Source organism: Podarcis melisellensis (assembly GCF_964234715.1).
Source record: "Podarcis melisellensis genome assembly, chromosome: 12".
Taxonomy (NCBI): Eukaryota; Metazoa; Chordata; class Lepidosauria; order Squamata; family Lacertidae; genus Podarcis; species Podarcis melisellensis.
The window spans coordinates 37540300-37828657 of record NC_138544.1 but is presented as its reverse complement, the minus strand read 5'-3'; the positions used below and the strand labels follow the sequence as shown (position 1 = coordinate 37828657).

The window sequence follows — 288358 nt, the reverse complement described above, 5'->3', positions numbered from 1 at the left end:
CATGGCTGATGATCAGGGATTATGGGAGTTGTAGTACAACATCTTGAGGGCCACAAGTTCCTCATCCCTGGGTTTTCTACACAACATCCACATGTGTGAGCAGGGCTGCCAATAGATTGGAAGGAACAGTTGGGTTTGCGGTAGGGGGAGGCATAGCCAGCTTCCATTAAAAGTAAGTTCCTATATGCTTTAGATCAAAATATATAAGCTGAAATAGGAAAGACACCCCACTCCAATTTCCGTGAAATGAGCTAGCCTGGTTGGTAGTCCCCATTTTAGAGGGTTTTACCCAATGGGTGAAGTTTAGAACTGTGATTGTCAAGCAACCTGTTTGGACACCACAAGGCAGAGCTAGGAATTTGAGAACTGCTTTCCCCTTATTCTCTCTCATTGCTGCTCATACATTGCATATAATGGTGCGCGCATGCATATTACATGTGTGAGTTTAGGGCTTTGACATGTGGCTGCTCCCATCCACTGTTCTCTGCTTTGTGTCTTTGTGTCATTATATTACATTGGTCTGTTGTGCTTTCCTCTCTTTTAAAACTGCATCTGTTCCCAGATAGCTGAAAATATTTTATTCTTTCAAAACAAAAATTGTGTAACACCTTCTATTTCCCTTGGTAGTAGCTAATGTCTACTGGCTTTCTTAGGAGGGTACCATCTGCTTGAGCAGCACAGTCTTTAATTAGCCTGAAGATGCCTAATGAAGTCTCATTTTGTTGTTGTTGTTGTTATGCAGTGATGAGACCAAACATTCCCTAACTATATCTTTCCATTTCTAAGTCATGCAGTTTCTTTGTAGCAAATATAAATGATATACAGGAAGATATTTAGGGGAGTGGGGGGAGAGGGAGAGAGGCCTTAATGCTATGTGCATTTTCTGTCCTTCTGCTCACTCATTTTACCATGAAGGTCATGATAGGTTTAATCAGCTTTTTTTCTGCTTGGTTGCAAGTTCCCTCAGAGCGGCTTCTAAACAAGAGATGGGCTTCACATATCACTTGAAGATTTACCTTCAGATAAATCTTTGAATATTTACTTAGGGCTGGTCCGGGGTGAAGGAGCTGCCTCATGTGGCAGATGCCAGGATTGAAATTACATTAGTCCCCTGAGCTAGCTTGATGCCATCAGGTACTGAAGATGCATCATGCTCCATACTGTCCTGTCACCAGAGTTGAAGAGGTAATATTCAGCGGGTGGTGCTGTGGTCTAAACCACTGAGCCTTTTGGGTTTGCCAACCAGGTCGGAGGTTCAAATCCCTGTGACGGGGTGAGCTCCCGTTGCTCTGTCCCAGCTCCTGCCAACCTAGCAGTTTGAAAGCATGCCAGTGTAAGCCCGCTCACCCTTTTGCGTGCGGTGGCATTGCGGGACAGAGGAGGCTTCACAGGGGCCCCGATGGAGGAATTCAACCTTGACTGGGCCCTTCCTATGCAGATCCTATGCCTGCACCCTGCTTTGGCATTGGGCCAATCCTTTGTTTTAGATAGAGGGGAGGTTTTAGTCTCTGCCTGCCCCTCCAAATGCTGCATATCCTATTAAAGGGATCCGAGGGGGAGTGGCCATGTCCATGTGCCCTGGTGGGGCCAGAGCCAAAGGCACTACCCCAGACAGTGCTCCCTGTGGGGGTCGCCCTGTTAGATGTAAGTCTTAGGAACCCCCACCTGGATTGACCATGCATCACGGGCGGGCTGGAAGTATTTTGATTGCCCCATGCTGAAGCCAAACCTCTTTAATCTGTATTCAATAAAGTTGTAACCTGTTTTGACCCAAAACCAGTCTCTTTGGTCTCTCATTATACGGGTTGGGGATGGGAAGTCTGATGCCTGGTCCTGCAAGTAGATAAATAGGTACTGCTGTGGCGGGAAGGTAAATGGCATTTCTGTGTGCTCTGGCTTCCATCACCGTTGCACCAGAAGCGGTTTAGTCATACTGGCCACACGACCCAGAAAGCTGTCTGTGGACAAACGCTGGCTCCCTCGGCCTGAAAGCGAGATGAGCCCCGCAACCCCATAGTTGCCTTTGACTGGACTTAACCATCCAGGGGTCCTTTATCTTTACCTTTTTACCTATTCAGCTCCTAGAGGCCAAGGTCCCTTTGGTTCCCCCAATAAAATATTTGAGGGCCGTCCCCCAAGGTTGATGGACTTTGCCAGTCAGAGGGTGTCCGTGCACTATGTCATGTGAACCTGACTGAAGACCCCTGGCAGGAGTCTTCAGCCAGATACAACACTGTGGCCACACCCCCTTGCATGCCCAGGATTGGTTCATTCAAATGGGCAGCCTCCCAGCATCCCACATGGCTGTCCTGCAATAGCTGTGCAGGGCAGAGCAATGGCCCCCAGCTCAGCCAAGGACACACGAGGCTCCAAACCGCCACTCTCTGGCAGCGGATGGTAAGCAACAATTCTTCTGCAAGATCCCTGCAAATCTTTACAAAAACTAGCTGCAAGTTTATGCCACCTTGGGGAAAATGTTCATTTTACTTGTAAATCTGCTTATTGGAGAGACAAGTCTGTTTTGAAGCTCCAGTTTGATCATTCGGAACTAGTGAATACATCTGTTCACTTGCAGATAAAGGGCAAGATGGTCTGATGAATCCAGTAAAACCATCAATATATTTTTTGCCACAATATTGCAGATATCTATGCATTCATCCTTAAAGCATGTAGCTTATCTTCTAATTGGAACTGGGTATTTATTTATTTATTTATTTATTTATTTATTTATTTATTTATTCTGGTGATCCATTAGCTAGCATATTTTTAGTGATAGAAGTGCCTTTTAATCCTTACCACAGTTTCTTGCTTCTCTTCTCCTTCTCTGTTTCAACATGATCTCTGGACATTTCTTTCTATTCCAAATTATTTCACCCAGCTTATTGTTTTATTGATATTCCAACTGGATCTACGTGGGCCCAATGGGGGCAAGCCAAAGGAACACAGTAAGATGCCTTCAACTGAGTCAGACCATTAGTCTATTCAGCTCAGTGTTGCCTACACTGACTGGCAGCTGCTCTCCTGGGTTTCAGATGGAAGACATTGTGAGTCCTACCTGGAGTTCAGCATCCTTCTGCATGCAAAGCTGATGTTCTGCCACTGAGCTACAGCCATGTTTTCTCTCCCAAGAATGACCCCGAGGACAATATATTGTCATGACACAGCACAACAAAACATGGGTCTCCAAACAAAGCGAGTTCAGCAAGTGTTAAAACAAATACAGTTTATCCTGACCTCTCCAAATGCCATTTATCACAAGGTTTTAGGCACAGTTTTGCCAAAAATGTTACTGCAGAGTAAGGGCTGACAAAATGTAACATTTGCCTTCACGAAATAATAATAATGTGTGCATATCTTAGATTGATCAGAGTTACAACAACGGGGCAGAATTTGCTTTCCCTTTCTGAGGCACTTTGCATATTTATTTATTTCACCAACAATGGTACAATAATATTCACGATATAACATGAAAATAGCTATGTGCCTGTTTTGCTCTGCATAACAAGCATCAATAAGCCAACAGAATGGTGAAATGCAAACCCATTTCTCATAAGTGCTCATCATCCCGTTATATTTCCCTTTCTCATCTTCACCATGGCATTGTACATCAGGAGTCTACATCACTGGTGCTGTTGCAATGGGGGGGGGGGATTCAAATGATACCCTCCCATTTGTGGAAAGAACCCATGAGGGTTTTTGCAGGGCCTCACAGGCCAGCCCTGCCTTCTGCTGCAGGCATGTGCTCTGGTTATGTCTGCTCCCACCCACAAGTTCAATCGGTCCTTGATGCGCTGATGTCCTCAATGTAAGAGGAGACACCTCCCATATGGAAGAGCAAGCTACTAGAGACAGATACATTTGCATTAGACACAGATACATTAGCATGCTACTAGAGTTTCTTTCACATGCCAACAGAACCTGTGGGCAGCAGGGAGGTGTACCCTCTGCATGTGGCAGGGTGCAGCGCAAGCCCATGCAGCCCCACAGGTCTCTTTGCAGGTTTTCTCAATGCATGTGTGGGGCGTAATCTGAACTTTGGGTGTGGGTTTGGACATCATCAGTATGAGAAAGCAAAGAGGGTAAGCGAAAAATACGGTACTTCTGACCATGGATTAAAATCAGTAATAATAATAATAATAATAATAATAATAATACAATTAGAAGCTAAGATTTGATACGGAATGCATGTAATAAATAAATGCACAATTCATTTAGCGTTGCTACGACTCCATTTCAGCCATTTTTGACCAGCAGGCTTCCATATCATCTTTCCCAAAGCCTCTCCTGCTCTTTTCTATTATGAGATGTGACAGCAAGCCAACAAAGTGTTCTTTTGTTGTTTCCTTTGCAATGTCTCTGTATGAAGTTAGCAATTAACGGGTCTATAAACACCCAACCAGAGATGCAGTTATTGAACAAACTTAATGGAATGTCAGTAAATATAACAAATAGGTGGAAGGAAGTCAATGGACAGTCACCACCACGACTGTAACAAAATGATGAACCTTTATTTAATGGGAATCCAAACAAATGACCTTGCCTTTTTATTGTTCGCCTGGATAAATAATAAAACCAAACACGTGAAATGAGCTCTTAAATTTAGGCTAAACAAAATGAAGCCATAGCATTATGGGTTACAACTTTGATCTTACCACGCCTTCTCTAAGATGTGTATCAGGAACAGCAATCACACTGCAAGTTAATCTGAATCTCAATAAAGGCACAGCATATGTTGTTACATAGTTTAAAGTCATATTGAGTATGCCAAATCTACATCAGGTTGAAACTGTATTGGCACCAATGACAGCTTTCTTCCCCATGCAAGTAGCAGTTTGAGAGGAGCAATTTTTGTCAGGACCTAGAAGGAGAAGGAAGGGTTACACTCCCCCTCCGCTCCTGCTGTTATTTGCATTTTTAAAACAGTGTGTTAAATGCAAAACTTTATTTAATGTCATGTCCAGTTTGGCCCTCATTTATTTTGGTTTCTCTGTTTCTCATTATTCCAATCTTAAATTCAATTCTCTACATTTCTTAAGAATCCTCATGAAAATTTGTCATTATTTTACTGCAAATTTATCCTGAGATGTACATTTTTCTGTAACTCTGATGAATATACACATTTTTGCCAACTATTTCCCGTAATTAACACACTTTATTATGCTATTTTCACTCATTTCACTCATACATGCACTTTTGTACGCTTTTTTTAGTTGGAGAATTGCATCGCAAAATCTGGAGAAGTGTGAATCCAGAAGGATAATTGTGTTACTGTTCACATATTGGTTCAAAAAGTGCAAGCTAGACCGTTTCGCATTATAACACAAACAAAATCAGATTTCTCCCCACCCCCTACCCTGCACATCCCTAGCTGGAATTGAGAAATGCTATACATTATACAGCGCAGAATTTTTGTGATCTACAAAAAGTAGCATGAGCTCTCAGGAAAATCCCTGGAGGAAACTGTCTTGGATGTTTCAACAACAGCATCAAAGGAGATGCTGTTGGCAAACTTATGGTTAGCCTGGGAGCATTGTGTTGAAATTAGGGACTTTGCAGTATTGCAGGAGAAACTGGCAAACTCACCTTTAGCCTCTTGCAGTAGGCAGAGAACAAAGCAGTGCTGGAAGCAGTGCTGGAACCATTCTTGAAGACAGACAGAAACACACACACACACACACACACACACACAGAGAGAGAGAGACAGACAGACAGACAGACAGACAGACAGACAGACGGTTAAAATTTTCACAGCAATGTATGGAATCTTCAGTTAAAGCGAATAGAAAGGAATGTAACTATAGCCCTGGCTCTGTTTCAGACCTCAAAACCATGCATTTCTCTTTGTAATCCTTACAAGTCCAGACCAACAGTTTTGGGGGCATGTTTTCAGTTCATGACCAGCATCTCTAAAGGAGCAGAGTTCTTCATTGTTATTCTCTTTCTCCTCCATGCGATACAATAGTTAGAAAGCACCTGTAAATGCTTCACAATCCAGGCTGAGCCGCTTTCTAATACCTGTTTTATGAACATAGGCAGGTGTGGATAAATCAAATGATCCTCAACCTATTGGCTCCATTTGTGACATTAAGTGGCAATTTGCATAATGGTGCTGTCAATCAAAAGTGAGAAGCAGCTGGGAATTTCCCCTCACCCTAATCCCATAGAATAGGAGTATTTCCCCTCACTTGGTAACTTTTATCCCTGCCATGTGAGTTGTCTGAAATATTTTTCTCAAATGCATGAAGTTTGTTTTGAATTGCATGCATTGCCAGTGTGAGTCTTTCTCAGCCACCCACTCTTAATCACTGAACTAAAGAAGCTTTAAGGTTTAAGAATAGCATACCTTCCAAGTGCCCATTTTTGGTGCCATGATCTCGTGTACTTTTACACTGCGCTCTTGCCTGGAAAAAGTGCTTTGGGGGGGATTATCTTGCAAGTTTTGGGGCACCATGCAAGACCTTATCCCCCACCCCAAAATCACTTTTTCGGGGCAAGTAAGAGGCACAGGTCACGTTACTCACCCAAAAGTGCATCCTGGAAGACATGCAGCCCAGTTTTGCACCAGAAAAAATGGGAAGGTATGGAATAGGCATGTCACTACCATGTTTTCCAAGACCCATTGCACATTTCTCGTCACACAACATCAATTTTTGATAAACCTAAGTAAAGAAAGCAATGTCATTACATTGGAAAGTATTTGCACCAATACACTGGATCAATACTTTAGACGCAACCCCACTTACAAAGGACCTTTCCTAGACCAATGGCCTGTGCCAGCACTGTGGGCCTCAATGGGCAAAGTGATGGAGCTGCAGGGTGAAAGAGAAATTATTAGCACAATCCTGAGTCTCTCAACTATTTCTCTGCAAAGTGATGTAAGTGGAAGTATAAACTGACCACAGCAACAGAGCCAGTGTGGTGTAGTGGTTAAGAGAGGTAGTCTCGTTATGGGGGAGGAAGGGAAAGGAGATTGTTAGCCACTTTGAGACTCCTGAAGGGGAGTGAAAGGCGGGATATCAAATCCAAACTCTTCTTCTTCTTTTCGTCCTTTTCATGTAAGCCTCCCTTTGATGTCTTGATGATCCTGTCGAGATCCCACTTCCAGTATCCTCAAGATACGATCAGGAAAAGAAGTCCAGTCATTTCACTGGGTTCATAAAATGGAGAATGTTTTTCTGCTTCAGGGTCTCATGACAGTGCTGGACAGGCAAATGTGGGCAGAGCAATGAATGTGGATTGTGCCTCAGTACAGTAGGGCAGTTTCTATGCACTCACACACTGCTTTCTATCTAGAAAAGCAAGGGCTATAATCAGGTTTGAAAGACACATGACAGCCAGGTAAGAACATTTGGCAAAGCAGGGCCAATGAGAAATGTGGCCTGAGGAGAGGGGGTGTGGGCTGAGGAGAGCCCTGAGGTCCTGACAGAGAGGTCTGGCTGATTGAATGCAGCCCCAGGCCATTGCAGTAATGGGAAAGACAAGGAGTGGAGCATACAGAAAACTTCCTGTCCTCTTTTGAACATTCTTGCTTCCCTTTGCTTTACTAGAGGAATGGGACATGGCAAGAAATTGTCCAAGCAAGTCCCTCAGTGGCTCAGTTCCTCATTTGACTCATCAGGGCCAAGTGTGTGTGTGCTTTAACAGTCATCTTCATTGGGGTATAACAAAATACATGTTGGCTTTTCATGACATCAGCAAAACATTCATCCATTGGGTAACAGAAAGAATGAGCAGATTTGCAACCACCAACAGGTGCATATGGTGGAGCAGCCAACCCCCCCACCCCCGCAAAATGCCGAGGCACACATATTCCAGCTCAGATATTTCACAACATGGCCAGGAAAATGATACAACCAGGCCAACCGTTTGTTAGCTAAAATCCTATCCAGTGACTTCTCAGCTGTGTGCCCCAGATAAGTAAGAGAAACACTATTTGAAATTAATCCAAAAGAATGTCTTTGTACTACTGATTTTGCTTTTCCATACCTCTAGCCAAGTTTCTATGCACTAAGAACTGGGACTCTTGGAGCCAAAACCTTTCCCCCCAGATACAAGCTTGAGCTGCTCTCAGATGAATTTTTAATACAGCTGCCTCTGAAATATTCCAAAACAGCAATCCTAACAAAAAAATATTGGTTCCCAGATCTCAGCATGACTGACCACTTACCATTTCATTCTCTTCATGTTTAAGAGATGAATGCTTATTATGACAGCTGGCCCCTTGGACAAAAAAATAAAATAAAAAATGGAACAATGTAGAAGACCAAGAATCACGCAAAGCAGTTCTAAAGGCCCTACGATAGAGGTGGGCATCCTGTGGCCCTCCAAATTGTGCTGGACTACAACGTTCATAATCCCTGGCCCTTAGTCATTTTGGTTGGAGCTGATGGGAATTGGAGTCCAGTAACATTTGGAGGTACACCAGTATCCCCCCAACATACCCTAAATTATCTTAGGCCTCTATTGTATACATCAGGCATTGCTACGGTCTTCTTCCTAATAGGGTTCCTGCCTGGCAATTGTAACTCCTTTGAGGGAACTTTGTTTTACTCAGGGACAATGAATTACTAACTGAATACCGTGTTCTAGGTACAGCTCTGATGAGACCTTATCCTATTTCCCTGTTTCCTTATCTGATATTAGGATAGAGTTCTCTGGTTTGGATGTAATGGGAAACTCTAGCTTAATGCAGTTTGGGATTGTCATGCCTAAGTCAATGTATGATGGAAGAAAAAGGGGGAAGAAGCAAGGGATGAGTGTACTCACCGATAGCTTCATGAATCATAGGACTCAGCTATACAGCTGCAACCAAAGCAGTATAAATGTTATGAAACCTTAGATGGTTGTCTGAGTATGACCATTGTGCTTTTGGGATATGGTGGATGCATGAGGATGAAGGAGAAACAAAAGGGTACCTGCTTGATGAGGTGCAATCTCTGTGTCTTCTACCTATGAGTGCTGAAACATTTTGCAGATGTGAAGAATGGAAATGTTTGTATGCACATCACGTTGGTGTCCTGTTCTCTATTACTTTCTTCTTTCTTAAGTTCAGCAATTGTGTACATAGAAGCAAAATTATTTTCTATTTAACTACCGTCTGCTCTACCATGATTATTTGTGAGATAATATATTTGCCTTCTGCCACGTAATAAAAATTGAGGTTTATTTTTAGGCAGGATGCAATTATGTTCCATGACCTCTCATGCCCTGTTTCCTATCTAATCAAAGATTATCCCTAACCTGACTGAAAAAGGGGGTTCTGCTTTCTACTGCTTCTGCATTTTTATTGTGGGATGCTGAACCAATAACTATTTGACACTGCAGAGGATTCTGGGGCATCCCAGCTCTTCTGCCACCAGAGCCATTCTCCCTAGTAGTAGCAACCCATAGAAGTCGAAGGAGCTGACTCAGCAATACTGGATTCCCTCTGGAGCAACCCCATCCAGATTCTAGGGGTGCCCACAATGCTCATATATAAAGATTGCTTTTATAATTGAGTTAAATCAGCAAGTTCTAGCAAGCCAATCTTGGGGACCTACAGGGCAATATTTCAACACCTGTAAGGAGGGGTTTGACACTGTATTTGAAAGAGAATTTCAATTAAATATTTGGAGGTTAAGACAACAATAAAAAGCAGGAACTCTTTATGGTTTGAATAATTCCAAATTTGTTCTGAACTTTCTAAAATTTCAATCAAATCAGAGAAATGGGAGATTTTAAATAATACTAAAACAGATTAACACAGATTAGTGAAAATATATCTTTTGTTGTTGAACTGCAACATGGAACCAGAGCAGGTTAGATGCTAAATGAGCTCAGAACACTGGGAAAAAATATGCTAGTGGAGGTTTGGGAGAAGTTATGAACAACTGCACATAAGTTTTTCCTGAATTCAAGGATAAAAGGAAATTGTTATAAAATAAATGCAGGTGGTATAGTATTTATTAACAACTGACAGATCTTACACACAGGCAAACAGAGAGCTACAACTGTTCCAACGATGAAAAAAGGGTATAATAAAATATGGGATTGTGCAGTAATGGTAAAATTAACATATTATATAAGGTTTAAGGAATATAATTGCATAAAAAATACATTTATGAACTGGAACATTTTTTGGGGGGGGGGGGTTATTGCAAGTTACATGGAGAATTTCCAAGAGTTAGTTACAGATTTTCAATGTTCTGACGAGGAGGAAAATTAAAGAGTATCTGTATTTTGTTTCTCTTCTTTTTTGTTGGTACAGTAGGGGAAATTATTTCATTATTCAGTATACAAAATACAAGTTGGAGAAAACTTTCTTCTTGCTGTTCTATCTCATTTAAGAAAGGTAACACCCACACCATAAAGTCCTCTTATACCACACAACAGTCATGGCTTTCCCCAACCCATGATCTCTCTTTCTCTCTTTAATGTTTAGACTGATAAGCCAGTACAGCTTAGTACAATGTCTAATGTTTAGACAGTGGTACCTCGAATTACAAATTCCTCGGGTTACAAATGCTTCAGGTTACAAACTCCGCTAACCTGGAAGAGTTACCTTGAGTTGAGAACTTTGCCCTAGGATGAGAATGGAAATTGTGTGCCGGTAGCGCAGCAGCAGCAAGAGGCCCCATTAGCAAAAGCACGCCTCTAGTTAAGAACAGTTTCAGGTTAAGAACGGACCTCTGGAATGAATTAAGTTTGTAACTAGAGGTACCACTGTACAGGGATAGTCTGGCAAGCCAGAGATCCCTTACTTTGTCTAAACCCATGCAAATCCATTGCAGCAAGCTAAATTGCAACAAAATTTATAACAAAAACTCCTTGCATTGGAAATCACAGTGATTTACTATAGCTCATAAGCCTTTTCAAGTTTGGATGGGACTGTAATTTTCTTCTTCTTCAAATTTAACTACTAAACTAACATGATATAACTTTGTCGCCTTTATAACAACATTAACCTGCCAAATTGGAGTAAAAGCTTTGTAGCTAGAAGAGAGCCTCTGTTGTGAAGGTCAGTGACAGCAATCAAGAATGCAACCTTATATATTAAAAACAACACGTAACTTAGAAAATGAACATATCAATCACCCTGCGGCACTACATAAAAGTGCCCAATCAAATTAAAATGTAAAGTGATGGCAGAGTAAGGAGACTTGAATATGCTGCAGAGCTAAAGTGGAAAGTGGAAAGACACACAGCCAAGTAAATGCAGGATTTGGGCATCCTCTGCCTGCATCATAGCCCTAATGCTGGAAAAAGTGAGGGCAGCTGCAGGAATGACTCAAAGGGTGAGTGGAAAGTGCTTAACTCTTCAATTGCTTGCCGATTATTTTCTACAACCCCTACTCCAAGCTGCCTTTTAACTCTCTTTACCAGCTGGGACCCCAAGAACAGAAATAAGCTCACGTGACAAGAAAAGGGTCACCGGATAATTGCTTCAGAGAACGAGTGGATGGGGAAAGGAAGGTTTAACACAGGCATAGGCAAACTCGGCCCTCCAGATGTTTTGGGACTACAACTCCCATCATCCCTGACCACTGGTCCTGTTAGCTAGGGATGATGGGAGTTGTAGTCCCAAAAAACATCTGGAGGGCCGAGTTTGCCTATGCCTGGTTTAACATCTCCCTCTAGCTTTTCACATTATTTCTCTCTTGTGAATGACTTCCAGCACCTATGGTCCTGTTATGCCAACAAGTATGGATATGGGAAACCATGTTTTCTGGGATAAGGTGTAGTTCCACCCTTAATTGAAACAAGCAATGGGAATGCATTTGGAGAAGAATTCCATTGGGTGGTGAAGTATTTTCTGGCATTTATTAGCAACAGACTCCTTCCAAGTCTGTGCAGCTCAATCAATCAATCATTATCGACTTTCATATGGCATATTCTTAACGGGCATGTGGGATGTGCAATAAAAAGATGGAGCAAGGAGTGCAGCTGTTCAAGATTCCAGACAGTGCCTTCTGCTTCCTCTTAGGGATGGGTGAGTCTGTCAGTTTTCGTGTGTCCTAGTTTCTCATTTTTCCAGTCTTAAATTCAGATCTCCACATCAGTCACAGTCGATATTGTTTTCTGAGGTCCTCATTCTTGTATGTTAATTTCATGAGGATCTGCATTTATACCTTTCAAAGGCAGATGCATTTTTTTTGTAGACATTATTTGACTTGGCTTGAGAACAGCACTGTACAAATTTTTAAGGATGGTTGTATCTTAGTTCACTTATTGTTTCAGAAGGCAGGGCAGGTTCATCCTTAAATGTGAACTGAATCTAATTTCTCCCTTATCCCTCCTCCCCCTCAGGGTAGGCAGAAAACAGATAAGGATCTACAGGTGAATCTCTGGATTGGACAAGGCTGACTTCCAGTTGTTTTGCAGTAACAACAACAATTGCCCCTCCCTTCTAAATAAAAGCCCTGGATCAAAGGAAACTTGGGGGAAATCAAGAAGTGGATTTTCATCTAAAAGGCTACGAATGCTGAGGAGGTCACCACCAGAGGGTGGACCCTCTCATTGACAGCACCCCAACTATGGAACTCCCTCTCTGTAGAGATCAAGTTGTCTCCTAAATTATGTTCATTCAAGCAGCATCTTAAGACCGATTTGTTCTGGTAGGCCACCTGAACAGAACAGGAGTCGACACCATTTGCAATAGTTGTCTGTACCCATTGGACTTGAAATTGCTTTTGTATGTTTTTTATTGTTGGTGTTTTGTTGTTAGGAACTTTGGGATGTTTCATGGGAAGTAATTAATAAATTAAATGGGAGACCAGAGTTCAAATCTCTACTCAGCCATGAAGCCCAGTTGGTGACCTGGAAACAAGCTCTCAGCCTCACCTACCTCATAGAGGTAGCTATGGCTGGATGGTTACGTGGGAGCCGGTTGAAGTTAAATCCTTCGAAGACAGAGGTCCTCTGGCTGGGGCGGGACGATATGGGATTGAGGGGGCAACTCCCATCTCTTGCGGGGGTGCAATTAGTGCCACCACCGTCCGTTAAGAGTTTGGGTGTAATCTTCGATACCTGCCTCTCTATGGAGGCGCAGATTACAGCTATAACAAAGGCGGCATTTTTTTCATCTCCGCCAAGCTAAGCAGTTGGCCCCTTATCTCTCTCGCCCTGACCTAGCCACTGTGATCCATGCGACGGTCACCTCCAGACTGGATTATTGTAACTCGCTCTACGTGGGGCTGCCCTTGAGACTGACCCAGAAACTCCAGCGGGTGCAGAATGCCGCGGCGAGACTCCTTATGGGGTCTTCGCTGCGAGATCACATTCATCCGGTACTATACCAGCTGCACTGGCTCCCAGTGGAGTACAGGATCAGGTTTAAGGTGCTGGTTTTAACCTTTAAAGCCCTATACAGCCTAGGACCCTCGTACCTACGGGACCGCCTCTCCTGGTATGCCCCACAGAGAAACCTATGGTCTGCAAATAATAACATCCTGAAGGTCCCAGGCCACAGAGAGGTTAGGCTGGCCTCAACTAGAGCCAGGGCCTTCTCGGCTGCGGCTCCAATTTGGTGGAACGCTCTGTCACAAGAGACTAGGGCCCTGCGGGACCTGACATCTTTCCGCAGGGCCTGCAAGACAGAGTTGTTCCACCAGGCCTTTGGTCAGGGCGCAGCCTGACTCCCTCCTCTGGCAACCTGCACAGAATTTTGCATAATCGGTTGCCATCAATTTTGATTTTAATTAATTTTGATAATGAAATATTTTTAGAATGTGTGATTATTTGACTATTTGATTTTTTTAAAATATTTTTATTAGTTTTTACACATATTAATGACAATACAAGACAAACACAAACATAAAAAAACAAACAACAAAAATTGACTTCCCCATGCCTTCCCTTCGCCACATCCTTGTTTTACCATTTTTTCGAGCAACTCATCAATCAGTCTTTAGTTAAGTCCCTTTTGAATTTCCTTAAAGTTTAAGATTTACAGCTGTAGTTCTTTGTTTCCTACCCCTTAACATCTTATCAGTCCACAATTTTACAGTAATTTTTTAGATATGTTTTAAATTTCCCCCAGTCCTCTTCCACTGTCTCTTTCCTCTGGTCACGGATTCTGCCGGTCATCTCTGCCAGTCCCATATATTCCATCACCTTCGATTGCCATTCTTCCAGAGTAGGTAATTCTTGCATCTTCCAATACTTTGCCAACAGGATTCTTGCTGCTGTGGTTGCATACATAAAGAATGTCTTATCCTTCTTTGATACCAATTGGCCGACCATGCCCAAGAGAAAAGCCTCCGGTTTCTTTACAAATGTCCACTTAAGGACTTTCTTAATTTCATTATAGATCATTTCCCAGTAGGCCTTAATCTTTGGGCAGGTCCACCAAAGATGGTAAAAGGTACCTTCAGCCTCATTACATTTCCAACATTTGTTATTGGGCAAATGGTAAATCTTTGCAAGTTTGACTGGGGTCATGTACCACCTATAGATCATTTTCATTATATTCTCTTTCAGGGCATTACATGCCGTAAATTTAACACCGGTGGTCCATAACTGTTCCCAGTTGTCAAACATAATGTCATGACCAATATCCTGTGCCCATTTAATCATAGCTGATTTCACTGTTTCATCCTGTGTATTCCATTTCAGCAGCAAATTATACATTTTAGATAAGTTTTTAGTATTGGATTCTAACAATTCTGTTTCTAACTTTGACCTCTCCTTCTGAAAACCAAGTTTCCTGTCCTGCTTAAACATCTCATTTATCTGACGGTAGTGTAACCAGTCTCGAACTTTATGCTTTAGCTTCTCAAAACTTTGTAGCTTCAGTCTTTCGCCATCATATTCTAAAATTTCACAATACTTAGGCCAATTAGAGTCCATGTTAATTTTTTTCACTGCTTTCGCTTCCATTGGTGACAACCACCTAGGGGTTTTACTTTCCAATAAATCCTTATATCTATTCCAAACATTGTACAATGCTTTCCTGACAATATGGTTCTTAAAACTTTTATACACCTTTACCTTGTCATACCACAGATATGCATGCCAACCAAAACTATTGTCATATCCTTCCAGATCAAGAATGTCTGTGTCTTCAAGAAGTAGCCATTGCTTCAACCAGCAAAAGGCTGCTGATTCATAATAAAGTCTTAAGTCTGGCAGGGCAAAGCCCCCTCTATCTTTTGCATCAGTTAAGATCTTAAATTTTATTCTGGGCTTTTTGCCCTGCCAGACAAATTTAGATATGTCTTTCTGCCACCTCTTGAAACAGTCCATTTTGTCTAGAATCTGCAACGTCTGAAATAAAAACAACATTCTTGGCAATACATTCATCTTGATAACAGCAATTCGGCCTAACAAGGAAAGTTTCAGCCTAGACCATATGTCTAGATCTTTCTTAACTTCTGTCCAACATTTTTCATAGTTGTCTTTAAATAAATTCACATTTTTTGATGTCAGATTTACCCCCAGGTACTTAACCTTTTTTTCTATTTTTCTTTTTTTCTACTTAACCCAGTTTCACTTTGAAACCTATCTTTCTCCTCTTTTGTTAGATTTTTTTCCAGCACCTTTGTTTTCTGTTTGTTCAATTTAAATCCTGCGACCTGGCTGAATATCTCCATTAATTCTAAAACTCTTTTGGTACTAGCTTCTGGCTGTTGCAAAGTTAGCACTAAATCATCTGCAAATGCCCTTAACTTATATTGTTTGGATCCGACCTGTATTCCTTTTACCAGCTGGTCCTTCCTAATCATGTTTAATAAAACCTCCAGGACCGATATAAACAGTAAAGGGGATATAGGGCATCCCTGTCGTGTACCTTTCTCTATTGGTATCTCATCCATTACCACATTGTTCACAATTAATTTCGCTCTTTGTTCAGAATATATTGCACCTATACCGTTTTCAAACCCTTGGCCTACCCCCATCCCATGGAGATTCTTCTTCATAAATTTCCAAGAAATGTTGTCAAAGGCCTTCTCCGCGTCCACAAAGATCAGAACTGCCTTCCTATTAATGTCCACCTCTAGCATCTCCAAAATGTCTATAATGTTCCTCACATTTTCTGACATATGTCTCCCTGGGAGAAAGCCTGTTTGGTTCTTATGAATCTCCTCCATCAAAACTCTCTTAAATCTTTTTGCTAAAACGTCTGCAAAAATTTTATAATCCACATTCAAGAGTGATATAGGGCGGTAGTTTTTAACTTGATGTTTCTCAGTTTCTGTCTTCGGTATAAGTGAGATAAATGCGTCTTTCCACGATTCGGGAGCCTTTTTCCCCTCTAATATCTGGTTGCATACTTCCTTCAATGGCTGTATTAGCCATTCTTTAAGATCTTTGTAGTATTTTGCAGTCAAACCATCTGGTCCTGGTGATTTCCCCAATTTCGTATTCTGGATGGCACCCTCTATTTCTTGTTCTGTAATTTTTTCATTCAAAATCCTTTTATTTTGCTCTGAAATCTTTGATAGTCCATATTTTTTGACGAATTCTTCTATTTCTTGTTCATTTGTAGGCCCTTGTGCGTAAAGTTTTTTGAAGAAACTTTGAAAACAGTTGCTTATTTCATTTGGTTTGTTGATAATTTTCCCATCTATTTCCAGGGATGTCACCGTATTTAACTTTTGCCTCTTTTTCAGTTGCCATGACAGCAGTTTCCCGCATTTATCTGCCGATTCAAATGTCCTTTGTCTCATTTGCTTTATCTTCCATTCTATTTCCTGATTCATCAATTCCATGTATTGCGTCTGATGGTACTTTATTTCTCTTAAAATCTCATGAGACTTCGGCTTAGATCTCAGTTTCTTTTCTCCTTCCTTTATCTGGTTCAAAATCTTTTCCTTCTTCTCATTTTGTTTCTTCCTTTTTATAGAATTTTGCTGAATTAGGAATCCACGCATCACGGCCTTACTTGCGTCCCATACTATTCTTTTTTCCACCTCCGTTCTCAAATTTATCTCAAAGTAATCCTTCAATATTTTTTGGGCCTTATGATAAATTTCTTCATCTCTAAATAGGGTGTCATTCATTCTCCATCTGAAGGTTCCAGCCGTTGTTAATTTCATTTCCATCTTGACTGCATTATGGTCGGAGCAGGTTTTTGTGCAGATTTCTGTTTTTTTCACTCTTGGTGCCAGACTGCTAGAAATCCAAATTTGATCAATTCTAGTCCAGGTCATTTTTGCTTCCGAGAAAAAGGTTCCCTCTCTTTCCAGAGGGTTCCTAGTTCTCCAGATGTCGATCAAGTCCATGGTGTCAGTGAGTTCGAAAAAGGTCTTTGGTAGTCTCCCATCCTTGGATATTACTTGTCTTTGTGCCTTGTCCATGTTTGTGGAGACAACTCCGTTGAAATCTCCCATCATTATAATTTTAAAGTCCATAAAGTCCATTAAGGTCTCATGCAACTTCTTGAAGAACTCTGCCTTCCCCTCATTGGGTGCATAAACTCCAACAATTAAGATCTTTTCTCCTTGAATTTGAATTTCTACTGCCAGGTATCTTCCTTCATCATCTTTGAAGATCATTTTTGGTTCCCATTTTTCCTTGGCATAAATCACCACCCCTCTTTTCTTGACTTTGTCTGAGGAAACAAATTCCAGTCCTAATCTCTTATTTATCAAAAGTTTCCTGTGTATCCTGGCAATATGGGTTTCTTGCAAGCAAATTATATCTAGCTGTTCTTTCTTTAGTATGTGAAAAACTTGATCTCTTTTTCGGGGATGGTTTAGACCATTACAGTTCCAGCTCAGAAGTTGCAGAGACATTTTTGTTATTGGGTATTTTTCCCACCCACTGCTCCAAGTTCTTGTTCCTCGTCGGTCGGTGCTGGGTTCAATCCAAACGATAGGTTTGTAATATCCAGTGTTTCCCTCTCTACAGTTCCTTTCTGAAAGTCCTCAAAGTTTCTCTCCAAAAAGTGTTCTTTGTCTTGAATTGTTTTTATTTTGATTTTTTTCCCTTTGAAGTTGAAGGACAACCCTTGTGGGAATTCCCACCTGAATTGAATGTTGTTTTGTTTTAATAGGTCGACTAGGTCTTTAAATTGTGTTCTCACCTCCAAAAAGTATCTAGGAATATCTTTGAAGATCTGTATTTGGGAATTTTTGATAACCAATGCCCTCTGGAAATGTAGGTTCAATATTTTATCTCTTTCTTCCTTGGATCTGAGAGTTATTAAGTAATCCCTTGGCTTCTTACCTTGCTTTCTGCCAATCCGGAAGGCTGTAGTTATTGTAAAATCCTCTTCCTCTTCCCCCAACTCTTCACTCCAAAATTCTTGGAACTTGTCTGTAAGAAATTCCCCGAGCTTGTCCTCCTCCTCCTCAGGTACCAGTCTCAATTTCAAATTCTTGCCTTTCCTCTCCAATTCCATGAGGGCCAGGGCTTCATCATGCTCATGTACCTTCTTTGCAATAGGAACAAATTTCCCTTTGGTTTCCTCGGCCGTGGTCCTCGCGCTTTCGGCTATTTTCCTCGTCTCTGTACTTTCCTGAATTAGACGGTTTATAGAATCTGTATTAGTCGATATTATTGTCGTGTTCAAATCCAATCTTGTTGTCAATTCAGTCAGTTTCTTGGAGTTCTCTGTAGTTTGCCTAGTAAGTGATTCTAAAGATTCATTTATCCTGAGTAGAGCCTGTGTCATAGAATCCATTGATACCGTTGTTGTTCTTTCCTGTGTTGCTGTTGCTCCTGTCAAGGAGCCTCTTTTCTTTTGAGCCTGAGCCTGTTTTGCTTTGGATCTTGTTGATATTTCATCCAGTGGGCCGCTCATATCTCAAGGTCGTTCCCACAGGAACAGTTGCAGTTGGAAAATCCCACTGTTTCTATCTCAATGCAGCAGTCTCTCTTTTAAGCCTCTAGAGGGAGTACATTGTATCCAGTACGAAGACAAAGAAACAGGGAAAGAAATAACCATGCAAAGTTCCAAAAGCGAAAGTCCAAGTAAAAACCCTACTTTGTTGCAATTTAAAATGTTGCAGTTTTTGTCCACTAAAGTCCCGTTATTTTATATCAGATAAATCTTACTTTGTATCCTCAGTCAAGTTTGACAGCTCACTTCAGGCGCTCACTGCTCCGGCAGCCTGGCCAGAGGTATCGGCAGTGGAAGGTTTCCCGTTCAAAACTCCTTTCTTGAGCAGATAAAATTAAGTCAAATTTCTTCCCCCCCTCTCCTGCTCGTTGGGGGGGGAGGTCCTCTTCCGATGTCAGGTTTAACAGAGTTAAAAAGCATAAAAACGTCCCCTTTAAGCACAGCTTACTCTTTTCGTTGCTCAGTCAATCATGCAGTTCCGGGGGGCAGACTTCCTTAATTTTTGCCTCTCCCGTTTTCAGCCAAATCTTCTTAAATTTTAAAGTCCCGTTCCCTTTATTTGCTGTTCTTACTCACGGGTGTTGTTTCCAATCGGTAGTTTCAGGAAGGAATCGGCGCTCTCCGTCAATGGCGACACGGCTTCGCTCCGTGAGCTGGGTTGCGATCCTCAGCACCGCGCTCACACCCGATGCCGCTCCGGAGCCTTTAAAAAGGCTCTTTCGCGATACCGGGGGGCGCAAAGGTGCCCACCGAATCTCCTTGTTCACAGGCTTCAGCGCCTGTGATTTTAGGGGTCCCCCGCTCGCCGTAGCGGGTCAGACCCGAACTCACGGAGCAGTCCTGCTTCGGAGCTCGAAGCAAGGACCGCCATTAACGCTGGCGCTGACCGGAAGTCTGATTATTTGACTATTTGATTATTTGATTGTTGTTAGCCGCCCTGAGCCCGGCTTCGGCTGGGGAGGGCGGGATATAAATAAAATGTATTATTATTATTATTATTATTATAGGAAAGATATAGTGGTGAGCATGAGAAAGCATATATGCCATTCTGGGCTCCTTAGAGAAAATGCAGAATATCAATGCGATAATAAATGAAATTCCTGAGATGAGAATTACTATGTTCCTAAATTCTAAGTGTATGTTTTCCTCCTGTGCCACTATTTTGTACTTGGCTCCTGTTATTGTATGCTAGGCTTCCAGTAAATGACAGAGTAAATCCCGTCAGCCTGATTCCTGCCATTTCCTGATGTAAAAGCTTAGACCCATACCAGGATTCTGGGTGTGCCAGATCTGAGACACAGAGTAGCATCTGCTGGTAACGTGGGCATAACTGTACAGTGGTACCTCGGGTTAAGAACTTAATTCATTCTGGAGGTCTGTTCTTAACCTGAAACTGTTCTTAACCTGAGGTACCACTTTTGCTAATGGGGCCTCCCGCTGCCACTGCACAATTTCTGTTCTCATCCCAGGGCAAATTTCTTAACCCGAGATACTACTTCTGGGTTACCGGTGTCTGTAACCCGAAGTGTTTGTAACCCGAGGTACCACTGTATATAACACCAACCTATGTTTTATTATCCTAAAGTTGATCAAGCATAAAGTAACTAATTGGCTGCTTCAGAACTAAAATTAAGCTACACATTTCAAACAGCAAAAATCACAAATTCAGAGATCATTAAAGAACATTTAAAAGACTTAGGAAAATGTTTGCAATGCTGAGTATATTGTGGCATTTATTCTTTGACTGACTGGAAGTTTTTTTTTAAAAAAAATCCTTTTATTGGCTTTAGATTCATTTTTAATGCCATGTATTCCCTTTCTGCAAAAATGAAAAACATACATCAATGCTTAGTTGATCATAAATAATAGAAAATGAAGTTTGGAACAAGCATTTAAAACTCCAGGTATCGGTGTAATACTATTACTGCTTTAGCATTTGAAGCAGAATCTAACAATAGAAACATATAATGTGAAACCATTGATGAAACAGATTATATTATCGGCCTTAAGTTCATTGTTTGGTTTTTCTTCAGAAATGCATGAGTTTCATCAGCACACAAGAGCATCTCCAGAGTGAAAAAAAGATCCCATGGGCATGTGCAAGCTATTAGGTGTATAAAAACAGTTATGTGCACTTGTGCATTTTGTTTTGGCAAGAGAACTTCATCTTCAGAACTGGAGGCTAACTCAACAGCCTCTACATTTTAAGCATTTTTGTTGACATTAGTTGAAGAAACACTTTATCAAAATACAAGTGTCAAGTACAGTGGTACCTTGGGTTAAGTACTTAATTCATTGCGGTGGTCCATTCTTAACCTGAAACTGTTCTTAACCTGAAGCACCACTTTAGCTAATGGGGCCTCCCGCTGCTGCTGCACCGCCGGAGCACGATTTCTGTTCTTACCCTGAAGCAAAGTTCTTAACCTGAAGCACTATTTCTGGGTTAACAGAGTCTGTAACCTGAAGCGTATGTAACCCGAGGTACCACTGTACCAGCTCCCAAAGGCTATGGGCTTAACAAGACAATGAGAGACATCAGGCAATGTGGTGTGGTTGTCCTTGTTCCAGTCTTATGGGCAAGGGGAAATTGCCGAGAGTCCATGGATCAAGGATAGGAATACGACAGCTGGCTTTTCAGAGTCCTACAAGTGATTACCCCTTCTCAGTCAATTATATGGTTCTCCATATCATCTGAGAAAAAAAGCATCAGGGATTCTTCTTGTGGATTCTTCTTCTCTTATACCTAATCAGAAATTTAGAAGAGTCCATATCTCACAACTAAAGCACTGCTACCTATGTGGATAAGGCATCAACCAAAACACTGTTGATGGTTTCTCTAAAGCCTTATATGCCAGCATCTCCTTCCTCTATCTTTCTTCAGTTTGCAGATGTGGGGTACAAAAGATAGTGGGAGATGTAGTGTTGTATAAATTTCAAATTATAAAGGTAGTGGCTTAGGCTCCTGAAATTTTAGGACTGAAGTTTTTCATTCTGTTTACACCCTGCCTTTCTGGTCAGATGGGCATTCTAGTGATTCACGGCATTCTAAAATTCTAAACGGGTACAGCGATTTAAAGCAAGATAATTAACCATGCTAAAATGGTTCATTGCTGAATAATTTGTGTCAATCTCTTGCACAATGCAGAACATGCCCAGATATCATTTGCTCTTAGGAGGGGTGACATAACTCTGAACTGCTTGTGGCATTTTGTGATCTTAAAATATAAATATTTACTTCTTCGGGGGCTAAGTTCTCCACTGCTGTGCTACTAAAATGTAGAAATACTTCTGTGTGTGCCATAAACCAGGAAAACACTCTCTCATCTTGATAAAGTGCCTTTCCAATTTGTGCATTTCCTCCCTTCATTTCTTCTTTTAAAAAAAAAATTAGGAGGCTTCACACCTCTGCTTTCCAGGCCAGGAGCATACGTCCTCCACCCCAATTTTAAAAGTATCCTCCCACAGCAAAGCTTCTTTCCCACACATACACATGGCCGGCACACTGTCTCCCAGTAACTGATTGTAGCAACTTCTTACACCTGCAGATATCATGTGAGCAGCATCATGTGTGAATGCACCTCAAGCGAGCACCTCAGCTGAACTAGTTCAACTGAAACTTGAGGACAAGAAAAATTTGCACCCACTTCCCGGATCACACTTCTTGCCCATGGAAATACAAGGCAGAGGCCAGCTGCACATTGTTATGTGGGATCTTAATTGGCTAGAATTGCACAAGGAGGCCCAGCTGCACACAGAGAGAATTATGTTGCCATAGATGAATAAATCATGTGCATTGTAAGCAATGGCCATTTTGCACAGAGAACAATTTGCGACCAGTCAATTCAAGGAGCTGCAATCATCTCAGATCTAGCCAAGAAGTACATTGTATGTTTTGTCTTCTGTAATAGTTCGGGCTTTATTTCCCATTATTTCCCAGAGTTAAAGTCTGTCATATTTAATGTATAGTCTCTGGAGATTAGTTCTGAAGGCAAGATAAAATAAGGAAGGCCCTGAAGCGTTCAGAAAATATTGCAGACTGCTATGCTATTAATGTGACATTCATTCACAAATCAAGGGACGGTGCAGCTAAAACATATTCTGTTAATCTTTCACATTAAAAGAGAGGAAGAAAATTATACTGTAAGAGAGAGAGAAACCAGTGGCAATGCTTAAAACTACTTCCCAGGGTGTACATCCCATAGACCAAAACTTATTTTTAAAATCAGACCCTGCTTTTCACATGTGTCTCAAATCAGCTGACAAAGAAAAAAAGAAAGAAACATACAAGGTACAACATTTAAAACAGAGATGAAAACATCAGAAAATAAGAACATTGGAGTTGCGTTCTTGGAGCAAAAGCTTCCTGAAATAAAACTGCTCTGACCCAATATCTGAAACTTTGCAAGAATGGTGTCTGCCCACTGGGAAGAAGTTCCACAGAGTTGGGCCCACTATGCTGAAGGTATGACTCTTTGACGTGAGTTTTGCTTCTGGACCACTGATCATGCTTCCCCAAATTATCTTGGTAATCACGTGGGACATATGGGACAAGACAGTCCAATAAGCATGTCTAGAACTGCCTGTGTAACTCATTCATATTATGTAGTTGGTTGCCATACTTACAAAAGAGTTAATGGAAGTGTATGTAGCAGTGTTTTTGAGGAAAAGATATTGGTAGAAATCCACCTGTAGCAATTTGCCAATAAGTCAAACAAATATGGACAGCATACAGAAGCCATCAAAAAACCCTTTGTCCAGAAGGAAACATGAAGACTTCAACTGGGGGGGGTAGGGGAGTTACAAGAAGGTTGTTCGTAGAGAAGAGTAAGATCCGAACGTAGCATGTGTGCTCAACTGAATATGCTACAAGCCTCCTTGTGATCAGGTATGCTGCTAAGATTGTATCCTGAAGAAAGATGTTGCTGTGTAACTGCTGGAACCCTGAAGAGAAACTCCTGTTAGGGCTGGTGAGACACTGCAACCTTTGGGTATGGGTGCCATTCATGTGACACAGTTCTATGAACAAAAGCAATTGGCTGTCTCATCTCTCTAACTGTACCAAATGAATGCTGAATATCCTTGTGCCTCATTAACCTAGTCAAATGTTAATTTATCCTGGATATTAAAAGTAAGTAAAACCACCAAACTCAACATTTCTTAAACTAGTATATTCTTCTGGTACATTCCTTTTCAGCACTAGGGTGCTGAAAGGGTGCTGAAAGTTGCACTAGGGTGCAAAATAGTTTCTATTTTGGGGAGGGAGGAATTAATAGGAAAGCCCACATGAACACAGAATGAAGATCAGTCCTAAAGGGCCTAGATACGATTTCAAGGCCACGGGCAAGCTTCTAGATGGCATCATCACCTTTTTGTCATTTATTTCAGTGCAATAAATCTCAATAATAATGCTCTACTTCACAAGGTTGTTAAGTCCTGCAATGCCCGATGCATATTTAAAATAATACTTAAATGTTTAATAAAAGCTATTTGAGAGAAAGCCTTACACATCCTATATCAATTTTAATTCCTATGAAATAATGATTGCGTTTTTTGAGAGTATATTGCGTATTAAAACCCAGCATAAACATTTCCCCTTTCTGCTTCCCTTGTCAGGAACAATAAGAAACTACATCTCCTAAACATCCCAGTGGGAAATGATGTGTCTGAGTGGCCAGGTCAGGCAAGGAAGGCCTACAAGGTCTTTCCAGTGAAATGTCCCCATTGTAGGAGACACCTATTCCCCTCACAGAGCTACAATTCCCAGAGTTCCTTAGAAAGAGGGATTGATTTTAAACCACTCCAAGGACTGGAGCTCTGTGAGAGAAATAGAGATCCCTTAACAACTCTCAACACCCTTAGAAAATGACACTTCCCATGATTCTTTGGGGGGAGCCATGTCTGCTTAAAGTGGCGTGGCACTGCTTTAAATGTAGAGTGCAGATGGGGTCAAGGTCTGTTCAGGTGCTCATCTGGAGCCTCATCTCTATTGACTTCCAGCTCCTTTTGTCCATGGTCGCCATTTTGTCCACACAGTAATTGGCACTGGCTCTGACACACAAGTGCAAATGGTGATAAGCAACATTTTCAGAGTGGAAGACTGAAGCTCCACATGTGCCAGGGCTGGTTCAGATGCAGGACAGCACTCAAGATGCAGAGACAAGCAGAAAAGTTAGCTCATTAATTTTTTTAACAAAAAACCCAGCATACCAGGCAGCAATGCCTACAAAACAGGACTAGCCCTCATAAAATAATTACCAGGACTGAAGATCTTTGTCTCTGCTCCTCCCCAGCTGGATGTCTCCCTCGCAGCCTTCAACTATGTCGGGGAGGCGCCACCTCTACTATATTCAAAACCCTCCATGTCCTTGGAGACAAGTAGGGAGGAGCGCTTACCATGGTAGGAAAAGGAAGCTCTGTGGATTCTTCTTCTTCTTCAGCCTCTGCCCCTCCTTCTATGCTTCAGGTCCTGAGTCTGCATTGCTTTCTGGCACCTGGCTCTTCTCTCTCATTCAAGCCTGTTGCTTCTTCAGCCTCCAACCATTCTATCCCAATGTCATCCTCCACCATTACTTCCCAGGTTCTGAGCCTTCCTCCTCTGAGGCTTGGCTTCCCTTGGCAGTTCCCTAACTGGTGCCTCTCACCACTCCTCTTCAGCCAGCCAGGACCTGACAACCTGCTACTAAACATACAAGTTCCACATATATGTCAGTGGTAGATTTGGATATTGTAAATACATTCTAAAAATAGACTTCAAAATAGCATAACTCTAGCTGCACATATTTGTGAGTTCCACTGAAATTAATGGGAGCTACTATTCCATGGCAGCATTCTTAGGCAAAGGGTGTAAAAAGAAATAATGTTAATTAACAGATACATTGAAAAGTATTTGAATATTGCAATGTTTTGGTCAGCACTCCAGTAATGATCACAATTAGCAATCATATTTTGGTTGAAATATATCAGTCCCATCAGGTTTTACCGCACTGTAATGTGAACAATCTGATTCTACTCCACGTTGCATGTATAAGCTGTGTGAAAATGAGTTTACCTGTTACAAACTTTGCTTTTCAACCAGACAAAAACATTTTCCTTTAGATTTCCATTTGCCCGAAGAGTCTTCTGTTATAATGGGTTTTATTACACAGAAGAAGAAAATGCAGCAAATAAATAAATAAAAGATTTCCATACTCCATCAAAGTAAATTAGCCATTTTAAAACTCAACTCTGTTTTTAAAAAAACCCAAACAACTTGTTTTTAAAAATTACCCTGTAAAAATGAGTAAACTGCTAGTTAAATCTGCTTATGCTCCAAAGGAAATGCTTAGCTCATGAAAAGCCTGAGATGGTAAAAAAGAACGAGGAAGCGAATAAAAAGGAGGGGGTAAACTTCCTGCTTTGCATACAAACAACAGAGACTGTATTAGGCAGAAAGAACTTAGCTATGCTTTGTTCACATTGAGTTTATAATAATGTTAACTAAGCCACACCCCTGTTTATTCTAATAAACTCTTATCTCTCATTTATTCGTACTATCATTCAAAGGAACTGAGGCTGCCCCAACCTAACACTGTATAAACATATAATCAGCTGTAAGGGCAATTATACATGTAACAAAGCAAACACAACTGTTGTACAGTGGTACCTCGGGTTACATACGCTTCAGGTTACATACGCTTCAGGTTACAGACTCTGCTAACCCAGAAATATTACCTTGGGTTAAGAATTTTGCCTCAGGATGAGAACAGAAATCGTGCAGCGGCGGTGCAGCAGCAGCAGGAGGCCCCATAAGCTAAAGTCGTGCTTCAGGTTAAGAACAGTTTCAGGTTAAGAACGGACCTCCAGAACAAATTAAGTTCCTAACCCGAGGTACCACTTTATATGCATACATATTGCGAATTCTGGTTTAAGCAGTGCTGCTTGATGCATGTAAATAACTGTTTAAAGGGGGACTGGGATCTGGGAGACCAGGGTCTAAATCCCCTCTTGGCCACGAAGCTCACCTTGGGCCAGTCACCATCTCTCAGCCTAACCTACTTCACAGGGTTAGTGTGAGGATTAAATGAGTATGCCACCTTGAGCGCCCATCTATTTTGAAAATTGGTTTGTCTGTCTGTCTGTCCTCTGTAGATTTGAACACCTTTTGAGATATCGTCACCAAAATTGGCATAAGGGTTCCAAGTGGAAGTCATGGTTTTCATTGATGTTAAGATGCTGGCTGCCATTTTGAATCAGGATGGCTGACTGAAATGTGACTTTTGCATGACTACACCCATTTTGGGACATAGGTTCAGCCACCACTTGTAATTTCATCACCAAACTCAACACAAAAATGGTACAGTACCATTCCAGCCTATGAAGTCACTGCTCCAGATTCAATCTGCTGCACAGCTAGCCGTGCTGGCACTGGGTTTTGGGGGGTCCCTAATCTTGTCTTCATTGCCAATGCCAGTGAACATTCACTGGCCTTGGGTTCCCAATATACACAGCTACCTAAGGGAGAGGGCAAGGTGAGAAGAGGCTTCTTCTTACTCCTGCCACTGCTCATTTGCTTAGGAAAAAATCCCCAGGTAAACAGGCAGTGACAACAAAGAGGTGATGCAGAGTGGCTCCAGGGGTTAACTTTGCCCCACCACCTGCTGTGATGTGGGCCTTTGCAGGTGCCCCAAAATGCCATCCCAACTTGATAGAAACTCAGGAAGTTGCCTTATGTGAGTTGGGCTTAGAAATAGTTACTTATTTTCAAAGAGTGTCTTCTCCATATATACCTTTAGGGGGAAATTTCCCTAGCCTCTATCCCCAACCAATCACTCACAACCAAGAACAGATGCTTATACAGACGACTCTCAGAGCCTCAAGCTTTTCCTGCTTCTTCCAATTTCAAAGTTGGGTCAGATGTTTCAAGAACAGCTTGTTTATATTCACCCTCTGATCAGAACACTGCCTAAAGCCCTCTAGTGTGAGAGTCTGCTGCTTACTTGAAGCTTCACTGCAGCCTCATAGAAGAGTTCCTTTCTCCCCTTAGCCATCAGTTCCACCCTTAAGGTATTTTCTCAGCAGGATTCTCTCTGACAGCCCATCTTACTTTTTCCTGATTAAATAGGAATAAGAATAAGAATTTATATACCGCCCTATACCCGGGGGTCTCAGGGCAGTTCAGGACTGATAACCAATGGTCTCCAATTGATTATGCTCTTCCCCTGCTGGAACCTTCATCCAATCATGTTCTTAGCTCCATCGGGATCCTAACCTATTGGTCTTCTTTAATGATGAATCAGTGGTTAACATGGACCTTCCAACAACCAATACAATTTATTGACCCCTTGATCGTTCCAAATAGTATTTCACCATATAAAAATAATTATAGCTTATCCCACTATAATAGTGGAATGATGATGAAGTCAGGCAATCTGGTGGGACTGCTGCATTGGCTCTGCTGGTGCACCTGCGCAGCCCTGACCTCATCACTACCTCCACCTCAGACTATCTGTATCCAGATGTACTTGGACTCCAACTCATCAGCCCCAGCAAGCGTATCCAATAACCAGGGATGGTTGGGGTTGTTGTGGGCACCTGTCTGTCTCGAGAGACAATGGAAGGCTGTGTCATTGGAAAAACTCTGGGGCGCAAGCCTGGGAAGTGTATATGAAAGTTCTGGGCTGCCCAGATAACAGGATCAGCCTCACTGATGTAATCCAAAGGAAAGCAAAACAGTACATCTGGCACCAGTTTGGCTGCAGGAATTGTCACTGACATACAAGACAACATCCAACCGTATTAGGGACACCACTCTAGATTTGTGTAGGGTTTACTCCTTGGCCTTTTCTTCTCCCACAAGCCAGTAGACATAGATTATTCCTCAGGGTTTACTCTTGAAGCCTTTCTCACAAACGAGTATAGCCACAAGGCAGCAGAAGTTTAAGGTCAGAGTTTTCCTTCTCCTAGATGGGCTACCTTCTCAGATTGATGAGCCCCATCCATGGTCCAGCAACATCTGAGGGCTACAGGTCTACCACCCTAGCTGTAGTGAGGAGGAGTTTTCTTCTTAATTTCTTCATATATTGAGCCCCCTACCACCCTAAACAGGATACCATAAGGAACCTGATTTTGGGAAGCAAGTGCTTGGGATTTGTCTGGATGTGACGATAGACTGCTCTGCCTCCTTTCTTTTAGCAAATGTTTTGTGCCACTGGGGAAGTAGTAATTCTGTATTGATTTGTTGTTGTTTTTTTATGTGATGCCAATAAAAGGTTTGATGATGATGATGATGATTTGTCTGGAGTTCTATGTCTGGTCTGTAGTTTCATCTTTAAGTAGTCTAAGCCATTGAATGCTAATTACATTTAATCATGAGGTAGCCTCTGTGGCATGGACCTCTGCCATCCAAGAACTCAACTGCTGTTTTTGTTCTCTTATCATTACCCTTATCAACTCCTAAGCCAACCAATAGCAAATTATAGTGATTACACATTTTCTGCATAAACAGTTCCTGGCAACTAAGCAATACTACACTGTTAAGCAATAGCAATGAATTATTGTTCTTGGCTAGTGATACAGTCTTATGATTGCATATTGATAATGTCTTATCAACACATGCATTTTTCTTTCTTTTTTAAATAAAATAAGAGCATTTCAGTAGTCTCTGCTATTTCTAACACATTTGTGCTAGGTGATATTTTATGCTTCAGTATGACTAACAATTTACAAGATAATATATAGAAGTTTCCTCATTGTGTGCAAAGTTAGTTATTGATACACTCTGCTTCATGCAGAAGGTCACATGAAACTTCCTGCTTGAAGAACAAGAGCTGCCTCACTGGACTAGATTAAAGGCTTGGTCTACACAGGATGAAGGAGTCTGCACTCCTTAGGTAGTAATGTTCCACATCAGAACAATAGGATAGGATCATGTTGTAATATATAGTTGCTGATTCACATTTGTGTGCATGAAAGAGTTAGCCTGAGTGCAGGTTGCCAGTGGGGGGTGGAACTTAGCAGGAACGCTGCAGCCTTTTGTTTTCTCCCTCCCATTCTTCTCTCCCTTTGTGCTTCCTGGAACAAGCAAGGAGCCATGAGATAAATGGCTCCCAGCTGCAAGAAAAACCAAGTGAATGAAATCTCTCCAAAAGGGAGATTTTACCGTCTGCATCTTTGCTAAACCAAAGATTCCATGATATTTTTTTAAAGAAAACCAAGTAATTTTATTTTTATATCAGTTGAACCCTTTTCATCTTCGTTTTACTGCCAGTAGATGGAGACTTGTTTGATGTAACTTCTGGAAATGATGAGTAAAATACTAATTCGCAAAGCTAAGTGTGATTTGTTCTAGCCTAAGTATTTTCATGGGGAATATTTGTTTAAAGGTGCATTAGGACAGATGCAAATCTAACCAGGTTTTAATGTGCTTGAAGCAATTGCCATTGTGCCAACTCTGCTACAAGAGAATAAATTATATCTCTTCCAAACCTCTCTCTGCAACAGATCAGACTAAAGACCTATCTAGGTGAATATCCCTTTCCTACTTTCACAGGGGATAAATAGTCTAGCAACAGTGTGTGAATATTGGAAAAGGCAGCACACCTTTAAAATCAATATAGTGTATCTAGCAAAGCTGAAATCCCATGCTAGCTTCAGGAAAGAAACAGTTAAAGGGTCACTCTGAAAAATCCAATGTTCTTGCAACACTATAAAACTTAACAAGATAGAAGTAATCCCTTTACTACGGTAGTGGCTAGTTTTAATCTCCCCACAGTGATTGCTTTTAAAGTAGAGGAATAATCGGCGTATGACCTCTTTTGTTTATCCTTCTTGGCTAAGTACTTTCCCTTCATAGCCTTAATATACCAGTGTGGCCACAGATAAAGCAAGTCAGTATATGCACTCAGCTAAGGTATATATATATATAAGGGACGCAGGTGGCGCTGTGGGTTAAAGCCTCAGCACCTAGGACTTGCTGATCGAAAGGTCGGCGGTTCGAATCCCTGCGGCGGGGTGCGCTCCCGCTGCTCAGTCCCAGCGCCTGCCAACCTAGCAGTTCGAAAGCACCTCCGGGTGCAAGTAGATAAATAGGGACTGCTTACCAGCGGGAAGGTAAACGGCGTTTCCGTGTGTGGCTCTGGCTCGCCAGATGCAGCTTTGTCACGCTGGCCACGTGACCCGGAAGTGTCTTCGGACAGCGCTGGCCCCTGGCCTCTTGAGTGAGATGGGCGCACAACCCCAGAGTCTGTCAAGACTGGCCCGTACGGGCAGGGGTACCTTTACCTTTAAGGTATATATATATATATATATATATATATATATATATATATATATTACACAAATGGCTGTTTTGTTGTTGATTCCGAGAGCACAAAAGCCATGGCATGAGGAGTAGAGGAACCTAAAACATTTGCCTGTACCTAAAGGAATTCCTCTGTTGCAAGATCTCACAAATATGCTCACCTGGAAATTTCACTTGGCTTAGTGGCCCTATATTGAAGGGCATTGATCGTTCTATCCCCCAGCTTCCCACTGAAGCCTGCCGCAATCTGTCCTTACTTGCTTTCTGCTACCAGGTTAGTATGCATTTTCTTTCTTTCTTATTTGTTTACAGTGTTTCTAGGTTGCCCTATAAAAAGGTTCTCATGTGGATTCACACCAAAAAGGCAAATAAAACTTTAAAAAAATCAGTAACTCAATAATAAAATTCAATTCAACCATTAAAGTACAAAGGCAGCATAAAAAGAGGCACACACAGAGAAAAGGACAGCTGGAAATACTTGGGAAAATGAAAAAAAGATAATTGGCAGGTGCAAAAATGACACCAACAGTGCAATCCCAACCATGCCTTCTCAGACATAAGTCATATTGGATTCAATGGGGCTACTCCCAGGTAATCAGATCCACTCTAGATCCACTCCATTTGATTATCTGGGTGGTGTTTATTGGCTTGCAAAAGCTACTCAGAAATATTAAAATAAAAGAAGTGATGGATGACTTGCATTTGTGAAGCTTTCTCATTAACTCATAGGAAACCTAACTGTTGTTCAACGGAGGACTTCATGAGAGATACATGACTTGTCCATTATACACATAGCTGAAAGGAAGAAGAGTTTCTGCACATCCTGTACATCAGCAATGGGGAACATTTGGCCCACCAGATGTTGCTGGACTACAACTCCCATCAGTCTTGACTATTGACCATGCTGACTGGGGTTGGTGGGAAATAGAGTTTAGCAACATCTGGAGGGCCAAAGGTTCACTGCCCCATCACTGCATAAACAGTTGGTGTGCTTCCACTTTGCTTTTGTATTTGCAGTTGCATTCATGGCCATTCAGAAGCAAGCCCCAGGAAGCTCAGTGAGATATACTTCCAAGTGACCTTGAATAGGATTGCCACCTTAAACTAGCAAGTTCCTATTTATCATAATGACACGGAAACGGTAATCAAACTACCACACTTTAACGAGGTTGCCTTTTAGAATTCAAATGTACATCTGTACAAAACGAAAGGAGGCAACTATGCATTTGAAGTCACCTAACTGAATGTGACTGAGCACAAGAAAGATGTTTTAACTCATATGCAATAATTCACTAGGCCAGAATGAAGTTGGATATACATCACAAATTGATTAAGGGCTGCATCAAACATAATGTTGCAAGAAAGTCCTTGGAATGCATGCTGGCAGAGAACGTAATGTATAATAAGGGACACCCAAGGGGGCAGCCACACGTTCCTGACAGTAATTCTGTTATCAGGATAGCACTCCTTTTAACAGCCTGGAGACAAACAGCACTTAGGGGTAGATCAGGCTGCCTTTATGAATGGTCCAGGCCGTGTGCTGTTTTCATAACATGAATGTGTCTGAGAGACAGTCAGAGTGCATCATATGGAGAAGGTTGTGAAAATCTAAAAGTAATTCTTTGTGGTAGAAAAATACACTTCAGTTAATCCACACAGAGATGCACACAGTTCCTCATTTTCTCAGCTCACTCTCCCCTAACTGCACACTTTTACTTAACTACACTAACTGAATACCACTGAAGCAAGGTCAAAGTAAGAAAAATAGAGTCTGGGTTCTTTCTTCCTAGATGTTGATCTACTGCTCCCTTGATTAAGGGCTGGTTATGATTTCCTTCTAAAGCGGAGATGGGGAACCTGTGGCGTCTGCATGTGTTGGGCTCCAACTCCCATCAGCCCCAGCATGATACAAATGTGTATTGTGGTCAGGGCTGATGAGAACTGTAGTCCAACAAGAGCTGGCAGGCCATAGTTTCACCAACCCTGCTTTAGAAAACAGTACTGGTGGGGAGCCATGGTGCCACCCTCCCAACATTCACATCACAGCTGTTTATCTGGGTTGAGATGGGACAGTGATAAAGTCGGGTCCACATGGTTGCACCAGTGTGAAAACTGAATTAGTAACAGTGACGGTCCTGCTTGTGAACTCGTGTAGGCCTGACTCACTGTCATTCTACCTCAGCCCCAACCAAGTGGCTGTGATGCCTGTGTGTTGGGTCGGTGGCTCTGTGGCTCCACCCCAGTCTACCCCCCACTACTGTTAGAAAATGCCAGAACTTGAAGAACCCAAGAAGCGAATAAACAGCTGGCCAGTACTACAAATACACAGCAAAGAAATTTGGCAAGAGCAGGAGGCCAAATACCAGAGCACCGTGTTCATTCGATAACTGCATTCCATTTTTTGTCTTTTAAAGATGCAAAGGATATTTATAGTTTATTGCATGGTGGGTAGTTGGGAAAATCAGTGGTGCTATCAGGGCAGGACTTAGGTGCAAAGTTGACAGCCCAATTCAGCAGAGCTAGCAGGAAGGACCCAAAACAGAGGAGATGGCTTACTTCTGGAGGGTCAGGCAGCCTCTGTGGCGAGGGATGCTATTTGCAGCTCCAGTTTCAGCTGGTTCCCCAGCTACTGCCCTTTTTTGGACAGAGATGACTTAGCCATGGTACTCCATGCTCTGGTAACTTCCAGGTTGGATTACTGCAGTGTGTTCTACATGGAGCTGCCCTTGGAGACAACTGGGAAGCTTAACTGGATCAAAAATGCTACAGCCAGATTAATGGCTTGGGTTCCATTTAGTACTCATATGACCCCAATTTTAAAACAGCTGCAGTTATCAGTTTGTTTCCAGGCTCAATTCAAGGTAATCACCTTAGTGTTTAGAATGCTAAATGACTTGGGCCTCAAATATCAGGTAAAATGCCTCTTTCCCTACAGTTCTTCTCAGGTGTTAAGATCAACAAAGGAGACACACTTGGCCAGGTTTCCTCAAACTCAGCCCTCCAGATGTTTTGAGACTACAATTCCCATCATCATCCCTGACCACCGGTCCTGCTAGCTAGGGATGATGGCAGCTGTAGTCCAAAAACAGCTGGAGGGCCAAGTTTGAGGAAGCCTGCTCTTGGCAGTTCCACCAACCTGGTGGTGGCCCAGGAGAGGGTACTCTCTGCAGCAGCTGCTTGGTTGTGGAATTCCCTTTCCACAGTGGGGCATCTGGTACCTTCTTTATATAGCTTTCATTGTATGCTGAAGAAACACCTTTTCCCATTGGCTTTGACACCTGAGATAAGTATTTTTGAGGTGCACCCTATTCCTGTGTGATTTATTTTAACTGTTTTATAATGTTGAATTTTGGAATGTTGTAACTCTCCCTGGGATGTGCTGGTGGAGGTGGAGTTGTTGTTTGTAATACACATTACCATCTAAAGAGAGATGCCGCCCCTTAAAAGCATTAAAATCAGTGTCTATAACATGCCCTAACTGCACTACTGGAAGAAATGTAAGGTTTTTAAAGCATAAAATCTCATAAGAGATAAATATATGAGGCACTGTGTACATGCATAAGGCAGAATCTGATCACAGATAAATATATATACATAAACTCAATGTGTGTGGTTTTTCCCATTGGAAGCAGAAGCTCATCTAAAGAAAATACGTAGTTAAATATGTCTGTATTACAGGAAACAGGCTTTTTTAAATAAAAATAACCCAACAACAAACCCTCACAGTACACTTCTGATAAATATGCATTTGATAAAAGGCAGCTCTCGTATTATATCTCATAATAACTTGCATAATTTTAGGAGTTGCCGTGAAAATGATCAACTTCAAAACAAATACAAACAAGTAATTATAGTGCCTAAATATACTTCAAAAAGGGTTGGAAATGCACCCTTGATTGACTGATTTCCATATTCATAGGAGGCATGAAAATTCATTTTTCACATCTGTATGGATTGCAAGCAATAACTCTTGAGCAGAAATGTGAAATTGCAGGCTGTAACTCTTACGAATGAACTATACATTTTTATAGCTAGAAAAGAACTTAGCTCAACTCACATCAAAACAAGCAGTAATATTTTATTTGTGATTGGGAATAAAAGTTGTTCCTTTTTCAAAGTAGGGAATTTATAATAAATGTATCAGTGAAATAGTCACTAAAAGTTTAATAAAGACTTTAGCAAGGAGTATAATGCTTTATTAGCAAAAATGAATTAGTATCCTAACATACTTGGCTCCCAAACCAAAATTGTTACCCTAAACTTATGGCAGTGCCATAGATGAAATAGTACTTTTCCTGAAACCAATAAGCAAAGGTGGCAAAAATATATCCAAAATCCCAGCTAGTCCCATGTTGCAGAAAGAGCTGGATAGGAGATGAGTGCGTTGTTGCTTCTTTCTCAAAGTGATGGCTTTGGGGAAGCTGTGGGGCCTTTAAAGCTACATCATACACTGCCCTTTCATTGGCTGGGTGGTATGAAGCCATTGTAGCTGACTCCACCCTGAACAGCTTGTACTCCTTTCCCAGCAAGAAAGAGGCAACACTGCCCCCCCAGGACACAGTGAGTAGTGCCATTGTAATTACGTGTGTGTGTGTGTGTGTGTGTGTGTGTGTGTGTGTGAATTTTGGTAGTCATACATGGAAATAAGGATAGTAATTATACTCATAAATTTTCTAAAGAGGTGATCTAGAAATGTTGTCCCCATCTTCAAAAAGTGGAAAAAAGAAGGTCCAGGTAACTACTGATTGGTGAGTTTGACATCAATACCAGGAAAGGTCCTAGAACAAATAATTAAACAATCAGTCTGTGATCACTTAGAAAAGGATGCTAAGAACAAGCATGGGTTTCTTAAAAACAGTTCATGCTAGACAAATCTCACTTTTTATAGTTATAAACTTGGTAGATCAGGGGAATGCTATGGATGTAGTATATCTTGATTTCAGTAAGCCTTTTGACAAATTCCCCAATGATATTCTTGCAGAGAAGCTGGTAAAATGTGGATTGGATGAGATAATTGGTAGGAGGATTTGCAGCTAGTTGACTGACTGAACCCAAAGAGTGCTTACTAATGGTTCCTCATCATCCTGGAATAAAATGACAAATGGGGTGCCCCATGATTCTGTCCTGGGCCTGTTGTTGTTCAACATCTTTATAAATAATTTGGACGAAGGTACTGTGTAGATGCTCATCAAATTTGCAGATGACACTAAACTGGAAGGGGTAGCTAATGCTGAAGACAGAATTTGAATTCAAAATAATCTTAACTAGGGCTGCCATACATTACTGGGATTTCAAAGGTGGAATTGATGTCCGGGGGGGGGGGGTGTTCCGAAAAGTGGCTATTTGTCCTTGATCTTAGAGAAGTCAATTGAAAAATCACAGGCGTGTGGTTGTTTTTTTTTTTACTGTTTTGAAATATGGCAACCCTATCTTAACAGATAGGGGACGTGGGTGGTGCTGTGGGTAAAACCTCAGCGCCTAGGACTTGCCGATCGCATGGTCAGCAGTTCGAATCGCCGTGGCGGGGTGCGCTCCCGTTGTTCGGTCCCAGCGCCTGCCAACCTAGCAGTTCGAAAGCACCTCCGGGTGCAAGTAGATAAATAGGGACCGCTTACCAGCGGGAAGGTAAATGGCGTTCTGTGTGCTGCGCTGGCTCACCAGATGCAGCTTGTCACGCTGGCCACATGACCCGGAAGTGTCTGCGGACAGCGCTGGCTCCCGGCCTATAGAGTGAGATGAGCGCACAACCCTAGAGTCTGGCAAAACTGGCCTGAATGGGCAGGGGTACCTTTACTTATCTTAACAGATTGGAGAACAGGGCCAAACCTAACAAAATGAATTCCAATAGGGACAAATGTAAGGTTCTGCACGTAGGCAGAAAGAAGCCACTGGACAAATATAAGATGGAGGACACCTGACTTGCCCGTAGTACATGTGATATTAATCTAGGAGTCTTAGTAGACCACAAGCTTAACACGAGTTAACACTGTGGTGCAGCAGCAAAAGAAAAAGCTATTGCTAGGCTGTATCAACAGAAGTATAGTTTCCCAATCAAGGGAAGTAATAGTCCTACTCTATTATGCGTTGGTCAGACCACATCTGGAGTACTGTGTCCCGTTCTGGGCACCACAATTTAAGAATGATCTGGACAAGCTGGAATGTTTGCAGAGGAGGGCAATCAAGATGATCAGAGGTTTAGAAACCAGGCCTTAGGAGGAATGGTTGAGGGAACCGGGTATCTTTAACCTGGTAAAGACTGAGAGGCTGGTAAAGACTGAGAGGAGATATGATAGCCACCTTCAAATATCTTCAAGTATCTAAAGGACTGTCCCAGGAGGATGGAGCAAGCTTGTTTTCTCTTACTCCAGGAACTAGGACCGGAACCAATGGATTTAAGTTACAAGAAAGGAGATTCTTGTACATTTGACAGTGAAACAGATTCCCACATGATGTGGTGGACCATTCTTTCTTGGAGGTTTTTAAACAGAGCTTGGATGGCTGTCTGTCACATATGATTTAGTTGAGATTCCTGCATTGCAAGGGGGTGGACTAGATGACCCTCCCAACTCTTCAATTCTATGATTGACACGGTATAAGAAAGGGAAATGAGCATTCCAAAACACTGGAAATATTCCATCCAAATAAATAACTTAAAGGTTGCAACCCTATGCGTATTTGCCTTGGAGTAAGACTTCTATAACTCAATGGAACTTACTTCTATGTAAATGTGTCTAATGTTAATATCTCACTCATTTCAACAATAATCTGATTTTAAAGTTCTTACCTTTGCCTAGAATGTGCTCTTTTCATTTTTAACCTGAATGCAGGTTTTTAAAAAGTCTTAAGGTTTATGATTGTGCCCATTACTTTCATAAGAGTAGCTTTTAACTACCCTAAACTACTTCTATTGTTAAATGTCAAGTTTCCCATATGGGAGCCAAGAACAATGGCATTTCTTTGCATTCTGGACTTACTCTTCTCAATAAAGATGTTTGCTGTCAGATGTTATTTCCTAATTATTTATACAGCTACAGTTCATATATTTCCAGATATGAATGTTGAGTAAAATGCAATGACTAACCGAGCTCCTTTAATGCTAAAAATGCAGTTTTAAAAATAGCTTGCTTATTGGGAATGCCTTAAGCAAAAACTGTCATCGTGGGAGTGAGCTGAAATTTGATTCAATTTTCATTTAAAGGCAAGCCCATCTAATTTGTCCTTTATGCAACAGAATGTGAACTAAAACACAGCCATTTTTCTAAATTTGCAGTTTCTGAATTTTGCAACACAATTCTTTAGTCATGGAATGCATGTACAAGGTTAAAGTATGTGTAAAAATGCATATATTAGTGAAAAGAACAAAAATGCATCATATGGGGGAATTGCTTTGCATAATAATAATAATAACAACAAATAATAACAACAAATAATAATAATAATACACTAAGCAAAGTTGCAACCACACATGTCTATATCAGGAGACAATGGACCTAAAATGCTGGTGAATTTTCATCTGGACTTTATTTTCCTCTAATCACAAATATGATGTGGAAGTGTAGAAAACTTAACACTAGAAAAATGAGAACCTGAAGCTGATATATTTGCCCATCCCTAACCGTGCTTACTCCTTTGTCTTCAGTGCTTCTCCTCCAGGTGCCCCACTCCTGGGAGCATAGATCATTTTTCAACCTCCAAGCTCTTCAAACTTCCTATCCCTACTGCATTCTTGCTCTTGTAGCCATTATAGCCTCACCTTTAAGCAGGGTGAGGCCACTGCCTCAGGTGGAAGAAGCCCCCCAGGAGACACGTCCACATATGCCCCACTTGTCCCACCACCTCTGCCATCAATGAAGAAGCTGTGCCACGATTGGCGCCAATTTTGGGCACAGTTGCGTCTGTTTGGGAGATATCATCCCTAATTGGCTGAAATCAGAACTGATGGTGGCATCACTTCTCCACCAGTGGTGGATCTGGCAGGGTGTGCAGTGGCAGCAGAAGCAGGTAGGAGGTGGTGGGAGCATTGGCAGGGCAGAGCAACACTTCCTCTTTTGCCTCAAGCAGTGAAATGGGACACACCACCCCTGCTTGCTAGGTTCTGACTTCTCCTGTAGCTGTCTCTTGACATCTTTCCCCACTTTCCCCAGGTCCTGGGCCTCACCTGGGAATCCACCCAGTCCTACTAACATACCTAGATACTTTGAAACTTTTATTTTCTATGTTTTGTAAAAAAAATTGCATTTGGTAAAAGTTTAAATAAAGTATGTTAAATATTTATGTCCCAGTTGCTTTGGTTCTTCTATACTTTCTCCAACACAGCAAAGATGCAGAAGTATAGGAATGTGCTAACTCATTGTTCTGATCCAATATGGAAGTGTCATGTTCACAATAGGAGACAGACAGATAACCAATCTTGAAAGGCAATCCACTGTCAAATATCAACTTCACACAGAGGACTAGATTTGATGAGTGTTGTCAGTGCAGGTGTACTTAATGCTCCCAGCAAGGAGTTTCATAAAAATCGAAGGCTGATGCTTAGAGCAGCGAAACTGACAAGTATATTCTAACTAGCTGCTTTAAAGGTGGACCAAAAAATGCTGGAGGATTTTCAACAAATGTGGATGAGTTTTTAATACATCCTGAACGCAAGTATCGTTTGATGTGGTCAACAGTTTTAGCCATTTTCTGATATGATAAAAAGAATGAAAGTAACTTCAGGTTTCAGTAGCTTTTCCAGCATCTTCTCGTTCACTGTGTCACATCTTCTTTACAAGCACCTTATTTTCTTTAGAAGTCTTTCAGATCTTTCTAACAAGGCCTCATTTCCCAATAGGGAAACATGGAAAAGGAAAGGTTAGAAATGTATGCGTTTGTATTGGGGGGAAAGTATTGCTAAAAGCCAAGGAGGTGAGCTGGGGATGCAGTGCAAAATGAAACACAAGTCAGAAACAAGTTCAGCGATACATCAAGAGCATGAAAGCAATTTCTCAAAGGTGATGAAAGAAAATGTGCTCCTTTTTTAGGTCTCCGGAAAACAGGTGCAAAACTAATTTTAGGACCGTTATTTTCCTGCAAAATATGCATTAAGAAGAACTCTTGATTACTCATTTCTTCATGGCTGCCTTTCCCCCTCCTCCCCATAGGCAGGGATACATCAAAAGGCCCAGTGTCCATACCCCTGGTCCCTCTCTTGCTGCACACAAATAACCACAACCATTGGATTCTTCAGTTTGCTGTTGTTTATTAGGGGCAAGATGTTACATCCCACACTCATACCCCTTGAATATCCTCCATAAGTTCCTTGTTAAGATACCTGTTGGGCATAGGCTGAAGCTGACACTTTACTGTAGCTAGGCTACTTGCCCTTCAAATTTCTTTCCAGCACCTTCTCTTTGTTGAACTTTGGCTCAATTGGAAGTCCAGTAAAGCCTGCTCTTCCCAGTTATAAGATACTCTGTGGCTTCACAGCCAACAGTTGAGCCTCTCCCCAGTTATTCCACATGTGGCTTATCTCCCAGGCGTTCTCCACCTAGGAGACCTGCTGACCAGAGACCTAATCCTGCATCCACACAACCAACAATTCAGTAAGATTAATAACAAAGTAGCCACCTAAGTCGGTGGAATCACACTAGCTCCAGGTTTTCAACCAGTGTGCAATGGCACCCTGGGGTGTCTTGAATGGTGGTCAGGGGTCACACTGGCCTCTGTGGCTTTTTCCTTTCCTCCCTCCCTCTGATACCCTCTCATGTCTCTGCCTCCCAAAGACATGCACAGCTGTTTATTGCAGCAGCCCTGGCTATAAGCTCCACAGGCAAATGGTGCCTCTGGGAGGCACCTCTCTTTGGGACAGTGGGGGGCAGCTCAGAGACCAGGGCGGCAGCAGCAGCTCCCTGGAGGACTCGCAAGGAGAGGGGAGAGAAGGCTGAGGAAACACTCCACAAGAGAGGGTGTTTGAAAAAAGGGTGAGAGGCTGCCAGCTCTGTAGGCAATGCATGACATACCGTACTTTTCCGTGTATAAGACGCCCCCTTGTATAAGCCCCCCCCCTATTTTGGGGGACTCAATTTTAAGAAAATGAGGGGAGATGCCCAAAGTTGTTGAGCCTCTCCCCCCACGGAGCTGCAGGCAGAAAACACTCCCTAGATCATTTCCCATGTGCAGCGGCATCAGGTGAATTTCTGCTCCTGCCAGCCATCTGGTTTTTGGGAGCACAAACTCTTCCGATGCCGCCACATGGGGAAAATGACCCAAGGAGTGCCAGCTGTGCACAGCGGCATCGGGGGGAAGTTGTGCTCCCACCAACAAGCTGGCTGGCAGCGCGTAGCTTCTCCCCCCCATGCAGCTGCGGGCAGGAAACCCCCCAGATCGCTCCCCGCTTGCTGTGGCATCAGGGGAAGCCACGCTCCCACCAACCAATGCCACTATCTGTGTATTGGACAACCCCAGGTTTTTGACGTGATTTTTTAGTCAATAAACCTTGTCCAATACACGGAAAAATATGGTAACTGGGCACAGGGATGCAGCAGAAGGAATGTAATTGGTTAAGGGAGCCGTGGACTAAAAAAGGTTGAAAACCTTTAGGGTAAGGTTATCAGATTTTTTTCAATGAATCCGGGGACACTTTTCAACTTCCTACTAAATAGATTGATTTTATCAGGGGACTGATTTGTAAATCCGGGGACGGAAACGGGGACGTCTTGTAACCTTACTCTAGTGCTTTCATATTGAGTTGACTCCCCCAACATGCAGATGAGACTCAGTGCAGCAGCCCAACAAAGTCCACAGCACTTTCTTTACACCCCTAGATAATGGAATAATACATAAGTACTTGGTGGTCTCAAAGTGATGGTGCAGATAGCCCTGTTGTATAAATTTAGAGGACGGAGTAGATTTTTGGTGTTCATCAGGACTAGCTGAAATATTGTTCCTCTTATTCCACGTAGACTGGCTACCAAAGCTTACTTTAACCCTGGTGATGAGACAGTGCTGTTCTCCACACCTGAGGGCAGCAAATTAATGAAGAAGGCCCAGATCCATCCTCTAAGACCTTGCTGCAGGTAACTCATTGGACCTAGTTACAGATAGGTAGCCGTGTTGGTCTGCCATAGTCAAAACAAAAAAAATTCCTTCCAGTAGCACCTTAAAGACCAACTAAGTTAGTTCTTGGTATGAGCTTTCGTGTGCATGCACACTTCTTCAGTATCTGAAGTGTGCATGCACACGAAAGCTCATACCAAGAACTAACTTAGTTGGTCTTTAAGGTGCTACTGGAAGGAATTTTCATTGGACCTAGGATGACATGGTTTTAGGAGCTGCAGCTGAAAACATTACCAAGTTGCCTTGTCCTTTTCTTGGAACCATTGTGGAGTTGCACTCGCTAATGGGGCATTTTGTGGCTAACATAATAATCCCATAATTAGCATCAAAGATCCCACAGGTGCCTGCAGATCAATATATCTACAGTACACGATTCCAGACACAACTCAGCAGGTGCAGAGATTCACATTCTGGTCTCTCTTCCAAAGGCACAGGGAGTTGCTGCTAAAGCAGATATATTTTGAGATTTAGTGGCAGTGTAACTTAATTGCTACTCGGGGGTATTGAAGAGGGAAAAAAGAGGCAAAGTGACAAAAAAGCATGACTTCAGTGTCCAGAGAGGGATTTTCAACAGGATAAACACTGGCTGCCTTCTGTGCCAAGATGCTCCTCAGATAGTTTTGTTTTAAGATGGGAGAAGCGGAAAGTGTATTTATGTCTCAATACATATTAATAACCATTTCCGATGATGCGAAATCCTTCAAGCGTTTTTCTTTTCCACAGGAAGAAAAGAGAGCTAACTTACCCTAATGCTTGAATACATTTATTGCCTTTGTTGGTGGGAGAAATGCAGGATCAGATCTAAGGTATAAGGGGAAGTCAGGCATGGAGCCTTCTGCAGGGACCTTCCAGCCCGCTCCAGTGTTTGGGCAGCTCCAAGTGCACAACAGAGATGCAAGCACAAAGCCGGTCCCAAAATTAATTGAAGAGCTGATGCTCACATGGGAACTCCAGATGTACATCAGAGCCTCTGGCTCATGGCGTGTGTATCTTTCTGTAATATGCAAGGAGAATGTAGCTTTTCTGTTAGCATGGGTTGATGTTTCCAGAAGGAAAATAACAACCAAGTTCGCACAGCACACTGAGCCACACTTTGGCTTCAGAAGACTGCACAGATATGTTGGCTCCCAGCTGCTGTGCCAAGCTAAGCTTGAATGGGTTGTGTAAACCAGGACTCGTGGTTAAGCTTTCTCCTCACCAACCTTGAGTGCTAGGAAAGTGCAGCACAGCAGCCAAAAGGACCAGCTATGAGGTCCTCTCTAGGAAAGGATCACCTGCTTCATGTGGTCTTCCAAAGCCAAGGTGGTGCTGTGTGAATCAGGCCAATGTGGAATTTCCTGGCCACTTGGGCTGAACCAGTTGTTTATTTATATACCACCTGGTGGCTGGCCCAAGGTTACCCAGTGAGCTTCATGGCTGAATGGCAATTTGAACCCTGGACTCCAACACTGAAACCATTACAGCACCCTGGAATCAAGGGAGTTTGACAGTCCTCTCTCCTTAGAGCACAATGACCGTGCATAATTAATTTGTCCTTTGAAGAGGAAATATTTGTTTTATTTTGGACGTTGTAGCAGTCTTGTTTAAGCAAATGTGCATGCTCTGGGTTTAGGCAAAATTAGGGGCCTGCAATTATTTGCTTATCTAGCTATTATAATCATTATTAAAAGCTCATCAGTTTAGATATTCAGTAATTAAAATCACAAATATTTTTGTTATTCTACTTTGTTTTGATTTCCCATTGCTTTGAAGAGGAAACCCATCTGCTTTTCTGATGCCCTGCCTGTAACTGTGTTTTCTACCTAAATGCCATAACATTTGACTACCCGCTCCAAAGAATCTGGCATGCAAAATTTCAGCTGTACAGAGAAATGTTTCCATTTCATCAGCAAAGGCATAGGGATGGACAGCCTAACTACTGCCTAAATGCTTTATAAAGAGAACTACTAACAACTCGCTAAGCATAAGTGAATGGGAAATAGAGTGTAATATAGTGTCAAATGGATTCTAAATACTTTAAGGAACTGCAAGAGGTAATGGAAAGGGGTCTGTTTTTGCAGAAATACAAAAGGCATAACAACCTGCAGACACACACTCTCCAAGGAGAAACAGCTCATAGTAAAAAACAGGCAACCCCCAACCAAGTATTTGTCTCCCTTTTAGAAAATAACAAGGGCGTCCCACCATCACTGTAAGTGGACAGTTATATGTGGAAAGATATACATTGGACATCTTACAATGGCAATCTCTCCTTGCCCCTTTTCTCTGCACCTCTAACTTGACCTATGCTGGTTCCAAGGGGAAATGAATGTTAAAATGGCACCGAGTTCCAAATGAGAGACAAATTAATAAATGAGGCCGAGAACCATTTATTTCTTTAATAATACTGAATGAAATGAATGGGCCACATTCATTTCAACTTTCCATTCATTATGAAATGGATGTGCACTCCTAGATAAAACGAGTGCATTTTAAAAAAGATGCATGGACACTGTAGTTCCTCCATCAAGGCACAGAATATTATGCTCCTTCCATGCGCAAGACTGATAGTGCGCATGCACATGCACACACACTTAAAACTCTGTAGATAGGGAACAAGAAGAATACCTGGAATTAGATCTTTACATTCTTATTTCCTAAGTGAGGTTTCTCCCCGTGTGTAACAAATTGGTCTCTGATAACATCTAGACAATCTGAACAGTTTTTTAAAAAAACAATCGGAGACCAATTTGTTAAAATTCAGACAATCTGAAGGCAGTTCTATTGAAGCAAATAGAGCCTTTAGCCTTGGTAGTATTGGGAGTATACCATAGTTATATTTACTTCACCAGTGCCACAAATCTCTGGAGTCAACAGGGAGATTCCCTGCTCCCTTCAGCCAAGTACCTGATTGCAGTCTCTTTACTTCCTCCCATGGAAGTGAATGGGTACCAGGAATTTTGCTTGTGATCTGTAATCGAATGGCTGTTGCCATTACCAGCCTTTCTGCTTCCATGTGGTTCAAGGAGCCCTCAATGGTACTAGTCCATCTACCGGGGGGGGGGGGAGTGCCAGAGCATCTGAAGGTCCAAGATTCAACCCCTGACATGTCCAGGTAGGGCTCTCTCTGAAACCCTGAAGAGCCTATCCAAGTCATTGTAGACAATACTGAGCTTGTTATAAGGAAGCTTCTTCCTATATTCCTATGCCACACTTCAGTGGTTCTTCAGCTGCTTGGGATGGTGCAGTAAAACTGCTTCTCACCCATAAACCGAAGCATCTCTGTACAAATATCACCTTTACTGATTGAAATAAACTGCTCTTGTGTTCCACCCCACAAAAGAAACCGTGCACTGGCCACCGACATATTGAAAGAGATTGAATGAATTCCTTCTCTTCATTTAGTCTTTGGGCTCTCTCTCGAGAGGATGTTCGGTGTTCTGAAAGCCCTTGTTTTGTATTTGAATTTAGTTTTAGACAACGTGTCTCTTTCACCATCTGTCTCAATAATGAGCTCTGACTGCCAGTGTAGTTACTTTTCTCTGCCCATTTGGGATGGCCCATCAAAAATCAGTGCTGCTGATGACTCATCTGTCTGCTAGCTCTGCTATCGCAAATGGAACTGACACCCCTTGTTACAAACACAAACACAGCTTAAAGTAGGCGAGTCAACTTCGCTTCCAAAGACATTTGCTCCCCCAACAACGATTTACAGTTGCCTTTGAAGTCACACACCAATAATGTGATAGTCTCCCCAATAACACAAGAGATAAGGCCATGGCAGCCCTGTTCTCCCAGCTCAGATCAGAGCAAGGATCTGTCCAGTCAGGGCTACAGGAATCCTGGGTTCCTGTCATTATCGCCCCTAACAGGAGTGTTTCTTTCAAGATTCATAGTCCTCCCTGTTTTTCTTTCCCAACCAACACTCAACAGTCTATGCTTACTGAGCATGCTCAGTCCTTATAAGATGTTTGCTGTTGCTGTGTGTGGCCCCATTAAATGCTAAATTGGCGTGTACTTTGCAAACTTGAGTTTTCCCCAAAACATGCTGCCACATCACCTTCTTGTTTCCCAGTGGCCTCATTTTGAGCTCCAATCCTATCTGCGTTCACCACGTGAATTTGCTCTTAACAGAGAATGATGAAAATGAATGATCTTAGATAGCGCAGCTCATTTTATTATTCAGCATTATTGATGCACGTGCCCGCTAGAGATAATTCAGATAATTCAGATGAAAACAGGAATAGGAGCAGAAATTGCCAATATTTGTTTATTCATTCCACGTTCAGAACGGGAATCAAACCAGCAAATACAATTGGCATTCACTGCTGTTGTGGTGGTGGTTGTTGTTGCTGCTGTCTGCCCACAAACAACACATAATTAATTCTGTCCCTCTTCTCCCCACATCCACATTGCATTTTTTTGCATTGAAATGAATAGGGTTGAATAACATGACAATGTACCCAAAGAAAATAATTATTTACATTATGTAAGTTAATGTTTTGTCCATCTGGAATGCATTTGAAGGGTGGAGTCAGTGGTGGATCTTGGGGCCTCAAATTTCAGCGGCGCCCAGTGCGATGCCAGAATTTGGCTCCTGTCACACTTTATTCTAAATCATAGCTGTGGCACCCCAGATGCTATCCGCCCAGTGCAACCCAACCGGTTGAGCACCCCTAAATCTGACTCTAGTGGGGTGCATACCTTCCAAGTGCCCCAGAAAAAATGGGACACCACATTTTTTCCTCAAGACATCTTGGTGGCCATTTTGGGTGCTGTGATCTTGTGCACTCTCGCCCTGAAAAAGTGCTAGACCAGGTTTCCTCAACCTTGGTCCTCCAGCTGTTTTTGGTCTACAACTCCCATGATCCCTAGCTAGCAGAACCAGTGGTCAAGGATGATGGGAATGTAGTCTCAAAACATCTGGAGGGCCGAGGTTGAGGAAGCCTGTGCTAGACTTTAGTCTAGAAGGATGAATGGGGCTGGCCCACAAGTAACCTTATATGTTCAGTAAGGAAATGGAGTGTGTGAATACTCAGTAGAATTTCTTCCATTTATTAGGGCAGGGGTGGCTAACCCTTTCCAGCCCAAGAGTTGCATTAATGATAAGCCACCCATCTGATGGCCACACATTCTTCAGGCCTCGACTGGCAGGTGAGGTCATGTTGTTGGTGCCACCACTGGAGGCTGTCTAGTTGGGCATGTGGGGGGTGGGGTGACCTACAACAGGGCCTGCTCAGTGGTGACTCCCTGGTTGTGGAATTCTTTCCCTAGTGAGGTGCATGTCTCCATCCTTAAGTTTCAGGAGGAATTTGAAAACATTCTTGTTTACCTAGGTATTTTGTGGCTGAAGAACACTATTCCTGTTCAACCCCAAGATTACTGGATATAGTGCTATTTTTCTAGAAAAAGAGGTGCCAGAACTCACCAGCAACGCTTCCCTTGTTCTGTTATAATGACAATGGCCCCCACAGGAGAGGTGCCAGAACTCACCTGAGAGATGCCAGAACTGAGTTCTGGTGAGTTCCCTCCGGGGGAAAAAACCCTGTCTGGATGGAGTATTGTTTTAAACTGTACCTGCTTTTAGTTTTTAACTGTTTCTAAATGGTTTTTGTTCTAAATTGTAGATTTGTTTGCAGCCCTGGGCTCCATGGGAAGGAAGGGCAGGATGTAAATTCCTTAAATGGCTTTGGCACATATACCTATGTGCCCCCCCCCAACAGCGCACACATATACTAAGGACTCAGCGCTGGATCCAAATAACAGGGTGAATGAGAGTGATTCTATACCTCCCCAAGTCAAACTGTGATGCCAACAAAGTCAGATCAGGGCCCCACAACTCTAGGGCTGCCATAAATCTGGAATACGGCAGTCGGAAACAGTATCCGGATGGAAATTGCTGAAATGTCCGTGTTGGAAGTGTAGATTTTGGTGAATTTCCTTAAAAATAGCTTTAAAACTTCACTTTTTGTGAGTTTGCCCCCCCCAAAAAAAGCTCAACAACTTTGTTAAAGAAAGCTTTTGTGTCCAGATTTTCACCTTTTGAAATATGGCAATCCTACACAAAGCCTCATGTTGCTCTGCCATTTTGTTTTCTGTGCTCTCTACGTTGCAGTGCCTCTTTCTTTCTCAATGTTAGGTTAATGGGCTCTGCATGATGTGAGGCTGGCCAACAGCTCCTGTGGAGCACTGAAGAACTCTGGATTATTTCCTTTTAAGCATTTTGTTAAAGCAGAGCAGTGAAGAGACTTTTTAAGAGTTAAAAAACCTTCACTTAACTTTTAAAGAAGTCATCCACTGCTCTGCTTGGAGGGGTAAAAAAAAAACCATCTGAAACTCCTTCAACACACTAGAGACATTATTAAAGATAGACCCACCTTTTAATGCTTACTGGAGGACATCTCCTCAAAACGCAAACAAGCCTCATGAAAGCTGAACTGGATGGGGTAAAGCTGCTGATTTTTTAATATATATTTTAAATCATCAGGCAAGAATATACAGCACTCAGCCACCTCTGAATAGATTCTAGAATTCTAGTTGGCCTAATAAAAAAGGTATTGCCTGTATATGGATTATGCAGGAAAATGAATCCCCTTTACTTCCCTCATTAAAAACAAACAAACCTGGACCTACAATTTGGCAGGCCTCTGCGGCGGATTTTGTGCCTATGAATTTCATTTGCTTCTGCCAAAATTGAAAAAAGGTTATACCCACTTTTAGTTACCCAGTAAGAGTGAATGGGAAACACAGAGCCCCATTTTATATAGAGTAGCTTATGCAGAATAATAATGATAATAATAATAATAATAATGATGATGATGATGTCACGGCTAAAAATTGGCCGCTGTTTCTTTAACGCTAAAAGAACTAAGTCAGCATGAATCAGTGGCCTACAATGACTCATGCAACCTTTCACCAAATGTACCTGTATATATAGAGTGGTCAATGTTAGTGTTGGGTGTGGGTTGGTTGGATGGTAGAAAGCTTGTTGTGTTTGGTGTGTGTAAAAGCTGTCGGTCGTGGTTGAAGAAGACTTTTTAAGAATAAAAGCAGCAATACTCTGCAAGAATACTCTTTCTCAAAGACTCTTTTGTGCCAACTAAGGTCTGAGGACTAGGCAAAGGAGTAAAAAGGAGGTCAGAACCTTCCCCCCCCAAACACTGACAAATAATATTAATATTTTTTATTTATACCCGGCCCATCAGGCTGGGTTTCCCCAGCCACTCTGGGTGGCTTCTTACAAAAGATTAAAAATACATTAAAACAGGCACCCCCAAACTCAGCCCTCCAGATGTTCTGGGACTACAACTCCCATCATCCCTGACCACTGGTCCTGTTAGCTAGAGATGATGGGAGTTGTAGTTCCAAAACATCTGGAGGGCTGAGTTTGGGGGCACCTGCATTAAAACATATACCACATACAGACTACATGCAGTTGCCACATGTCATGCGACACACATGCTCCTCCCCATCCCCGCACTGTGATTGGAGATGGGGGATCCCATCTTTTGTTCTTCGCAGATCATTCTGTGGCTACAGTGAGAAAGAGATGTACCACTGGCCTGATCCAGCAAGCTCATCTTACGTTCTTCAGCCCGATCAAACCTGTGGGCTGCAAGTTATTAACCTTTGTATTAAGGCTAATGATCACTTGTAAAACTGCCCAGCATTACACAGCTGATTTCACTGGCTGGTTTGTTTTATTCTAGCCATGTTTTCATGTTAAGAATGTCCCTCCATCCCTCCCTGTCAAGGGTTTAATTCGTAATCACGCCACGAACAATTATCCCATGGAAAAATGGCATGTCATCTGGTTACATAAGATGATTCCTATCTACGCCACTGACAAAGCTGCATTCGCATTTTATCTGCTGACGTACTGAGGTTTTTTTTTGGATTTTTTTGCTTCATCTGGATTTTAATGCGCCTTATTACATCCACCAATCTGCCGAGCATTTTAAAAGACCACTTGGCTAATGTCAGAAACACTATAGTCATCATCCTAAAAGCACCAGTCTGCTAAGCATCTAAGGATACTGGAATCCCAAATAAATATTTGGGTACAAATTAATCTTTTCATGTAAACCTTTCACTAAAGAGCAGCTGGTCCCTACACAGTTGCCAAAGGAATGTAGCTTGCTCTTTCTGCACAGCAGACCTCACCGCTGTTACGATTGTGCAAGCAGAAATTTTATTTACTGAAATATTTCTTAACCGCCCAGCATCAGATGATCCCAGGACAGAATGCAAAAAAATGACTAAAACTGTTCCTACAACATGCAAATGCAATAATTAAAAAAACAAAAAACCCCAGCAATATACAAGAGACTGCAAGAGAAAAGACAGGCTAAAAACAAAGCTGAAATGTAGAGAAAATGGCATCTAAAACAGGTGTGGGTAACTCTGAGCAGTCTTTTCCACTGTCAAACAGCTCACACCACCAGAAAGTTATTCCTAACATTCAGTCTACCTCCTTTTTATTCTCATTTGAATCCATTGGTTTGGATTTGACCCTCCCCAGCAACAGCAAGCCAATTTGTTACACCATCTCTCTGACAGCCTTTTAAATATTTGAAGATGGCTCTCTCACATTTCCTCATAATGACCTCTTCTCCAGGCTAAGCATACCCAATTAAACAGACACAAACACACACCAAACAACCAAGCCGCTGGGCCTTAACAGTATGTGCAACATCACTGCTGGATCAGAATGATCACCATTAAAAACTAAGGAGAACACTTACGAAACATTTAATTCTGGATTTGTCTCACAGTCCAAATTTGTGCTTCCAATTATAGTAGCAGGATTCTTTGGGCAATACTGACACTTAACCACAGACGTTGGAGTAAAGAATCATATTTGTATCATTTTCAATCCAATCAAATTAAAAACATGGGAAGTATAGATGACCACAGTTAGCTTCATGCCATTCTTGCTTCACAGGAAAAGGCAGAATTTGCCATTGTGAATCAAAGGAGGCATGAATGGCATTTCCCTATAGATATCAGTATTACATGGTCACATGAATATGCCTATTGGCCAAAGTAAATGAATCCAATGTCCTGAACCCTTGGCCTACCTGGTGGCAAGCCAGTATGTCAAGTCCCCAGTCCAGGGTCAATCCGAGTGTCAAAAGGAAGCAGTAGTCCCACAGAGACCCTGGAGCACCCAAGCTGAGGTCCATCTATATGGGCAGTTGGGCAGAAACAGCACCTCAGCTCTGCTGCCCTTTAGTAGTTTGCATGCTGGTAGCAGCACCTGGGCTTGATGAGGCAGGTGACCCTCACCTGTATCAAGCCAACTCCAGCTGAGGAATCACACGCCTCCTCCCAGAGCTAGTGACCCCACCTGGCCAGCTAGGGAGCTGGGCTGTGGGTGCTTGCCTGCCTCAGCCTCCTGGAGTTCCCCTTCGGCTGCTCCCTCAGAGCCCACTGTGTTTGTTGAGACAGGGCTCCCTCTGGGTCCTGCTGTTCTGGTCCCTGTGCATTAACCCCCATCCCCTTGTCATCCTCCGTCACCCTGTGAGTACTTCTAACACCAACCTCTCCTTCCCCATCCCCAGCTTGCCCCAGTGTGTCCCAGTCCTGGCTACACTCTTTGCTGGGATCCTCTTCCTCTTCCCTGTTGTCCTGCCAGTTCATGACACCCAGAAACTGCTCTCCATGTATTTTCTACAATGCAACGTAATTAATGAATTGCCCCAATTCTCACATACTAGTTATTACCATAAAGCCTAGACACTGGTGCTTTTTTTTTAAAGTAATAACTAAAGATTGAACCTGATAACATCATTTTTATTTCATTTAAATTGCTGTATATATCTTTTGTATTATTTCAGATTTTTGGTTTTCTAACAAGCAGATAAGCCTACCTAGGCTGCCTGCCCCGTCCCACTGTCTGCTGCCAAATGACACAGGCATTTCCCCATTCACGTCAGTGGCATACAACATTGTAAAATTATCTACATGTGGTTTATTCAGTTATGGCCCAAAGGCACAAACCACAGAGTTCTCCTGTGAACGTCCCACAGAGAGGAATAGAAGCGTTTGAAAGCAACACAAGAAAGTCCGTGCCCAAGATGTTCACTCTCATGTGACTCTTTCTTACTACCAGAGGTCCTTAAACTAGACGAATTAAGAGCAGCGTCGTGGAACGCATCTGTTGAGAAGGATTAACACTGTGCCGCAATGGCCATAACGGGGCTCTGGAGTGACATGAATTTAGTAAGTGGTACAAGTATCAAGCTTGGCACCATGAGCAAAATATGCTGTGCATCCATTCATGCGTCAAACTAACAGCAAGCGAACATTCAGTAATTGTTACATTAGGCCCATTTTTATTGGTGATTCATAATTTGCTGTCTGGTATTTGTGATCCGTAAGAATGAGCATTTTCCAGGATCCTACATGTGGTGCCTGCCACCTGAATTAACAGCCTGTGGCAATCAAAGATGCCCAGAAGCAAAATCAGAATCCCTTGGGCAGCTGCAATGACTCCATGGCCTTTGCAGGCTCCACAAGATAAGATAGGGGGGCTGAAGAATGTCAGTCTCATTTGCTACACTATTAATTAGCAGTACAACCACTGAGTTTCTGGGACTAAAGACAAAATGCATCTCCCCATATCTTATTAGTACATTTGTTATTACAGAACATTACCAGCTATTGAAAAGAGCAAATGATTGCATAATTTGAAATATTGTTTACTCCTTGCATTGCATTCGACAAGAGTGTGTTTCCCTGACTTCCTTTATCACTATTCTCTTATACCAGTGATGGAAGGTATTCAGTGGGTGTAAGAGAGAGAACCTTTGCCCCTCCTGATGTGATTGGATTCCAGCTCCTATTCTCATTTATCTTCATCCAAGCTGATAGGAGTTCAACAGCATCTGGACCATGTGTCTCCATGCCATGGCAAAAGCATGGCGGGTTCTTGTCCATGAGATGTTGCTTGCAGGTGATGCAGCCTTGACAGCACTCTCTGAGGAAGCTCTACAGATTCATCAACCATTTTGCACAAGCCTGCAGGGACTTCACACTCACCACCAGCCTGACAAAGACCAACATCTTCGGTCAGAATGTCACCAGCACTCCACGCATCAGCATTAGTGATCACACGCTTGAGGTGGTAGATGACTTTGTCTACCTGGGTTCCATCATAACCAGCAACCTCTCCATAAACAATGAGCAGGACAAGCAAATTGGCAAGGCAGCTACACCAATGGTTTGCCTCTCCAAAAGGATATGGGAGAATGTGATGCTAATGGCCGATACCAAGATGGAAGTCTACCAGATGCCCTTGAACTCTGATAACTTGACTGGATGAGAGCCAACAAACTGAAGCTCAGTCCAGACAAGACTGAGGCACTGTTACTGGGTGGTTCCCTAGACCAGATGAATGGGAGGTTGCCTGCTTTTGATGGGGTTACATTTCTTCTGAAGGACTGGGTACGTAGCTTGGGGACGCTTCTGGATCCACTGCTGCTGCTTGAGGCTCACATGGCCTCAGTGGTGCAAAGTGCCTTCCATTAGCTGTGGCAGGTTTATCTGGACAAGGGCAGCCTAACTTCTGTTGTCTATGCTCTGGTAACCTCTAGGTTAAATTACTGCAATATGCATTATACATGGGGCTTCCTCTGAAGACAGTTCAGAAACTTCAGCTGGTGCAGAATTCAGTGGCCAGGTTGCTCACCAGGGCAAGACAGTTTGAGCATATAACGCCAATCCTGGCCCGACTGCACTGGCTGCCAATCAGTTTCTGGGCTCAATTCAAAGTGCTGGTTTTGACCTATAAAGCCTTAAATGCCTCGGGACTGCAATACCTCAAGGACTGCCTCACAACATATGAACCTACCTGGACCCTGTGTTCATCATCTGAGGCCCATCTTCATGTGCCACTTCCACAAGAGGTCCAGAGGGTGGCAACATAAGAACGGGCCTTTTCTGCAGTGGCTCCATTTGTGGAATGCTCTCCCCAGAGAGGCTCGCCTGGCACTTTCATTATTCATCTTTAGGCGCCAGGTGAAAACATCCTTCAACCAGACCTTGGGCTGCTTCACATCCAATACCCTTTTAAATGTGTTGTGGGAGGGGTGTGCTATTGGTTTCTTCTTGTTATGTATTTTGTGTTTTTTTTATCTTGTATTTTTATGTTGTGAAGAGCCCTGAGATCTACAGGTGAAGGGTGGCATACAAATTTAATAAAATAATCATGCTACTAATGCCTCTAGTTTGTTTAACTGGAGGATACTGAGAGGTGTGTTTACATGTCTTGCTCTGTGCTCCTTTGCCCCATGCCCTGTCTATCACTGGCCCCTGGAAGGTTGCTCAGAAGGGAATGCGGCCCTTGGACTGGAAAAGGTTCCTCACCAGTAATCTTCTTGGCCCTCAGGTGAATAAACTTCTTGTTTCCTTCTCTACAATACAGCCGTCCACCCAGACCTGTCACTGGAAGAATGGGAGGCCCCTGTACAGAATGAGTTCTGGTTTGTTACCAGGAAATGGAAAACTCCAGGAAAGGAAAATGACTGGCTTTTTAACAGTTTTGTAGTTCAACCACTGCTTTCAGAAATGTCCCATCTTCTTCTGGACGACTAGTGGACACGCAGCAAAATGAATCCAACAGAGGAAATAATGAATACAGAAAATACAGTATTGTATTATTTACTGAAGGAAATAACAAGTAAAAATCATGGAGGTTTTGTTTCCCCCCCTTTAAAAAAACCAGAACCATACAAGTATTGATGTGAAAATGTAAAGAACCGTGTTATAAAGGTGCGACCTGAAAAGGTATCTGAACAACCTGAAACTACTATGATTCAAGTGCTGCTGTTCATATGGAAGGTGAAATTAATGAATGGGTTTCACAATGCAATAATGTCCATACAAAACTTGAATAGACATTTTAGTAGCTCAGTATATATTGCCCCCTTTCCATCCAAAGGAATATTTCACTGGGAGTTTTCTTTAAAAAAATATTATCTTTCCCAGTCAGGGAAGGAAAGGGTTTTGTTCTTTAAGAAACTGTGGCTTCCAGAGGCAGGCAAAGTTATAGCACTGCAGATAAATGAACCACTTTCCCTATACAACATAAAATCTTATTTTAATATTAAGGATTATTTTACAACTCAGTGGAAATATGCAGCAATGCAATATATTTCCATCGTCCGGATGGCAAAAAAGCACTCTTAACAGTCACAAGAGCCTGCCTTGTGTTAGCTATAAAAAAAATAGATTTATATATATATATATGTATTTATATATATATACGCATGTATGTATGTATGTATGCTGCTACTATGTGCATTAAACAATACTTCTACATGAATCTGCAGGGATTGCAACACATTTAATGTTTGTCTTGGGGAGGGGTGCGGTGGAACCAACAGCACTGTTCTCAAGTGACCTGTGACAGAATGGTAAGAGTTAAAAATGGTAATAATTTCTTTTTGTGTTTCAAGGCTGTTTCCCCTCTGGCATCAGCCAAACACATCTACCACTTCTGTTTCAATCCACATTTCAGGAGCATAAGCATTATCCCTGAAACTATCAGCTAAAAATACTAGGCGTGGCCACACCTAAGCGACTTACTCCCAAGCGAGCATACCTGGCAGTGCTGACTCCGTCTCACTTTTGTGAAGATCAAAACTGAATATTAGTCCAATTTCTCTGTATATTCCAGCAGGACAGCTCAATTTCACCATAGTGAAAAACCTTACAGCTTTTTTTCTTTTTAGAAAACCCCCCTGACAACTCTCTAATGCTTTGTCAACTATAGAAATATAGTTGTGAGCAAAACAATAATAATCACAGTTCATGGGATATAAGCCTACAGAATACAAGAAGGACTCTTGTTGTTTTCAGATGTATATCATGTTTCTGGACTTGGGTGGAGTTTTCTAATTTTATTTTTAGAAATGAAAATTACATTACTCATGAACTGCAGAAAACTGCTTAGCTATGTTATCTGCATCAGATTGATCTCACCAGCAGCCTTGTCAAATGAGAAGCATTGCCTCTGGGGCTGAAAGGATAACCCACCGGTAACAGCTGGGAAAAAAACACCATCACTGCACTGGATCCAGAAGGGAAGCACTGTTCTGAACTAAAGCTTTATATCCCGAATCACTCTACATCTCCGATACCTGGAGAGCATGGCAACTGTGTTCATCATTCTCCTACTGTAGGTGTTTCTGAAGGGTGCTACTGAAACATGGCATGGTGATTTGCTGTGAGGGGGGCAAAAAAATATCTCTGAAAGGGTAATCGGGTATCCTAGACACTTTTCCTTGGAGAAAGTTCATCCAGAACTCCATTCTGTCTCTCTCTTGGGTTTACAGCAGCTTAGATTTCCATTTCTTTCATCAGAGGCAGAGTAAATGTCTCACACCTGTAGGCCAGTACTGGTGATCTGCCTTAGAAATCCTAGCACTGCTCTGACACAATGAAGCCTTCCTTTTCGCCCACAGGTTCCACTTCGGCGTAAGCAGGGTGTCCAGAGCCTCTTCGAAATTTCATTGCAGGCCATCTGCTGGGGCGACGCTAGAAGAGTGGACAAGAAAAACAAAGGCAGTCAGACTCTAGCAGAAGCTGTCCCAAGCTCTACATCAGTGGTGGCCAAACTTGGGTCTCCAGCTGCTTTGGGACTACAATTCCCATCATCCCTGACCACTGGGTCCTGTTAGGTAGGGATGATGGGAGTTGTAGTTCAAAAACAGCTGGAGACCTAATTTGGCCAACATGGCTCTACATAAATCTATGTAAAAATGTAGGGTCAGTTCCACAACTAGGCCACATTCGCACCACACATTTAAAGCACCACCATACAGTTGTAAGGGAAGGGTGCTGAGAGTTATTTGGAGATCCCCTATTCCCCCTCACGGAGCTACAATTTTCAGAGTGGTTTAACCCTCTTCCCCCAGGGAACTGCGGAAATTGTAGTTCTGCGAGGGGAATAAGTGTCTCCAAACAACTCTCTGCATCCTTACATTACTGTTTGTTGGGATATTAATCAATGGGACTTCAGTTAGTCATTATGACAATAGTTCTGTGTAACTTGCCTGATGACACACAATCAAATGGATTCTAGAATTTCAGCAAAGCTGCCTGGGATTGTTCACATTCCGTGTGTAAACAACCATTTCTGATGTTGTAAATCAGAAATAAAAATAATCAGTTTATGTAAGATGGGATGCAGCTGTCATACAAGAAGTGAAAAACCCTGCAAGTTACTTTAAAAACTTGAAAATTGTCCAAAGTACATCTTTCCACATCTTTTTTTTTTAAAGTTTTGCTTCTGAAGTTTCTCATTAATAATAACATAGTCAGGGTTGTCTAATTGTACCTGTCAAGCTATGAAACTTTGACAAGAGCTATTATTAGTTCACTTGACTGAGCTACCGATCCAAACTCAAATATTTCAGCTATTAATTGATAATACAAATAAAAGTTAATTGTCCTGGCGGGATTTGCAGCTCTTCACACTCCTGAAGTCCAGGAGAAGCCAAATTAATCTCTCATCATTTTTAGTCTTAGCAGTAGCTACTAAGCTGAGAGAAAGTAAAGGATGAGGAAGAAGTATGTAGTACAGACCTAATTCACAAACACTGATTAAATTTTATATACTGCATACGAGTGGAACTTTTTTAAAAATTAAAAAATGTATCTACAGAAGATGGCTCTAGGACTGGAGCTCCAACTATGGGCAGTGGAAAGGATTTTAGCTCCATTCCCTCCCCCCCCCCCCTGAGCAAGGTAATTATGTAATCTGCTGGAGTACCAGGGTAACTGACAAACCCCCTTTGCCCTGGAAACTAAGTGACTAGGTTATGAAGTCTGACACAGTTTAGTATAGAAGCAGTTAAGAAAATGAGGGAAATAATGAAGCACAGGCTGGGTACTTTCTTCTTTTTCTTCATTGAGGTCCTTACTTCACACTAACTGTTCAAATGGTAGCATTTCAGTTAGCTAAAGATTAATTTGTTAAAGCTCAATGTGTTTTACACTTTTTCTTTTAATTCTCCCTGGGCCTATGGTTAAAGGGGCAGCCATGATGAACTGCTGAAATGGCCATGGGACAATTATGGCAAAACATTATCTACTTTATTCACACATATCTTTGTCAAACTAAATGTGCTTTTTGTGGTTCTCCTTATGATCTCTGCCTTGCATTGCAATGGTGGAATCTAGGGTTTAGAAATTGGTACCAAAGATGACAGGTGTAATGAGGAACCAAACAAACCAAAAGTTTAAAACTGAGTGGGAGTGTTACCGAGTTTACTTAGAAAAACATTGTTCCCAAACAAAATCCTTAATATGCTTTGATTAATTTTCACAAATTAGATAACAGACAGATAATGTACGCCATGTAAGATCAGTGAACTAAAAGCTGAGAGACAGTTAAAAAGAAAAAGAAGAAGTAAGGACCCGCAGTGAGGTGGAGGGAAGTCAGCTCTAAAGACTTAAGATAAAGTATGATTTGATGTTGATTTATTCTGTTTTTTCTTTATGTACCTTATTATATTTTGAAGAATGAATGGAATAACTGTAGTAATAATCAAACTCAATAAAGAATATTGGGAGGGGGACTCTTTAAAAAACAAAACAAAGCTTGCTAAACTGAACTAAACTGAAACTAGATCAGCTTATTGCTTAAGTGTCCAGATGTCCTTAAACAGAAATGAGCTATTTGTTATTAGCCTTTGGAAAAACAAACCAGCCGGCTTCTCTCTTTGCCATGTACTCAAATGAATACTATAAGCACAGCAGCAAACACACCACCAGCTGGGCAGAGAACACCAATCTAATTAAGAAGCTCTCCTGGATAGCCTTCTAACATCTAACAAAGATATCCCATAGTCTATTCAGATGTTAGCCTCACTGAGTACTTGGGGGACTTGTGCAATGAGACTCTCAGGTAAGTGAACATAGGACTGCAGATACAGAATGCACATGGCAAGCATGGCTGCAGAACACCCTTGTCTTTCAAACAATGCCAGTCAGTTAAGGTATTTATTTACGGTGAAAGTGTTACTAAAAACAATGGGAGGGGGAGTGTTATGTGATTTTGTATGCGTGCACAGCAACCCACTGGGACTGTAAAAAAAAAGAAAGTTCTAGATGCTGTGAGCAAGTAAGTAGTGGGAGAGATCTGTTATGCACATGCCACAGGGAGATAAAGATTAGGGGATAAGTGATGAAGGAGAAGATTGGTGATAGAATAGCTGAACAGATGTGCTCACTGGGGTTTAATGATTTCCACATATTGCGCAAGCAAAGGAATATGGGTATATTGGCATTTAATGACTATTCCCCCCATGGCTCCTGATGAAACTGAGAAGCATATTGTTATGCCTTATAAGGAGCTATATAATTTTTTATGTACACCAATAATGCTGTACATTTTACCTACTACGAGAATTCAGTTACAGCAATTACGAGCGCTGTGTATGCGCTCTGATTCAGTGTTAGTTTGCTGAGATTCTAAATAATCTCTTTATATGCATTTCCTTCCATGAGTTTATTCCACAGTAAGTTCATAATGTCTGCGGTGGAGATCATTTCAGAAACATGTTGTTTTGTCCACCAATGCACACAGAAAGGGTGCCTGAAACTATTCTGCATGCTGAGAGGCTTGCCAAATTGGAAACATAACAGTTTATCATGGGGGTGGGGTGTCTCCATTACATTAAACATCTTTTTTTGTTATTTGCTGCATGCAGAGAAATGTAAATTATGAGGTGCCTTCGCTGGATTACTTGCAATTTTACTACCAATTTACTAAACAAGTCCTTGTGGTAACTTGCTACATTACAATATTTATTAAAGGGGAAATGATAGCATTAGGGCTAATCAAGCAAGCAAGCAAACAAGTTTCATTTTCATTTTTGGGAACTACTGAGTCTTCTCTCCCCCCCTCCATCAACAACCCCACAGTTCTGTCACTGTTGCTGGTCATGAAGCCACTCCCCCCCCTTTAAAGGAAGAGGGCTCTACAGACTGGTGAAAGAGCTGTGCAGATTCCAACGAGACACGTCTACTCAAAAGTAGTCTCATTTGAGTCTAGGGTTGTAGATTAATGCTCATATTGAAATCATTTGGCATTTGATTTGTTGATTCATCCATCCATCCATCCATCCATCCGCCTAGCAAGGATGTTGGCATTCCCATGATGAAATTGCATTGATGACGATCAGCATGCAGAATGGTCCAGTTGCTGTGGAGGTGGATTGTGTTGCTTATGTGAATGATTTCTACCTTCAGTTGAACCCAGTGAGGCACAACCACTTTACCCACACGAGTAGAGTACAGCAACACTGAGAGCAATGCTGTGTGATACGAGAATCTTCACTCCAATTCAGCAGCTTGTCCAGATGAAAAGGCTTCTCTCCATATCTGTTCCTTTGCATGCAGCTGTGCGGTGGATGCATAACTTTTCCTTGCATAGGCAAGCATTAAATGAGTGACCAACATACGGATTGGCAAATCCACTGAATTGCATAGCATATCCGCACAGGTGGCCATCTGCTTAGCCTTAGACACTCGCATGCGCATTCAAACAGCAAAGGAATGAAGTAGATAAATCTTCCCTTCTATTCCTAGATGTGCTTCCACATACACTGGATGGTGCCTCTGCAAAAGGCAACAGTCTGAAGCCCCAGGACACAGCCCTATTGCTGAAGCTAAGCAGGCTGGACTCTGAGTTGCCTGCAAGAAACTCTGCCAGGGCTCTTGAAAAGAAGAGCAGGGTATGAAAAATAAAGAAATGCAATTCCTACAGAAACCAGCAGTCATATGCATCACATTGTTGCCCACAGCCGTGTCTGGAACAAGGCTACTGTCTACTTTCCTATAAAAACAGTGATACTTCGGTGTTTTCTTTTCGTAAGACACAGAAAATTTGCAACAAAGGAACACTGAGTTAAGATGAATTATTTCCACCATTATTGATAATGGCATGTGTTATACTGATATTAACTAGTGTATCATGATGGCACAGGCACATTAATATGGTCAACTATTGCAAAGATGATTCAGAGACAGGGTTGGAGACAGACTACTTGACCTCAGAAATTTATTCAGCAAACAAGTCAGATCTGTCACTTAACACGTCGTTTTGGGGAAAAGGTCATGCTCAAGTTCGCTGCAGTTAAACTGGCTTGAGATACACTCCCTGCCTGTTATCATACTGCCCAGCTAAAGGCCAAGCATTGTAAATCAAAGAAGAACAATAGCAACACGACAGGAAAAGACAAAAGCCAGTGCTTATCAGGACTCTGAGAATACTTCAGAGTTTCAGCATACAGGAAGCAGACCAGCCTCTGACCAGGTTATAGGTGGAAGAGTTGGTGATCTAGTATGACAAACACATCTCACCTCAATAAAGAAGAGACTGGCTGCTGACGTTGGATGGTGGTACATATAAACTGTCACAAGTATTGCCGCTGCAACAATCAGGACCAGTATGAAAATCCCAACAATTAAACCTGCGTGAAGAGTCCCGCTTTTTCTCTCTGCTGCACTGTCATCTGTTGAGGCTGTAAAAAAGAAGAAAGAACACCATAAAACTCCAACCCAACATTTCATTTTGTTCCCCTCTTTCCCATAAATACAAGGTTTTACTCTAGGAAACTGAGGCGCCTCTTTTCCTGTGAGCTACATACTCATATATTGCCAATGAAAATGGACAATTTCCAAATGCTCTCTTTATTTCTAGCTCAGTAAACAACATTAATATAGTTTAGGGAAAGAAGATGAGTAAGGCGGGAGGCAGGAATGGGACATGATCAAGATGTAGAACTTGGGGCCATCCAAGGAAGCTAGATATGGAAAGAGCAAGGAGGGCAAACACACAAAAGCACTTATTTACACAGCGGTCCTGAAAGAGATAGTGATGGTCACCAACTTGGATAGCTTTAAAAGAGGATTAGACAAATGCATGGAGAATAAGTCAAATTCAATGGCTACTAGCCAGATGGCTATGTTGTATTTTCACTGGAGGCAGTGTGCCTCTGAATGCCAGTTGCTGGGAATCTGGTCCTGCCTTTGGTCCTGCTAGTGGGCATCCCATAGGCTTCTGGTTGGCCCCTGTATGAAGAGGATGCTGAACCAAAGGGGCCTTTGGCCTGGTCCAGCAGGGCTTTCCTTCTTTGCACACGAAATGTAGGCATCCCAGCGTTTCCAAATTAAGCCACCTAATGAATCTACGTTTTGTTTTCCCACTAATGTAGCACCGCTGCCTACAGACATACATTAATTGAACGCTGCAGGTCATCATCACATCTTGCAAGCTTCCAAGTTACGAGCTATCGCAAATCTTTCTGAGGAAGAGTCAATAAAATTGGGCAAGTGCAGAGCATCATCTTCCAAACTTCTGTGCTACAGCGGAGCAGATGGGCATTAAATGGTCCTCAAATATTTTGATCGGAACAGAGCCTAAGTACCATATAAAAATGCTGCTGAAAGCCATCCCGTTGCTAAACTTTTATGGCAACACGTTCCATGTTGTAATACGCTGACAGCCGAGAAAGGGACAAATCGGAGCAAGTACCACCGACAGCAAAACAATCTTCCAAAAGCTAGCCAACCAGAACTCTGTTTAAAACTGATGCCATGAAGTTTAGTATATTTAGCTAGTTTCTTGGCGTCTGGCTGCCGGTGGCAAAGAACAATTGTAGTTTTGGATGCTCTGGACATCTAATGGGATACTGAAAGCTTACTATTGGGTAGAATAGCCTGTTTTCCATAAATAAAACACTGCATGGGCATTGGACCAACACTGCCAGATAAATAAGAGTCATCAAAAGAGGTCATTCAAACCCAGGAGTGTAATCCTATGGTCCCTGGGAAGGGCTACATTGGCCACTACTCAGCTGGGAGCTGTATGCAATTGTGGCTCCCTTGTGAGCATACATGAACGGTGCATGGGTTTTCAAGCTTATGTCTATCGCATTCAGAGCATGCCCTGAAAACATTTTTAAACATTGCACTGGCACCAGGAGCTGCTGGCAGGGAAGGGTGGTGGCATGCCCGTGGCTTCATGGCATTGATGATGTTGCAGATTATTGAGAAGAAAGCGGGAAGTGAGGTTGGTGCTGCACTAATGGAACAAATCTGGTTCACCCACCAGGGTGTTCTTCTCCCACCTGGTAAACTACAGTGACGTTGCTGCCCAGAGGCTACATGCACAACAATGCCACTCCATGCTGGCTGCTCTTGATTGACACCTGCTATTCTTTTAACTGATTCTATAACTGATGGATAAATTGATTTATTTAATTGGGTTGTTGCTGTTGTTATTACAGTATGCTGTTTTATAGTATGTTGGGAAATGCTCTGGGATTCTTTTGCAAGAGAATGGTCTCTAAAAGTTTTGTTAGTAACCACCAGAAATCAGGGGTCTGAGGCAGCAACACTAACCTGTCACCATAAAGATCTTAATAATGTGGTATGGAAGCAGTCCATTTGTGGTGTATTTCTAATTCCCACCAATAAGGAGCTACTAAATAGGCCCTAACAAGGAGACCGACACATTTTCGAAGAGTTCACAATTTGCAGTCCAAATCTTCCTGTGGCACCAGTATGTGTGAGTTAAACTTCTTCACAGTAGATACAAGCAAAGCTCTATTAAAAAGAGATTCAGGCCACAGACATCTTAGATAATGCTGGATTTCAACAAAACCACAAGCTAAGAGAGTAAGAACCATAAAAACTAATCCTATCCATTTGATATTCATACAGTGTTTAGCATCCAGGTTTGAAAACGAGAATTCTGTCACTTCCAGACAATACATATGCCAACATCTTGTCAGTATTTCTGCCAGCCTCTGCTTATGAAGCGCTCCATGTATATTGGACATGGGGATCAGCATGCCAAATGCAAAAGGAACGTGAGGTACGTGTGTGTGTGTGTGTGTGTGATTTTTAAGTGTCAAACGGTATACAAACAAATGATCTGCATAACTGAAGTCCCATAAATTGATAACCTCAAGGTTAAAATGTAAAAGGGAAATCATTTTTACTCTGTTGGCACAGACAATGAAAAGGGTTGTCAACTTCGAAAACTTTTCGCTGGCAGAGAAGGCACCAGTTTCCTTACAAAGTGGTGGAAAAGAAGGGAAGGAAGAAGCAACCTCAGAACTTTTTGCGGGTGAGAATAATGTATTATGTTAACCACAGCTTATCTGATGTTGCCAGGACAATGGAACCCTGCTTGGCTTCTTGAGGCTCCTCTCCTCACCATCTCTTCAAAGTTCATTTGCAATTAAGGTGACCACAAGAGAGTGCACTTAAGTCTCTGACTGCTTTTGATGAAAGCGCTGGTGCTGTGCTGTTTTTGCTGTAATTATTTGTATTGTTTTAATAGATTTTTCTCTCTCTCTCTCATTTCATGTTCACTTAAAAAAAAAATCTATGTTTTTAGCTGTTCTTATTTTTATTTGTAATCTACCTTGAGTCCATGTCAGGGAAATAGATGGGGTATTCTACCTGAAGACCAAAGTAAACAGGATGCTATAGCTAAAGGAGTCAGTGTAGCTATGAGACTCCCGAGAAGAATTATAAAATCTTTTTCTTTGTACTATTTCACAATCTAAATTGTCCCCCCCCGGAAGCTTCTATTTCTATGTACCGTATTTTCCGGCGTATAAGATGACTGGGCATATAAGATGACCCCCAACTTTTCCAGTAAAAATATAGAGTTTGGGATATACTCGCCGTATAAGACTACCCCTCTTCCAACGCACACCAAATAAAAATTAAAAAAAACCAGTCGCCAGTCTGGCTCGGAAATCCTTTCTGTTGCTGGTGATTGGGGGGCTTCTGGGGCCAATTTCCAAGCATATTTCTGCTTAATCTAGAGAGCTTGGTGTCCTCTGATTTAATTTGCTGTCATTTTGTCCTTTGTTGGGAAGTTGCTGCAGGAGCTGCTGCTGAAGCCAGCGTATAAGATGACCCCCGACTTTTGAGAAGATTTTCCTGGGTTAAAAAGTAGTCTTACACGCCAGAAAATACAGTACCTGTATTTCCCCCCACTAAGGATGAAATTACAGTTTGGAGGAGAGGGTTAGATCAGGAAAACAGCATTGGGAGAAAAGGTCCACACCCACCCACCAGATCCCTCAGTGATGCAATCAGGATCTATTTCCACCCCCTTCTGCTTTTAACTTTAAAAAGACAAACAAGCAGAGTATCCAGTAATGGATTTCCCTTCTGCCTGTAATGTGGGGCTGAAAATTTCCTAGTGATTTATTTTTCCATGGAAGATTTTCCATTTCAAAAGTTTATTAGTGACAATGAATGGATGCCCATTGCAACACATTATTATGCAAGGTCGGCAGTTTCAAAGTTTTGACATTTGTTTACTCCATACAAGTAAAATAAACATGCTAAATTAGATCACTCTCCAGGGCATGGGGTGTTTTCTTATGAAAATAACCCAAATTTGCATGGGAAGATTGTAATTCAAAATTCTCTGGAAAAACCACTTCACTGCTTTTGTCAATCCCCTGCTGTCTTACTTTAGATGGCAGAAAACACCAAAAGGCTCCACAGTTATAGCCCAGATTGCATCCTGCGGACATTCTGAAATCAGTTGTAGAATGAATGAAATGAATCCGCTATCATTCTGAGTCTCTGTCTCTTCTCCATTATAAGATCCCAGCCCCCCAAAAGGAAGCAGTAATGTTGGATATCACTGAGCATTAGCCTACAAGGCATGATGAGAAAGCAACAAAGTACTATCCAAAGAATTCTCCTTCTATGAACCAAATGAAATTTAATTGCAATCCTCAGATCTTTTACCCTAGAATAATTCTCTCTGAAATCCAAATAATTGCTGCAGAGCTATGTTATTTGCAGACCACATCTCAATTCCTTTTGGGATTACAAATTCTAAGAGTAAATTGATCAAGGACACATCTTTTATTTGACCTGCATATGCAGGCTTTTGAATGCAACAGAGATCTTCTGCTGGTGTTCTGCATATTCTCAATCCTGGAGGCTGTTCTGATGCAAAAACAAGTTTAAATTCAATGGCAGTCATTTATATAACCTTGCCATTTATATAACTGCTTTTCAAAGCAAAATAAGATTTTGGCATCCAGCATGGAGGAAAAAAAGTTACATTCCCATCACTTAAGGAAACAAACCGTAGTGATTTGAACAATCTCTTTGCTTAATTTCTGCACTACTCTGAACACTTTCAGCAGCAAAGGCTGCAGTAAAAAACGGTGCTTAGTGAAGCGCGGGGGGTGGGGGGGTGGGCTGGGAAAAATCTGGAGCAAATCCAGGCATTTTATACCAACACACTTTTGAGCAAACTCCAAAACCCCATGAAACAAGCTGAAGTGAAAGCAATTTATCAGAGTGACTAGATTAAATTTCCTCAAAGTAAAGATTATTAATCTGGGAGGCTGCTTTCCCAGGATGAATGACTTCAGCACTTTTCTCTTCCGGCAGAGAATTTAAACAAGCCCTTTGTTAAGAGAGAAAGAAGGAGTAAACACCCAGCTCATCATTCCTTGAAACAAATAGCACCACTTCCCCGAGAACCTCACCATGAAAAAGCACGGAAACCTAGCCATATCAAAACAGAAAATGCTCGAGAATAAACATAGCAATTTTACAGCGCGCGCACACACACACACATATGTATATATATAGATATTGACTTACAAGTTTATGTTATTTTTAGCAGTTACCAAGACTGCTGATAGCACTAGCAGTGAAAAATGGTTGAGATGAGCCAAAAAGTGATGGATGTTCATGCAATATACTGGACAGCCAGTATTGTATAGTGGTTAGGTTCCTGGACCAGGATGTGGGAGGGCCTAGTTCAAATCCCAACTCAGCCATGAGGCTCCCTGAGCCAATCTCCATCACTTGGTCTAGCCTACCTTGCAGAATTGTGAGGGTAGCGTGAGGAGGCGGAGAAGGAAGGAAAGGTGGCATCCAAATGAGCTCATTGAAGGAAAGGTGGCATCCAAATGTAATAATACGTAAAAACATTCACCACTCCACCTTTCAGGAGGGTTGGGGCTGGATTTTGAACCATTCAATTATCTATCAAGGGCTCTCCTCTTCCTTTTCCTCTTGTGCTTGGCTTTGATTGTCTCTTGGTTCAGAAGTGCATGAAATGGGTTGCTTGTGCACAGACCTGATTACAACGGAAGGTTTTGGTAATTCTCCTACAGATGCAGCTGATTACGGAGTCTGATTTCAAAAGGGTATATAGCATTTTCAGAAGAAACAATCTTGTTGCTCATATGAATATAGGTCCAGTAATTAATACTTCTTTGAGATAAAGGAATCTGGTGCCAGAAAAGAGTTTTGGAATACAGAAGCGGGTGCAGTTAAGAATCAGCAATCAGGAGGCTGATGAAATGAACAAAAGGAGGAAAAGCAGGGATCTGGGATGATGCCAGAAGGAAGGGTGAACAACATGAGAAGATGGCAATGAGACCAGGAAGCAGTAGCGGGCAATGTGGTGCAGCAGAGTTACTAAACCAACCTTCTGGAATGACTGACACTACTTTTCTGACAATAATTTTCAAGGCTTTACATTTTCAGGGGGAGCAACAGACGCTTTAGAAGTATTGCAGATAAGAGAAGCTATTACTAAACTTTAGCACAACTTGTTCTAGCTTGAAATTTCACTTTTTAAAAGTCGGGACAGAAGGTCTAAATGGCTCAAGTGGTTGAAAAATCTTCCAAGATAGGACTTAATTTTCAGCAGGGGTGGACCAATCTGTCAGTTTTGGTTTCTCCTTCTTCCAAGCTTAAATTCAGTTCACCAGATTTCCACATTTTTTTGCAATTAAAAAGAAGTCCTCACAAAATAGCATTTTAAAAGTGCACCTCTTCTAAAATATACATTTTTGTATTCAGTTTTGCCTAACATACACATTTCTGAAAGTGATGTATCCTAATGTTGTTTTCACATATACATGCATTTTAATACACATTGTCCCCATATATGTGCAATTTTGTTTCACATATTTTTTGGGCTGGAGAACTGCATTGCAAAATTCAGAGAAGTGTGAATTTCAGAGGATAGCTTGTTTCTCAGTTCACATATTGCTTCTGGAAGTGCAAATTAAATAGATTTGCATTAAAAGACAAATTGAATTTCTCCCTCACCCCTTCTTAGGGCAGACCCAGACAGAACTGCTTTGCTGCCTCTACCAATCAACATTTACAATATTCCAAAAAAGCTGAGCTGGAGGACATATAGCGAGACAGACTGTACCTTAAAAAGACAACACACATCTGGATAAACTGTATTTCTAAAGGAGAAGCCAATAAAAGCAATGGGGAATTTACAACGAGAAACCATTCAGCGTTCCCACGGGGGTTCAACGCTTTTAATTACAGGTGATTTCCCCATAAATATAAAATAAAATAAAAAGGTCAGAATAGTTTGACCTAAGCCGGCAGTAAGATTTAAAATGTAATTAAGTCACCGTGTGATAAATTATGGCCTTAAGTGTTACAGTGTGAAAAGAATGGCAGGATTATTAAGAATCCTTTGGTTGTTTCTAATCAAGTATTGACTGTGGCGCCCCAACGGAGCCCAAGTAACGACACAGCCTCATTGATCAGATATAACTCCCTTCTCCAATTCGATAAGAGTTTAATAGAGGATCTTATTTTGGGAAAGCTGATGGCTTTTTATTTGTCTGGCTTGGGATTGTCTGCCTGAAAGGCTAACAAAGCACAGCTAGAGAAGTTTTATCAGCCTAATCTGAAGGCTAGGATAAAAAGCAGTGCATAATTGAGGATGTTCCATGAGCAGAGCCCCCAATTTAAAAGGTAGCAGTTAGCATTTAGTTCTTCCTCCCCATTTTATTTGTTTGTTTCAAGCAGTACTGGGAAGAAAGCAACAGCATAAGCGCAGCTCTCTACATAACTACCACTTTTACAAGACTTTCCATGCTGAAGTGCCCCACAGACATTCAGAGAAAACTCAGGTCGTAAACAAGCTGAGTAAAGACTGACCGGGGCGGGAGGGAATCAAGCGCTTCTAAGCTGAGTTGCATGATTACAATAATCACGAGAAATCAGCCATCCACAGACTTGAAATTCCATGCTGCATAATGTAGAGTTTTACAGGTCGTCACTGGAGGCAAGCAAACCAGCCCTTTTGCCCACACGCTTCTAGCAAAAGCTAAGGCCATGGAAATACTCAGAAATCTGATCTCATATATCATCACTATATGTACTTGGTTTGCTTTTGCTTTGATTTCTTCCTTTGGGGAAAGGGAAGTCCATAACAGGAAAAGATCTATTGCTGTTTTCTGTTAACACAACAACAACAACACATGACTGATTTCCAGTATTATAAATTGCATGCAGCAACTCTTCTTTAGACCTGGAAAGCCACAATCAGAACATACTGAGTGCTGAACACTCTGACCTTTGCTGTGAAATGTGCTGGAATGAAGCGCAGATGAGAAGCAATTAAGGGCTGATTTGCTCTGTCTTCAGAAAAGGGAAAGGGGGGGGGGAAAGCTTCCGAAGCATGGTTACTAGCAGAACATAAACAACGGGACTTAAAAAATAAACAATGAAATGAAAAGGAAATGAAAGAATGAGCTTGGGGGGGGGAATTACTGACTCCTAAAGCATCCTTGACATTCTGAAACACAGAATTAATTGTGGTTGACTGATGAAGAGCTACAGTCCATCAATAGCGATGGGAGGGTTGTTGCTGGCTGATCAATGTTATTATTCTGTCCCAAATTTCCTCTATAGTGTCAGGAGTTGAGCAATGTAGTCTTCTTTGCCTGCCTAAACTGACAGGTCCTGGGCACAGAAGTAGTTTGCAAGTGAAATGTGTTTTGCACTAGGAACATCAGAGGCACATGCTTGAACAGTAAGAAGAGAATAGAAGCTACAGCAACCTCTGTGACCATATGAACACATGGAATGAGCACTTAACTTTTGGGAGTGTGCAAGGATGTGAAATGCATTAACAAGATACCTTGGGTGGGAAGGAGATTCTTAAAAGACAGTGCTCTTTTAAGGAACCACACAGATGAAAGGGTAACTATGGTAGACAGAATTCTGGAACCTTTATGAGTTCCTCAGATCTGAGCTTAGGCCAGGGATGAGACCATCCAGGTGTTGATGGACTCTTAAATCCCACCACCCCTGATCACTGGCTATGCGGCCTGGGATTAATGGTAGTCCCCTTCCCTGGCCTCAACCAAAACTAAGTCAGGGAGGCATGACTGACAAAATTAGTCCATTCTTTTCTCTATTAGAATGTATTTTCCTACATCTACCTTTGTTTTCCTAGTTAGGCAAAGCAGGGCATATACTCCATAAATCAATAAACCAGTGTCAAGTATGTTTGACTAATTTGGGGAAATGAATTATGCATTTAATAATGTCAATAACATAATAACGTACTGTGTACTCTCCTGGAATGTCTTCCATAGTATTGTGGTACCAAAAAATAAAATATAATAATAATAATAATAATAATAATAAGAAGAAGAAGAAGAAGAAGAAGAAGAAGAAGGCAAGTGACTTCTCCTGTGGGTTCAGGACAAGGTTTCTCTGAGACAGATTAATGTGGTTCCATGGAATGTAGCTGACATTATTTGAACACAAAGATTAGCTGCTCTTACCTCCATTATCTTTTAGGTGTAACGCTATCTTGGTATCATCTAGAAAAAGAAAATCAAAGCTATTAGAACACAGAACTTTGCATAAAAATCTGATATAATGCTTTACTTGTGAGTCTTATTATTTCCAGTTTAACTTTGGTATTCTATTTGGTCCCACATTCACAGTAGGCTGTGCACATCAGTAATTTAAGAGCATTTCTGTACTACAAATATACAGTAATTTAGCATTCTCCAGTTTTTTGAAGCAACTAAAGATTCTTGACATCAAGAGGAGCTGGTGTTGTGCTGTCCAGTTTCAAATTCCCCAAATGAGGGGTGCTAAGAACTTGTAACACGACTTAGGAATTCAAAAGTTATTTTGATTAAATTAATGTAATTTAGTTTTGCCTGGTAAGTGACCTGTGTGCAGAATTGCATGGAAATCATTAAAAAAAATTGCCAAGTGCTTGCAGTTGTTGTTATTTTAACATTACCTGTCATTTTCAGAAGGTAAAAGTAAAATTCTTTTGTTTTTCCAAAAGTAGTTTATGTGCTTCTTCATCAAAATATATTTACAAAGCTAAATGTTGTCCAATCACAAAAAATAATAGCAGCTTTGAATTCCTCACAGCAAAAAACGGTATTTTTAAGATCTCTCGCTGAAGAAATGTGCAAAGGTTAACTTTCACACTGACCCCCTAAAATAACATGCCCTGCGTGATGCCAGAATGTTAATGTTACCTTTGTACAGTAGGGTGCTTTTCTTCCACACTCACACAACTCTGTCTAGCCTCCGTTCAGGCAAGCATGAGGGTTGATCAGAGTTTGAGGACAGAACCCCTCATGGCGGGTGCAGGGTGTGGCTCATGAAGCATTCCATGGATCAGAGAGAGAGGCCAGGAGGTCTGCATTCAGCCACTGGCCCTCCCTTGGTTTGTAGTATCTTTGGATCAGAATCACTACTTGAGGATTGCTTTCCCCTAATGTGCTGATGTCATGTGAGGTTTTCGCCCTAGGAAGCTTAGCACAACAGATAACCCCTTCCAGTTTAAGTTACCTTCTGTGGGTAGGCTAGTTGGCAGATGGGATGTCGTGGCTCCTTTGGTAGTGGTTAAAACTCTGAATCTCATTGTTGTCTGTTGGATAGCAGTAGTGGTATGCGGAGGCATTTGCGTCGGGTCTACATTCTTCTCACAAATCTTATCTTTAGACTACAGAGCGGGGGGGGGGGCACAAACAAGAAAGGAGAAAATTGGTTCTCAATGAAGGCCATTTGTCTCTGATCTACAGACATCTAAAGCAAGCACAAAATGTCAGACCGGAGTGAGTGAAAATGGAAACCTTAAATCAAGACTTAAAAATAAAATAAAAATCAAGACAGAATACTCTCTGCCTTGATTAAAAAAAAAAAAAAAAGGGAGAGAGGCAGTGCGGAAATCTGTAAGATGGTTGAGGATGAATTGCAGTGACCAAGTTGGAGGAGGGAAGGATCTCTGGGCATGCTCAGATTCTCTGCTATGCTGGGAATGCTGATTTGTCATGGAAGGGCCACATACATTAGTGGCTGTTGCACTACACAATTCCCTTCATCCCTGAACACTGTTGGCTGGGGCTGATAGTAGGGTCCCATGCTGGCTACCCCTATTTGTCATCATTACTTCACATGCTCTTGTTACGTTAATTACCGGGGGGGGCACATCTTTAAAGTTGTTAAATGTTACAAATATTCAGCATCAATGTATCCTTTTGACTTGACAGCTCAGGGAAGTTACCTAGCTTTAAAAATCATATAAAATCAACTCCTTTGCTAGTTTCCTTCATTCCTCTGCCAATTTGCTTCATTGGCCAAGGACTTGGAAACCACTCGGTCCCTGCCATGATCCCTCAAGCGGGAGGTCACGTACTCACAGGAAGGTACTCATAGGTGTCAATCGCTGGGCAAAGGCACTCCTCCAGACTTGCCCAGGTGGCAGACTATGCAAACCAAAGCTCTATTGTCCCTTTGTGGTAGGTGCTTAGAATGTACTTCCCAATACATATCCTGTATCCACCTGTTGCCCCAACACATTCCTCCTATGTTAATCATGTATAACCCTCCCCCTTTCTAATGTAGCAATGATGTAGTGATGATGCTTAATGAACTGTATGCTGGGATAAGATAGAAACTTTTAAGAGTCCTTGTCACCCCATCCTTGGGGTTCAAAATTCCTCTTTGAACCTGTTGCGCAATAAACTTTGGTCTACAGCTATTTGCTCCGGTTGGTGGCTGGACTCCTTCCTTTATTCCGCAGGGACCCGCGGGCTCTGCTCGACGAGCTGGGTGACTGACCAGCCTCGCACCTAGATTTTTCCATAACACTCTAAAGTTGAGACCTAGGCCTTCCAAACATAATCCAGGGCTAGTCTCCAGCGTGACCTGACATACAAGACCATCAGTATCTACAAAACAGTTGGCAGGCTAGGACTTTGGTACTAAGCCACTCATTTTGTTACCGTCCAGCATTTATAGCACATCTCATATTTTCCCATACCATGAATAACTAGTAAAAGGAAACATTGCTAAATCTTAAAAAACAACAACACCTACTTATCATATTTAAATGTCATTAACAGCTATTCTAGCATGCGTTCCAAAATGACAAGGTCGTTATGCATGGACAATACTCTGGGATTCAGCATCCATGCCCAAAAGATGCTGTTAGGGAATGTGAGGGAGAGGCACACTTGTAACCAGCATCAGGTGCTCATGGCAATAGTGATGGAGCAGATGTTCAGCTTTCAACCTTGATTATCTCCAGGGGAAGCTGATCCCCCAAATTCTCCTTTCAACATTGGTTAGCAGGGGAAAGTTGTATCTCTGGATCAGGACCATAATCTCAGGTTTGTTTGTTTGTTTGTTTGTTTATTGCCCCAGCTGTTCACCAAAAATATTTATTAAATATGGGACGTCAAAACATTACCTCTTCAGGGCATCCGCCATCTACCCAGTCTTGCCGATGACGATCAAATCCACTGGAACATCTTTAAATGATGGTAAGGGATTAAAGCGATCCAGATGCAAATGAAAAATAGATTGGTTGGATAAAGAGGGAAGGGGGGAGAGGAAGAGGGAGGGGGAGGGGGAAAGTAAGTCCTGTACTGTTAAACCTTTATGATCAACAGAGTATTCACTTCATTTAGGATGATATTCCAAGTCAAAATGATTAATTCTCCCTATAAGGAACTAATTTTCACGATTAGACAATTTGACATGTCAGTGTCTTTCTGCTATGGATAGTTAATTGTTTCATTTTACTATGCAGCAGGAGATTAAGGTTTGATCTCAAGCCCGTGGATTTAAGCCAATTTAATTTATTCTGTCCAGCATTTTCCCTTCATTTTGTATAAAGCCATACTACAAAGAACACACTGTACCAAGCAATGCGGCTCTGTTTCATCATACTAGGCGATCAGGGATATCAAGGAATCCATAAATGTCTGATCAGTGCATGCCAGGTTTTAGGCAAGAACCCATCCAAAACAGTCTCAAAAGCAACTTTTGAAGAAATTCTTTCCTTGAACTTTTCATTTTTTTATTGCAAAGACGTGGGATGCCCATAAACTTTTACCCTAATTAACTGAAAATTAATGAGGTTGACACCAAATTATAGTGTATGATATACAAGGAGTGCATTTTCAAAGCAGCTGGTAGAATTATGCTTTAATTATTCCCAGGGAGCATCCAACAGCGGAAGAATTGTCATTAATTGTTTTAAGGTGGCTTGAGGTCTTGAATAGGAAAAAAGTGCTGCAACTATGTAAATTATTAAGCAAGAAGGTGTGGAGTAATCAAGCTCAACTTACATATGAGATGTTGCTCAACTATAGAAATCAACCCAGTGCTATATTGACAGAAATTATTCAACGCTTGCAATTTTTAAAAAAATAACAAAAGCAAAACACATTCATTTATTTTGTTTCATCAACCATGGCTTGTAATAAGCCACAAAAACTGGCTCACACCTTAACACTCAGCTGAGTCTTTGATGAATATGAAACTAAACTAGGCAGAAGTCCTGCACTAGGGGCAGGAGAGAGGAAGGGAGAGGCGGTGCGCAGAGATGTGTACACACGATGTTAGACCACGGTTTAGCATGCAATCTTATCCACACTTACCAGGAAGTTAAGTCCCATTGCACAAATCAAGGCAGCTTTCTGCACTACTGAAGCAGGAAATCTCTGTCTATTAACTGCCTGCCTACACTGCATGAGAGGAACTGAAATAATTCCTGACCAAAAGATGTGGAACAAGCAAGTTATCTGGATTACTCTGCCCTAAGGAACTTGAAAGACCTAAGGGCACTGCTTATTTGACACTTTCTGCTGAGGCACTGGTGAACCTAAAAAGCCTTACTGAAAAGCTGCATTATCAGAAGTGATAGTTTTGGCTCCAAGTGAAGCTATCTGCAAAATGTTTCCAAGGCATATGTCAGAGACTCATCCGTCACAGAGCATATAATCATTGTTGCATCCCCAAATTACGACTCTGTAAGCTATCATTACAATGTATTTCCTGCTTAGAACACAACATTTAATAAGCCTTTCATTTACTGGCACAGCGATAATTCCCCATTGCCATGAAAACACCATGGTAGATTTGATTAGTTATGCCATTTGTACCATCTGTCAACACAGCCGTTTTATAACAACTTCATTCTCAAAGGATGACCCAAGTCTGCTCCTGGAGAAGCAATTAACAGACCACATTTGAGGACAGGGGAACAAGGGCCTTATTTGAAGGGGGGGGGGAAACCTGAGGATTCTCTGCTTCTCTTGTTTACATGGAACACAGAAATGTGATGTTAGGAGTTGCAGTGGGACGTTAAGAGATGTTTACAGACATAATGGTGATGGTTTGATTTGGCTAGTGGCTCTTGATAGGAAACCACAGGGAACAGAGCAGATTTATTCCAGGGTAGTGAATGTAAGAGACAGAAAGAAGCAGTAAACATCTTGAGGTCTCCTAGGGGGTCATTTGTCCCTATTTTTGGCACAGAAAAATAAGGCCGAGTGTTTATTTACTATGCTACCTGAAAGTTGTTTTTCTAAATAAAAATCTTCTCCTTTTATAATGGTGAAAAGAGAGAGGTCAAAAACTACCAGCATCTTTAGAAATTTCTGCATAATGGGATGGATTCAGCATGTTTCATTTGAGAATGTTTCCTGCCCACCAAAGAGCTGTCAAGGGCAAAGGGGCGCTGCCAGGAAACATGTGGCAACCCTCATTTAGACAACACAGCCAGAAACAACTTACAAAGGGGTCAGTAGTGGGGCAGGAGACCCACGGCTTGGACCCCCAGGGGCATCTCTTTATAATAGCCATGGTCTGTCAGCAACAGAGAAATGAAGAGATTCTAAGCAGAACTGTTGACTTTAGACCAGGAGAGAGACTAAAGGCTGGTAGGTGGCATGTACTGTCTCAGAATTTGTTAGTTTGCAACAATATGTGAACAGACTTCTGGGTATGCTGAGGCCTGTACATATTTTTGTGGTTGGAAAAGTGGGTGAAGAATTAAGTGTATTGAGGAGGGACGTATTTTTTGAACATTGTTCTAATCAAATGCTCAGCTGAGTCCACAATGAATCTTGTTCCACAGGAAGAGAAGAGGTATTTTTAAAGTCTGGGAACTGTTCTCAATGGTATGCATGTCTGCTCAGAAGCTGGTCCCATTGATTTCAAGGTAATCCCAGGTAAATGAGCTGAAACGATGATACTAGCAAAATCAAACGAATAATTTATCAGAAGGAGAGTAACGGGTATCAAATAAAATATAATTTCTAAAAATGCTAGTGTTCAGCATTGTAAACGTGAAGACACTAAAAAGTAGACAGCATCACTCTGTCCTGTAGGCCAGCTTAAAAAGGTGTGTCTTCACACCCCACCTAAAATTCAGTAATGAGTGAGTCAACCTTACCTCTAGGGGGACAGAGTTGTGCTGAAAGGGCTCTACAACTGAGAAGGCCCTTCTCCACACCACCTCCCTATATGGTATCCTTGGCAGTGGGATTGCAAGGAAGGTCTCCTCAGAAGATCTTAAGGCACAGGTCAGCAGATAATGGGAGAGGTTCTCCTTCAAGTACATGGAACCCAAATAATTCAGGGCTTTTTAACTGGACAAGAAAATTTTGAATTGTGCCTGGTAGCATATAGGCAGTGAACAGTGTGCAATATTGGTCTTATATGGTCCCAAATAAAACAACCACTCACACCCCTGGTGGCTGTGCTCCACGCTAGGTGTAGCTTCCAGACAGTCTTTACAGATTTCCTCATGTACAGCACATTATAATAATCTGAACATGAGGTTACCAGGGCATGGTACTTGTTGCTAAACTATTCCATTCCAGTAATGGCTGTAGCTGGCACATTCCTTGCTACTGAGGTCACCTGAGTATATAGTGCAGAATCAGGAGTATCACCAAGCGACAAATCTGTTCCTTCAGGTGAGGGCAAACCCATCTAGCACAGACCATAGCTCCAAATCCTCGACAGGGATCTGTCTACCATCTGAGCCTCTATCTTGCTGGAATTCAGTTTCTGTTTATTTACCCTGATCCAGCCCATTACTGCCTCCAGACACCAATCCAGCACTTGCACACCTTTACCTGGAGAAACAAGAGCTTGGTGTCATCTGCATATTGCTTCCAGGTCATTTACCAACAGCAGTGTCTAATTCAATGTGAATATGAGTTACTGCCCTCAACAAGCCTTGCAAATCTGAAATCAATGGAACCAATTCATCAGGATTTAACTCAACATCTATTAATTTTCATGGGAACTAAGTGGATCCAGAAAAAATTGTCTGTTGCTAATTTTGTTTAAAGGATATTATTAGTGAGTGTTCACATTCTATGACGACCTCAAGCCTGACTCTGACCATCAATCATTTATATCCCAACTTTCAGGATATAAATCCATCTAATCCTCATTCATAAGAATACACACTATATTGATGGGCTGGCTACGTTTGTAGTTGCCACCAGATTTAGGGTTGGAACAGACGAATTCTTCTAGATAAGGCCAAAGGTCTGTCTAGGCTAGCATCTTGTTTCCCAGATATCTATGGGAAGGACATGAGTACAAGAGCCTTCTCTTGCTGCTGTTCTCTAGTGGCTGGTATTCAGAAGCATGGTGCCCCTGGTCTTGGAGGACACATATAGCCATCGCAACAAGCTCTGAGCTTTGGAAGTTCTCAGAGATCACGAGACCAGGGAAGATCCTCCCACTCACCACTTACTTGGGGCTGGGACAGGCACCATAAATATGCTCACCAGAATAAAAAAAAGCCCATACTTGCCGCTGGCAAGAGCATTAGCATATCCATATTGAATGGCTGCCCTCCTATTCCAGATGTGGAAAGCCTAGACAAATCGGAAAGGCCGATTGACATAGGCAGATGAACGCAGTAAAACTCTTAGACTGATTTAATCAACACAGACAAGAAACAAGCTAAGGAAAGCCTTGAAGGTTCTATGACAGATGGTGTTTGTTCATTGAGCTTGGATGGTGTGGGCTCTAAGTTTAAGGCATAGTGGAGTTTCTTCCTTCCCCTCTGGGTTACATTTGTCTTTAGATGAATGCAAAGTCAAATTAAAGTGAACACACAGCAAAAACAGTCAAATGCTGATTACTGATGAATTATAGAAGAGTAGGGGCTCATCAGTTTTCTCATTAGGAATACCCATTAGCACTCATTACACCTAGAGGTGGGAAGCAAATGGTTTAATTACTGCTATTATATAATGCGTGCATTGGAGGAGTCAGCAACAAAAAAGATCTAGGGTGGCTTTTCATGTAACCTTTCGTAGTTTGTGTTGTTACTGGAATCTAAAATGCACCCATTTTAGCACTGGAGGAGAATTTCGTTTGCTCTGTGTTATTAAGTGAAGCAACCTAATTCTCACCTTGTTCCAAATGGTTTGGAAGAAGATTATCCTTCGGATGATGCACTTCTCTGAATTTTGTGATACTGTTCTCTGCTTAAAGGTGAATGTGTAAACGGATGTGTATTTTATGATAAAACGTGTTTAGAAATGCACGTATTATGATAAAATACAGACTGATCTGTCCACCATTAGCCTGCATGTAAATGTTTCCCCATTTCGTTTAAAAATATGTAGGAGGGAGCATGTTTGCATATTTCATTGGCAAGTTGCCTGCTTAGTGCACCTATCCACCTTGCATGACAGATCCGTAGCAGTTGTTGTTAAATTTATTACCCGCCCTTCAGCAGCATGTCCCCGGACGGGTTGCAACAATTTAAAATTCAATATTAAAAACAGTTAAGACAAATCGCAGTCACAGGAATATAGAGCACATGTGCCTTTAGCTATCTCTGTCCAAGTACAAATCAGCGTGGGAGAAACTCTGCAAAACAAAAGCGCAGAAGCACCATGGGAATGACCAGATGCAACCGGACCAGTCTCCCTCAGAGGAAGTCGTGTGCTATTACAATCAGTGAGGCCGTGCATGGCTAGTTTCCCACACAGTGTTTATACTGGTCTCCAGGCTGCATCCAACTTGGGAAGCACTTCCACATGGAGACACATAAATATATTCAGTCATAGACAGAAAGGTTTATGAATGTATGTAAACATGTACCTCCAAATATTTAAATATATAGAAGATAGCTGGAAAATTTCCTGCTTTCAAAGTGTTTGCTACAACTTTGCATTGGGCCATAAGGACCTTATGAGACCTAAACCAGGGTTGGCTAACCCTGTTCAAGCCAAGGACTGCATAGGTCCATGATCAGCAGTTGAGGGGCTGCATGTCAAAGTTGGTGTGTCTGATGTATAAAATTGTGTGTGGCCATTTAAAAAGGGGGAAATTTTGCTGTGGTGGGGGCCACAATAATCTTTCGGAACCACAGCAGAAAACCTATAAGTGTGGTCACTCTCCCCCCTTTTTAATGACTTTTTTTTGTGGGGGAAGAGGAACTTTTTGATATCACAGTTTCAAATTGTGGTACCTATGGGAACAGTCAGTGAAAATAAATGAATTTAAAATTAAGGAAGAAGACCTGAGCTAAAGGTATTTGGTATCATCTAAATGCAAGCAATCCATAAATACAGCTGATGCCAATCATGTGAGCCTACTATATTGTTCAGGGTAAACTGAAAGCTTGCACTCTCTCGTATCAACAGTTCCATACACAGCATATCTGTATGTGTAGCCATACACACCCACTCTAAAGAAGGCAGGGAAAGCTCTCTCAAACAATCAGAAAAGCTTCCATATCACAGGAAGGTTTATTGTGCTCCTACGAAATATGCCTGATGGATCTCTGTCATCCAGATCCAGATTAGCTCCACTGTCCTATACAATTGTCATAATATCAATCCTGCATTTTCAAATAATAGGTGATTTTGTATTAGGTAAGTATCTACCTAAGTATCTACCTATGACCCTACAGTTTTATGCCCCAGTAAACCTCAATATAATAACTTTAGAAAGCATCACCTGTGCTACTGCCATTTACATTCAAGTCCACGTTAGCTTAGTGTCTGTTTATAAACTTAAACTTAATTTCTTTCTTGGGCAATTACCTTTATTTTCAAGAGAACTAATTATTTCATTAGTATGAGCAAGCAGGGGACACGTTGCTTGCCCTTTAATCAAGCCTGCCCATAAACGCTTTTGCTGTTATGGATGCTCAGCAATGGTATATCAGTTAGTACTTCTGGATACATGCTTGGCTAAACCTAAGAAAATTAGGGCAGCAAATTAGGGCAACGAATCACATCAACGACAAGTGTTTGATGAGACATCTAGAGTCAAAGCAAAACCCTTCCAAATTGTATGTAGACAGCAACAATGAAGACCAAAATGGGAAAATAGAAGTGGCAGAGAACCATTAGCAACTTCAGATCCTCACATATAGTAATATAAGGCAATTGTTTTTTCATGATAAGAGCCTGTGTGCAGTTTTATACAGTGGTATCTCGGGTTACATATGCTTCAGGTTACAGACTCCGCTAACTCAGAAATAGTACCTTGGGTTAAGAACTTTGCTTCAGGATGAGAACAGAAATCGTGCTCCGGCGATGCGGCGGCAGCGGGAGGCCCCATTAGCTAAAGTGGTGCTTCAGGTTAAGAGCAGTTTCAGGTTAAGAACTGACCTCCAGAACGAATTAAGTACTTAACCCAAGGTACCACTGTAACAGGGATAAGGAACCTCTGGCCATCCAGATGTTGCTGGACTCCACCTCCCTGCCCATTGGCTGTTCCTGACCATTAATGATGCTGGCTGGGGTGATGGAGTCCAATAATGTCTGGAGGGCCACAGCTTTCACATTTTTGTGTTAGAAAATCAGGCAATCAGTTTACTAAAGGTCATTACAATTATCATGACAAAACACGCAGACATCCAGTCAATAAAAGCTTTTATACAACTAAGGATAAGAGGCTCATTTTCCTCTGCAAAAGCACATTTCAGGTTTTGTGCCACTACAGCAAAACTGGATACTTCACATGTTAAGTGTTTGTCCTTATTGCACAGTGGGAATTTTATTTTCGTCATATGTTATGGGCTTCTGTTCCTGATTTTTTTTTTTTAAAAAAAGGTCAAATGGGAGTTTTAATTTTTATTCTTTTGCCCTTTCCTTAGCTGTAAGGAACTTGAAGAAAATATTCATAGGAAAAGAGCAGGTCATATATATGGGACAATGGAAAAGATAATGCCTAAATCTTCCACAGTTTGCAGTCCAAAGAGAGGTGCAATTTAGGGGTGGGTGAGGAAGAAGGTATAGAGGAAACCACACAACATAAATTGATTGCAAACAGAAACAATGGCAGACCTGGAAACATCTTTGTTCTATTGGTAAGTAAATGGCACAGGATGACATTTTCAAGCAGCAGCAATCTTTATTACGGTCCAGAGACCCAACAAAACATTACAAATCAATACAGAGTTCATACAGCCTACCTCCAGGTTAATCAAGCATTTTGTTTAGAATATAGGGCTCATTTGTTCTTGCAACCATTGATAAAAACTTCACCACTGCCAACGTTCTAGCTTTTGTCCGGTCTTCCAGTAGGAACCTGACATAGTGAGCCTCTAATTTTCTCGGGAAAGGCACCAGCAAGGGTAGTATCAGTTCAGCCCTGGCCTGCTCATACTTCGCACAATGCAAAATATGGTTTATGGAATCGATGTCTTGAGCACATGAGCAAAGTCTGTCCTGGTAGGGAACTCCTCTCAACCTACCATCCAGCACTGCAGAGGGGAAGACATTTAGTCTGGCTTTGGTGAAAAGCCTTCGATAGTTAGGTACTGTCAGGTTTTTGATGTAAGATGTTAACTCAAAGACATACCCATATTGAACTCCTGCTGCCAGCGGACTACAGACTGCGTGTGATCGAGATCGCAAGTCACTGTGTGCATTGTCCCATAATCTTTGCTTTAAAACCTTTTGGGCGCCTTCATAACCCAGGTAATACAGTTGGGGGGGGGGGAGACAGACCAATAGAGGTGGCTTTTTTAGCCATGGTTTTCTGCCATTTGCTGACAAATTCCTCATTGGTCAAATCTTGGTACAGACCCTTCCCTAGATTAAACACTGAAATCCTGAGCCAATGTTTTAGGGCAGCCCACCACGCTCTAGCTGAAACTGGGCATTCACCAGCTTCCAACAGAAGTACGGAGTTGGGGACGCAGTTAGGTACCTGCAGCAGAGATTGTATAAATTTTGCCTGAAAGCCATCTAGCTTTGGCAGGTCCCCATTATGCCAGACATTTGCTGCATACAGGAGTTGGGAAATGGGCTTTGCGTTGAAAACCCTTAAGGCTGCTGGAACATATTTGCCGCCCTTTGTGAAGAAGAATCTATACATGGCTAGCTTTGTAATCCCCGCCTTTTGAAGGGAGGTTTGCCAATGGTGCTTCCAAGATCCTGTATGATGGAATGTGAGCCCTAGGTAACTGAAGTATTTTACCTGTTCAAGGTTATGGCCACCCAGCACCCATTTAGACTGGGAGAATCTTCTTTCGTAGACTAAAATTTTAGATTTTTCATAATTTATGGATTTTCAAGCCATAAAGGCTCTTTGCAGTAAGTCATGGAAGGTAAAGTCAAGGAAACGACTTTTCAAAATGTGTCTCTCTTTAAGATGTTGAAAACAAGTCCAATGTCTGGATGGGTTCTACGTCCTGTTCAATATAATAATCACTTAATTTATTTTTTAATGGTTTGCTGCACACGTATTAGATACACCTTTTTTTTAAAAAGGTGCAGATCCAGTTCCAAAAGCTGTAGTTTATGGTTCCATGAAGATCATTGGCTATTTCTGTCACTGCATTTTGGCTGTTCCAAGTAGCATTTCTTTGGTAATCTGCTAATGTCCATCTGTTCTCATTTAACCTGTTATATGATAGCAGGTAAGTATATGCATTGCTGTTGACGTTAACCTGAACCCTACTCTAACCTGAGTTGCTAGAATACCTGCTCTGATAACTGCCTCCTCTGGCATCTTGGGAGAAAGAAAAATACTACTTCCTTGTAATCTTTTTTTAAAAAATTAAAATCCAATTATCAGAGATGGCAGGGTAAGGTGGTTGCTCCACTCTACTTTGTGAACCATGTAGCTAAACTCTTAGAGCTAGTCTAGATGCGCAAAGAAATGCATGTGTGGAGGTGTCATGCCAGTGCAGATTACGGGACTGGAGCATTACCACACACTGCTTGTGGTCACATTTCTAGCTGTGTTTGTTGAAGAAGAAGAAGAAGAGTTTGGATCTGATATCCCGCCTTTCACTCCCTTTAAGGAGTCACAAAGCGGCTAACATTCTCCTTTCCCTTCCTCCCCCACAACAAACACTCTGTGAGGTGAGTGGGGCTGAGAGACTTCAAAGAAGTGTGACTAGCCCAAGGTCACCCAGCAGCTGCATGTGGAGGAGCGGAGACGCGAACCCGGTTCCCCAGGTTACGAGACTACCGCTCTTAACCACTACACCACACTGGCAACCACATTGTTGCCTTATTACAATCTCATCTCATGCTGCTTAACTGCAATACCCAACTGTTACACCTCTCTTAGACTCCTGATCTTCCCAGAATGAACTCAGGCCCTGGTCTAAACTCGGATGAGCAGGTATGCTGGTTTTTATTTTATTCTAATACAATGTACCATCACAAATTGCTGCCAAACTCCCCCCACCCCATGCTGGTTTGATGCTAAACACTAATTTGTGATATTGGAAAGGGCTCTTTGATTTTCAAATAAATGTTCTATTTTGATGCAAAAGGTACCATTTTTCCACAACAGGAGCTAAAACTCCAAGACCATGTTATTTGATGGAAATTACAGTTCATAAAAGCAGTAATACTGTGAATGAGGAAATGGACAAATGCAATGAAACAGCAGTAATCAATTTAGAGGCATTTCCGTTCTTACCCATAGGGATTTGTGAGTAGGCCACCCCCACCCTGGCACACTTTTCTTTATTGGAAGCAACGGGACAATGACATACTTTGCCAAAGGCAATCATTTACAACACGCAGCATGCTCTAAAAACACAGGAGATAATTTTCTGGGGTTTTAGCTGTTTTTAAACAGCAAAACATCTCCCCCACCCACCACCACCACCATGAAACACAGAGACACATACACCCTAACATCTCTGCCAGTTCTTCCCTTTATCAGTCAACTTGGCAGTAGGAAAAGCATGGGGGCTAGAGGTTGGGATCTAGAATTTTAGGCGCCTACTTGTGAGGGCCTCCAGCCATTCGCTCTACAAGTGATCAACAGCTCCAGAGATAACCAGGTGGGGAGATAAGGATCTGGCCTGCTGGGCCAAAAAGGTTCCTCACCTCTCCTCTAGAGGAAGCATCCTGAGAGCTCATGGGAACTCAGGATCCAAGCTGTTGACCTTCCCTAGGGAAACCTTCCCCAAATGCTCACAGATTATTTCAGACATCTGCAGTCTTGGGCACTGGAGGGAGAAGCTATATTGGGAACTGTGCTGGAAAGGACAGAACTGTGTGCCTGAGTGCATATGGACTGGAAGTTACAACATTAACAAAGATGGCTACATCTTACAAAATCTTAGCACGTTTTGAACTTCCTTTGCTGACCAACCCAAATCATGCGCACTCAGATTCTGGTAACAAGGATTAGGCTTGTAAGGAAGCTATTGTTACACACAATGCAAATGGTTTGGTTTATGGGGAAATATGCACCGAGTGCTTCCAGGCAAGGGCTAAATTTGGTAACAGGCCATTGGGATATCCAAAAACAGCTCATTGGCAACTGTGCTTTTGTTTGATTTAGTGGATTTTCTTCATGAAGCATGAATAGGGATTACATTGGAATATTCCCTGGCATTTTAATGTCAATGAAGTTGTGAGAATGCTGCAAAAATGGGGGGGGGGACCAGGAGCACCCACTATAACACATGGGGTAAGTTAGATTTCAAAAGTGATGGGGGAAGCCTAATACAATACTGCTGCTTTTGTTACATGCAGGTCTGTTTAGCTCTGGGTCATAATCTTCTTCTATGAAGATGTTTTATTTAGGTATAATATGTATAATATATGTCAAATATTGTTGCCAAAACTAATTGACAAATTAATTAACTGATCTCAAAGGGGAAAACTGAATGAAACAACTCATCCCAAGAAGAAACACACAGAATTCCAAAGAACATGTGCAACCTATTAATGTCAGTGACCCTTTATCTGTTCTCTCCCAGACCCTCATTAGGTCTCTGCAAGCCCCAGAAAATCTAAAGGTCTTATTTTCTTTATACATTTTCCTTTCACTAATGACAAGAATTTCTGAATCTAATTTCTTGGGCTAAAAGCACAACAAAACCTAAAGCAAAAACGCAGCACTAATACAGCCAGGCTTGCATAACAGGAGTTTCTGTTGAATTCATTCAAGCTAACCAAGGTCAGCAGCTGGGGAACGTTTTAAAAGCTAAGACTGTGTAGAATGATTGTGCTCTTTATATTCCAGCTATTTTGTGACTTACAAATTGTCCCTACTGCTGCCATACTGGATGAAACAGTGAAACATTCAATGTCAGTCTTTCCCGATGACCCAAATGAATGTACAATCTGTATACCTGTCTACAGAAATAGTTGTAGAGTGCACATGTGCAGTTACTCACATGTAACACTCAAAAATTTACAGTCTGTGTACCCAACACCTGAGCTGTAGAAACTACCAAGTGTAGACTCTTTTACAAAAATATTTGTACCCACTTCTGTAAAACATATGAACAAGTCTATTGTTAACAGTATACTAGTGTTTGGTTCCGTAACAGTGGGACAAGATATTGTTCCCACATGATGCATTTGTTTGAGGAGGGGAATCAGTGACAGCCTTTCTTCAAAGGTTTCACCCAGTGGTAAATTTTGAAGTGCAGGAGCTCATCATGACAATCACCACAGCCTTCCCCCCCAAGGATAGGCATAGGAACACTCTCAAAGAGAGTCTAAATATGTAGGGAACAGTGTTGAGCCATTATTTAACACAGAGATGCATATACACATGAACCCACCCACCCAAGTGCAGCAGTTCATAGCGTACTGCTCAGTTTATTAGGGTAAGCATACACCTGTCAGTTAGCCACAGATCTCAAGGAACTGCATTTCACACAACAGTTACTATCAGAAAAAGCACACTAATCAGGAATGCATCCCCCCCTGCAACAAAATATGTAGGCAGATCAGCAAAGAGAGAGGACCTAGCTAAAGGACAGATTTTCAATTTCTTGCAACAACTATGCAACAATTTAACTCAAGCAAAAATGTGGCCCATCTGGAAATATCCTGAATATTAAGAAAAGTCCAAGGACCTTTAAGGCTGTTCCAGTCTATTTTGTCTTTTGACTTAGCAACACGTTCCTGGTCTTCTTAACCAGAGTTTAGAAGCCTATGGTAAAGGGTACATTGCCCTGGAGGTCAATGTTTAGTGAATGAACCTTTCTCCCCAAGTGTGGCGTATGCTGGCTGGTCCTACAGGGATTCTGAGGAAGGAACCTTATTACTTTATATATCGCAAATTGAAAGGTCAAAACCATCACTTCAGTTGTCAGTAGGAAATAAATCAGCCCAATTAAAAGAAGAATCCCTATGCATTATATAGGGCAAGAGAAAAAATGGATTCATTATCAGTGCCATTGTATATCAAAGGCCAGAATTAACTAGCTTATCTTACCTTTGGAGTTTATTGCACCAGCTGCAGTTGAAGCCAATCTGAGCCGTGACACATGGCCCACAGCTGTTAAACTGGAGGCAGGCTGCAACAAGAAAAGACCCAGGCAGATAAAAACTTCACCCTGCAAATATTTCCTACCACCAATAGTTTTCTAAGGACTAAAATAATGTATTCTCTTTAAAATAATTGGTGAATAAGTGAGTTCTAACCATCTGTCATTAGAAACAGGCTACTATGACACACTATGGAAATAGGCACCACCTATGAAATATTGATCTTTGAGATTCAATTTTAATCCTGTCTGTAACTATACTACCATTTCTGCAAATCTTCATTTCTTGCCCAGCTCCTAAATTCGCCTTTTGCCATGAAAGCATTCAATTATTTCTTTATGTCTCTTTCCTTTTGAGGTCTTACATTTTGCGGCGTATAGCTAATGTTTTTGTCATATAGGCGTAATAAGCTGGGGTAGAAAACTGTGTAAGAGCTGTAATTGGATTAAGAGGGGGATGGGAGCTGACTCCAGTTTCTACTGATGGTTTGTCTAGCAATTTACATTCCAAGCTTTCTTTAAAGTGTGTGTGTGAATACAAAATGAGATACAAAATAAGCGTTTGTCACTACTTCCTTTGCAGGGCTTATTATGCACCCATGATCACTTGGTGATCAATATACAATTGCCAGATATTGGATGTTGGGATATACTGGTATTATCTAGAGAGTAACCAGTTAGGTATGTCTGGCCTTTGAAATGTAGTTCTTCACATTTTCTTTTGTTCTGGTGTGTGCCCTGATGTCCCTCTCATGTATTTATAGTTTCCTTATTTAAAATAAATATACAATAAACAAAGGAATTAATATTGAAAAGTACAAATGCAACAAAACAACAACGCTGCAGTGTGTGGATGAAAAGGAAGAAAATCATAGCTGCTTAATCTTTCACCACTCCAGCTGTGTTGTGCTACTAGGAGCCAAGGCACAGTTTGGCTTACTGTTAGGCTCATGGTTTGTTGCTCTTCAAACAGCCACGAGCTGTAACCAAGGTTTCTTTTTGGCTTACCACTCACTCATGGTTTGTTTGAGGAGACAAACCATGAGCTCGGATGCAGGTGTAACAGTAAGCCAAGCCAAGGCTTAGCTCCCAGCACATCAGGAGTGATGGAGAATCAAAGAGGTTTAGCTCCTAGTAGCATGGCAGCAACAGGAGCAGAGAAGCAGCAATTTCCCCTGTGTGCATCAACGTGCCGTACATTCAGCTTTAAGCCATAGTTAACTGTCATTTAAAGTGACATGTGAACCAGGCCATTTTAGGCTAAGAGGGAAGATGTCTCTAAAGAATTTTAAAACTAATAGATGGTCTTTAAGAATGACATATATCATGTGCTTCTTGGTTTGTACTTACTGGGTAGAGGAATCATCTCAACAGCTGACAGATTGGTAACCTTTGACATTTGAAGCTCCACTCTGTGATACTCATATATCGTTCTTCTACGGACATCTACCAGGAAGGAAACAACAACTTTAAATTCAGAAGTTGAACATGTCTGTTGCTGACTCTGCTGCAGGAAGCAAGCTCAGCCGGTTTAAATGGTTTGGAGGTGGACCTGAGTGAAGACAGGCTTGACCCAGGTCCGTCCCCAAAATTCTGCCCAGCAACCTGGCCATGATTGGCTGATTCAAAGTCAAAGTGATAAGGTGTCCTGCAACTCCCCGCAGCTGGCTGAGCCTGATGACGTTGCCAGCCAGCTGTGCAGGAAGTTTTTGCCCTGCTCCAGCTTGCTTGAGGGCATGCTGGGTCACAACTGCTCCTTGCCGCCAAAAATGGTAAGCAGTCTTTTCTGTCATGGTGCCCAGAATACAGCAGGTCTTATCCAGCTGGCTCTGGATGATTTTTGATGATTGTTGGATGATTTTTTTGCAGGGCAGTCAAGACTCAATTGTTTTCACAGGCATTTTGTTGCTGAGTATAATATAATTTATTTCAATGCTCCTGGTGCATTTCTTTTGTTTGTGTGCTGCTATTTCATCCAGTTATTTCAGACATGTCGTTTGTAAGCCAACTTGTAAGCCTATTTGATTACTGCTGACAGACAAGTGGGATAAAAAAAATCCTCAAAATAATTAGGTATCACTGGTAAAATATAATAGCAGTTTATCACTCAGTTTTGTTTACAACGTCCTCCTTTGTAATGCAAAACTTTCTCTGAAACTTGGGAGAGTTCACCGAAAAGTTTAAATGGAGGCCAGAAAAAGAATCACGCATCAACATGTTTTCATTGTATCATCCCACATTATCTCAGAAGTAATTTTGGACAGGATTATAGTTTCAGCTGGTATAGAACTGAAGCCAGAACTTCTCCTCAAGGCAGAATGTTAATTGCCAAGCCATGAATTGATTGCTTTGAAAGGCTTCTGCAAATATTATTTATAAGCAAAAAGATGATAAAAAATCAGCATCTAATTCTAGCTTTCCTATTCATTATTTTATTATTATAATCATGTTCAGGCCTGTATTACCTTCATGACTACAAGACAAGCTTGCATTTTCATACTATAACACTGAGAAACTATGTTGACCTTTTACTCTGGACTTCCGAGTTCTTACAAACTTCTACTGAATGCAATTAAATTCATATTAATGGGGGTGGGGTGGGGGAGAGAAGGCACAATTTATAGGCAGGCCAGGAAACAAAGTGCCTATGACTAGACAAACGGGTGATTATAATGCAGGAGGTAGGAGAAGGGTAATTAATGGTGGGGCATCCACACCACACTGAGCATCAACCAGAACTGGAGAGGAGAGCAGAATCAGAGCAGATATGGATTATTAGATCTCACAGAGAAGCCCAGCATGAAGAAGCAACACTTAGTTGGATAATGAACCGGAAAGACAGAATCAACCAATCTGCAGGATCAAGAAATCCAGATCAACATCAATGACCCCTTTCTCACTGAGGGAGACAAAGGGATCAAAACAAAGACCCACCCCTCCCGGAAAAGGATTTTGATCAAAGGACAGTGCTTCACTCATATCCCCAAAGGAGCTGGTAAGCAGAATCCTTATAATCCTGAAAAGGATTAATCCCTCTCCCAAAGAGGAAGGCTTCTCCACATTTTCTTTTCACTTTCCCAATATCTTGGCATGAGCAGCTGAAAAATAGGGAATGTAAGGAGTACAGGTAGCTGCCTCACACCCTACATGTAAAACATACCCAACACACATTTAAAGCACATGACTTTCCTCCAAAGAATTATGGGAACTGTAGTTTGTTTAATGGCAGTGGAGGGTATGATGAGGGGGAAACTATAGTTCCCAGTATTCTGTGTGTGGGGTGGAAATGTGATTTAAATGTATGGTATGTATCTGCCCTAAGTCCATTAAGGTCAGAATTGCCTGCACTGACCAGCAGTAGCTGTTCAGGGTTTCAGGCAGGGGTCTCTTCTGGAGAGTCAACCTGGGACCTTCTGCATATAAAGCAGGTGCTGTACCACTTGGGCCAAGTGATTGGGGGGTCCTTGACATGTTACCATTTGGGACCTTCTTTTTTTTTAGAGCTATGAAAGAGGAGCCTTCCTATCCCATTTTCCCCACCTTGAGGTCTCATACTTCCATCTTACTTCCACTGGGGTACTGAAACCCAGACAGACAGAAACCATTTGCAGAAAAAACATTCCCCACACAGTATTTAAAGGCCCTGTAACCTTGGCTGTGGGACGCAGGTGGGGCTATGGGTTAAACCACAGAGCCTAGGACTTGCCAATCAAAAGGTCAGTGGTTCGAATCCCTGCGATGGGGTGAGCTCCCGTTGCCCGGTCCCTGTTCCTGCCAACCTAGCAGTTCGAAAGCACGTCAAAGTGCAAGTAGATAAATAGGTACCGCTCTGGCAGGAAGGTAAACGGCGTTTCCGTGCGTTGCTCTGGTTCACCAGAAGCAGCTTAGTCATGCTGGCCACATGACCCGGAAGCTGTACGCCGACTCCCTTGGCCAATAAAGCGAGATGAGCGCCGCAACCCCAGAGTTGGATACGACTGGACCTAATGGTCAGGGGTCCCTTTACCTTTACCTAACATTGGCTGCATTCCCCTCTCAGCTTAGTCTACCTCACAGGGTTGTTGCAATGATAAAAATGAGGTTAGTGGCAAAGCCATGTCCATTGCTCCGAGTTTCTCAGAGGATAACAATGAAAATCAATCAGCAGATATGATTCCTCACTCACCTGCAAGCAAGATGGAGCAGTGAGTGGTATTCTACTAATCTGTCATGTCAATGAAGGGATTGCCGTTAGCGTAGCGGGATTCCCCCCCCCTTTGTCTTGTGCCCTTCCCAAATCTGCTCTGGAGGGCTGGGGGAACCTCTAGAACAGACTTAAGGGTCAATAGGGGGGAGGAGAAATGAAGTATTCCGGTCACACAAGTGGCAATCCTTACGTTGATGGGACCCTGCCTTAGCGTGGCTACAACCCAGTGAGTTCAACAAAGCAGCCAGTACTGCCTGTTTAGCAGCAGTAATTTCTGTTATATACTGGCAAGGCTCCCTATACCCAGAGCACAGTGGAGGGTGCTTTTGTTCTTATCTTGTTTCATAGGCACATACTGGCAGGATGTGGCACAGAAACAAATCCACAAATTATTCTACTTAACTTCTTATCATGGCTGAGCACCATCATTGCCAATTAAATCAGCGTGTTATTTAGTTTAGGGCCAATTCTTTCAAACCCTCTTGATGAAAGGCCTCTCCCCCCCCCCTTCTCTCTCTCCCTCAGATGTGAATGTAACATCCTATTAAGTGAATAAATTACTGCCACCCAGCCAGTCTGAATGAATTACTAGGAAGATTCTGGGCTAGATACCTATCCTGGAAGGTCTGATACCTGTCTGGCGCTCCAAATGCACTGGGCTAAAACATGTGTGCCGAGGCTAAGCTAATTTGGGCTGGATCTGAGAACCTTTGTTGCCAAGCGGGGAAGATTTATTCCCCCACAGTGACTTGCCCGTATGATGCACCTGCCAACACAGAGCATTGCAGGGATGTGTTTGAAATGAACTCCTGCCAGCGCCAGCGGCTTTAATTTGTTTCCCCCAAAGAAGTCGGGTCCTTCAGTCCAAAAAAGCAAGCCAATGAATACCTAAATAAAAATGATGGTATTGGCACTTCAGCTGAACCTTTCAGTGTTCTGTCATTAGCAAAGGTTAACTCAGGGCACACTGGCTTGGCATAAGCTGGCAAATTCTGAATGTGCTCCTCAGGAACAGTATGAGAAAGGGATTGTAGGAAGCTATTAGGCCTTTGTGACAACACCTCTCATCAGAAGGGAAAAGAAAGAAAAATGCCCACAGCTGAACTGCTAAGGTGACTGGCTCTAATAGTGTAAGGCTGAAATCCTATGCCAATTTATCTGAGAAGAAGCCCCACTGAAATTAATGGGACTTACTTCCGAGTAGCCCCTTCATGGATCACTGCCTTGCCGTGGCGAAGGGGCTTGAAGAACTCAGAGAAGCTATGAACTATGCCGAGCAGGGCACCCAAGATGAACAGGTCATAGTGGAGAGTTTTGACCAAACGTGATCCACCTGGAGGAGGAACCGGCAAGCCACTCCAGTATCCCTGCCAAGAAAACTCCATGGACAAAGACAACAGGCATATAAAAGATATGACGCTGGAAGATGAGCCCCTCAGGTCGGAAGGCGTCCAACATGCTACTGGGGAAGAGCGGAGGGCAAGTACAAGTAGATCCAGAGCTGATGAAGCGGCTGGGCCAAAGCCGAAAGGACGCTCAGTTGCGGAGATGCCTGGAAGCGAAAGGAAAGTCCAATGCTGTAAAGAAAAATATTGCATAGGAACCTGGAATGTAAGAACCATGAACCTGGGTAAGTTGGAGGTGGTCAAAAATGAGATGGCAAGAATAAATATTGACATCCTGGGCATCAGTGAACTAAAATGGACGGGAATGGGTGAATTCAGTTCGGCTGACCATCATATCTACTACTGTGGGCAAGAAACCCGTAAAAGAAATGGAGTGGCCCTCATAGTCAACAAAAGAGTGGCAAAAGCTGTACTGGGATGCAATCTCAAAAATGATAGAATGATCTCGATACGAATCCAAGGCAGACCTTTTAACATCACAGTAATCCAAGTTTATGCACCAACTACTTGTGCTGAAGAAACTGAAATTGACCAATTCTATGAAGACTTACAAGACCTTATAGAAGTGACACCAAAGAAGGATGTTCTTCTCATTATAGGGGATTGGAATGCTAAAGTAGGGAGTCAAGAGATAAAAGGAACAACTGGCAAGTTTGGCCTTGGAGATCAAAACGAAGCAGGGCAAAGGCTAATAGAGTTCTGTCAAGAGAACAGGCTGGTCATCACAAACACGCTTTTCCAACAACATAAGAGACGACTCTACACATGGACATCACCAGATGGGCAGCATCGAAATCAGATTGATTATATTCTCTGCAGCCAAAGATGGAGAAGCTCTATACAGGCAGCAAAAACAAGACCTGGAGCTGACTGTGGCTCAGATCATCAGCTTCTTATAGCGAAATTCAAGCTTAAACTGAAGAAAGTAGGAAAAACCACTGGGCCGGTAAGATACAATCTAAGTCAAATCCCTTATGAATACACAGTGGAAGTGAGGAACAGGTTTAAGGATTTAGATTTGGTGGACAGAATGCCTGAAGAACTATGGATGGAGGCTCGTAACATTATACAGGAGGCAGCAACGAAAACCATCCCAATGGAAAGGAAATGCAAGAAAGCAAAGTGGCTGTCCAATGAGGCCTTACAAATAGCGGGGGAGAGAAGGCAAGCAAAATGTGAGGGAGATGGTGAAAGATACAGGAAATTGAATGCAGATTTCCAAAGAATAGCAAGGAGAGACAAGAAGACCTTCTTAAACGAGCAATGCAAAGAAATAGAGGAAAGCAATAGAATGGGAAGAACCAGAGATCTGTTCAAGAAAATTGGAGATATGAAAGGAACATTTCGTACAAAGATTTCCATAATAAAGGACAAAAGTGGAAAGGACCTAACAGAAGCAGAAGACATCAAGAAGAGGTGGCAAGAATACACAGAGGAATTATACCAGAAAGAAATAGATGTCTCGTATACCCCAGGTAGTGTGGTTGCTGACCTTGAGCCAGACATCCTGGAAAGTGAAGTCAAATGGGCCTTAGAAAGCACTGCAAATAACAAGGCCAGTGGAAGTGATGGTATTCCAGCTGAACTATTTAAAATTTTAAAAGATGATGCTGTTAAGGTGCTACACTCAATATGCCAGCAAGTTTGGAAAACTCAGCAGTGGCCAGAAGATTGGAGAAGATCAGTCTACATCCCAATCCCAAAGAAGGGCAGTGCCAAAGAATGCTCCAACTACCGCACAATTGCACTCATTTCACACGCTAGCAAGGTTATGCTTAAAATTCTACAAGGAAGGCTCAAGCAGTATGTGGACCGAGAACTCCCAGAAGTGCAAGCTGGATTTAGAAGAGGCAGAGGAACCAGAGACCAAATTGCAAACATGCGCTGGATTATGGAGAAAGCTAGAGAGTTCCAGAAAGACATCTACTTCTGCTTCATTGACTATGCAAAAGCCTTTGACTGTGTCGACCACGGCAAACTATGGCAAGTTCTTAAAGAAATGGGAGTGCCAGATCACCTCATCTGTCTCCTGAGAAATCTCTATGTGGGACAAGAAGCTACAGTTAGAACTGGATATGGAACAACTGATTGGTTCAAAATTGGGAAAGGAGTACGACAAGGCTGTATTTTGTCTCCCTGCTTATTTAACTTATATGCAGAATTCATCATGCGAAAGGCTGGGCTGGATGAATCCCTAGCCGGAATTAAGATTGCCGGAAGAAATATCAACAACCTCAGATATGCAGATGACACAACCTTGATGGCAGAAAGTGAGGAGGAATTAAAGAACCTTTTAATGAGGGTGAAAGAGGAGAGCGCAAAATATGGTCTGAAGCTCAACATCAAAAAAACAAAGATCATGGCCACTGGTCCCATCACCTCCTGGCAAATAGAAGGGGAAGAAATGGAGGTAGTGAGAGATTTTACTTTCTTGGGCTCAATGATCACTGCAGATGGTGACAGCAGCCACGAAATTAAAAGACGCCTGCTTCTTGGGAGAAGGGCAATGACAGGCCTAGACAGCATCTTGAGAAGTAGAGACATCACCTTGCCAACAAAGGTTCGTATAGTTAAAGCTATGGTTTTCCCAGTAGTGATGTATGGAAGTGAGAGCTGGACCATAAAGAAGGCTGATCGCCGAAGAATTGATGCTTTTGAATTATGGTGCTGGAGGAGACTCTTGAGAGTCCCATGGACTGCAAGAAGATCAAACCTCTCCATACTGAAGGAAATCAACCCTGAGTGCTCACTGGAAGGACAGATTGTGAAGCTGAGGCTCCAGTACTTTGGCCACCTCATGAGAAGAGAAGACTCCCTGGAGAAGACCCTGATGTTGGGAAAGATGGAGGGCACAAGGAGAAGGGGACGGCAGAGGACGAGATGGTTGGATAGTGTTTTCAAGGTTACCAGCATGAGTTTGACCAAACTGCGGGAGGCAGTGGAGGACAGAGGTGCCTGGCGTTCTCTGGTCCATGGGGTCACGAAGAGTCGGACACGACTAAACGACTAAACAACAACTTCCGAGTAGACATATACAGGAATTTGGGAAGAGTGAATGTGTCCATTTCAGCTTCTCCTTTTTCTAATCTTAAATTCACTTTCTATATTTCTGTATCAGTTTGCATTTTAAAAAGGCCTCATGGATATTGACCAGCATTTTACTGTGACTTTCTCCTAATACAGTGGTAAAGGTAAAGGTAAAGGTACCCCTGCCCGTACGGGCCAGTCTTGACAGACTCTGGGGTTGTGCGCCCATCTCACTTAAGAGGCCAGGGGCCAGCGCTGTCCGGAGACACTTCCGGGTCACGTGGCCAGCGTGACATAGCTGCATCTGGCGAGCCAGAGCCGCACACGGAAACGCCATTTACCTTCCCGCTGGTAAGCGGTCCCTATTTATCTACTTGCACCCGGAGGTGCTTTCGAACTGCTAGGTTGGCAGGCGCTGGGACCGAGCAGCGGGAGCGCACCCCGCCGCAGGGATTCGAACCGCTGACCTTTCGATCGGCAAGTCCTAGGCGCTGAGGCTTTAACCCACAGCGCCACCTGCGTACCTCGGGTTAAAAACCTAATTTGTTCTGGAGGTCTGTTCTTAACCTGAAACTGTTCATAACCTGAAGCACCACTTTAGCTAATGGGGCTTCCTGCTGCTGCTGCACTGCTGCTGTGCTATTTATGTTCTCATCCTGAAGCAAAGTTCTTAACCTGAAGCACTATTTCTGGGTTAGTGGAGTGTGTAACCTGGAGCGTATGTAACCTGAAGTGCATGTAACCTGAGGTACCACTGTATACAGTTTTGCATTCAGTTTTGCCAAATACACACATTTCCCCCCAAAGCATTTTTTTCTGATATAATGCATTTTTGCTTGTTAGTTTCACTGATAACCATCAACAACCTCTTCACAGAGAACTCAGAATCATAGGCACAGAGAACTCAGACACATAGGTCGATGCCCTTAACAAACTACAACCTCCAGAATTCTTTGGAGGAAGAATTTTGTTTGAAGTGGTATCATAGCATTTTAAATGTGTGGCATGACTGTGGCTCAAGAGCAGGCGTCAGCACTGCTGGGCCCTGCTGAGGCTCTGAGACCCAAACAGAGTATTCAAGGAAGCCAGGTACTAAAAATGAGCCTGACTAGAACCATCTTTTGTATTCTAAACCAAATCCCCATGACACCTCATCAAACACAATATTAAAAGCTGCTTTTTAATGGATGAACACTTGAGGAGGAGGAGGTGTGACTTGAGGCTGAGCATTACAAATATGGCACAATAAATCTTACAGTGTAGTGATTACTGTGAGCATCCTACTGGAACATCATCTCAGAGGCCAGGATCCAGGAGACACAGATGTAATGCAAAAAGGGGACTCCTGGAGCAAGCACATCACTACAAACTCATATTTCCTACTGACCTGTCAAAGCAGACCCACGTCCTTTAACCTTCCTTCTCCCCCACTATGCCTCTCTGTCACTTGCCCAATACTTTTACCTTCCCCTTCTCTGCCTGGAGAAGCCAAACAAAGGGAATGCATAGCTAGGTGCTGGGCTAGAAGATGCTCGCGTCTGATGATCTTGACTGAGTTGGCACCCTGCAACTTTCTCCAGTCAGTGAATGAAGAAGAAGAAACCATAGAGGGAGGATCAGGAAGCTAGAGAGTCAGGAAGAACAAGACTGAAGGACTTGAACCTGCACTACAGCCACTGCTTTCAATGCCTGACACCTAAATTGAGAAGGCAAGGTCACAGCACAGATGAGGAATGTGCTACCAAGCCCTCTTTCTCCTATCTATGTATAGGTTAACTGAAGGAAGTTCATGGAAGGAAAGTGTGCTCTCTCTTCCTATTCCCCACATCCCCTGGCTGGAAGGCTGGGGACCCACCTGAACAATGTGGAATGGGCTACAGGGAGAGGGAAGAGCTGCCCCCAATCTGACCTGCATTAAGAAAGTTCAGAGTTTTATGCAGCTTCTTCCCTTTTCACATAAGAAAACTTCTTGAGCAATGTTGGATGGGTTGTAGGAGGAGTAGAGAACTTCTCCCAGTTGGTCTTGGTTTTTAAGGTAAGTTGAACTTCACAGAAGAAATCTTTCCTGTACCCTCCTTCCCTCTGCCCCCAGAAAGCCTCTCTGGAGATTCAGCAGTCCTTCTGAACAATATGGGACAGGAAACAGGGAAGTTGCTTAACTTAAGGAAGTTGATGGGAAGAAAGCTTCCTGCTGCCTCCTTATCCCCAGCAGCTTCTGTGTCACCTCATTCAACATTTTTCATTAAATGCCACACCCTTCAGAGGTTTTTGGAGGGGGTGGGTTACAGGTAGTCGAAGAGGGTTGAACAAGATGGGAGACTTTAGTTACTTAATCTATTTTAGGCTCCAATCCTTAAGATCTTTTCCTCCAGAACCACCCACTGGACCTCCTTCCCTGTACTCCTCTTTGGGTTTTCCAAAGTTCTGCTCAGGTATATTAGTGTGTGTTCACAGTGTATCTGTTTTCTTCACTCAGAGCCCAGGGGAGTGCATTGGGTCTGTTTTTTATTATATGGCTATATCATACATTTAAAGATTTCTGAGTGACACTCATCACTGAATGTCTTATGTTGAGTTTTGTAGGAGAAACCAATGACTGCACCGAATCCAAAGTCATTGATTTCTGTGAGTTATTATCAAAGAGATTAAAAGTTTGTTATATTCCTATCTATCTCAATTTTAAGAGGATAACTATACGAGTGAATGATTTATTTCTAAGACAATCATTTGAATTGATTCTTTCTTACAACCGAAGCGATAAACTGTCTCAATGTTTAGCCATCTATGGAAAAATCCTGTAGGCTAGATCAATATTTATACTGTCTATGCTCAAGATCACTTAACACAGATTAATTACCCCTTAGCACACCTTCACTGCCCCTTTGTTCACACAACCTGGACTATTAAAGGCAGGAGAAGTGCTAAATCCCTCCTCCCTCAAATGCATTCAGTGAAATCTAACAGGTGGGGATCCATGGTCCTAACTTAACTTTAGTCAGTGGCAGTGCTCCTGCAGAAAACGACTGTCTTGACAGTGAAGATTTTCTTTAGAGATTACTATCAGGCAACTTCCTGATAATTTATATGCCAGTGTGAATATGCCCTGTGCCCCAAGGCTCTCTGTTATAAAAATTCCCCATCTATCATAGCCCATATGAGTTTTTGACAGAGTGCAACAAATAAAAATTTAAGGACACTTAAAGTCCTTTTAAAATGGTTCAATCCCCAATGCCGAAAACAGTGGTGGTGCCTGTGGCCACATTGCCCAGAGTGAGTCCCACCCTGCCCCACCCCTGTCCAGTGTTAGTGGTTGCTGAGTTATGGTAAAATTTCCTTGCCATGTGGCTTGATATTAGAGAAGTTCTATCCATGTCTATTTAGAAATATCCAAAAAAGCCCAATGGGACTTAGTCCCAGGTAAGTGTGTATGGAATTGCAGCTTTACTTTCCTTGTGATGGTTGTCATCGCTCAATGAGTTACCACAGGGCAAATTGTCTTTTATCTACTCTATATCTGGGCTTCAGGCCAATTATTATTAATCGGGACTGTGAAGAATTATGTACTGGTCCAAAAAATTCTTTTGCTAATTTATGAGTTTGTGTTGTGCAACTGTTTCCATCTATCCATCCAATTCTATACTAGACCTGTAGTAGAAACATAGCAATCTCTGTGCCAGTACACGTTTTGCCATGCCACATCCCAATAATTATTTTCATTAAAGATAGAGAGTTGTGTGAAGGGTCTTGGGATTTCTCCCCACAGCATTTGGCTCACAAAAAGTTGCCCCAGAGGGCCAGAGGGAAGGGTTGGACTTCTAGAAGAAAGTGGGTAGGAAGCAAAGGATGGGGAAACTGGCAGAAAATGGGGCTGGTAGAAATGGCCCTTTCCTGCATCGCTGCATAATGTATGCCTCTCAGTGGTAGAATGCTCAGTTTGTTAATTTAATTATTTCATAAAATCCACACACCACTTGAATGTAAAAAACCTCAAAGTGGTATACGAAAGATAAAACCATAAAACCAAGAAAAAAGTACAACTCTACTTTAAAAGTAGGGTAGGGCCTCTCCTGCCAATTTTAGGGCACAGGCATGCTAATAAAGAGAGAGACCCATTCTCTGTGGTGATGCCCTATCTGTAGAATGCCCTCCCTTGGAATCATATATGGTGCGTATGCTTTTTTATCATTCTGGCACCATTTGTTTGTTTGGGCATCTGTAGGCTCCTAGTGTTTACATGAAGATGTAAGGTTCTATGGCTTTTATATACATTGAAATGTTAAGGTTTCTCCTGTGTTTTTATCTATTCCTTTTTATCTGATTGTAAAGAGCTTGTGATTTTATTTCTTGCCCAGCCTGGGATTCAGTCCTTTATGTATTTAGGTATAAGGAGATATAGAACAATGCTTATATATCTCTAAGCCTCCTGCAAGAAACAAATAGTCCAACAGAACCCTCAAACAGGCTAAGGAAAACTTTCTCACATCTCCCTTTTGCAATAATTGACTGGGTTGATTTATGGCCCGCTTAGCATCTTTGAAAAGACAAGAATGCAAGAACATGCACACTTAAGGAAAAGCTGACATAGGCTCTCTGTGGCCCAACTTGATTTATTTTGTCAGGAGAGTGGTATATTGCCTGCAGTTTCAAAAATATGTATCTGCTTTGCAAAGACAGCTATGAATGAGCCTTTTCTTGAATATTACATACCAAAGGAGCCAAAAGAAAAAAAAATTTTTTAATAGAAAGTGGGATCCCCACCCTTTACAAAGAAGAATTCTCAAATAGCTGCCAGTACTTTTGTTTCCAAATCCTGAAGTTGCGGGGCTGCCGGCTGCCCAGCCTCCTATGCCTCTGTTCAAGGTGCCTCCACAACATGTAAGACCTTCTAGAAACAGCTTTCTAGAAAGGGATATCATTCCTTAGGCAAGGCATACTCTCCTACACCAGGTTGACACACCAGGGCCACGATAGTGATAAGCATGGAAGTGCCATCACAGTGTTGATTCTAATGGTCTGTGTTGTGATACGCAGCAAGGACTTTGGAAAGGGATGGTCTGTAATCATTAGTCTGCCAACAAAAGGAAGAGTGAATACTAATTTTAACCTTGAAAGCTAAACCGGAGAGCCAAAGCAAAGAAGATGGTGCCCAAAGTATTATTAACACACGGTGAGACGTTTTCCTTGGTTTTTAATGAAGGTATCCTATATTTGCTCTAAACTGTGCTGTCTTAATGAAAAGGAAATCTGTACTGCTGAACAGTTACAATTACGTGAGTAGCTGGGATTAGTTAATTTCAACAAATTGACGTGACCAGCCGGGTATAGGCTCCTTAATCTCCCTTCAAAGAATGAAGAAACTGCCCATAGGAAAGTCCAAGACAGTGAAAACAATGTATGGAATTTTCTTAAAGCAAATCTATTCCAGTGGTAGCCAGCAAGGTGCCATCTAGGTGTTGCAGCCCCATCAGCCTCAGCTAGTATGGATGATGGTAACTGTAGTCTGACAACATCAGGAGGGAACCACACTTGCTACTGCACGCTGTTCTGATAAATATTGTTTAATTTATTTCAGCCAGCTTAGAAAGGCATCTTATGTTCAATTTCTTTGCATCTTCCAAAGCAAAATAAGAAACAACAACAAAACCACAACCATACAATTACTATTCTGGAAAACATGAAGGAGTATCCCATGGAATACAGAATTATACCATCTCCCCCTTTGGGCTAACAGCCACATCTGGCCTTATCGGCTCAAGACAAACAATGAAGCAATGAACAACTGTGGGAGTTGTAAACCAAAATGAAATTATATTTAAATTAACAAACTGAGACTTCATAAGCATTTTGTTTTCTGTTTAGTTAAAACATATTTTTGATCTCTTTAAATTTGCTTTCCACTCAATCATCCCCTCCCTTTCAAACACACACACACACAGGCTTACGTCACATTCATTAGCATGCATTAAAAAAACATACTGGGAATTTGCTGGATCCTGTGGACAACCACAAAGGCATCTGACAGGCCCACCTTCACAGGGTGGTTGGTTGAACTGATCTGCGTCACTGAGACAGGAATCTGCAAGACAAAAATAGACAAATGCCATATGCATACCTATATATAAAATGCTTTCTTCTACTTGTACCCTACAATTTAATTGATAGAATCAAATGCTAAACAGAGTCAGAGCAATGCAGTCTGTTGCATCTGAACCCCCACCAATAGGCAGTTGCCCAGTGATGCCAACCTGTAATGGCATTTCTGCTCACCAGCACAGCCTTGAATTGTCTTCACATTATCTAGATTCTCTGTACAGCACCTTTAGGCCTTTTATTTTTCCTTTTAATGAAAGGGACAGCTGGATGGGAGCTAACGAAAATAATACTGAAGTGTACTATGAGATTTGGCTCTGGTTTAGTACTTCAGTTTTGATGGACTTGTTAATCAATCCCTCATAAGTACTTTAGCAATTACAATTTCTAGCCTACCTTTCAGTAATCAACGAGGAGAAAGTAAATTTACTTTGCGCCAGCCAATTATAGGCTTCATTGTCAATTCACTGCAGGGAAGAAACTCGCAAAACCTTGAAGTACAATGAATATTTTTTCCTCAAACAGTTTAGCTTGCTTATTGTGTAAACAGGCTCCTCTTAATGCTGTTTCGCTAACACCTAATACAATTCTGCACACAGAGCCACACAGAAACTATATTACATTGGGAAATGAAATCCGTTTCTATTACTGAATATTTCATAGAAACTCTGTTCACTTTTGTAAGCACTAAAAGTGATAACCCATTTTGGCTAAGAGAGGGAAGTGGACTAATATAGTGAATCTAAGAATAGTTTTGTTTTAAAGAGCTATGATGCCTATTGCAGAAAGCAATCATTTAATCTTTGCATAAGCGGGGACAAAATAATGCTTGTAAGTAGTGCTAATGTTCAGCGCTGCAAGTCTTTCACACATAATAAACCACCACTGAAATATCTCTACATTATTTGGTGTATTTTTTTCCTGAATTTTCCTAAGGCAACAACTCTTGCCTGCTCATTTAGGCAGTAATGAGCCTCCAGTCATATAATCACCAAGGAGCCATTACAGAAGTTGTAACATTTGCTGCCTTTGCAGAATGCATTGTGGGTGAGGAAGGAAACAGAAAATAGTTCTGGGATAGAATGTGAAGAGTTTCTTCGGCTACATGAACAAAGGTATGTGATGCTGGAAAGTAGCCAGAAATGGCTAGATCCCATGATGATTTATCTGCTAAGAGACAATAGTGACATTCAAGCATCAGAACATGCTTTCATGAACCTTGGGCTCATGTGCTTCCCCTTCTTCCTCTCTTCTTTGCACAAAATGGGACCAGATTTAAACCTTCTGGTCACAGTTTGTAACAAAACAATTTCTTGTTTCATCTGGATATGCAAAACTTTGCTAGTTAACAAACTAGGATATGGTTTGAACCTGGTTTGTTTGTTTATTTATTTATCATTACATTTATATCCCACCTTTCTTCCAAGAAGGTCAAGGTGGTTTTCCCACTCCCCATTTATTCTCACAACAACCCTGTGAGGTGGGTTAGGCTGAGAGGCAGTGATCGGCCCAAGATCATACTTGATTAATGAAAACATTCTATGCAAATGCTCTTGACTGTGGTTTGCCTTGTGCATTGTCCAGGAATTTCACCTCCAGTGGCGCAATAGTTAATCATGGTTAACAATATTTCCACAGGCCGCTGTTTCCATTTAATCCAGAAACAAGAAACTGTTGTTTGTCAAAACCATAGTGAAATCAGGATCAAACCAACTATGGTTTGTTACAAACTCTGGTTGGCCTGCAACGGCCTGGCCCCATTTCACTGCTCATTTTTGTTCCCCCAGAATATACACAGTGCTCATGTCTGCCTCCTGAGAAACTTTACTGTGAACCATAGGTGTTGCAGAGGAAGAAAGATCAAAGAGCCCTGTCCAAACCATTAGGTCATGCTGCTGTTTTGGCAAGGGCTGCCGACTGAGAAGTCCAATTGATAGTAGGAAAGTCCCATGAGTAAAGTAGGAGTGAGGAAAATACAAAGGGTATCAAGAATGACCCAGAGACTACTGCTAGAGGGCAGCTAAGTGCTGGGACCCAGAAGGCAGGAGCTGAGTTGAGGAATCAGAACTGGAAGGATTAAACCAGGTGTCACAGCTAAGGCCCACACAAAGCCAAACCAGAGCCAAAAACACCTTGCTGCCCAGACATCCCAAGAAGTCCTTCTGGTCTAGGACAGCTTAATGACAAGCCTTGGTAGGCAGGGCCAATCCACAGCCTGAGATTATTTCACCAATTATTGTTCTTCACTAGCTAGAGAGTATCAGCAAGATATTTCCAAGCTGCAGTTTTGATAACCCACCACATGGGGCAGAAGCACCCAGAACTAAAGTTTGAGAAGAACAGCTCTAGCAGGTCCTGACACTGTGCCTTGTATTTTTAAGGGTAAACCAGCGCTTAATTTTCCTTTTAAAAAACTGGATCTACTATTTATGTTGATGCTGTGAATAGTTGACAAGAAAATCATTACGCTGTGATGAAAAGAATAGGGCAGCATCTGATGATAGGCAATGGACAAGCTGACAGGAGAAATGATTTGTTTTCATGTTAATATTTATTGGTTGAAACAAAAAACTTCTTACTGCACATGAGTGTCATAGAAACCATCCCCAGGAGAATGTTTTTTCAGTGCCAGCTGAGACATTACTAGAGTTGGCTGGCAGGTACAAATCAGTAGCAGCTGACGGGGCAAGCCAGAACTGGTCTCCCATCACTGCAGCTTACCTGGGCAGGCCTGGGGTGGGGTGGTGGCAGGGTCAGGGCTGCCGAGACACACAAGCGGAGCCAACCTGGCTTTTCCAACTGGTGCATCCATACAATCCTGACCTGGCCACCGCCCTGGCCCATCCTGGTAAGCTGTCACAGCGTGGTGTCTGGAGGGCAGCTCTATCCAACCACATCAGATTTTTAAAAAAATATTTATTAAATTTGTATACTGCCCTTCATCCAAAGATCACAGGGCGGTTCACAACATGAAAATACAAAATGAAGACACAAAATACACAATAAACAAAAGCAAAAGCAAAGCAAACCAGTAACTCCCCCTTCCACAAGAGGACCTGTATGGGCAATCTATCCAGAAGATAGATTGTATTTTAAGGAGTTTAGTGATCTAACTTGGTCATCTCTTTCTGCCTCTGTTTACTTCCCTTCTCTATCTCTTGTTAAAGTTCTTTGATGGCTGAGAGCAGCCTTTAATGTATAATCTGGTGGAAGGAAGAAGCAATAGTGATGGGTAATGTTATGTACTGAAGTTCTCACCCTGGGCCAGCAGGGGGATACTGTAGATAGTTATGCAAATAAGGGATCGAATGTGACGTTCAGTGATTAGATAGTTTTAGAAAATTGTTACAGTTATGTTGTACTGGAGCTCTATATAAGCAGGCTGCCTGAACCCTTCAGTTCTGTTCTGTTCTGGCCTGTGAATAAACAAGAGCTGTTTGAAGAATCGCTGTGTTGTCTGATATGTTCACCCACAACTTAACAGGTAACCTTCTGACCTTCTTTGATGGTAGACATTGTTTGGAGGAATGTGCAATATTGGAAGAGGGGTCTAGCTAATTAATAATCTGCACTAGCTAGTCGGGCAAGGCACGTGGTCTAACAAGTTAGCTATCTATAAATTGGATGGTTTTTTGGCATAGTTCTGAGAAGCTTGTGCATGGACTGATCGAAGGGCTGTGCAAACAAAGGCTACCAAGATGTCACTTTGCCACTTCTTGAGAAATTCCTAGTGGCAGATCCAAGTGCTTGCTTGGTAACGTATATAATGCTTGTTGTTTAGAATAAAATCTTTAACCTTTCACTCACTTGTGTTTGTATTGCTTCTGAATCTCATTAAAAGTACCACCTTGCATTGGGCAAGACAGGACCTCACCTCTTATTTCCATGGGTGCTAGGTTTGTAAGAGGCTTGAACCCTCCAAACCAAATCCAAATCGTATGGGAGAGCACACAGAGCTATTACTGTATTGGCCCGAATATAAGCCGCACCCGAATATAAGCCGCACCTTTAAAATTGGAGGGAGGAAAAGAAAAAAATACCTGAATATAAGCCGCTCCCTTCCTCGCTGCTCCTGGCTACATACTTGGGGGTGGGGTGGAGCCACGCTGCGTCACAGGCGGCCTTTCCCTTTCCTTGCTCTCTTCCTTCCCAGCCTTGGGGGAGAGGATGGGGGACTATGCGCGGGGCGGGCGCTGCTCCTGGCACTGTTCGCCCTGCACTCCTGGCTGCATACCGTAAGGTCGCGAATATAAGCTGCACTTTAACTTTTCACAGTTGGAATTTGAGAAAAAAGTGAGGCTTATATTCAGGCCAATCCGGTATATTTAACTAAAAAGATAGCTAAACTTGTCACATTAAAGGGCCTAGGGATGCAAGCAGTGAAATATCAGGGCAAGTTGGTACGCGATATTTATTCCATAAAATGGGACTGCCGGTTTCCCTCATGCCGTATCTTAGAAGAAGCTGCAGTAATCTTCTCTGATGCCATATTGCACACAAAGGAACTCCCTTGTGAGCAGAGTACTATTTACACCCATTCGATTGCTCTAACACCATCCAAACTCTCCTCTAAGCTTTCATCATGAAATCAGCCTGGTGCCTTAATGCGATGTCAACTCGCCCGGTGCCTGGGCAGATACCCAGAAGCCCCTTTGCAGCTCCAGGAAAGGGCTGGTGTGGGAGGAGGGGGTGCAACTGCATTCAAAAAGGAGGATTTGTGACCCCCAAATCCTGAATTCAACTCGCTCAGTAATGTTTATTTGCTCTAAATAAAAAAATCATTGCAAGTAATCTTAAACAAATGGCATTATATCTGCACTCTATATTCAGTTAACAGTCAAACTAATTTTCTGCACACTCTTTGTTCCTTTTTCTTTATTGTGGGGAGAATAATTCCTCACTAAACCTCTAACACTGCACCATACCTCCCAATGTTTTCTGCTATAGCTTCTTCATTTCCTGGATTAGTCCTGGAGGCAGATTTGGTCTGTGTAAAAATGTTACTGGGGGGCAAGGGAGGCACCGTGTGGTTTTGCCTAGTCCTCCCTCTCTCCTGGGATGACCCTGACTGTTCCTGACAGCAATCTCTTAGATGGGCAAAGAGCATCCTTTGAACGGTAGCATCTAGTCTTGGCACAGAAAAAAGTCTTCTGTGTTAAGATGGCAGAGCATTGGGGCTGTCGCTTTTTAAATATTTCAGCTGCTTGAACGGAGCAGGATTTTAAATTTAGTAAATCATTTCGGTGCTTGAACTCACCTCTTTATAGCCAAATATGATACGCCCATCGTTGAGAAGTGTTGCTTGAAATGTGAAACTGCCCAGATTGTAATTATCCTGTAGATGTACGTGATCCCACTGGACAACCAATGCAGTACCTGTCAAGTCCAAAGTCGCGAAGAGGAGAGGAAAATGTCACCGTAAATTATAGGGTAGCCATTCAGCAGCATCCGATACCATACAAAATGTAACTTTATAGCAATATTATCACAACTATTACTATTGCTAAATAGGCCTTACAGTGGATAGAGCTTTATCTATTGTTCAGACATTCTTAGCCTACAGAAGTGAAGATAATTTGACTGAGGGGTGTTCAAATACACCTCCAAACATCAGCCACCGCCTCAGCAGAAAACAGAAGGTAAGGTGGGTGCAGAATCCTGGCATCCAATGAAATGTGAACGTGTTAAAAGGGGGTGTTTTCAATGTCAGAGAGCCCAAGACAGTGCAAACAGGAACTGAGCAGCAAGAAAAAACAGTCTTTTTCACGCGGCATGTGCAATGCAATTGAAGCCAGTGGCTACCCCTTATCTTGCAACAGCAAATTACAGAGTTTAATTAATACTGCAACTTTGTGAAGAGGCATTATATTTCCTTTAGATCTGTGACTAATGTTGTAGGGTTTGTAGGGCTGAGCTATTATACTATTGGGATAATAAATGCCAGATTCAGAGCTGCCTCCATCCACAGCTGTGCCACCTGCCTGAATCTGAGGAGAGGTGATGGGCCAGCCAAAGCCTTCCTCCATTGGGATCAACTGCCATTTGGCTTCACCTCTCCTTATTTTTCTCATCCCTCCCTGTTCCGTCTTCCTCTTCTATCATAGTTTGAAAGACATTGTTTTCCACTGGAAACCTCCCTGAGAGCTTTGGCAGCAAGGTGATACGAGAATGAATGAAGATGCACACAAGTGGTCAGGATTGATACTCTGGTACCTAAGAACATGATATATTTATTATGGGCTGCCTGGGCTAGTACCTATACATTGATGCTGGCCTACCAAAAAATTCAAGCTAGTCCTTAGGGGGGAAAAAATCAGACTTCGAAGCCACAACAGGTCAGGTCTGAGTGAAACAATGATGCTACATATTTTATTATTTTTTAAAACTCTCTGTGTGCAATTGTTTAAAATATTGTTTCTTCTAAATCAAAACTGCTAGCTTTCTTTCATCATAAGTTTTTCATTGTGTTATTTAGCTCATAACTCACTGCCTATAAAACTTAAGGATGTTTACCAAAATGCTGACACAGAAATGTTAATATTTAAAGCATTCCATTTTCACTCCGTCCATTTATTATGCATAATACTATCTTTTCTTATCTACTGCAAGCTTTCAGAGTGGAAGGGTGTTAAATAATATACATCATTGGTGGTAAACATTAACTACACTGGCTAAATAGAATCACATGAATTTATGGATGATGCCCATATTAATAATGGTGTTGAGCATCTTAGGTGCACATGTCCCACTATTCTTTACACACATTGTTTTGTTGAATCCCCATAGACCAAACTATAATCCTTCTGACCTACCAAGCTGGATGCAGCCTGTTGTTAAGATTTATACACTGCCCTTCATATCTCAGGGCTGCCCTTCATCTCAGGGTTGTTCACAAGATAAAAATACAAAATAAAACACAGACAAATAGTTAAAACAAAAACAAAGGCCTGGTTGAAGAGGAACCTTTTCACCTGGAGCCTAAAAATAATGTGAAGGCACCAGCTGAACCTCCCTAGGGAGAGCATTCCACAAGCAGGGAGCTACTGCCGAAAAGGCCTGTTCTTGTGTTGCTACCCTCTGGACCTCTCATGAAGGAGGCACAAAGAAGGGCCTCAGGTGATGACTGCAGAATTCAGGTTGGTTTATATGGGGAGAGGCGTTCCTTGAGGTACTGTGGTCCTGAGCCGCTTCAGGCTTTATAGGTCAAAACCAGCACTTTGAATTGGGCTTGTAGCTAATTGTCAGTCAGTGTAGTCGGGCTAGGATCGAAGTAATATGCTCAAACCATCTTGCCGTGCTGAGCAAAGCCCTGGCATTGTGGCTTACCATGTGCTGGAAAGCCCCAGTTTTTGCATTCTTGAATATAAAATTCCTGTTGTGTCTTTTTGTTGGATCAGCAGCTTGAAAATGTAGTCCCAGGTAACTAGTATGCCCTACAAAAGTGGGGCAAATCCTTTTAAAAAAAATATAAACAAGGGTGACAATGGGCAGCCTTGTCTTGTTCCCTTAGTTATTTTACAATTCTCAGTCAACACATCATTTACTATCAGTTTTGCTGACTGTTCGGTATATATTGCCTTGACTCCTCTTATAAAAGTGTCTCCACAGCTCATGTACTCTAAAACTTTAAACATAAGATCCCAGGAGACATTATCAAATGCTTTCTCTGCATCTAAAAACATTAAGGCTGCTTATTTTTCATTCCTCACTTTTAAATATTCTATTATATAAATTATATTCCTAATAATGTCCTTCATTTGTTGCCTTGGCAAGAATCTGGCCTGATCATGATGGATTACCTCTTTTAATACAGTAAAAGCGGGGCAAATCCTGATATCGTCCTGAATACAAAAGGCATTGGGTTGTATTCAATCAACTATCACTCAGAGTAGACCACTTGAAATTTCTGGACCTAAGTTAGTCATGGCCATTAAATGTAAGAAAAGTCTGCCGGGTCAGGCCAGTAGCCCATGTAGTCCTGTTCTCACAGTAGCCACCCTGATACCTGTGAGAAACCTGCAAGCAGAACTGAAGCACAAGAGCACTCTGCCCTACTGTGGTTTCCAGGAACTGGTATTCAGGATCATTACTGCCTCTGACTGGAGGCAGAAGATAGCCACCCAACCCTCTTTTAAAGTCAACCAAGTTGGTGCCTCCTGTGGGAGTGAGTTCCATAGTTTAATGATGCGCTGCATGGATAAGTATTTTCTTTTATCTGTACCCAAACTTCCAACATTCAGCATTGGTGGATGTCAACATGTTCTAGTGTTACGAAAGAGGGAGAAAAACTCCTTTCTATTCACTTTCTCTGTGCAATGCATAATTTTATAACCTTCTATCATGTCACCTCTTACTCACCTTTTCTCGAAACTAAAATATCCCCAAGGTCTTTAATTTCAACAGGTCTACTCTGAGTAAAGAATAGCTGAATGCAACTCCTCTTTAGTAAATATCTCAAAGTTTATTTCAGGCATTTGCATACAAAAAAATGCCTTTTGGACTCTGAACTGACTCATTCCCTCACAGCATATGCTTTGATTCACATCTCAACAAGTTTTCCTTGTCAGAGTGACCTAACGACAACTCAAAATGGGTCAGTGTGATTCAAGCTCAATGCACCATGGAGAGTATCTTAAAGCATCACGATAATAGTTCAACAACAACACGCTGTAATTTATTCTTGTTTCTTACCAGCACTTTGGCGGAAATAAAAAAAGCAAGTCATTTAAGGGGGGAAATTGAAGCATGTTCATTATGTTATCTTCAAATGGAACTTTCACAATCTCGCTGCATAAATTATTTCACTGCATAGCGCATCACTGGATGGTGTGAAACAGACAGACATGTTTGCAATTTACTTTCTGAATATTGATCGGGTTGCTTCTATTTTATTTAAAAGCAATTCTTCCATACAAATATTCATTTTGTCTCACAAATATTTGGTTATTATGCATATGCAATATGTGCATATATCGGTCCACAAAATTATATAGCCTATTTGGTGATTTGACAAGAGAAGAGATATATATTCATTTCCTGGTAACGAAACCTGAGACTACATTCCTTGACATGATGTTGCCACTAGAGACTCAGGAGGCCTCACTGTCGAAGATTGCCTATTTCCAGCTCCAGTTGGTTCACTGACTATGGCTGTTGTTGGACCAAGATAAGCAGGTATCAGCAATTCATGCTCTGATGACTTTGCACTCAGATTACATGGGGCTGCCCATGAAAACTATCTGGAAGCTACATCAAGTTTAGAATGCTATTGGCATGTCATTAGCTGGGGGAGCAAGATGGGAGAATATAACAGCAATCCTAAAAGCACTGCATTGGCTTGCTAAGAATTACAGAGACCTATTCAAAGTGGTAATAACTTATAAAACCTGAAATGACTCAGGTCCCAAGTGCCTCCTCCAATAGCCATCTTGATCCTTATCTTGACCAGTGTTCCCCATGAGGATTCATTGTGGGGGGATTTGGTAGATTTGGGCATTTTGGGTAGTGGGACTTCAACTTTGGAGTGATTCAGGCAAGATTTTCACCAGCCTTGTATGTATGTGTTCCACCACTGTGTTGCCTCTTGGCTCCTCTTTTCCTGGTTTGCTATGATTCAACCTTCCTGAGCTAATTAACCTAGTTTCGCCATTATGCCCAAACTGGGAAACTCCAGTTATCAGGATCGGAACTAGCCAGGATCTTAATCCATGGGTAGAAGGTGGTTTAAAGGGCTTGAGAAGGTACTTAGGAAAGGGGAGTGCAAGGCTGGCCCCCACAGTTAGAAAGATCTTCAACACCCCAGATTAATAAGCCAATATACAGGTATCCATGCCAAGTACAGCATTCTATCACATAAAATTCTGTCCTAGGTATTTGACCTTCGGGAGCTGTAGGTAAAGTAAGGCTTATTAGATTATTATATAGGCTCACTTTGCACACCATCTTGATGAGGGTTATTAACCTCAGGCATGCTCTACCTCTGGGTGAAAAATGACTCTAAGAATACAAAATGGTTCCCATTTAATGTACTGATGGTACCAGAGGGAACATATCCTTTTGGAAGACTAGAGGGTTGTCTTTTTCAGCTGATGAAGTTAATAGAGATTCATGACTAAAGTAAGATTTAGGACTTTAGCAGCTTGGATGGATTATAATATTGGATAATGTTTGCCAACACAATCTACCAATAACATTTTAAACCATGGTATTTGACTCAGATGGATGGCTAGCCAGATGAATAAAACTTCTGAGAGCTAAATATTATAAACCGTCTTCAGTGCTTATTTTCCTACAAAGGACAAAAAAGAAGAGCTAAAGGATAATCTGGCAGAAGGATTAATACTTACCATTATCAAAGTATCTGACAGTCGAGTTTCTTGACACACTAGGGTCAAAGTTGGCCATCAAAGGTGCGATGTATTGCGTAGCTGTTAGCATTCGATGCACAACTTCCCCTGTATATATAAAACCTATAATAAAGAAACAAAAGAGCAGAATCATGTCAGCCACAGCTGAAAAGTTAATACATGCCAGAGTTAATTAGGTGCTGCCAGAGCTTCAAAGAGTTACTGAAGGAAAATTAATCTCATCACCAGGTTTTAATAATGAATCAAAGAACGGCAAAAGAATACAGAAAAAAACACCATAAAGGCCAAGAGAAGAATAGATTCCCATGAGGAACAAAAGTCAGGGGCCATATTGATAGGGAAATAATTCAGGCCAGTGTTCATCAGCTGGGATCTTCAGGCCACTTTTGAGAGGTGGGGTGAACATAAAGCCTGTTGCTAACATTATGTGGAAGACGAAGAGTCTTTCTGGTTTATAGTTCTGCCTCTTACACTGCAATTCCATGCATGCTTGCTCACTCTGTTCCATAGGGCTACCTTAACTCTGTAAAGTGCACAGTATTTATTTGTGAGTGTGTGTTTGCTAATTATTCCATTGTCAAGCTCATAAAGCATATGCCCTCTTCTGCTTTAAATTCTAGCTCACAGTCATATCTTGTGCAGAGATACAGAATTTCTCTTAAGAGTTTTTGTGTACTTGGTGTTGAGCAGTTCCTAAGCACCAAATAACCAGCTGGCTAAAATGCTGTGCAAGAGCTTTTCACAAGTGGTGTGGAACAACCCACCTATCAGCTGTTTGATATCATAATGATGTCACTTGATTGACAGGTGGCTTGTCCCATCCACCTGTCCATGTTGGTGGGCACAAAGTATACATACTGCAATCAACACCTGTTGTCAGATTGCATTCTCTGTTTCATTGAAAGCAGGTTTGGGGATGTGTAGCCCTCCCTCCCCGATGCTGTTGAACTACAGCTCCCATCGTCACTGACCACTGGCCATGCTGGCTGGAAGTGATGGGAGTTGAAGCTCATCAACAACTAGGGACGATCAGTCCCCCTGCCCCGGTCCAAAACAGATCAGCCACATCTGACCAATGCTGCAGCTAGATTCACAAGTTAATACATTTTCTGCTCTCTCAGTAAATGTTGCACTGTGGATTGCTGCCACCCCTGCTCCAAAGTTACAGGAAGAAATAAAAAGAAAGGGAAAGTAACAAGATGGATAACTGCAAGCCAGGAAGCATTTCTGGGATCAAACGTCAACTCTAGTCATGCTTCAGTACAACTTGGAAAGAAACACAGGATAAGTTCAAAGCATCCCACAGATTCAAAGCTTGAATGGTTTCCCGCTGAACAGGATATTTTATCATTTTCACTAATACCCTGAGTAAATCGCAAATGTAAACCGAGCATATTTTTGAATAGGCTTGCACAGACATTTGGCAAGAGCTGGCTTATACTGTCTATGACCCAGTTTTCTGATGGTTACATTTGCTCTCTGTTGATTCATTGTGGCCCAGCAAGAATGTTCCAAACCTACAGTTTCCTGAACTACTTAATCTTTCCTTTGTGGGAGGGGTTTGGCATTTCCGGAAAGACTCTACAGCTTGAAACATAAGACACTGTCTTCTCAACTGCCTGAGTAAATTAATCAAGTTACAGCATGGAAAGTTATTAAAGAGGGGATTTAAAATTGCATCGTATAGCTTTACAGAAAGCCTTTAGACCAGGAAAGAAAAATTTATGAAAAGCACGGACTGATTAGGGATGACTTGCTGATACAAGTGCATTTGTTTTTCGGGTTTTTTTTACTGTTTTATCATGTGTTTGCTGCCCTGGGGTCATTTGAGAGGAAGAGTAGGTTATAAATGTAATACATTATATTCAATAAATAATAATGATGATGATTCTGACAGTAATAAATAACAACCACTACCACTGCTTTTATTTTTATTAAAGGACTGTCCCTCATTCTGCAACATAAAAACAGAACAAAATGCACGCACCCAATGATACAGGATTCTACAGTAATTTTTACATTTGATGATTCGGATCCAAATAACACATGAGTTGTTCTGCTTGCCCAAGACAGATCCAAGCATCTCAGCAGCCCACCACAATACATGTCAAATAAAACATGAAGTCATAGGGAAGGGCCATAGTTCAGTGGTAGAGTACAGTGGTACCTTGGGTTAAGTACTTAATTTGTTCTGGAGGTCCGTTCTTAACCTGAAACTGTTCTTAACCTGAAGCACCACTTTAGCTAATGGGGCCTCCCGCTGCTGCCTCGCCGCCGGAGCACGATTTCTGTTCTCATCCTGAAGCAAAGTTCTTAACCCGAGGTACTATTTCTGGGTTAGCGGAGTCTGTAACCTGAAGCGTATGTAACCCGAGGTACCACTGTACATGCTTTGCATGTAAAAAGTTCCATCTCCAGTAAACCCAGAGAGTGCTGGTAAGGACTACTGGCTGAAACCCTGGAAAGCTGCTCCCAATTATGTTGACAATACTGAGCCAGATGGACTTAGATAGAGGAGGGAGAAAGGTTGTTTTCTGCAGCTCCAGAGTAGCGGACACAGAGCAATGGATCCAAACTACAAGAAAGAAGATTCCACCTAAACATTAGGAAGAACTTCCTGACAGTAAGAGCTGTTCGACAGTGGAATTTGCTGCCAAGGAGTGTGGTGGAGTCTCCTTCTTTGGAGGTCTTTAAGCAGAGGCTTGACAACCATATGTCAGGAGTGCTCTGATGGTGTTTCCTGCTTGGCAGGGGGTTGGACTCGATGGCCCTTGTGGTCTCTTCCAACTCTATGATTCTATTCTGTGATTCTATGACTTATGGTGTAGCCTGGTGTAAGGATCTTCTCATGGTCCTAACTTCTTTTGAAACTGAGGGGAGGCAGTTTGTGATAATGGCATGGAAGTCAATCGTGGTGGTGGGTGGGTGGTGATTTAGAAATCTTACTTGGTGTACCCAAGCTGCTTGGTGTACCTGGTCTCTGTATCCCAGCCAAATCATTAGCAACCTCAATTTTGGAGCCTGCTCATTACTTCACGGGACGTGGGTGGTGCTGTGGGTTAAACCAGAGAGCCTAGGACTTGCCGATCAGAAGGTCGGTTGGCGGTTCGAATCCCTGCGACGGGGTGAGCTCCTGTTGTTCGGTCCCTGCTCCTGCCAACCTAGCAGTTCAAAAGCACGTCAAAGTGCAAGTAGATAAATAGGTACCGCTCCGGTGGAAAGGTAAACAGCGTTTCTGTGCACTGCTCTGGTTTGCCAGAAGCGGCTTAGTCATGCTGGCCACATGACTCAGCCAGTAAAGCGAGATGAGCCCCGCAACCCCAGAGTCGGTCACGACTGGACCTAATGGTCAGGGGTCCCTTTACCCTTTACCTTTACATTCCTTCACACACTTGCCCTCTCCCCACTTGCATGCATTTGATGAAGTGGACTCTAATCAATGAAAGCTTATGTTGTAAAAAAACCCCAAACTGTTATCCATCTCCCTGGATTCCCTGCATTGTTTTTATTTTGTCTGTTTCTGAAAAGCAATATCCTTGCACCTCTGGGCTAGTGTACTGAAGCATGAGTGCATTGCTTGAAGAACCTTTCTTCTCTCTTGTGAATCTGCCTGTCTAGTAAGGTTGGCTGTTGCAGCCCTCTGACATGTGCCACTGCCTTCTGAGGCAGAGTTGGTGGCTTTTCCTCTGGTGGCGCCTTGCCTTCCTGCTCTAGGAAATTTAAGTTCTCTTCCCCCTTTTATTTGTGTTCTAATGGCAACTCAAAAAATGCTTTTCTGAGCAAGCGTTTGATGCTGTCGCTGCTTAATGTACCAATTTCAAAGGCTGCTCTTTGCTTTGCTGCTTAGTTTTGTTAATTTGTGTTTTAACAAATGGAATAATGACATGTTTATATAGTTGCTTTCTTTTGAGTGAAGGGAAAAGCAGGGTGTTGTTCCTTTTTTAAAAAAAACAAGTAGTTGTGAGGTCTCCTTGTTTTGTTCAAAGTTGATTAGGTTGTCTAGGAATCACTGGATTGAAAAAATGACCTTATTTTAAATGTATAGGAGTTTTTGCATTGACTTAATACTGTGAAAGCCTAAGTTGGTAAGGCTCCACAGCCTCAGAGTCATATTTCAAGCCTACCTAGGGAAATCAGCTGTTTGTCAAAAAAAGACTAATTTACTTAATATAATTTAGATAGTGCTTGGTAGAACCATATGTTAAAAGCTCTGGCTAACACAAAGGTCAGTGCTTAATTAGCTGGAAAAGCAATTGTCTGTCAGTGATGACAGCACAATGAAAGGTTTTGTATGACAGAGTCTTCATCTGGGCAAAGCTTGCATGGCTCTTTGAGCATGGAAGTCGATTTGATGTTATTGGGCAGGTTGCAGCAGCATATAGAGTAGGCCGATAAGTGCACAGAGTGCCTTTTAAGAGATTCGAGGTCACTTCCTCCTCTCGTCCTAGGGCATTTGGAGACAACAACAATATTGCTTAGAAAATCACTAAATCTTACAGCTTTCCTCTGAAAATGCATTAGTCAGCAAAAACAGGATATAAGAGAGGCACTCAAACCTTCCAGTCTCTTCAAATTTTATCATCTTTCCACTTATTACTTAAACCAAGAAAGTGTGAAGGCCCTTTGGGAGGAATGGAGGGATATCAATTTTAACAAATAAATAAATAAATACATTTCCATCCAAAAATAATTGCACCAGGACACAAAGTGGCTGAAATATTCTGACCTGGCCTATTAATTAGATAATTCTAAATTACAGCCAATGGCATATCTTACTAGTTTTATCAGATACTAGACCTACAACATGGCTGGAGGTCCACAAGAACCTTCTCCTGCTTTCAGATAGGCTGGCTGAATGCAGAAATGCTATGCAGGGGCTCAGCATAGCAAACTACCATCTCCTCCAACTGCTAACATGCTGAAGCTGAGCAAGCTGTTTGCTTGACTCAAGCTGCTTGCCAAAGACAGACCTCTACCATATTAGGAAGAGCACCAGAGGTCCTACTGCCCCTCATACCTCTACAACTATTTGAGCACATAACTCCAGTTCTCAAAAGCTTGCACTGCCTTGCACTCTACCAGGCCAGCCAGATTCAAGGTTCTTGTCTGATTTTTATAAGGCCATTAACAACTTGAGTCGAGAATACCTCAATCTAGGATTTGTCCTAGATCATGGTCTGTGAGGGCCAGCAGTCTGGAGGGCCAGCAGTCTGGAAATAAATAGATACCACTGATGCTGACATTTCTACTGTAAAGAACACAGATAGCCAAGCAAGGGAGCAGTCAAATCCGTAAGCAGGTACGGGTAACCTGAGACCACTGCAGTCTGAGATCAGCTCTGCCTGTATCTGATTGATAAACATCTCATATTGAGGAGCCAAGCCAGAGGTTTATAAAACCCTCACACCCACCCACCCCCAATTCTTGCAAAACTGGCATTTCCACTACCACTTTCTGGCTAATGCTTGTATAAGCATTAGGGATAAAAAGGGGGGAAAGTAAATTCAATGAAGTTTAAAAGTTGGTAAATATAACCCAACTTGTTACATTTAAGGCTTGACCTTTTTGGGGGAGAGGAAGGAGTAAATGGGGCCTACTAAAATGACAAGATTGCACACTTACGTTGCGGTACACAACCTATGTAATTTTGTTTTGGCTCCTCCATGCTCAGATAACCAGCAGAATGTGTGTCACCACACAAAAGGGATGAGTTATAACAGAGGATGTTCTCTAAAGGACCGACACATAAATGGATTGAAAAGAAAGAAAAACGGGGGGAATTTTATATAGGCGTTTCCTGCACTATTTTTCCATAATAGAGAGGAGCTGCCTTAAAAGCAGAGCAGTGGGGTGTAAATTTTAAAATCTCCCTGCTCTTTATTGGTGAAACTGCACATGAAGGGTATACTATTGCTATTGCCAGCATGCTGTTCTGCTGCACCAAAGGACAAATACACAAGAATCATAGAATAGTTAGAATCACAGAACTGTTGTCAGGTACTGGGCAGACGAGGAATGGTGGAGACCGCCTCCCCAGCCTGTCCCTTCCAGAGAAGAGGAAACAGTTCAGAATTACAACAGGGGTTTGAGGGAGACCACAGCTCAGAGGAAGATGAGGGGGAAAGTTGGGAAATAATGGGAGAGGAGGAGGCCGAGCCGGAGCAGCAGCTGACTGACACGTTGTCACTAGAAAGCATTCCAGACCCACCATCTCCCAGAACCCGGTGAGCCTTAAAAGTAGGAGAGCAAAGAGCTCAAAGACAGAGGGCATTAAGCGGCACCTGTAGAGGAGGTGATGATGACGATGAATGAGGAAGTGGGAGAGAAGCGGGGTGGAGATTCACTCAGGACAACAGCATTATCCAAGAGGCTGTGTTCTAAAGCCTCTCTCTGTAAATATTGAATAAAAAATGGATGGTAAGAAACTTTTCCTTGTCTTTGTATGTGCCTAGGCAACTGGCTGTGAGAGTTGCTTGCAGCTGCCTGACAACTGTAGAGTTGGAAGGGACCACAACAGTTACCTAGTTAAGTGGTTTTCAACCAGTGTGCCATGGCACACTGGGGTGCCTTGAATGATGGTTAGGGGCAACACTGGCCTCTGTCCCTCTTTCCTTCCCTCCCTCCTCTGATGCCCTCTTGCATCTCTGCCTCCCAAAGGCTTGCACAGCTGTTTATTGCAGCAGCCCTAGCTATAAGTTCCGCAGTCAAATGGTCCTCTGGAAGGCATCTCTCTTTGGGGTGGAGTGGGGGGCAGCTCAGAGACCAGGGACAGCTGCAGGAGGACTCCCAAGGAGAGGGGAGGGCAGAGGAGGCTGAGGGAACACTCCACAAGGGAGAGTGTTCGGGAAAGGGTGAGAGACTGCCAGCTCTGCAGGCAAGGGGTGACACAACTGGGCTCCTGAGCCCCACAGGGGTGCCGCAGAATGAATGTAGTTGGTCAAGGGAACCGTGGACTCAAAAACGTTGAAAACCTCTGATCTAGTCCAAAATCCCTGCAATACATGAGTCCTTTGCCCAACATGAGGCTCAAACCCATGACCCTGAGATTTAAGAGTCTCGTGCTCTGCTGACTGAGTTATCCCAGGAGAATCAAACTTATGAGGAAGGACCATAACTCAGTGCTGGAGTATCTGCTTTGCATGCAGAAGTTCACAGGTTGAGTCCTCGGCATCTTCAGGTGGGGCTGGGAATGTCACCCTGGACAGCTGCCATCATTCAGTACAGCTAATACTGAGCTCAACAGACCAAAGGTCTGGCTACATACAAGGCAGCTTCCTGTTTCCTATAGTTGCTAGACTGCTTTCCAAGGATGGGTGCCCACCTACAACAGCAGATGAAGGAACTGTTTAGTCTCATCAACTACTGTTAACGTCGCAATTATATTATGTTGATCTTTTCTAATGGAATATACTGTTTTGCACTCAACCATTTCAAAGTGGTAAGAAATGATGAACACCACCTTCTGGAATGCATTGAATTGAAGCTGTTTTGAAGATTTGTTATATCCTTCTGAGTTGTTTATTTACCAACCCTCAGATTTAGCGGTGATTGCGTGTGCAGCAGAAGCAAATACATAGGGCAGGAGGCACTCAACTTAAAGCAACTTAAGTTTAGCTTAAACCAACTCTCAGCACAGTAAATTGCATTTTGCTTTTTGCAAAGAATTACAGCCAGCCAGTTAAACCAGCTACTGATCCTGCTGATCCAGAACAAACTCACTGTTTGGTGGAAATCAACTGAAAAACTCTACCAGAAACCAAGTTGTGCACCAGGTGACTTGCTGCTGATTTCAGTGAACTTCTCATTTCACAAAACTGTGAAGATTACTTTCTGTGCCGTGTTTTTAAACCAAGTATATGATTACAGTTTTCCCTGATACCGAGAGGACGTTTTCTTGATGACTAATGGCATGAAATCAGCCACCTGTTCACTTCTGTAGGATTTATTTCTAAGGAGGTAGCTTAAAGCTACCTTGTGATGTGTGAATAAGCACAAAACAAATTTGTATACAATTTCATTTTTGATCTCATATGTTTTTTACACTTATCAGCCAAGTTGGGTTAATACACTTCTCCTGGCATAAACCCACATTACTTCTTCATTCAAGTTATACAGCATCCTGGTATTGCATCAATGGCATCATGCAAATCTAGTTGAAATGCTACACATTACGTACAATAATACTGTATTAATGTATAGCATGCAAATCATATGTTCAATAGTATTTTGAGCAATGCTGATAATATTCCACAATTAGGTATACAGCTAGTTATTTTAAAAGGAAGATGCAGATGAAATATATTTAAAGTGGTATCATTAAAATTACAGTTCAGTAGACATTTATGACCAAATAATGGTACAGCTTGAATTTCAGCATGCTTATTTAATGTCTAAATCTGACTGGAATCCACACAGTGTAGCAAAGGAGGGAATGCATACAAAGTCTGGGTATCGAGATAAGATATATATTTGGTTTTAAACCACAATGCTCAATCTCCTGAGAAACTTCTGTGGTTAAGAGCAGACAGGCACAGTAACACAAGTTTAACTACATAGATTAAACTTCCAGTCTAGAGATTTCAAGCTATATAAAAAAAAACACACCACAAACATTTTAATCTGAAAATTAACTACTATGTTGTTAAATGGGAGCCTTAAAATAATCTGCACCATTTATGTCACATTGCAAGACAGTAGTTTTCCCTGTTATATTCATTGTCAGACATTCACCCAGCCATTCTAGAGAACAATGGTGTTTTTGTGGACAGAAATCTCTTTAAAAGGTTAGAACTCAATAGCAGCCTTACTCATATGGGTGGTTTGCCAGCTTGAGCCTGTGCTGACGAATTTGCTGCAAGTTCAGTGCAAGACCATGTTACATTAGTAGGGTGCCTCATTCAGCCTAATTCTTATTCTCCCTAAATCACATTGCCTTTCCCCTTCAATAATTCCTTCTCCATCCATCCAGTAGCACTAGACACAGTGAACCTGCTGAGAATGTGGCTTTTTTTTTGTCCTGGAGGGGGATCACAGAACTCAGCCGAGACTTTTAAGCGTAATAGGGAAATGAGCAAAAAGGAGCACCAGGGGAATAACATTCACTGGGAATCACATTGCACAATTTATTAAGCAAAGGCAAGAAACGTTCTACCGGTGCTTAGTTTGAAGGATTCCCTATCAAGAACAGAAAACAAATATTTAGACAAAATGTTATTCTCACATGCTTTACTCTAGTTGATCAAAATCAATATTTTGTAATGTTAGAAGCAAACAATTATTACTTTTATATAGTTGGTGTATTTATTATTTTGTTGTTGCTTCAGCAAGGAATTTGGACTTCACTCCTACCAAAGGACTGCAATTTTGTGCTCGACAATGCAGCCCTGGAGGAGTGCCATCGCCGTTATAATTACACTAAGATTAGTGAGTTGGGGAAACAAAAAGACAGAAATGATTCCACATCCCTAAGACAATATAAGAGTGTTTAAGTAAGAGAATAATGAGCTTGGGCCTCGCACTCTAATAATGAGCTTGGGACTTGCACTCAAGATCGGGGAAGGAGTGAAGCAAAGTCTCCCACGCTCTCTTATATTGCTTTATTTCTGGACAGGCTAGAGATTCCTTTTGCTTTCTTTCAGCTGACTAGCACTCCATTTATAAACCTTTGTGCCTGGCCAGCAATGCCCACAGAACATCCTTGCAACGCCAGCATACAGTCACCACTTGTGATGGGGCAACCCTTAAGCACTGAGTCTTTGCATTGCGCTATAAAGCTGGAGTCTATTTTCCCCCCTCTCTTTTGAGAAGGATGCCTCTGGCAAAAAAGCACACGCAGGCCACATATATACGAAGGGTCAGTATGCCAGCCAGCCAGCCAAATACCAGCCTATTTGTTATTTATTTATTTGCACACTTTCATGGAACATATCAAGGTGCATTGCAGTCAGGGTGAATTTGATTTAAATCAAATCAAGTAAGACTTGATTTAAATCCCCCTTTTTTTTACACAGAAAGGCATTCTTGCTGGTATAATCTTAATATTTACAACCAGATGTAGGTTTCATTTTTGGAATAATAAATTTTCAGAGTAGTTTTTACAGTTATATCAAAAATTACTGATTTGGTTATACTATTAGAAATACATAGACAGATAATTATGAAATTATTGTGAGGTTTAATAAGTGAACTGTTTATATGGGACAACTTTTCTGCTGTACTTTCTTGGAAGGAGAAAAATAACCATTTCCTTAATAACAATTTAAACTATTTATTTAACTAAAACAATAACATCATAGCAGATGTATCCATGTTTGTTAACTGATGTGGTTAAACATTTTTTAAATAAAAAAACAACTTAGACTGATTTTCAGCACACATGAAAAACTTAAAAATAAATCCTTATTTCCTGGTGGACTTTGGACTATAATGTACTTAAATAGAAAACTATCTTTAGAAAGATTTTTTTTCCTCCAAAAGCATTTTATTTTAAAAATCCAATTTAAATAATTTTTTTGATTTAAATAAAAAAATCAAATTTAAATTAAAAATTCCAATTTAAATAAAAAAATCTGATTTTTTTTTAAAAAAAACACATTTATTTTTATCCACCCTAATTGCAGTATATGAAATACAATAAAATGGTCTATAAATATCTACAGAACATAATTAAAGACATTGATAAAATGTCAGTAACTACTGGTTGACTCAAGGGGGGGGGGGGAATCATACTGTGAAGGCCTATCTAAACAGTGCAGTTCTCAGAAGATGTCTGAAAGAGGGCAGGAACAGCTCCTACCACACTAAACCAAACCATAGGTGGGTGGGGAACCACCAGAAGTGCCCCATCACAGGATTTCAGTGATTGAGATCCCTCAGTATAAGGGATCAGATAGCCCAGAAGGGCTTTGGGGCCCAACTTATTTAGGGTTTGGTCATTAACCCAAGAACCCTGTACCTTGCTCAGTAGCAAATCAATCAACTGATCAATTGTCAACCTATTATTTGATTGTTGTCAAGTATCATCAGATATTCCAACGGTGCCACTGTGTAGGAGAACAGAACAGTGTGTGTTACATAGTCTGTCCCGCCCCTTTAGTTCGTTTGTTGCTCTCAGGTACAGTGGAGGACCGTGTTCTTCTACCATTAGTGAAGTAAAATTAAAGTTTCAGGGTACATAATGAGGACAAGGCACTGTCCTCCCTTTGACTCAAGCAGTTAAATGTCCATTTCTCGTCTATGAATCTCATCTCTGAAAGTGGATGCCACAATAAATGTGTTCGTCATTAAGATGCCACAAGATACTTTCTTGTTTTCTTCTTTAATGCAGAATTAATTGAGCTCACTAGCTGTTTAAAATACTTAAAAAAGAAAGGGGAAACCTATTTATTCTTATTAAATAAAATGATATGCAGAAAGTACAATATGTAAAATCATTTTCATCTCTCCATTATGGGAATAAATAAATCTTTTATTTTCTCCATATAGCAGCAAAGGCAGTAACGAGTGCCAAGGGTATGTGGTTAGCAATGACAAGTTGGCTTGTAAGTTAAATGTCAGGATTCAGTATTTGAACCAGTTGGTGTCTCAAATCCTTCACAGTTGTCACAAGGTCCCTGTGCTATTTGATAATTTAGGCAACCTTACATGCAGCCTCTCTTTTCTGGCATTTATCTGATGGGGTCAGTTTGCAGTTTGTGAATCCCCTGATGCTTTTAACATTACTACTTGTTAGCCCTGCTAGACAGACAACTTGGTTGAATAAATATCAGTCAAATCCCCTGTGGGCTAAGAAGCAAGTAGGAAGACCGGATTTGTATGTCTACAACCCAGTATGGTAGGAGTGTATAGAAGAACAAATGGTTTAATAAGCATTCAAGGCCTTTACCGTGATGGTTTATCACACACATGTTCAGTGTACTGCTTTATGCAACCTGAAGGCCATTTCGGGCAAACAGCAGGACAGATGGCAAATGTGTGTTAATTGCTCTACAACCATGCTCAGAATGCAACTAAGAGCACACTTGTATACTGTCATCCATGCACTAACACTAACCCGGGAGCAAGCTCCATTGAGTAAGCATGCAGGATTTCACATGTATCTGTGCAATGACCAGAAGGAACACTGGAAAGAGATTGCATTTAGTTCTACAGATGAAACGTCAACTAGTAGCAAAAGCAGAAATTGACTGGGGAAGGCATTCCATGAGAGATAGAGGAACAAGTTCCAGCAATGCTTTATGGCCTTCAAGTACCACGTGATTCTCCTTATTCCCGTGCCAAATGTGGGCAATGTAATCATATGGTAAGTTACAAGCAGTGGCAAAGCATCCGTGTTACCTTCCAAGGGAGTACTGTGAAATTAGAGGGTGCGTGCAGGGCTGTTTCCACTTCCCCAGTCAGAGTGCAGGTTACAATGTACTTATGGCTAGACTTAACACAGGGTAATTGTGGCATGTAGTTATGGCACATTTACCGCAAAACCCCATTTGCTTTCCATGCAAAGAAAACATTTGTTTCGTGAAGAAACCGAGAGCCTTCTTAGGCTTGGGAACTCACATCGTAAGAGCTGATCAGTTAACCACAGTTAAAAGATCAACAGCAGGCTAGGTGATCGTACACCCATTGATGGAGGATAAGGCCCACAATGGTCAGGATAGCTACAAATTAATTCAAGTATCAGAGAGTGTGTGCTCTAAATGTACTTCTGGGAAAGACATGTGGGAGAAGGCCATTGCTTGCTGGTTGACCATAGTAGGATTAAAATGCTGTACTAGATGGGCCTTTCATATGATTCTGCAGAGCTCTTCTTTATATGCAGATGCAGAAATCCCTCCTTCCCAACCAGGATTTTTTCAACAGATTTTGGAGTTAACAATAATCTTGTGGAAAGTCTGGTTAAACCTAAACTTTTTAGAAGAAGCAGCAGCATGAATTCACTATGGAAAGGGAATGTTTCATTCCACTGCTGCTTCCAGTAACTTAACCACAATTAAGAAACATGTGCACTGTTCCACCATAAGGCGTTCCGGACGCCATACCTTTGGCATGTCCATCCCTCCTCACTTGTTCCCCAGACTTCTATGACCTCATGGTGACTCAGCAACAGAGGAGCTCATTGCTTCAACACATAACAATCAACTCAAATTCATTGCCCTAATGAAGTTAAGTGGAGTATACTGGCAGAGAAGTCTAAGCTGAGCTGGGAAGGGAAGAGAAGCTGAGCATGGCTAAGGGCTGCACACGGACCAGCCTTCCCTCTTTTCACCTACTAAGCTTTTCACTCCAAATAAAGGCAGGAACAACTTTGCATTTATTCTGTTGCTATTGCCATATATATTCCACACCTTATCGAGGCCTTATGGGAGCATGGAATGGAAAATATCAGCTGTAAGTCTTGGAAGACCTGCTTTCTTGACTTCCAAGGCCATTTTTCACCTGGCCTGGGAGTGCAGGGACCTGACTGCAAAAGCTGGGGGCTGAACAGACACTTGGGATGGGGTATTGTTTAGGGAAATTTCTTTGGCCTTTTTTTCTTTGCTGTTTTTAATATTAATTTTTTGCAACTTTATTTTAGATCTTACTACGGTTTGGTTGTGTAGTTTTGATGTTTTATTTATTGCTTAGGACTACTTTTGTTATAGGGACGCCGGTAGCACCCACTTTTGTTATGTGGTGGTGCAGCAATAAAACTGCTAGCACAGTTGCAAAGCTAAGCAGGGTCTGGTATGGATTCAAATTGGATGGGAGATCGCATGCTGAGAGTCCTGCATTACAGGGGGTTGGTCTAGATGACTCTCCAGATCCCTTCCAGCTCCACAATTCCATGATTCTATGTTGCAAGCCGCTTTGAGCATATGTCTAACTATGGAAAAGCGGCATACAAATAAAATGATGGTATGATGGAAGGTATATTTTTTGAGGGTGATATTTATTGAACTTTGTCGCTACTTTTTAGCTATACAATTTAACTCTCTCGAAAACTGTGCATTTTAAGCTTTGAAATAACACCTGCATGTGGACATTAAATGGAGATCCAAGATCTTGGGCACCAAATTCTAAGCTGGGACAACCATTAGGATGAACATCTAACTATACTTGCCTAAAATGCATTACATAAGTGTTTTTCACTGTGGAAATGTATTGTAGAAGTGTGAGAGGCGGGGATTCCTATTTTAAAGTGATCTAGAGGCAATTTATATCCTGGACCATAACTACATCAACTCTGCTTACATGGGTTACATGCCCAGTTGCAATCAATGGCAGTCAAAAAAAACCAAACAAGGCCAATGCAGCAAGGTGTCTTGTGGTACCTTAAAGACTAACACATTTATTAAGGAATAAGCTTTTATTGAGTAGAGTCCATCAGGCGCATGAAATGTAATATGTACTTGGGAGGTATATATACACATTGAGGGTGGGAGGAATTGTAGGGAGCAAGGTAATGTAAATGCAAAAAATACAGACAGTGGCAATTCTATTCAAGTAAAAGAGTTCTTATTTTGCATACACTCTGTGTCCCTTGTGATGTTTTGAAACCAGAGACCCCCAAATGAAGAGGGTAGAGGGGGCTAATGTCACCCAAGATTGAAGCGGGGAGGGAGGGACTGACTTCCATTGGGATGATAATCAGACAAACTGACAGTGGAACGGTCTCTAGACTCTCCTTCCTTGGAAGTTCTTAAGCAGAGGTTGGATGGCCACCTGTCAAGGATGCTTTAGCTGAGGTTCCTGCAATGCAGAAGGCTGGACGTGATGTCCCTTGGGGTCCCCTCCAACCCTATGATTCTAACCCATTTGCTGTTACAATTAAGGCTAATTGATAGAGGTGAGGGAGAGATGCAGCTGTGTGCCGCAGCAATTGAATGCAATTACTAGGCTTGGGAGCAGAGCTTAGCAATAGAGGAAGGAGCCAAGCTGAGCTGAGAGCTAAGGAGAGAGGCAGACAAAGCTGAGGTTGAGAGTGAAGAGCCTGAGCCCTCGACAGAGAGTTTCTAGTTCTTCTGCCTGTTCTGTGATACTCATGGATGGTGTCTTCAGTACAGCTGAAATCCTTTTTCAATTTCATATTTAACATTGGACATTTCTTAGCCCCATTCGCACCTTAAGACACTCCTGGAGTGCCTGTATGCAACATACATGATAATGTGTCTTAGTAAAGGTAAAGGGACCCCTGACCATTAGGTCCAGTTGCAGACGACTCTGGGGTTGCGGCGCTCATCTCGCTTTATTGGCCGAGGGAGCTGGCATACAGCTTCCGGGTCATGTGGCCAGCATGACTAAGCCGCTTCTGGCGAACCAGAGCAGCGCACGGAAACGCCGTTTACCTTCCCGCTGGAGCGGTACTTATTTACTTGCACTTTGATGTGCTTTCGAACTGCTAGGTTGGTAGGAGCAGGGACTGAGCAACGGGAGTTCAACCTGTTGCGGGGATTCGAACCGCCGACCTTCTGATCAGCAAGCCCTAGGCTCTGTGGTTTAGACCACAGCACCACCCACGTCCCTGTATGCAACATACATGACAATGTGTCTTAGAGGCATGCAAATCAGCATGTAGAAACAGCTGCCCTGCTATAAAAAGATTCTTTGGATTTAACTGGTCTTTGAGAGGGAAAACTCTTCTGTCAGTTCAGAAGATTAAAAAATGTCTCTGACACAGATTTACCTGCAATTTTGTACAAACTGCAGAGTAGTCAAGTTCTTTTTTTATGTGGCACTCTTTCCCTTTCCAAAGCATTCCTAGAAAATTAAACCCATGAAGAATGCAAAACAGAGAGAGAGAGAGAGAGAGAGAGAGAGAGAGAGAGAGAGAGAGAGAGAGAGAGAGAGAGAATGTGCCATTTCAAGTACAGGAGCCCTCAGTATGAAAAGCTGCTACCTTAGAACTATTATGATACTGCTTCCCTCCCAGTAAAAAAGGAAAGCTACACACACCATGTTTTTCTAAACCTCCATATACAGAAAATGCTATTCTGGTGGCTGCTGTTGTACAAGAGGCCTCCCAGCCATCACCCCCCCTTATCTACAATTTTTGTGTCAGGAAATATAAATTGTCAGAGGCCCCTTATATTTTAAATCCACTTTCTCCTTTCCTATTCTATTCTCATTTCTCACTCTGGAACCTGATCGTTCCATGTTGCTTTCTATCTTTGAAAATAATTCTATCAAAATTAGCAAATGGCCTACAAAACAAAATTACACAGTTGCCAATGGTGACAGACACTACAACTCATGCCGCCCCCTCCCCAAACTTTTCAGTGGCTTATTTTTCTCAAAGCAACTTAGCAGAGATGAAGCATTTCTGATGGCTTAAGATGCATCTTCCCTAGGTCTCCTCCTTATCTATTTTCACAGAGTGGAAAAGGAGGAGAAAAAAGCTTTCTTGCTTGGAATTACAGAGTCCATAACATAATCTTCTGTGCACTGTACTTAAATGAAAATCAATAAAAGTTCAGGCCATAACTCTCCATTCTCGTTTTGTAAAGTCAGCCACCAAAAGCCTTCAACATTCAGCCTGTTTGTCAGTGTGTGGCCGACCCACAGTGTGACTGACATTGGAGATGTGTCTTTTTAAAAAACATGACGACACCTAGCTAAGTGAACAGAGAAAAAGACAGTGCAGGCTGGGAAATGAGAGAAGGGACACATGAGAGCATAAACAGAATGGTATCATTCAGAAGATATGTGGTGTTTGCTCTTCCCTCACAAAACGATCAAGGAGAAAAATGTTTAGTCCACCACACTGCCTCTCTTTAATGCTCACTATTAGTGCTGAGAAACTGCTTACTGCTCACAGCACACTAGCAACAGATTTCTCTCAATAAGAGATTTTTCTTCTCTCTATTTATGTTTATTGCTCTTTTTTATAGTTGCTTCTTGCGACTTCTTCCCCCAACCCCCCTTAAAGCCTGCTTTATTCAGCCTTTTGAAATTGGGATTGGTCTGTGAATCAAAAGATTGCTCTATCAGGGCTGACATTTTGTAGCTCCTGAGGCAGAACAGCAAGTGGATCTCCTGTCGCCAACTTTGAAGGCACACACTACCCAAGACTCGCCAAGTTACTTGGGCACCTGAGGCAGATAACCCCACAAGTGCCGCTTCCTTGGGAGTAAAAATGCATCAATATAAAAGAAAAAGAAAACAAGATGATGCCCAGAATCGGCTGCCTTACTATGCCTTTCAGTAGGGCTGGCTGTGCGTTTTATAAAAAAGGTAAAGGGACCCCTGACCATTAGGTCCAGTCATGACTGACTCTGGGGTTACGGCGCTCATCTCGCTTTATTGGCCGAGGGAGCTTCCGGGTCATGTGGCCAGCATGACTAAGCCGCTTCTGACGAACCAGAGCAGCGCACGGAAACGCCGTTTACCTTCCCACTGGAGCGGTACCTATTTATCTACTTGCACTTTGATGTGCTTTCAAACTGCTAGGTGGGCAGAAGCTGGGACCGAGCAACGGGAGCTCACCGTGTCACGGGGATTCGAACCGCTGACCTTCTGATCGGCAAGTCCTAGGCTCTGTGGTTTAACCCACAGCGCCACCCGCATCCCTTGCGTGCGCTTTATACACCAGCCCAAAACATTTGCACCATTACATATCTTCAGTGCCACAGCTACTCGATGCACCCAGTTGGGTGTTCAAAGATTCATGCCCCCCTTTTTTCAATGGGGAACACAAATCAATGTACACACTAAGATTTGCTTACTTTAATGAACACAGAAAGCTTTTCAGGGATAAGCGCCCACCTCAGAATCTATTCACTGATCTGCCACGGTGCACCATGCCACTTAGCATCATGCTATTATGTTATTTTGAAAATTTCTAAACTGAGACTTCATCCAAAGCATCAGTTCCGAGGAGGTGTGCATAAAAATCTAATATCAATACAATACCAAATACCATTCTAAAATATAGACGCACTTTTACTCTCGCAAGACTGAATGTATTGCCCTCGGCTGTACTTGAGGGATGATTCCAACAGATTCCACATGAAAAACACTCATGTCCCTGTGGAGATGGCAGTCCCGAAATGGTGGCACATGCCCTTCTGGCTTGCCCCCCCTTTTTTGTCCATTCCGGATCGCCCAACCACTGCCATAGTGTCCTTTCTCTTGGCAGATCAAGATGAGCAGGTGACAGCAAAGGATGCAAGGTTTTTAGCTGGGGCTAAAACCTTTAGCTGGGGCTAAAACCTCAGAGTAAGATCCACCATTTGACTATTGATTCAAAACCCCAAAATGTATTTTATATAATTGACTTTTTATTTCTATTATTTGTATATTGTATTGTCTTTTTATTGATATGGCCGATGGCTGATGCAAATAAAGATTCATTCAAATACAAAAAAGCCCCTCAATGTATAATATAGTAATAATATTTGAGAAGTAATAAACCAAAACTATTCAATTAAGTAAGACAGTTTAATAGTTGTGGTTTTTTTTAAAAAAACCACAAAACTGGAAACATGAAAAAGAAACACTTTAACCTGCTACTGAAAATAATACAGCCTTACTTCCTTTGGGAGGTTATTTCAAAGCTGTGGCACCACCACTAAAAAGGTCTTCTGTTTCGTGGATGCATAATGCTCCTCTCCTACAGAGAGAACTTGGAAAAAGGCCTCATCTGAAGACCTTCATGTATGGACAAGTTACTTTTTTTCTTTTAGTAAGTTAATGCATTTTTACACTACTCCTTATCCAGCAAAGTCCCCTGCAGGGCAGCTCACACAAGATTAATAAGAATAATAGCTTAGATGAGAACAGTAGAAAGTGCATGCCATCTTGAAATGGCCTGTTTAATGGGGTAGTGATAATGACAGATTGCTTCTCCTGTCTGCTTCTTCCTCTCCAGCTCACAAGGCAGTTCCTTCTAATGGCTTCAGGGAGGAGAGGAAAGGAGAGGTCCAGTCCCAGCTGAAGAACCAGCAACTGGCTGACATGGTGATCCTGTCAGCTGGCAATTGTGGCTTCTTCTCTCCTACTCTAATCTGTTAACTGATTCTAACCCAGGCTTCCTCAAACTCGCCCCTCCAGATGTTTTAAGACTACAATTCCCATAATCCCTGACCACTGGTCCTGCTAGCTAGGGATCATGGGAGCTGTAGGCCAAAAACATCTGGAGGGCCAAGTTGGAGGAAGCCTGTTCTAACCTGTCTCCCTTTCAACCCATTAACGCAATATTTGGCCTGGTTTAAGGGGTGGGTCATGATGACATTTACAGTCCTAAGCATCTATGGCAGGCATGGCCAAACTTGGCCCTCCAGCTGTTTTGGGACTACAACTCCCATCATCCCTAGCTAGTGGTCAGGGATGATGGGAATTGTAGTTCCAAAACAGCTGGAGGGCCAAGTTTGGCCATGCCTGATATGGGAACATCTGCTCCCCTCTCTTTAACAACTGCTGTAAACCTGAAGGCCCTTGAATTAGGGTTGCTTGGTCCAAACGAATAAGGTATTTGACATCTGTTGAGAACCTGTTGCATTTTTGGAATTCAGAAGCAAATATTGAATCTCAACTATGTAGAAACCTACTGGGTTTATTTATATATCAACAGGTTTGTTGATTTGAGGCGGGTGATGGTTGAGCAGCAAAGCACATGATTTGTAATGCAGAAGATTCCAGGTTCATTCCTCAGCATCTCTACACAAAATGGTTCAGGTGGCAGGTGATGAAAAAAACCTCTGCCTTAGACTCTTGCCCACTGTTTATCAGAATAGACAATACTTGGTTAGATGGATAATTCTGCCTGGTATAAAGCTAAGGGTAGCCCAAGTTGCCTGACAGTATTGGGGGGCATATATGGTGGAAATGAATGTTCAGGTTTCATTTTAAAATCAAGCCTCTAGCTCTTTTGTCTGTGGAGATAGAAAGGAAAGTGTGTCGGGGGTGCTGTAGTACCTCAATTGCTCACTCGGAATGAAATGGCAAGCTACCTACATTTATATGTCCTGGCTGTTCTGAAATGATTCCCCAAACCCATAAGCCCTCTCACCACAACATTTCAGGCCACCGGTGAAAGCATTCTATTTTCTGTATGGAAAAATGTTTGGACACAAGAGACTTCACTTTTTTAGATGATAATGTTAAGGAGACAGTTTTCAAGGTTATTAGGGCTCAACTAGACGTGACATGGAAGGGGGAGTCTATGTGGGCTTATATTTTTATTTCAAAGCAGCTGCATGGGTTGCTAATTTTATGGAGGAAGCCGCTCTGGGAAGTGGTGAAGGAATTGTTTAGCCCTCTTGTGCCTTGTCTCCAATTTAAATTACTTTACTAAGGCTTCAATTAGGTCTACAAGGGGCAAAAGTTACAGATGCTGTACCTGTCCTTAGTGGACAGTACTTAAACCCAGAAAAAAAAATTAATAAGCAGGGATGGGAGGGAATTTTGTTCAGGCTGCATTTTTAAGGGAAATGATCTAATTTGCATTTTATAAATGAATACATGGATTGGAACATAATTATCCTTTGAATTTCACACACTCTGAATATTGAGATACGGCTGGGGAGGAAAGTACTGTAATAAATCACAAAATTATAGGATAAAATACATTTAGAAATGTGTGCATCGAGTTAAAATATGTTATTTAATTACATATTTTGTGGTAAACTACACATTTAATTATGAATTTTGGTACAGATTCAACTCACTCATTGATATGAAAAAGGATGGGTTTTTATGAATGGACACATGCAGAACTGACACACAGACAATAAATAGATTGATTCATCGATCCCATTCATAAATCAGAGTATCTTCTGGGAGGCCAGTGGTAAGAAGGGTACTTTTCACATATCTGCTGGAGATGATCAATGATTCAAGCCTGAATTCAAAACAAGTATATGAAAACTAAAGCAAAAAACAAAACTAGATGTCAGATTGGAAAATCTTTTTTTAAAACCTACACATACATACATACATGTGTGTGTATCCATATCTCTGATGTAATTCTTTCAATGAATCAATGGTTATGAGCATTAGTTCCACAATATGAGCATGCACTCACAAGAAATCAATCAACAATGAGCCAATGCTAATCCTGAAGATTTCCTACTAATATGGAAGCCTTTTCTAGTTTACCCAGAAGTGAATAAGATCTTAAACCTCAGGTGTCTGTATTTACTTTTGTTGTTGTTCTACAGTATGCCGGTAATCCAATTCTACAGTATTCCGGTAACTCCAACTGCCCCAATTCCACCGGGACTGCCATGGAAGCAATCATGGTTTCTCACTATGTCCCGCAAATCCTGGTTTTTGCAAGCAGGGCAGTGGCGAATGTGACTGGTGTTGTGGCACCGAGTGCAGGGTTTCTGGGATGGTTCAGCAGGTGCCACCACTATTATGGAAGCAAGAAGCAGAGATGTGCACGAGATTTGGGCATCACAGAAATTTCAGGCACCAAGGTCCGCTACTGATTGGGAAAGGAAGGGAGACTGGTCCCTCCTTCTCTCGCCTCTTACGAGTCCCAGCTCGTCTCCCTGCACCGCTTCTCTCTTGGCTGCAATGCACCTCCTTAGGAGTAAATACCATTAAACTCAGTGCGACTTTCTGCTGAGTAAATGGGCATATTGTCAGGATTCTAACAGGGATTTAAAAAACAACAACAAACCAAGCATCATCAACACCAGCAATTATTACTTCTACCACATCAACTTTGTTGGACTGGTCATGTGTGCTGATGCCTGATGAACGTCTTCCAAAGCAACTGCTCTATTCCAAACTTAAAAATGGAAAGTGTAATGCTGGTGGTCAACAAAAGAGGTTTAAAGACTCTCTCAAGGCAAATCTTTAAAAAATGTACGAACACTGACAACTGAGAAATACTGGCCTGCAAGCACTCCAGTTGGAGAACAGCCTTTACCAAAGGTGTCATGGACTTTGATGATGCTCGAACTCAGGACGCAAGGGAGAAACATGCTAAGAGGAAGGCACACTTGACAAATCCACACCGTGATCAACTCCCGCCCGGAAACCAATGTCCTCACTGTGGAAGGACGTGTGGATCCAGAATTGGCCTCCACAGTTACTTACGGACTCATTGTTAAAACCGTGTTTATGGAAGACAATCTTACTCGGCTATGAGTGATCACCAAAGAGAAGAAGAAGAAGAGAAGAGAAGACTTCTACTACTACCAGCAAATAACAACAAAATGGTTACATTGCAGAATTTTCCTATTCCACTACTTTCTAAAAATGTACAGGATAAATGCTGCAGTATTAACTGTAAGTGACACTGGGGTGCCTGCTGATTTGGAAATGGTATTCACAGCAAAGCCCATTTTAATTAATGCTCCAAATTCTTCCCAGATGTTTCAACAAAGGTTCTGACAGGTCCTTGACCATAAAACAGCTTGAATCCCAATGACATTCAAAATTAGGGAATTGGAGTTGCAGCATCCAGACTAGCACTGAGTGATAGAATAGAATCATAGAATAGAATCACAGAGTTGGAAGGGACCCCAAGGGTCATCTAATCAAACCCCCTGCAGTGCAGGAAGTTTTTGCCCAAAGTGGGGGTCAAACCCACAACCTTCAAATTAAGAGGCTCATGTTCTACCACTTAGTTTAGGCATACTGTTTGTTTATGTCATATACTGATATTTTTCTATCTAAAAATAATAATAAAGTGGTACCTCGGTTTAGGGACGCAGGTGGCGCTGTGGGTTAAAGCCTCAGCGCCTAGGACTTGCCGATCGAAAGGTCGGCGGTTCGAATCCCCACGGCGGGGTGCGCTCCCGCTGCTCGGTCCCAGCGCCTGCCAACCTAGCAGTTCGAAAGCACCCCCGGGTGCAAGTAGATAAATAGGGACCGCTTTCTAGCGGGAAGGTAAACGGCGTTTCCGTGTGCAGCTCTGGCTCGCCAGAGCAGCGATGTCACGCTGGCCACGTGACCCGGAAGTGTCTTCGGACAGCGCTGGCCCCTGGCCTCTTAAGTGAGATGGGCGCACAACCCCAGAGTCTGTCAAGACTGGCCCGTACGGGCAGGGGTACCTTTACCTTTACCTTTACCTCGGTTTAAGAACAATCCTGTTTACAAACTATTCGGTTTACAAACTATGTAAAACCAGAAGTAGTGTTCCGGTTTGCGAACTTTACCTCAGTCTACGAACGGTAGAAGGGCATTGGTGGCGGGAGGCCCCATTGGGGAAAGCGCGCCTCAGTTTAAGAACAGATTCGGTTTAAGAACGGACTTCAGGAACAGATTAAGTTCGTAAACCAAGGTACCACTGTATCCGTTTAGGAAGTTACACATTTTTACACTCCAGACCTATGTCTCCCCATATAAACCAACCTGGACTCAGCATTCATCCTCTGAGGCCCTTCTTCATCTAAGCCTGTAAGGTCCAGAGGATGGCAACACGAGAACAGGCCTTTTCTGCAGTGGCTCCCTGTTTGTGGAATGCTCTTCCCAGGGAGGTTCATCTAATCTCCTTCCTTATATATGCTTAGGTGCCAGGCAAAAACGTTCCTCTTCAACCAGGCCTTTGGCTGATTAATATTCTATAGCTTTTTAAATGTTTTTTTTTGGGGGGGGTGTTTTATTGTTTCTGTTTTAGCATTTTACTTGTGTTTTTATCTTGTGAACCAGCACTCCGTGATCTTTTGATGAAGGGCGGTATATAAATTTAATACATAAATAAAAAAAAATGTCTGATGCTGCTGCCACAGCTACAATCAAATTATAGAACTAGAGTAAAGGTAAAGGACCCCTGGACGATTAAGTCCAGTCAAAGGTGACTATGGGGAGCTGCGCTCATCTCGTTTTCAGGCCGAGGAAGCTTTCTGGGTCATGTGGCCAGCATGACTAAACCACCTCTGGGCAATGTGACACCATGACGAAGCCAGAGTGAACGGAAACACCACTTACCTTCCTGCCGCAGTGGTACCTATTTATCTGCTTGCACTGGTATGCTTTAGAACTGCTAGGTTGACAGAAGCTTGGACAGAGCAATGGAAGCTCACTCCGTCGCAGAGATTTGAACTGCTGACCTTACAATCAGCAAGCCCAAGAGGCTCAGTGGTTTAGACCACAGCGCCACTTGTGTCCCAGTACTCTTTTAAGATCTTACAGTGATTAGGGGTGGAAACCGCTAATGTAATGCCACAGCCCCAAACTATGCACAATAAAATGCATGTATGAAAAACATATAAAAAGGGCAACTTTATGTCTTTGCATTCTAAAGATAAAATGAATTCCATAGATGAGGGCTGGGATACAAATTTGACAAACAAATTAAATAAATTAGTTCCCTTCTAAAATAAATTGTGCATGTTATGTAAATAAATACACAAATACGTTCTCTTCTAAAAAGGTCTCCTCTCTTTTCTTCTCCCCCCCCCGCCCCCCTGCTCATTCAGTGTTTGCTGGCTTTCACTAGGCATTTAAAGGAGTTCCTCTTCTAATTAAGCTTCTCCTGTGGCTTTAGTTTGTTTAAAACTGAACTTCACACAGTGTGACATGTTATTTTCTCAGTCATGCCCACAAGTTAATTAGGGAATGTGTGTGCTAGTCTGATATTACCTTCTCTGTTATTTTAATTTAATGTTCAGAAACCTCTGCTGTTTCTACACAAGTGGGCATTCGTATCTCAGCAAACAAGACCCCAGATGTGAACATTTCTGGAAAAACAACAACAACAGCAACAAATTAACAAACCTGAAGCTTCCAAGCTTTATTCAGAACAAGGTACAAAGCAGGCCTTTTCAATAAAGCACTGTGTTTTTCTTCAAAAAGAAATCCAGCAAATATCCACAGAAAAGAGATACTGCGTGGCTTTGAGCTACAGAGTCAGTTTTTCTGCAACCAAAGAGTCGTCCAGGTCCAGGCTCCATCTTTTCTCCTTCCTCTTTTTTAGAGAATGAAGCAAAGCCTCTGAGTCAGTGAAAAAAGCCTACCGTATATCCATTTAAGGACTTATTCGCATGTAACGCAAAGCCCAAGCAATAATGTGCAATCTGGTGGGTCAACCAGAGTGAAAATTGCAGCCACTTCACTCCTCCCCAGTCCTGCTGTGGCTATGCTACCTGGAGTTAAGCCATGGTTTGGTTTAGTAATGAAGGCAAATGCAGGTTTCATTGCCACCACCACTAAAATTGGTGCAGTCTTCTGGGGCCAGAAAAATATGTTTGGGAGCCTAGATCAGGCCCCTGAACTAGGAGTTAGCCACTTTTGGTGTAGACAGTACTGAACCACATGGATGAATAATATAACTCAGTACAGTGGTACCTCAGGTTAAGAACTTAATTCGTTCTGGAGGTCCGTTCTTAACCTGAAACTGTTCTTAACCTGAAGCACCACTTTAGCTAATGGGGGCTCCCATTGCCGTAGTGCTGCTGCTGCACAATTTCTGTTCTTATCCTGAAGCAAAGTTCTTAACCTGAGGTACTATTTCTGGGTTAGCGGAGTCTGTAACATGAAGCATCTGTAACCCGAAGCATTTGTAACCCGAGATACCACTGTATTAGGCAGCTGTCTATATGTAATATACTCCACTGCCCAATATCCCCACACTGAATATTGTGTTCTGATGGTTACCTTTCTGAGCTAACAAGGACAACTGTCTGACTCAATATAAGGTAGTTAGGTCTGTTCTCTCCACTGAACTATGGTCTCACATAGTGGGACTTTGCATGAATGTGTGGGTCAGCCCAACCCCCCAAGTGCTAATACAAATAATGGGCCAAGCCATCCCCTGCATCCTTTCAACTGATGTTGAGCATGTGCTGGCTGGGGACCAGTGTTAGAAACTTGGATACATAAGCTAGGTGCCAAATGGATTCTTAACCCAGGGTTATAATCGCCAAAAGGGAATGTCTGGTTGCCATTTTGGGGCCAGATGGCTCGAAATTCATATTTTCCAATTCGACTTTTTGGTTCCTGAATTTCATTCCGATCGTGCAGATAAAATATCATGGATAGAATTCTAGAGGATGTGTTGCTGGTGTGTAAAAACAGTCAAGATCCCCAGACATGCACCTCCATGCACTGGTAAGATTTAGACCTGCTTAAGTCTGGCAAGATTTCTTAATCAGGTGCCATCAGTCTATGCCCTAGGACTGCTGCATGCATTAAAAAAGGGAGAATAGAAGCTTCCCTTCCCCAACATCTCTATAATGGGGGAAGCAACAGGGAAAAGTGCATAGGTGCGGAAACATGGAATGATTTGCCTTGTGGGACACTGTATGGCAGGGAAAGGGAACTTGTGGCTCTCTGAATGTTACTGGACTCCAGCTTCCCCCAACCTCAGCCAGCACGGCTAATGGGAGAATGATGGGAGTTGTAGTCTAACATCCTCTGGAGGGCCAGTTTCCCTACTGTAGTGGTTAACAGTTATAAACTTAGTTGTGCCACATTCATTTTTTTGTGTGTCCTTGTGCTATGAAAGCAGTTAACAGGAATTTTGAACATTCTGCAATTCCACAACTATGAATATGGCTCCTGGGTGCAAACCCAATCGTCCTGAGAAACTCAGCTTTCTTCCTCTTTCTTCCCCCAGAAGTTTGTCCCACTGTGCTCAATGAGGGCTACTTTCCAGCATTTTTACTTTTTTTAAATAGGATTGCAGCCTCGGAAGTTTGTGGGGAAACACCTGGTGGCATCTGAAAAGCTGGAGTGTTTTAGCAAACTTCCCAAGGGGGCTGCATAATAGTAGTGCACAGCTCTTGTCCAGGACTAGCAGGGCCAGAATTATGCAAATGCCAGCAAATCAGTGCAGAACTGTTTAATTACAGCAAATGCTGGCTGAGAACTGTAGATGCTTATGCAGAAGAAATTCTTATTGCCTGTTCAGTGGACCACACACAGGTGCATAGGATTCCAGGTTTAGGGAAGCCGCAAACTTCAGCCCTTTTTGCAATGGAATTTGGGTTACATTGGTACAAAGTTTTCATAGTCTATGAGCACAGACTATACACAAGTTATCATCAGCACTTCTGCAGGGCGCAGCAATTTCAGCTAAATTGTACAGCTGGGGAAACCAGAGCATGAAGAAGTGTATAGAGACATGCTGGAGGTTTCCATTTGTGTTATTTATAAAGTTAGTTCAGTGGGCTGCTGCATTACACAAAGTATCTGCAGAACGTTGATAACGGTTATGCTGGGAGGGATGTTTGTTTTCTTAAAAAATCTGCTTTAATCTTTACCTGCCGGGCACGACACTGTTTTGATCAGACTGGGTCTCGTTTGTCAATTTTCAGCTGCGTTACTATGGAAACTTCACAAAACATATGGAGTGTAGGCGATGCTACAGTCCCATCACATTTGGGTAATGGACTGGGGGAGGGCAGTGCCAAAACCTCTTTTGTATTTATTGCCCCCCCAAAACTAAAGACATTCCTCGAGGGCTTTAAAAGGTTAAGGGGTTTTCCACGGATCTTTCATAGCCAGTATAATGAGAACCTCCCACTCAGTATCTCCTTAAGAATCTCTCTGCTCACTTCCCAACAAAGGGACTATCTTTTATTTGGTTCCTCGTGGGGTTTATTATCGAGAAGCTACACGTCTAGAACCTGCTTATATGTCTTCCCACAAAACAGGGATTTAGGCTGGTGCTTCCGGTTCAGCCTTTAAACTTGAGCAGGAGACACACGAATGACTTCATGAACTATCTTTTGGATTTTTCAGAATTGATGACCGGGATAGGCTCCAATGCTTTTTAAAGCTGTAGTCAGCATACAGTTAGTAACTGGAATGGAAACCCCTTTCTGAATTTCAGTAAAGCATGATGTCTTGAAGTCCACAAATTGTAAGAGGCATTCCTGCAACAAAATGTGGCAGCACAGAATGCTGTTGTTCATTATGGCAACCACTCGGTTTGATTTCCCCTCCCTGTATTTCCATTCACAGTCAGCATTACATGCCCACTGGCACATTCTTCGTTTTGAGTCCCTCCCCTTTTATGGCTTTTCTTTTTTTAAAAAAAGTCTGGTATTTCTGCATACTTTCACTTACCCCCCCCCCAAAAAGAAACACCCACCATTGCTGATACATCCCTTCTTATGTGTGAACAGTGCTGTTTTGTCTACATAAGCCATGCCACTCACAGCCTGACCAACAGAGCTGAAGAGAACATTTTCAGAGAATGCTTTGCTGCAGCTCTACAGTGGTACCTCGGGTTAAGTACTTAATTCGTTCCGAAGGTCCATTCTTAACCTGAAACTGTTCTTAACCTGAAGCACCACTTTAGGTAATGGGGCCTCCCGCCGCTGCCGTGCCGCCGGAGCACAATTTCTGTTCTCATCCTGAAGCAAAGTTCTTAACCTGAAGCACTATTTCTGGGTTAGCAGAGTCTGTAACCTGAAGCGTATGTAACCTGAGGTACCACTGTCCTATGGAAATATCCAGCTTGGTTTTGAGGAGTCCACAGTTCAAACTGCACCACAATCTCGCTAAGGCAAGCCATCTCTCCATCTCAATATGGAGTTAAGTCTATCCTCCCAGAGGTGATGTCAGAATAATTTGGATAGTGCATGTAAAGAGATTTCAAACTAATAATAATAATAATAGCTCTAGCTTTTGGTTGTTTTTAATTACAAGTCACCTTGAGTTTCCTGGATGACAGGTGGGATATAAATGTAAAAAAAAATATCAAATAAATAAACAAATTTATAAACAAACAAACAAGCGATGAGCAGGAATCACCAAAAGAAGCTATTTGGCAAAGATTGAAGCTATATTAAAAGAAACAAGGGAGAAGGGGGAAAGGATACAGTACCCCCCCTTAAAGTCACGAGCTACATTTTGCATTAGGATATTGGCAGTCCGTCCCCCCAACCTCTTTTTCCTAACCTAATAATGCTGCAGATGTGTTTGTTGCGAAAACAGCAATAATGTAGGCATCTAAATATAATCCATGGAAGCGGCTGCAGGGGTGTGTGGCGATAAATCTGCTTTTGCTGAAAGGCCAGCCTTCATTCTGTTTCCAAAGTAGGTAATAAGTGAAGAGAGTTTCTGTTAAGATCTAAGATGACTGCAAAATGGTTAATAATGAAATAGAAAGTGGGAAAGCCCTTTATTCTTCCTGACAGTTCATTTCAATCTTGCAAATGTTTGTTGATTATGTCCAGCCAGCTTAGTGCTTTTCCCCCATAAGAGGTACTCTCAGCCCATATGACAGAAAAATGCCACCCACGGTTTGCCAATATCATAACACTTCTTTCCTTTATCAGGCAGGCAGGAGAATACATTAGGCAAGGTGTTTCAAAACAATTTGCGGGATCCAATCAAAGAGTTACGACTACAACACTGAAGTGATTAATCAGATGACTAAAACATTTTGATCAACTCAAAAGGTGCCCTCAATTAATCTGGCATTTGAATAATAATAATAATAATAATAATAATAATAATATAAACTGCAACTTGCAAAATCCATATTGTTGTAAGAATTTCCTCCTGTGAGAGAGAAAATAGGACAAGCGTCTTCTAAGATTATCCCTGTTGTGATATATACATGCAAACGCTAAAATGAAAGATTAGGCTCATTTCTTTTGTTTTTTCCTCTCATATGTAAACATAAGAAGAGTGAATCAATTAATTTTTAGAGGTGGCCTTAAAAAGGTTCAGGACTACAATAGCTCAAGGACTGTTTACCTCCATATGAACCTACCAAGACCCTGAGATCATTCTCTGAGGGCCTTCTTCGTGTGTCTCTTCCACATGAGGTCCAGAGGGTGGCAAGATGAGAACAGGCCTTTTCTGCAATGGCTCCCTGTTTGTGGAATGCCCTCCTCAGGGTGGTTTGTCTGGCACCTTCATTATATATCTTTAGGTGCCAGGAGAAAACTTTTCTTTAAGCAGGCCTTTGGCTGAATGACATCTAACACCCTTTAAAATGTGTTGTGGGAAGGGGGATTACTGGGTTGCCTTTGTTTTTGTTTTTATTCTGCAGTTTATGTCATTTATGTTGCAATTTTATGTTGTGAACCACTTTGAGATCTACAGGTATAGAAAGAACAAGAATAAAAATAAAAATAAGTGAAAACCCCACATCTTCAGATAAAGAATTGCCCTGTACACATTTTAAACCAGACTTCCCCAACCTGCTACCCTTCAGATGGTTTGAACTACATACCCTTCAGCCCCAACCAGCATGCAGCTGATGAGAGTTTTAGGCCGAAACATCCAGAGGGTACCAGTTTGGGGAAGGATCCCATCGTTCCTGACCATTTACCATAATGTCTGGGGCTGATGGGTACTGGAGTCCTACAACTACTGGAGAACCACAGGTCCCTGTCATAAGACAATATTCAGACACACCTTCTCCAAAACAATTGCTTAGGTTCACTAGCCTCTTACATTTGAAAAGTGCTACTCCTGTTTAATGCAAGATTAGATTTGATGGTCCAATTTAGCTTTAAAAAGTGTTATTGAAGGGGGGCACGTGAACACACTATAAAGGTAAAGGAAAAGGGAGCCCTGACCATCAGGTCCAGTTGTGACCGACTCTGGGGTTGCAGCGCTCATCTCGCTTTATTGGCTGAGGGAGCCGGTGTACAGCTTCCGGGTCATGTGGCCAGCATGACTAAGCCGCTTCTGGGAAACCAGAGCAGTGCACGGAAATGCCATTCACCTTCCTGCGAAAGTGGTACCTATTTATCTACTTGCACTTTGATGTGCTTTCGAACCGCTAGGTTGGCAGAAGCTGGGACAGAGCAACAGGAGCTGACCCTGTTGCAGGGATCTGAACCGCCGACCTTCTGATCAGCAAGTCCTAGGCTCTATGGTTTAACCCACAGCGCCACCCACGTCCCGAACACGCTATACACTGCCCTATATTCTTGCTGCTTTTCATTATCTTTGCCGCTACTCTGACAACCCAATCCTACACCTGACTTCTAAGCCCATTGCCAATGCTATATTCTTCTCTCCTAAATGAAAACATCTGAAATGTTCTGTCAGGAAGACTTTCTATCATCAGAGAGCTGGAAGGCCTCTCGTGGTTTCCTAGGTACCAGAATTAGCATACACAGGAATTCCCCCATGACAGATATCCACCTCTAGAAGAACAGGATTTGATTAATTATACTAATAATGGCAGTGCAAACTGATTTACCTCACAGACATGAATCAAGTAACCTTGGTAAAACATGGATTGAGGGAAAGGATATGCTAATTGCTCAAGCCAACCCATGTGAGTTTCTCTCTCTTTTTCTCTCTCTCTCATATTAATTGAGGGTCAAAAATCATCATTCAAGACTGCTTGGTAGTGAAATGCAAATGTTGTATGGATGGTAAAAAACAAAATTTGGCTTTCTTGATCTGTTATAGATATGAAGGAGCTCCTTGCAATTTAGCACTGTGATATTTAAGGAGAATGCATCATTTGAGCCCCTTAAAGGAGAAGCAACAAACTCTTTGTTGACATGATAAAAATTGGAAGTCGTCAAAAAACAAGCAATGGCTTGGTTCACACTGTCACACGTAGCCACTGACAAAACCGTTGTGATGCCTCAGATTTGAATGTTCCCTCTTTTACTCCCCGGCATGCCACGTCATTTTGGGTCATTTTTATGAGTAAAGTGACTAAATCACCATCATCCCTTATTGATTCACTAAAACAGGGGTTCCCAAACTTTTTTCCAAAGAGGGCCAGATTTGATGAAGTGAACATGCGTGAGGGCTGACCAAAGTTGCTGAGCTTTTTTTAGGATTAAAGTTGCTGTTGGAATTTTATCCCAGGACATATACTGCCACGCGGGCCAGATTAATTCAACCGGTGGGCCGGATTAGTCCTCCGAAACGGACTTTGGACATGCCTGCACTAAAAGGACAGTTTTCCTTTATGTGTGTGTTTCACAAAACATAAACCATAGTCACTTGTTCTCTCCCCCACTCCCCCAAAATAAATACCGTTGCCTGATGGGAGAACAGGGGAAAAGAGGAGAGAGCACATCATTACTACCTTTTCCCATATCCCCACAGCCTCCCACATGACTGAGACTGAATGTCTGCAGTGGAGAATCTGCTCTCTGTGGGTAGGCTCCTCACACAATTAAGAACCCTGATCTTCCAGCAGAGCAGGCTCCCTACTGCAGGCATTTGACCTCCAACATGAGGGGTTTGCAGGAAGAGCAATGGGGACATGCAGTCCTTCTTCCTGTTCTGCATACAAATAGGGAACGCTGTGGTCTAAACCACTGAGCTTCTTGGGCTTGCCGATCAGAAGGTTGGCGGTTTGAATCCGTGCGACAGAGTGAGCTCCCATTGCTCTGTCCCAGCTTCTGCCAACCTAGCAGTTAGAAAGCACACTAGTGCAAGTAGATATATAGGTACCGCTTCCGCAGGAAGGTGAATGGTGTTTCCATGCACTCTGGCTTCTGTCACGGTGTTATGCTGAACCAGAAGTAGTTTAGTCATGCTGGCCAAATGACCTGGAAAGCTGTCTGTGGAAAAACACTGGCTCGCTTGGCCTGAGGTGAGATGAGCGCTACACCCCATAGTTGTCTTTGACTGGCCTTAACCATCCAGGGGTCATTTACCTTTACCTTTGCATACGATAGCAATTGCATTGAAGGGTGTGTGTTTGTTAGTTAATAGGGCTATGGTTTGCCTCCAGAGCACAACTGGAAATTATGCTCTAAGAGAGATTCCAATGCTGGTTTAGAAGCGAACCATCATTTACTCAATTCTGATGTAACAACAAACTATGGTTTGCACAAGTGAGAAAGTGCAGGAAGTAATCTCTGTGAACACATGCTGGGGATTGCATAGGATGCCCTCAGAACATTGAGAAAGGTTGAGAAAGATTTCTTCTTTTTTCTTGGACAAACAGTAGAATAATACAGGATATTTCTTTTTCTATATTTGGTTGGTGATGCCTACCTATCTCATCATCTCGAGAGTTTGCGTGTCTGGTTGAGCGAAGGAGTGCCAGACACTTTTATCTCTTTCATTCCTAAGTATCTATGCCATCCTTTCCCCCCCATACATCAACCTCTTCCCTCCATTACTAACCTTGCCATGCATTAAAAGCACACAACCCCAGCATTATCCCCTCCTAGGTCTGTTGTTAGCCATTCCCTTTCTTTTACAGAAACACCTCTTTTCCCTCTCTAATCCTCCATTTTAAAAGAGCTAAATGACAAAGCTCAGATTTGAAATCCTCTCCCCTCCCCTATTCCTTTTCAAAGATGGCCATACATAATGGCACCCCACGTATCTTTCCGTACAGGTGGGTGTCCTGCTTTGGTAACAAGGAGTTGTTTGTGCAACTTTTATTTTAATGGTAGAACAACAATTCTCATTGCAGAAGCAGAAGAAAAGCTGTAGCAGCCTACACAAAACACAGTCTTCTATGGGGCAAACTAGACATGGTTCAAAGCAAATCACATGCTGCTGTGTCATGAAAAGAACGTTACTAGCAAGTGCAAGTGAGGGCAGGTTTTTGCAGGGACTGCGGGTGTAACAGCTTTCTCCTCTGCAGCCCTTAAATGCCATAGAAAAAAGCTCCCTTTGGCATCAATGATAACCTCCCTCCTGTCTCTAAGCCCTAGGAGGATTTTCTTTAGCTGCAGCAGGGGAGCAAATGGGTAATCTCCTCCCTCATGTATAGAACCCAATGAAAACTGTTACCCTGCACCTACAATTAATAGTTTCTTTTAAAAAATTAATAAATGCAAGTTCTGTGCTTAGTTCCATGTCTACTTTGACCCTACGCAGCAGACATTTCAGAACTGAAACAGTTGCCAATTGATCAACCATTCACAGCAAACTCTTAGCCAATTAGCAGTGTAACTGATGCATTTCTAAGTGGCTTGATGGATTGTTCTTCATATGTAAAAGTGAATGAAGAGGTCAAAGTCTTCCTATAATTAAATCTATTCACTTTAATATATTTATAGACCTTTTAGGGTTAAACCTCTCAAGGCCTTTTAGGGTTAAACCTCTCAAGGCAGTTTTCAACATGTTAACAATCATCTATATACAGTAGTTGCAAATCATGAAATGGTGAAAAATGAAGTGTGTGATATGACCACACGGCCTTTATAGGTCAGCAACTCCCTTTCCCTCTCTGCCACCATGCATCTAATAGTGAGGGGTCAGGAAAGGTGTAGAGAGAAGACATTTATTTAAAATGTTAATAAAATTTTCTGATCCATGGTAAGCACTATTTATACCAGTTTGCTGACACAGAGGACAAGGTGAATTTGAATGAACTGGTGATCTGGCCTACCCAATTTTGGATATTTCAAGCTCTACTGTAATATTCTCTCTCTCTCTCTCTCTCTCGCTCTCGCTCTCTCTCTCTCTCTCAACCTGCTTTAAAACATCTGAAACTCTTGTCGGATTATTCAAAAGTGAAACGGGTAGAAAGCCACTTACCCCCAGTTGCCACAGTAATTTCACGTAGGAAATGGCCATAAAATGGAAAATCGAACGATAGATTCACTCTCTGCAAGGAACAACACCAGAAAAGAAAATCAATAATGTAAGGAATAGTAGAGACCCCATTCACTTTAAACCCATTCACTGCTGCTTTTGCCTTAAGGGTTGTTGTTGTTGGTTTTTTTTACAGTAGCCTTATGTCATCCTCAATTTGGAATCAAAAGTGGAAACAATTCTGCATACCAGATAAAGCTTGGAAACTTATATAGGGAGCATGTAGGGAACCCTAATTGCCAAGAGTTCTAAATCACGCATATAGAAAACCTCCCACATCAGAAGCCCTGGTCAACACAGAGGGGCAGGAGAAGCTGAATGGCTTTAGGGGTTGGGCTAAATGCATAGCCCCTTTCACTGCATTTTGGACCATGTACTATGCCTGAAGAGGGCTTGTCTTGTCAGTAAATCCCACCGACACACATAGGAAGGAGTTGGCTGCAATGGACACTGTCATTACATAGCCTGTGTGCTGCCACCAGCATGGCTGCTGAATTGTGCAGAGGAAAGCAGTGAAGAGGCTGCCTAGAAGAAGCATCAGCTGCGGAAGAGCTCACAGCTTTATGGAAGGAAAGCACCAGGCGGCAGAAGCAGCAGGGGGGCAGCTCTTCAGAAGCCGAGCTTTGCACACTCTTCTGGTGCCAGTGTCCTATGCCAGGCACAAAGGCCCACTTTGCAGCCATGCTCTCTCTTTCTGCTGGCATGTTGTATTCTTCTTGGGAAAGAGCACAAGGAGGCCATTCTCTTCAACTGTAGCACAGAAGCAGCAGCCTTTTGCCACTATATTGCCAGGCTTCATAATTTGCTATTAATGTCTCCCAAACTGGCCTAGATTCTAACTGGGAGAAGAACTCAGAAGCTTTTCCCTTCCTATGAGTCTCCAACTCATGCCCAGCTGCACTGCTTACCTTGTTGCCACTGCTGCAACACTGGCAGCAGGAGAAGGAAGGAAGGAAGGAAGGAAGGAAGGAAGGAAGGAAGGAAGGAAGGTAGGTTGGTTCTCCCATTGGTGCTGCTATGATAGCAAGTCAGGTGCCAGAAGCACTGGGAAATATAGTTTCTCATGGAAAGCCTTTCTCTTGGGCCTCCTATGGCAGCAAATCAGTTGTAGTACTGGTAAATATACTTTTCTCATGGCTCCCAATAGATGGTTAAAGACTCACGGGTGGGTGAGCAAGAGAGGTAGAAGAAGGAGTTCAGCAGCTCCTGAGTCAGCCTTTCTCAACCTGTGGGTCCCCAGATGTTGTTGAACTACAAATTCCATCACCCCTAGCTAGCAAGGCCAGAGCTCAGGGATGATGGGAGTTGTAGTCCAACAACATCTGCGAACCACTGTCCTGAGTGCTGTGGGTGAGAGATTTCATTATACTTCAGTTGGCTAAATTTGACTTCATTAGACTTGTGGTGGGGGCAACGGTCTAGGTTAGCTCACCATGCACATTGGTGGCATTAAAGTTAAAAATGAAATAAAAAAAACCTGGCAGCACCTGTCAAATATCTGGGAAGTGATGCCGTTGTTTTGCAAATTTCAAATAAAAATAATCTTCATTTCCAGATTACATTGGAATAGCACAAAAAGGGGTAACAGGACAGAGCAGAAGGGCTGTAGATCAGTGGCAGAGAATGCACCCAGTTCCCGGTTCAATCCCTGGCATCTCCAGGTAGGGTTGGCAGATCCTGGGTCTGAAATCCTTGACAGCTGTTGCAAGTAAATATAGACAACACAGTGTAGGGCTCAATGGACCAATGATCTGACTCAGTATAAGACAGTTCCTCTGCTTCTTCCAAATAACGTTGCACATTCCATTCACTGCAAGCAATTGGCCACGTTTAAAAATCTTTCAAAATTTTTTTTTTCTAACTAAGCTTATGTCTGTCTCATTTTAACTTTCATATTGCCTCAGATTTAATTGGTTTTCCCCATCTCTCCAGAAAGGATTAGTTTCTCCATCTATCAGGTATTTTTAATGACTTATTTGGTATGAAATTAATCATTGAATATTTACAGCAGCTTCAAATTAGATTTCTTCTTCTTTTTCATTAGAAGCCAGAATTTGAAAGGGTTTATTTACACATATCTTGTTTAGAACTGGAAGAACTAATTCCATTTTATAAACAGATCATCCCAAGGAGGGGGCTGCAGGAGGAACTTCCAAGACACAAGATTTATACTAATTGAAATATATTCTCCAATCTGGTTATTTTATACCTTTTCACTACTTATCAGTATTTAACAAGTAACATGGAATATTACCATTGGAAAAGCCAATTTGGGGGCTTATCTGGTCCCAGAGCAGTCTCGGTAGGATTAAAGCAAAATAAAAAGTGATGTAAATCATGTCAAGATTGGTGGCAAAGTGGGCAGAAAAAAGGAAAATAAGATATGAATCCATGTTACTGGCAGTAACTTTACACCTTTAGCAAGCAATTCTGTTGGTCAGTAGGTATTCTGACTGTATTTAATGTACAACCCTATGGAGTTGAGCGGGGTCCTCTGGTGGAGGAACCAAACAAAAGGTGGATTCCTTGATTCCTTCCTTCCTTCCTTCCTTCCTTCCTTCCTTCCTTCCTTCCTTCCTTCCTTCCTTCCTTCCTTTCCAGTGTTGTGTGTTCCAGTTAGAGTGTCAGACTAGGACCTGGGAGACCAGAGTTCTAGTCCTAACTCAACCATGAAACTCACTGGGTGACCTTGGACCAATCACAGTTCCTCAGCCAAATCTACCTCACATGGTAGGGAGAAGAGAAAGAATTATGTGCAAAACCTTGAGCTCCTTGGAGTATAGGTGGGATGTAAAATGAACAAACAATTTCCCTCCCACTGGTCCCAATAAATATGCCAGCTCCAGGGCTGCTGTAGTTTCCCTCTTCCTGTTCCTGAAGCACACACTCCTTTTCTCTTACTGCTCTCATTGCTGAAGGTGGATCAGCAATGGCGGCAGCCCTTCCTACCACGGTGTTGGGAAGGTTTCCAGCTACTGACCTCCACCTCTGAATGCGGGCCACTTTTCCTGACCATGGAGAGGACATCCAGCAGCCTACAATCTATTCTCCCCATCACAGAGTTGCTTCCTTATAGTTTGCTTTAGTCATTTCCTTTTCCTACTAATCACACTTTTCCCAGTTTTATTTCATCCAGTGGTTTGCAATAGCAGCTGGTGCAGTGCAGCAAAGTTCCCAACACTACCATTGCTACAGTTTACCTGGATGGGTCTGGGGCAGGGAGGCAGGAAGGACAGTGAGACCAGCACTGTGTGGACACAGCAGTGCAGGTGCCAGACTGACTCTGCCAGTGTGTCTACACAGTCCTAACCTTGCTGTCACCCAGCTCCTTGCTGGTAATCTGTAGCAATGCCGTTGTCAAACAGCAGCTGTATGGCATTGCCACACAACACCAGCCACTACCACTGGTGTGCAAAATCCAGATCCATGATCTGCTTCTCTCCCAGCTTGATTGCTGCCAATGTTTCCTACAATACAGCCTGAAAATAGTTTGAGAGGGAATAATACTCAAAGTGAGCTATTACTAGAAAAAGTAATGGCCACGACTCCACACACTTTTCACATAGCAGTTGGGGGAGAAAGACTACATGGTCTTATATGCACTGCAATTCTAAGCATGTTTACTCAGTCAGAAGTAAGCCTTGCCGAGTTAAATTGAGTTGACTTTGCAAAAAGCCAACTCAGGATCACAGCCTAAATTAGCGTGGAACATGTTTCCTTGAAAAATGCTCTTCACATATTCAGGTTTAATTTGATAGCTTCAGTTTGGGGGGTGGGGGTGGCCAAAATTCAAAATGTTGGGGAAAGCTCAACTGCTCCTTTTAAAGTTCACTTATAAAAAGTCTCCATGGACATCCTCAGATCTCTTTCTTTACTTACCAGCAAAAATAAAGCCAAGATTTTCACTTCAGTGCTCTTCACTTTATCTTTCTGTTTTTTCTTTCCTTATTATAGTCCACTTATTCTGTTCTGCTATGAAGTCCCAGAACACACACTCTTGATACCTCTTAGATCTTTCAGCTGCCCTTCAAAGTTTACTTCTTCTGCAAGGCCTTCTTTAAACTCTACATTTCTTTACTTCTGCTCTCTGACTTACAAGGACCTGTGTGTTCCAGTATGTCCTACAGAGATCTATGAGCACTGCAACTATTTTCAAAAGGAGAGTAGGGATTGTTCTTTCACCCCAGCATGCCTCGTTACAACCTGATGCCTTTTTTTTTTGCCACAGGCACAATTTAAACCAGTTGTGAGTGCAATCCTATGCTTATTTACCTGAAGTATGTATGTTATTTTGTTTTCTCAAAGCAATGTGCATAGGATTGTAGTCTATGTCTACAAAACACATTTCCCTTCTTTCTTAAGACTGTTATAAGCTGCAGATGCAACCTATATCGTCATATCCACCGACATCATGCCTTCATTTGGACATAACATGATAATAAGCCACAGTTTATAATGAGCCATAGTTACTGAAAAAAAATACTCACCCTCCCCTTTCTCTGGCTCAACCACAAAGAGACTGGAAGCAACAACTTCTTCATTTCAGCAAGCTGTAGTTTACCACCATATTGGAACTGTAGTTAGTTTAAACTACAGTTTATTCAAACAAACCAGGATCAGAAACCATGTTTTGCTTTTGACGTGTTTCAGTAAACCACAGTTCAAACTAAAAACACTTCAGTCCAATTCAGATGTAATGGCAAACTATTATTAGCTTATAGCAGATGCTTCCAATCAGCGGCGGAGCATATGCCCGTGCTGCCAAGGGTGGGTGTACTCCCGAGGGGGTGGGCGTGGCGCAGAGGGTGCCCTCCCAGGCACGGGATAGCCGCTCAGGTGCCACAGGAAGAGCGCACCTCCCTGCAGCCAGGGGCAGAGCGAGCCACCCATGGCGGACATTTGGCGTGCTGCCCGCCCACAAGTCCCAAGCCTCCACCAAGCTGTCAAAACAAAGCAGGAAGGTGGGAAATGCCGCTGGCAAAGTGGCGCAGCTCCCCCCTTACCCCAACAGCTCAGGGTAAGCTTGGGAGTTGCGGGCGGGCAGTGTGCCGTATGTCACCACCCTCAGTGAGGGCACCCGGGGCGATCCGCTCCCACCGCTCCCCCTTCCTATGCCCCTGCTTCCAATCTCTTTCTGCCAGCTGTGCCAGAATAGAGGGGGTGTGCTGTAGCCCAAGGCCCAAGCAGGCTCTTTTAATAACTTTGAACTGTGGTTTGGTATTGTTTGAACTGGGTCTCTCTCCCTGACCACTCCAGATTTTGTTGCTGATTAGTTTAAGAATCCAGCATGAATAAGGGTTCTGGTAAGACTGAAAACTTGCTCAGCCCTTTGTGCCATTTCAGTTGGTCCTAATATAGGCATTGTGCTACAGTACCTGTGCTTTTGTATATTTATATGCCTCCTGCATATTTTCACAAGGGCACGAACTAATCCAAATACTTGGGTAACCGCAACTATTCTTTGAGATTAGATCCTCTTACGGCAACTCCCTCTCTTCCCCTTCCCTGTCCAACCTTGAACAAAAAAGCAGACTCTTTATTAGCAGAAAGAGGGACAGTTCTTGCTTTGCTCTCCTAAACACCACACACATAGATCACGTTTTGCCTATAAAGCCTTGTTGTCTTGTGCTTTTTAATTCTGCCTCAAGTGTACTGAATCATAAAGGTCTCTGTATCTCACTAACTGAACTTGTTCCAATAAAATAGATAATCCTACAGTACCTTCATTGCACCTCTCATCCTCTGAGGCAGCCAAGGTGGCAAAACAAACAAACGAAACCAGAACACAAAATAACAAAGTTTCCCATGGGAAAATATATTTAAAAATCCCAAATTCAGCAAGAATGGAACATTTATAGATAGCTTATTGCAAATGTATTTTTAAAAAGTGGAATTTGCAGGGAATTTTTTCTGGTCATCATTTCAGAAAACAATATTCTAACTCATTAATATCCTAGATTCAGTTTGGTTTAGGAGATTAAGCATCATTCACATTTTCCTATATTAATTCAGCCTTCTCAATTTAGAAAGCATCTGATGAATGAGCGTTTAACAAATTTAGACCCCCTTTTCCTTGTAAACTATAAAGAATAAGCCTTAAGAAGCCGTTTTTATTTTTATCACTTAATCTTTGCATGATGCAAAAATTGTCATTTACTGGCTAATGATGGAGATTCATCTCTTTACAAGGGCAGAGAAGACATTTCAGGCAAGCTCTGAACAAGACAGCGTTTAGATTTTTTAACACTCTAACAGTTTTATGATTCCCCCCCCCCCAACTTTCTCAAAATTTATTATCTTGGGAAGTTGGAAGAAAGCATAAAAAGTGAAGTGGTGTCAAGTCCAACTAGAAGCCACATTTTTCTTCTTGCACCTGCAGGTACAAGATTAAAACCTTGATTTAACCATAATCAGTATACTGAAATTTCTTCTTTTTCTTTTTAGTTTGAATGGAAGGATTTCCTAAGCGGCATGCTTGTATGCTGAGTGGATTGCCAAGGTGACATTAAGCGCATATCTGATTGCACAGCCTCTTACTGGGAAAGAGTCACATTAATTGTGTGAAGAAGCTTGGATCCAGCATCCGTTTGGAGAGTTTGACATTATAAAACTATTACTCTAAGAATGCACAGCTACAAGACCATTCATGCAAAGGTGCTGAGATGCAAATAGGGGATCGAATTATACACATCAAGTGGATAACAATTGGATGTGATAGATTACTAACCAATCTCTTGGTAATTCATACCATGAAAATATCGAAAAGGGGAGGGAAGTGACTCTTGTGTTGCCTTTTGCTTGAAAGGTTCTCAAATGGCAGAATTGTGTTAGACGTTCTCCTGAGTTTGAATTCCTGCCTAGGCAACCGTCTCTTAAAGTTCTCACCAAGAATTTTTAAAGCAACACATGTGGCTGTGAGCTTGATGACACACACACACACACACACACAGCTTCTTCATGAGTATATACTGGTTTCTTCAGAAGCTACAAGTCAACACCACAATGGCCGTGTTCTACCTCCACTGTCTAAGGCAGTATGCTTCTGAAAACCAGTTGCTGGAAATCACATGTGGAGAGAACACTGTTACATTCAGGTCCTGCTTGTGAGAATAGGAAACTCGGCTCAATGGGTCATTGGCTTGATCTGGCAGGGCCTTAAGTTCTTAGTAGAGGACAGGTACCAAGTCCCTGCCCCATCTGTTTCCATAGCCCCCCATATCTGCTGGCCTTTACCTCTATTTCCAAAGCGACACATGAAGATCACACCAAAGGTCTATGTAGCCCAGCATCTTGCTCATCTCAGAGGCCAATCAGATGCCTATGGGAAGCATACAACCAGGACAGGAGAGCAACAGCTCCCTCCCATTGCCATTCCCCTTCTCTTGTCAATGTTCATGCTCCAGGCCCCATTTCAAAAGATGCTGCATATGCAATTAATCTAAAATAAGTCACCATATGAAAGCAAATTGGATATTAGCAGGGCCAGTGTTCTCCCCCCTTTCCCCTTTGGATGGAGACTTACAGGGCTACTCGTGTGAGCAAAAACACTACTAACCAAAGCGGCCGTCAGTTCCAATTCCCAGCAACTTAATTGGACAGCTGCAACAATCAATGGCCTTTTAATTTACAGGTAAAGAGTTAATATAATTACTAACGTTTCTCATTAAAATGAGGAAAACAAACACATTTATACCATTCGCACGCAACGCTAAGCCAAGCCATGGCTTAGTGCCAACAAGCAAACATGCAGGCTCATGTAAAGATCACGAGTGCCCAAATCCTCTGATCGTGAGTCAGAACAGCACCTCTGTATTCATAGAAGCTTTTGGCTGCATCAGCAAACTCCAATATAATATACGCCATAATTTATGTCCCTATAATCTCTCACTTCAACAGAACGAATTCTCTATGCATATGTATTATATACCGATGAGTCACAACAGCACTCTCAGATTGTGCCTGTTAATTCACAAGTTCTTGCCATACTCCCTCATCCTCATCACATTGGTTCCTTATTTTTAGGCTGCTCTAGCTCATGTTTAGCTTTAAAGTCCTCACAAAGGCCTTCAAAGATGCAAATCATTGGAACAATCCTTGCAACTTAATTGTTCCCACAACTCATCTGAATTCAGTATTATTTAACTTTGGGTCAAGTATGCTGGGCTGCATGGTTTTGGCTTGGAAAAGAGGGGCAGGCCTGCAAAAATGGTTGCAATTCCTTTGACGAAAACGTCACTGCTTTTTCATCTTGCTCTTGTCTCTTTCCCAATTCGCTTTCCAAGAGTGCTCAAGAAAAGATGTGTTGGCAGAATAGCCATACCATTAAGCATTCTTATTTGTAGCAGAGCTTGCTTTTTATTAAACACCCAACCATGTCTAGAAATCTCATATAACTGATACTGTGCTGTATTAGGTCCATTCTTAACTCAGGAAACTGCCAGACTCCAGCATTTCCACTTTGCTCCATCCATTTATTAGCTATTCTTTTCAGTTTGGCTGGGAAAAGAGAGCTTCTATAAATTATGTTGTGTCAGTCTAAATCTGGAGGGTTTATTACCTCCCTCTCCTCTTGAATCCTACAGAGATTCTCTTGCATCTACTGCTCTTCTCTCAGCCTGTCACCTGGTTGGTGAGTTTATTGGTCCTGGGAAATGATATGACACAACCCAATGGAGAGCAGAATTCTAACTCCCTTATTTCTTTTCCGCTTGTCCTCTGAACTGCAAATACTTTCTTCTGCATTTTTAAGACTTCACGAACTATCCCTTAAAGCTATTTACTTTGACTCCCCCCCCCCACCCGTTGTCAGAATTCCATCCGATTGGTCTTCAGACCAATAGAGCAAAAATCCATTCCATCACACGACAATGGAGTTGTCGTTTTTGCTACGGAATTTACATCCCCTTTAAGGTCAGTACTGATTCTTTTCTTCCAGGAGCTTCCAGTGCTCAGGTCAGCTGTGGGAATACCATTTTGGAAGTCTTTCAGCATCCAATTATGCTTGTAAGGTAGTGGCTTAGTTTAGCATTCTCGCTACAAGGAGTGCGTGATCAGAATTAACCAACACAGATCTTTGATGTGGAAATGGAATTATACCTGCCACCTCTGTTATCATTTGACAAGAATCAACAGCTGAAAAACAACAATATTTTGACAAGGATCTAATAGTTCTCAGAAACTCAGGTACCACGGCTCCTCATACAAATCTAAAGGGTAAATACAGGGCTGCTACATTTTAGTTCTAAATATGGCAGTTAAGCTAGTCAATTTGTAAGATAATTCGCCTGTCAAGTGAACTCGATGGCAAAACAGCCACTGACTTGAATGACACCAAGATTACATATATTTTCCCTCCCAAGGCATTTTATAATACTGCTGCAGGTCTGTTGAGAGATTTAATGCTCATTGACACTGGGGTAAGGTTTTCTGAGGGAAATATAATCCTACAGGCACATATGCCAGGCATTTTAAAGTAATGTGGGGAAACCCACAAAAAACACACACCATAGAACCACTTACAGATCTGAGCTATAGGTTCAGAGGTGAACACCCTGGACTAACAATTATTCTACACACATTATAGTGTGTTTATGCCAGAGGTAAAACAAAAAAAAACAATAACCAACCACCAAGTGGGGATATATCTTTTTAAAAAAGAAGGCCATTCCAACTTTAGAAATCCCACAAGCATTAAAAGCAAAAAGCTTAACAATCATTAAATCCTTTGCAAGCCACCAAATCTATTTTGCCTGAAAACTAGCCTTCTTCCCTGGCACAATATCATAATTATGTTATGGTTACGATTATGATTTCACATACTGAAAAGTAATTCCCAGCCTCTCAATCCCTTCTGGTATAGCAATGGTCTAGCAATACCTCTAATGTAATATAGGGACCTAAGAAGAGTTTGCTAGATTAGGCCAATTGCCCATCCCGCCCAGTTTCTCTTTTTCACAGCTGCCAGCCAGATGCCAATGGGAGGCCTGCAGACAGGGCCTGAGGACAACAACATTCTTATCCTGTGGTTTCCAGTAACTGTATTCAGAAGCAGACTGCCTCTGACAGTGGAGGGGGAGAACACAGCCAGCCATTGCAGGTTTGAGTCTTCCCGTTTCTTTCAATGGCCTGCTGTGTATCACAGAGGGAGCCAAGATGTCAACAACAACATAAGATTAAATAGCAATGCATATCAAATGCCTTACTGCAGCTTGCCGGTGTGTGTTGGAGAGGATCCCATGAATTTTCACTTTATCTTTCTCCATTTTGTCAATGTTCACCCACAGATCTCGGCTGGTAGAATCAAATGGGCCATACGTCCTTGAAGTATAATAATTGTGATCCATATCCTCCTGGAAGAAGAAGAAAAAAGCCAAACGCAGATTTAAAACGACTCAATTTCCAGAGGGTTGTTTTTTAAAAAAAACTGGTTAGAAATGCAAGATTTATTCATTTCCTGCAGAAACTGGTAAAGTTTTATTTCTTTGTCCCATAAATTAAGGTGACTGAAGAAAAAAGAGGGGGGGAAACCAGCACATTTTATTATGTGAATACTAAAACAGGAAAGCAGAGCATCAACTCAGCTTGTGATAAATCTCATTTTACAAATGGAATTTTTGCATCGCAAGATCTCAGACAAACAACTGCTGCAAATGCAGAAATAATTCTGCCCTCTGATGCAGCAATGGCCAATAAACGTTTTGGCAACAGCTTCCCCAAGTAGCTTCATGTGTGGTGCTTTTTTGTGGTGGCCCTGAAGCTCCTGTATGACATGCCATCTCCTCTCCTCCTGTAGCCTTGGGGAGGGGTGGTGCTCTGAGTGTTGGCCAGGAACCCAGACCACTTACATGTGGAGCTCCAGTCCAGGGCAGGGATGTCCAGCTCCACTGGCTCTTCAGGTGACTGGCAGTTGGAGATCTGCTGAGGGGAGTCCTGCTTCTCCTCCAGGGAGACCCCTGGTACAGCTGACCCCTAGTTTGTCCCAGATAACAATCGTTTCTTGGTTTAGATGAAATTTGGAACTACGGTCAATTGAAGACTTTCAAGTTTAACTGCTGCATGCCAAGAAAAGAGAAGAGGCTGGAGGGGGGGGTCAAAAGTGTACAGTGGTACCTCAGGTTAAGAACTTAATTCGTTCCAAAGGTCCATTCTTAACCTGAAACTTTTCTTAACATGAGACACCACTTTAGCAAATGGGGTCTTCTCTCCCGTTGCCGCTGCGTGATTTCTGTTGTCATCCTGAAGCAAAGTTCTTAACCCGAGGTACTATTTCTGGGTTAGCAGAGTCTGTAACCTGAAGCGTATGAAAACAGCCACACACATGTGGTACTTTCATATATTTATTCAGCACAGTAAGCTAAAGGTAAAGGACACCCTGACCATTAGGTCCAGTTGCAGATGACTCTGGGGTTGCGGTGCTCATCTTGCTCTATAGGCCGAGGGAGCCGGCGTTTGTCCGCAGACAGCGTCTGGGTCATGTGGTCAGCATGACTAAACTGCTTCTGGCGAACCAGAGCAGCGCACGGAAACGCCGTTTACCTTCCCACCTATTTATCTACTTGCACTTCGTGCTTTCAAACTGCTAGCTGGCAGGAGCAGGGACCGAGCAATGGGCGCTCACCCCGTTGTAGGGATTTGAACCACCAACCTTCTGATCGGCAAGCCCAAGAGGCTCTGTGGTTTAACCCACAGCGCCCCCCGTGTCACAGTACAGCTCAGTAGTTTCTAGTAATTAACGGCTTTTAAGTAAGTTTCCTCTTTTTGCATTCTCTAAATATTTTTTAAAAGCAGCTTTGTGGTTTGTTGCTAAAAGCTGAAACTGGAGGCAAATGAAAGCAAAAATGGAGATCTGGTTTATGTGGAGCCAAAAGGACAAAGCCGCTTAATCTCATCAAAATTAGTTAATCATTTCATAGATGCAAAACTGCAATGCTATATGCAGAACAAATCGCCAACATTCTCAGAACTGGTGTGATTCCTCCGACTGATACTGTCACAAGCAAAAGATTGTTTAGTAGCTCTTTTGACAGGCACCATCTAACTGATATGCCTCTGATTTTCACATCCCATCCCATCACTCATCTCATACCAAAGGTAGAAGGTATAATCCATTTTTATCTGAGGCCAATGGAAATGACAATGGAGACTCATGCAAGATCATGCACAGCTATGCGAATCCACAGCACTAAACTCCCCTATGTAGTATTTCATATTCGCAAACTTGATAGCTTGATAATGAGATTTTTGAAGCTTTTCAAGGACTTAACTCTAGCACACACATCTCAAGAGACGCAGATAATAAATTTTGCTTATCTGGGGAAAAACACTTGTAATTTATTAGTGACCATTATGAAACATTGGTGCCCACTGTTTGAAAATCAACATTGCTTTACCCTTCAGGTATGGTTTTTTAAAAAAATTTACACTGAAAAGTCATTTGCTTGGGCTACGTGGGCCTCTAATGCACAACTGACACGTTGTTCACCGTGTGCCCACTCTGAGCAGCTTCTGATCTTACATCGTCCTTAGACATCAGATGAATGCACAACTTGTGGCTCATCGAGTTGAGGTCTCTTCCTTGCCTTTGCCTTTGCAATCCCACACAAGTGGGTCTCTACACATGGATAGCAGATCGTTAGTTGAGCAGATCTGCACAAGTTCTCTTGGCTGCTCAGGAGACAGTCATGGCCAAGAGTGCACCTCTTTTTGGATAGATCAGATTTGGCCACAGTCATACATGCCTTACCTTCATCCAGATTGGACCACTCATGTAATGCATGAGATGCCTTTAAGATTGTTCAGAAAATGCAGCTTGTGCAAAATGCAGCTGCCATAACACTGAGTGAAACGAGAAAGACATAACTTAAAACTTTGATTAAAAAAACTCCTTGTATTGGTTGTTGATCCACTTCCAAATCCAATTCAAAGGTCAAGTCTACGGGGCTTTTGCAAATATGTGTGCTGAAGTGCTCTTGGGTGGTGGATTTAATTTGGACCAAGTTATATGTTTTTAAATGATTTTGGGGTGTGTGTTTTTTTTAATATATCTTACCCACCTTGAACATGACCAGCAGGAGATAAAGGTAAAGGTAAAGGACCCCTGAGCATTAGATCCAGTCGTGGCCGACTCTGGGGTTGTGACACTCATCTCGCTTTACTGGCCAAGGGAGCCGGCGTACAGCTTCCGGGTCATGTGGCCAGCATGACTAAGCCGCTTCTGGAGAAGCAGAGCAGTGCACGGAAACGCCGTTTACCTTCCCGCCGGAGTGGTACCTATTTATCTACTTGCATTTTGACGTGCTTTTGAATTGCTAGGTTCGCAGGAGCAGGGACCGCGCAACGGGAGCTCACCCCGTCGCGGGGATTCGAACCGCCGACCTTCTGATCGGCAAGTCCTAGGCTCTGTGGTTTAACCCACAGCGCCACCCGCATCCCCAGCAGGAGATACAAACCCTTTTAAAAAATAAACTTGCCACATCGCTGCTGTAAAGTCCATAGGGAAACTTGGGCAGAAAATATGGGGAAAGTTTTGTTATGCTTGTACTTGTTTCCTTTTTGACATCTGCACATCCAGGTGACTACAGATTCTGTAACACTGCTATGTGCCAGGCAAGTGCAACTAGCCTGAATCCATGCCAGGGATGTTAGCATTATTGCTCTGATAGACAACTTGTGCTCCTGCTTCTAAGATGAAGAGCCTTGGGGCCATTATCACACTACATTCCCAGATAGTTCCGCTTAAGAAGCTTATAGAAGAGCAATCAGAAGATGTGCAATGTTATTACTTGGGAACAGTCTGAAATGTGCCTAGGGGACACATGGGTTTGGTTAATTCCACAAAGTTTACTGCACATACATTTGATATATGTATCCAACACAGTTCAGAAGTTACATAGACAGAACGCAGACAGCAACATGAAAAAGGCACTTAGCAAAGGCTTGCTTTGATCCCTAAACTAGTAAAAATGTTAAGAGGAAACTTGTTTTTTAAATACATTAAATGCTTTCTTGAAAAAACAGCAAAGTAATAAAAACAAGGAACATGTAAGGAATCGTGGATCTCAGAAATAGATAGCACCAGGAGACTTAGGCTCATTCAGACTTCCTTTTGCGCCATGTTTTGCAACACAGGTCCAGGTTTCAAAAGCTCTGTGTAAGAGCTGCTTTTTTTGTCCTGGCACTTTCCCCAGGAAAACCCATATTTTATTACTGAATCGGAGCAAATGGCAATCAGGTTTTTCGTGGATCACTGTTTGTTCCGATTCAGCAGTACACCATGAGTTTTCCCAGGGAAAACATGGGAACAAATAAAAAACTGCTCAGACATTGAGCTTTAAAGAGCGGGTCTGTGCCTGGAAAGTGTAGCATAACAGGAAGTCCAGATCAGCCCATGCCAGAGATGGTAATTTTACCTTTGGTGCTGCCATGGCAGTCCACCAGAAGAAGGAGCCATTGTCCTGGAATCCACTGGGTACCACAAATGCAGCTGGCTAGAACGAAGTTCTTCAATTTGCTGGTTCAATGGTTGCCAGGCTATGGCCTGTTCATATTTTTATAAACAAATAAATAAAAGGAGGGGTAAGTGGGATTTCATTTGGCCCTATATATCCTCAGACTTTATCCTGACTCCTGAGCCTGAGCAACTTGCCCGTAGAGAGGAGGTCAAGTTGCTTCAGATTCCTGCTCATCAATGTCTCTCCATGCTAATGTCTCCCCTGCTTTACCTTCTGGCTACTCAATGATCACCAGGGTTGACTGTTCCTCCAAGACAAACAGCTGTGACACCATCCCAAGCAGCTTCACAGAAGCAGAACACAAGCTGTATAACGAAACATGTTCTTTCTGAATATTTGTTTTTTTAAAAATCCACAGTTATGGTTAAGAATTGTTAAGCGATGCAAGATTCCATCTGAGCATTGTAAAAATGACGCCAAGCATTCTTCAAACAGTGGAAGCTAAGCAAAACAAAGGCTAACTAATCTCTAAAGCAACTCATGTCCTTCTGTATATGTTATGTACTGAAGTTCTCACCCTGGGCCAGCAGGGGGATACTGTAGATAGTTTTCACTCAGGTCCACATATGCAAATAAGGAATTGAAAGTGACGTTCAGTGATTGGATAGTTACAGAAAGTTGTTACTGTTGCCTTGTAGTTGAGCTCTATATAAGTAGGTTGGCTGAACCCTTCAACTCAGTTCTGTTCTGGCCTGTGAATAAACAAGAGCTGTTTGAAGAATCACTGTGTTGTCTGATATGTTCACCCACAACTTAACTGTATAAAGTCTAGTTTCACCCCTTATTATAAAAACAAACAAACAACTCTAGGGGGAAATCAACAGACACCTACTTCTTCCTTTGATTCGGTTACCCACAATCCTGTATTAATTGTGTTTTATCTTGTATTTTATTCTGTGAACTGCCCTGAGACCTTATGATGAAGGGCAGTATATAATTTTAATTAATAAATAAAATAAATAAATCATAATTAATCATATTGAGTGCCCGTGGATTGTAGTAAAAGAAATGTACAGCTGTTACCTACCTTTTAAAAATTTATCATAAGGAATCAGAAATTATTCCATATATAAGCTTTAGAACTCACAAGCAGTGTGCAGGATGCAGACATTAAGTTAAATGCACTCTTGAAATGGGACCTCAATCCATGCTTTTCTTTTAACAACCAGCAAATCAAATATTTAATTATAGCCTCTAGCTCAACAATCTAGGTTGCGTGTATAATAGCTGATAAACAGCTACTCAAGAACAATCAGAGTCAGTTCCAATTAATATATCATTAGAGCCAAAGGAATGAGAACTGCTTAATAAATGTAATAGAAGAAGCTTCATTTCTGACACTTCCACAAGAAATAATTTGTGAACACCTAACATTTTAAGTAAGGGAGGGGGGACCATATGAAGGAAAGTGGAATGAACATTGGCTCTTAAAATATGTTGTTTGTGTATCTTAATGCTTTACTTGATGCTTCCAGAACATCTTTAAGGGCAGCCCCACATCCAGAGAATTACCGTATTTTTCGCTCTATAGGACGCACTTTTTCCCCACGCCCAGGGGAAAAATAATTCCCCCCCCCATTAATTCCCCCCAAAAAACTAGGTGTGTCCTATGGGCCGGTGCGCCCTATGGGGTGAAAAATACGGTACAATAATCTAGCCAGGATGTCACCAGTACATGAGTTACTATGGTAACAATATTCCTGTCCTAGAACATCTGTAGCTGGTAAAGGTACTCCTTGCCACTGAGGCCACTTGAGCCTCCAGATAGAACACTGCATTTAGGAACAACGCCATTGTCTCAAGGGGACTGCAACCCCATCTAGAACATGCCATATACCCAATTCCTGGATATGAGAACCTCTGTCTTATTGGGATTCAACACACTGCACGGTCAGGGGAAAAAACAATGCTGTCCAGGGTTATAAAGAATGCGGAGGGAATAATTGAGTGCACTCTTCCCACCTTGGATCAAATCTATGCTTTCCGGTGCCATAAGAAGGCTGCAGAGATAGTGCAGGATAGTGCGCACCCCGGAAATGATCTCTTTCAGCTTCTGCCTTCCGGAAGAAGGTACAGGGTCATAAAGACTAGGACTAGCCGTCTGAGAAACAGTTTCTATCCAAATGCGATTTTGGTTTTAAACGCAGTGTAAGGTAGTCTTTATGTGAGTATATTGTATTCAGTTATAGGGTATCAGAGTTTTTAGGGGCTAACCAGGCTGGGAGAGCTGGAATAGCAGGCTTGTGGGTTTTTGAATGTCTGATGTAGATTTTTTCAATTTCGTTGTTCTGTATGGGACAATGACAATAAAGATTATCGTATCGTAAGCCCTCATTCAGCTCATCACTCTTATTTCCTTTACACCTTCCACCTGTTAGGTTATTGCAGAAAAGAGGAAGTCTATAGATGCATCACAGGTCCTCATCCAGAGCTCTCTCGCATCTCTGTTCAAATTACCCCAAATCCCAATCTTTCTATTCATGGGTGCTAATCTCTTGACAAGGGGAAGATGAATCAATCATACTGTAATAAATGGTCTCATTTTAATGTTTGCAGAATGTAGCATTTAATGGTTGGAGAGGTGTTGCTGCGAATTTCTACTACCATTGAAGCATGCAACTCTTAAATGGCTACTTTATATAAAGTTTCCATAAACTGGTTTCTATTTTGTTCGAAAACAATCTTATCATTTCCACTGGTGGATTTTATATGTCTCAGCATGGCATTCCTATACCGTAATACAGTCTACCATGGCTAGATTTATAGACATCTTGAAGAAGCGAAGCTGACATACTGTAAAGATTTATTTCAAATGGCCCTCTGAGAGATAGGTATGCAATGCTGCAGATATTGTAAAGCAGCTAAGTACAGGGTAAAAGGTCTTGAGCAGAATCAAATATTCAGAAGTACTACAAGATAGTGCTGTTTTTGGAAGGGGTGGGAGGAGGAGACCTCCACTTTAAGTAATAAAAAAAGCTGTCAAAATAGGGTTTTTTAAATAGCCAATTGCTTTCTAGTGGACATTTGAGCTCCTGTTTGGAGAAAAACAGGATAAGTCCTCTGAGTCAAAGCGGTAGGACAGGGCTTCCCCTTCATGCAGAGAGAAAGGAGATATTTCTGGCTTGAGGGGGAACATATTCAATTGGTTTAATCGAACAGGGAAGTTGTTTTGGAGAGTCTCTGCTGGTGTGGTTTCTGAACTCAGTTTTAGTTCAGATACTTGCAAGCCTGAACCCTCAGCTTATCAAGCGCTTCTTTGTACTGTTAATACTGATTATCAATCTAACCATTATCATCCACTAGCATTCCTCTAAAGAACTGAAGTCTGTTGAGTTAAGCCTGTACTCTATGGTTCAACTGTATCCATCATTACTTCTCTGGGTTTCGCTTTGCGAGATTATTAAAATACATATGCAGGTACCCAATGAGGAATGAGATGCTCAGTGGTCGTGAAACGCTTTCTAAGTGAGGAGGGAACTGAGGGAGGGCAGAGGCGGAATAGAGCGGCTGGAAGCCTCAAGAGGAAGCCCTTCACGCTGCAACATTTTGTTGCTGATCCCACACATACAGAACATACTAGGCCAAGGAGAGGACAAAATATTCGGTCTTTACTGCAAAGGTCACAAGTAATCAAATGAATATTGCTATATTTTGTAAGCATCCCACAAACCACCCTTTAGAAATTATTAGCCTTTCTTCTCTCCTTCCTTGATCACCCCAGCTACAACAGTAAAAGGTAAAGGGACCCCTGACCATTAGGTCCAGTCATGACCGACTCTGGGGTTGCAGCGCTCATCTCGCTTTATTGGCCGAGGGAGCCGGAGTACAGCTTCCAGGTCATGTGGCCAGCATGACTAAGCTGCTCCTGGTGAACCAGAGCAGCGCACGGAAACGCCGTTTACTTTCCCGCCGGAGTGGTACCTATTTATCTACTTCCATTTTGATGTGCTTTCGAACTGCTAGGTTGGCAGGAGCAGGGACCGAGCAATGGGAGCTCACCCCGTCGTGGGGATTCGAACCGCGACCTTCTGATCGGCAAGTCCTAGGCTCTGTGGTTTAACCCATAGCACCACCCACGTCCCATAGCTACAACAGTAGTCTTGTCTAAATACAGAATGCAGACCTGTGCTTGCTTTGCCTGCAGTGCCTAGTGTCTATGCCATAGAGGAGGGAAGGGGAACCTTTGGCCCTCCAGATGATACTGAACTACAACCCCATCATCCCTGGCCATTGGCCATGCTTGCTGGGGCTGATAGCAGTTGTAGTTCAGCAACATCTGGAGGGCCAAAGGTTCCTCACCACTGCCATAGAGGAACCAACCACCACACAAAATGAAACCATCATGCTTATAATTGCTGGATATTATTGAATGGTCTCTCCCAATGCAAAAAGCTGCACTGTAATGACAATCCTAACTTTTACATATGCTTCATAAACAGCTGTGCCACCAGGGTTTTCAGAGAATATGAAACACTTCTGCTTCATTTTTCATGGTGGCTTCTCTTCTATTGTACGTCTAAAATTAATTTCACACTGTTTTAAGCAAGAGTGCTGTGTGATGGTCCACAAACATAAAATGAATTCTACGTCTGATTCCTTTTTCCCAACAGTGAATGTGACGGAAATATGGTAAGAGCTGACAATATTTGCAGCTTTGTTAGCAGAGTAGGACCACAGCATCGAAGCTGCACAAAGCGCCACAGAAAAGTATCCTTAGCATGAAGAGCTCAAGATAGACTACAAACACACAGACAGAAGAGGAAAACACTAAAGACAGACAATAATAGTTTATATAAGAGGTGTATGCCAGGGATAGCCAATGTGGTCTCCTTGATATGTTGCTGGACTCAGCCTTAACCATCAGGGCCAATGGTCGGGTATAATCCAGATCAACATCTGGAGGGCACCATATTGGCTACCTTGTTATCCCTTTGTAAGGATTTGCACTATCCATCCAAAACTAAGACTGAAATTCCCACTTTCTCTGGCTTCAGTTTAGACAGCTGCAGCATGAGTTCCTGGCACAAGAGAAAGATGGATTTCAGCTAATCTTTATGCTGTACATTCTTCAGATTGTTGATTATGCCAGAAAGTTCACTTGCTGTCACTTGATCACGGAGACTCTGAATATACAGAAAATTAAGTCCCTGCTAGGATCTTGGCAGTAAGGAAATTGCAAAGATGTTCATTTGCTATGTGCTCAGGTTTAAAAGAATTGCAGTGAATTAAGCCATTACAAGCATCTTGGCAGTAAGAAAGCTGCAAAGCTGTTTGAGGAATGAAAGTGAGGTAACTTTTGAGATGCTAATAGTTTCTTTCATACAAAAGCTTTTGCCATGTGAGAAAATGCGGCGTAGCTTGGAACAGAATTTTAAAATGAGCAAAACTGGCTTACTTGGAAATTGGCATACGTGAAGATTAAGGGTGAAGTCCTATCCACACTTACCTAGGAGAAAGTCTCATAGAACTCAGCTGGGCTTACTTCTTAGTAGATTTGTAAAGCACACATACCTGGGAGCAAGTCCCACAAAACTCAGTGGGACTTACTTCTGAATAGACATTCATAGGCTTGTATTGCAAACTCCATTTTTAAAAAATACACTTATAGCAGAACCCTAGGCATGTCTATTGACAAGTCAGTCTCACTGAATTTAGAGGTACCTACTGTCAGGCAAGTGTATGTATGAATGGATACACATCCAGGAATAAAAGCTGATGGGGTAATGGGAGGAATTCCAGATGACTCTGTGGTCTTCCTTGACAGATTTAAGATGCCCAGCATATGGCAGGGTATTAGATAAGCTGCTACACCAAAGTTATTACAAAATAACTGCTTAATTGCTCTCAAATGCATCCAATTGCTTGGTAGTTCTCCAGCCAAGAAATCAGTGAAACAAAACAGAAAGTTGTTATTAACTTCCTTATTTATTGATGCATAAACTAGGATGGCTATTTACATCTGGACTATGAACTTAATTCTTAATTCTTGATGAGCTCAAAAGTTACTTTGGATTAAGTTATCTAAACTGTATTTGAATCAGTTGCTGGAACCAGGGTTACAACAGCATGAACTATTAGACAAAATTAACTAAAGCCCAGCTTGCAGTAATACCATACTGGCCTGGAATATAAGCCTCACTTTCCCCCCAAATTCCAACCGTGAAAAGTTAAAGTGCAGCTTATATTTGCGACCTTACGGTATGCAGCCAGGAGCATGGGGCAAACAGCACCAGAAGGGGCGCCTGCCCCGCACACAGTCCCCGTCGTCTCTCCCAAGGCTGTGAAGGGAGAGCGAGGAAGGGGAAAGGCCACCGGCAATGCACCACGGCTTCCCCCCACCCCAGGAGCAGTGAGGAAGGGAGTGGCTTATATTTTTTCCTCCCCCCCCCCATAAATTTTAAAGGTGCAGCTTATATTCAGGTGTGGCTTATATTTGGGCCAATACAACACTTTAGACCTGCTCATATGAGCACATTAAGATGCCTTGTGCTGAACTAAGGTAAGGAGAATGTGTGGCCCTCCAGGTGTTGAATTTTAAATCCCCATCGGCTGTGGGCACCATGGCCAATGGTTAGAGATGATGAATAGCCACAGTTCCCTCATGCCCGATATGGCTTCAGTGCCATCTACCCTCTCAGCATTGCTAGATAAGATCCTTTTAACTTGACATGCCAGGGATTGATTTGTTCATAATTCCTGGGTAGTGGACGCCTCAGACTTCCTACTATTACCATAACTTTTCTATTTTAAACTACTTCGTTGTCAGCAACGTGAACAACTTACTTGGAGAGAGTCCAGGATCAGAAGAATGTCTAGAGAAAGGGGAGGCAACTTCTCAGTAACTTAAACTCCAAGTCAAAAAGTATTCAGGTAGTGTGATAACCACCAAAACTGCTTGCCTGCTATACAGTTCTATGTTGCCTCAGTAACATATGACGTCCCAGTGATATGGGCTGACATGGATCATATCATTCTTTCCCATCCCAGTGTGGCTCCCCTCCCGCAACTGGCCCACTAAGGTGGACATGAGAAAAACAGTTGCATCCTGCATGATGCCAGGGCACCAGAGCCAAGTGAGCCACAGGGGAGGTTTTTCTGCAACTACCCCACCATCATCACCATAATATATGAAGTAGGCATAAACCAAATTGCAAGAATGAATGCGACAAATTAGTGATTCTGGACCATTCACGAGGTTTCTCCCTCATAATATAGCTGATGGAAATGTTTAGGATTGGTGAGCATGTGAGACAGGGCCTTCTCAGTGGTGGCCCCACAGTTGTGGAGATTTGTCCTGTTAACAACCATTTGGCTGATTCATCTGGCATTCAAGAAGGCCTTAAATATGTATTATTTTACTAAAAGAGAATTCTAGTGATTTAAGTCATTATCTCTTTGCACATCTATGTCTGTATCCATTCAGTGCTTCACACTTTGCCTGCAGTTCTTTTTTTTTTATTTCTCTTTGTACAGTATATTACTTTGCAAGGGTTTAGCCCTGAAAAGCAACTAAATCATAGTGGAAATAAATAAATCAAAAGTACTAGTTTAGGGCCTCTCCAATTCACTCTCTGTTTCCCTAACCCCTGTCTGCACCCTGACCCTTTCCAGTCTTGATTCTCCATAACTGTCCCACTCCCAAGCTTCTCTAACAGATTTGAAGTGTAAGGGCAAGCTCATTGTGACTTTGTGTGCTTTGGCCTCGTGTAAAAAAAGTGCTGGTTTTTAACCTTGGCTTTTATCTCATTTCCTGGGGTAGGTTCAAGCATGTGGTCCTTGGGATGCTGCCCGGCAGCCAAAAGTGGATATTAAAGAAGCTCAGATTTATTTATAAAACACTAATTTTGGTTTGTCAACAAATTCTCCCTTGCAGAACATACTTCCACACAGCATTAGCGAACCACATAAGAATATCTGCCTCTCCACATCAGATAGGAAAACATTTGCCTTGCTTTATGTAGCCTGGTTAGCCATCTAAGGTATTTTACATGAAATCTTTTTCCTGTGAGCTGAAGGAGCCTCTGACACAGCACATGCTTTGGCCCCTGACATTTACTTCTCTGTAACACATTGGTGATGGGGTTTTTAAAAATCCTGCTACAAATAGTAGGCTGAACTGTCATTCAAATCATCCAGCCTCTCACAGGGGAAACTAGCAGGTCAGGGAGAAGCTGACATTCTAGTCTTCTATGTGCAGGGGGTTAGACACACACACACACACACACACACACCATATTTTCCCATACATAAGATTTTTTTTGCTTTAAAAAGATTGTCAAAGATTGGGGGGGTCATCTTATACACAGATGGTATAAGGGGGTTCAGGCTTCGGCTCTGGGGTGAATGGCCTGGGCTCAGGTTTGAGTATGGGCTCTGGCTCAGGCAGCCTGGGCTTTGGTGCGGTGGCTCAGGCTCTGGCCTGATTTCTTAATTGGGGTTTTAAAAATAGGGGCTATCTTATAGAGTGTCTTATACACAAAAAAGGCAGTGTGTGTTAGGCCTGGGTGATATATTGGTATATCGCCCAGGACCGGTATAAGTAGCAGATCGCGATGTCGGTTTCACTCAATGGTATATCGCTGGTGAAACCGCCATTGTTCCAAAGTCCCTCTGCTGGAGGGAGTCAAAAGAGTTCCTTCCTCCAGCGGGCACTGCTAGCAGAGGGACTCAGGAGTGGTGGCAGTTTCACCAGCGATATATTGCTGACTGAAACCGCCACCCACTCTGCCCTCATACGATGGAAAGGGAGAAACAAGCTGTCTCGGCAAGGCACCAATACAGCTTGATCCTCCTTCTGCATCTTTAAACTGCTCGACTGAGGAGTGTGCAGCTGCCCTTGCCTTAGTCAAGCAGTTAAAGGGAGCCCCCAGCCCGGCACTGGCTCCCGCAGGCTGGCGGCAGGGTGGGTGCTCTGTGAAACTGCTCAGCTAAGGGGAGTGCAGTTGCTTCTCCCTGCAGCAAGCAGTTAAAGGAGTCCTGATGCTCTGCATGCAAGCAGCAAGAGGACCGGGGCTGTTTCAGCTGGGGGGGGGGGTTCCCTACCCCCAGCTGAGTGGTGCAAACAAGCTGCACTGACCCAGCCTGTGAGCCTGGGTGAAATGGCCTCAGCTCTCAAGGTGAGAGGTGTGGGCAGTTTCACCCGGTGTCTTGTGGGCAGAAGCCAATGCATCTTGTTTTTTTCAACATTGCAAGGTATATTGAATCAGAATACTTGATGTGCACCGTGTTCCTGGCAACTGTGTTGATCCATATGCATATCACTGTTGGTTCAAATGAGTAGGTTGAACAGTACTTGGGGCTGACCTTCTGTAAGCACCAGCCCTCTTAAGTAAGGTAGTTTCCCACCCACTTCTGCTTCATGTTATTGCTGAAAGAAGCTGCTACTAAGAAACCTAAAAATGACAATGGGATAGTCTTCACTCTTTACCATTTCTTATAGTTCAAGGAGGGGTGGGGGAGCTCAAAGCTAGGAAATACAAATATAGTACCAGGTGGCTTTGGTCAAGATGAATGAAACCATAAGGAGTGCTGCAGTGGAGATCCATTGTTCTCTTGGGAGAGGAGACAGCAGATATCTATGTGGGTCTGCTTCCCCTCCTTTCCTTCTTCCTATTCAGTTCTGCCTTCTAAACAAGGAGCTAATTTTAGGACCTAAGCAAAGAGCCTGTGAATACATTTACTCTAAAATATCAATCAGGGCTGGGAGTTCACTCAAAATCACTTTGTATATGGGGTGAAAATGGGGGAATCAGAGCATGATACAGCTTCCATGCAAGAAGACACTGAGTAGCATCCTTAATGCAGTAGCCATTTCAGCTTTTAACTGTGCCTTATATAATTTAAGTGTTATATTAGATTGTCAGTCAAATGTTCGGAATGTATATGGGAAAAACTTGGATGAGGGATTGCTGAGCCCTTGCATAATAAACAAGTTTGTTTCCCTATCTCTATCTGGTACCATACAATAAATTTTCTCAGAGTTCCAACACGCCTTTCATCCCAGGTTCACTGGGCACAAATAACAAGCCCCCTCTCCTGTATCTCCTGCCCTCTTAATTTACTGCCATCACATGCTCCTTCCCACAGCCTATATGCTTATCTTATTGCTGTGCATGTTGCACAATGCACAACTTCCCTGGGTCATACTTCTCATATAAACACCCTCAGGGTGGCTCGCACAGTAAAACTAAAACAAATATAATATACTAAACAAAAATGTAAAAACATGAATAAACTGGGAGCACTCTCATGAAAAAAGGGGTGGACTCCCTTGCCCCATGACCAATGTCTACTCAGGTTCTGGTTGAGCAACCCTTTTCCAGAAGCAGCAGAATCAAATCCAAGAAGAGAGCAGATTTAAAAGAAACACCTTGGAGAGTAGCAGAGGTCCTGTCTTGGAAGTCTGCTCCTATCATACAGTCCCACAATAAAAACACAGTGACTTTTGCAGTCCCATTCCATTTGGCAAGCTCTTCCACTTCAGGTGAGTTACATGTGAGAAGCACTGCCCCAGGGGCTTTATGACCATGTGCATAGCTCAGTCTGAATTGTGGGATACCCAGACAGTAGATAACAGGGAGAGCAATGAGAGCACAGTCCCTAGCTCTGCCAACTGTGAAAAGCCACAGACACAACTGATATCTTTCCAGAGAAACAAAGGAATTCCTTAAGAATTGCCTAAGTTTCAAGGATGCCTGGGGAAAATAGGTAAACACGTAGTCATTTTTCTTACTTAAACAGTTATTCCAAAAAGATGGGAAGGCACCAAACAGATGGCAAGTGTTGTTCACGTGCTTTCAAACAGGCAAACATGTCTGCAGATGCTGGCACCACAGAACCCTTTCAATTTAGGGGTCTGGTGTAAGCTCGCAGTTGTAACTCCTGCAACACATTCAACATGCAGCTTTCATTAATCCTGCCAACATCTGGAGACCCAAAGCTGCAGAAAGGCTGATATAGACTAGGAATAGCCAAGGTGGCGCTCTCCAGTTAGAACATGTTTACCACCCCTGCTACCGCAGGTGCGATGAATGTTTGCTGAACTACAATTCCCATCACCCCTGGCCCATTGTTCATGGTTGCTAGGGCAGATGCGAGTTTTCATTCAGCAACATCTGGATGACCAAAGGCTTACAGAAAGGACCTGCCTGTTATCCTTTAATGTAGGGTTTTTAATTATTATCAGTCCAAACTTTTTTTTGTATATAGGATAGCAAACGAGGTGTTCACTTCCCATCAGCCCTGATCATTGGCTACGCTGGCTGGGCTCAACAGGAATCAGGAGTACAACAACATCTGTGCAGTACCTCGTTGGCCAATCTTATATTTTTTTTCCCCAAATACAATCTTATATTATTAAATATAATAATAATCATCAAATTTATTACCCAGCCTTCAACAGCAAGACCCAAGGCAGGTTGTAAGAATGTAAAATTCAGAAGTAAGAACTGTTAAAACAAATTACAGTCACAGGAACAGGCAGCTACAACACCTATGCTACACAATGGTAGACCTAACAACTATGGTGCCTCTGACCTAGTGCATATTCTCATGCAAAGTTGCCTGACATCCTGAATCGGACCATAGGCTACTCTGCCTGGCAGTGGTCCTTCATGGTCTTGGCAGAGGTCTTTTGTGTCCCATCCCACACCAGCTTTCTTTTAGCCTTACCTGGCATGGAGAAGTTTTTGCTGGAATTTCCCTGGCGGATGAGAAGCTTCAATAATTGGGAGGGAAGTCTCTCTCACACAGAGATGAACTATATGTTATTCATGTAATACCAAACCAGAACCCTAGAAAGCATCCTCATCACAAGACAGCTAAATCGCCAGCAGTTACAAGGCAAAGAGGCAAACAGCTTGGGGGAGAACACTAAGCATCTGTTCTCCATCAGGGGTAACATCTATAAACAACTCTGACAGCTTTATGATGTCCAGAGCTCCTTATCTGACATTCACTGGTGGATACGCCAGTTTAATAGGGATTTTTCTCCATATGAAGAATTGCCATCTTAGAATATAGGTTATATTTTGCGCAAAAATAAAAATAACAGAAACTCATTTTATCTGGATTTGATTTATAATCCTTCTGGATCTCATTAGCAACTCCCCTAAAGTAGTAGCAGACTCAAAGTACATGGAGCCCTCTTCGTGTTTACATTCCACAACAGAGTTGAGCTAAAACCCTTAAGCAATCTGTGCTGCCATATATTCCCTGCAGAGTCCAATGTTGTGCAGTGGACCAAGCGCAGCAGCCTTAGGGTATGTTCACATTACCACTTAACTCCATATCCAGCATACAGTCGTACCTTGGTTCTTGAACAGAATGTGTTCCAGGAGTCCATTCAACTCCCAGAACTTTTCGAAAACCAAAGCACGGCTTCAGATTGGCTGCAGGAGCGTCTTGCAGCCAATCGGAAGCCACGCTGGACTTTTGGCTTCCGAAAATTGTTCAAAAACCGGAACACTCATTTCCGGGTTTCGATTGTTCTGGAGCCATTCGTTCAGGAGCCAAAGTGCTTCCAAGGTACGACTGTACTCCCATGGCCAGTTTTTGAAGCCGTATTCGCACAACATTAGCCACAATCCATCTCTCTCTTGTAGTTATTTGACAAAAGTTAGTTCGATGAGATGTTTCACAAGCCAGTGTTCACTTTGTACTTCAGAATGGTGTGCACATTTGAGACTGCTGACGCACATGGGCAGAGAAGCGCACATGCGCAAAGTAACGCCTTAATGAAAAGGTGTTCCAGGGTCAGGGTTGCCGTGGCAACAAAACAGGTCATGCAGATTATCTCTGCTCCGTCTCTGATGTGAACAACCCCACGTAAATGTGGCTTGAAACACAGTGGGTGGGGTGGGGGTGTTCCTTTGCTGCTTTTTAAAGCAGCTAATGTGAACATAGTGGTGCTGCAGTGGACAGCTTTGCCCATTGTTTACTGCTAAGATCTGGCCTCCCTCTCTGACCTCCAGCCACCAACCATTGCTTCACCAGTGCTACTGAGGGGAAAACCTCTGTACATTACAGAAGCAAAAGGTGTGGCAAAGTGGGGTTTTTCTGTGTCTATTTAAAGAAATGTGAGGTTTATGGATGAAATGGTACTCAGCAAAATATAATGGAAATTGTTATAAACTGTTGAGACAGGCAAACATAGGAACATAAGAAGACCATTAGTACTGTCCACTCCAGGGGTGGGGAATCTCTGAGTCTTTAGTCTAATTAGGCCCGCCAGGCCTTAATAATGCTCAAGAAGGTTCATAGTTGGGTTTCCGGGAACAACACAAAGTACAATTTTAGCTCTTTAAAGCCTGGTCTCTTTTTGTCCTAGCTCTGCTTGTTAACTGAGCAATATCATCTGCAGTAAAGGCTTTACAGAAGTACTAGGAAACAGAATAGATCTAGGGTGCTCAAGTCTTTAGTATGTACATCAGGCTACCTGGAAGACCATATTGAAGAACTGGCACAATATTCTAAGAGTGAATCTCAGCTTGAAATATCTTACTCTTTTATTAGACATTCTTCCACCTATGAAGACCACATTTTTTCCTTCTTACATCCTAATATAGGGTTGGTTATACCCTCCCCGCAAAATACCTAGTCTTAGCAATGTTAATTGCAGGAAATATCTTTTCCAAGCAAGAAGCGGCATTTTTGTATTAAAAATGTTTGCAATTGACTACAGTGAAAAATGTTTGCTGTCAAACTGCACCAGCAAGAGAGTAGAAGAAATAAATTCTTTGAAATGAAAAACTAAGCAATCTGGCTTCAATCCCCAGTTTGTTATCGAATCATGTCAGCTACCACATTCACCAAAAAGAATTAGAAATGAAGCTTCTTAGATGTTTGCACAATTTTGGTGTGTGTGTACACACCCACACACCCACCGCTTACATATTCTGTTGTGCAACCTGCAGCTGGAAGGATGAAAGAAAAAGACTTCACTGTATTCTTAGAGCACATTCTCACTAGGTGCTTAGTTATTAACTTTTATGCATTTTTTTGAGCTGCCCGAGAGCTCAGCTAAGTTTAGCTCATGCACCACAGTTTTGCTGCCCTTGCTATTTTAAATAAGTTTCCAGCAGGAGAGTTGAAGAGCAAAGAACTGCGCAACTGAGTGAAATTGTTGACCTCTTTCTGGAAAGAATACAGCACTTACCTACATTACAGTATGCAAAGCTGAAGAGCCACACAAACAAAAGAACTGGGAGAAGCATTTGCTGGCATTCAGAGAGGAAATACTGCATAAGCACTTGCTAATAAGCATGCAAGCCTGATGTGTTACCAGCTTTTCAATGGACTAAAGCTTGGCTAACAAATCTAGGTGACTCAAACAAGTAGGGGGGAAATTGTTTTGGTTTTTTTAAATTTATTTAATCAATTTTTTGATACAAACATCAACCGCAAAAGACACATACAACAAAAACCATAATAACAGTAATAACACAATTTGACAATTCAGATTTGGATACACTGATATACCTATGACTACATCTTTTTAAACAATATTTTCCCACCTCTCTCTCCCCGCCACTATCCGCCTTATCACTTAAATATTAGTTCCAGATTTCTTCGTATTTATCCATTCTCATTTTGCGTCAACATGCAATTCATTCGTATATAGCTAATCTGTCCATATTATCAATCCATGTGCTCAATGGAATCCTTTTGCAGCTCTTCCAATTCATCAAAACAAGTCTTTTTGCTTCTAATATAGCATGGTACATCCATTTTTTTGACCCCTTGAAATCTCCTACGTTTCCGGAATATAATTTAGAATTACATTCGGTTCCCCTAAATAACAATTTATTTTTATTACTCTTGCTATAAATATCCTCACCTCGCACCAAAAGCACCGGACAGTTAATCAACATATGTATTAAGTTCGCATTTTTACTTCCACATCTCCAGCAATTGTCTGTGCTTGTTATTTTCTCCTGGTATAGTTTTCCTGGAGTCCAGTGGCCTCTGAATATTATTTTCTGTTGAAGAAGTCTGTCTTAGATCCATAGAGGCTATTTCTGTTGATTTTATACTTGACTCCCATATATCATTTGTTATCTGTACCGAGCAGGGGGAAATTTTAGGCCCATGTTTGCCCACAGTGGAGGGTGTATTCTGTTGCATTCTGACGCGGAATGCTTTTGTCCCTGTCAATGCAGTGTTAGGGGGTTTTGACCAGAGGTTCAGACTGTGGCTCAATGCACCAACAAATCCACTCTTGAAAGAATGCAAGGAAGAGCAGAGTTGTGATCTGAACACATGGCAAAAGCCACACACAGTTACTTCATCACGGACAGAATTCAGGGTAACCTGGGCCTAAATCTAAGTCAGGCAATTAAACTGGCCCTAACCTAGCCTTAAAAAAAGCAATGTGAAATGGGGGTGGTCCTTGAAGAATGGCAAGCAGTGTTTCAGCTGTTTCCTTTTTTTTGTATAAGTAAATACTAATCCAGTGCCCAAGCCTCGTGTTCTGAGACTCTGCATTGCTGAACTTGATATCCTGCAGACTGGACATAAAAGCATAGGCAGTAATTAAAGTGCCCCATGACACATCTTAAGAGAAAAGCAGCACTAATCCTGGCTTCCAAGCCTGAGACTAATTAAGATAAATAACAGGCTTCTTTCTACATTAACACAAAAAAGAAGCTTCTGATAAATGAGATTTGGTTCTTAACCTAATACCACACAAATAAAGGCCATTTCCCTGCTGCATTCCAGGCAGAATTTAAAGTCTTGGGAAATCCACGGAGAAGTTCAAAAAATTGACTTGGGCATACAACAATTAATACACACAAAAAAACTATTTTAACACAGGTGTGGGGAATAGGGTGCAGATCCTCAGCTCCCTCGCCTCTCGCTGACCACTTTGGCAGGTGGGCAAGGCAGCTCACCTGCCAATCACCTGACTTTCCTATGATACCTGGCGACCCAACTTCAAAGGGAAAGGATCAGGAGAGCACACTTGTTTCTTTCTTTTCTTCATCTGCAGCCCAGCTTGAATTCAAACCAGCTTGCAAAAGAAGATCCCTGGCAAAAGGGGCTTGCAATCAGTGCCAATCAGCTGATCAGTGCTTACTGAGGACTTTGTTTTTGACAGTGCTTGGCTGCAGTCCAGAGTTTCCCAAGCGCAACTGGTCCCAATGAGGTTTGCAGTCAACGCTGATCAGTTGGTCAGCACTGACTGCAAAAGCTGCTTTCCGCAGAAGCAGCTCCACTCGGGTGCTCCAACTGGAAGCACACTTTCAGGCTCTCAAATGTTCCTTTGCAGCCACTTTTTTAAACACAAACACATACACACACCCATAATTCTCATATATTGTATCTTTAGCAGTTGCAAAAACAAAGCAATCAAAGTAAATATATAAAATATTATTTAGCGATGCACATTCAGCAATGATGTTATATAGGGGGCACAAGTAACAGCCATTGATTTATCTACCCCACACCTAATGTCATATATAATAGCAGGCATGGGGGGCAAGTGGATACATGGATGCCATTTAAAATATATTGTGTCCAGGAAAAACTGCTTTGCAGACTAAATAAGGATCCCTGCCAGATCCAGTTTGAGCTGCAGGCTGGAGATTTTACATGCCAAATTTAATACACCAAGGTTTTTCTTTTAATAACCATTGCATAAAGTGTCATGGGTGGAATCTGTACTCTCTGCTTTCCCCTCTTGCAGCTACACCTCTGGCAAGTTATGTGAAAAAGCAAAGTGTTTCCTAGTGGATTTAAGGAACAAGCAGTCAGATCTCGCACGTGACCTTGGATAAATGGCAGTCTGTCAGTAATCTCTGAAGCAGGGTGAAAAGCAGAAGAGAAATCCTGATTATTAGTAGCAACAGTCCTTTTCATTGATCAAGGCTTTACTCAAGGCCAGCACAGGGAACCCTGCCTTCACAACTACCCCCCTGTGCCAAATTCCTTGAACGTGTATCAGAGGCTTATCAGGACTTGCAGTGGAAACACTGAATCATTCACTTCTTGGAATGCATTTGTCTGACAGAAAGTTGATAAAAGCTAGGGTGCCCATTAGATAAAGCGCTAGCTTATTGTCTTTGGAGACAAGTTTAATCAAAGTTTTAATCAGCTAGCAGTGGCCCAAATGGTAGTTGCTCAGCACTGGAAACAAGCTTTTTACACTCAGTGACTGGGTAATTACAGTAAGACAGAAACTAATCCAACATCACAGGCCCATGACCGTGATCAGTTTGTGGATACATGGATGCCATTTAAAATATATTGTGAGCTTGGGGGATTCCATTGTTGAAGTAGCCAGGCCAGCTTTTTGGTAATGGCCCTAAGTATGGATCTGAAAGGAAGTTGCTTTGTGCCAGAGTACAAATGGGTGGACTCCCTCCTCCCTCACCTCGCTGGTAATGAGAAGGTCAATAGCAAGAGTTGAGGTGTGTTAGAGAACTGGCCTAGGATCAGGCAGAAACCAGAGAGTGAGAGCCATGCTTGACTTCTGCTGGAATCCCAGGCTGTGCCTATGGGAGAAGGAATACCTTCTGGGGTGTTGATGTTGTGAGCCCCTTCAACGTAGACTCAGATGGTATATATGTGTAAATAAACCATCTATCATAAAGACACCACAGTCTCCGCTGTCTCGCATATCAAGGAAACTGAATCCTGGGCAAGCTCCTAAAACCCCTGGTGTTATATACTGAAGTTCTCACCCTGGGCCAGCAGGGGGATACTGTAGGTAGTTCAGGTCCACATATGCAAATAAGGGATCGAAAGTGACATTCAGTGATTGGATAGTTACAGAAAGTTGTTACAATTACATTGTTCTGGAGCTCTATATAAGCAGGCTGGCTGAACCCTTCAGCTCAGTTCTGTTCTGGCTGTGAATAAACAAGAGCTGTTTGAAGAATCGCTGTGTTGTCTGATATGTTCACCCACAACTGAACACCTTGAATCTCGCATTACTTAGAAATTGGGGTGACGTGCAACAAGGGGTAAACAACAGGTTGTCCATTTTCAACCCCCTAGGGGTCCAAATATCTTTTTGGAATGATTACAAGCTCCCTAACTGCCTGTGCTCCCTGATCTGAAAAAGCTCCAAGGGAGAAGTTATCCCAGGACAGCTTCCTTGAAGCTTTTTTAAATTGAAGCACAGGAAGGTGGGGAGTCTGGCTACCGAGTGCTTGAGATCACTGTGGTCGCTGATTTTGTTTTTAAGGTAAAATCTTCCTTTTATCTTAAATCTTTCTGCACTGACTTCTTCAAATGTAAAAAAAGAATTCACTTAAGCAGCAAGAACAATGGGCAGCTCTCAGACACACTGTAGGCAGCCTCCTCACCTTCCCATGCTTACAGGAAAGCTGAGCTGAAGCCAGCATGAGCTTTTCAGGAAATGCAAGTACACAGAAAGACTGCAAAGTGCAGACCACCAGGGAGATGTTTTGCAGGATGAAAGGAAGTATGATACTCACAAATACCCCTTGGCCACACTGAAAGGAAACGAAGTGTGACAAAAGCAAGGCACCCCATCTCTGAGAATTTCAATGAATCTTTTTCTCCCCTTTGAATTAATTTTTGAATGCAATTTCTTTTCTCATAAATGGATGGTGAATGTGTGTTTTTTATTTTTAAAAAAACTAAGAAGAAATTTTTAGCATTGCACTCATGAGAATTCCTACCACTTCTGCCCCTACATCTTCCTCAAAATACTTAGGAAAGGGGAGAGGAGGAAGAAGGTGACAGTCATGATGGATGGTTTGCAGAACTATTTCCAGTCTTCAGATTGAACATTTTAAAAGCCCCAACCATTTTTGGATCGAGCAGGAGAGCAGTCAACCAACCTCTACCAACTGTTCATAACCTATCAGGTTATGATGAGGAGAAGTCAAAGAATGAGGACATTTACCAAAAAAATGTCAAATTTAGTCCATTAGGCTTGGGAAATGACCAAACCACATCCCTGTTCTTATATTTACCATGGCATGGGTGTAAATGTCAAATATATGTCTTGTGACTCAATCCCTTCTGACATTTAGTGGTACATTTCAAGAATCACTAAGAGCCTTCAATAAATGGCAGTCTTTAGTTTCGTTGCCATTATTTACCAATAGTTATTCACATTTCACATTTACTGGGGCAGGCAAGGCAGGATACAAATGTAGTAAATAACATAGGCAGTAAAAATGTGAAGTGTGAAAAAGTCTTAACAGCACCAGTTTTGTGACACAGCTGTGTCTGGGACTCTGCTTATAAATACAAGGTACTTGTCCATGACCCTTTCAAAATAAGTTCATGTATTGTGCAGGGATAGAAGTGCAGTACTGTATGTCAGATTTGAAAAGGTCCCAAAAAATGGAGTTTACATTCCCTTCCAATCATACAGCACATGAAATGCATTAGCTGACAAGAAGTGCTTCTCAAACTGTTCACAACATTTAGCTAATTCTGTTTAGCCACGACAAGCACATATTTCAGACTCCATTTTCGCCCTTTTCGCCCCCTTAAACTGGGCTTTCAGCCATGTCTCTGTTTATTATCTTCCTTAAAGAGTCCACATAATTCACTGATAGCAGCATCAAACCTAACACAGCAGTCTACGGAGGTTATGATGCTTGTTATTTACCTGGCAAACTAGTTGTAGAAATATTCATCCAACTTAGAAAAACATATTTATCTTAGGAAACTCAAGCCATGCTGACCCATTTTTTGAGTTAGTGATCAACGTGGACACATCTTGCTGAAGTCATTGCAAAAACATGATTTATACAGATCCAGAGCTGTCAACTTTTCCCTTTTCTTGTGAGAAATCCTATTCGGAATAAGGGAATTTCCCTTTGAAAAAGGGAAACCTTGACAGCTATGGACAGATCCTGTTTCTGTCCAGGCTTCCTGATTCTAAAGACTCTGATAGCCTCTGAGTGCCCCATGAAGCCACTTCATGCTCTTCAATGCCTGCATGGCAGCCATTTTATGACTGGCACCTACAGAACTCTCTCAAAATACCAAATGTGCTCACTGGCTCAGAAAGTTTAGCACCCCTTGCCTACCAGTTTGGACCACACCCTTCTCTCAGCCCCTGAAACCAAGAGAAGATCCCTAGTGAGGCCTGAAAAAGGTACAAAGAAGGGTCGTCCCAGCCCATGATATGCAATTGCGCATCAGCAAGCTACCTCATATGAGCAGGCTGAAGATCTCTTGCAGAAAAATAAATATTTTAAACTGGAGGTACAAACTGCTATCTTTGCAATTCCTTTTATCAGTGGGATCTATTTAAACTTTGAATCTCTCAGAACTTTCCTTAACCTTCAAGCGAGAACCTGAAGGATTAATTTCTGCCCAGATAACCACTTCTGATTTTCCCTTATAATCCGCCCCACCCCCCTAAATAGCTGTGTGGTGCTGCAGTGTGCCATGAAAGCAACAAGTCTGCTTGGTCAGAGCGAGTCAGAAGGGAAACCCATCTCCGTCATTTCACCTATAAGCTAAGTTTCGGCACTCTAACAAGCGATTCTACTGTTGCCAAGAGGAGTTGCTTCATTCTAATTCTGGCTGCAACAGGGGAAGAGCATGGACACCTATTTAGGAAGGGGGAGGAATTAAAGAAAACAACAGAGACTGGAATTCTATAAAGGGGTTCTTGTCACTTTATCATGGGGGCAGGTTTTTCCATCAAGGGCTGCATTCACTTGAAGGCAACGTTTGAGGGGGGAGCAGGGACATGCCAGTAGTGTGCACACACACACACACACACATCGGTTCATACATCCATCCGCCCTAAGCATCAGAAGTGAACAGGGGCAGTAGCACAGGTGGGTGTCCTGAAGAAGTGAGGAAGAATGCGGTTGAATAAATGGATGGACATGTGGCAAAAGGGAAACATGCATAGTTGGGGGAAGCAGCAGGCCACCAGCCACCTGGACATTCAGGGCAATGAGCTGGATGAAAAGACTTTATGTCTGGCTCAGAGTCTGTCCTGGTTCCTCCTGAGCCTTCAGATTCAGAACAGGAGTGCAGACCCTCCAAGCGCCCCTATTTTCCAGGGACAGTCCCAGATTTACAGAAACCATCCCAGTTTCTGATTTGATTCCGGAATGTCCCACTTTTCCTTAGGACGTCCCTATTCTCATTGGAGAAATGTTGGAGGGGACGCCTCTATTTTCATCGGAGAAGTGTTGGAGGGTCTGGGAGCAGGGAGCACCAGAGAAGAACTTGGAAAAGGAGGAGGATGTGCAGCAGAGTCTGCTTGATGAAGCCCCCTGCCCCAGATGTGCCCAGACAGGAGACTCAGGCAGCAGCAGAGCTGGCCGCTCAGGTATCTGGAGCGGCACACATGCCGTGCACCCGGGGAGCGGAGCGAGCCACCCAGGGGGCGATCAGCGCAGCATTTGGTGCCCATTGAGGCAATTGGCACCCAGCAGGGCAGTGCGGCGATCCACCCAGGGGATTTTGTCACACATACCCCCAGGGATGACACCTGGGGCAGACTGCCCCCCGTCCCCTTCCTGTGCCCCTGGACCCAGGGACTGGGCCTTCCCAGCCTGTGGAGGACAAGAAAGGCTGAGAGGCCTAATCTGCTGGGACAGAGCAGAAGAGTTCTGAGGTAGAAGAATGCCCAGCCATCTCTCCCCCAGGGAGAGGCAACATATCAAGAAAATAGATTCGTTTCCCTCAGAGAAGACTCTGCCTCCAGGCCTAGAATGATTGCAGAAATGGAGTTTCTCAGGAGTAGCTGGGCTTTCATATTCATTGTACACTGCTGATAAGTTTTTCTGGGTTTTTTTTTTTGTGCGTGTGTGTTTTTACAATCAACTGGTATATAAATATTTTAAATAAATATTAAAACACTGCTTGATGCAAGGCATCCAAGGAGGTGTTTGCCTTACTAAAATCATAGCAGGAAATCCAGAGTTGGAGCATCCTGAACAGATGCCCAGCTTCTGCCGGAAGGTCTCCAGCAAGTGAAATAAATGAGTACACGCACACCCCAAGATAGTTTGCATCACAGTCAAACTGCTCTTACTGTCAAGAGGTTTTTCCTAATGCCCAACTGAGTGCTGCTGAGCTTGCTCCTTAAAATGATCAGTGCGTCTTACTGCACAAATACTCCTTAAGGTAAAGGTAAAGGTACCCCTGCCCGTACGGGCCAGTCTTGCCAGACTCTAGGGTTGTGCGCTCATCTCACTCTATAGGCCGGGAGCCAGCGCTGTCCGCAGACACTTCCGGGTCACGTGGCCAGCGTGACAAGCTGCATCTGGCGAGCCAGCGCAGCACACGGAACGCCATTTACCTTCCCGCTGGTAAGCGGTCCCTATTTATCTACTTGCACCCGGGGGTGGTTTTCGAACTGCTAGGTTGGCAGGCGCTGGGGCCGAACGACAGGAGCTCACCCCGCCGTGGGGATTCGAACCGCCAACCTAACAATTGGCAAGTCCTAGGCGCTGAGGTTTTACCCACAGCGCCACCCGCGTCCCCTCAAATACTCCTTAGTTAATCTCAAAAATTCCTTCATGATCAGAATATTTGTGACCATTATTACAAGCTAGTTCCTGTTAGACCTTTTGCTATCTTAATCCGCTGCAAAGTTCGCTATAAAGAAAATTAGACCAGCTAACCCAGACCTCCTACCTACCAAGCATACTGTATTTGTCAATACTAACTTAACAAATGCAATTGGGAACTAGGGGGGAAGAGGCCTAGAAGAAAATAAGACAGTGATGTATTAGTTCATCAGCTGCCTAGGAACATATGACATCACGAGGTGAACAAAAAACCAGCTGGACAGTATATATAGATGTAAATGAATTACAATCCCATAAGAATTCTGGTTTCAGATCCAAATGCCAAGCTTCTTTTTTGATTTATGAATGGTAAAAAAAATTCACTTTCCCATTTTTCTTTATTAAAAGCACCTTAAAAGAAAAGGGAAGGTGAAGGGTATAACAGAAATGCATGTGATTTACATTTGATTGTGATTAACATATTAAAAAATCAACACGCTTTGAAAAAGCTTCAACTCTTCTTTTAACTCTGCGTTAGGGAGACAAAAATGTTCTCCTCCTTCTACATACACAAACACACACACACACACACACACACCCCTTCTTGCTGCCTGAACACAGAGGATTTGATTATGCATAGAATAAATTGTATTCCCTGTTTAATGGCAAGGTAATTTTCTGGAATAAACTCTTGAAAAGCTTGAATGAAAACAATTTAATACAGCACCTGGGACTCTTCAGCATAACAGAATAGTTTCCTAAGAAGAATATGGCAAATTTGTTTTTCTGCAGTCCCTTAGGAACAACAGGAAAAACCTTTGCTTTCAATTACCAACTGGTCTCAGCATCCACGTAGAAATTTTATTCAAAGCAGCAACTTACTATGCTCTGGAGTAGATTCCATTTCCATTACATTTTAATTATTGAACAGTAAGGTACCACAAGGAAAATGATACTGTCCACAGATAATTCCAACGCTTAATCTTGGTACTGGCGGAGGGAACAACCCCTACCCCCAAAATTCTGCAATATTTGATAGTGCACAACTTACTTGCCTATGTAACTTAGTTGCATCCTCCCCACAACTTTCCTGTGTAAGTCCAACCCCAACCTTCCCATGCTCTGGAGAGGGCTTTAAGTCATGTCTACTTTCCTTAACAGAGGTCCCAAGCAAGTGTGACTTGAAGCTGCCTGAAATGGCTTGTGTGTACGTACAGTGGTACCTTGGTTCTCAAATTTAATCCGTTCTGGGAGTCCGTTTGACTCTGAAATGGTTTGAAAACCAAGGCACGGCTTTCGATTGGCTGCAGGAGCTTCCTGCACTCAATCAGAAGCTGCAGAAGCCGCATTGGATGTTCGGCATCCAAAAAAAGTTCACACTCACTTCTGGGTTTGTGGTGTTCGGGAGTCGATTTGTTCGGGAGCCAAGCCGTTTGAGTTCCAAGGTACCAATACATATTGGATGTGCAGAGAATGGGACCTCCCAGTGTTCGATGGAAGTGTGATTAACGGCTTCCACGTGCACATGTGCAGAAGCTGTTTCATGCAGCTGCACACTTGCAGAGGTTGGGGGAGAAGCCAGAAGAAATAATCCACCCATGAAACAGCTTCTGTTCATATGCCTTAAACTTTTTGTTTTGAAAGTATTAATTCACTCCTGCCCTGCTCAGCACAGCACTGAGTCCGTATCCTCCATAATCACTCCTAAATGACACCCCTGTGTTGGCAAAGTCAGCTGTTTTATCTCTCTCTCTCTCTTTCTTTTTTATAAAAAAGAATCCTGTAACTGAGTCATTGTTGAGTGTGAATTGAACTGTGAAGGTAATCTGAGCAGTTTTGAAGAGGGCTGGAAGGGGTGGAATTAGAAGCTGCTTTCATGTGCAATTAACTCAAAAGTTTTAAAGAAAGAAGATGCCCCCCACTGATTGCTGTCTGCTCCTTCCAGAGCTTAATTTCTAAACTGTAAAGTGACATGGCTTAATTGCCTCAAAGGTGTGATCTCTAACTCAATTGTGTTCCAGGTGGGAATGGATGGGAGGAAGTGTCTGCTTCAAAGAGAGACAGACACATACACTCTTGTTTTAATATTTCTAGCCCGGCTGTCAACTTTGAGATTACACTTAACTAAGAGGGATGGTTGATTAATCTGATATTTGAGAATTCCATTATGAACCAATGGATCCTCGCATCCCAGACTAAGGCTACCCTCTGGCTTCACACTTCCTGATATATATATATATGCATTTTAAAATGTGTGTTTTGAGAAAGGAAAATGGTTTCAGTTTGCTATTCACACAAGTGGTTAAAAAATAAATAAACCACAAATTACAGCAGAAATAGGACAGAAAAGAATTGAACAGTGAACGCCAGTGTCCATCCCTACTTACAAGAGAAATTACATTCCAAACTCCCCAACCACAAAATGCTGTAATGGCAATCCATTTTAAGTACAGTAATTACCTGGTTCATATGACATGGTAAGTGTGGGACCAGTCTGGTCTGTGGCAGAGCATCTGCTTTGCATATAGAAGTTCCCAGGTTCAGGAAGTCCTTTTCCTGAAACCCTGAAGAGCTGCTGCTGGTCAGCAGGGGCGCCGACTTATAAAAAATATTGGGGGGGCGGGGCCCCATACCGACTTATAAAAAATATTGGGGGGGCCCAAGACCTCCAAACCGCTGCTGCTGTGGGAACGAAAGGGGCAAGCCCCGGGCTGCCCCGACCTTAAGTGAACCTGTGAGGGCCCGCCCTTTGCGGCAGCCAATTGGCTGCCGCCGTGGGCGGTGAATATTAATGAGCTGGGGGGAATCCCCGCTTCTCGCAGGGCTGACGCCATGGGTCGAGAGCCCGCAACCCCATGTTAGGATATTTCCGTTCCACCTTAAAAGGGAGCAGGCTGTATGAGTCAGAGTCTGCGTGTTTCCTGTTTCTCAGGATGTTTAAGTTTGCTATTGCTTTCGTTTTCTCTCTCTGCGCCAGAACACGCTAGCAGTCGGTCATGTTTTTCTTTGTTCTGATCAACGCTGAATAAACATTCTAAATGATACTCTCCTGAGTGCAACTTTTGCTGTGTGAACTCTGCTGAAAGAGTGTGCACCAGCCCAGGAATGTGGCAGGAATGTTTCTGAGGCTTGGTGCCGCTAATTCCAGATACTGCGTGACTACAGAGATCAACAGATCGTCCGGAGACGACGTGAAGGCAGTGATGGCCTTTGTCTCCCTGGCAGTATCCCAACAACAGGCTATGGGCCCAGATTCACGGCACTTAAAGGAGAGTAAGAATGAAAATGCAACAGACTGCTGCTGAGGTATGTGAAAAGCAAAATGAGGAGGCTTTTCTGTTGGGCTGCACGGCAAGGCTTAATTGGTCTGGGAGCAGCGCCAGAGAATTCGTGATTAATGGGAGCCAAGATAAGGAGTCTTTGAAGTAAAGAAAGAGACTCGGGCTCACGTAAAGACCTGGAATGGAGTTTTTCCAAGTGTCTGAAGCTGCTGAATGCCCTAAGTTAAATGGGGGAAATTATCAGACCTGGGCAAAATGGTGTGAGAGCTTGCTGCGTCAGTACGGAGTGTGGCAAACCGTGTCCCAAGCCCCCCCAGTTCCTCTGACAGAGAAATGGGAGGCCCAGAATTCGAGGGCCATTGACATAATCGTCTTGTCCGTCTCTCTGGAGGAAATAAAAACGCTTGCTGGCAACGTGACGGCACGTAAGATGTGGAATGCTTTAAAGAGAGCTCATCTGCCAGTCATCCCAGCTGAGAGTCTGAATGCTCAGAGTTTGACTGCATCGGAAGTCCTGGCTGTTTCCCAGAATGCGAATGAATGCAGGGATGCTGAGGGCACCGATTGCAAGCTGCAGGGGGAGCAGACTGTGATGTCAGCCCAGGCAGCATTCCAGCCTCCAGGGGGAGCCAAGGAGTCGGCAGCTGAGAGCTCTGTTTCTCGTGGGAGCCAAGGTCATCGTCTTTGCAGAGGCCGGAAGGCCAGAGGTAAACAAAGACAGATGCCTGCAGATGGCCCGAAGCAGAGGGAGAGTGAAGAGCCCACGCCAGTGGAAAACAAAGCGTTGTTAGCTGGCACAGCTTCACCAAAGGCTAAAGGCAAGCCTCATGGCCAGGAGCAGGGGGGCAAGCTGCAAAAGCCCACGCTGGTGGAAAACAAGGTTTTGCTTGCTGCAAAGACTACTCCAAGGGCTAAAGCCAAGTTTATTGTGGACTCAGGGTGCACGCGCCATTTAACAAAGGATAGGCACCTGTTTATCTCCTTTACACCTCAAGAAGGAGAGATCCACCTGGCTGATGGAAGGACGTTGCAAATTGCAGGAGAAGGGACTGTTAAACTTGCAAGTTTGCATACAACCATAAGTAATGTGCTTTATGTACCTGGAGCGAAGGACAATCTGCTGAGCGTCCCACAGCTGACTGGGCGTGGTTTTGAGATTTCCTTCAAGAGGAGCGTCTGTGTCATCAGGAAAGGCAAAGAGGACTTTTTGCATGCAAAGTTTATGGATGGTTTATTCTGTATAACTTATGATGACAATGCTGTTGTGTCTAATGCTGATTCTTGTTGTGTTGCACAAACTAACAAGGTTCTTCACGCAGGTTGTATTCATGAAGCACATCGAAGATTTTGTCACATGTCTTGGCAAGCGCTAGCCAAGATGCCAGGGTTGGTTGAAGGTTTGAGCATCAAACCTTGTAAGTACCACATGAAATGTATATCTTGTGCAGAGAACAAGGTGAAGGTTGCTCCAAAAGGCAAGGAGTCTAGCAGGCAGGCTTCCAAACCCTACCAGCTAGTGCATGCAGACCTGGTAGGGCCACTTGCGCCCTCTTTGGGAGGAGCAAGGTACTTCATGGTTCTAATTGATTCTTTTTCTAGGTACATTCATGTGTTTATGCTTGAGCAGAAATCGCAAGCATTCCCTAAGTTCAAGGCATTCTGTGCTTGGTTGCAGAATGTTCGTGGTGAAAGTATCGGTTGTCTTTTTACCGATCGGGGCGGGGAGTTCACTTCTCAGCAGTTTGAAGCTTTCCTGACTGAGAAGGGAATCCAGCATGATTTATCAACGCCTAGATCGCCATGGATGAATGGACTTGCGGAGCGAGCAAATCAAACGTTGCTTCAAGGCCTAAAAACCTTGTTGCACGATGCCAACCTCCCTGAGAAGTTTTGGGGGGAAGCTCTGTCGACAGTGGTTTATACCGTTAATCGCAGACTGTCATCACCCATAGGTTGCACTCCGTACGAGAAGATGTTTGGAAAGAAACCGAACGTCAAGCACATGAGAATCTTCGGTTCTGACATGTGGGTACACTCCCCACAAAACAACAAGCTTGGGAAGCGTGGGGCACATGGTTTGTTCATGGGGTACGAGAAAGGTGCATACAGGGTGTGGATGACTAACTCTAAGTCCATTAAGTTCACCAAGAGTGTTGAGTACAATCCTAAGTGGGGGGAAAATGTGGGAATTTTCCAGAGTTACCCAGAGGAGGATGAAGGTGATGGGAAAAAGACAGATGATGTTGAGAAAGCTGAGGATGAGGATGATGATGATGATGATGATGATGATCAGAGTTCGGATTCCAGTTCAGTTGGTGGCGCTGCTGCTGCTGTCAGTGACAGTGATGACACAGCAGACTACAAGAGCGCAAAGGCCTCAGTCAGACCATCTGATGCGTCTGACAATGAACTGGAAGAACCACTGTTCACCATTGGTCACTTTTCTCCTAAGAAGGAGGAGATGAGTCCAGAAGACTTACGTCTGGTTCGCAGATCTGAGAGGGCCACCAAAGGCAGACCTCCAAAGAGATTTGCTGATGAGTTTGGTAAGATGGCAACTGCTGTTCTTAGTAGCTCAGAGAAGGTGTGGGAACCTTCAAGCTTCAAAGAGGTTCAGGAGTTAACCTCTAAAGATGCTGAGCCTTGGCTTAATGCCATGAAGGCTGAAGTTGATTCCTTGAACAGGAACCAAACTTGGGAATTGGTACCGGTAGTCCCAGGAATGAGACTGGTTGGCAGCAAATGGGTCTTCAAGGCCAAGACAGACCAGAATGGCAAGGTTGTCAGACACAAAGCCAGATTGGTTGCCAGAGGTTTTTCACAGGTACCAGGACAGGATTACCACGAGACCTACTCACCCACCGTCAAATATGAGAGCATTCGGCTAATGCTCAAGATAGCTGCAGAGGAGAAACTGCATGTTTCTCACCATGACATAAATACAGCTTTCTTGTACGGGATTCTGGGGGAGGAGCTGTATATGCTTCCACCTGATGGAATGCAGATACAGAAGGGAATGGTCTGTAAACTGCGGAAATCCTTATATGGTCTCAAGCAGAGTGCCAGGTGTTGGAACACAAAACTCACTGAGACGTTGCTTTCTCTAGGTTTTCACCAGGGCAAAGCTGATCCATGTGTGTTTGTCAAAGAGGAGGGACAAAACAAACTGTATTGTTTATGTTTTGTTGATGATCTTCTGATGTTTTGGAAGAATCAGGCTTTTTACCAAAGCACCCTAGCTCAGCTGAAGGAGCACTTTGACATGAAGGATCTTGGTGAGGTATCCAACTATCTTTCTCTGCAAGTGGAGAGGGACCAAGCAGGTAATTTTCTGGTACACCAAACACAGAAAATTGCTGATGTATTAACCAGGTTGAATTTGGTTGATGCAAACCCAGCAGACACACCGATGGTGACGGGTTACCAGGTAGATAGTACTGCTGAAGCGTTTTCTGACACTACGCTGTACAGATGCATTCTAGGCAAGTTGAATTTCATTGCTAGGTGCTCAAGACCTGACATTGCTGTAAGCACTAACCTGCTTAGCAGACATGCTAACAATCCTACTGTTCAGGATTGGAAAGCTTTGAAGCGCATAGCCCGCTATTTGAAAGGGACTATGCACTACAGGCTGAGGTTCACCAGTCAGAAGACTGGAGATCTTGAAATCTTTGCAGATGCAAGTTTTGGAAGTGACACCACGGATGGTACAAGCACTTCTGGAGTGTGCTACATGTACAACCACTGTCTGTTTGACTGGTTGTGCAAAAAGCAGACAACAGTGAGCCTAAGTTCCTGTGAAGCAGAACTCAATGCTCTGTCATTTTCACTCATGGATTGTGAATGGTTGATGCAACTGTTTAAGGACATTGGGGTTTCTGTGAAATGTCCTATACAGGTATACCAAGACAATAGATCCTGTTTGGCTTTGCTGAACTCAGAGAGTTGCAAGCAAAGAACCAAGTACTTGCAGATTAAGCTACATCGTGCAAGGGAGTGTATCCAGAAAGGACTGATTCAGGTGTCCTACATGCCAGGAAATGAAATTCCTGCTGATCTGTTGTCTAAGGTTGTTAACAGAGAACAACTTAAGGTTTACGTACAGAAGTTGCAATTGGGTGAACCACAGGTACTACAGGTTACACGGAAAGGGGGAGGATGTTAGGATATTTCCGTTCCACCTTAAAAGGGAGCAGGCTGTATGAGTCAGAGTCTGCGTGTTTCCTGTTTCTCAGGATGTTTAAGTTTGCTATTGCTTTCGTTTTCTCTCTCTGCGCCAGAACACGCTAGCAGTCGGTCATGTTTTTCTTTGTTCTGATCAACGCTGAATAAACATTCTAAATGATACTCTCCTGAGTGCAACTTTTGCTGTGTGAACTCTGCTGAAAGAGTGTGCACCAGCCCAGGAATGTGGCAGGAATGTTTCTGAGGCTTGGTGCCGCTAATTCCAGATACTGCGTGACTACAGAGATCAACAGATCGTCCGGAGACGACGTGAAGGCAGTGATGGCCTTTGTCTCCCTGGCAGTATCCCAACACCCCACACCCTCTCTAGATCGGGAGTGGCTTTGTTTTAACTCATTACTGAATGTATTTTAAAAGGTAACTATCGTCAAACAAGGAAAATAAAAAAATACCAACATAATCTTGTGATTTTTCAAAGCATAATATAACTAAACGAATTTTTGAGGGGGCTCAGGCCCCCTCAGGCCCCATGGAGTCGGCGCCTATGCTGGTCAGTGCACAATACTGAGCCAAGTAGATCAAAGCCTTGACTCAGTATGTGGCAACTTCCTGTGTGTTCGACTCCCAAGAGAAGAGCATGGAGCTGTTTTGCTCTTCCCCTGTCCCTTTCATCACTACGCTATGCATTGCTGAGCTAAGTTGGCTTAGTGTGACATCCAAGCAAGCGTAGTCAGATACATCAAGAGCGTTTATTGTGGTTGTTTTTCTATACACATCATGATAACTACAGCAGAGTTATGAGCGCAGTTCAAGCAGCAAATCCTTTTTCAAGAAATGAAATCCCTGCCTTTGGAATTTATACCTAGTATGTAGGTCATTTAATTCTTGCAGCAATTATAACTCAGGGCAGTGGTCTGAACATAATGGTAAACCATGGCTTATCATCACATCAATGAGCTGCAGCTAGCATCAGGCTTGTGCTATCATCTATGCCTCCGGCATGCAGCAAAGAAAATGAGCAAACTCCTCTATTTCTTGTTTTAATCTAACCAGAGTTTCCCCACTACACCCAAAACTTTGAGGGGGGGGAACTTTGGTTAGTTTAAGTTCTAGTTGGTGAACACTTCAGGATCTTACTAGAGTTTGATCCTGTCTTGTTTAAATTATATAGAGTTTTTATCAAACTGGGATTCCCAAGGAAATCTGGTTAAGAACACAATATTCTGGTCTCCTCTCACATGTGCTAGTGGGAGAGAGAGAAGGAGGAGTATGCAGTCCCAGGGCTCCCTGCACTCTTCCACAGAAAGCTAAACAATGCTTTAGCATAACATCAGTATTGGCCTGGCATGAGAGCCCAGTGAGCTGGCCCTAATTTCTGGCAAACCATAGTGTGCCATTACATCCAGACAAACTATGGTTGCCTTCAAACCAAGCTGATTTAGAAACAAATGATAGATTTCACAAGCCATTATTTGCTCAGTTTGCATGTATAACCAAACGACAGTTCGCAATGAAATGGGCTGTCAGAGGGGGAATTGGAGCATGCAGAGGAAGGAGGGACGCCATTATTTTTTTTTAAAAAAACCCCTGTAACCTAAGGAAATGGGTGAGGAGATACTAACAATGTAAATCTAGCTATATTTTGGCACTATATCAAAGTACACTGCATTATACTGGAGAAAAATGTCTGATTTTTTTTAAAATGGAATCTCACTTCGTAGGAATATCATTCAATATAAATAAGAGACTATAATCCAAAACATAAAGAGCAAAATGTGAAAAAGAAGAGCAACTAAGATCAACGCCACTGTGTGGGGCTTTTGATGAGCATAAAGCATTGGGAGAAATGATAGTTATTCAGAACAGGCACAAGCACACAGCTACCTCTACTGTGGTTATCCATTAAGGACCTGCTCGTATATCAAGAGTGGAGGCATTAGCAAGTTTTTTTATCGTGCAGCGAAGCCATTAAGAAAAAAGCAATAGTGGGAAGGAAACTGGATCTAACACAAAAAGTTTTGGGCACAAAGCTTGTGTGTGTGTGTGTGTGTGTGTGTGTGTAGCACCATTACACAGCAGGGAACCTTTTTCAGCCCAGGGCCACATTTCCTTCTGGGGGCCACATGCCAGTGTTGGACAGAGCCAGAGGCAAAAGTGGACAGTGCAATTAATGTAAACATTACAACCTCTGACAGTAGGCCAGTTTCTACAAACTCACACACCCCTCTCTATGTGTTCAAGGGCAAATTCCACTCTGGTGAGAAGTGTGGCCTGGAGAGACACATTCAGCCCCTGAGCCTGAGGATCCCCTGCTCCCTAGCCCCTAACAATCCCTATATGGTGACAAGTTTTCATATCCCCTCCTCACCATGCAGGTATCTTAAGGTAACAGAACGAAGATAAATAGATCCCTACCTCAATCTGGGTAGTGTTGTCATGTGTGTCATCAAGCAGCAGATCTGTGAAGCCCCCAGGTTCTGAAGAGTCCTGCCCCACACTGGCTCTGTTGGTGTCAACTGACTTGAGGAACTCTGAATGCCGTTTCCATCTGTGGCTGTATCTGTAGGAATCCACACGAATGTTCTCCTCCACTCGAGGAAAGCTTGGAACCATTTCATAAAATGCACCTATTTGACAAAGAGATTTTTGTTGGGGGAAAGGGTTAAAGCGAGGTAGAAAAAATAATAATCCAGCAACATTCTTTTGATACGTATTACTTAGGAGTGGATCATGCAACAAAATGTTTTGTGGGTTTGTTTTGCATTTCTGCAAACTTTGGGGCCTCACTGAGACAACTGATACCTCACTCTTGTTCCATTTTATTAAAATATATATCAAATGCATTTTATTAACAATACTTTTCAGACAGAAACCTCAACGCTTCTTTATATGACTAGCTGCAGAAATATGGCATGTTAATTAGACAATATTCTTACTCTTGTATAGGTTGGGGGAAAACAGGAGAAAAGTGCCAGCTTTTAAGGCAATACTTCTTTAGTTTTCAAGTAGTGAGAGGTTTCTGATATGTCATGCTTACAAACATGCACCGTATGTTTTATTTTGAAGTTACCTAACCAACTATCTATAGCTCTGAAAGTTATTCTGCTGCTACAGTTGACACTAATCTGCTAGTAAAAACCTTAATAGAACCGTTCTTTGGGCCAATTCATAACTGAACACTGCCTTTTGGAGGTCAGTTTTCTGAATACATTCATTATAGGCAGCAGCAGTTTAATTTAAAAAAATCGGTGATAGATAACCTTGATCAGATGAGTGCATATGACTTTCCAAATCTTTGTCCTAATAGCATGACTCTATGATAAATTCACATTAGGGGAGGAATGATTTGAAGGTATGGGCATTAAAAAAAAAAAGATTTTTACTTACAATAGCTAAAATGCCTTTAGATGCATATAAACACAACACTTATTTAGTTCATGGTGTTGATGGCATTTTAGAATCATGCATTAAAATTTTCAAGATTCTTGAACAGGCATCACCAGATAAGATACTTTCCAAGTTTTCTTCTAGCTCCTTGAAAACCTTTTCATAGTCTATGTGAAACTGTGCCCACGCTGTTTCTGGTCTCAAGTTCACCTTCAACCACTTACACATTTTTAAACGCCCCCATCATTCCCTGTGTTTTTTTGCTAATGTAGCCCAGATGGTACCATCAATTTGCACAACCAGCAGGCTTGGTGTGGGTGGGGTGCAGTGGGGGGGGATGGCAAAGCTTGAAACATTTTTTAAAAATTTTAAGTGCAGCTTAGCCTGGGAATTCTATGAGCATCCATACCTCTCTGGTCCTGCAGCAAAAACTGCACCTTAAAACTTTACTGAACAGGTAGCTCATTTGGAATTATCACCATCAATTTATTTATTGCCTTCTACACAATCATCTCAAGGTGATGTACAGTAAAAACAGGAAATAGTAGTTTAAAAAACCCCAGCAGATGGATAGATATGGGGAAGTTTTTTATGTTTGGTGTTTTTATGTGCTTAATGTTTTTGATTTGTTGGAAGTTGCCCAGAGTGGCTGAGGCAACCCAGTTAGATGGGTGGCATATAAATAATAATGATAATAATATACAGTCATATCACTTCTTGCAATTACTTCATGTTGCGTTTTTTCAGGTTAAGAACACGGCAAACCTGGAAGTGTTTACTTCCGGGTTTCGCCACGCACATGCGCAGAAGCATCGCTCTGGTTACGGACTTTTCGGGGTGTGAATGGCACCCCGGAATGGATTGTGTCTGCAACCAAAGGTACCACTGTATATCTAAAACAAAACAAAAGCAGGACAAAATAAATACTCGTTACTGAGGGACTTGCAAAATGAATGTGCAAGGCAATGCACAGTTCAGCCAAGGGTCCATGTGAATCACAATGATGATTCTACCTGCACTGGCCCCCTCAGAATGATGTTTGTAGTTTAACATGGAGAAAGCAATGTGCAGTGGTACCTCGGGTTACAAACACTTTGGGTTACAGACTCCAAGAACTCTACCTCAGGATGAGAACAGAAATCGTGTGGCAGTGGCACGGCAGAAGTGGGAGGCCCCATTAGCTAAAGTGGTACTTCAGGTTAAGAACCGATTCAGGTTAAGAACAGACCTCTGGAACGAATTAAGTTTGTAACCAGAGGTACCACTGTACAGATAAGCCTGCTGCACATAATAATATTCAAGTTAGATGCATAGTGATTTGGATCTACACCGCAGAAACAACTGTATCTGCTTTTGTTTGCAGGAGTCCCAAACAATAATGCCGGTTTGTGGGAAAATGGATACAGCCATGTAAATAAAGGAGAATATTTTGCACATCCTAGCTTCCCCCTGCTACAGTATTAACTTTCTCTGTTTCTTCAGAGCAATAGCTGAATGCAGCTAATGACCTCTGCGGATAGAAAGACATTAGACTCACAGGAAATTTTATAAGGGACTTGGACTGTTATCACCGAAGATCTCAGAGTTTGCACTCAATTAGCACAGCAATGTCATTCAATTCAGCTGGAAAACAGCCAGATATTGTAAGGGCATCTGACAAATAGTTCCATCATAAGAGAAGGTAGCACTGATTAGCAGCAGCTTGCTTTGCAATTTATGTGGACAGAGGCAGTGCTGCAATAACACTCCGTACTTCGTGCTGGAGAAGCACAGTGCCCGATGCACAAGGCTTTTGTTGTTTATAATCCCTTCACTCACTGCCACACAAGACGAAACCTTGCATGAAGCTCTCCCCCAGCAAAGATCTCACAGCACTGTTTTGGAAGGAGCGAGATTAGCAGCAAGGGGGTTTATAATGAACACATAATTAAGCCTGCGTTTTGCTCTAATGATTTTAGCAGTTGTCCTTGAGGTTTGCATAAAATTAGACGCTAAAGTGATTAGGCTGGCAATTTTATTCCCCGCTTATGTTGAATTTAAATTTGAGATCGGAGCTCTACCTCGGAGGAAAGCGGCATGAAGGGAAGGGTAACTGGCAGTCTTGACAAGCTCTTACTATGCTGAGATCAGTCAGAATTAATGAATGGTTTGTTGGCTGCATTCAGGGCCACTTGTGGCTGCTGTTGATCAATCCAGCCCTCTCCAGTCAGTGCAATCAATGAGAGAAGCACTACACCAGAAATGTGTGTGTCTTATAATTCACTCAACACAGGCAGGTCTCAAAAGAATATTTGAGCAGAGAGGGTGGGAAGAAACCGCAATTAAAAAAAAAAAGAATAGCTACCAGTTAGGCCTTATTCTGATACAGAGGCATTTGTGCTAAGTTGCTTCCTGAGAAAAAAATAAAATAGAAAACATGCTCAACTGTGAAAGTAGAAGAAAGATCCATTTTCTATTTTAACCAATTAAGCTGAAAACAGATTCTTAATTTGTTTTTCGGGGCTATCCATCCCAGATCCTGCACCTAATACTGGTAGCATACAGCTTAAATTTGGAATCAAATAGAGTTAAGCCCTTAAAACCATTTCAGGGGTCATGTGTGTGGAGAAAACAGGCTTTCTCATGTATATGCTTAACTGATTGAACTCACTGTCTATGCAAATGGAGCTGCACATGTTAGAAAAACCAGCAGTGGAACTTTTGGGGGGAATAGAGCTGGAGAAAAGCTGTACTGCATTCTCACTAGAAAGCATATTGTCTCAAGGGCTGCTTTCCTAGCATATCTCTCTCTCTCTCCGCATGGTCAGTCCCAGTAACTGTGAACAGTCAAATGTCTGTGGACCAATGTTTTCAATGGGAATTGAAATGGTTGCCTCAAGCAATCTTGTGGTGGTAGTTTTATGTGGAAAGGAACTCCACATAGGAAACATTGTGAAAACCATGTCTCAGAATCATATGCCAACAGCTTATTCCTTTGCACATCTACGCACTGAACCAATCACCACATAACACAGTCTACAGTTTGCATGCTGTTACTATCAGAAGTACTTTCCTGGTCAGTAATGTCACATTCATGTACCCCCTGAGGCCCCTTTTCTTTTTTAAAAAATAAATCATTATTATTATTACTAAGTTTTTACATCAAGTTTAAGCCACATAAAAGTAAAATGAATAGAACAATAACAGTAACAAACAAAACAAGTGTGGGACAATCAAATTTTAAATCAATGCCCAGCAGGTTCCATATCTATGTCAAATATAGTCCATAACAGTCCACAAGCCACCTCTTTCAAGTGACATTTCCCCTAAATGAATATAGAAGCCAGACACAGGGTGGAAAGTGTTCTATATCCAAATCTATGAAGTTGCCATTGTTCCACCCAACCATATAATAAGTCGCCTGCTGGGCTAGGTCAAAGACCTATCTAGTCCAGCAGTCCATGTCCACAGTGGCCAACCACTTGCCTATGGCAGGGGTAGCCAACATGGTACCCTCCAGGTGTTGGGCTTCAACCCTCACCCTGCCTGTCCTTTGGCCATGCTGTCTGGGGCTGATGGGAACAGGAGTGCAACATGGGAAGCCCACAAGCAGGATTATATGTTTCCCACTCATGCTCCCCAGCAGCTGGGATTCAAATCCACGATGTCTCTGATACGGCAGACATTATCTATTTATTTATACCCTGCCTTTCCCAAAACACTGGGACTCTATGCAGCTCACAGAATTTTTTTTAAAAAATACAGACAAAGCACACATAGCTAAGAACATACGAAGGGTTGTCGTTAAAAAGTAGTTTTTTTAAAAAAAAATTTTAAAAATACAGACAAAGCACACATAGCTAAGAACATACGAAGGGTTGTCGTTAAAAAGTAGTTAAGCTATATGGGATTGAAACAATGCAAAGATGTATCCACTAAAATGCAGATGATAATTAATTAATCCTAGACCCATAGAATTGTAGAGTTGGAGGGGTTATCTAGCACCTGTGATGCAGGTGTGGGTCTCGAACCCAGAACCCGAAGAGTCTTGTGCTCTCCGATCTGAGCTATCCCACAGGTTAATAATAATGATTAATAGGTAGTACATAACCATCTCCTTTTTTAAACAGCTCATCACTGCAACTTGTGGTGGCAAATCTCAACATTTACATCTGTATGCTGCATATGGAAGGACTTCATTTTATCTCTCTGAATCTCTCACCAGGGTTCTTGTATTATGAGAGAGGGAGAAGCTTCTCCTTATCTACTTTCTCCACACCTTCCATGATTATATACACCTATGCCACATCCCTCACATGACTTGCCTTTTCCCTAAGCTCAGAAGTCCCAAGCTTTGTGACTCTCTCTGTTTTTAGGAGAGTCCAGCCTGGTACTGTCTAGTCTGATTGATAACAGCTTTCCAGAGTCTCAGACTTTCCTGTCACCTCTGGCCTGAGCCTTTCTAGCCACTGGAGATTCTGGGGATTGAACGTCCTTTTGCATGCAAAACATTTGTTCTGCCACTGAACTCTGGCCGCAGAATTGCAATGTGCAAGGAATAAATCACACGCATATTGCAAGCTACAACATGCATGCAACTCCACTGGACTGTGCATGGTGTGCTGAGGGCCTGCATCAACTAGTGGCCACTAGGTGTCAGCAAACTTTTTCAGCAGGGGGCCGGTCCACTCTCCCTCAGACCTTGTGGGGGGCCGGACTATATTTTTTTTGGGGGGGGGAATGAACAAATTCCTATGCCCCACAAATAACCCAGAGATGCGTTTTAAATAAAAGGGCACATTCTACTCATGTAAAAACATGGTAATTCCCAGACCGTCCATAGGCCGGATTTAGAAGCCGATTGGGCCGGATCTGGCCCCCAGACCTTAGTTTGCCTACCCATGGGTTAGGAGGATAGCCTTAAGGAATGACTGGTGGGTGTCACTGTGATATACTGAAAAAATAAAAACACAAATACAAGCATTTAGCTGTCAGAAGAAAAAAATATCAGCAGACTGTTTCCTTAATTCCTAGAAGTGTAAACTGCCTATTTGCTCTTGGGCAGCTATTCTTGTTTTTAAATGGGCTGCCCTTTGCAACTAGTGCCTGGAGACACATTGGAAGAGTGTAATAAAACTGGTAATGTACAGAAACATACCATATAGCTTCAAGGGATAGCACAGATTTTTAACTTTGCAAAGGGTTTTCTTAAACAAAAGAAAATGCTCATGGCAAAAAGAAATCCTGAATAAACTGGACAACTGGCAGGCCTTTTCCTTTTGGGCTATTAAGCTCCTCTTGTGGAAAGAAAAAAACTAAATAAACTGTTCTTTAGAAAAGAGACAGACTCAAGGATGTACAGGCAGTGACAATAGATGCGTGATCACCGACACATGAGTCCTTTAGAATCTGAAAGGCCAAATGGGGGCAGAAGCGGGGAGTGAAACAGGGGCAGGGCATCCACCAATGTATGCGGAGGCCGGGAAGGGAACCCATGTAAATAATTTTAATGGAGTTTTAAGAGGTGGATCCAGACATAATGCCGTTTCATGAACTAGTCCTGTGCTGGAGCACTGCCCCCTCCCCCTCGCTCCTCCCTTTCCACTCTCTAATAATAGCCACCCAGAGTGGCTGGGGAAACCCAGCCAGATGGGCGGGGTATAAAGAATAAATTATTATGATTATATTATAACTCCCCCCCTCACTTCTGATCAAGGCTGCAATCTTAACCATAATCGCTCAGAATGAAGTCCTATTTAATTTACTAGGGCTTACTCCCTGGTTAGGACTGCAGCTTTAGTGGCAAACCATATAAATCAGAATACAGCAAGCTATGGCTTGTGTAAACCATAGGTTGCAAGATCTGGATGTAACAGCAAATTATAGCTGGCAGCTAAAGCAGAAATGAGAGAGGAAATCAGGTGTGCAAAAGGAGGAATGGGTGTACAAGTTCAGGGATCCATTCATCTAGCAGCAAGCCAGTGTTTGATGTTACGTCTGAAATGACCCACACGTGCACATTAACACACACCCGTGCAAATAGTGTGTGTGTGTGTGTGTGTGAGTGTGTGTCTCTGTGTGTGTACAAACAAATTAAGCTAACTTCTTCTTAGTGATAATAATTCGCATATGTTTCCTAATTTTGAATTATTTATTATTCCACTTCTACTAATCACAGGTAGACCTCTCTTTCTTTAGAAATCCTCATTGCTACCCTTCTGAGATATCACAAGACACTGCCCAAAATCTTCCCATCTTATCTTAAAATACAGGGGAAGATCCTCATAATGCTTAATAATAATAATCATTTATTATTTATACCCCGCCCATCTGGCTGGGTTTCCCCAGCCACTCTGGGCAGCTCCCAACATCAAACATTAAAAACTTCCTGAAGCAGGGCTGCCTTCAGATGTCTTCTAAAAGTCAGATAGCTGCTTATTTCCTTGAAGGCCCTCTGCCTGGTTCCCTGTAACCTCAGTTCTTGCAATGAGGAAACCGCCAGAAGGCCCACCGCACTGGACCTCAGTGTCTGGGCTGAACGATGGGGATGGAGACGCTCCTTCAGGCATACTGGGCTGAGGCCATTTAGGGCTTTAAAGGTCAGCCTCAACACTTTGAATTGTGCTGGGAAACGTACTGGGAGCCAATGTAGGTCTTTCAGGACTGGTGTTATATGGTCTTGGCGGCCACTCCCAGTCCCCAGTCTAGCTACCGCATTCTGGATTAGTTGTAGTTTCCAGGTCACCTTCAAAGGTAGTCCCACATAGAGCACATTGCAGTAGTCCAAGCGGGAGATAACTAGAGCATGCACCACTCTGGCGAGACAGTTCGCAGGCAGATAGGGTCTCAGCCTGTGTACCAGATGGAGTTGGTAGACAGCTGCCCTGGACACAGAATTGACCTGCGCCTCCATGGACAGCTGTGAGTCCCAGGCTATGCACCTGGTCCTTTGAGGGCACAAGTACCCCATTCAGGACCAGGGAGTCCTCCACACCTGCCTGCCCCCTGTCCCCCCAAAACAGTACTTCTGTCTTGTCAGTATTCAACCTCAATCTGTTAGCCGCCATCCATCCTCCAACCGCCTCCAGACACTCACACAGGACTTAAGGGTTAGGGTCTACCCATTATCAAGTGGATGGAACAGGATATGTAGAGAGGGAGCCACAATGACTAGTGTCCCACATCAGTCTCCTTTGGGAAGGACTGTCAATCTGTATGACACACATCCAGTTGCTCTTGAGCTTAATCCTATGAATGTTTACACAGAAGTTAAGTTCTACAGAGTCCAATGGAACTGCAAACTTTGTCAAGTACGAATCATTCACTCCTACTAATAATATGCCTACCAATAAAGCACTGGAACTCTATCCTATCGCTCAGTGTTTTCACATTGATCATGTGAGTCACAGCCTTTTAAAAAACAATGTTTCTAATAACCTTCTTTGCGACTGTTAAAACAAAATTGCTTCATCCACATTTATCACAGTGGCAGTTTACATTTTAGAAAATAAGAGATAACTAACGGCCAGCTAGCTGACTGCTCAAATAATATCAACTGACTGCTTCCCGAACCTTAGTTTTTAGAATCATTTACCATTTAAGAGAAAGTGGAACCATCTAATCCTCCATTTAAATGCAAATTCTCATTCTGCTCTTGAGGGGTTTCCAGAGAATGCTAACTCCACCTTATTTAAACACATTGGACATACACTTAGAGGGATTTTTTCCAGTCAATTACTGGATTATAAATACTTCCGCAAGATCAAGCACCAATGTTTAAGAGAGCCTCATCTATAATACAGGCGTGTCGGTTCTTCCCCTGCTTGGAAACCAGCCCACTAGAGGTTTCTCAAGGTTGTCACAAAACCATGCCACCCAGCAAGAGAGGGAACTTTATTTTTTGGCTTGGTCTTAGAACAGTAGCAGTCTTTCATACGCAAGAGCACTTCACTTTGTTAAGTGAAGTGACAGGTGTCTAACTTTATATTCCTGCTGCCGTTAATTAAGACATTTTACATAGGTGCTATCATTAAAAGCAAGGGAATGACACTGATTATTTCTCCACAACTAGGCAGGAACGTCTTGAAATATAAGGCAAAGATTCATTTTCATCATGGGACAGATCTTCGTATTATCATGAATTTTTCTCCCACTGTCATTATACCAGGAATACTTTTTCTGCTACTTTAGATGATAATGATGTGTGGTTGTAGCCAACTAAGTTCTGCTCAGAGGAGACCCATTGAAATTAATGGACTAAGTCAATCATGTCTATCCTTTCACAGAATCTCAGAACTGTAGAGTTGGTAGGGACCACAAGGATCATCTAGTAGTCCAACCCCCTGAAATGCAAAAATCTTTTTGCTCAACATGGGACTTGAACCCACAACCCTAAGATTAAGAGTCTCATGCTGTACCAACTGAGCTAGTAACACTAATGGATACAGCACATGGTCACAATAATATGGTCCATCAAGCCAAACCTATCCAAATTAGCTGTCTCCTGTGGCCTTCCTTCCTTTGTTGTTGCTCCAGCACAAGGCAGGCATTAAGAACAGGAAGCTTTCAGTTTCATGGCAGGTTGCCAGAGCACGCTGGTGGTTCATGTTAGGCATGGCAGATCATGTAGGGCTGTTTGGGGGAATCAAACCTATATGGTGATTCCAGATATTTACCTTGGGATATTCTGAATGCAAATTGTGTTCTCTCCCACTGCACTATAGCTCCTTCCTTCTTGATGCACATTGTCCAAATATAAATGGTGGCCCAGTTTTATATTAACAACCATCTAAATGGTTCACAAGAAGCTGCTAGCAATCTCCTCTATCAGAAGATGGCTGCTTATTATTTTTCATTTGATTTTTGTCCCATAGTCTGAACCCAAAGGAGAAAGATCAGTAGGAAACATAAACAGTGGTTGTCTGGAATTAAAAACTATGTTAGCCATACTCAGAGTAGACTGATTGATATCAGTGGTTCACTGACCAACATTAGATATCACCCTAAATAGGGTATCCTTAAACAGTGAGATGGAAAGAAAACTTTGGAGTTTCCTTATTTGTCACAGTCAAAGTGAATTAGCCATTATTGTGCATCATGCACAGTAATTTGGGAGGAAAAACATATTGGTTGGGAAGTGGCCCATCTTATAGGAAGGGGGATAAAATTAGCCTGTTGGGGTTTGTTTTACCCCTAATTCTTTCCACCAAAGTTTGCATTTCTAACAAGCATATAGCAACGTTGACCCAACAGATAATTTCCATCCCTGCCAAAACAAGAACATGGCCAACAGGCATCTTTCATCATCCCCTCCAGCTTCAGTTAAGGTAAAACATCAGCCAGCTATAAAGACCAAGAAATGTTTAAACAGCCTGGCAGTCTTTTGCCTAACAGAGTCCTTTTTTTGCCAAGGCTTCAACCCACAGACTGGCTGACAGCCCATCTTCAACCACAGAAGCCACCGTCAGGTTTGGAAAGAAACCCTTTACATCTTGTGGTAAAGAATGGATTCTGGAATAATCTGATTTGTCGAGTGCTGTGGAAATACACTGAGCCTTATTACGTTCTACCTACTGCAGAACGGAGAACAACTTTAGAAATCACACTTAATTCAGGCCTGTAAACAAGACAGCCGCCTAATTGATTGTGGGGAGAGATAATGGCCTCCAGTCAACCCCGCAGATAAGCATTTGTGAATCAAAAAGGGGGTTGACTCTTTTAGGGATTTTCTTTCCAGTCATCATTGTTCTGCCCATCACCAACACACCCGTAGGTAGGTAAGAAGGCTAGTTAAAAGACTAACTTCTGTGAACTTTTTTGCAAGGCTGCACATAATTGGTAAGTCAAAATCAATTTTAGAAGGATGAGTGCAATCTTCTGACTTAAATTCATGGGTCAGAAACTTGAGGGCCATTATTTGTTTTAAACTAGGACTGTCACCTGACTAAATAAATGCTAATCACAAATCCCATCAGTTTGAGACTGGTCCTAACTGGGGCCAGAGGGTGACAGATTCTTCACTGCCCTTGGTGGTAGTGGGGGGCAGGTTTTATATTTTGGGGCGTGCTAACTCAAAGCAGATTGTTCTCTTTAGGAAATGCACATCCTCCAAAGTGTTGAGTCCCAAAACTGGGACAAACGTCTTCCCACCCACATGAGATCATGAACACGTGAGAGCACGTGCCCCACAAGACATGGGCTCTCACAGCGCCCAAAAATGTGCATTCTGGAGTGCTGTGTGAGACTGCAGCCCTGATGCGACACATTTTTTCAGGGCAAGATCTAGGTGTGAAATCATCGTGGTGACCAAAATGGCTGCTGCGCTCCCACGGGGCGGGGGGAAATGGGATGTCCTGGTTTTTCTGAGACACTTGGAGGGTAAGGAAATGGGATGTGATTTGGATCCATCACAAGCCTCATTCTGCCCTCATAATGCCCAGTTTGGGAGCTACTAACAGCAGCAGTGCCACCCACAGGGACAGCAGAGGAATCCATGGTAGCAGAGCACCTCCATTTGTGGACAACAGTGGAGAAAGACCTCTGCTGCATCCTAACCCAACAGCAAGGTTGCTTGTCAATTAATTGATTGATTCACTAGTTTTTAGATGATGTATGTGTGCGCATAATTTTAGATGCAGTCTAATACCTGTGAGATAAAAGGCAAATCCTTCTTTTAAGATGGTACTTACAATCTACCATTTTTATAAAAATGAAGGGGTGGGGTGGAGATTTAGCTGCCCAATACATTACGGTCAAACAGAAACATGTTTAACCAATTGCAACAAATTAATTGGTTAATGGTTGTTGCCCTGTTTAAAATATTTACATTCCACTTTCCTGAGGCTCAAGCAGTTGATGTGAGACACAGTAAAGTGGTTGCAGACCTTTCAAAAGGGCATGTGGAGGATCTGGTGTTGATAAGACGATTCCCATGTTCTATGGAACAGCATTCCTGATGAACGATGACAGGTTGCCGCTATCTGCACTTTCCAGGGGGGAAATGAAAACACTTTTGTTCCAACAGGTTTTCCAGCTGGATTAATAGGTCATTACCATGAGTGTCCACTGTTAGGGTTTCAGTCTTGTTTGAAATGTATCTGCTATGTGTGTGTGTTGTTTAAACTGCTTTGAATTACATGTAAATTGCCTTGAGATGCTGGTTTAGAAGGTGATTAATAAATCAAAGATGACAATGATAATAATTGCTATTATTCCAGCACCTCAGAGAAATGGCAAAAGAGGGCCTGCTCAAAAGCATTGTTCATCTCATACAATGGGTAGATCAGAAAAATGATGGCAGCACAAGCATTGAAACGGAGAGAAACAGTGCCATAGACTAGTTGGATGCGGTAGAAGGAACCAGTCGGGGAACCACCAAGGGAAGAAGGTCAGAGCCAGGGGGCTGGTGGTGGGATGACCACCAGCACCCAGAAAAATGCAGGCAGGAAGCCCAGTTGCTATAGAGCTGGCTGAATATATTGTTACTTCCCTAAGGTACCTTCTGAACCGGCTTGAAGACAGCTGTGAGAAAACATTACAGCCCTCAATCTTTGAGGTTACAGAAGCGGGCAGAAGTACTGTGAGACCTGTCTATTCCAAAAAGGGTTGGGACCTATACCACAACTTTAGCTGATGAAAGAGACTTCTGGCTACTAAGGCTATCTGGTTCCAAGTTCCAAATCTGATCCAACGGAATAAGTACAACACCCACACCAAAGCAAGCCGAACTACCCTCAGGAGTTCTAAGATTTCCCACTAGAATCTCCTCTTGCCAACTTTAAACAATCCCAGTTCTAGGCAACACCTTGGGCTACTAAGTAATGAACTTGAGGAAACACCATAAAATACATGATCTTCCAGACAGGTGGGAATATCCGTCTAAAACAGAATCTTGAAAAAGAAGCGCACTTCCACAATGCTTTTTATTTATTAATTTTACATCCAGTCTCCTGCTCCTAGAAACCTTACAACATGGATCATCAATTGGGTGCCCATGGGTACCTTGGCACCCACAAAAGCCTTCTTCAGTGCCCCCAGGATACACCATAACTCCCAGATTCTAAGCATTCATTAAAAAATAATAATTGCATTTTTAGAACCTGAGACATGAGGCAAATCGCACAGGCACCATTCTTCCCTGTTTTGGGGTGATAAATTAGCCTGCTCTTGCTCTTTTAGTGTTTCACCTGGGCAGGACCCCTGTCCCCCAAAAATGCCCTCCCTAGGAAAATTCCTGCATGTTTGTGAGAGAGGGAGAGATGTACACATGTAGTCAGTGTAAAAGGGGGGAGAGAGTGTACATATGTATGTGTGGTCTGTAAGAGGGAGGTAAGAAATAGCAGCAGAAGCAGCAGCTTCCTTCTAGTGCCCTCTGGTCTACTTGACTATGCCACTGCATTTTTCTTTTGCTCTGTCAGCCCTTAGACTCAGGAGCAGAGTGAGCTCTGCTGACAAAAATGTCTCTTGCCTGCTCTCTGGTAGACTCACGCCATACTTTTAAACTGACATACAGAAGCTCGGCACAGCAAAACTTGATAACTTCCACAACGGAGCTGCATGGAACTGTGTCAAGCTGATGACAGTAATAGACGAAGGGAATAAATCTCCCTTCAGCTGCCAGTTTTATTAAATTCAGGATCGTTTTGCTCCAGGCTCCAATGCCTTCTTTCTCTGAGTCTGCACATAACAGCTCCTCCAAGGTTTTCCTGCTTAAGACAGTGCATGGCTTCAGAAACCACCGACCACTTCCAAGGACATGAACGCTGCCAACAACACTGGGTTTGACCAGAGTGCTAATGCCCACTCACTCTCTTTCCATCGGTGGTCAACCAAAGGATCGCCACTTCCTCCCACTCAAAAATTAGCAGCCTAGAAACAACACTGTCACAATTCCATCCCCGCCAGGGTATACTCCAAGGGCAGGCTTCCATATGCAATCTGCTTTCTTATTACATGCTGCTTAAGCGATATCCCAGAGCTATTTTAAACATCTGTTTAGTTACTTTTCATTCCATGTACAGATAAACCCTTCTTCCCATTTAATCCTGTGGAGAGGAAAAATCTTAGAAAGAATATTTCATAAGAAAATGTGCATGGACTGAGGGAAAATACAAGTCTAAATTGTTTCTGTTTGCATAAACCAAAGGTCAGAGGGAACATCCTGATATATAAAGCACTTTGGCTTTCTTCCTTCAACTGGTAAAGACATTTTTATTCTAGCATTTTTATTCCATTTTGCCTCCTAGGTATCTGGTGTAAAAGGTCATGTTTTATCTTTCTTCGCTGTATCTTCAGTATGTTGTTATTATATTTCAAATACTTTTATTGTATTTTATGACATTATGGTATTGTGATTTTAATCTGTTGGAAGATGCCCTAAATAGTGCATAGTACTAAAAATGGGAACAACTGAGAATACTCAATATTTAAGCAAAAGCAACAAATAGTATTTTGGTACCTTAGAGACGTTAGAAATCTGATACATTTCATGAGATATACTAAAAGGGATGTTCAGACATCACATTCAACGAGTATACAATCTGTGTACACAAACAGTTGTGGTGTACATTTGTATGTACTGTACATTAACATGTAATGCTCAACAAATGTATAATCTGAATGCACAAGAAATGAGACGAGCAAAACTGTATGCTAAGTTGTACATGTGTAGAGACAATTTGTAAATGTGCTTAGTGTAATGTGCGAATAACTCAACCCTATTCCTATGACTCATAAGTTTCAAACTCTTTTCAATTTTAAATCGTTGTGGCCCACCCTGGGATGGTGAAGGGAGATAATAAATTCAGACAGGCAAAACAACTTCATTTTCATCAGTGTTGCTAATGCTAAGCATGAGTACATCTGATTGGGAGACCTGAGCTCGTATAGTATTCTTCTTTAAAGAGATTGTAATATGAGATTGTCAATGGATTTTTTTTTATCAATTCCAATGTCAAACATAAAGAGTTGGTGTTCTTTCTTATGACAATAGCAAGAGAAATAGTTGCTTCCAAACTGAAAACCCCCCACCCCCTCTCATCACAGAAACATGGACCCAATATGTGTGGGATATAGCACTTCTGGAACACTTAACTCACCATCGGAGGACAATTAGATGAATAACAAAGAGAGGTGGGTGTGACTCCATATGGTCTCGATTTATATAGTTTATTAACAATAGTACAGCAGTCTCAGCCACAGTAGCTACTATGAAAAAAATATTTTGACATTTAGATTGAAGTATTCCCTGTGAATGTGAGCTGAATTTGTAATGTAAAATATTTTCCAAGTTTGTTTTGATGCCATGTGGCTGACTATATAGAAAAATTCACACATATTTTTCGTGGAAGACAACACTTTGTGTTTGGTAACTGTTTTTAATATTTCCAATAACATTTAAGGGGGGAAACAGAGGTGGTAATAACTAAGTATTTGTTTATGAAGGGGTCCTGTGGTCTGGATCTAACCATCTTTCTGTGGTGTCATGTCAGTCAGCGAGCTGGGGTCTCATAGGATAGGTGTTGGATCTGGACCAGCGTGCATTCCAAGTGAGAGGAAGAGCTCGTATGCAGAAGTAGAACTAGAAGCTACTAAAACAGCTCTGCTGCCTATCAGGCAAAAACATCTCTTCCTATTGTTATGAACAAATCTTTTGGCAGTATCTTTAGCTGTAGGCATGACTGCGTATGAGCCCCTCCACCCATACTTGGATGACTCACTGGCTAGCTAAAAAAACATTTTATTTACTTACTAAGTTAGAAAACAAAATGTTTTAAACTAACACGGACAATACACTAGAGAGTTCCTTCAGAACTTCATCTCCAGAGTTGTTTTTAGATTGTGCTCTAAAAATAATTAACCAAATGCCAAATGAATGGCAATATGTTCATGAGATACAGAAAACACACAGGGAGATTATTTGTAAAACACTATACACCACTCCTGGGAGGGCAGCAGGAAAAAACCAGTCAACAACCTTCCAAGGTTAAGCACAGCCTGCTCCCTGTCAATCAATGCCGTGGACAGCGGACTTTGCAGCAAATATTGCAGAATGATCAGAGATGGAGATAAACCAGGCTCATCTTATTTGTAGAAAATGCCACAGCAAGGGCTGTTTACTGGTTAGTCTGTACTACTTGCATGCTGTGGCATTCATTTTCAAGACAGTACAGTGGTACCTCAGGTTACATACGCTTCAGGTTACAGACTCCGCTAACCCAGAAATAGTACCTCGGGTTAAGAACTTTGCTTCAGGATGAGAACAGAAATCGTGCTCTGGCGGCACGGCGGCAGCAGGAGGCCCCATTAGCTAAAGTGGTGCTTCAGGTTAAGAACAGTTTCGGGTTAAGAACGGACCTACGGAACGAATTAAGTACTTAACCCGAGGTACCAATGTAAAGCAAGTGCATTTGATGTTCTTGAGTGAAGGTGTTGCACAACAGGTCAGAAGAAAATAGTAAAAACTCTGGAAAGAATTACAGTCCACCAGTCTACAGAAGCAAGGCTGAGACCCACAGAACCATGCAACTAATTCTACATGGCCATGGGTGACTCAGGCAGGCATTTTTAAAGTCATAGCCCAGCATGCCACATGCTCAACCACTTTTGAAAGTCACACTTGGGAAACAGATTGTGATCCAGTCTATGAGTCTGCTGTTCAAAGGCGCGGAGGGGAGTCAATAATTCCATGGGGTATGTCTATGTTATCTTTGGAGCCCTACTCAAAGTGATAAAACGATAATGAAAAGTGCTTTGTTAAGACAAAAAATGATCACAAAACTGGATCATGGATCTCGCTAAAACATAGAAAAGGACAAATCAGAGTTTAAAAATGATAAGTTATTTTTGTCCTGTCTAATAAAATCCTAATTAAATACAGCCCTGTCGTCTCCTTTAGATACTGAATCTGTAGTTGGTAATGAAGCTAATTTGTGCTTGGCCAAGACTCTTACAGTAACTGATTACATACAGATGCCAGTTCTCCAAGAGGAAATTTTGCAGCCACCTGTTTTCAATTTCAGGACTGGCAGTCTTGCGCTTTCAGAGCTTATTGGCATGGTGTGTGGGTGTGCCATCTGTTTGGCACAGCTTCCATGTTCAACCAGCCAATCCATACTCCTAGAAACACAAACATCTACAGCACTTCCAAAACAGATGCATGCAGAAAAGAGCCGTCTCTGAACACCTTCTCTCATATATTTCTCCACAAAAAAAAGAACCAGGTTTGGAATAAGTAACCTTGGAACAGAGCCAACGTGTGTGCTAAATTGCATACTGTGGGTCAAAACCCCAATTTCTGCTACGTTTGAATGGACATCTGCTACCCCTGAGTGTCTCTGAAAACTGCAGTAGTTGTTGGTTTACAGTCAAGCAGTGCATAAATTGTATGAAATAAAGTAACTTCAGGACAAGTTTTTCCTCTTTAGCTTGACCAACTTCACCCACTCAACGAAGGGGAACATTCTCCATAAGTCAATTCCTTTCAAGGAGTGCAATCCAGGGCCGGCTCACCTATGAGGCAAGGTGAGGAGACTGCCCCAGAGGCAGCATATCCAGCCTCCAAGGAATGCATTGGCTGCTGCTGCTGCTGCCACAGTGGCAGCAACAGTCATGGCATGCTCCTTGGAGGACAGATCTGCCACCTCCTTGGCAGCCATCGCCTAACTGCACTTCTACAGTGGCTTATTGGGAAAAGGATGTGCTTCTGGTCTCTTCCTATCCCTGGGGAGGAAATGTCGGAGGCTTCCCTCTGGTCTCCTGGGGTCTCCACCCACCCAGTGTGATTTAGAATGCTCCCCACTCCCATGACAGCCTTTGATTGCCACTTCAACCACTGGGTAAGGTTGATTTAAACCCCACTCGATTCTGACCAAATGAAACCTCCTCAAGCACAATATACATCAGGAGGCTTAGTTTGGTCAGAATCAAGTATACACTTCTAGAGTTAATGCTAAATACATTACTTCAGGTAAATGAGCCACCATAGCTGCCAGAGGGCTGTGAAAATCTGTGTCCCAGGCTTTTTAGACTAATCTACTCTCTGAAAGCAAAGGGGCATATTGGTTACCAGGTGTGAATTTTCCCCCCAGCTCTCCTCCCCCCATTATATAGCCAAACAACACCTAGAGCAGGCATCCCCAAACTCAGCCCTCCAGATGTTTTGGGACTACAATTCCCATCATTCCGGACCACTGGTCCTATTAGCTAGGGATGATGGGAGTTGTAGCCCCAAAACATCTGGAGGGCCAAGTTTGGGGGTGCCTGACCTAGAGGGCCACAGGTTTTCCATCCCTGTCTTAAACAAAGGAGGATATCCAGTGAATATCCACACTTAATATTCTTTATGCTTACCAGTCTAAGGCAGACGTATGATTAAAATGTTACTTCAGTCCACAGAAAATAATACTTTGAATATAATTTCAGTGTATTTGTTGAGGTCTCAAATGTACTGCCAGATTTATTTCAGCCAGAAGAGAGTGTGCATCTTAATTTTGAAACTAATTCTGACTCTGTCAATCAACAACATTATTACATAGCATCCATCAAACACAGCAGTCAACTGTGGGGAAAAATGATAATTAGATTATCAAGCAAATAGGATCTATCCCCTTGGGGGCTTGCTATATATTAAAATGACATCACCTTTGGTCCAGAATTGTGCTATACTGAAGGGAACTAACTTACCATTATGTACTATTAAACTGAAATCAAATTTCATGGACTATGGCACATACTAAATTGGGTACCTACTTAACCTTAGGCATGTGTTTTAATGTATTGCCTCTAATGAGTTGTAAATATGTGTTTAATATACTCTTCTGGAAGGGTATAGAATGAATTACATGCTTAGGTTCCACACTATGAAAGAAGCACTTTCCCAAACAATGGCCAACTTAATACTAAGGTAGAAACCATGGACAATGGGGGTCAGGTGTGGCATTTAATTGATTCGCTAAAATTCTAAGAGCTCCCTGTAAAGAAAGATTGAGTAGTTAAACAACTCCAGAAGCTGTAGCTCTGGGAGGGGAATAGGCGTTTCCTAAAAACTCTCAGCACCCTTAACAACCTACAGATCCCAAGATTATTTGGGAGAAGATGTAACTGTTTAAAGTTGTTTCACAGCAGTTTAAATATATGGTGTGAATGTGGCCTAAGAATACAGACTAATCCAAAAATGCAGAATGCAATAAAATTACTCTGGCATATGCAGCATATACTAATTTGCATTTCTAGATAGATAAATGATAGATAGATGATAGATAGATATAGATGATAGATAGCCACAGATAAAACACGTGAGCCAATAGCCTTTCTTTTGATTAAAAAAACCAAAACCGAGTAATGTTAGAAAGTTAATCAAATAATAGATCTTATTCTAATTGTCCCTGCTAAATATTTTGCAGTTTTTGCTGTCACCTGCCATATATATCTGTCTGTGTATATGAATGATGGTAAGCCCCAAAATGCATGAGCTTACAATCTATAAAATGGTATTCAGGAACCCACTGATTATTGTTTCCTCATACTTCATGAATTCAGGAAAATTACTGTATCTGTCTGGAAGGGAACGTGGTCAGGCTTGAGGGTGGTTTTATTTATTTGGTATATTTATATATACCACCAACGTAAGAAAAGAATGTACTGGCAATGAACAGCATAAAATCATCAATAACATTACATTCATAAAACAAGCACTGTCCTGACCAAAAGCAAGTAATTTGCTAAACCCTTAGCAGCTAATCTAAACCTACAAACACTATTAATAAACAAAAGATGGAGGCTACTGGCTTCCAATCAGTGCATTAACATTTTTATTGGAAGTGCAGATGACAGACCCACGCTATTATGAATCCACTGCAATCATCACTGAGAAAGAAATGTTCATTCACCAGAACAGAGTGGATGGACAAGAAATAATTAGCATAATGTATGTGCTCTATGAAAACAACAACAACTTGTGGATGTTACAAACTGCAGCTCCTTCAGGGAAGGGTTCTTCCTTTTCAGAGCATTCTGGGGGCATATTTCTTGAAAAACCACTTAGAGGCGTTACTACAGGCGAGCTGTATATAAATAAAAGATCAACAGCTGCTTACTAATTCATTGCGGACATTAAAAGACAAGGCTTGTCAGTGTTTTCTGTAAATCACATGACAATCTGTTCCATTTCTTATTCCCTTTCTCATTCTTTTTCTTTCCGGAAAACTAGCTGTACAAAATTCCAATGGTTTGACTTGTAGGGAAAAGTAAAAAGGTCATGCAGCATGCTCTAGTTTTCTACTCCAGGATGCTAGAACTAACATAAACAACATTTTCAAAGAAAATCTCTGTTTCCCACCCACAAGTGTAGTTTTGAACAAGAACAGCAATAAAGGACTTTTTGAAGACTAAACTTTTGACCAAAACTGGGGCGGGGGGATGGGGGAGGTGACTGGCAAATAAAGCCTCTCCAGTTGTCTTCTTCATAGGCAAACCAAAAGCCTGACTTTATGTCAATTAAGCTATCAACTATGGGAAGCCATCTGGCAGGAACCAAATTTGCACCGACTTCAAAAGACTATGAAACCATTCTTAGCAGTTAACAAATCCTGAATTGGAGGTCTCAGAATGTGAACTCCACATGCCCTGAAAGGACTTTCGAACTGATAGCGGCAAGTGACAATGCAACACCAAATACTTTATAATTATTCAGTCCTTGATTTCAGATTGGCTACAGCAGGGCAACTTCTAAAACATAACCACAGGCTTACCTGTGGTGTATCTCTCTCTCTCTCCCACTAGAAATCTAGAGAGTCCATGAAAAGAATAGGGTGGAGGGGATATGACTCTCCAAGATTATGAGAAGTAACATATCAGCAGACCACAGGGAGTAATTATTTTAACATCTGTCAGCAGAACCTGGGTGGCGCTTGGCTTGAAGTCAAGGGTTACCTCCCTTCTAGATAGGCTTTGTTCTCTCTAAGTTATCAGCAGGTCTATTCACTCACTTGGGAATAGTTCAAAACTTTAATATTTAGACTCGATGGAATGGTGATGAATAATATCCAATGTAATCTCCCTTCTGTGTGATTCCTACTTTTTGCTCAGATCTTCACACACACACAGAGAAAGAGAGAGAGACCGGTGCTCTCGTGTCCAGGCACCTCAGAGTTCCCAATCCCAGCTGGCTTGAAGTCATTGTCTGTCAGCTGATAGCCACTGACTTCAAGCACTGCTTTTGGCAAGCACAGCAGGTCCAAGACATTTTGGCACCTGAGGCAAACGACAAAATGGCATCCTCCCACCAGGGAAGAAGGGGCAAGTGAAAATCTACACCAAGAACAAGGGAGCGAATCAAATCAACCTTACCCAACAGTTGAAGTGGGAATCAAAGGCCATTGCCGGCGGGAGGGGTACAGTGCCCAGGACAACTCAGTGGGCAGCCCCTGCCATTTCCTCCCTTGAGCTCAGAGGAGACCAGCAGCACCTCCTATTCACCAAGAGGCCACTGTAGAGGTGGCACTGGGGGTGGGGGGAGAGGCTGCTGAGGATGAAGCAGATCCAGCCTCCAAGGAGAGCGCCGCAGCTACTGTTGCCACCGCGACAGCAGCAGCAGGCGATTCATTCCTTGGAGGCCTGGTCTGCAGCTCCTGTGGATCCTGCCACCCGAAGTGGTTGCCTCATCTTGCCTCATGGGTGGGCCAGCCCTGTCAGCAGGGGTTGGCAATGCTGCAGCCTATTCTATTTTATTAGTATTAAACTTTATTTGACAAACAACATTTAATTAGACAATAAACCACATCACTCCATAGTATACTACAGAACACAACTATACATTGTATACATCACTATTAACTAATTTACAGAACAAAAAGAAAAGGAATAAAGGGGGGAAAGGAAAAAAGAAAAGATTAAGAAGAAATAAAATTGACTTCTGATTAAACCCATTGTACCGTTGCTTATTTTGATTATTTTACACACAGTGTCATACTATTGCTTTGTTTTCCTAGTTGTTATCCAGAATGCTTAGTTGTTTATCACCTACTTCTTACAAGAATCAGTCGAGATCTACCAGAAGATTTTTGTTATTACAATAATTTTTCAAATATTCTTTACATATTTTCCATTCTTTATGTACCTTCTGAGTCGGGTTTCCTCTAAATCTCTCTGTCATCCTAGCCAACTGTGAATGCTCAATCATTTGGACCTGCCATTCTGTTACTGGAGGAATCTTTTCACTTTTCCAATTCCTTGCTACCAGAATCCTGGCTGCAGTTGTTGCGTACATGAAAAGTGGTCTGACTTTTTTCTTTTATTTCTGATGACATTATCCCTAAAAGGTTTAATGCTGCAGCCTATTCCAGTGGACCTGCTGTCACTTGCTGACCATTGTTGACAGCAAGCCTCCCTTGCCAAGAAACAAACAGGGGTGCACTTGAAGGTTCCCAATTGTCTGTTGGAAGCTGCAGCTCCACCTGCCCCAAACTAAGATGTGACATTAGGTGTGGAGCAGGCAGGCATGATTTGGGGGAAGCAGCCTTGCAGGCCACACTGCGATCCACGCTGGGGCAAATAAAGCCCATGGGTCAGAGGTAGCTCAGTCCTGGATATAGCAATTGTGAATAATAGCTTTGATGCTGGACCAGGCTCAGTGATGAACGAAGGGAAGAAGGAGTCCCTTCAAGAGGATCCTCTTTCCCCTCCCTTTCCTGATCCAGATTCACTTCTGCTGGCCTAAGGCAATCTACAGAAGTTGCCTCTGTGAAAGTCAAACCGAAGACAATCCCTATACACACACACACACACACACACACACACACACGCTAAAAAAAAATCATTTATTAGTAATACCCTTATTTAAAAATGTTTCCATCTAATTTTATTCAGTCTGGACTTGTCATCGTGTCTTCCAGTCACTTTGCCCGTGATAGCTTGAGTCAGGCGTCAAACACTAATTGACCGTGCCTTTCAGCAGCCAAAAAGAAAAGGGAGTATCAATCTTCACTTTCTTTGCAGTGCTAAATGAAATCTGAATACAACTGGCAAGCCTTTGATGAACATCGCTTTATACCAGAACATTCGCTGTCACATTTCAAAGAAGTGGGGAGAGAGAGAGAGAAGATAATGGCTTCATTTCCCTTTATTCTACATCAAAAAGCAAAAGACTACAGGAAACACACTTCTCTGTGTTCTTATTAATACACTGGACATGAATTCCAGAGAGAGGGAGATGCATTCAGGAAAGGCAATAAGATAGCAATGGAAATCCATCTTATGTTCTAGGACAGACTTTCCCAGCCTTGTGCCCTCCAACTCACATCAGCCCCGGCCAACATGGGCAATGGTCAGGAGCTATAGACCAAAACATCTGGAGGGCACCCTGTTGGTTAAGGTTGATCTAGGGGATGAGCATAATATTAGGAAGAGTGTGCTTGTACTATTCCTGCTCAGCAATATGGAATAATCTAGAGGGCCACATTCAGACGGAAATGATAATTCAACCATAAACATCATATTACTGTCAACAATTTGGTTCTGTCTATCAGCAAGGCTAACAGCTGGTGTGTCATTCCTAATTGCCAACATTCCTAATTGACATGGCAAAACACAACCGCTCGTTTAAAAAATTAAATCCAATCAACAGCCACACAATACTGATGAGAATGACACTGGATGGCTACAATTCTGGACAAGAATGGAAATATGTCCCTGATAGGTATCTAGCCGCTCTGTCTGCAACAACAAAGCTTCACAGCAAAAGTTCTTCAAATCTTAAAACCTTTTCAAAGGAACTGAAAGCATCTTAGACTGGTATAGCCAAACAGATAAGGAGGAGTGAATTTGTTATACTTTCTACTGTATGCACAGTAGCAAGAAAAATCAGCGTCCTTAGGGTAGACCAGTAGTTTCCCAGGGAGCCCTGGGATTCGTTAATGAGGTTACCAATGGCAAACAAGCTCTTACAGATCTTGTCTACCACCCCAATAGCATGCATAGCCAATGTGGTAGCCTCCAGTTGGACTACAATTGCCAGCACATCCAATGGTCAGGGATGATGGGAATGGTAATCCAAATAATCACATTTGGTTCCCCTGCCCTACAATTTGCAATGGAAAGAAAGTGTAAATCTAGGTCACTCTCTCAGCTCAGGTGGTGAAATCTAACAGGAGCAACTAACTCCCCCTGGGTCAACTTGGACTCCCTGTAAAAGTTCCTAACGTCTCTGGCATACACAGGGTTTCCACTGCAGCTGAATTTTTGCAGAAAGACTTCCTATAATACTTTCTTAGGCTATAAAAATCAACTGCTGTGTCAAAAGTATTCATTGCCTCAACACTGATGGGTGGGAAGAGTCTTCTGGGAGCAACAGCTGATGGAGCAGACATTGAGAAACTAAAATATTTTGATCCTAAATTGTTAATTTGTCATGTAGCTAAAAGTAAACAATCTGAAAAAATATCTTTACAACAGGATAGGGCAGGGAACAAACTGCTCTATAATTTTAGTGTGAGGATGTGGGATCCAGAATACATATTCTGAAGTCAATCGTTTTTCTTCTTCTTCTTTTAATTGTTTCCCAAGGTCTATTCACAAAGCATTACGAAAGTATGAAAAGATTGGCTGCCAACCTGTAACATGTTAATTGTGAGCATTTGCCACTACACACAGGGTTGGGCCACATAAAATAATGAAAAGTGACTTTTATCACTGGAATACAATTTAAACTTGCCATGTTATTTAATGTACCAACTAAGAAGCTATTATGAGATAATTCGGAAATGGTTACAAAGTTAAGCAGCAGATCGGATGGAAGTACCTTCCACAAAAACACGGAACACTAAATGCAACATACTGGAGAGATCACAGGTTAGAAACATAACAAGATCAATGTTAGTAACTGAGATTAAACTTTTTCAAGTCAAGCCAACAACTGCAATTACTGATAAATCAGCATAAATATATATCTCATTTTATGCTGTCTATTTTGCTAATCTGCAGAAACAAACAAACAAAAAAAATCCCAACTACATTGTATGGGAGATGCAGGAGCCAAAAATTCAAATGTCCTGTGTTCAGAGTGTTGGTGTTTTGCTTTTATTAAGAAGGGAAAGGTATCTAATAATGCAGTCCTAAACATATTTTCTCACAAGTTAGTCCCCTTGAGTTCAGTGAGACTTATTCTTAGGTATTGCAAGGGTTGCTGCTTAAAAGACTGTAATTAAACTATGGCACATTGGGAAATCTATTCTAGATCAAACAAAGTGACTTATTGGAATATATCAAGCATGTAATTTTGTGATCTGTCCCATACGAGAACTGACACTGTTCACTGCCTGTTTGCAGCTACTTCTTTCACTGACTTTCTTCCAGTCTAATTTAGCAAAGTAAAAGCATAAAAACAACAAAACCCAGCACTCTTTTCAAAGGCAAAGTTACCTCACATCGGCATTCATTAATTTATTAGAATGAGAGAGATGTTTCTTGCTTTCTCCATTCAAACAGTTTTGTCCATCTGAACATTTTTGTGTGATTTCATAATCAAAGGACTGTTGAACTCTGAAGCAAGGGCTTTTCTATGTAGGTCAGACCTTCATATTGGGTATCTTTATTTTAAAAAAAACCAAACAGAAGCAGCCATGGGAAATGTAAGCTTGCCAGGAAAATGCAAGCAAGCTTTAATTTATTTATTTTTCCAAACCAACTATAATGATGACACTGAAACCTTTGCTTAGATTACACTATAAGCCTCTTCACCTTCTTACCAAATTGATTGTAACGGTGGCCTTTGACTTGCCTGCTCAGAACCGCCACCCAAATATTGAGTGTGGCTGGACAGTTTTGAAGGCAAGAAAATGGGGAGAGTCCGGCAAGTTGCAAGTAGAAAATACAAAGGCTCAGTTCCAAAAATAAAAGCACCTCAAATTGGGTGATGTATTATAAAAGCCTCTCCCTTCCACAGGAATACAAATTACCTTTAGTACTGCTTTCTCCTCCAAATGAACCAGTCATCAAATAATTTCATTCCCTGGAGAGACTGTTTGATAGAGTTAAATACATATGAAAGAGTAAAGCATTACTGTAGTTCAAGATGTCTCTCTGTCAGCTGAAATCCCTTGGGTGCGGGGAGCAGGGAAATATGGTCCATTTCAGCTAAGGAGAAATAGGGAATGAAGAGCATATAAATTACATGCAAAGCAGAATGGACTTGAGCTCTGATAGATCCTGAGTACTAAATTCAAGCTGTTAAGATCAGAGCCCCAGAATAAGGTTGCACGTTCACAGAGTTGCTTGACTTCGTGAGTTAAACTAGGGTTCTTCAAGGTACTGTGATTTCATAAATCGTGTCCTCCCTAAAAGAGGGCACGTGTTGTGGTGAGACCTGGAGACCTCCTGTGTTGTGGGTGGGTAAGACGGGATAGCCACAATACCCAATTGGTAGGTCCCTTGATGTTGGGTTTACTCTGACCCAAAGCTTCCTCTTTCGGCTCATGCATTCGGAACACCCGCCCACCTCTCCCTACTTTTAGGGCTTTGCTTTGCTTGACCTTGATATGCCGTCGTGTGTTGTCTGTCATTGGGACAGGGGCACGGCAGGAATTTTCCCCACTTGGCTGATTGGCTGTTGCCATTTGGGTTTCGCCTGCTGCGTAGCAAATCATCACAACTTGTACAGTTGCGGATAGGCTCTGGTTCAGGTGATAGGGATGGGAGAATGGTTTTGCCATCCCTATGTGAAGGATATTACATTAAAGTAATCCAGGGACTCAGCTGGTTTGGTCAACCCCCAAGAGGGGGTTGTGCCTGTGCCTGAGTCCAGGGGAGCATCTGGGGGGTGAACATAGTCTGTTCCCAGCTTTTCGCCTACCCTTGGATGACCTATGCTGGTGCCCTGGGTCAGCACTGCCTATAAGGGTGCAGGGAGCTAGTCAAACCAGAACCTATGCAACCACTCACTTTCTGTAATCAATAATGTTGTGGCATAAATTCTGCCAAAGACCAAAACTAAAATTTGAGTCAAGTGTGTATTTATTTAGGGGGGAGGTATCTGGGTCTGAACACGCAAATGATCTTGGCCAGTGTATCTACTCCCCCAAATACTCACAAGAACACATAAAAAAAGATTTCTACAAAAAGATGAACAGTTCTCACATTACTGCTCTAAATGTAAGAGAACCACAGTGTAACTTTTAGGGAATTGAATTGCAACGTTGATATGCAACCTACATTGTCAGGAGATACAGGGCAGCCCAAAGGAAGTACTTCATACACTGCACAGTTAAAACTACTGAATTCACTAAATTCAAGATGCAGTGTTAGGAACCAGCTTCAAAGGGGGATTAGACAAATTCATGGAGACTAAGGATATCAGTGGCTAATAGACACCACAGCTCTATTACCTTGCCATAAACTATGCACCTGCTAAAATTACCCCTCTACACAACTAAAAAGTGTACAAGAGTCCTGTCCTCTTTTTAACCTGACCACCTTACATGTTATTGCTCACCCTCTCACAAACACGCAATAACCCAAATTTGAAGCAAATGAATAAAAATCACCTTCTGATTAATAAAACACAATCGTTTTGCTTTCAGACATCCCTACAGTAATTAATCCAGCCAGCTGCATGGGTACATTTTTCTTAAGAACCATGCACAAGTCTTTGGGTAACAAATAAGTTTGCTGACAGAGACTTCAAAGCATCAAGTGACTTCAGTAATTTTGTCTTAGTTATTTGGAGACTTCTGCAGATGTTTCCCCAGCTGTGTCATAAAATAACCACAGGGGTGAGTGTAAGCAATAAATAAGCCTGCCTCACAAAATGGAAGGTAATTTTTAAAATTAACTTATCTTACTACCCACAGATGGTTCCATCTCACTCCTCAGAATCAGTTCTGACCCTCAACTTTTTTCATGCTCCCCCTTTGGGGAGTACACTGTCTGCTCCATTCACCATGGTCTTGTAGATGTGTGTTGAAAAGACCTCCTTTTAAGACCCATTTCATATAAGATATTTTCTAAACATCTACACTTAACTGAGTAACAAACAAACAAATATGGGTGCTCCTCATCCCAGCTTTGGGGGGTTCACAAGTATATAAATTACAGCTTCAAGACACAAAATATGAATGTGTTTCAGCAATAAGTGGTTTCATTTAATTTCTTTTTAAGCATTTATACTCTCTCTACCAACCAAAGCTTTTGATGCAGCTTACATACAATAAATCAGGCATAGGCAAACTTTGCCCTCCAGATGTTTTGGGACTACAACTCCCATCATCCCTGACCACCGGTCTTGTTAGCTAGGGATGATGGGAGTTATAGTCCCAAAACATCTGGAGGGCCGAGTTTGCCTATGCCTGTACAATATATTTGAAAAAGAATAAAACAGGCAATAGGACAATCGTTAACAGCGTGGGGCAAAATTTGTATATGAAATTTCTTCCCCTACTTCTCCAGTGTTTCAACAAGTGCCATTCTACAGCTGACTCTCCTGGCCAGGAAATGTGAAGCAATTGGATATTAGGTGGCTGGTGCAGCTGTCTCTCACAGCCTCAGGCGATACGGATACTTGCCGATTCTGCCATTGCTGTCATTGTCTGGCAAATATTGAGGCCCACTTTTCACAAATAGCTGATTGGGTGGTAAAGCTGCTATCCTCTATAACTATCTAATGGGATTTTATTCCAAGCAGACATGAACAGGATTGTACTGCTGATCTGTTTCTTGACGAAACTGTAAGTGGAATCTTTTATCACAGGGGTAGGCGACCTAAGGTCCATGGGCCAGATGCAGCCCATTTGCCTTCTCAATCTGGCCCATGGACAGTCCGGGAATCAGTGTGGTGTTTTTACATGAGTAGAATGTGTGCTTTTATTTAAAATGTATCTCTGGGTTATTTGTAGGGCATAGGAATTCATTCATCCCCCCCCCAAAAAAAATATAGTCCTGCCCTCCACAAGGTCTGAGGGACGGTGGACTGGCCCAAGGCTGAAAACGGTTGCTGACCCCTGTTTATCAGCTTTGCTCAATCCATGGCCCTCCTGATGGTGGGCTGCAAACTCCCATAATCTCTGACTGCTAGCTGGGGCTGCTGGGAAATTGAATCTAAATCATCTGGAGGGTGTCAGAATGGGGAAGGCTAGCCTTATAGTATGATTGAATGTTCACTCTCCCAAAAAGGTACTTCTCACTGAAAATAAGCATGCTCTGGAGAAGGCTGGGTCAAAGCACTTTGCCCTGACATTTGGTTGTCTACCCTTTAAAAATAAACTCCAGTCTAATGAGCAAGAGTATCAGCAGGACTACAGCAAATATTTTCACCGTGTATAGGAAAACACACACCATTCATTCTCATTTATGCCCAAGCAGCATGTTGTGCTGATGCACAAATTCCTCTGCCAGAGCTCCAGAGCATGACCGTGTGAGTGTCTGCTTAATTCTTCAAACACAGACATTTTCCCTCTTGTACTAACAAAAAAGGCAGGCGGACATTACTACTTGTCAACATAATAGCAGACCATGTATATTCAGTATCTTAAACCATTTTAAGTATCTTATGGGAACAATCCTAGCCCTCCGATGTCAATAGCTGGGGTGAAGGTTAGGATGACGTGTAGGCCCCTCTCCACTGGTGGAGAGCAGTGCCCCTGGTGTGTGACAGAGGCCATTCAAGCAGGCAGGGGAACTATCACCAGCACTCATTCCACCCACCAAAACTGGCACAGGGCTCTGAAACAGCACTTTCTGAAACAGGTGCAGTGGGAGATGTGAGGCTGAGTAGACAGTGGATTGGCATGGAAAGTGAAACTAAAACCAGGATTGTTGTTGGCGTCCATCTGTCTCAAGAGACAATGGAGTGTATCAAACTTCTGCATTAGCAGCACCAAAGTGACTTTCCTGGTGCAAGCCTGGGCAGCATGTATAGAGGTCCTGGGCTGCCCAGATGATGAGACTGATGTGCTCTCGCTGATGTGGTCCAAAGGAAAGGAAAGCAACACATTTGGCACCAGCTTAGCTGCAGGAGTTGAAGAACAAGTAAAATCTGCAGCAGTGAGTTGTTGCATGGTAACTTTTAGACAATGAGTTACTGTTAATCTACTGACGTTTCTGGGATTGATTGAACAGGTGATGAGCTGGTCAGAGGTCTGCTGAATTCTCTGGTGGCCCATTGCCAGGTGAGGGGCACAGATTGCTTTGCCAGCCTGGAGCTGGTGCAGCAAAAAAGGAAGGAAATGAGGAAGGAGTAAAACTACGTCCCCATACATCTTGTCTAGCGGAAGCCAGTAGGGCTTCAGATGCAGTGGTGCTCCATGGCTCCCACCACCCCAGGCAGGGTTAGTGTTGTTGCGTGTTGCTGCTATCCTCTACACACAATGGAACTTACTTATAAGTAGACATGCATAGAGGTGAACCATTAAAGTAGCTGCAAGTCCCAACACTGAACCCTGGGGACACATCAATATTTGATTAACTTACTCTGTATAAGGCAGCTTCCTATGAATAAGCAAGACTCTTGGCCCATCTAGCTCACTGTTGTCTACACTGACTGGAAGCCACTCTCTAGGGTTTCAGGCGGGAGTATTACCCAGTTCTACTTGGAGGTCCCAGGGACTGAGCCTGGACCTCCTGCATGCAAAGCCAATGGCACTGAGCTGTTATCCCAAAACCCAGGGCAAAAATCACCATGCAACTGAAAATTTCACTCCGCCTTTGCAGATGGATTTGTGCCTGCTTTTTTGTCTGCCAAGATCAGTTTTTAGAATCCAGTTTGCAAGCAATAAAATCAATGAAAGTGAAATTCCAAGCAAATTGCTTTGCTATTGGCAGGAGAGTTTACATAGTCTTCCATCCTCTGCAAAGGAAATCCCATGTGACTCAGGATGATTTAATATAAACAGGGAATGGCTTTGATACATATGCTGCCATCCCTCATATTTTCAAAAATATTTTAAAACAAACAACATTTGGAAGAAAGCATGCCCTAATGTATGATCCTTGTCTGGGCACAAAGAGATACAGGCTATCAGCTCTATATGCTTTCTGATTCCCTACTGCTTTGCTGTAGAGTACATTTTTACTTTTCACATTTGCACATCTACAAAACTTAATCTACAAAGCTTAATCGGCAAGGCTTCCAAGACATCTCAGCCCAAAATTTGATTTTGCTTATCTCATTTTCTGTATGTTTGTATTTATTTATTTTCTATTAAATTAAACAATTCAAGCATGTGGCTTATCTGATTAGTTCTTTAAATGGTGCAGGTCCTTAGATTGACTTATGTCTTTTTTTTAATGTTAAGAAAGATTTAACACCTGGAAAACTTATTTGGCCAACCACCTTTTCTTCATATGGAGCAGGTGGAGGAGTCAAAGGCATTCACACACCTCAGCCTGAAGTACAGGGGAAGGTAAAAATTCCACATGGAAATCCAGTTTATGTAGGTCTCACCCCCCGCCTTCCCAATTCCCATTTATTTATTTAAAACATTTATATCCCACTCTTAAGTACTGTACGACACCATGAGTGCATTCTGATGTGGGGTTATTGTGTTCGTTTCCCTGGTTATAATGCTAGCGTTTCTGTGGCAGATTCTAATGCTCCTTTTACACTGCATTATCTGTTGTGTTATGGCACCATTGTACCTCTATGTCATGCTAAATTTAATTCACACCAGTGGCTGTGGTGTAACACAGCAGCAGACATCATTGCACATGTTGTGCTGTCCGAATGCAACCTAAATACATCACAGCAGATTAAGACAGCAATAAATTATGTAAAGGCCTGCGTAAATAAATGGGTCTTTAAATGGTGCCTGAAACTCAGAATGGTCCACTCCAGGCTTATTTGGAATGGGAGGAAATTCCACAAAAGGGAGGCTTATACTTCCATTTTTCTGGGGAAATGTTGCAGAAAGAGAAAGGAAATAAAGAGGCTGCCATCCTTCCTCTTGTGTAAAGACTCACAAGATGTCCATCATCCACAACTAATTGCTGTAGCAGATTTAGTCTCCCTACTCACCCCTCTCTAATCACCATCTTCCCAGGAAGACCACTTAGGCATCAGCAAAGGAAAAATGTATCGAGAGGGCAACTGGAGATACTTATTAGCATAGAATTTGCATATGCTAATTTCTATGTATAAATACAAATCTGGAAAAAATTACTGTATTTTAAATAGAAATATACCTGTGACAAGGGGCCCATCAGTACTATACTAAAAGCAGTTCCACACCACTTTAAATGGCCATGGCTTCCCCAGAGAACCTGGGGAACTGTGGTTTGTTAAAAGTGCTGACAGAGCCACAGTTCCAGAGTGGATTAACAATCAATCCCACTTCCCAGGAATTTCAAGCAGGCAAGAAATTCTGGTTTTTCATGCCACGACATTCTAAGATAAATAATAAAAAAAGAAACAAAAACAGTTAAGGAACAGAAAACACGCTGAAGAAATTATGCATAATTGTCAGGGCTTTTTTTTTTCATTTGGAACTCACTGGAACTCAGTTCCTGCACCTCTCAGATGGGCGCCATTGCCATTCTATGGGAACAAGGGAGGCGTTTGTGGTGAGTTCTGGCACCCCTTTTTCTAGAAAAAATGTAATAGTAATAGTAATGGCACTGAAGGAAGGAAGGAAGGAAGGAAGGAAGGAAGGAAGGAAGGAAGGAAGGACAAACTATTGTCACCCCAATCCTTACCCACTACTTCAGAATGGTTATATACATTCTGGCACTCTTAAGTAGACATTCTGAGGTTTAGGGCTAAGGTGCCAGAGAGTTACAGAGAGTAGTAGGACTTGTTCCTGCCCGCCCCATAGTACGGCCTGTCAGAAAAGACTAATAAAAAGAAGGGAGCATTTCACCATGACCTGTATTCAGCCATGCAGAGCAAAGGAAAGGAAGTAACTGTTCTTTGAGTGAAGAGAAAAGGGTTGGGGGTTGGGGGAAAATGCAAGCCTTGTCATCCATGGTTACTGCCTCCACATCAAGCAGTAAAAACAATACATCAGTTCCAACTGAAAGTATACGAGCTTAATAAATTACTGTTACTTTTTGGGGGGAGGGAGAATGATCAACAAAGGCACAAGTTGTAGGAAATGACAAACTCCAAAACAGTACACGCCACTGTTCTCCCGTTATTTTAATATATGTATTACAGTTTCTAAAAGGCTGAAATCTCAAGCATCCCTTTCATAACTTTTAAAAGAAAATGGCATGTGCTTCGGCAAGATAACATTGCCAAATAGTGGGGGGAAATTGCAAACTTGCCTGGTTCATAACAAAAACATATTTTTATATCAGCCTGACTGCTATAGGCAATTTATATTCCTGCAGATAAGAGTCAGTCATTGTGATGTACTAGGCAACTTTTTCCATAGCAACTTTTGTCAAACTGTATATCCTGATGTACCACCTGTGGTCCTCCACTCGAAGTGTTTTGAAACGATATGAATGCAAGAGCACACAAGCTTCTAATTTTACTCAATTTATGGTCTTGGGGCTTTTTGTAAATGTATGCAGGTTCTTAGAGTTTGGGACATATAAGTACATGACTAAATAGAAAGTAGCAAACAGGTTGAAAACAGAATGCCCATTTTACAGGATTCCCTCCCCGCCCCTGCCCCCCGTCTTGGAATAAATATAAAACATAGACCCGAGACCTTTTTCAGATGTGCATTTTTTGAACAAACTTTCAATTTTGGAGAGGGGAGGGTTCTGATTTCTGTTGCATAGAGGTTTGGACCCTCATGAGAAACCTTCGCCAGTGGTGGTAGTGAAGGAGGCAGAGTGAAAAAAAGGACAGATCAATGGATATTGATTCTTATCTTTGTAGGATAGGCTGCACACCAGTCATGCAAAAGTCAGAGACATCTGCACTCACCCACACCCCTCCATCCGGGCGAGCAATGGACATTATTACAATTCAAGGACACATTCCAGTCAGGCAAAATGACTGGTGTGGGGCACAGAGTAGGGTCCTGGGGTGTGGCCTAGGGAGAGCCAGACAGGCTTAGAGAGGCACATTTCTCTCTGGACCTGAGATTCCCAACCCCTGTTCTAGAGAAAGCAGCGTGCAACATGCTATTGTTCATGACTAGCCTCGTGTGGCTAATAACCACATGAAATGGCCCCGGCAGAAGGTCATTCATTGGCTTCATAAAGGTGTGTCTGGAAGGTACACCTGTATCAACACTATGCATTGTTTATGGAGATGGACAGAGCGATCCTATACATGTCTACTCACACATCTGCATGTATAGGTTTCTCTGAATCCTGGAGCCCTGTGTGATCAAGGGAAGTCTACATGGGTAAGCTTCCCTGCCACCTGTGTTTAGTGCCCAACACAGGGCACAGAGCCCTGGCCAGACAGACAGCACACAGTGTAGGTGGGATATTTAGAGAGGAGAAGGCCAGGTATGAATTTGATTAACGCTTCCATTTTTCTCTAAGCCGATTTCCCATTCAGCCAGACCCATACGAGATGTCCTACGCTTTGGGTCAGAAAGTAACAGGGAAACACTGGAGGGGGGGTGTTGCAAGAGGGCTAAAAGTTAAACACATGAACACACACAGAGAGAGCAGGTTCTCCAAAAATCTTGGTTCTCTTACCCATATTTGCCACCAAACATTTAGATCAGGCTCTAATATTAAAGTTTTTATGCCTTTCAATGTTGTGGTTTTTTAACCTAGAATACCTTGGCAACAAGAATATTATTCAGTAATAAAATACAACTGAAGCAAGTCCTATTATGACATATAATGGGTACTGAGAATCCCCTCCAAACATAGCTTTTATTTTTCATAACCTTAAACCATGAAAGCAATTGCTTAATTTAGTCAGTCTTTGGTAATAGCTGCTCATTAGGTCTACAGAAGCAGCATCAGAAGAAGAAGAAAAAAGAATTCATCTGCCAGCACTGTTAAATAGAAAATCACTTCTGCCATACCTAAAATACAATTTACTGTCAATACATTGCTGCAGACAATAAAGTGCCACGGCTAGCTGTATAGGCCTCACAAAGCAAATTAACAGGTAAAAGGAAAATGAGGAATATGAAAACCTCCTTCCTCATGAAGACTAATCTGTGCAATAAAAATGCTTCGTGGTGGAGAAGGCTATCAGTGACTACTATTGCTCTACCTACACAGCTGGAGGTAGCAAGTCTCCCAAACACCAGTTACTAGGAGCCATGGGAAGGGAGAGTTACTCTTGTGCTGTTTCCCACAGACATCTGGTTGGCCACTGTGAGAACAGGATACTGGATTAGATGGGCCATTGACCAGCAGGCTATTCTTATGTTTGTATGCTTCAGCTGACCAGAAAACCCCACTCAAGTCCCCCTAACTTTTCCAATAAACATGGGCATATAACCATGTAGTATAAAGACAAGCTTAATTCTCAGTTGGGGTGCAGCTTCCAACGAGGAGAAACCATGTTATTTTGCCCTTATATTTCTGTGGATTCTAAACTGCTGGCACATTAGCAGTTTCTGCTCCCGGACCCAACAGTCTTTGGATTGAATGACACAGCAGTAGCTCACCATGGCATTTTTACCATCTCCCTTTTACTTCCAAAATCCCTATCACGATCAAAGACCTACCCCAGCCTCTGCTTTCCTCCAGCAAGTGTATCTATCCTCACACTCCACTTCCCAAACCAGAAAGGGAATAATACCAAATACTTCTGCACCAATTCTGTTAGCTGTCTTCCCGAGCCTGATAATATATGAAAAACTAAGGGAGTTTCTCATAAGGGAGTTTCTGAGAAGAGTGCACTGTGTCTGAACAATGAGATATATTACGTTTGCCATGGAAATCCCAACAATGGCAACGTTCGAGGGAAAACAGCAAGAATCCCACCCCACAAAAACCTTTTAAGCTAATAAAACCACCATTGTAAAAATTTCCACACACCCCCAAAAATACTTTTCTTCACCTAAGCATGAGCAAGGGATGAATTCTTACATAGTCTTACTCAATTTTGGACTATTCTTTTCTTCAAGATGACCCAATTTGCCTATTCCACTATATCAAAGAGGTTTACAACTTGGTCATAAAACCATCAAATTACCCATCAGTGGAATATCAAATAATTCCACTCTAGGTCTCAGAAGGGCCAAGCATTCTCAGCTATCCAGATGTAGCCGCTCTTATATTGCTCTTCTCTTCTCCGTGGTGCAACAGTGCTGAGGGCTGACCCCACACTTCTGCACAGCCTACCCCCATCTTAACCATTTCAGATTCCAATATTCCCTCTGGAGAAACAACTTCAGATATATTTATGTTTCAAAACTATGAAGTTGCCAAATATTTTGAGCCCTCTACAATAAACCAAACCTGGTGCCTTTCTGATATCTTTCAAAGGATTCGGGATTGTGCAACTTTGGAGTAGCTTTCTATCACCCCATGTGTGCCTTTTTAACAAGGCCTTTGGTTGATCTTATTGACATCCAACACTCTTTTTGAATGTTGCATTTTTGGGAGGGGGGCATTTATTGCTTTTGGTTTGATTTTCTATGTTGTGGTCTTGTTGTGAACTGCCCTGAGACCTCCGGGTATAGGGTGGTGTATTAGTTGAATGAATGAATGAACGAACGAACGAATAAATAAATAAATAAAATAAATAAAATAATATTGACGTGCCAGATTTTCATATAAGCTAAACAAGCTATAGCTTAGGGCCCCACTCTCTTGGGGGCCCCAACAAAATTTAAAGGGGGGAAAATTGGATGTACATTTCCAAAGTATAAGATAAAAAACAAATAAAATGGCTTTAGATACCTATTAAGTTCATAAATTACCATATTGCACAACACAAAAAACAGTGACAATTTGTTGTTGACAAAGGACAGCTGGACATCTAAAAGACACCATTACCTTCAGTAGCTTAGGACCTCATCAAACCTAAATCCAGCCCTGGTTCTAATGCTCCTTTTTGGAAGAGGTATGGCCTGTGTTGAGATGTATAAAAGGCAAAACGGATGTTTGCATTTATAGTGAAAGCTGATGCAGAAGTAAGTCCCTCTGTGCTCAGAGGAGCTGACTTGCTTGTAAGTGTTTAGAATTGCAGCCTAAAAAGAACATTCAAAATTTACAGACGAAGCTTGATAGCAACTTTATCACTGCAGCTGAAAGGCTGGAGACAAGGGAAGCTTTTAAAGGGAAAAAAAAATCCAGCTGCATAATGATACTTCATTAAGCCAATTGCAATTTATGAAGTTACTGTGTGTGCGCATGCAGAGTCTGGCAGAGTTCCCTTCAGATATTATTATATTTCAATTCCCATCAGCCCCAGGCCAATAGTTAGAGGTGAAGGGAGTTGAATTTTAGCAACAACTGGAGGGCTACAGGTTCCCCATTCCAACATTAAGAAGGAAGGGTTGAAAGCGTGGAGTTGTGGGAAGGCTCTCCAAATCTCACTACCTCTCAGCTCAAGAATTACTATTTACATGTTTAGTCAACTGTATTTTTTAACATTTAATGTATGCTTTTAGTGAAAATGCAAGAGCGTTTGGTGCAAGAAACCCCCCCCCCCAGAATCCTCTTTAAGTGGATTCCCTCAAATTAGTACAATTTGTTAATTGCTTCATTCTTTAAATAATTTATTAGCTTTCAAAACTGCTGTCACTTCTCTGGTTGGACCTGCCTGATTTGAAGTGGTTTTTACATTAGGCTACTGATGCGGCTGGATGGTTGAGATAATTGCTGTCAGAAGTCCACATTCTTGTTTTAACAAGCATCTACATGCAAAACTGTGTGTTTAAAATCATATTAGGCAGGCAACATTAGCACCATTAGCATTAAAGCCTGTTGTCAAGCAGTGCACTCCCTTGAAAGAACTTTGGAAACAGATCTAATAATTATTTTCCCCAAATTCACTGTGTAGCTCTACCAGCGAAAAGGCACAGTCTCTTAGCAAACTGGCTTTTCAGAAGGTGCATTAAATATATATAGTTTTCGGAAATCTTACCACACAAAGACAAAGGACATATTTTCCATCATAAATATGCCACAAAAATATTTGTATTTAAGAACACAGGAAGATGCCCCATACCAGATCAGACTATTTGTCCAATTTATTGAAAAGTTGAAAGATCCAGCCAATTCCCTCTTGCTGCCCAGTAGGCTCAGAACTCTGTTCTGACACGATGTATGAGAACGCCCTTTGCAATTTTACTACAGTTCCTCATACAGCCAAGAAATGGTGTAGCAGCTGAAGGAGTGCTTTAACTCTTCAGCTGCTGGAGGTTAGTTGAATAAATAGCTCAAAACAAATCCATGTAGGGTAACAAGGCAGTGATCCTTCTTGATTGGATTGGGACATTAAGCAGAGATTGACATTTGTGCAACTGGCAATTTAGTTTTTAAAATGTTGTCCACATATTTCCTAGCCATCACTCTTTTTGAAGCATCTCCTCTTTTACTGCGCTACCTTTTCTTTACCTAGTTTTCCCTCCCTCCCTCGTACATTTACTTTTGAAAACAGAATCAACACAAACCTTCACAAAAAAGATAAACAGTGATTTTTGCCAGCATACAAAACCCAGGCAGAGATTTGAGTGTACCGAGGGACAGATGATGATGGGTGCTAAGCAAACTTGCCTGGAACTGTTCAAGTGTGCTTTGTTCTGACTAAGCCCAGCAACATTTGACAGGAAGAAGCAGGCTGAATGAAATAAAAAGCCAAGGATTAAAATGGAAAGGATTATAAACTTAGAACAGAAAAAGAGACTGAGACTGTCACAGAAGTGATGTCCTGATAATGAAATTCGGAACTACGGCACTGTGCTACTTATATATCTAGATCATCTTTACAAAAGTTATTAATATGGCTGGGATTCAAAGAGAACATTAGTATGTCTAAAGCACTTCGGAGATGAAAATTTTGTCAATTTCCCTTCCTGTCTGCTGCAGCCTGTTATACTGTGTAGCAGGTTGCAGTAGACCACTGATTTTCAATTGGTGGATCATGGTCTGATCCAAGGTGGGTCACACTGTTATTCTAAAGCACCAAAGCTGCAGCAAGCAAAGGCTATAGCAGCCAAGTCTGCTGCTTGTGGCTGGAAAGCCAAACAGGAAGTTTGTGACTGTTGCCATGGACACAAAGGGGCAGTCCATTCTGTACTGAGCACCGGATGTTAGCTCAGTGGGTTTGTCATATGACCTGTACAGGATGTACATGGGTGGAGTTGGAGTTTCTCTCTGTTTGTTGAAGAGAGCAGACATCTTTACTGTATGACTGCTAAAAGACACAAATAAAGACATGTAGATACGTTTCTGTCTGTGTCTGATTCCCCTCCCTGGGGATATGCAGGGAGCAGGGAGGAGGAGGAGGAGGAGAAGCAGTTGGTGTGTTTTCCTCACAGCCTGAGGAAAATCGCTGGAACGGACCTCGTATGTTTTCTCCTGCCGGGAGTCGCCGGAGGGAGGTCTAAGGAATTCAGCCGGTGCCTGAACAGATAGGCACATACCTCTGAGACGGGCTAGAATTCTCAATTGGTGGATCATGGTCTGATCCAAGGTGGGTCACACAACAGATTTGCCAGTGAAGCTTGTCAATTCTAACATTAGAGGAATGCACAGAATTGTGCTGAAACTCAAATTTCCTAAATATTAAGGACTAGCCAACAGGATCTGCACTGCTCTTTCACCTATAGCAACGTAGTAAATTGTTGACACTGTTTTGTTCACCATTTCATACTTTGGTTTCCCCCACTTTCCTAAAACTTTACAGTTGCTATCTCATTTTATTACATGAGTGCTTTCCCTGTACGTATCCCATGATGGACCATGTCTTGTTAAAATTTTATGGACCACATATGTTGATGGAAACGACTTGGGTTTTTGCTAGGTCGGCAGAAAGAATTATTAACTTAAAACTCAACTCCATTCCCACCATCTAGCACATACTAAAGAACTGTAGAAGACACACAGGGCTGGCTCAATTTGTTTTGCCGCTTGCCGTCAAAAGCAAGATGCCACCCAGACTCATTCCATCTACTGAAGCCAACCAGACTGGCAACTTCAGCACTGGCAGCAGGACAGCGTCCTCCACAGCACCAGAAGACATTAGGCAGGACAGGCCACATGGACACAGAACTCTGTCCTCTGATGATGACCTTGTTGCTGCCTTCAGAATAGCACAAATCGAAGGATAATTAGTACTGCTCATGCAGGGGGGAAACCAATAAGGGAGACAGCTCTTAGATCACAAATACATAACACTGTATACAAGCAAGTCTCAAACGATCCCTCAGTTCAGGGGTAGCCAATGTGGCACTCTCCAGACGTTGTTGGACTAAAGGCTCCCATCATTTCTCATCATTGGCCAAACTGGCTGGGGCTGATGGGGGTTGTAGGCCAACATCATCTGGAGGGTGCCATGTTGGCTACCTTAATTTATCAACATACTTTCTCAAGTCCTTTGTTTCTAGTACTTCCCATCTGTTACTAAGCTACCTTCAGACAGATGTGCATGCCATGTTCAATGTCTTAGCTTTTATCTACAAAGCTTCACTGTGCATTATCTAAAAGGAAGCTCTATAGCTCCAAGGCAAGAATGGCAGTTGACAGCCTTTACGCTCTAAACAGAGCAGAACCATATAAACACTTGATGACCTCATCAGCCCAGCAATCAGAACGTTCTGAAGAGTCCGTACAAGACAGCTGAACTTGCTCACCAAAAAAAACAACACAACCAGCAGACCATTTCTCCTGCCTCCCTTTCACTATGAAAAAACATCAACCATGAAACAGCTTCTGGAGAAAGAAAGGTTGAGACCAGTTATTGAAGAATCCATGTAGCTAATTAGGTTACACACATTTCTTTGGCTAGTGATTTTTTTTTTTAAAAGAAGCTTTTGTATCTATAAGGTCAAAGTCAGACATCAGGTTAACAGAATTAAAGGTAATTTTCCAATTTGTTTTGAAATAATGTGCAACTAGAGAACAGGACTCAGCACTGGTAGACAGTTGTATCAGTGTTATACTATCTGTGTGCATGTACAAACATGCACATAACTCACTCAGTAACTGCATTATCAGTGTTAGAAGCTGAGATATGAAAGCCAGGAGCTAAATGGCACCTTAAACCTAGGTTATAGGAACAACAGAGAAATGTCTAGGCACACTTTTTTATTACAAGAATACAAAGCTGAAAATGAATGAACTGCAGCTAAAATCTTATATTCATTTTTCACATGCTCTAGTCCTCATCTGAAGACTGCAGAAACAAAGTCATGATTCCCCTGTCCACCCCCTAATATTCTTAAGAGGGTCTCTTCTCCAGTCTTCAGAGAGTGGCTGGAAATGGGGAGGCAGGAAAAGGTCCTCCTTTCCTTCCACTCTGCAGTTTTAATCTGAAATCTTAGGCACAGTACTGCGCCCAGAGCTCTGAAACTGCTTGCGCTGATGAAATTCCCTGTCGCAAAATGGAGCTAGAACAATAGGAGTTCTGAATGGTGTGCATCATCAATTTACAATTTGCACAAGTGAAATTATGCATGGCAGGCAAACCGTTAAATCAATTGGTCTGCCCAGTTCTGAGGGATCCTGGCCCAGTCTGTACATTTTGTAGCTCCCATGAGATCACCTGGGCCCAAGAATCACAGGGAGGTGCCAACAATAGGTTTTGTGATTAAAAGGACACCCACAATTCCATGAATATGGCCACATGTGTAGCCCTATAAAAATATACCAACGGTCTCATGAGATCCCCACCAGGCTGTGGATCTGCCAAAGGCCCATGAACTTCACAGGTGGTTCTGTGTGAGCCATCAAAATAGGCCAGGGTACAAATTTCCATATACCACAGACTTATGGGTTTCCCCAGCTTCCCTCCCCAGTAGTCCCCACAAAGACCCTCCTGAAAGGCAGAGACTATACCAGAGATGGATTCAACTGGCGTAATGAGATGTAGCCAGAAGTGTACTCTGCCAATCCTTCCCTCCTTGAAGTTTTTTCCTAGCCATGACCCGGGACAATGTAATGATGTAAACCTATGTGAATCAGTCTGAAGACAAAGAGAGTTGCTTCCAAACCTACAGTGCAGGACTTATTATTAATGTTAGGAGTATCTCTTGCTTCATTTTGGGAGGGGGAGGAAGTGGAAAGAGGGAGGGAGGGGTTTTAAAAATGCTTGAAAAGGGAGGATTTGAGTATTCTGTCTTAAAACCCATAAATGGAAAAATAAATACAATGAATATAGGTTATTAATCTAGACATATTAAGCTTTTGTTTGGAAAATATCTGTGGCTTCTGCCCTTTTTCCATGTCCTCATATTTGGAGTTAGGGAAGAATGTTCCCTCAGATCAGACTGGCAAACCTAGGTGGTTTGTCACACTGCCCCTCACATTTTCCAATTATGTTAATATCTGTATGTAATTTAGCTGTGGCATTCCAGAGAATATAGTCTGTGTAGTCTTCAGAGCTAAGCAGCCATAGGTATATCTCAACTGTATTAGCTTTACAGCCTTCCTATGCTCTTCCCTGATTGCAGCCTGACAGCTTGTTTCAGCTCTCACAAACACTTAATGTTTATTCATGTTCCTGCTGAAGTCCATGATTAAATAAGTCAAATATTGACACCAACAAAAGCAGCTCACACCTCCATCCCAGAATTAAGCATGAACCTATTAAATAACATGTGTCTTTCAATTAAAGGCAGCACACAATTCACCCTGAGGAAAATGTCAGGTGCCAGTAAAAGGCTATTTTCAAGGAGGCAGAACACTACCAGAAAATAGCTAGATTTCCAGTGGTGATATATGCAGCTATAACTTTGTGAGCCAGAATCAGTGTTGGACAAGAGTTCCTGGTTTGTAAGTTAGCAACCACATAGAAACAATAATCCTGATCCATCTAGGGTGGCTAGTTACACGGCACCGAAACCAGGGAAATGGGCTGCACTCAATGAAATTATACTGGGAGTACATCCATTGAAATGAATAGACCCAAGTGAGGTATGTTCATTAATTTCATGGGTCTGCTCTGAGTTTGATGATGTTGGGAGAAACTCCATGCCTCACTAAAAAAAGAGAGAGAGGTATTTATAAAATTTTATAATCTAAAAGTCTAGGTTTATAGATTTATAAATATATATTACCTATATGAAAAATGCAGTACAGTAGGGAAGACTGTGACCAGGCTAACTTGCATTCTTGTTCAGTTTACTTGCCAGGTTCTGACTGTTGATAGACAAATCTATGGTTGCTCTCCTATTCTTTCCTCTCTTTCTTTCTTTCTTTCTTTCTTTCTTTCTTTCTTTCTTTCTTTTTCTTTCTTTCGGCTGCCCATCACCTCCCACAGTAAGACAGCCAGGAAGATGATGAGGCAGTTGCTGTGCCAACAGATCCTGCCCCATCAATGTAAGGTAGGAATGCTTGGACCATGTTTTGATTTTCATTCATTCACTCCATGCTGAGCCTGGGCCAGTTGTGCTCTGTTTATGAATTCTAAACTATAATTTGGGCTGAGGTTGTGTGTACAGTGATGCTCTTCCATGAAACATGCCGTCCATTCAGAAAACCAGTGAAGCTGAAGCCGTATAAACAAAAACTGAGCCACAACAGAAAAAAGATACAATAGCTGCAAATTTCCACTGGCATATTACCAGTCATCACAATAAGCCCTGCTAACACTTTTTTTTACAAAATGTACGTATAGAAAGAGAGAGCTGAAAATGGAAAATGTAGCTCCATTTCCCTTTGCTCTCATGCTGGGAATATCAAGTGTGCACTGGCGACGGAAGTGAATTGATTGTTCTGGCTTATAAATGCATTTACTTGTTATAGCTGCATTGGGTTTTAACAATACCAAATACTTTTGTGTGTGCCTCCCACCCCAGAAAAAAATATCATAATCCTTATATATACAGAACAGCACAAGGATTAAGGATAATGTGAACTGCCTTGTGATTTATTTATTTTTAAATCACACAACCACCTGGGCATCATGCTTGTCACAGCAAAAGCTTCTACAGGCTATATAGTAAAAGTAAATCCTCCACACCAAACTCTATGAAAGCCTATCAAAAAAGCATGACTGGCGAGATATGATTGTGTTTGTCAGTCACATCAAAAGCTGGATTATTACTGCGTTTCACAGTGATGAAGGTCAGCACAAAACCCGTTAGTGGATAAAAACAGACCCAAGTCTTCCAACACCGCAGGAACGAACCAAGCTTCAACTACAGCATTCACTATGATGGGCAGACCAGCCAAACCTCAAGCGATGGAAACAGCAAAGGCAAGAAGATGTCTGTCATTTCAGTGACTCCCTGAATGCAAGCATTATTTATTAGTGCAACTCGATCACAGCTGCGTTCTATACACAAAACAAACACAATGTTTCCTTCCACATTAACCACGCTTTCAAATTATATTAAACCTTGTACAAATATAACTGGAGCAGTCACTATGCCTTTAAAACAGCCGTATTTACATGAATTACCATATTCAGTATTCTACTGCCTGGTCACAAGATACTATTGGATGGCACCATCAGTGCCACCAAAAGATTACAAATGTTTTAACATTGGTGAGCCAAAGGCAACTAACTAGCTTATCTCTCTGTTTCTCTCTCTCTCTCAGAACCTACCTGACTTGCAAGGTTGCAGTGAAAATAAAATAGGGGAGATCATGGCCGCCACCCTGAGATCAGTATAAGAAAGACAAGGATAAACAAGTAGTGTCCCTCTTGTGATGCATGCCCATCCTCTTGTCTTCTTCCAACCACACTCAACCCAGAGCAGAAAGGATGGGGGTGGAGGGGGGCTTTCCAAACATCACTTCCAACGTGGGCATGTGAGATGTGCCCTTTCGAATGGGACTGTTCCCAGACCTCATCTCTCGGCTGTGATGAGGCAAAATACTGGGGCACACGAGATACTACCCACTGCTGGAGAGAGGAGGAATAGATGTAGTCCAGATGTTTTGGGACTACAACTCCCATCATCCCTGACCACTGGTCCTGTTAGCTGGGGATGATCGGAGTTGTAGCCCCAAAACATCTGGAGGGCCAAGTTTGCCTGTGCCTGGAGTAGAGACTATTCCATGCTATAGCTCACCATTCAGACACCACACCAGGTGAGCAAGAAATGGGAGAACTCAACTGTTGCATTTTTCTATGTGGAAGGACTGTGGCTCAGGGGCAGAGTGTCTCCTTTGAAAGCCCTGGTTTCAATCTCCAGGTAGGTTTGCAAGAGGAGCCTGTCCAAACTCCTAGAGAACTGCTGCAAGTCAATGTAAACAATTCTGAGCTAGATGAAGCCATGATCTGATGTGATGTAAGTTTACATGCACAACTGCATTGCTCTTTGTTGTAGGAAAACCTTGGATAACAGGCTGTGGATGGGCATGAGTTAAATATGGATAATAATAAAAATGAAGAACCTTCAGGACTTTTTTTCGACCTCATTGATGTTTCTTCTTCAGGAGGCAGTGGCTTTCCCTAGAATATCAGCTGATCCAGTTGCCCTCTAATGTTTGGGAAGAGGAAGTCTTGCCAAAAAGAGAGGGACTCTACTTGCTAAGTATCGCCAGCTACAATCCCAGAGCTTGTAGCCAAAGAAGACATTTCTGTTCAGTAAGACTAGTTTCCATTTTGCTCAGTGGCTTAGTGCACTTGGCATTACACGGCTTGAGGCAATCCGAGCCAAAAGAATAAAACACAAGAGTCACCGCAGCTAACAAGCTTTACTTTCCCTCAAATGCCTCACCCAAACCAGTTGGCGACAACTTTTTTTTTTTTTTAATGAACTTCTCACTCGCTCTCATTTTCTTTACTCATCACAGCCAAACTTCAATTTGGAGTCTTGCTGGGAACAGGAACATGTGCATTCGTTCTTAAGACCACCAAGACACAGGAAAAATCATGGCAGCTGATGTGTTGGCGGTTGTCACTCATTTGCAATAATCCCAAAAAATGGCAGATGGAAACAAGCAGACCAATCTACTCCTGATATCCTAAAAAAGCAAGGGCCAAAAACCAGTTTGTATGCCAATTTTATTTGAGGGACTGGATATAAACATAAATGACACCATTACATGCACATAATTAACTGTTCCTATACAAAATGATTTAGGCTGACTCACCAAGAATGGTTTTAATAAATGGCTACATAATTTCTTAAACCCCAGCAAAGTGTTAAAGCTGCTCTTCACGAAAACATGGCAGTTCAATTGCTTGTTAATACGGCAAGTGCCAAGGAGTATGCTCCAGTACCCAGCAGAGATCAATAACCAGCAAATCAAGTACTCGGGCTTGAAAAATGGAAATCTACTATTCTCTGCTAAACATTGGATTGATTGGTATCATTTTCCAATACTCTATTTTTTTTTAAAGCGTATTTGGCACCCACAGCATCGCAATCAACCCAATCCATCATCTGCCGCTCTTTCCTCTCCCCATTTGCAAAGCTGTTAACTTCACAAAGGTCACCAAACAATACAGAAAACTACGAGCGGAGCCAAAACAACAAACGGTACAAAGGATCGTTTTATTTACTTGGGTGGACACATTAATGAATTTTGCTTAGTCTGGGAAAAGGCACAGTGCAGCCGTGGCAGAACTTGCCACGTACAGAGAATAATGCAAGAGCTTTGCCAGTAGAATGTACGGTAAATGGTAATTAAGCAATTAAACATGAAAACAACGTGCGCCAGGTTGAACTAATGCTGCCTCATTCCTCTCACAACTTCTTCCACCTCAGAAGTTGTTATACAGTGGTACCTCGGGTTACATACGCTTCAGGTTACAGACACTGCTAACCTAGAAAAGTACCTCAGGTTAAGAACTTTACTTCAGGATGAGAACAGCAACCCGGCGGCAGCAGGAGGCCACATTAGCTAAAGTGGTGCTTCAGGTTAAGAACAGTTTCAGGTTAAGAACGGATTAAGTACTTGACCCAAGGTACCACTGCACTTCCAAAATGGCACATGACCTGTTTGGTTAGACCAGAGCCTTGCAATTGTCGGAGGGAAATGAGCCCGACTCTCTGGCCCCACACAGGGCAAAACCGCCTTTGCCCCGATCTCCCTTCCTCATCCTCCTTAAGTAGACACTGACCCAAACGCCCTACGATATGCTAGCCCTCTGTCTGCACCCAATTCCCATGAGAATTGCAGACTCTTCTTCAGTGCCTGCAGCTTACTCTATCATGAAAGCATTCTCTATTAAATCCTCTACTCTCTCACTCTGCAAAACAACTGCCTAATACTTGAGTTGTTTCCTGTTGTTGTTGGGTTTTGTTTTGGTTTTTTGGTTCCACACTTCAAAAGCCCTCCATTGTACCTGCTTCTCTTCAACTCCGTTTCACCTCTGCAAGTTCACCGCTCTCCATCTTATTTAATTTTATTTTTTAAAGAGCAAGGGAAAGAAATTGGACAAGCAGTGCGTTACTTCCAGGCACTTGGCCCATTTTATGCCACTGTGCAGGTGAAATAATAGGAGATGGCTACGGAGGTGAATTCTCGTCTAAGGCCACAGGATTATCCATAGCTATGAAAGGTCAGCGTTATTGGTATACAAGAGTGTGTATTTCTGCACTGATTTATTTTTACAGCCTTTTCTTAAGGCTCCAAAAACTGTGGAGACCCACCAGGAGGAAATGTTTCTCAGCCACTTCTGCAACTACCTATCATTATATGAACACCTACTGGACGAGATAAATGTTTAAAAGGACAAGATGATTACTAGCCTATCAACAGCTTGCAACTTCTAAAATAAATTGTCTGACCTAAGGTAGACCCAAGATAAACCCAGAAGGGTAAAATGAATGCTGGTGCTTCCTTCTTCATTATTTACTCTCTCTTTTTTTGAACAATACTGCGTTTTGTTTTGTTTTTTGAAAGCGCAGAGTTCAAATGTGAAAATGCAAAAAAATATAATAATCTAAGACATAAATAGATACTCTTAAAAACCCGAGCCATTGATTGTACCTAACCTGACCCCTGATGCCCTCACAGGCCCCCATCTGCAGTCTGCAAAGCAATGCCATTTTACTGTGATAAATGGTCACTTCCCGCAGCTCGCACAAACTGCACGACAGACGGTGCTTCCCAAAGCCATCTTTTATCTCAAGTGTTTTAAAGAGAAATGTTTCTCTCTCTTTTTCTTACGTGGAGGAGAGATAGGGAGGGGGTGGGGAATCAATAACAAAAAGGCTTCAAGAAACTCTAGTATTTTCTGTCTGGCCAGGGCAAAACAGGCAAATATGAAATAAAATATACAGCCAGAAAAAAATATCAAAAGAAAGATAACTTCCCAAGGATGTTATTCAACTATGTTTCAGTGGACACACCAAAATTAACCAGCCTAATTTAGTCCTGATCATTGATTTCAGTGGGTCTACTTTGAGATAACCTAATTGAATACCACCCCAAGTATTTGACTGCAGGGACCTATTAAAGCTAAACGTGTGAATGAGAATATTTTAAACCAGTGGTTCACAACCTATTTGAGACAAGTACAGTGGTACCTCAGGTGGTACCTCGTTCCGGAGGTCCGTTCTTAACCTGAAACTGTTCTTAACCTGAAGCACCACTTTAGCTAATGGGGCCTCCTGCTGCCGCCGCACCACTAGGGCACAATTTCTGTTCTCATCCTGAAGCAAAGTTCTTAACCCAAGGTACTATTTCTGGGTTAGCGGAGTCTGTAACCTGAAGCGTATGTAACCTGAGGTACCACTGTATCGGATTGGAATAACTACTGACCAGTCAGTCATATTCCCTTCTTAATGAAGGTAGTGGAGGGAGTCGTGATGACAAAGCTGCAAGCATTCTTGGTTGAGGCAGATTGTTTAGATCCTTTCCAGTCTTGGTTCAGGCCTGGCTATGGGACTGAGCTGTCTAGTTATGCTATGGGATGCTGCAGAATGCTAATTTATCCCCAACTGGACTTAATATCTGTATGAAGCTGCTGGGAATGGTCATTACAAGTTTTGAGGCAAGGTGACACCAGTATGCTGATGACACTCAAGCTCTCTTTTTCCATATCATATGAATCAGGTGAGACTGTGTGGGCACCAGACTGATGCCCAGACACAGAGTTAGGACGAATGAGGGAATGTAAGTGGAGCTTGAATCTTGGCGAGATGGAAGCACTGTGGGCAAGTGGGCATTTTAAAGGTATAGCTCTGTGAGGGTACTGGAGATCTCTTAACAACTCTTAGTACTCTTAAACCACAGTTCTTAAAATTCTTTTGAGGAAACCATGACTGTCTAAAGTGGTATCACAGTACTTTAAATGTATGGTGTGAATATAGCCAAAGTTTAAGGAGCTCCAGCAGCTTCTGAAGAATATCCAGCACTAAGGCTGCATATTTTGCTTTTTTAAAACCTCCCAGTTTTGTTTGTACAGCTATGAGACAGCAGAAGAATGCAGTAACAAGGCACTCAAGAAGTGGCCAGTAAAAATCAAGAGCTGTTTTGGATTCTCATTATCGATTAGGATTTTTAGGCCATCACTTCAATTTATGGGAGTGCTTCTGTCTATTTGACTGAAGATTGAGTATCACTTTCAGTAAAGTGTCTAGCAAACCGCTATGCCAATATAGGTAAATCAAGTGAGAGGAAATATCACACAGCCTTCAATAATTTGGAACGGAGTTATTTTGCAGCTGGGGTGAACAGCATCGTCGAGCATTTTGGCAGTATGTTCTTAATGCCTACCATTTATGATCTCAATTTAGGGCGCAAGGTAGCAATCCTTCTTTCTCACGTAATTAAACCTTGCTCGAAGAGGTATGCCTCATTTAAATCAATGAGCCAAGGACTGGGGGTGAGTGACAGAAATGCATATGCAGGAAAAGGTCTCGGGGAGGCATGGAGATGAAAACAGAACAGACTGTTTTTCAACACATTCATTTTAGCAAATTATGATCTACAGATGGAAAGTCACACTCTTTCACACATGATGCATGGGTGACCTACACATTTACTGAGCATATGCCTCTGACACAAGGCTGAGTTTAGAGTCAATTGTAAACAGACAATAACCTCTGATGGCTTAATTGTGCAACACAGAGCACTTTCCTTACTGGAGACAAGAAGAAACTTAAGGCTAAAAAGAGACAGAGATGTCAATGTGAAGAGCCAGGAAAACGCTAAATGTTCTACAGCAGCAGACTGTAGCCTATTCAACAACAACAACAACAACACCACAGATATAAATATTTATTACGGCAATAAGATAATCACTGCAGTTTCTAATTATGTGTGAGTTAAGTGTAACACTATAGTATTTAAGATTTAGCCAGGAAAATCTATTGATTCCAAAAGAGGGTCTAATAAAGCATGAGGATTAGAAGATTTAGCCTGTAATAGCAGTATTGTAAACACCTGCAATTCCGTCACAAATATGGGAGCATTAGGAGCTACCTAGAGACTGGAGAGAAACAGGATAGGAAGAGACAGAAGCTTTGCATGCAGAAGGCCCTAGGTTCAATCCATAGCAATGCATTTTGTAGATGTGCTGTGCCACTGTCTAGAGGCAGTGATGGACTGGATAAGGGCCAATAAACTACAGATGTATTCCAAAAAGACAGAGGTACCATGAATAGGCAGTTCTCAAGGTCAGAAATTGAGGATATGACCCATTTTGGATGGAGTCGCACTCACCATGAAGAAACATATACCAACCTGCCTTAGCAGGGGACCATAGGAATGCGGATGGTGCTGTGGTCTAAACTACTGAGCCTCTTGGGTTTGCCGATCAGAAGGTCAGCGGTTTGAATCCATGGGACGGTGTGAGCTCCCGTTGCTCTGTCCCAGCTTCTACCATCCTAGCAGTTCAAAAGCACACCAGTGCAAGTAGATAAATAGGTACTGGTGAGGCAGGAAAGTAAACGGCATTTCCATGCACTTTGGCATTCGCCACGGTGTCCCGTTGCGCCAGAAGTGGTTTAGTCATGCTGGCCACATGACCTGTAAAGCTGTCTGCAGACAAATGACAGATCCCTCAGCCTGAAAAGTGATGAGCGCTGCAACCCCATAGTCGCCTTTGACTGGACCTAACTGTCCAGGGGTCATTTACCTTTTTTTTACCTTAGTAGGGGACCTTCCAGATAAGCAAGACTACTGTAGACACAGACTACAGCAACCTCCAAGGTCACGCTCCAGAGAAGCAGTGGCTTCAAAAAGGGCAGTCTAAATTTTGGCTCCTGATAAGCAAAAGGTTAAGATCAGGTCCATACAACGTGCTGGTAGCAAAACACTGCTCCAACAAGCTCACCCAGCCTTACTCAAGGCTTTTAAGCAAGAGCTACCAGAACTCTACCCTGAGCCCAGCTGCGGCCTCTTAAGAGGCTTCTGTGGAGAGTATTCCTCCCGAGGAAAGCCTTACTCCTGAGTAGCCCTTTACTCTTCTGCCACCAAGCACTCCTGACTGTGAGGGTCTCAGTCTGCCTCTTGAGATGCTGGTGGTTGTTCTGCATCAGAGGCCCAGCTCCTTTTCTGCAGGAAAGGATCCTTCCCTGTCTCCCTAGCATCCCAGATTTTCCTGAGCTGTTGGTTTGGGATGTTTCTTGGGGAGCCAGATCGTCCTAAGAAGAGAAATAATCTGACAGGAGCATTGCTACATAGCTTGGGGATAATCCACTGATCTTCGTGGCAAGGAAGGCATCTTCTCACCTCCAGATGTTTTCTCTTCTTCTAATAATTTATCATTAAATTTATATTCCTCCCTAAGGAGTCCAGGATGGCAAACAACAAGTGATAGAACAACAAAAGAGCTCCACTTAAAAGTCTTGCTGGAAGTCAAAGGTCTTCAGTAGGTGCTGAAAAATCAACAGAACCATCACCTGTCTAATATTCATGGGGAGGGAATTTTGAAAGGTAGGTGCTACAGCACTAAAGGCCCAGTACCTACATGGTGTGGAATGACCTCCTAACAAGATGGTATCAGGATCTTGCAGAGCACAGTGATCAATTGCTTATAGAAGGGGTGAGATGATCTTTCAAATATCCTGGTTCCAAAATGTATAGGGCTTCATACACCAAAATTAGCACTTTTAACTTAGTCCAGTAGCTATTTGGCAGACAGTGCCAGGCTGACAATATCCTGCCCCACTGAGCAGTCAAACTGCCACATTTCGCACCAGCTGAAGCTTCCGGACGAACCTGAAGGGCAGCCCCACAGACAGCACATTGTTTTGAGAGCAACTGGAGCAGAATTGCAGCTGTTGACTATTTCTTTGACAATCCTCTTGCAGACCATTTGAAACCAGTTATGAAACAGATTCGAACCTCCAGTTCCATTGACAATCTATATGTTGGGGGAATGTCTATGTGTGTGGGGAAAGAACCTGTAGCCTTTAGATAGGATTACAGCTCCCACTTTTCCTGAACACTGGCCATGTTTGCTGGAACTGATGAGAGTTGGACAACAGCACCTGGAATGCAATAGGCTCCCTAGTGTCGGTCTAAGTAAACTCTAAACAACAATCAATGGTTCTTTTCCCCTCCCCCAAACTTACAGATGTTTCCTCCCAATTAAGCAGCTGCATTACTTCACTGTCTCTCACAAAAACAACAAAAACAAATGCTTGGTCCTTTAATGCATTGAAGTCACAGTCTTACCAAATGAAGGAAAACCCCCAAACTGCATGAATCATCCCATTCTCGTTGTTTGTTCTTTCTCAGATTTTGGCAACACTTGATCAAGACATTAGCGACAGCATCACATTGCTCATTCAATTAGATTCCATGTGCTGCATACAGAAGCAGAGAGGGCACATCACACCTATGCAAGGCATGCCGAGAAAGCATTTTGTTTGTCTAAACTCTTCCCCTTCAGCATATTTAAGTTGGAGAGCGAATTTTCACTGATTAGAATTAACTCTTTATCCTGCCTCCCAGCTAGAGCTCCACCCAAAAGGTTTCTTCTTGCAGATTTTCAGTGATCAACAGGCCATGTGCTCTAGAAATACCAAATAAAAAAAACCAATATTTTAAGTATTAATGATAAATAAGTCAGTAGAAAAACCCAATCCTGCAAAGCTGCTACATGGGTGCATGCCAACACGAGAGATCACATTTATTATTGCTGCTCTTGTTGTTGTTATTTTCTATAACCCTTAATGCAAAAGCAGGATTCTAATCTGTTTACAATGTATAGAACTTTAAAATATAAATACAGTGGAACCTCGGTTTTCGAACGTAATCCGTTCTGGAAGACCATTCGACTTCCAAAATGTTCGAAAACTGAGGCTCAATGGGCGGTCGGCAAAATCCATTGAAAAAAATGGAAAAACACACAGCGGAAGCAGTTCGGCTTCCAAGGCGCGTTTGAAAATGGAAGCAATTACTTCTGGGTTTTCGGCGTTCGGGTTCCGAATTGCTCGTCAACGGAGGCGTTCAAGAATGGAGGTCCCACTGTATTCTGAACGGATCGATTAAACCAACACAGTAATTATGCTCCTGTGCACTGCTAGGCAGATGACTGAGCTCTCAGTTCCAATAGTGATGATCTCCTATTGGGGAGGGGGAAGAGTCTGAGCACCACTCCTCTGCTCTTTCCCCGGTAAGTGATCAGTGTTGGACCTCAGAGCAAAGTTCAGCTGAGAGCCTGAGATCCTTGCAGTCAGCAGTAAGAAGATCAGCTTGGACTAGAGCCATAATTGCACAAGCATAGCTGTGTTTCAATGGATAGTCTAATGTATCTATATCTTATTGGGCCAGTCCTGTGGAATGCTCTCCCAATAGAGATTCATCAGGTGAATACTATTTCGACCTTAGACATTTGCAGAAAACTTTTCTTTGCTTCCAGGTTTATGCAGACAACTAAGGAAAACATTTTCTGTGATATTTAGCTAGTGATCGGTTTTAATTATTGTGTAGCTTTTACTGCATTATAATGGTTGTAAACCACTTGTAAAATGTTGTAAGATATTTGTATACTGAAATTTCATTAAAAAAATTAATGTGTCTGTGGTACCTTAAATATATCCTGTCACAACTAAAGAGCTAGATTATTACTCAACATGCTCCCCCCTTTCCCTCTCATCTTGACTTCTTTAAATCTGGCACCTTCATAACATATATATTTAGGTGCCAGGAGAAAACATTCCTCTATAACGTTGGCTGATTAACATTCTATAGCTTTTTAAATGTGTTTGTAGGAAGGGGGTTATTGGGTTTTAACTGGTTTGTCTTATTATGTATTTTGTGTTCTCATTTTGTATTTTTATGTTGTGAACTGCCCTTCGTCTTCAGATGAAGGACAGTATACAAACGAAATAAACAAATAAATAAGGTTTGTATTTGGCTTGTATAAAAAACATCATACTTTTAACATTAACCACGGTTGATCTAGTTCGGATAACATGACAAACCGTGGTTAAAGGAGTTAAATGAAAGTGAATGCTTCCAATTCCTTTATGACACACCAGCATAGAAGGAGGGAGTGGGAACACTGCAGCTCATTCTCATCACACTAAATTATGGTTTAGCATGGCATCCAACCCAGGCCACTAAGTCCTAGTAAGTTTCACATCCTAACTCACAAACAGACCAATTATAAATTGGAAACTTCTGATTTACCCTGGTGTTTAAAGGGAAACATGCCAAGGCTGAAGCCTTCACTTCTTTAGGAGAGTTACTTCCTAATCTCACATGCCTGTGCCCAGAGTCTTTTCTCTACTATTATACATGATCTGCACATGCCCCAAAATGCTGTTCTTTACTACTTCACATTTTACATGTAATCAGGGCCTCAAAAAAAGAAATAACACAGATTGTCCAACCTCCAACACTGAGCAATCTTGGACTGTGATCAACTCGTTTGTGCTAAAGCTGTCAGTGATTACTAAACAATTATATTAAATTAGCTTCCACAATTAGCAGTCAGTGTAAGCAAACAGAAGTGAATTTAGCATATGGCGTTCTTTGCAATTTCTGCAGAAAGCTGGGGGAGACTGATAAATATGCCACATAATAATAATCTGCATTCCGAGAGAAGCTTGGAAACCAGCAAAATTTCACAATTAAAATAATTTTGCCTCCTCTCTGTCAAAAAAAGTTGCGGTTAACAACTATTTATGCTACATTGGTTTCCTATCCTGAGGTGAAGAGAAGTCATCTTCTTGAAGATCTTTTCAACAAACACTGGGGGTGGGGAACAGGCTTTGAAAGATGGTCTAACACACTACCAAACCAAAATGCTTATACTGTAAAGGATGCACTACTCTAATACAGTGGTACCTCGGGTTAAGTACTTAATTCGTTCCGGAGGTCTGTTGTTAACCTGAAACTGTTCTTAACCTGAAGCACCACTTTAGTTAATGGGGCCTCCTCCTGCTGCTGCACCGCCGCCACACGATTTCTGTTCTCATCCTGAAGCAAAGTTCTTAACCCAAGGTAATATTTCTGGGTTAGCGGCTTCTGTAAACTGAAGCATATGTAACCTGAAGTACCACTGTACAACAGAAGCCCTTGCGTCAACTGAAAGTCAATTTGTAACAAGATTTGACTCTGGAGATTTAGATCTCCCAGGAGGAACAGCTTGCATTGGAACATAGGTAGCTGCCTTATACTAAGTCGTAAAATCATAGAATTGTAGAGTTGGACGGGGCCGTGAGTCCAGCCCCCTGCAATGCAGGAATGGGCCAATGGGTCAGACCAATGGGCCATCTAACTTGGTACTATATACACTGGCTGGCAGCAGCTATCCGGGGTTTCAAACGGGAAGTATATGATATACAATATCTTCATCGTCATTTTCCCATACAGAACAATGAAATTGAAAAAACATTCAAAAACCCCTAAAAACTCTGAAACCCCATTTAAAAATTCAATATACTATAGAGACTCCTTATGCTGCTTTTAGAACCAGAATTGCATTTGCGTAGAAACTGTTTCTCAGGCGGCTAGTCCTGGTCTTTATAATCCTATACCTTCTTCCAGAAGGCAGAAGCTGAAAGAGATAGTTTCCGGGGTGTGTACTATCCTGCACTATCTCTGCAGCTTTCTTATAGCACCTGACAGCATAGATTTGATCTAAGGTGGGAAGAGTGCACCCAATTATTCTCTCTGCAGTCTTTACAACCCTGGACGGCATTGTTTTTTCCCTGGCCATGCAGCTCCCAAACCACACACACAGACCATAAGTTAATACACTCTCCATGGTGCAATGGTAAAATGCCATCAACAGGTCCTTTGAGAGTGGAGAGTGTTGTTGCACTCAGGTCCTGTTTTTCAGCTTCTTCCCTCCAGCACCTGGTTGGCCACTGTGAGAACAGGTTGCTGGACCAGATGGGTGTTTGGCCTGATCCAGCAGAGATCTTATCTTTTTAACATGCCTTTTCCTCTTGAAATGTGGTTCCCCTGGCTGGTGCTTCTGAAGCAGGGAGCCCCTCCTGTGCGATTTAGAACTCTGATCCTCTAGTAATACCCCAAAGAGGGATTGTTCAGTCTTTGAAAAGTCTTTCTGTACATTCCAGTCTCTTCTCATAAAAATAACAGTGATCAGCACCTTGTCAGTTTGCTTCATCAAGGGCCCAACCCTTTTAAAGTTTAACCTTGTCGGAAAAGCTTGTTTTTAACGCTGCTGGGTGAGAATTAATGCTCACGTTTCAAGTGAATGACTTGAACTACATGAGTGTATATTTGCATGCTGAACATTTGAATTAGATGGTATTAACTCTTCATTACTGACTTGAGAACCTTTCAAATGAGAGGTAAGAACTTAATCCAAAATCAAACATGAGCTTACACCAGAGCTGTTCCCAGGCACAGTTTGAACTGCCTATCCTACAGTGTGCCAGGTGTGGTGATGGAAAAAAGGCGCGCCACTTAGCAATATTATCTGCCTTCTGATGTACATAGAATCACAGTATTGTAGAGTTGGAAGGGACCCTGTGGATAATCTAGTCCAACCCCCTGCAATGCAGGAATATGCAGCTGTCCCAAAGGGGGATCGAACCTGCAACCTTGGCATTATCAGCACCATTCTCTAACCAACTGAGCTATTCAGTCCATGACCATGCACAAGAAAACCCAGTATTTTATTAAGGTAACTGTGTGGAAACACCCGCATGTTGTTCTCATGTCTGTCAATGTTCACAGAACCAAACACATCATTTCTTCTAGAAGACCTCTTGTGATGTGAGTACTGGAAAACTTGCTCCCTGCCTTGCAGGTCATTTTCCATCTGGCCTGGGAGTATGGAGCCCTGACTGATTCCAGCTAAAAAAGAAGAGGCAGCTGACTAGACTCCTGGGCTGGGGTATTGCTTGGGGCGGCTGGGGGGGGGGAATTGTGTGTGTGTGTGTGTGTGTGTGTATATATTGTATCTTTATTTTAGATCTTATTATGATTCATATCAACAACCTCAGATATGCAGATCACACAACCTTGATGGCAGAAAGTGAGGAGGAATTAAAGAACCTTCTAATGAGGGTGAAAGAGGAGAGCGCAAAATATGGTCTAAAGCTCAACATAAAAAAAACTAAGATCATGGCCACTGATCCCTTCACCTCCTGGCAAATAGAAGGGGAAGAAATGGAGGCAGTGAGAGATTTTACTTTCCTGTGTTTCATGATCACTGCAGATGGTGACAGCAGTCACGAAATTAAAATACGCCTGCTTCTTGGGAGAAAAGCAATGACAAACCTAGACAGCATCTTAAAAAGCAGAGACATCACCTTGCCAACAAAGGTCCATATAGTTAAAGCTATGGTTTTTCCCAGTAGTGATGTATGGAAGTGAGAGCTGGACCATAAAGAAGGCTGATCGCAGAAGAATGGACACTTTTGAATTATGGTGCTGGAGGAGACTCTTGAGAGTCCCATGGACTGCAAGAAGATCAAACCTCTCCATTCTGAAGGAAATCATCCCTGGGTGCACACTGGAAGGACAGATCCTGAAGCTGAGGCTCCAATACTTTGGCCACCTCATGGGAAGAGAAGACTTCCTGGAAAAGACCTTGATGTTGGGAAAGATGGAGGGCACAAGGAGAAGGGGACAACAGAGGAAGAGATGGTTGGACAGTGTTCTAAAAGCTACCAGCATGAGTTTGACCAAACTGCGGGAGGCAGTGGAAGACAGGAGTGCCTGGCGTGCTCTGGTCCATAGGGTCACGAAGGGTCAGACACGACTAAACAACTAAACAACAACAACATGATTCATGTGGAAAAGGTTTGATTTGGTTGTATACTTTTTGATGTTTTGTTTGTTGCTTATGACTACTTGGTTATGCTTTTCATATTGTAAGCTGCCTTGAGCATGATTCTGAAAGGCGGCACACAAATAAAATTATGTATGTATGTGCAGTGCATTCCCTTGTATGTCTACTCTGAACTAAGTTCTATTAAGTTAAATGGGTTTTAGTCCCAAGTAAACATAAACAGGATCACAGCCTCAAGTAAACCTGTTGCTTGTGCAAATCTTGGGACAAAACAGTATCTCCATTAGCATCCAAACTTTGAGTGCCTCCAGACTGTTGCTATTTTCAGGTGAGATTCAATCCCATACCAGCAAATTCTGGTTGTGTAATTACAGCTGATCTAACACTCCTGTGAAACAAACCCACTTTCCCCCACCCATAAAAATCTGACTTTTTGCAATAAGGAAAGTGATGAAGTGATGAGGAAATGCACTGGAAAGTGTGGGATAACATTTGATTGATACAATGTTGTTTAACTTCCATGTGAACAAATTGGAGCAATTGCTCAATAAATAGCTGACATCATCTAACTTGCCTGCAAACTTTTGGACACACAATAAACAGGTTGTCTGCAAGCGACCTTTGCTCTATGCACTGCAGCACATGTCAGCAAGAGGTATGGCTTTATTGATGTTTCTTTCTGCTTAGGCATGCAAATGCCCCTATTCCTCAGAAAAACAGTGTTCATTACAGGAAACCATCATTAAGACACCCATTCGTCAAAGAGCTGGGTGTACATCTCATGAGTAAGTGAGGTTTTGTAGTTTCTCATGATACACTGTACAGTGGTACCTCGGGTTACATACACTTCAGGTTACATACGCTTCAGGTTCCAGACTCCGCTAACCCAGAAACAGTACCTTGGGTTAAGAACTTTGCTTCAGGGTGAGATCAGAAATTGTGCTCTGGCGGTGCTTTGGGAGGCCCCATTAGCTAAAGTGGTGCTTCAGGTTAAGAACAGTTTCAGGTTAAGAACAGACCTCCGGAACGAAATAAGTACTTAACCCGAGGTACCACTGTATACTTTAAAATTTTGTCTCTGAAAAACAGCTAGAATTGTCCTTATATAACAGCCGTTTTGGAAAAGTCATTGCAACCATTTTGCTGAAGCCCAAATCCTTCAGTCGCCCCAGTTACAGAATCCTTATATTGAAGCAGACCATTGGCCCATCTGGCTCAGTATTGTTGACACTGGCTGGCAGCTCACCAGGGTTTCAGGGAGAAGGCATTCCTAGTCCTACTACCTTTCGCCAATGATTGCATCTGGGACCTTTTGAACCTAATGTATGTGCTCTGCTGCTGAGAAACAGTCCTTCTCAGTTACCGACTTTCAAGGCAACAGTCACAAATAAATTACAGTGGTACCTCGGGTTACAAATGCTTCGGGTTACAAACTCCGCTGACCCGGAAGTAGTACCTCGGGTTGAGAACTTTGCCCCAGAATGAGAATGGAAATCGCGCGCTGGAGCAGGATGCCCCATTAGCGAAAGCGCGCCTCAGGTTAAGAATGGTTTCGGGTTAAGAACGGACCTCCAGAACGAATTAAATTCATAATCCGAGGTACCACTGTAATTAACTGAACAATTAATATATAAGGTCTGAGAAGGAGGCAGGTTCTTAGCCTACTCTAGGTGAAAAAGTGCCATTTTTAAAAGAGAATAGCCATGATGAAGCTTTTTCGTATTTAAAGAGAAAAAGAGGGAAAGAGAAGAAAATCTAATAAAAGGGTTTTTTAAAAAATCTCCTTGAGCTGTCAAGCTCTAAGGTTTAGCCAGTGCACACATCTTACTAACAATACCTTCCTGGCCAAGGTAGCAACAGAGCATTTTGCTGATGCCATGCTGCTTGCACCCCGTGCCCTGGAGGACCAATTAAGATGGGGCTGCAATGTTCAGACCCAAGTATAGTGCCCAGCCTGATATTTCATCTCCCAACAGCACTAAATGTCATCATCTAAGCAGACCAGCTGTCTGTATTCCAACAGCATGAAGAGGGGGCATTTTTTAATTTTTAATTTTTGGCAAAACTGATACCAGCCCCACAGCGCTGCAATGTCAGGTGGCAGCTGTTTCAGTGACAATTCCCCAAACTAAGGAGAGTTTTGCACTGGAATGTGTGCAGATGTTTTTGTCAGAACAGCTTCAGCACAAATATCTGCCTTGACAAAAAATAAAAACAAACAAAAATCCCACTTTTATTAGTAATTCTTATCTCAAGTTCTTGGGAAAAGATGTGGAAAATAATTCATTCTGTTTTTATCATGGCTAAAAACCCATTCAATAATTTTTGGTTTATTATTCAATCATCTGCCTCTTAACTCCCCCCCCCCAAACCTCCATGAAATATTTTTTTCTCCCCTTTCCCCTTTGCTGGCCTTCTAGGACCATTAGCAAGAGGTAATTATATTTAAATATTTTGCATATTGTCTGACAAGGACTGGAGAGACTCAGGTCCAATTCCCTACCCAGACACAGGCTCACTGGATGATCATGGGCCTGTTACGACCTTTCAGCCTAACCTACCTTACAGAATTGTTTTGAGAATTGAAAGGTGAGAACCACATATGATCCCTTGAGCAACTTGGAGAAAGAGCAGGATTTAAACATAATAGTTAAATGCAGAACAATCCTGTACATGTCCACTCAAAAGTAAGTGCTTTGGGGCTGGCCTGAGGAAAAACAGCACATGGTTTCCCTCTCCTGTCCCACACACGCCAAGTCAAGGTACACAGTGTCCAAGGCTGGCCAAGTTATCTTGGCACTGAGGCAGATAATCTCGCAAGTGCTGCTTCCATGGAGTAAAGATGCAATTATTAAAATAAATGACAATTTGCTGCGCCTTCATGATACTAAATTCAGCTACCTCACTATGCCTAATGGGAGAGCCGGCACTGTTCCCTTATTAAAATAAGTACTGTTAGACCCTCTGTGAAACTAAGATGTCCCTTTTATTTACTGCGTTCAATCCTGCTAGGATGTCAATCTCTACTGGCCTTTCATTGTGATATCAGTTAAAATAATTTCCCTTACATCTTATACTTGACATTTGTATTCCACTAAATAAAGCCATCTGTTAAACATGTGCTTTTTAAAAGCAGAATAACACATTTACACAAATAATGCCCGCAACCCCCCCCTCTAAATCTCTAACCCTGTATTCAGGAGAGAGAAAAAAATTGTTAGCCAAATTCCTTGGCCAAAAAAAAAGAAAGAATCAAGCAGGATAGGGAGGATGTAGGTGGAATGCAACTACAAGTACAGTGGTACCTCGGGTTACATACGCTTCAGGTTACAGACTCCGCTAACCCAGAAATAGTACCGCGGGTTAAGACCTTTGCTTCAGGATAAGAACAGAAATTGTGCTCCGGTGGCGCGGCAGCAGCAGGAGGCCCCATTAGCTAAAGTAGTGCTTCAGGTTAAGAACAGTTTCAGGTTAAGAACATACCTCCGGAACGAATTAAGTACTTAACCCGAGGTACCACTGTACCCTAGGATGACTATTAACTATTATTATTTTTAAATGCATACAGCTTTTCAAAAAATGAGGGAAATTCTAACAAGACACACTGCAGCTGCATGAATGAGAGACTGAACTGTTTAAGGACAGGGAGTCAATATGTCCTTCAGAATTAAACCAAAAAAATCTATATGCACTGCAGAATTACAAACCCTTAGTTTTATAGGAAATTAAATTTCACCACGGGGGGGGGGGGAGGACAGGTGACCTAGAGAGAGATGTCACAGTCATCCATATCTGTCTCTTTGCCAGATAGCAGTCGAGGGCCAAAACAGCTAGCTATGGTATGCCACCATTCATACTAAGCACTGATTTAAATAAAATATGAATCATCTTAACATTTTCTAGCTTGCATAATGCATTGCTTTTGGCTTGCCAGTGCTTTGCATTACCTATCCACGATGCCCATGAGAATTGGAACTATTTATTTCATTAATTACATATCCTGCTCTTCGGGCCCCGAAGGGACTATAAGAGCGGTTTAAAAGGAAATTGCAAACACACACACACACACACAAACTACTAAGGTCACAATCTGGCAGTAAGCCACGCCCGGGACTTATTTCTAGCAAAACGTTATTCAAAATCATTCATATACCGCTTAATATTTCAGAAACCTCTGAATGGCAGACAAGATTATGCTTGAAACAATGGTCAAAGCAGCTGGAGTGACATTTACAAAAATTGCAATGGAGACTGAATTCAATATCTATATCTATCTGACAAAGTGAGCTCTAATCCATGAAAGCTTATGCTATTGGAAATTCATTAGACTCTAAGATGTTGTGGGACTCTGGCTCCCATCATCCCTCACCATCTGTCATGCTGTCTGGGGCCAATGGGAGGTCCAGAAACATCTGGAGGGCCACAGGTTCACCATTCCCTGCTTCTAAGGGCCACAAGACATTTTGCACAGCTCTCCCTTGAGACGCAGCTAAACTTTTTCTCCTTTTCTTCTTGCCTCTCAGTACAGCAGTTTAAAAAAAACTATGAACAGTCTATATGTGTATTCTCCTCCCTTCCCTAATAAATTATGATGAGAAACAGCAGCCCCAAAGCGAGGTGGCCAGCTCAGGATAGTAGTTATATAAATGGCTTTCCTGAAATGTACCCAACACCTAAATTATTCTGATTACCACTCTTTTCTAAAACTGGCTGAAATAGAGTTTTTCAGTACAGATGCCACTGTGATTTCAATTCCTGCTTTATTATGCCTTGGCTAAAGGTCACTTGCAAGGAAGTTCTACTGTTAGATCTGAAATGAAACATTCTGAACAAATATTTTAAGCAGGCAAATCTTCGCCCAGCTAAATGACTGTTCAAAGGAGATTTACTGATTTTAAAAGGCATTCTTTATCACTGTGCTATTAAAAGGCGCTGCCTTTTTTGCACCCAGATGTGAATTCCACTCCCCATTAGCGCATTCAACGTGAAATGGCCACCCTGCTTTGAGTTCCAAGCTTTGAGTTCCAAGCTCTTCTCCTTCTGTACCTTCACGTTTGAACATCCCCCCCCTTCTTTGTGTGCATTTTCAAAAAAGCACACAAAACAACACAAGCTGTAACCAAAGATTGTTCTTGGTTTACCATTTGTGGTTTGTCTGGGGGAGACAAATCACAAGTCCAGGTCTGAACATAACAGTAAGCCAAACGTAACATAACAGTAAGCCAAAGCATGGCTTACTTGTGAGTAGCACAGCAGCCAGTATCTTTGCTCCATGGAGCTGCTAATTTAATCATTGGCACTAAGCTTTTTTCAAAGAGGGCCAGATTGAATGAAGTGAAGGGCTGTGAGGGCCAACCAAAGAGCTTTTTTTAGGGTTGCAGTTGTTGAGGTTTTTTAAGGATTTTACCCCAGGAAATAAACTGCCACAGGGGTCGGATTAAACAGACTAGCGGACCGGATTAGGTCCCTGAAACGGACTTTGAACATGCCTGCACTAAGCCATCTTTTTTGGTACATGTTCCTTATTTGAAGCAGAAAGTGGTGGCTGCTTCTCTGGGCAATTAACCTCCACCTTTTTGTTTTGGCGGCTTTTTTGCTTATAACTGTCATGGCTGGCAGCAAAGGGCAGGCTAGGCCAAGGATCCAAGACCTCAGGGCCAGGAGCCAGATCTCTGCCTTCAAAATAAAAGAAGCAATTTCCCAAGGGAAAAGCAACAAAGCAAAGCATGCCCAGCAAAACTGGCCACTCCTCAGCCAATAAGTGAAGTCAGAGTTGTGATAAGTGAGTCACTTGTCTCACCAGGTGACAGGAATCCCTGAAGTCATAAACAGCTACTACAGTGGTACCTCTAGTTACGTACTTAATTCGTTCCGGAGGTCTGTTCTTAACCTGAAACTGTTCTTAACCTGAGGTTCCACTTTAGCTAATGGGGCCTCCCGCTGCTGCTACACGATTTCTGTTCTCATCCTGAAGCAAAGTTCTTAACCCGAGGTACTATTTCTGGGTTAGCGGAGTCTGTAACCTGAAGCGTATGTAACCCGCGGTACCACTGTACTTGCTATTTTCTTTCCTGACTGTTTGTATCCCCTTAGACTCTCCAGAGCAGGCTTCCTCAAACTCAGCCCTCCAGATGTTTTTGGCCTACAACTCCCATGATCCTAGCTAGCAGGACCAGTGGTCAGGGATGGTGGGAACTGTAGTCTCAAAACATCTGGAGGACCGAGTTTGAGGAAGCCTGCTCCAGCGCGTCCTTTCTTGTGTTCTGTTGCCCTTCATTTTTTCCGTAGAAACCAGGAGAAATAAACTCCTAGGGAGTACCTGTCTCAGAAGATATTTCTACTAACTACTAAATGCCAGTATATAACGTGCGGGTGGATGTTAAACACACACACACAAATGCAAAACTCTGCAAAGATAAAGCCCAGGCAATAGACATGCAGTACAATCACGTATGTGTTTACTCAGAAATAAGACTATCCTTAATGGGGCTTGCTCCCATGTAAGTTAAATTGGATATAAGATTGCAGTAAGATAGGCTGAAGCTGAACCTAACTGGGGAAGCAGAAAAACATGGCAGTCCAAGCATCTAGCCCCAGCCACTGCCAACACTACCAGGTGCTGCCAGAAGCCATGAGAGCCATGACCACAGACCAGCTTCTTATTTTGCCGCCTTCCAACATAGTCAGAGAACCCTTTCTGCAATCAACAACAGAGCACTGCCCCTCATGGGTGCTGCCATCTTAACATGGCACCTGAACACAGGCCATAGGGAGCAAAGGCAGCACCTGGACAACAGCCCCGCCCCCCCCCCCATACAATGAAGGCTGAAATGACTACAGGAAAAAATCCAGCAGTGAAGTTCTCAGGGCCATAAACACCAGTACTGTGAGGCTGGTTAGCGAAGGAGTTTGGAGGATTGCCTGGAATGCTGTCTTATCATGTACGTAGGACCAAGGGATGTGGAAGGTGAGGGAGCTTCTGCAGTGACCTGCAACACCTACACCATGTTTGTTTTCGTGACTGAGAACCTGCACAACAAGACCTGCAGCAAGTCCTAGCTGGCTGCCTTGCTGGAAGAGAAGGTATAGCAACTTGAGGCCGGCCTATCCACACTTTGTGCCATCGGGCAAGATGAGTACATTCTCGCTTGACCAGAGTGGACAGCCCTGGAGCAGAGATGCAGGTGGGGTGCCCCTTAGCAGGGAGGAAGATTGACCAATGTAGGAGACGAACCCCTCAAGGAACATGACACAAAGAAGCAGGACTGTCAGGAGCCATTGTGTTTCTCTGGAGCTGCAAAATCGATTCCATGTCCTCACCTCAGACACTAATTCTTGGCCAGAGGAGCAAGAACAGCAATTGCAGACCTCAGAACACACCCAGGTGGCAGTGGAAGATACAGTGCACATAACAATTCCTGTCACTCCCCAGGGAAGGAAGAGATGTGTGATGGCGGCAGGCGACTCCCCTTGGAGGGGGGTGGAAGCAGCTGTTAGTGGAGGAATGACTCATGGTTTCAGTTGCCTTTATACTAATGCACAAAGTATGGGGAATAAGCAAGAAGAATTTGACCTCTTAATTCTGGGTGGCATATATAAGCTAATAGGCATTACTGAAACCTTGTGGGATGAGACTAATGAATGGAATCTAGAAATTGAGGGCTATAACCTATTCAAAAGGAATAGACCAAATCTACGCATTCAGTCTGAACTTTTGTGGCTCCTGTCTGCATTCTCTAAAATTGCAATGCTTCTAATAAATTATTAAAATATTATCCTTCCTTCTTTCATTTTCCCACATAAAATGAGCGCAAGCAATTTCATATGCTGGCTGCTCTGGAGCCAACTGCATGCCGCTTGAAAGGAAGGTTAATCATATGATGTAGAGCATCTAATTCTTCAACAAAAGAGCAAGGTTTGCATTGTTTAAAAACGTTGGTCAAATCTTTTTACTCTCGCTGGATGAAAAACAGGACACACCTCAATCGCCACTTTCATCCTCCAAATCGAGCAATATACTGCCCTACACACAGCAAGGCACCGCAGTGCTGTCTACAATCCCAGTACAATAGACTTTAGCTTTGCATTGCAGAAGCAGAAGTAATCTGATCAAAACCGCCCGCATGTCAAAGCTTTGGCATCTGGAAATGCGTGAACCGACAATGCACCATTTCAAAACGGGCACGCTGTCATATCTGCTGCTCGCTAAACTATGGGAAATGTTTGCAGAGAACAGAGGATTAGCTTTCCCTAGTAGATTCCTTCTGTTCATCCACTGTTGAGCTCAATAATGCAAGCCGGCCGTGAAATCAATAGTTTCCTGCTTGCACCTTTTCTCTCTCCCTCTTTGAAAGCAAGGCACAATGGTGTTTATTAAAGAGGCTCAAGAGCTGCCGTCAAAATAAAGCCGATAGGACTTAGAGGCCATTGATCAAAAAGGACGTCAGACGCATCAGAGGCCCTAGAACAATCTAACACCACCTCTCGTTTCAATGGAATCCCCAAACCATAGCAGGTGAGGAAGGAGGGGATTCATCAACATTCAAAGAACTGGAGAAGGAACAATAATGAGAGCTGGGCAAGTGGCTAAGATCCTGGACAGGGACATTCTGTGTTCAGGTCTCACTTTGGCCATGAATCAGCCTCTGCTCTCCATCTGTGAAATGGTGAGAATATCAGCAGTTGTTAGAAGTACTGAGATACTATATCGAGGATGGACAAATCTGTCCACTTTAGCTTCTCTCCATTTCTCTGTTTTTCCCCTCAGTTCCCTCTGTTTCTGCAGCAATTTGCAAATTTCTTCTTAATTAAAAGGAAAGCCTCGTAAAAATGCAACATTTATTGTGCTTCTCCTAATATACACATTTTTGTATGCATTTCTGACTATGGGCACACTTTTACAAGCCGTTCCCACTCATATACAAAAGTATGTGTTTGTTATTTTCACTAACAGCTGCATCTTTATGCACACTTTCCCCTAATGCCTACAGTTTTGTTTTGCAAGTGGCGCAGCAATAAAACTGCTAGCACATTTGCAAAGCTAAGCAGAGTCCAGTATGGTTTCAAGTTGGATGGGAGACTGTGTGTTGAGATTTCTGCATTGCAGAGGTTTGGACTAGATGACCCTTGGGGTCCATTCCAACTACACATATCTATGATTCAGTTGGAAAACTGCATTACAAAATTCAGAGGAGTGCAAATTTCAACAAATAATAGTGTTTCAGTTTGCATATTAGTCCAAGAAGTGCCAATCCTATTAAAATACAAACAAAATCATCCCTTTATTGTATCCAACTTCATGTTCAATGGTCATTGAACACCCTACTGCATAGGAATGCAGCCATACAGTTTACCTGGAAGTAAGCACCACTTAGTTCTGAGGAGCTTACTCCAAAGTAAGTGCACACAGGATTGCAGCCATGAAATCCAATCATATGAACATCTATTCATATGGTACCCATGTGTTCAATGGGGCTTCCTCTCAGGTAAACATCTGCAGCACTGCTGCCTTTCTTCCCTCATTCAATAATTCATTTTACAAGAATTTGAGGCAGCTTTTTAAAGACAGAATATAAAAATCAATAATATATTATATACAACAATCAGTAAAGCATCCTAGACAGACCTGTAAAGCATGACAAGCTAATCTGTTAAGATTGAACAGCTTAAAGATTTATCTGCTTAATGATGAGTGAAAAACCACCATTTTTACATGGTCTCGTTTGCTTTTGTCAGCAGCTCCCGCCCTCCCCACCCTGTGTGGCTCATAGCAACATGTCTACTGGGTAACAGCAGACACAGGTGACAGTGGAGTCATGAGTGAGATGAGAAACTACCTGGCTGCTTGCTCGAGCAGGGAGTGATGCTTGCCAGCTTACCCAACTAACACTACTTGGCCGGCTGCTGTGCAATTAACAGCAATTCCAAGTTGCTGAAATCAGCAGGTGAGACCGTTCATCGACTGGAGGTGAACATTATCGCCTAGTGCCTTCACCTCAAACTAAGGCAGAAGAACAAGAGCTCGTTTAAAAACCTGGTAATTATGTAGAAAAATGCAAGGTTTCTCCTTTAGTTTGAAGCTGTAATCTCACTGAAAAGGGTTCATGTTAAGGACCATGAAAACATACTTACGAAAAAGATATAACACCCAGAGATAATTACCGCCTTAGCGTCTTCTTCTTTTTTTTGGGGGGGGGGGACATTAAAGCCCCGGGTTTCTGACAAGATGCAACAGAAAATATAGGAGGACTAAAGGTGGACATGTTCCAAAAGCTTAAGCAGTTACTAAAGCATATACAGTGGTACCTCGTGTTATGTATTGTCCCCCTTACGAATGCTGCTGGTTATGTGCTCCGCTAACCTGAAAGTAGATGCACCTTGCTGCGACCTTTGTCCCAGGCTGCAAGCGGAAGTTGCGCTCCGGTGGTGTGGCAGGAGCGGGAGCCGCCATTAGAGAAAGCGCGCCTAATGTTGGGAGCGGTTTCCTGTTACAAACGGACCTCCAGAATGGATTAAGTATGTAACACGAGGTACCACTGTATTCTAAAAACCAGTGAAAAGTGAATCGCAGAAGGCTGGGCAGTACTGACCCTGGAGGCCCAGACCCATGTGCCAGGCATTCATGTACCAACTAAAGCCTCTCCTGGAAAGAGATTGCAGGATTATTCATTTCCCTAATGCTAAACTGCAGATTAGACTACTACAATGTAATATATGTGGAGCTGCCTTTGGATACTGCACCGAGAAACTTCAAGTAGACCAAACTACAGCTGCTACAAACTGGGACGAAGTCAGTGCAAACAACATCTCACTGGTTCTTAAACAGCATCACCGGTTGCCAGTCCATTTCCAAGCAAAACTGAATGTGTTGGTAATGTGACTTTGGACCTAGGTACTTGGAAGGACAATCTCCTTTTCTACAAATCTGCTGCCATATTAAGAACATCTTCAAAGTCTATCTTCTAGGCATCCCCACATCTGAGGCTAGCCAGGTGTCTACAAAAGAGCCTTCTCAGCTGTGGCATCCCAACACAGGAATACCCTCTCCAGGGAAACTGCCTACCATCTGCTTTTATGAGTTTTTAGCACCATCTGATGAAACCCTTTTTATTTTCCAAGTTCTTTTAAAACTCTGGCTTTACGTACTTTGTTCTGCTGCCATGATTTGTATGGGTTTTATCGTTCTGCTGCCTCTGTTGTTTTATGATCATCTGGTATCTTGGGAATTTTTTTTAACTGAAGAGTGCATATCCACTTCTAGATAAATTTCAAAAATAAATAAAAAAAAGATCTACACTTCCCATCACCCCAACCTGGCACAGTGACAGAGCTACTATTTATTCCATATCTTCAGCTTGAAGGTCACTTTATTTGAAGTCTGAGCCAATCTTTTCATTGGTAGTCAGCTCATTATTAATTTAACTATTGTATTCCTAACTAGGAATGCTTTAGGGTGTATATCTAGGGAAGGGGTAGAAATTCTGTTCACTTCTCATTTAAAGGCAAACCTACCTAATTTGCACTTTCCCAAACCATATGCAAACTGGAATCAGCCATCCCTCAAAATTTGCACTTCTCTGAACTTTGCAGTGTAGTTCTCCAACCGAATAATTTGTACAAAAAAATTCATATACTAGAGTGAAGGGTATGTAAAAATGCACACATTAGTGAAAATAACGTGGAAAAAAATGCATTATATTAAACTGTTTTGCAAAGATGTGATAGTGGGCAAAATTGCATACAAACTGTTTGTATTAGGGGAAATTCACTAAAATTCTGATGAGGTTTCATTAGGATATTTAAAAAAAAATGAAGAGCAAACAAATGTGGAAATGTGGAGAGCTGAAATTAAGGGTAGAAAAATCAGAAACAGAGAGAAATCAAAACTGACAGATTCACCAATCCCTGGTTCCAGCCCACTGGCTATGTTTGGGGACTAAGATTATATAACCAAGTCCTGGTCGAGCTGGAGAACATAACACAGTGGGTATAACCAAAGGACAAGGCTATACAAGACTCGGTTTAGCGGAAGCTCCTCCTACTACAAAAACAGAGGCGCTCCTACTTAACCAGAGTTTGTCGCAGCCCTCTCAAGACCAAGTATTTAGTTTTGGCCACTTCCAGACTGTCACTATTTCACAGGTGCTCTTGCACAACAAACCCACTTGCCCGACAAAAAAATGAACTTATTGCAAAAAGGAAAGTGATCAGAAATACACTGAAAAATGTGACATAACAATTGTTTGACGCAGCACCATAAAACCAACAAATCAGAATGGATGCTCTCAACAGTGGACATCATATAACTTCCCCACAAAGTTTGTGCAAACTAATGAGGATGAATGGTGGTCAAAAGTCACCTGGAAATGACCTTTAGCTGCCTAGCATGATTTCTCTGTCTCTCTGCTGATGGGAGAGACTCAACAGTCAAAGGACACCAACCATGTTTCCTCAGCCAAGGGGAAAAGAGCAGAGTACTATGGCTTTCTAGTCCAGGATATATTTTTCCTCTCCCCTCGTCTTTCTGCCACACCAGAGAGCACAAGTGCACCAAATAAGAATGGTCCTCCCATTCATGGAAACACAGGGGCTAAGGCGATACAATGGAAATCCTTCCCTCTGCATACTTCCAAAATATGTTCTAGAGCAGTGTATATCAAACTTGGGTCTCCAGCTGTTGTTGGACTACAACTCCCATCATCCTCAACCACTGGTCGTGCTAGCAAGGCATGAAGGGATTTGTCCAACAACAGCTGGAGACCCAAGTTTGAGAAACACTGCTCTAGAAGTTCTGGAGATGATTTTGTGGGTGTACAGGGGCTGCGGCAGGAAAGAAAGGAGATATAATCCCCTTCATCTGAGCAGGTGGCCATTTGCACTATGCTGGATTTCATCCAAGGCTTTGGAAAGGCTCCAGTAGTAGATCATGCTCCAGGTTCTCCCAGGTGAAATCCCTGATCCCTGATCCCTGCTGCCCCAATCCAACCCAGCCAAATGGTATCAGGCAGTATGGCTGGGAAAGACTCACTGGCCAAGACCCCGGGAATTCACTGGCAGCTGGAGATAGTGGGCCAGATGAACCAGCTACCCAACAGTACAAAACAGCATCACATATTCATAGCTATGGCAGCTTGTAGTCTCAAGCAAAGGCACATATAGCATCGGGAGTTGTAGGCAGGCAAAGCATTTGTCACTCAGTGGCTTACCCCCTAGATGAGCAGCAAATTACACAGTTCCACCAGAGCAAGCAGCCGGAACACTTGGGGCGAAGGGGCAGCTCCCCAGCCTATTATAAGGCTAGATAAGGCCACTTTTTATTGACTAAGAGTAGAAACTACAGAGTCTGCTTGTCTGTTACATGGGTAGCCTGTAGCAGAGATAGGAACCAAAGCTACCATCTCTTTTATTTACAGCATTTACTAGCTGCCTTTCCAGAGACTGCTCAAAACCAGCTTCCCAAAGTCACTCACTGCAGAAAAGCCTCTATTTTTCAATGTGTCTTGTTAACAGTTGCCGAAATGTGTGTGTGTGACTGCATACCTGCAGAAACTGTAATACTGAGAAATGCCACAAAGCCAAGGTATTGTAAAAGGTGAGAGTGTGGAGGAAGGATGGGGATGAAATGCTGTTATGCCACCAAGCAAATATCGCTGTGCAACAGCCAGCAGTGCAGACATGTAAGATCACGCAGAGAGCAAGAAATAGACAAGGGTGGTGTAACCTGTCAGGATGCATTACGGGACGGGGGTGGGAGACAAATAGAAGGTGAAAGCAAAGGCAACATGGCAAGACTCTGGGCACTGCGTAGAAATGTCCAGAGACCTCTGCGGCATGCAAAACAAGCAAGGCATGATTAGAAGCAGCTCCTGAAAGAGCTGGTGGGGAGGAAGAAGTAAGCAAAGAGTGATTGAACTCATAAAGCAGCAAGCAAGCGGAAGAGGCACCCCTCTTCTGGCACACAGCATAATGCTCACATCACCCCCTGTTTATCTTGCTCTTTTTTTAAAAAAGAAGGGATGCAGTTCAGTGGTGGAGCATCCTCTTGGCATGCAAAAATGCCTAGGTTCAAAAATGCCTGGCATCTCCAGATAGGGCTGGGAAAGACTCCTCGAGAGACATTGCTAGTCAGTGTGGACAATACTGAGTGAGGTGGACCGAAGGTTTGTGCTGTTGTGTTTTTGGAGCGTCAGATCAAGCCAAACAAAATCTCACAGGGTTAGCAGAGCCCTCACAGGAGCCTAAGTAGCTCTTTGGATCCCAACCAATACAAACTGCATTGTTTTAAAGTCTTAAAAGTTTTATGTTGTGAACCACCCTGTGATCTTCAGATGAAGGGCAGTATACTAATTAAATAAGTAAGTGAGTAAATAAAAACTCTTTTACAAACAAATTTCCATTCTCTTCTACTAAATGCTCATTATTGCTCAGCCAATGCCTTTCAGATAGATTTTTTTTAAGCCACAGGAAAACACACTGTTCAGTGAACTTTCTACTAAATCCCCCAGTAGGTGGGCATCAAGGCTCTTAGTAACATCATATGTTTCTGTGGAAGGAAAAGGGAGAGAAATGCTACGTATTTCATGGGAAAGCAAGAGAACAGTCCAGGATTTGCTTTGGCAAACACAGATAAATGATCTAACAGGGTACCCACAATTGCAGACAGATGCAGGTTTACAGAGGGAGCCGTTTGCATTTCACAATCCCCAGCAGAAGAGATATATGATTTCTTGTTATATGGCACTCTAACCAATTCCCCACTGCTGCCTCCGCTTGCAAATCTTAAGAAAACCAGAATGACATAAGATACTTTGCTGGACCTTCAGGCTAAACCACTACTTCCCCAGTAGAGCTGTAAACATATAGAAAACTCCCAGAGGCCACAAAAGCCCTGACCCTAGCCCTGTTATTATGCATCATTATTCCTTCTCACTCTCAATTCCTGCTTCAATATAAAACAGGTTTTATAAGATTGTATGAGTATCCTCAGGAAATTATACCCCTTGGAAAGTCAAGACACCACTTTTCTTGCAAGAAGAAGCAGGTGCTTGGCAATTAAAAAGGACACAAAAGACTCAAGAATTCTGAGATGACATCCCAGCTGATAATTTAAGACAATGAGTCTTTTCATTCTTCTTCCAACAAATATTACATAACAGCCAGTGATAAGAAAAGGAATACAGTGAGGAGCAAATATAAACTTTCCTTTTGATGCTCAAATGGAAAGAGAGAAAGAAACTCCCAATTGCCAACTCCCAATAAATCTTCTTTACTGAGAAATGAATAATAAAGACTAATAATTATTGTTTCAACGGGCCTTTCTTGCTAGCACTGAACAAAAATTACTCAAAGGGAATAATATTGTGAAAAAAAACTATTTTCTTCGCATCTTATCACCCAGTTCAGACACAGACACAGAATAATCCAAACCCCATATTGCTCTGGGCTGGGAAAGGGGGTTGAGTTGAGGTGTCCTTCTGGACCCTGCCTGCAGAATCACAACTGCCCCACAAGAAGCTCCCTGTTCCACCGAATGTACAAGTGGCTGTAATGGAGCTTTCCAAGGGAGGGTCTGTGCTGGCCTGGAGTCCACTGGATCCTGGGCCAGTCTCACCACCATCACATGAGCTAGTGCAGCGATTTGCCCACCATGGCATAACACCCCAGCCAGCACAAGCTGCAGAACTGGAGGTGAAGTTGCTGAAGTTTGGATGGCAGCTTTACAAAAGCAAGAACAGTGGGTTTAGATCTAGAATGCCGTAAGTGGGATTCTCCTCCAAGAACGGAGTCAAATATAGGGTTAAATATTGAGATGAGCCAAAACATAAAACTGAAGCTGGTTGTTATACTGTCTTCCTTAATTGCTATATTAATTAGCAATGCAGCATGCAGGAAGACTTGAAGATTCGAGGAAAGGGGAACCTAGGAAAATGCCTTATTTGTAGTCAGATCTAACTAGTTCATCATACAGTGGTACCTCGGATTAAGTACTTAATTGGTTCCAGAGGTCCGTTTTTAACCTGAAACTGTTCTTAACCTGAAGCACCACTTTAGCTAATGGGGCCTCCTGCTGCTGCCGCGCCGCCGGAGCCCGATTTCTGTTCTTATCCTGAAGCAAAGTTCTTAACATGAAGCACTATTTCTGGGTTAGCGGAGTGTGTAACCTGAAGCATATGCAACCCGAGGTACCACTGTACTTGCTATTTTCTTTCCTGTTTGTATCTCCTTAGACTCTCCAGAGCAGGCTTACTCAAACTCAGCCCTCCAGATGTTTTTGACCTACTACTCCCAAGATCCCTAGCTAGCAGGACCAGTGGTGGCTTTAGAAAGGGAACAATTCCCATCCCTACCTGGAGATGCTAGTGACTGGACCTGGGACCTTCTGCATGCAAGGCTCTACCACTGGCGTAAGGGGTGTGGCATACTGATAAAGCAAAGGTAAACATCACAGCTCTGGCATTAGAACAGAGAAAGATCATTTCCCCCCTTTAAACTAAATACTGTTACCTTTCCTCATAGGGGAGCTACTTCATTCCTCTTCTGAACCTTTTTCAACTCAACAGTATCCTTTTAGAAGTGTGGCACCCAGAACTATTCCCAGCATTCTAAATGCAACCACACCAAAGATTTGTTTAATGGCATTATGATACCAGCAGTTTTATTTTCCTTTCCTTTCATAATGATCTCTAGCACTGGAATTTGTCCCCACACCGGTTCAACATCTTCATTAACCTATCCACTACGACCACAAGGTCTCATTCCTGATAAGTCGCCACCACTTCAGGCCCTATGAGTGTATACATAGAATTAGGTTTGCTTGGTTTTGCCCCGAGATGCATCAATTTACACTTGTTTACAATGAACTGCATTTGCTGTTTTACTATCCAGGTATGGGTGGCGCTGTGGTCTAAACCACAGAACCTAGGGCTTGCCGATCAGAAGGTCAGCAGTTCGAATCCCCACAATGGGGTGAGCTCCCATTGCTCTGTCCCAGCTCCTGCCCACCTAGCAGTTCGAAAGCACATCAAAGTGCAAGTAGATAAATAGGTACCGCTCCGGCGGGAAGGTAAACAGCGTTTCTGTGCACTGCTCTGGTTCACCAGAAGTGGCTTAGTCATGCTGACCACATGACCCGGAAGCTGTCTGCAGATAAACGCTGGCTCCCTTGGCCTATAGAGCGAGATGAGCACGCAACCCCAGAGTTGTCCGCGGTGGTCAGCGGTACCTTACCTTTACCTGTGCCTGAGGAGTATCTAGAAAAATAGCATCTGATGCTTGTTGCCCCTGTTCAACAATACTAAGTAATATAAGACACACCTGTAATTGTTATATCTAGACCATAGTCTACCCACAAAGGATGAGTCAGCCCTTTATAAAGCCATGCTGATTTACACCAACGGACAACCTGTGCCCCTGACTTTGCTACTGCCTTCACTAGCAAAGCAATCTTAGAAGCTGAGAGGCAAATTACAACTTGCAGAATTAGAGGCAATATCCCGAAAATTCAGCTCCCATAAATTATGGCCTTAGCTTGAAAGGAAGAAACAAGCTACAATAATAATTATTCAGAGGAAGAATATTCAAATTAGTCTTCTTGCTGCTCAGCTGAGGCATGTGACAACAGTGCCTTTACACTTTATTTATTGAATGTGTCCCATTGTGAACAACTAAAGAAGAATAAGTATTGTAAAAAAAAAAGGCAGAATAAATTCTAGCATTATATTGCATAAATGTAATGGCACTACTTATTAGAAGTGTGTTCCATGAACTTTTTAAACACAGCCATTACTGGAGACTGTAGCATAGCCTTGTGCTTTCAAATTAATCATGTTTAAGTTTCCTGTGGAGTGGAGGGCTATGAATACAAATGGAGTAAACCCTTAATAAAATTACCAAGGAGCAGCCGCGCTAAGTCTTGTGCAGCAAAAACAACCAATAGTCTCGTGGCAACTTAAAGAGCAAAACAGATTTATTGGGACAGAGAAGCTTTCTGTGGACTTTGTCAGATACACAAAGGTGGGCTCTAGTCCGGTGGGACTCATGTGGCAATGAATCTGTTAGTCTTGTAAGCTGGCACAAGTCTCAGGGTTGTATTTAGTACTAAAAGTCATTTTTGCTGGAGCCTTTTGTCTTTGGTAACAGTATGTCGGGGTTGGAGAACCAGCAGCCCTCTAGATGTTGCTGGACCACAGCTCTTCTCACCCCTGGTTACTGACCATGCCATCTGGGGCTGAGAGTCCAACAACATCTGGAGGACCACACTTTCTCCACCCATGGGTTATATCAGAGGCTTCATCTCAAATGATGCTCTTGAGAGCATAGTAAACCTCCTTACACCAAGACAGACCAATGGCCCATTGAGAAGGAGTCTGGGAAAGTCGTGAGGTACAAAGGAGGAGGAAATGGAAGAAGCAGTAAATTACTAGGGACTGCACGGTCATCAGGCTTATTAGGCACTGGAGATAGTTAAGCTGTTAACTAGCTGGATATGTTTGCAAAACCAGAATAGGGCCAAACCCCCAGCCCAGTTTTATCTGTCTGGAATGAATATAGGGATTTCCCCCACCCTAATATCTCTGCTAATAACCATCTTTTATGATAAAGACTTCAAAGTGACTAGAAGAATCACGATTTTATAGCTGGCAAGATCATTTATTTTACAGAATTTTAAAAATGATGAACAACCTAATATATTTAATTAGGTAAGAGATAAGATAGGCATAACCACCTCTCTCTTTCCCCAATAGATGCAAATAAGAAAGCTGAGAACTGAAATTCAAGGAGCTCATAGTATTAATAATACGTTGTTAACGCAATCTGAATAATATGTTGTGAACATGAAGTATTACAAGGGTCTGCTGTTTAAAGTGTATGTAATCTTGATGAAAATGGAGACAAGAGACATCAGATCTAGGCTATTATAAGAAGGGTTTGGAACTTGAATTATTGCAAGAGCATGCTGTCCAAAATATATGTAATCTTGATGAAAATGACATCAACTCTAAGCAATTATGAAAAGGGGATCTGAAAAGAACTGCCGTCTTTAAGAAAAGGAAAAGTGCAGGAATACATCTACGGCTGGTCCTAATTATTTCATTCAGACATTGCCATGAATCATAGTTTATTGTGTTGGGAACAAATGGCATCAAGTCTCAGGCTCACACACTTCCCCCTCCCTTGTCCCCGAGAAGGAGATCAGAAACTATCATTTCTGTTTTTTTAACTAACTAGAGATTGTCATTTCATCCAATCCCAGAAAACTGTGGTTAATCTTAAAAAGGGGTTGTTTGAAACAAGTTACTTCAAAGTATGCAATATACATATTTTTTGTTTCTACAAACTACAGTTAAGATTAACCAATGAATGCAGGGTTTGGACAAGTGAACTGCGGCATGATGTAGCTATTATATTTTTCTTATAAGTCAGATATTATGCAACAATAGAAGGGTGAGAAAATATTGGGGAAGTGTTCCAGGAAATAACAGGTAATGAAACACTGGAAGACCTGCTCCCTGCCTTACAGGCTTTTTTTCCACCTGGCCTGGGAGGGTGGGGCCCTGACTGACTCCAACTACAAAAGCTGAGGCTGCTGAATAGACTCTTAGACTGGGGTATTGCTTAGGGATTTTTGCTGGGGTGGTTGTTGCTGTTACAGTGGTACCTCGGGTTAAGTACTTAGTTCGTTCCGGAGGTCCGTTCTTAACCTGAAACTGTTCTTAACCCGAAGCACCACTTTAGCTAATGGGGCCTCCTGCTGCTGCTGCACCGCCAGAACACGATTTCTGTTCTCACCCTGAAGCAAAATTCTTAACCTGAAGCATTATTTCTGGATTACCGGAGTCTGTAACCTGAAGCGTATGCAACCCGAGGTACCACTGTATTGATATTGATTTTTAGTATCTTTATTTTAGATCTTATTATGATTTGTGTATAAATTTTTAATTTGCTTGTGTACTTTTGGATGTTTTATTTATTGTTTATGACTACTTTTGTTATATTTGTAGTTATGTATTTTTTAACGTAAGCTGCACTGAGCATGGCTTTAACTGTGGAAAGGTGGCATACAAATAAAATCATGCATTAATATATGTATTATGTAATAGAAAAGGATTTAAACCTGAAGAATTTATCAAGAATTATTATATATATATTTAGCAAAATCCTGGTTATTATTCGGCTGGTCTTCTTACTTCTCAAATGTGATTAAAACCAAATAACTGTCCTTTTGTATTCCCCCCTCCCTTTTGATGGATAGGTCTTATTTTTCTTTCTTAAAAAATCAATAAGTTACTACAACTGATACATTGTCACTGAACAGATTATTGTATCTGCTTAATAAGACAAGGCGCATATTAGTCCATGTTAACACCCCTTTTGCTTCTACCTTTGCACAAGGTATGATTAAACCAGAAAGTCTCTAATTAGTTAAGAGTTTCATATTTCAGCCAAACCAGGAAACTATGGTTATCAGCTTCAGAACAAGGCAGGATATTAAACCAACTTCAAACCATGGTTTAATATCCTGGGCTTGTTCTGAAACTGGTAACCATAGTTACCCCAGTTGGATGAAATATGGATGGCTTATTATCGAGACTCATGCAGCGGGAAGAGAAAAAGGACTCCATCCAAGTGGAAAAGACTTAGGGCACATCCACACTGCACATTTAAACAGTGCTATTTTTTTAGAAAAATAAGTACTGGAACTCACCAGGAACACCTCTCTTGTTCTGTCATAATGGCAATGGCACCCACCGGGGGGGGGGGAACCCTGAACTTAAAGCATCATTATACCACTTAACCAGTCATGGCTTCCCACCAAAAGGCCTAGGAACTGTCATTTGTTAACAGTGCTGAAATATGCTAAGAGTGGTTTAGCAATCAATCCTTCCCAGGGAACTCTGGGAAATGTAGCTTTGTGAGGGGAATATGAGATTCCCTAACAACTCTGATCACCCTTAAAAACTGCAGCTCCCACAATAATTTGAGGAATCTTGACTGTTGAAGTGCCTTAAATGTACGGTGCAAATGTTGTCTTATTCATCTCTCAGCTTGTTCAGCCAACTCACAATCACCTGAACACAGCCACTGTATGTCTGAGTCTGAGCTAGTAATATATTGCCCTGGTCAGGCTGTATACTACAGTAAGTCGGATGCTGGGCTTCCAGTCCATAAATTTTTGAACCGCAAACAAACTATTAATCTATTATGTTTATGTCAGCTGCAATCTGGCAGCCTGCTCTCTTAATTTAGTTCCCTAATGGATCCCACATTAACTAAGTAGCAAACTTGAAGAAGAAATGTGTCAGGGAGCCCGGCTTTGCCGTTTAGAAAGAGACAAGCTCTTCACTCCCATCATCTTGTGACAAACTTGTGTGTGTGAAGCAGCGACATTTCAAAGGGAAAACAAAATAAAAACCAACAAGCGTTTTGAAAAGCTCTTCACAAGCAGTCATGTTGCCTTCAGCAGTATTAAAGGTGCTTTGTGATGCAGGGATGCTTTAACATCAATCTGACAAAGAGATATTATTAATGGCTCCCCCCCCCAAAAAAAAACCCTTATGAAAACAGTTCTCTTCTAAGCAGGCCCATCCAGAGCTTGTCTGAGGCCTGGGGTGGAAGTCTTGTTAAAATAAAGTTATAAACTCTTAGCATGACAGTGTAAGTCCAGCAGGCTCCTGGCTTACCCTCTGAGGACTGGGGCAAGTGTACCTGACTGCCCCCGTCCCAGGTCTGCTTCTAAGTTGTTTTTTGTTAGAAAATCTTTATTAATTTTTCACATAAACAAATAAACATGAATTACATAACATACAAAACAAAAAACACTACAAATGAATAAAAACAATAAAGAAAAGATAAAGAAACAAACATAAACAATTACTATATATTACACTTACATGACATATTAAAATATATAACTTCCAATAATTCTTATTATACTACTTATATTATCTATAGTCTTTGCACAGACTTATATTATCTATAGTCTTTGCACGGATTCATATTTTTTTGTTTTGTGCGTGTGTGTGTATAATCCAATATAATATTTTATGTATTTCTTGCTTACCAGTATCACTCTGTTTCTGCAAGTATCTTATTGTTCATACAGTACAATTTTAGATATTCTTTGAATATTTTCCATTCCCTATATACCTTCTGGTTTGACACTCCTCTAATTTTTCCAGTCAAAAAAAGGTCTGCTTCTAGGTTACTGCTGTCTTTCATTTAAAAGCATAAGAGCCAAAGGCCTATCTAGTTTAGCATCCTGTTCTTACAGTAGCCAATCAGACGCCTGGGAAATGCCTCAAGCAGACCTAGAGTGCAAACAGCAGTCTCCCCACTTGTGATGCCAAGCGTCCTGCCATGACAGTGGAGGCAGCCATAGTTAAGCAAGGGATGGGCAGGAATACAACGGCACTATCTTCAAAGAGGTTCCAGCCTAATAAGTATCAACAAAGATTTGATTCAAGCATGAAACACACACACACTTATTTCAACTGCTAACACCTTGACCCTGTCAAGAATCAGGCCCAGTTTAATTTGAAACTCCTGCATGTTAACAGACGCCACAAATATCTGCCTAATCACCATTTCCTGACTGAGGTATGGCAGAATTGAAAAGAGTTCTACATGTCAACTTGTCCATTCGAGATCTGCATGACTAAAAGCCTCATAAACAAATTGTAAAGCTTCAACCGTAAATTTTACAAGAGAGTTACAAACAAAAATTATTTTTTTACAGGAGAGAATAAAATAAAGGTAGCAGCAGAATACTATCGATCTGAGAAATCGGTGAACTGAATCCTGTACTGCGCGGTGATGAATTATAAGTAAAGGATATATATAAGCAGTAATTAGCAAGGGTTTCCTGGCAATGGGCTACTTGGAAACAAAGGAACAGATGTCTGGGCAACTACATACCTATATACTAGAGGATTTCATTAGCATCCAAGCTGCCATACTGAATACCAAATGGAGGAAACCTATGTGTTCAGATTTAAGTTACATATAAACTGAACAAGCAGCAGTACAAATAGAATGGCAAAGTTGTGTGAACATTCCTGTCAGATTATTGTCATCTAGGCTGCCCTCAAAAACAGTGATTGCTCAACCCAAACCAAAATATTCATTGTTCACTGATAATTGGCTCTCTAGGCATAAAATGATGTTCAGATTCCTAAGCACCAACACACTAGAAATGCTTTCATGTTAAAAAGTTGCTAATCACAAACTTTAAAAGACTGCTTTCAAAAAGTGGGGTTACTGTAGCAGAAATGTGTTGGTGTTTCTCATGTGTATGTGTATTATGCACCCATAAAGATATAAAGTATAAGATCTGTATCAGCACCAGCTTAAATTAAACCATAGCAACCATATTTTGTTTACAAAAAAAATAATGTATCACCTCAAAAGGCAACACAACAAAACTGAGCGGGTCTTAGTATAGACGAGAAAGGATCAACTGACATAGCATGGACCATATCCAGATCTGGGTTCTGGAGAATTTTTATTGGCTTCTAGCAGGTCTATTCAAATTTTAATGCAGGTAAAAAGATGTGTCCAGTTTGGTTCATAAGTAAAAGGAAGAGAGAAATTAATGTTGTTAGAAGAAGGTATTTCCACACTATAATGTTACACCTCTTTTGAATTGTGTATGCAAAACATACACACAAAATATGTAGCACAGGCTGCATTCTGTTGATCACTCTGTTCTCCAGGCAGAGCAGAGAACTCTAGGACCAGAGACACATCTTACCAAATAAACTCAGCTCATCACAAGTGTAACCATTCAGTATTCAGGGTTTTGCAGCTATAGAGCATATATATATTCAGATACAGTAACTCCACGTGCACATAATGCTAAATCGTTCTTTAGAAATACAAGGTCAAGCCTATACAAACCTTAAGGCATGAGCTTCCAGAAGTTTTTGCTTCCGTTCTGACTAAGCATGTCTGGCCAAACTGTGATAAGTCCTAACTATGGTTTACTCTAAGACAAGGCAACTTCAAAAACTGGTTTATGAAGCTAGCTTGTTTTAGACTTAACACTAAACTGGTTAAGCAAAAACAGAAGTGGAAATTTTCAGTTTCTTCACAGATGCACTGGAGAAGATGAGGAAATACATGAGCCCAGGGCTCACACAGAGCGTCATTCTTGTAAGACTAAACCATGGTTTTGCATTGTGTGTGAATGCAGCCACTGTGTCTCTGAGCTCTATAGCTGGGAAACCCTCAATGCTGAATGGCAGTAGCTTTATTAAGGAGCACAGCTATCCGTGATGGGCTGAGTGTATTTGGCAAGATACACTTCTGCCCCAACCTCCAGTGCACTTGCCTGGAGTAGAGTGACTCAGAAAATGCAGAAACTGGCCACATCCCTGCTTTATATTATAAACTGCACATATTTTTACAGCATACACCTTCCCAAAATAAAGTCCAATCCCTACAGTTCTAATGTTAAAATAAAATTGTTTCATGTAAACATTGGATTCCTATGCTTTGGTACAATCCTATACTGTTTCCTGGGAATAAACCCAACTGAGACTTATTTTTGAGTAGGCACATCTGGGATTGTGCTGTTAAATCTTTTCTTTCTTTGACTTCTGTTCATCAGTTTCAAAACAGCAAACATCATCCTAAGCTCCAATGACATGAGTCTACACAGCCAAGCAAGGAATGCGTTCAGTGGAATTATTCAAGTCTGTCTAGCAGTTATCTCATGGCTGAATTATTCTGCTCACTATCAAAACAGCCTTTCTTGGAACCATTCTGATTTTAGTGCCTATAAATTATAGCACAATTCTAGCATACATTATTGAGACAAAACAATTGGCTACCTTCCCTTTTTTTGGAACGAAACACACACAGTAGCTTATCTAGGGTGACAAGAGCAGTATCCTAACAGCAGGCGCAAGGTCTGGAATACAAGAATGACTGCCACTGAATGAGTGTAGTTAAAATCAATATAATGGCATGAATCTCACACATTCAAAGAGAACTTTCACATTTATTTAGTGTGTGTGGTTTTTTTAAAAAAGTTAATGACATACAGGCAACCCCCATTTTAGGTGTGACCAATATATGAGTGATCAAACACAGACACACACATTGTTGAACCTGTTACAGATAGGTAGCCGTGTTGGTCTGCCATAGTCAAAACAAAAAAAATTCCTTCCAGTAGCACCTTAAAGACAACTTAGTTGGTCTTTAAGGTGCTACTGGAAGGAATTTTTATTGTTGAACCTGTAAGTGACCCAGAAACTTTATAAAAGATGTCCCTAAAAGGGTGGAATAGGGGCAGGGTGGGGAGGCAGGAGGCACTGTGGGTAAAAGTTCAGCACCTAGGATTTGCCGATCGCATGGTCGGCGGTTCGAATCCCTGCGGCGGGGTGCACTCCCGTCGTTCGGTCCCAGCGCCTGCCAACCTAGCAGTTCGAAAGCACCCCCAGGTGCAAGTAGATAAATAGGGACCGCTTACCAGCGGGAAGGTAAACGGCGTTCCGTGTGCTGCGCTGGCTCGCCAGACGCAGCTTGTCACGCTGGCCACGTGACCCAGAAGTGTCTGCGGACAGCACTGGCTCCCGGGCCAATAGAGTGAGATGAGCGCACAACCCTAGAGTCTGTCAAGACTGGTTCGTACGGGCAGGGGTACCTTTCCCTTTACCTAGGGGCAGGGTGAAACAGAACAGAGCAGAGCTGAGTGTTTCCATTTATGCAGGGGTTACGTTCCAAGTCACTGTGCCTTTAAGGGAATGTTTCTGTTTGAGGAGCTTTTTTCGTTTAATTTAGTATTTGTTTTGTGGCAGGGCAAAGGGGGGGAGAGAGACAGTGCACGTATTTAATGCAAGATGAAGGGAAATGTTGTTGCTATTATTTCCTGGATGCTTGTTTGTGAGCTTGTCAGTGAATTTCTAAAATGAACTTTTTTGGGCTCTATGCCTGCCTGGATATCATATTGACTGACTCCATATCCTTCCCCAAACCTGGAAGATATCCTTCCTGAACTCATCAATAAGAGGCTGATTGCGATTCCCCTGGTATGGTGTACTCTGCGCAGAAACAGAGGCTATTACTTCACATTTTCAAAACAGAGTGGTGCTGATGTGCCCTGGATCAAATGAAATAATCATTTTTGTCTGTTGGTTGGAATACTTTGCTCCTATAATTTAGAGGGAGAAAGTGTTTTGGACAACGAAGTGGGAGAAAACTGCACGGAACTGGAAGCAAATATTTGTCACATTTTAAAAGTTTCCGTGTGGTGGGGTTTGTTTGTTTTTTTGACAGTGGATGTGAAGGTGTAATCAGCACTAGAATTCATGTGGTATGGCTTAATTGCTAAACAAGAGGTACAGAATCAATATTGTCTGAAAGTCACGGTTAGGCCCGCTTACATGGGAGCTTTTCCCCTGTCCATAGATGTATAGAAAATAATTGGCTTTCTTTGGTGAAGAAACAGTAGCGCTCTGCACATGCATAATGACACCCCTTCCTAAATGAGTGATGTACAGATCTTATTGTGATGAAAACAGCAAGGAAAAAGTTGCAGCCCTACCAAGTCAAAATGTTACCAGGCACCACGGACTGTGCCTTTTCTTATTTAATTACAATTGTAAATCTGTAGCTTTAATAGATAAAAACCTCAGTGTGTTGGTGGTGGGGTCACGATGTATGGTTCACACCCTGGCACATGTGTGGTTTGTTAAGGCACTGCACACACATGGAAGCTAGAGAATTCTTAAAAGCTCTCTTTCTGGAAAAACTTCAGCATTTTCCCTAAGTCCTCAGAACAACTGGGAGTCTTAATTGCTGGCTTCGCTTCCAAACAAACATTCACTTCATCCAGTTTAACTTGCTCAGTGTTTAGTCTCGCTGGTGCAAAGCAGGTAAAGCGAAACCTTTTGGTGGCCCAACCTCTGCCTCTCAGTTCCTGCAGCTGCCATGGCAAAAGCATCCATGATAAACCTTAACATGGAAAATCTTATGAACTGATTAGCTTGGCAAAGCAGGCTAATAATGTTCAAGTGCGCAGAGGGGATCACAAAGTGGCTTTGAGACTACTTATGCCTCCTGAAACCGCAGCAAAGGCAGCAGTTCTGCCCTCTAGTGGGTAAATGTTAGCAAGATGAATTTATTCACAGAGATTTCACAATCAGATCCTGGTTAGTAATGCTAACAGTTCACAGCTTGATCTACAAGGAAGATTCATTGTGTATTACAAACACGACACAGAAAGGCTAATAACAGCTAAGGCTGAAGAACAATTTTTTTTGTCTATCTGAATAAGAAAAACTACAGAAATCCATGGCACAGTTATATAAGAAACAAACTACAGTATATGATATACACTAATGCATATAAAAATGCCCCGATAATTTTTTTGGGGGGGGGAGGGTGTTAAAAAGATGGTTTGAGAGGAGTGGGATTTAAGGCAGAGAGCAGAGGTGAAAAAGGGTGCTTAACCATTGTCCCTCACTGTTAGCACATTTGCAAAGCTGAGCAGGGTTCAGTATGGTTTCAAATTGAAAGGGGGACCGTGTGTCGAGATTCCTGCATTGCAGGGGGTTGGACTAGATAATTCTTGGGGTCCCTTCCCACTCTACAATTCTATGATTCTATTCAAAATCGCTAGCAGCAATTATCATGTAACACAAATCCATAGTTTCGTGCTACATGGACAAGCTATAGCAACCCCAGCCAAAGTGTTGGGCTCACACACTTCCCTTCCTGTTTCAAAGAATGATGACTTGTTTCACATGAACAAAGAATCCTGGACAACCAGGAGTTATGAAGCTGACTTCTTTAATTAACCGGAATTCATTGCAAGCCAAGACTTCTGGATCATACAACACTTAAAATTCGCATTCCTAATCTGTCCTGACTCATTGCTTGGGTTCGTTGTTGGGTTCATTGTGTGTTGCCCACATAGCGTTCAAACTCACTTTAGTGTTACGTGGAAATGCAGCCACAAGCAAATTAAGGAAATGGCAGGGTCATGATGTTGCTCTGGTGTCACAAAACCTTCACAGACTCTCTGACATTTCAGGCATAAAATTTTGTGATATCAGAGCAACATACCCCAAGGTTTGGGGAGTGTTAATCTCAACCAACCGAAGCCAGAGTCCTGGCCCTGCAATTTTCAGGATTTTACCAGAGAGCCTGACAGCATCCAATCAGGTTGCATTCTACCATTATGACTCCACCTCCACCCCCAATTTCTTTCAATTGTTCCTGGCACAATTACAAAGCTTTTGCTTTCCAAACCAAATTTGAATGCTGCAGGCTGTTGACGCCTTCTTCACAACTCTACAGCCACATGAAAGCATCCCAAATAATATCCAAAATGGCATGGGGGAAGGGTCCAAAAACAGGATATAGATTTGAGAGATTAGTCTGTGTTTATAATGCCCCCCCCCCTGAGTTAGGTACACTCAAATCCATTCATTTTAATGGGCTTAAGCACTCCTAATGCTAGGCTGGATTGTGGCCAATGTATACATTTCAAACTAAAAGTAAATCAATGGGGAACTGAATATTGAACATATGAACGTGCCTTATGCCAAGTCAAGTCATTGGCCTGTCTGACCTAGTACTGCCTACTTCAGGAGTATGTTGGACTACAATACCCATCATCCCTGACCATTACACATGCTGCCTACGGTTGATGGGAGCTGGAGTCCAACAACACCTGGATGGCACGGTGTTGGCTACTCCTGCCATGTGCTTCTGTGGAAGGCAGAACCCACTATCTGTAAAGCCTTGTTCCTGGCACATCGCCCTGCTGTTCAGGTGTTATTGAATCACAATGTAACGTTGTGCAGTGATATGCTGGCTGGCACAACATTTAGAGTCTCAGAGCTACAGGGGTCTAGAGAGACAATCCTGCGCCGCTGGAGAAAATGCAAGATTTGACATTGATTTCTGTGGGAATAGGGGCTCCATCTTGATAGGCAATCAAGAAGCAGTCTAAACCTTTGCTGCTTAAATATTTTTTACTTAACCTATTAAGGCCCACAGTATGAAGAAATCAATAGCGCTTAAATGAATAAATATCAGTGGTATTAGTAAGTCAGTCTGTGCCGCTATGGTGGTAGATATTATTAAACTTATTACATTTACAATTATAAGAGCTAAATGACCATATCTGATGCAGAATAACTGTGTTCTCTTAATTTGATTGATTGGTTATTATCACTGATCAGCCATCATAGGATAACCTTTATTATCACGTGCTGAAGCTGGGATGGGAAACCTGTGATTCTCCATATGTTGTTGGGACGCCAGTTCCCACCATCCCTGACCATTAACCATGCTGGTTGGGGCTGATGGGAGCTGGAGTCCAATAACATCTGTACCGTCATAGATGCCGTCACAGATGCCCCATTAAGTGCTAAAGCTCACCACTTCAGTTCACTTCAGTTCATCATATTATCATATCTTCATAAAAACAACATGTGACTTCTATTTTTTCTCCTAGTACTCAGTATAGCACTCAGTATATTGACTTGTCATTTAACAATTCCCAAGTTTACCTGTCAACCTCCTTCTCCCTCCCCCAGGCCTTCTATGGTATCTTTGGGCTGCCAGATCTGGCACAGGGCCACCAAGGTTTTTCAGGCTCATTAGTTGCTTTTTACAGGTGTCAATTATTCCATAACATCTACTCACCTAGCAAATGGGAGTTCTTGCCTGGTTATATCTTATGTATTGTTAGTTCACAGAGCTTAGTCTGATGTTAATTTGTTAAAAGGGAAGTAACAGGAAAGACTGTGATGAAGGAATCTGACACAGGGATACACATGTGTTGATTCATTATAATTGATTTGGCTGCATTCTCTATGGTCTTCCAGCCAAAGACTCTGATTTTAAAGGCAGCTGCCATACATGTCAGACTATCTGTCCATCTAGCCTAGTGACTACTCTGACTGGCAGCTGTTCTTCAAACTGCTTTCCAACAGAGAGAGGTTTTCTGGTGTGAACTCAGTGTGGCATTAGAAGGGAAAGAGGTTACAGTGAAAGACACATAGACGGTGCCACGGGTGGCAAGACACTGGTCAGAGAAGAGATGGCTTTAAATCCCAGGAAATGGATCTACCAGGTGGCCTTGCCCAGCTCATGAACCTCCAGCCTCCATAACCTCTATACTGGAAATATCAATGGCAACCATCCTTCATAGGTATTCATGTGTTTTTAAATTTTCATTTATGAATCGCTTCCCATGAAGCATTAATAGTCAAACATAAATATGATTTCTAAGCCAATACAAATAAAGAGTGAGATGCAAATCTCCACTTCGAAGACTTCTTGGAAGAGAAAGGTCTTCAACAGCAGGAAGTACCGACACTTAGGTCCTGCCACACTACAACTCCTGTTCCAACATGATGTTTAACAGATTTCCTGAAAAGATGGAATCTGGAGGAGACCCTGCCCGATGCAATGACTCACTGAATATATAAGGGGTGAGATGATCTTTTAGGTACATGGTCCTGAGCTGTATAAAGCTATGTACACAAGCACTAGCACCTTCAACATACCTAGGTAGCTAACTGGCAGCCAGTGCAGGTGTTTCAGAAGCAGCCAGCACTACATGATGGCTGTATTCTGCCCCAGTGAGAACCCCACCGCTGCCTTTTGGACAGGCTTCAGCTCCCAGTCAACTTCAGGGGGCATCCATGTGCTCTAGCACATGGCAGTAATCTGATGTGGAGGTTACCAGCACATGAAGAACAGGGGTCAGGCTGTCTCAGTTCAGATCGCAGATGAAATTCTAAATTGTCACCAGTGACCAGGCATCTTATTCCATTGCTCAGATCCTCTCACTCATTTATTACTCTCTCTGTGTGTGTAAGTTCATGAGGCTCCCTGACAACCCCCAATCAGATATTGCCCTGGCTGAGACCAGCTTCGCTTTAACAATGTGACAGCATCATCATGTGCCCACAGACCATCCTCTGGCCCCTTAGCAAGCTGTCTTCGGGCAAATATTAGCTTGCAGAAGGCAAACACTCTGAAGGAGCAAAGAGGGATTCTTTAAGACAATCTGATGGAAAGCAGATATTCAGAAGCACTTAAAAATTATGTAAGCCCTAATACGCTTTAATCACTGCTTTGTACTCACAATCAAGATTGATTCCCCTCAGCCCCACTTACGGCTGCTGTGCTGTGCAACTCTTAAACAGCGGTAATAATTGTGTACAATCGAGATATGGTGGTTATTTCAGATTAGCCTTAGGTAAATGAGTAGGATATGTGCACTCTCACAGTTTGGCCCAATTTTAAGGTTCAGTATGCACTCTGTGTACGTTAGGATGAAGACAGTGTAACACTTCTGCATAATGATTCTTAAGGTAAAACAACCTGAGCACCTAGCTGTCGATGTTAACAGATGCCACATAAAAAGGCCACATAATTATAGCAGCAACAACATCCGCCATACCATCAGGAGCTCATTCACTTGGACACCCTCCAATATTCCACACAACATCACTCATCAACAGCGACAGCCTTCTGGTGTCTACACAGGATGAACAGATCAGCCTCTAAAGATAAATGGACCCAGATTTGAAATCCGAAGCAGCAATGTTGAGAAAACTCACCATTCTTCATCCACCAAAAAAATCCTTCCAGTTGGAGATGCCAGTGCAATATGGTGGGAAAAGACCTTATTGGAAAATTTGATTCTATTCTCATTCAGGTCTTGACCAAAACCCAGGCTTGCTATGAATAGTCACTATTCTGATATGCCATGGGCATTCTGGACTTTTTGGATTTCATGCCCTTTTTCTTCTACGGTGCTTTTCCTCTCTGCATACTGGTGCGTGTGTGCGCACACTCATAGGTGCAACCTGCCAAACGCATCTAACAGTGAGTGCAACTCCACAAAAACTTATGCCACCATAAATTATTATATTTCAATATGCCACAATGCCCTTTGCTGTTTTTTTTCCCTGTGACAGACTAATGCTACAAACCTACAAACACTTCAGAGTAAGTCCCACTGAACTCAGTGAGATTTGCTGCTGAGTAAACATGCACTGGATTTGTGGAAAATACTGAGGGGGGGGCATTATCCCATAGAATGCACACCACCTCCCCTAACTGCGTGAACAAACCTTAATAGCACAAAGCCTTTGATCTAGCCCTCTTGCAGACCTCCCCCCTCCCCCATTTCCCTACCAGCTTAACAGCAGGAAATGAAAGGACAGGAAACAATATTGCTATATCTGAGAAGAATGTGAAACCTGGGTTCACTCCTTAAGGAAAAGCAACACCATGATCATTACATATTCACACCAGCCAATATTTTTTTTGTTTGCACCCTTGTAAGAACAGGAAACAGAACGGAAGGAATAGATGCTGGCTGCTGCTCTGAGCACGAACCATCTTCTCACATGAAGAAGGGCAGAAAAGAACAGATTAGCACTTAAATAAAAGTGTGGGGCTTAATAGAGGAGGGAGAAACAGAGGCTTTGGAATCCACTCTCCCCCACCATCCAATGCACAGATAAAAGGCGGCAAAGGAAGCCTACTGGGGCCTCTGTTTTTATCACATATGGAGATGGGAGAGTCCCAATGAAATGGTAAAGCTGCTTTGTAAGTGCACAAATGTTAACACTTCACATTCTACATTCTTGATGAAAGGATTTTAATTTTTTTGGCAGGGTTTCTATGTGCCTGTAGTAGCTGTATGGCAAGGAGAAGATAGAATGAATGTGGCTGTCCCAAGCACATAAGGTGGGCAAAACTTCATCAGCTGAACTTCTACTTTCATGAATAGATTAGAGGCACACAGAATTCAGCAACCCCATGCACAAGGAGAGATTGGATTGCCCATTCTGGATAGGCAGGCTGGTTTACAGGTGAAGATGCCAAGGCACTTGCTGCTGGACCAGGAAGCAAAGGTCTGCAGCCAGGACAGGTTACCTGCTCCCTGTCCTGGAATCCACTCAATCCACAAGGAAGAAGATTCTGTACTCCTCTTTGGAGTCCGTTGAGATTTTCCTCTACCTCACTGCAAAGTCTGCCAGCAGCTGACCCTGAGCTATGTGCCTAAGAACTCCTCAAGCAGACAAGAATTCAACAGGTGTCTATGTCTCACCTCATTCCAGAACGGTGGCAGAAGTTGCACCAGCCCTGACATTTTTAGCGGGCATGGCAAACAGCTCTTTAATAGGAGTTTGGAGGAACCGGATTAATCTGACACATCATTAAAATCACACAGAGAAGGCGCCCTGAAGACCTTACCATCCCACACCCCTCATCTAAGGGAAGGATTCTTGACACACAAACCCACAACGTCTGCCCTCCACATTACACCCTTGGGGGAGAATACTAAATTCCATCACTCAGGCAAGCATGTGACAGGAGGAGGAGCAAGCAAGGTACGCTGTGCAAACAGGGGCAAGTGCAGTGAAAAGATCCAGCTGAATCCAAACACACCATGCCAGCCTACATGGCTGGGAAGGGCTATGAGAGAATCATAGATTCATCAAGTTGAAAGGGGCCACAAGGGTCAGCTAATCCAAAGTCGGGCTCAAACCAACCACCCTGAGATTAAGAATCTGATGATCTGCCAATTGATGATCATGGATGTCAATTAGTCAGATTCTCAGTCATGCCTGGAACATCATTTGTTCCAGAAGCCATGGGGGGCGGTGGATTTTGGCCCTATAGGTGGAAACTGGTTGCAAGAAAGGCAAGAAAAAGAAACTCTGCACATGTTTCAAAGCCTCCTAAAACTAAATCTCAGGGCTCGGAGAAATGGGTTCTCGCCTCAGTAAGGCGAGATCCTCTCACGCCAAAGATATTTAACCCTACTCAGTCCTGGCAAATCTAGATTTATCACTTCGCCTGGACGAGGAAGAGCCAGCCCCCCAGTGCTGCAAAGCGCAAGGAGGTGGTCGTCCGTGCAAAACTTCAAGCGCGACGGTGAACTTTGCCACTTAACTCTGCCCACCAGCGCGCGCGCAGACGCACGCGCCCCCAGCCCGTCCTGGCCAGCCTCCTCTCCTCTCCCTTCCTTACCGTGACTCTGCTTCGACTTCAGGGCGCCGATGAGCTGCAGCCGGTCCGCCAAGCACTGCAAAAGCAGCAGCACTCCCGCCGCCGCTGCCACCTGGGCTCCCCCCAGCTTCGCCATAGCGCCTCGCGGGCTGCGCGCTCGCTGGTCCGAACTCCCGCTGGACTCTCGGGGCGCCGCTTCGGGGAACGAAAAAAGAAGCAGCAGCAGCGCCGCTCAGGAGGAAAGATTCGCGCGCCTCCCTCCCCCTTCCTTCCCTTTAAATCCGGGGTGGAGGAAAGTCACTTTTTATTCCGATCCGATTTCATTGAGCCGGGCAGGAGAGGCGCCGACGTATCCCAGTCCCGACTGTCGCCGCCGCCTTTTTGTTTTTCCAGCCTGTGAAGCCAAAAGGCGATCTTAGTCCAACGGCATAATAACGAGGAAAGAAGGGCGTAAAAGGGCGTGAGTGCGTTTCCCCGGGCGCGGGCGGGCGTGTGAACAAGCGAAACCGAAATCAGAGCCGACCACTAAGTACCAAAGTCGCCCCAAAGCGCGGGGGGGGGAGAGGGGGGAGTGCTTTAGCGTGCGTGTGTGTGATCCCCACCGAGTAACTCTCCCCTTCTTTGCTAAGCCGATCTCCAAGGGAGGAGGGGCGGCCGGCTTCAGAGCCGACGGCGATCCTTTCCCCAAACAAAACAAAACCAGAGCCCTTTCTCTGGGAGTGTCCCCGCCACACACGCGTCCTCCTCGCAGACCCTCCTCCCTTCCTCGCAAACTCCTTCCCGCCGAGCGATCCAGTGGAGAAGTCCAGGGGGCAGAGTCTTAAAATGATTTCGGAGACAAAAGCAGCCCTGTCGCTCTTCCTGCGCGAGGACGGGATGGAGCGGGGACGAGGGGGGCTCTCCGAGGAGCCCGAAGGAGGCCGGGTCCAGTCGACCCCCCCCCCCACTCCCCGCAATTGCCTTAAGGCGATTGCTTGAGATTAGGCTGGAGTCTTTCTTTTGAAGAATGAAAGAGGAGACTCGTCGGCTGTCCAATTAAAAGCAAAGCCAAAGGGTGAGGGCGGGCGAGGGGCTGGAGGGACGCGCCTCCGAAGCCACGCCGAGGTGGTCTCTCGCTCGCGAGGGAGAGGGCGAAGCAACGCCCGGGCAGATGCTGGATGCGAAATAGTTTGGCTGCTTGGCCGCCGGGGGAGGCAGGAGCGGCGCGCTCGCTCCCCTTTGGCCAGGCAGCCGGTGCCTCGCACTGGGGCAATGGGGCTCGCCTCGCTCAAGGCGCAGCAGCCGCCCCGCTCGCCCTCCTCCCGCCACCTTCCTCTGCCGGAAGCCAGCTGCCCCGGCCGATGCTCTTCCCCGGAGGAAGACGAGAGACCAGCAGGAGCCGGGAAAGGAGAGAGAGGGAGAGAGAGAGCCGCCGCCGCGCCTCCTGCTGCTGCCTGGCGCTCCTCCTCGCAGCCGGCAGCGCTGCCTGGGCGCCTCCGCGCGACTCTGAGTTTGGTCTCCCAGCAGAGACGGGTCACACGCGCCCCTCCCTCAGCCTGCGCGGAGGGAGAGCCAGAGAGAGGCATCGCTCCTGCGCGGCGGGAGAGGGAGCAGCCGGAGGGCTCCCCCAAACGAGCGCATGGAAGCGGAGGGGAAATCCTCGCCGAGGAGGATTGGGCGCAGCCGAGAGAAGCCTTTCGAGGAGCTGCAGTGTCCCCAGGAAACCCCCGTCCCAGCTCTGCCTACCTGCCGTGGGGCTCGTGTCGCCCTTTAAAACGCGCGGGAAACTAGAAATGTGGGGACTTGGGGTTTTCCTCAGGCTGAATTCCGAGCCTTTTCACAGTTTGCTGGCGGGAGAGAGGGGAATCAGCTGCGAGGGAGGAAATAAAGGGGGCTGCACGCCCGCCCGCCTTTCCTATGGTCAGGCTACAGAGCTGCTGTTTGCAGCCCAGTCTGAACGGCTCCTCGCCAACCCCGTCGATGGTTTCTCGGGCAGCCCGCTCCCTCCAAACCTGCTTCGCCCTGGGACGGGCCTATAACTCGTGGTTCTGATGTCCCAACGCTCTCAGGGGCACATTTCATTCAGGCGGAGGAGGAGGTCGTTGGCTAAGGGCCAACAGGCAGAAAGGACTGTCCAACAATGCGATTATCCACACACACGCATCTGATCCATGGATTAACATCAAAATCCTTGCATTAAAGCTCACTCCTTAGGAACCAGTGGGTCATTAGGCTTTCAGATGCACTTTGAACAAAGAGATGTTCAAAGGGAAAGCTGCTTTTAATAACGTTGCTTTTTGCAGGTACTATTGGTCTGGGTCTCATCCAGCATCTTTTCAGTACACCCAGTTAGGATTCAGCAGTCCAGTTGTACACTCTTGGGTATTCAGCATTAGCTTAAGGCGTGCAATAATCCCATGCCCACTTTTGCAGCATCTTCATAGCATCCCAAGTCACTCTTGGAATGCTCTCACTACCTGTCTTTATCATACCTTCCAAGTGTTTACTTATGTAACACGCCCTACCATATCTTGCAGAGAAGCACTTCAGAGAAGGCCAAATCGTCATCCTTAGACTTGCTTGATGATATCTTAATTGACCCTCATGGCTCACTCCTGAGGTTGAGCTGCAACATGGAAGCCATAGGAAATGTTTCAATGTGGTTATTCAACCAGTGGTGGACTTTGGGCTTCACCGGCACCTTGTGTGACGCTAACATTCAGGCCACCCTCCCCACCTCTCACACTCCATTTGGGCAGCCCCTCCAGGGTACTACTCAGTGCATCCGCACAGGTCACACTACCGTAAAACTGCCTGTATATTCAACCAGACCACAGTAACTATAGACGAGAATGAAGAGACCCTCACCGGTTAACCATCTAATGTAATAATGACACCAGGTGACTGACAGGTAGGTGGTCCTGCCCACCTATCAAAGTTGACCCCTGGGGGTAGGAGGAGAGGTCTGATGGAGCAGTTTGTTCCCAGCAAGAAACTATAAGCAGAGAGCTCAGCTGCGCACTCTGCAAGGATCTGTTCCATGCTGGCAAAACAGCAC

General features: G+C 42.5%; 1 protein-coding gene across 2 annotated transcripts; it reads right to left on the bottom strand.

Annotated features, from left to right (window-relative positions):
- Positions 1-54760: 54760 nt before the first annotated feature.
- On the bottom strand, positions 54761-286787 carry PLXDC2 (plexin domain containing 2). 2 transcript variants are annotated; one of them, XR_014161732.1, is made up of 15 exons: positions 285343-286787; positions 193281-193492; positions 156626-156772; positions 146367-146436; positions 112032-112154; positions 106943-107061; positions 101572-101671; positions 88327-88422; positions 86925-87006; positions 73684-73744; positions 71781-71934; positions 70745-70783; positions 61488-61648; positions 56154-56654; positions 54761-56094 (listed from the first exon to the last, which is right to left on the bottom strand). XR_014161732.1 is itself a non-coding variant. In XM_081882493.1 (14 exons), the coding sequence occupies exons 1-14, from the start codon at positions 285455-285457 to the stop codon at positions 56538-56540; spliced, it is 1596 nt and encodes a 531-aa protein (XP_081738619.1). In that variant the 5' UTR covers positions 285458-286787; the 3' UTR covers positions 54761-56537. The 2 variants fall into 2 exon arrangements, 1 of the variants encoding a protein (XP_081738619.1); XM_081882493.1 differs by having other exon boundaries at positions 54761-56654.
- Between the last annotated feature and the right edge of the window lie 1571 nt (positions 286788-288358).

Bases quoted from the DNA above. Each gene is read 5' to 3' on its own strand.
- PLXDC2 (XM_081882493.1), bottom strand. From the start codon at position 285,457: ATGGCGAAGCTGGGGGGAGCCCAGGTGGCAGCGGCGGCGGGAGTGCTG. The intron at 156,773-193,280 runs GTAGGGATCTAT...TTCTTCTTCCAG, and splicing joins ACAACACTACCCAGATTGAG to GAGGATATGGATCACAATTA. The intron at 61,649-70,744 runs GTAAGAGCAGCT...TCTTTTTTACAG, and splicing joins ACACCTAAAAGATAATGGAG to CCTCAACAGATGACAGTGCA.